This window comes from Pyxicephalus adspersus, chromosome 5 (genome assembly GCF_032062135.1).
Source record: "Pyxicephalus adspersus chromosome 5, UCB_Pads_2.0, whole genome shotgun sequence".
Taxonomy (NCBI): domain Eukaryota; kingdom Metazoa; phylum Chordata; class Amphibia; order Anura; family Pyxicephalidae; genus Pyxicephalus; species Pyxicephalus adspersus.
The window spans coordinates 48,934,062-49,165,977 of NC_092862.1; the positions used below are offsets into that span (position 1 = coordinate 48,934,062).

General features: G+C 36.3%; 1 protein-coding gene across 4 annotated transcripts; it reads right to left on the reverse strand.

The window, feature by feature from the left end:
- Positions 1 to 3,255: 3,255 nt before the first annotated feature.
- On the reverse strand, positions 3,256 to 219,774 carry PIEZO2 (piezo type mechanosensitive ion channel component 2). 4 transcript variants are annotated; one of them, XM_072411454.1, is made up of 54 exons: positions 219,406 to 219,774; positions 143,597 to 143,692; positions 115,312 to 115,437; positions 97,135 to 97,177; positions 82,646 to 82,808; positions 74,991 to 75,201; positions 73,789 to 74,002; positions 68,153 to 68,315; positions 67,418 to 67,546; positions 64,742 to 64,780; positions 63,468 to 63,606; positions 62,291 to 62,427; positions 61,815 to 62,048; positions 58,841 to 58,955; positions 58,543 to 58,754; positions 57,624 to 57,772; positions 56,783 to 56,956; positions 52,400 to 52,641; positions 51,308 to 51,468; positions 50,510 to 50,686; positions 50,215 to 50,343; positions 49,710 to 49,910; positions 46,710 to 46,914; positions 46,494 to 46,595; positions 44,021 to 44,186; positions 42,813 to 43,056; positions 41,735 to 41,831; positions 40,546 to 40,705; positions 40,247 to 40,336; positions 39,876 to 39,997; positions 39,246 to 39,317; positions 34,472 to 34,575; positions 32,951 to 33,049; positions 29,627 to 29,735; positions 28,022 to 28,084; positions 24,857 to 25,023; positions 24,310 to 24,503; positions 21,233 to 21,400; positions 20,223 to 20,603; positions 19,711 to 19,969; positions 19,034 to 19,216; positions 18,389 to 18,647; positions 16,727 to 16,859; positions 15,906 to 16,053; positions 14,523 to 14,737; positions 14,266 to 14,424; positions 13,518 to 13,665; positions 12,729 to 12,917; positions 11,589 to 11,681; positions 9,391 to 9,563; positions 8,838 to 8,954; positions 7,712 to 7,791; positions 7,437 to 7,614; positions 3,256 to 6,285 (listed from the first exon to the last, which is right to left on the reverse strand). In XM_072411454.1, exons 1-54 carry the CDS (start codon positions 219,467 to 219,469, stop codon positions 6,033 to 6,035), a joined length of 8,448 nt encoding a protein of 2,815 aa, XP_072267555.1. In that variant the 5' UTR covers positions 219,470 to 219,774; the 3' UTR covers positions 3,256 to 6,032. The 4 variants fall into 4 exon arrangements, with proteins under 4 accessions (XP_072267555.1, XP_072267552.1, XP_072267553.1 ...); XM_072411451.1 differs by lacking the exon at positions 32,951 to 33,049; XM_072411452.1 differs by lacking the exons at positions 32,951 to 33,049; positions 64,742 to 64,780.
- Between the last annotated feature and the right edge of the window lie 12,142 nt (positions 219,775 to 231,916).

Consider the following 231,916-nt stretch of genomic DNA (forward strand, 5'->3'; position numbering starts at 1 on the left):
TCTCATCTGGACTACTGTAACCTCCTCCTCTCTGGTATTCCACTAACCCGACTCTCTCCTCTACAATCTATTATGAATGCTGCAGCCAGACTCATCATCATTCCAACTACTCCTCTTCTGCTGTATCTCTTTGCAATTCTCTTCATTTGCTTCCATTTCACCTTAAAATCAACCTACTACTGACCTTACTCATAACCTCATCACACACACGGCTCCAAGACTTTTATAGAGCCCTGACTCTCTGGAATGGTCTTCCTCGTCCTATTCGTCTTGCTCCTACTTTCTGCTCATTTAAAAGAGCTCTTAAACCTATTTTTTCAAACTTGCCTACCCGTCTTCTTCTGTGTTTTGAAACCATCACTACTTCCCACCACTACATATCTTCCCTCCTATTGTGTGTTAATTCCCCCACTTCCTAGATTGTAAGCTCAGGCAGGGTCCTCATCTCATGTGTCACTGTCTGTATTCGTCTATCATTTGCAACCTCTATTTAATGTACAGTGCTGTGTAATATGTTGGCGCTATATAAATCATGTTTATTAATAATAATATTACTATTAATATCTGGTTTGAAGTTCTTTTCCCCCTATATTACCCTATGTGATGTATGTAGATAGCTCTTTGTACGTTATTTGAGAATGAAGCCATTGCAAATATAATTTCCATTTTATAGGTATGCAAACTATTTGCTTGAGAATAAATTGTAATTTAGAACATGTACCAGGAGATTCCCATTTTCCTATTGTGTATATTGAAAAGGATGTGATACTATTTTAGTTTCTCATTTATTTTTGTAGATGAAGGTGTTACAGATGTTCTATGCTCTGTTGTTTGTACTTTCTATTCTATTCGGTCATTACCATCACATAACACTTGTGTAAGCACATTCTTAAAATGGCTCAAATGTTTAGATTTGTTGAAGGTGGACACTGAACAAAGGAGCAATGAAATGCAAATATGAAGGATACAACTGCAGGGAACAGTACCCAAATTTTACCAAACACATTCCAGGAAAGTGATGCACTAAATTGTTACAGATTCTCCCCTTGAGAACATTTTGCGAGTCTGTCACCTTGCCAATGTACATGACTATAATTAAAATACCAGAATTTTTTGTTTTCGACAAAATAGGGAATCACAATCCAATGGCTTCCTAACTGGTAAGGTTACAACCCGTGACAGGTGCTACCTGCTGCCTGACTTTTCTATAGGAAATGTATCTGTTCTTCCTGACACTGGTCATCTGGACAAGGAATGGGAAAAGTCCCCTTAGTGCTAATACAGATACCAACAATTCTGAGGGGATTTTTTTGATGTCCGCGATTTTCCACTCACTCGTGTCCTCTAATAGGGACATTAACAATATTCGATAAAATGATTTTCCTTTCCCACACTATTGAAAATTTAAAGAAACGTGTTTCACTGGCATGAGGCTTTAAGGTTGTACAAGGGAAAGGTATTCACTGTTACAGTATTATACATAGAAAGATATGGTAGCAATCACCTGAGCATAAGAAAGGAATACTAAAGAAAGAAAAAATACTATGGGGGCTTTAGCTGGAACAAGGAATGCAGCTATTTCATTATTACATGTATTATTATTATATATGTTTACAAAAGTTGCATATACAGTATTGACAGAAAGTCAATATAGCTCACTATCCAAATAACTCTGTTCATACAGTAAAGTAAGGAGGTGGTAGTATCCTGTGAAAATAGAAGAATAAATGGATGGGGCACAATATTGTAATTTTTTTAAGAAAAACTTGTAGTATTGTGCAAAAAAGTTGTCAATGAGAAGAAGTTTAAAAGGTAAATGTTGTGCAAAAGATAACTGAACAAAATCCCATTATATTCTTTACTATGTAGCTAGTTTACATGTACATTCTGGAGTTTGGTATGTTTCAACAGTGATTTTACACTTTGTGGCATATTTATAGAAAATGTGATTTACAAAAGTGATTTTGTTTATTAAAAGTGCTTATTCGTTATGTGCAAATAGATAAAGACAAGTGTTTTTACAGGTAACTAGAGATGAATAGATATACTTACAGGTAATTAGTAGACATGGGTGAATGTACTAAGAAATGGATTACACACAAAGTGGAAATGTTTATGTTCTGTAATGTGCTTAACGTTGTAACATTATTAGGTAGTATTAGGTACACAATGGATGTAAATCTTTTAGGTGGTGATGCTTGCTTGCAGTGTTTTTACCTAATTTACGCCATAAATCTTTTTTATTGACTCAATCTGCATTTCAGCTTGTTAGAAAATTTAACTACACCAGAAAGAGTCAGTTCACTAGCACAGCCCCATTTTTTCTTTGTGCGGCATTACCCACCTCCTCTTTTGGGAATGTCTACCTCAAGTTATTGCTGCCCTAGATACTTCACTTTTCCCTGCATAATCATTTATGTTGCAGCTGAAGGAGAAGAAAATGGGAAAACCATATTTCCTGAGTAACAGTTTATTGTCCCCTAAAGTTTCCGACATGACTCTCATCAGCAATACCCAGTCGTTTGGATATCTAAGGGGGCTTTTGATCTTAGATCCTAATGATCTGGAAACAGGGTATGTTTAAAACATATTAAAGTACATATAAATGCATAAACACCATCAGTAACATAAATAGGGATAAAAGGGCCCTTACATAGTAAAGTATTTCTCAAATTGAGATTGTAAATTTATGATCACAATTTAGGAAATGCTTAATATTTAACTGGGATTGGCATCTTTTCGGTAAACCTTAGTCAATACTATATATATTCATATACATATATATAATTTAAATGTTTTAAATAAAAAGTTTCAATTTCATTTTTGAGAGTGGCAAAGGGGTAATAACCCTCACCAGGGAGAATTACCCATTTGCCCTGATGACCAGGGACAGAAAGTGATGGGAAATCAAATATTTTACATTGGGCACCAAAGACAAGATGAGCTGAAATCTTCCAGTGTGGTCACTTACAGCACTTATGTATCATTTACAGCTATACTCAGCTCCACAGATTATATGGATTATGTTTGCAGCACAGGAAAAAAAAAGGGAAATTGCCCTGGAAGCTCACTGACAGCAAAAAATATGAATAGAACTTCCAGTCATTCCCTTTTTTAACGATGTATATGTACTATACAATTGAAACAAACCGACTTTGCATTTGCATAACTTCTATTTGTTATAAACCTGTTTGAAACACGTTTAAAGCATTTAATAAATGTTGTAAGAATTTATGACACAAACACATTGTGAAAAAAAATTTATTTTAAAATGTTTTCTTTGTAAGAAAAAAGCAGCCATTGGAAAAGACCCATGTCATGTAATGATTATTCTACAAACTTCATCCATTATCAGTAAAATGTCACAGCAGTTATATGACCATAGCACCTGCTGTTAAATCATGCAATTGTGGGATTCAAGGAAGTAAAACAGTTTAATTTCATGAATCAAGTAGAGAAATAAATAATTGTAAAAATGTTCTAACTTTCAGGGAAGCAGCTCATTATTACTTTCATTATTTTTAAAGTTACAACGTGGCGATGACTACCGTGGCTAGAATTTAGTGGTTAACACATCCTCTTTAAATTTGTTATCTAATAACATATAGGGCTAACTTCATTTATAGCAGCAAGCTACATCATTTTTTTGGAAGAGTGTCTTTTTCTTTTAGAGATGGCAAAAAGAATAAAATATCTATCAGAATATTCGATTATTATATTGAATATATTGGGGTAATTAATGCTGTTCCAATCATCATGGATACAGATACACTGCTTTACCCCATCTGGGTTTATAAATACTATGGAGACCTGAAGCAGCTACTTTGCAAGCCATAAAAACTCAACTGATCTGCATTTCAAAATAAAACTACTATACTGAAATACAGGAAAAAACTACTGGATGTTTCACATTGATTAACTGGATGTTTTAACATACCCATAACCATAACTGGATGTTTCTGATTACATATCCTACTCTAAAGTCATCTTAACCTACCCAAAGGGGTTTCAGATTGTTTAATGTTCATTCACATGTGTCTGGTTAAGTACACCTTCATGTAATAATCCATATTGGGATTTTCAAATGTTTTATAACCATTGGGATAGTTAGAGAAAGATCTTGGCCATACTGAGATAGTTACAAAGCGAATTTTTACCATTCTACCTGGTATTCTTGTATTTTCTCAAGCGGTTATGGACAGAAACCTTGCTACATAGTATTGTACATAATTCTTTAGCCTCTAAAATAATGGTTTGCCTCACAAAGTAGCTGCTTGGGCATTTATTTTAGTGGTGGTACATCACTGCAGGAAAATCCCTTTATCATTCATACACTGAATGCTTTGGAAACAATTTCCTATTTAGTAGAAGCCCTTCATTAAAACATTAGGAATGTTAAAGTAAACATAAAATCTTATTATACCCTTCTCTATATTTTTCTAGGTGCAGTGATCTGATTAAGACAGTGATGGCTGCACTTGGTTTCTTATAAATGTACATTACTTGGGCAAAACCTTCTGGACACCTGAACATCACACTAATATGAGCTTGTTGGAATTCCAGATGCAATAAAATAACTTACAGCATTGAAATCTCCATTGATAAACAGCATTTGGATATCTGTGCCCTTCCAACCTTGTGGCTACAGTCCGAGGAAGACCCATTTCTTTTATAGCATGACTATACCCCTTTGCACAAAACCAGTCTTCTAAAGACACTGTTTAAAAATATTTGTGTGAAGGAGCTTGAGTGACCTACAAAGGTCCCTGACTTTAGTTATATTGAATAACTTTGAGAAGAATTGGAAGGCTGAGTGTGAGCCAGGTCTTCTCTTCCAATATCAGTACCTGACCTAAGAAATGTTTACCTAGATAGGTACAAATTCTTACACAAAACCTGTAAAACCTAGTGGAAAGCTTATAGAAAATTAGAGGTTGTATAGGTTGTCATAATAATGCTCATAGTTTTGGAACGGGATGGCCAGCAACATTATAAAAGTATGATGATCAAGTGTCCAAAAATCTTTGTCCATGTAATAAATATACTGATGGAATATGTAAAGCATCTATAAAAATCATATTGTTTGTGATTGATAATATTCCATATTTGGTAGATATTACCTGCTGCATGACAATCCTAATTTTTCATTCTACAAAATGTATTTATGAAAAGAATGGAAGATGTTCACCGATAAATTAAGAAAGGCCATTTTCAAAGGAGGATGATAGATTACCATTACCATAAGAACCTAACTTGCATATGTCATATTGTTCTGTTCAATACTAAAACCACAAGTAACAGTGGGGAGCGTGCTCTTCATTGCACTCAAACACCTTCAATAATTGCTCAAATTAATTCAGTTACAAATGGCCTTAAAAACGTCAAACTTATACTGCTGTTTTAAATTTTTGATGATCATTTTGTTAGTGTGTAATTTTCCTGAGAAAAGTCAATGATGATTAAATATAATATTCTGTCAGGTTGTAAAAATAAAAATAAGGCAGTTAACAAGATTGTCATTTGGTGTATTTCTTCTTTAGTTTTCTACGTCCATTGAGGCTTTAATGCATAAATAATCCGTTTCCATATCACAGGCAAATGTACAGTCACTGCATGACCTTCTGCTGCATTGAGTCTTGACAGAATGAAAAGAATCATCATATTGCAATGTCATGTTTAGGACACCGTAAAGCAGCATATTGCACATTCTAAAAGTTATCAATTCTGAAGAAAAGCTTGTACAGCCCAAACGTCACTCCTATTCCTACGATCATTTTGTAGGTGTCACATCTTCGGGCAATGTAAATTCTGTAGCTCTTCTAACAAAAAAGTAACTGTGATAAAGTTGGCTTTTTAGACCAAATAAAATAATAGATCTCCTGTACTGTCCCTGTTGGTGTGCTGCTACTGAGTTCTGTAAGAGGAAAAACAGTTTCTTCATTGCAGGAGTCTATGCTCTTATGAGAGCAATGGTAACATTGTGCTTTTCAATAATCCAGGGGAATTCAACTGAATTACTGAGTTCATGAAAGTCATTTATTTTTTTCTCTTGTCCATTTGATCATAGTTTCTGGTGAGCGGTATAAGAATATTAGTTTGGCATATAAATCTTCTTCCAGTTCCAGTTCTCCAGTCTCTCGAACTAGGAAAATGTCTGTGCACAGTTTCAATATACGGTCCACATTTGGTAGTTCTTCAAACATGATTGAATGAGATATTCCACTAAAAAATTCACGAACAAATTTTCCAATAACCAGTACCACAGATGCATACAGTCCCATGATTCTGTAAATAGAAGAATATATCATTTACTCCACAAGTTATGTCATGTTTTATTTTAACCTAGTAATGGATCTACATTTATAGGAGCCCATGCCGTCTGTGCCATTGCACACAGGCCACAAATAATAAGTGACTATCAAAGGTGAGCCATCTGTGAATTGTGATTTGCTGTAATGACAACAACACTACAGTTACAAGATGAACAGACTGTCCTTTTACTTTGCACTTTAAATGATAAAATAACAGAATTTATGTATGTGATAATGCAGCCATTATTGCATATCTAAACCCAAAAACAAACATTTGTTACCAGTCCTGCATTAGTTTGTCTTGTTCTTCCCTTTATTTTCACCTGGTAAGCCTGCAATTAAAACATTTCCTGTTCTTTGGTCCCTTGTTACCTGGGCTGGACTACTAGTATGTCTGCCTTTCTTCATATCCCTCCATTACATGGAGAGGGAGGGGGTGATGGGATTAGAATTTAACATTAGAAATATAACTGTGTTTTGGCATGTCAGTGCAACTTACAGGAAATGACAAGGGCACTGCACTTCTGGCAAGTTCAAAAGCTATTTTCTGTATTATACATTCATACATTCTCAGCGTAACTCAGTGCTGGAATGAATGAACTCCTATGGGCTAGTGAGGATGTTATGTCATTCTGGCCTGGCCAGTACAGATCACCAAAAATCCCGAACCAGAAAAAGGATTGTCTGAATGTGTCTGCATTGCCAAGGAGTGATGGGAGGTAAGTCTACCTACCTGTTATTCTCCTATACAGACAAATAAGAATGTATAACAAATGGATACACACTCATGGCAATCACAATGCAAATGCAATTAAATACCCACATACATTGGCACATTCAGAATCTATACCTTCTGCAATGCTTCTAGAGTTCTGGTTACTGTAAAAAACTATAGTGAATATATAAAGTATTGTATTATACTTTATAAAGTAAATAAACCTTTATATAATCATATCATGATCAATTATATTAGGGGTTCCTTTGTGAAATGAAGGCATTTTGAATCTATTTGTTAACTATGTGCTACACCTTCTGCTCTAATGAGTAAAGATATTAACCAAGTCTATTTTCCTAAATAATACTGTATCTAAAAACAATGAAGGTTGTAAAGGTAAACATACTTACCCATAACCTGCTAAGAATCCTAAACTAGGAGGGCTGACTTTATCGCTGAAAACGAACAATTCTAATCCAGCTTTATTTGAGAATTGCTTATGTGTTTGATTAAGGACCCACCACTCTTGCAAATTGTCTCCAGTATAATTTTTGTTTAAGAAGACGTCAATATTTGCAAACTGTTGACCTGTCAATAAAGCACAGGATTAATATTATTAGTATATTCAGTTGTCTGTATACAGAGATTTAAAACTTGCAACTACCCTCTTTTAAAAAAGACTTACCTTTAAGGAGTTGCAGGATCGGCTTTGCAGTAGAATCACTCGGTGCCTTGATGTACCATGGATAGATATTTTCAAGTGTTCTAAAAAAAAAACACTATTATTGTATTTCAACTGAGGTGTTGATGTACTAATACTGTTACATAATAAATTTCATCTAAAACTGTTCAAAAAAGTTAGCACAAAAAGAAAAGATGGCATACCCAGGTAAATGACCAGTAGTGAATGAATTAATTTAAAAACCAAGTAAACTACTTTTTGTTGCTTGATCAAAGATTTCCTTGTTTATTTACAGATTAAAAATTAAGCAAGAAATTCAGGGTTAGTCCACCCAAAACCACATACAAAACTTTGGGGTAAAAGAAATTGGGTTGGATCACTTATTTTTTTAATTCCACCCATTTTCATTCATTTTAATTTCAGACAGCTGTACATCGAGCATAAAATGTCGGAGTGGTATAAACCATTTTGTATGGCTGCCTTCAAACCCAGCATGTGTCCTTAATAATTCTCTTATAGATGGTTTAAGCTATTTGAAATATTACAAACAAGATCAATACAAATTATTTTTTAATCTAGTAATTTATAGGAATCATATATCTTGAAATCTGCCAGCTCTAGATTGCTCAATGCTGCAATAATGGGATGGGCATATTCTTTTAGCACCGTTTAGGTACTTTATCAAATTGGTAAAACTACCCACATACAGCCAATACAGCTGGCGTGGGTTCAAGAAGCCAGGAATATCTAGGATGCTAAAGCTTATAAATTGAGTTTACTGACAAATATACATTTCTATGCATGTAAGATCCAGCATTTGAACATTGCTAACACAAAACAAATAGGCACTGTGTTCTGGATGTTCCAGATGCACAGCAATAGTACTGCAACATGATGATGATTAGTATATAGTAAGTTCAGGTGATCATATTTTTCCTCCCCAACACAAGCCTGCACTGCAACAATATTGCAGAGATTTATCCTTGTTCTTCTTTTTTTTGCTTTGGTAAATATGGCTCATTGTATACAGAATCTCAAGACTATTTATAAACAGGGACTATTTGAGGAAATGTCTGATTCCCTGTTTTATAAATAGAGCCCTTAGAATATATTTCATACTCATACTTACACTGGAGCTGAAGAGTCTGATACCATCATTTTAGCCAGGTCTATTCGTGTTTTATTGTTCAATGAAACTGTATACTTATCACCTGTGATTTCCGCTTTAGCTCCAAGACTCAAATTTCTACATGGATAGACAAAAATTATTAGGTAATTATCAGTGTGTAGATATTAAATTTACTGCATTTTTATCTGATTTTCTATACTTTTTTTTTGTACATTTTCTTTCATTCTCAATAAAAAGCATTTGAAAAAATGTAATTTCAGCCTAGTCTTTCTACTGACTGTAAGGTAATCAAAGTGATCTATTTTTTTTTTTTTATAAATTAGGAGTACCTGAAGAAATATAAACACTAATGATAACAATAAGTTTTGTTTCTTCTATTTTACACTGTTTTCAGCTGGTAAATATATTTGTTATATTACAATAATATGAACTTCAGGTAGATAAATTTATACCAATAACAGAATGAACTACATACACTACCCACAGGTTATCAGCGCCGTTTTAATATTATATTGTCAACAGTAACAGAATAATTATGATTGTGTATCTATACCTATGAATAGTCCAAGTGACAACCAATGTGAATTCATGAGACAAATCTGCAATGTTTTCTATCATCATTTTTCTACTTGGAGGGCTAATGGTCCATAAAGAATTTGAATTTCCTTCTAGTTCTGCAATAGTGATGTCTTCAACTCCATATCCTTCCAAGAACTGAAGAGCAGACTAAAATAAAAATATACAGCAATGTGTTACAATAGGCAGAATAATCTTTAACTGAACTGTTAACAACAAATCAGGGCTGTTTAGGGACATTAGGAAAAGCTATAAAGTTTAACAACTTTTACTATAACGACTGGTAATTAATTGTTTTGCTCCTACATACAAAAGGTTTAAAAAAAGAATTCTACCGAAGGAAAGAGACAGGGCTCTTGGTCAACTGCACCAAAGCATTGTTATAACTATGGTGGAGAGCACAATACAAAGATTCATTTTATTGTCCTTGTTCAACACACATGTACACTTCAGAAGTCTTTCAGGCACATGCATTTGTGTTTGTGGCTCTCCACTGTCTCCCGTTGCAGAAACCAGCAGTAGTCGCCCATCATGTTGGGGTTGCACCGGCCTTGATATCTTGTTTCCATAACAGAAATGTCCTGGTGGAATGCGTCCCCTTTTTCATCACTCACATCACCCATGTTTTGTGGGAAGAAGTCCAAATGGGAATGTAAAAAGCTAATTTTAAGTGACATTCGGCAGCCAAGTTGATGGTATGTGGTTAGCATGTTGTTCACGAGTTCAGCATGGTTGTCAGCTCACTGATTGCCCAGAAAGTTTTGTGTAACTAGCACAAATTAATCCCAAGCAGCAAGTTCAAGTGGGTTGAGTTTGTCTCTGAATGTGGCATCACGCATCAAATTGAGGATTTGGGGACCAACAAAAATGCCTGCTAACAGTTTAGCATCTGTTATAACTTTTCCAAACATGTCCTTCATATACTGAAACCCCATATCATCAGGATCCATTGCAACAACAAAGTTTTTCATTAATTTGAAATGGCAGAAGGTAAACTTTTTGTAGATCAATGAGTGATTTATGCTTCACTTTGTACTGGCCAACAGTGTGTTAAGGTCTGGGTGACCATTCTTTCACTTTGTAATGGTTGCTGTCATCACAACTGTTCCACAGGCACAGAAAGCGCATATATTTTGTATATTCCAATTGCAGGCCAAGAAGAAGTGCCACCACCTTTAGGTCACCACAAACGGTCCATTTGCGTTCTGAATAGTTAATCAATTTCAAAATGACCTCCATGGATTCGTATGTCTCTTTCATTCCCATGGCATAAGCAAGAGGAACAGAAGGTTTTTTGTTACCTTTATGCAGCAATACAGCTTTCAAACTTGCTTTGCTTGAGTCTGTGAACAATCTCCACTACTCTGGTATGTATTCACAGCCTAACTTCATCATCAGACCACTCATGTCGGTACAGAAAAAAAAATTCGTTTTTTTGCAGCTTGTAAAAACCTGCAAACTTTGTGTGATGATCACGAAAGTGTGAAGCTGTCGTTCCTTTTTGTAGCAAATTCCACTCCTTTATTCTGGAGGCTAACAGTTCAGACTTCTCTTTTGACAAAGACAGGTCCCTTACTAGATCATTCAAATCTGATTGACTTAAAAAATGTGGCTTACCCTTTTTAAATTAGGGTTCATAACATTAATTAACATCGACATAATTTTCCTGTGCCTTATCCGACATGTCACTGTCAGTAATAACAGATGTAGGAGGGACTGGCACTGGATTCTCTGCATCATGTGGCACTGGCTTCACAATGGGCAGATTCACAATCAGGATAGACGATTTTTGACTTGGTCTTCAAAAACCCAGCAATTTTACTCATACAGAAGTAGCAATCTGAGTGATGATCTTTTGGCTCACACCAAACCATAGACACAGCAAAAGGCGCTTTACTCCTTCAGTGGTAGCTGCAACCGTTATAATGTTCCAATGTAGAAATACATTACCCAATTACAGACCATTTGAACAGCTATAGCACCCCTATAACTTGTCTGTATGTATGTGATAGGCAAATTCTGAGTTCAGATTTGGAATCAGTATACTCGATATTAAGTAAATCACATGTGCTATTCCCAGTAGCAAAATCGTTGTTGTGCAGTGTTATAGATAGAGTAAGCAGCTTATGGCAGGTCTTCAAATACCCACTCCTATTATAAGAGTTATGTACTTACTGTTTCCTTGTTAAAGTTTCTTTGAAATGTTCTGTAAAGACCATCTGTCATATCTTTCAGCTGGTTCTGTTGAGCACTCATTGTAAAAATTGGCTAAAAACAAAATACAGTTAATGAATGTGTGCAATTTTTTGGGAAATGTAAGATATATTAATAATAATAAAAATAAAATAAGCATAATAAGTTACTTAACACAATCACAAACTGATCAGGTATATATTGTTTTAAGATCAGTAAAACTACCTATTAGGAAACAAACTAAATGCCAGATATAATTATTATTATCATCATTAATAATTTTCTGAGTTTTAGCTTTGCTTTGCTAGGCTAGATGTTTTTAGGTAGAACATGTGTCTTGTAAAGCTGGTGTGCAGGGGCAAGTGACCTAGATATATCCTTGCCAAATACACCACAAAAAAGCAGTGTAATGCCCCTGTTGGGTCTAGCACTCACAGGTTGAACTTAGAAAATTGCCATTTTGTGTAACATATAGGTATACTTTGGTATACAAAAGATAGCAAACTTACAAAAGATACTGCAGCATTACAAGGCACACATTACAGCACACCTCTAAATGTGTACAATATTTGATGATGTTAGGTAAAGGGTACAGTTCACTAAACTGCACTGCACTAAAAAGCATTAAAAGAAATATGACAGATTCATTTTTGATCCTCTGCGAGGGTTTAAAAGCTGGTGCACATATTTGGTCTTTTGAAAGCAGTCTCTGCTTTCTGCTTTGAAGTGCTGCACAGTGCTTGTGTCTAACTGCTTTTTCTCACAGTGCCTGTAAACATGTAAAAGTTGTATAAAAACATGGAACTTGTTGTACTTAACATGAAAAGTGAATATTTGCTATGTTACAGGGTGTGTCTAGAAGTGTTAATTGTGCCTAAGCTATACTGTACTTTCCTTTTAAGGGTCACTTGGCTGGAATGGATCTGATCCAGGATTTAAAACATTTGCTAACAAAAAGCAAATTACTTTTAGGGAAATCAGCACCCAAGTTGAACTTCCACATTACAGATCACCAGGTGGTCTGTTGTTTTTTGATTGTGGCAATTAAAACTAGTTAATAAGAATAATGTTGCACCATAGCTGTTAGTGTCATTATATCACAATATTAAAGATGAGTCTTACTTGATATCCTCCCAGGGTGATTTTGATGGACACATCCAAGGGCTTGTTTGTAACACCAGCAACTGACTTTATTAAAGACATGAACAGCAGAGGGAACCAGACGATGCAAATCAGAAGAACCACAATCATGCCACCCATTCCGTATTTCACAACCTTTTTCTTTTTCTGACCACGTGGCTGAGGATATCTCTACAGAAGAACAAATTCAAATGATAAAAGACACCATAATGTAATCTGAGGTATGTATGTTGTTTAAATGTTGTATGGTTGTTTTTTTGTATATCTTCTTTATCTTCAATAAAAATACATTTATATACAATCAAAATACTCATAGGAGCAATATCCAAATCTATATTTTTATGTTTTTCAGAATATGGTGAGATAATGTGTTCTTAACTTTTAAAACCTTTATCATATACATGCAAGTGTTGCAATATTTCATGGCTTTCTAATGCAGGTCTTTTTTTTTTTTACAAAACTGAAGAGGTTTATCATCCAAAAACCCACTCAAGTCATTAAGTCAATAAAGTGCAGTGTTTTGTACAGTCTTGGTGATATAAACCAAATTCTGTACAAAATATGGAAGCTACCACTGTTTTCCTACTTCTAAAATACTAGAAACCTGGCTGTCCTGGGTATGGATAAATATGGACATTAGAAAAGACATTTAGAAATAATCTGCTTGCTTACTACACTGCAGAAGTTTATAAAGTGGAAGTATACAGCAGCCAGGGGGCTAAAATTTTATGTTATAAAATTAATGTTATGCAATGACAAGACATTCATTACCTTTTCAGATTCACGCCAACATTTTAGTATAAATATATGAGCATAAATATCTTCTACACAGATCCAGCTGGAAAGGCTGAGTGTGGTGTCAGTCCATACCCAATCCATGACAGCTCGTAGCTCAGTTAAAAATGGCACCAAGCGAAACCTAAAAAAAGAGATCACACATTACTAGAGCCACATGAAGCCCCAGTTGCTAATCAGAAAAGTATGGGTAGAAATTAAAGTCCATTTAAAGTTCTACTTTGAAAATCAGCAGTCAGGTAGGTGTTTATTGAAGAATGGAAAAGTTAAAAGTTTGCAGGATGCCTTTACCAAGTCAGTTAGTGCACACTATCTGTTATAAAATAAACACAAATCTAGCAGGTATTTTTTAGCTGCTCAACATGGAGCTTTATGTATTTTATTTTCTTCCCTAAGGCAACTGGATATCATACCTATACATAGCAGAGTTACTTTTGCACAAATTAGAACTGTTTATTTGTTTAATTGATTATTGTAAGGCCTCTTTATGCAAAGATGTAACTGGTGCTGCTACACTCTGGCCTGCTTAGGACTGACTATCCCTGCCTCAAATTAGAAAGTCAATTACTAACAGTCCCCAATCACATAATGAGAAAGATATCTTCTTTGCTCTGATTGAACTGCATTTCCAAAAGGTATTACATGTTTATACACTATGAGTTACTAAATGTTACTGCATTCTGCAATCTATATATATATATATTATATATGTTCTGACACTTACCCTTGAAATAAGAACAGATTGACATAGTTGTAGCTCTTTGTCAAGAAGTTTCCGAGCACACGTGTGGGATATCCACAGCGAATCTGATATGCTGAAAGTCCAAAGTAGATACACTTCACAAAATACCATAGCTGAGCAACTGTGTTCTGGCTGAACTTCCTGTACAACATCAAGAGAAGTAGGATTATTCCTCCATTATTATTAAATGACAATTGTGTTAAAATTATCATTAGCAAATATATAATTGCTATAAATACCTCTCTGTTACACCTGGCAAAATGAAAAACATCCAAAAATGTATTCCGAATACCAGGATGACTTGGAAAATTACTTTTCCCATGACGGTTTTCCTAAGATAGAGTGCGCGATCCACAACCATGGTACCAAACTGTATTAACACCATAACTAAGAAAGCCTCTGGGACCTGGTCTTCTGACAATGATGAGGTGATGTCTGCTGCAGCTGAATGTTTCTGACAATATAAATATAAGATTCGGAAATCACTTGGGAAGTACATCATTCAGATGACTATATATATATACTAGCAGTTTGTCTATGTGAATGTGATTTCTTGTTAAGCAAATAAATATATATAAAAAATTAATATCATAATAATAGATAATTTTTTAATTTATTAAAAATATAATCAAAAAAAATATTTTTTATTCATTCATTATTCTTCGAACTGTTCTGCTTTTTTAGCTACCCATAATGCCGATGAGTGGCAGACTGGTGGGAGGATGGAGACATATTGGCAAATTCATTGGTGGTCTGTAATCAGGGAAAAGGTTAGGTACCCTTAACATAAAAAATATTTAAACCTAGAAACAAAAAAATTGCAGCTCACTAGTTTAAAAATGTGGTAATTGTGTTACATTTTGAGCTGAGAACATTTTTACTAAGTACAAAAATGACATGTTGCTCTTCCCGTAAATTCCTTTTCATTCCTGGGAACTGACCCGGATGCATACCATTCTCTTATATCTCTAGGGTAAGCTACGAGACTTATCAAACCCCATGCAATGAAGATGAACAAGTGTAGATGTGTGTAAAGTCCATGGGTGACAACTATGGCTACCTTAATGGGTACAGTGAAAAAAAACATTGCCATCCAAGAACAGAACAGGTGCAATTTCCAGGATTACCAGATGGAAAAGCCTGAAAAAAGTAATGCAGTCACCACATCAATGGACTATAATGCTAAGGAATATTCCATAAACAGAAGAGTGACAATGTCTACCCTGTTTAGGCGTAAATGCAAGGAAGGTGTGGCGCAGCCTCCCAAAAAACACCCGGTTCAGCTCGGGAAAAGCAATAATTGGATAAGGTTTCATAAACCATCAGACAGCTTAGCCACCTATCCCTGGATTTGTTATAGGGCGCTGTCTGAGAGTGCCCCATGGACATTATACCATCATCTCATTCAGCCAAAATTAGATGGATAAAGAGAATGACATCTTATGTATATGGGCACCAAAATCATTTACTGGCCTATCCAATTCTTTTAACAAATCATAATTCTCTGATGATTAAAAACAAAGCCAAAAACATTGAAATGTTTAAGATATCTTGCACAATATTATAAATTTGTCTTGTTCTACCCGAACAAACTTGGCACTTTTATTAGTACAATAACTTACTCCAAAAGCCCAGAAGCCAAACACAATAATAATGAAGTCTACTGTATCTGCCAGGAACATTAAGACGTAGACATCTGTCACAGCACTGTAGTCTGGATGAATGAGATTGTAGAAGAACTGTCGGATTGGCAAATATATTTGAAGGACTCTGGAAGAAAAAGCAGGAAAAACCTATCATCAGTAGAGAGTTCACAGTCTTCTGGTGCTCTCTGCTTTGGTATTTATAAATGTAAAGTATGTACAGCTTGTTCAGAAAAGTTTTCTAATAATAATAATGCTAACATTTGTAGAGCACTTTGTCCCAAAAGACCTAAACTGCTTAAAGTTCTGGCCAAACATCAAACCTGGGGCCGCCACCACCACATTAGTGACAACGATTCATGATTAAAGGTGAAGGTTGTTTAAAACAAGAAATCATGCTTCCTAAAGCCTGTAATCAATGGAGCGGATTTCAAAAACTGGAGCAAAGATGAAGCATTAACTCATAAGAACAAATCTGATTTCCTAATTCATTTAATGATAACTGATTGGTTTCCATAACTTTCTTTTTGTTTTTTTATTTTCATTTTCCAAGTCATGTAAATTAGCCCCAAATAAACCTGAATAAGAAAAAAAGTATTTCCCCATACATTTCTAGGCTTTACAAAAATGGTTTAGTATTTTTTTTTACAATATGTTTTTAGCAAAATACATAGAAAGCTTTATTTTGTTTTGCAACAATGAAAATGTACTATTTAACTGGTAAAGCAGAGGATGTAGTTGTGTATTTTTTATACAACAACTAAGTGTGTCTAAAAATGTTGTAATTTAAAACTTCTTACGTCTTAATAGTAAATGCTTTTGCTTTGATGAGTTGCTCCCGAAGCTTTTCCATAAGTATTTCTTTTCTGGATTTCTGTTTCACACTTAGCATACTGCTACCTTTTTGGCTGCTATTTCGAGTGCTGGTGCTACCTTTATTGGAAACACATTGCAAAAACCATTATTACTGGTTTACATACATGGATGTTATAACATTTACATTCTCTAAACAATATTCCAAATGCATTAGGAGTTAAATGAATAAATGATTGGTATAAAATCCATCAAATATAAATGTAAAAGCCTATAGAAATGTAATGCTATTTAATTTTATTAGTTAATTAGCTTACAATGAGCCATTAAATCTGAATTTAGCAAAGTTCTTATGTCTGTGGGTTGTTCAGTTAAGGGTAAGTCAGTTAAGTGGGTTAGAAAATTTGTCAATCACTTTGGTTCTACTTGAAAGTTAAAACTGGCCATTTCCTGTACCGCCCCTTCTCTTACTGTGCCAAAGGTCTACTCAGCTGGTGGTAAGTTTATGTTTATAGGTAACCCTGACTTTAGAATATTCAAATGTAGGTGATGCAGATAAATCCCAGAAGAACAACTAACCCTGTCAATTGTGCATAGAAGTGAAAGACAACGAATACACACACACAATAGGAAAAAAATGTCCATATACACAGCAGACATAGAAACAATAGGAAAGAGAACCCTGCCCTTCAAGGTTAGAGAACAAAAAGAAAGGGAGTGTATGAGGTGGAGATTTATGTTAAATTAAAAGGTAGCAAGGGAGGTTGAGTGCTCATCAAAAAGGTGATATACACATGGACAGAGTGGACTTCAGAAGATAAAGGCAGAAGGCAGGCTCAGAAGAGAGGAATGATTAAGCAACATTCAGACACAAAAATGACAACACTGCCTTCTTTTTTACTTCCAGGTCATGTACCCTTAGGTACGTGTGCATGTACCTAAAAGAGCACATTGGGTTGACACTTGCTCATCCTCTCCCTTCCCTTTCCATAGAACAAAATGGTGATGTGTGTACAGCACTTCTTCGTTCATCTGTCACCAGAAATAATCACAAAAGATCAATTTTACAATGGTCATCTGACATATATACACACAATCTTTCATGATTTTTTTTGTGACAGATGAACTAGTGAGTACTGTACCGAATGTTCAGGTCTGTTCACTGGAATAGGGGCTGGAGAGGAGGAGCAAGCGGCTCCAGAGGAGTGCACAGCAGTTGTTCCCAATCAGTCGCAAGGGCGGAATGATAATGATAATGTTCTGTTATACACATGTCAGATTTTCACCCTAGATGAGCACAACCATTTGAAGTGTGAACATAGTTTTAGCCTCCAGGAGAAAATGTAACAGGTGAAACAGTGTAGGAGGGATATATTCATGACCACATTATATCAGATGCCTTGTATGAAATATCAATTAATATCATATGAATACCAAGTGACCCTCAGTCTAGGTCTGTACAGAAATAATTTTATACAATCCATGTCAGCATTGCATATGCACATCAAACATATGTGACCCTGCAGTTATGTATATTAGGCAATGAGAATACATTTACAATGCAGTAAATTATACACAGGAAAGTGGTAATAGAAACACTTTTGTTATGTCTATTACTTTGTGTGTTTAAACTTTATAAAAATATGTACCTCTCTTTGATCTGTTGTGTGAAGAGGAGTAACTGGACCTGCGAGATATTTGGGATCCACAGCTAGAACTTGTTCTTCTCACAGCTGTCTTTTCTTCTGGAAAGTGAACATGGATTGACTCTGCTGAGGCTGCCAGATTGACTGATTTTAATGATCCAACAGAATCTCTTCTTCCAGAAACTTCTGAGATCTCACCATCTGATTCATCCCTATGGGTGGTATTGTCGGTGATTTTGTCCTCATCCCAAAGACCATGACACTAAAGAAAAAAGGAAAGGAAGACGAAAGTTATTAAAAAGCAATTAATTTTAAACTGTTTTCCAAATGTCAGTCATACCAACATATGATTAGTATACAATCACAGAATGACAATACAAAATAGGACATTTTGGTCTTGATAGAGTTTTGTATGTGTTTTATATGTGGTTAAAAGTATAGAAAGGTCTTTTTGAACCAAACCTTTTTTATGTTAGTAGAATATCTCTAAAAGACCAGGAAGAGCAATAATGATAATAAGTACCCTTCAATGGCCAGCCCTATTCCCTTCCAGTTTGAACTATAAAGGTAACAGCTTGGGCTCTGGAATGGTTCTGATAGAGACAGTGTTGTGTATTAGGTTCATGGATGATGTTCTTTGAAGCTTACCTTTAAGATAGATCTATGAAAAAACAGAGCAAGCAGTTGAACCAGATCATAGTGGACATAGCCTTCTTTTTTCTCTACACCAATTATGTTGGGAGGATGGTAAGGTTTGTCTTTGAATAATTCCAAGTTAAAATTCCATGGGAAGAATCCAAATTGGAAAAAGTACTTGATCACAATAGTCACCTACAATAAAACAGAATCATGTAATTTATAGGCACATTATAGTTACTAATGTGTTATTCAGCATCTGATATTTTATACTGGCAGGGTGAACTTTACTCTGAATTCTCACATCTTTTTCTTGATTGAGAGTGCACTGGTTCTCAGTTAAGTCCTTTCTTTTTTTGGAAAGCTGACCATCAACATTTATTAAAGACAGAATGGGCCAGCAGGCAATTCTGATTTCTGAATGGTCAGAACTGATGCTTAATTTGAGAGGTATTTGCATTTAGGCTACTCTCAAGCCAAGGTTTCTGTCTACTTATAAGTCATATTCTAGTATTACAAATGCATTGAAATATTGTAGTGTTTCATAATGTTAAAAGAAGCATTAGATCTTATTGATGATGATGATTGCACTGTTTTATATGAGACGTATGAGAAGGAAAATACCATAATATAGGAATTTGGCGTAAATGTTTATGTAATGTTGACATTGGAGACAACACTCTACATACCTCAGTATATACAATGGCAGTCATCCAAAACCGTTTGCTGGGTCGTGGCACAGATAACATGGCCCACAGAAATATGAGGATTGGCAGCACCAATGTTATCATAGAAGCAGAAATCATATGATTGAGGATAATAACAAAATAGCACACCATTTCTGATCTAGCCACTAATGTGTTGTACAGTGCATATATTAGTTGTAGCAAGCGTGGTTGTCCAGAGTAAAACTTTTCTGATTCTTCCAGCTCTTCATCTTGAAACATTCTGAACAAAAACAAAAAATTTAGCTGATTTCATGGAACAATAAAAAGGTAAAGGTTTTGCATTTTATTTCCTCACCCCTCCATTAAAGCATAAGCTCTTTGGCATTTAAAGTGGGTAAAGGCATAAAAAGAAATTTTGGTATGCTTTACACTCTATATCCATAAATACCAAAATACTTAAGTTAAAACCTAACTATGCCGAAATTTATGCAGCAATATTATAAAATAATTCCTCCTAAAAGATCCACACTTACTTGTTTAGAAGCAGCTCACTTGCAGTTAATTCATGCGTAAGAGGTGGAAGTATAGAATCATGAAGTTTGTCAATGCGGCTGTCATCAGGGCTTAAAACCATAAGATTATTGTCAGCAGATTCATCACGGGAAGTAAATGAAAGCTGCTCAAAGCTAACAGCTTTGCTGTAGGATGGTGGAAGGTCTCCATCTGCTGCATATAAAGGCAAGTCTGAATCATGTGTATAGGTAGTTCCATCCAAATCAGCACTATAGTCCTCCTCCTCAGTTTCTGTTCTTGTAACTGGACTCAAGTGTTCTTCCTCTTGCTCATCCTCTACCTCCTCAATAGTCTCAGTTGTCCCTTGCCTTGAATAAACCATGGTGCACTGTGTTGGCTCACTATGTAAGAAGAAGTATATGACATACTGAGAGGAAATAAGATATGTTCAGGACGTTTCAATTTTTGAAATTGCCAGTTTTGCCAGTTTTAAAATGATAAATTCTAATAAATGTTTGTTACAAATTAACATACTTTTGAGTAAAGTTTTAAAATTGCTTCATTCAGTCTTCATCAACTTTTCCACCAAAACAAAATGTATGGTGTGAAGAACGGAACCGTCGCATGTGCCCAATAGGATTGCAAAATTGTCCACAGCAGCACTCTTTATAACAGCAAAGGTTTGTTGTATTTGTGTGATCGTGTTAAAGGAAAAGGGCTGCGGTGACTGATATAATGGTGTTTGATGCTGGGGGTACGAAGGCATAGCATCAAGCAGATTGGTAAAATACTTGTTTATAAAAGGGTTCATTGACAGTATGCCTTGGGCCTAAATTTTACATCATACAGTTTGTTATAAATTAAAATGGCAAATGCTTTCAATTTAACTAAACTTCAATTGGAATTTTAAGCAACATGCAGACAGGATACAATTTTTGGAATTTTGACTGACATGATGTAAAAATGCAGGTAGAGCACATATGTTGAGTAATGAATTTGTGAATAAAATAAGCATGCATGGATAAAGCACCTGGATGCTACACTGCCACTGTCAGCAGACGAAGAGGACATGTCCATGCTGTACATTTTACGAAGCCTAGGTCGCGCACGCTCACTTGTTTTTGGTATAGAGTCTGGTCCATCTAAATCATCAAGCGTAGATTGCCTTGAGAACAGCATGGTTGCTTCAGTGTTGCAGCTAGCAGCGCAAATAGTCACAAAGACAACAATAAGTAAGAAGCAAGCAAAATGTTTTCTACAAAATCTGACATGATTTCATGCAATAAACAAAAGGACAAGCACATGAAAAGCACACAAACTATGTTAATATGTATCATTTGGTAAAGATACCATAAAAAAAATTCAAACAGATTGCAAACTGCATATTTATATTACTTCAAGATAAGGTTACTTGCAGAAACAGGTACACGTTGTCTTTTTTGCTCAATTGACAAATCCCCTCTTCTACTTACTCCCTTGTGTCTGGATTGCTTTTAGCGTCTAAGGCAGTTAAAAAGGCAAAAATTATGTTAACTGCAGTGAACAGGGGTACGTGCACCTGTTTGGCAAATACTTATTTGGATGCAAAATAAATGTAGGTGGGTGCATACATCTGTAACAGTAAGCTATTTATATTTAGGTGAATATATATATATATATTAATTTACTTTACTTGTCACAACTGAAAAATAGCTAGTAATTAAAAAAACAAAATCTAAACATTAAAATATTGCAAACAAATATTGCAATGAATACTGCTAATATTTCCTCCTAATGATATTCCACAATGTAAAGTAATTTATAGAAATACGCCTAGTTCTAGTAATTTAACTGCAACTGTCCCAATGAATATAAACTAATACAAATCCATGGTATGGAATTGTTAGTGATAAAGTGGGAAGAACAATCCACAAATGTATAATGCCACAGATTTGGATGACATTTTGCCACTAGGAACAAGGTTACCAAACTTTAGCATCACAGAGCACGCAGAACTCATTTTGTACAGAAAAATATGCTGTAATATGTTATCCGATTATTGGAATTTGTATTTTTGTAAAATCAAGGAGTCTTTCACATCTAGCAAGAAGAATTTATATGAAATTCTCTAACAAGCAGATTTGGCATCTAGTAGAAGCAATTCTTTTGGCTGCAAGATCTTTGGCCATCTTGATTGGCCAGACCGGGATGACGTAAACTTGAGAGCAGGAGTTCATTCAGTCCTGGCAACACCAGGAGATGCCAGGATACCCAGCATGTCCTGGCATCCCACACTGGGATGAGGCAAGGACCATGATAGTTATTAAAAAATTGTGAACAGGTCTTGTCCCTTCGGCAAAAAAAGCCCTGCTTGTTCAAATCAAATTCCTTAAAATAGAAAACTGAAATCTGTAAATGACTGAAAATCACCATACACATTATTTTACGACAAAGAAAGTTAAAATTGTCTTGTTTGTTTCAAACAATTTTATTTGCTAAAACAATATTTTGCTTTTCCTATTACCTATTTGTTTTTCGGTTTCATGTTACTTTAAATCTATAAATTAAACACATACATGTTTTAAGAGAGAAAAATGTTCAGGGTTACTAAAGTAATACAATATTTTAGCTTTGGGATATTTAAAACACATTACATTTTCTCATAGCTCTGCTAGCAGAAGTTATTGGACCTAGTTGAAAGGAGGCAATAACTGTCTGATTCCCATCCAAAGTTCTGAAACTTATGACAGTTACAATTTCTTGCACATAATGAGCAAGCTTGACAATGTCTGAGATGTATTTTGCGTTAATAACTGAACCTGCCAAGTAAAAAATATTTTTTTTAGGAACAAAGATGAGATGTTTTTGAACACTTCTTTTAATACCACAACTACCTAATTATCTTGTTAAACAATAATGGGAAATGCCTATTAGAGCTTTACAGATATAGAATGGATCACAAAATTTGTAAGAATAAAATTTAGACAGAATTAGAAAATTCAGATGTTTAAAGCCAAATCTAAAATCGTGTCATTTCAATTATATGTTTGGCATTTTTGGATTAATAAACTTTATATGACAACATTAAAGAAATTATTTGATATGTGTGTATATAGCACTATTCGTACTTTGTATTTTTCAAATGCTTCACAACAGGCTTTACAGCTCAACCTGTTTCAGCATTTTGTAACCCTTACCTTTAACTGCCATTAGTTGAGATTTCAAAGTACAGACAAAGGTTATGAAAATGTACCTGGAAAACCATATCCTTGGAAATGTTCTCATACATTTTCAAATGGTTGGGAAAATATGTTATTCTAATACTTCTATAATGAAAAGTAAGTAGAAGAGATGCTGGGACATCTGTTAACCATGTATTTTATATTCTTGTTGTTGTTAGTATTTCATATATACTTTGATCATTTGCACATGCTCTACTACTTTTGCTTTGGGGTTAATTTATATATAACTGTCACAGAACTATCAGTTTGGGTATCAGTACTATCAGACATTACTTGATAAATCAGTGATTTACTTCAAATAAAACGGTATATTACATTACAATACTATAGTAAACAAGGTTAAATGTAGGCTGCATTTAGCATGGATTTGGTAAATGCAAACTATACCAATGGGTATAGGGTTAGAGCCTAAAAATGCATGGTAAAATATCCAGCACCAAAGCATGGCATTAATGATTTGTATTTTCTTTTTGTTGTAGCCTTTAACTTTCTCTGGTCATCTTTGGATGTCTGTGGTGATCTCAGGCATTAATTCAGTGGGTTTTGGCATAAACGTCATACATATATATTCTGGGGGTTCTCTGCAGTTAAAGTTTATTGGTGGTAGACTGTACATCTCAAATGTCATTTTTTTAAACTAGTACTTGTTTATCATGCTTCAAGTTATCAGCTATGTTTTGTGAAAAAAGACGGAGGGTTTTTGAAGATTGAGATTCGGCACACACAGGTACCTAGGAAATATAATCCTGGTTATATTCACAAAGGTGTCTTCTTGTCTTGTTCTTTCTCTTTATAAAAACAGAGGAATTGTATGCACGTATATTAAAATGTAATACCAAATTGTTTTATAGCAATCACCATCTTCAGCAATTAGGGCTGTCTTTACCTGGACATGCTGTCATGAGAAGCAGCAGAATCTGCACTGTCCATTCTTTTGCTGGAAATGTTGCCACTGGTTGCATGTGATGATGTTGGACCAGGCTCATCATCGATTCTGTCTAGTCCCGACTCCCTTGAAAGTGTCATCATGATGTGGTTTTGATAATACATGTGAATACTTTCCCGGGTGGGAACATTACCCTAAAAAGTAATATATTTATTTTTTACAAGGTAGGCATTATGAATGAACAATAAAAATGTTAAAATCTGGTACTGTATTAGTCTACTCATAAATATGTCAATTTTTTAGAGCTGATATTATAAAGGAGTAGAAACCCTTTACTCTTTTACTTTCCTCAAAAAAATAATTATTCAGTAAGAAATTATTATTAATATTATTAAGTAAAAAAACTTGGCTTTGCTTTAAATATACTTTTGATATCTGAACAATCTCCTCTCTAGTAAATACTGAAGTGATCAGACATGAAATAAGGTAATATTAATGTTAATATATGATTAGCCTCTACTCCGTCAGTAGTTGATTTCTAAATTACCTTTTTAATCTCCCTTGTGAGCATACAGCGCTCTATCCTTAGTACTGTAGAGATATCAATGTGCTCTCGTGAAATTGAGTTGAGCCAGGCAGTAAAACTATCAAGTGAGGCAAGGAAAAGGACCCATGTAAACTTCAAAATGTTAAATATCCTTTTGATGATGTTATCTGCAAGTGGAGATAAAAAATCATTTTGAATAATAATCAACTATAATATTTTGAATATTATCAATAATAATAAACCACAAAATGCATTAAGAATGTTGTAATATCTAAAGCCATACTTTGTAAACATGTTTGTTAAGTTAGCATTATATATAGGGAAATACAATCTTCTGTACAATGACTACCCAGGGTTTAAATGCCCATGTTTGAAATTACTATTCATTCCAATGGAACAGTCCATACCAGAGTCTTCTTTTGGGGCTGTAAAGAAAATACATCCTCTAGCATTTGGAAAGTGGTAAAATGCCCATAAACAATCCTATTTAAAGGTGACCGTCCTGTTCTCTGTTTACCTTTTGTAAGCGGGAAATTAAAAAAATATTATTTTTGTACAAACACTATTGTTCTAATATATTGACTCTAGGTTGTTTATCTATAAAGATCAATAATTTTTATAGTCATGTAATCAATATAGAATAAACACCCAGATAAGGCGTTGGTAATTAGGTTAGGTACACAATTGTGCAATTGTTCCCGACGGATAATTGGCTCAGGGTCAATATCGTATGAGAATCTTGCGTGTGTACAGTGCTCGTCGTCCATTGCCCGAACAACCGCCCAGGCAGATCCATGGCCGATGGACAACGAACGATCGTAAGGGAAGTGAAGGGGTAAAGAGCGCAGGGGGGTACTGCTCCGTCGTTCTTCCCATCCCCTCTATAGCATAGAATGGTGCTGTATTAGTCGTTGGAAAGGATCGTGAAAGATGGACGTGTGTATATAACCTACTAAGAAAACCTGATTATCATTTTCTACACAGAAGTGTCTGATGAATGGATTGAATTTTCGGTTAAGTATATTACAAAGACCCATTTACAAAGCTTTCTTAAAGCTATAATAAACTAGTTTACCTAATGGTCTGAAGCAATTCATGTGGAACCACATTTAACACGGAATTCTCTTTGAAATTGTCACAAACTGACTTTAATTCAAATCCTTAAAGCTGTCTTTGTGTGTGATTGTATATCCAGTAACCCACTGCTACTTTCTAACATGTGGCTTTTGTGGTATTGCTAAACACACGGACTTTAAGTATTTTTCCTATAAGTTTTAGGGTATTGACCTTTGTACTAACCAAACTCTTGGAAAGGCTAGCTATGACTGCTGCCAAACCTTTAACATTAAGATGCACAAATGTCTATGTGTAAAATATAGTAGTTCTTAAGCATAACTATATATAGCAAAGAACAGCGAGTATTACATATGATTTATAGACAGTAGCAGAAGAAAAAGTCACATTATATTAGCTAAGAACTAACTTTAAGGTCTTTAACTGTGGGGCCCTGTGTATCTCAGATAAAATACAGTAACTCTACAAATAGATTTTAATGACATCTTTAACCAGGAGACTATATAATACAACTTTTTTCAAAAGGTGATATGAACTGAGGATAAACCATTAATTAATTATGTAATTTAAGTGTTAAGGATAGTACCAAGAAAATGTCATAGCATAACATTAACATTTTTATATCCACATATCAGTTATAAGACCTTGTAAACAGTGCTATGACTTTCGTTTGCTTTTGTCTCTTTTTTTTTTTTTTTCTACAGGCAGTAATCTTTTATTACTGTGTCACAATTAAAACAAAATCAACAAAATTATCATGGTCAGTTTATATTTTACTTTCTCTTATTTAATCTTTATACACTGTATTCCCCAATCCTTCCAGTGATTTTTTTACCTACATGAGAAGTACATGAGATGCCTATGCCTAGAGTCATTCTACCTCTCTTTAGGGAATGTAGCCGCCTCATATCATGGCTAGTATCATAAATTACTAAGTATGTCATTTATTAGCCGGCAGTCTGTTTCCCAGAAAAAACGGTGTCTAAACTTGGAGAAAGCTGAAAATAGAAATCAGGTGTTTGTTTTAAACACCTATTGCCACTGTTTAAAAAGAAAGGCGGCCACATTGTAAGTCTATGAGAACTTATTGTTAGGTGAATGGAGTTTCTGATCACCAATTTAAGCCAGGCTGTCTGCCAGGGTCCAAACCCTATTTTCAGCTTGGTAAGTCTGGCGTTGTTAAAAAAGTTTCTGAAAGTGGAGAACAAAAAAGTGCAGAGAGTGAAGCTGGCACATTGGACGTTAGTGCAACATTCCACATCCCTTATTCCCACAAAATAATAATGCTAGGAATTAGAAGCTCAAAACATGCACAGCCAAAACTATATGGCACAGCTAAACCCTGGATGGTGAACTTTTTCAGCAAGAATAAAGCCACACAGGAATGTAGAATACAGAAGGTCCATTTACGCAAGCATCATCTGGTGGGGACTACATGCAAAAATATTTACAACACCTAGCCATTACAACTTCACTACGTGGCTAAAAGTATGTGGATACCACTCTTATTTATAGAGTTCAGGTGTTTCCAGGTAATGCTATAAGTCAAGACATCCAATGTGCGCCAGGTCTGCCTGTCGAATATGAGTCTGAAGTCAGCCAGTGCCTGACTTCACAAATGCCTTTGTGGATAAATGGGCATATATTTCCAAATACACACTAATAAATGTTGGGGAGGCTGTAATGGAAGCTGTAAAGTGTGTGGGGGAGGGGGGGGGCAACTCCAACTTTACAATTATGGGATATGCAACAACCTTGTTTAAATGGTCAGGTCAACCACTAGTGTAGGCTACTGCAATAATCTACTAGGTTGCAGATATTACTGTACCAGTGTACCTTGGATCTTTAAGACCACACTGACAATTTCATACTATGTAGAATAGAATATAAAGTGATGATGATTTGACGTCTATAATAGTAGCTTCAGACATCAATGAAATTAGAACAGGTATTAAATAATAACAATGGTTCAGCCGGCAGCAATCTGTTATATTTATACAGGTGATATTTGAATAAGAACCTATAAATCTAAAATATATTACCTAATTGCACATAGACAATTCAATCAGGACCATAAAGTCATCAACCTACCTGGGCCGTCTGACTTTTTTTTGCCATGGTCTTCTTTGTCTTCACATTCTATAATAATATGACCTGAAAGGCACGACATAGTAATTTTATTATTATATATCACATTTTTCATGCATAATTATTTTTAAAAACATATAAATTGTAATTACAGATGGTATGGAGAGGCAGTCATATTTGCATACTCTGCTTCTTTCCTACATATTACATGTCATTTGAAGAAACATTCTCATTGCGTATGTGTGCCAGCACCCACCCTCCCCCCCTTCACTCCCTATACTCACCCTATCAGCACCCCCCCTTTGCTCCATTGCAATTGTCCACAATACCTGACACGGCATGTGACTATCTTCCCTGTAAGATTGTTCAGGTTCTTAAAGCCAATTACCAGGTAATAATGTCACTTAACCAAGGGATTCTGCGAAAGAAATTCACTCCTTACAGCAGACTTAGGTAATCTATGTAATAGAGTAAAGGGTGCTTTAAATGACCGTCACAGATGCTGTATTGTGGGAAGCTCATGGAAAAAGAAAAAATATTAACACTCAAAAGTACAGTTTTTTTTGTTTTAATATAAAAGCACAACATGTTAAAGACCAGCCAATGTTTTGAAGCTGCTCAGGGTCCCATCCTCAAGGCAACATAGCAACAAAAAGTAAAGTATGCACAATACCTATATACGAAGAAAAATTACCCCCTTAATCCTAGCTTCCCCACCCCTGGTAACCCCAAAATCCAGTCAACCCAGTCATATCCAATCACCCAGATCTGGCAATAGGTGAATGCAAATTACCTAAAATTCCCAAGGGATAAGCAGCATGGATTCCAAATATAAAAGCATTGAATGCAAAATCTGCCAAAAGAAAATAGCGCACAGGTATTGTTTTTTTACATTTTGTATCAGTGCCCTTTATCCATTGTAGGCTTCAGGTATGTCCCTTTCTTGATTAGATTGCCACATCTGGGTAATTGCTCATTTCCAGCGGGGGGGGGGTTACAGGTTTTAGGGGCATATCCTTTGTTTATACTTTACTTTTTGTCAATATGTTGCATTGAGGAAGGAACCCTGATTGGCCCCAATATGTTAGCTTTTCTTCAATACGTTGTGACTCCAACAATAAAAAAAAAAGGAATCTGCATTTTGGATGCTGGTGATTTTGTGTTCTGTAACCATTTCCCTGGGTTGCCAACAACACTGATTTTAGTGGTGACTTAGAAGGAAAAAGGAGAAGGAGGGACTGCTGGGATGCAGAGGGGTCAGGATAAGCTTGTGCCATTTGTGTCACTGTTGCCTTGATGTCCATAGGCAAGATGAGAGTGTCTCTTTAATGCACCTTCGTAATGCTATTCTATCAGACCAGAGCCACTTCCTTGCCAACAATTCACCCTTTATGGCTGATTATTTACCAGTTGTTAAATAGGTAAGTGGAATAAAATAAATTAATACAGTCGTAAATGCTTATTGTAACAAAATGCTTAAATAAATACTGGTTGTGATTAGCTAAACAATAATGAATAATTTTCACATATAGATTCACACAAAAATAAAGATTTATTTTTAACACAAAACACTGGGGTATCCTTATATTTTGATATGGTGAGCTGTACCTTCTGCAATTCCCTTGCGTCTCATTTCCCTCTGTTTTTCCTCTTTGCTTTCCTTTCGTCTTTGTCTCAGGGCAGTTTTAGGATCTGTAATCCAGGCTTGATAAATAAACTAAACAAAACACAGTTATTTTAATGAAATATCAGTGTTACATTGGATATGGATAGAAATATATGTTAATACGGGAAACTGATTGTTTGATGTTTGGATATGTATTGTGAGATGTTTGGTCTTATTCTATAAATACTGACTACACTCTGAATTGGGTCTCTGCGCATGAATCGGTGTTCAAAGTAAAACATAGCTTAATTTAATTAATGAACATTTACTTTGCTATGTACATTTACCTGATTTAGTAACCAGCCCAAATCCAGTATTCAGTGTCTGGGTTGATAAATGGCTGCATCCATCAGAATTTATCCATTTTTTTTAGTTTTGTGAAACTTGCTCAGAGCTTCTGGAGTGTTCAAAAGTATTTTATTTCTATAAACATATTTTTTTATTTATCTATGTAATGCAACCATATATTTTGTGTTTGTGTTTGCATTTGGGTGAGAAAAACGGATATTATAAAGACAGAACAAACCAAAAATACTGTACTGTGTTTCACATAGAAACACATCCATTTTTTCCCTAACCTGCTCAAGAATAAATGGTAACATTTTAAAGTAAAAATAGAGAATTTATTAAATCACTGATCTAATCAGTCTTTATGCAGCCTAACAATGGGATTATCTAATTTTAAGACTTAAATGATAAAATGTACATCCAAAGCAGATATGGCAGTCACTTTACAACCTTGATTACTGTTATTTTTTTATTTAGAACTACTAATGGCATAATCGATAGATACACATAAGACTTATTTACATATATATGCCAGAGAATTTAAACTAAATCACAAAAGCTAGTTTAGAAACAACAAAATCATATTTTTAGAAAGAAAAAAGTTATACGAACCTAAATTTAAAAAGGTAAATTTTGTTACATTGTAAAAATGTTATTTTTGTATATGCAGCTATAGGTTACCTCTCAGTGACTTCTCATTTACACTCATTTACAGTTTTACATATGTGATAAGTTGTGCTATTTTATTCCTTATGTACATGCTACATTATGACATCACTGCAAACCACAATCACTTTATTTGTCAAATGTTTGAATAAAGGGATCTAAAAATTCCATACCTATACAAAGCAATCTGCAAAAATTGTCTAATTGTCAAATATGGTGCTATACCTAATACCCTTCTACAATGCTAGTTACTTGACTATAATTAATATACACTGGGATTGGTAATGCAGGAATTTATTTTATAGTATTCAATTTAATGCAGTGTTGAAAAGTTTATAGTTGCTGTTCTAAGAACTTATCCTAAAAGATGCTTCCTCTAAAGTTTCTGTCTTTGTTTTTTGATAACATTTTGTGTATAGGGAGTTAACATGGATCTCCAGCTATTATAAACTTAACAACTCTTAAAACTTAACAACTTTTTACTTTGTAATTGAACAATACATTAACTGAATGTTTACCATGGACAAAATATAACATTGTATAGAGATAGATCAAAGTTCAAAGACAGATTATCATTTGTACCAACAAATGAAAATACTGTAGGTTGGCATTGCATAATACATGGCAACATGCAAGATAACATAAAAAGCAGTTAAGAGAAATATTGTTTTCATGCAAAATTACAAGCATCCCCAAAATGCATGCATAAGGAGATATAACCAAAGAAGGGTCTCAGAGAAGCTGGAGATAATGCTTTTTACCAGATTTATAGAAAAACAATAAGTACAACTTTTAAATAGTTGAGATAACAGGTTAATTTATAAAGTCCTATTTAAGAAAAAGGAAATGGTTCTTCCCATTCATGACAGTATTCTAACACGTAACTAAACTTGCCGAAGCAGTATTATAACACAGTATTGGATATGCTAATTTAAAAAAAAGAGTTTACCATCTGTTTACACTGCTACCTCAAATTAGCTGATTAATACACACTACCAACAACACTACCTAAATACAAGCAGATACAATAGACCAAAGACACATATTATTTAATATCAGTTTCAGCAACATTGGAGGTCAACCTGTTAGTATGATGCATATATCTTGCAGAATGCAGCTGGCCTTTTTTCAGCCATTAAAACTCAATTAAAACTAAATTAAAACCATGAACAAATGGCTAAAAAATTAGTTTATTTTAGTAAACCAGGCCGAAGTTTAACTTCAATTGATTTCACCTTACTTTGCACTTTAGTAAGTAGACACACAGAGTTGACATTTCCGGCCAGTTAAAACTGCCATGGAAAAATCTGGTATGTCATGGAAAGCTGAATCTGCAGAAATTAGAGTCCTGAATTATAGTAATTTTTCTATCATACCAACAAGATTGAAAGCTAATGCATGGCTAATACCTGATTATCAAATCAATAAAATATGCAGTGTTCACCAGAAACTCTTTAAGCCGTATGCAAAGAAATTGTAGAGGGCTGGCAGCCCCTTGTATTAAGACCCAACTCTTCAGTAACTACTTAAAAAAGGCAGGGGGTTACTGAAATGTTCCAGGTGGTGAACCCAGCTAAAAGGGGCTGGGGAGAACAATGAATATAGAACACAGAGTTGACTTACACGTGAAATGTGCAATTCACAAAGAAGAACCATGATCCATAAGTGGTATAGCTCATCACTGAAAGTCGAAATCTTTAGGCATCGGCGATGAACCCTAGTGAATTGCTATTAAGAATTGTCATTATTGTTTTTCCAGGTAACAGGTATTATCCAATACAGAAACTTTCTCTTGGGGTTTGTGATGTTCTTTGTGTAGGAAACAGGCCATTTGCCCATCAACACATGGCTATACAAATGCCTTGGCATCCAGCAATGAATGCAACTTAGCTATATAGAACCCTGTTTTAAAACAAAACCAATATTAATACAGCATGGTTGCCTAAATTACCATATGTCCAACCAGCTTCCTGAGAATAGAATATAGAACAAAACTACCTACTACCCCTGAGGGTGCATGCACATGATACGATTATTCAATAAATATGAAACTATGAAAAGAGAGCAATGCTTACATTTGCCTTTCCCCTTTAACAATGTGAATTGAGTAAAAGACATGTATTTAGAAAAAAAGAGAGCTAAATCAACTGTGATTTTCAAATAGTGGCCTGCATTCCAAATTTTGTTTATATACATGCCTGGAAATTATATTTGGAGAAAGTACAAATGAGGCATTTGAGAGGGTATAGGCACTAACGCACACTACTCCTACAGAACAGTTTGCACATACTATCAAAATTCCTGATGTATACCTTTGCAGCTCTGATTAAATATTGAAGAATTGTTTTAGGCAGTTTAATGACAGACTTTGGCAAGGCTAAAATGGCTGAAGCAAATTTTCCAATAGCTCTCTAAAAGAAGGACAAAGCAATAGGAATTAGTAGAAAACAGTGAACATTTAGGATAATGACTAAATCTTAAACCACACAGAAAAGTACAATAACAGCAAACTTGACATTAGTTGTGAGAACACATCATTGGTCGTATATGTGTTTTTTTCAGATTTAGCAGAAAGGTTATTTGTGTTAGAGTTGCTAGAACATCATGCATGGTGGTGCCTGGTAAACAAATGTCTAATATTTGTGTTGTGCTTAACAAATGAACAGTTAGAAAAGTATGTGCATAATGGGTAGGCTATTGGCACAGTATCCTTTATCTCCTGATAAACACCACACATTTGTTCTTCTTGCCATGATAGGCATGTACCTAAATGTATATTCTTTTTCCTTCTGTACATCCCCATATAACTTCATTCTCTCTACCTGAATCCCCTAACTTCCCCCCCCCCCCCCCAAAAAAAAAGTATACCTTTATATACTTTACACAAAAGTAATTAAAATGTACCTTTACGCTGAACCCTACCATTATAATCCTACCTCTTAATACCTTCCCCCCTACCTGACCTAAACCCTAACCTTAAAACCTTAAAAAAAGATCCTAATACCTAACTTAACATATATCCCTCACCCTAACTCCAAAAATCAAGTCTAAACCCAAAAACAACTGAAATTTTATTTATAACATCAACCAAATGTAACTCTACCTCAACACTAACCCCTATTTCACTGTGTATTTCTTATAGATTTTATATATTGATGTCTAATAAACCAAACAGATTTAGGGGTCTGTTTATAGGGCAGTGAATCTGATATTCACTTAAATGTGATTATCTCTAAATTGAATCTCTATCAGGGCGAGATTTTAGTGAATCTTAAATTTACTGCTTTATAAATACCCCTAAACTGGAAAAAAAACATATATCTAGTAAAAGTTTTTCAAAAGTGTTTTAACAAGTCAATTCATAAAGCCATTACTACAGGAACCCCTACTTAAAAAGTTATTATATAAGAGTATTTTCACTTTATTTTGAGTAATTGTCATATAAGTTATTACCCTGAGAGAAAACTGGCGTTAACATATTAACTTATTTCAATGTGTAAAAGTTTAAGCAAATTAAAGCAATGCCAAAATGTGCTTCTTCACTTTCTTCTATCCTTTAATACTGGGAAATAAAGTTTGTTTTAAAACTTTATTTTTCAGAACTTCTTCCAGTAAAAGTGAAGATAGGCTTATACCAAAAACACCTTTCTCACAATGAAGGGTTTGGTCAATGCTATAGGCAAGCAGCATTGAAACTGAATGAATCAAGTGTTCATTTCAGTGATAACTATATAAAAACAGAACCAGACACCTTATGTACAAAATTATACAAGCGTTCCTTTACAGTAAGAAAATGTGCTTGTTGTTCACACTGCTTCCTGGTCCAAACCTACCTGGAAAGCAGACCTCCTTCTCGTCTCATCTTCATCTTTATTGTCATCATCTTCTTCCTCTTCACTGTCCGTCTCAAACAAATAATAATCACCGCTTCTGACCACTAAGCAAGATAAAGTAGTTACTCACTTCTTGAACTTTTAGAAAGGTTTGACAATCTCAAGGACTAATTAAACAACACACTAATTATCAGTGAGCACATGCCTGATGTTGAGTATATGGAAACCCGGTGTGATTTTTATAAAAGTTTATTGTACTTTTATTTTGTAGGCACCTCATTTGCCTGCAGCTTTATAGGAGTATTTACTTACCTCCTGTTCTGCCCAGATTTTTACTTTGCAGCCTACCCAACTCTACTCAGGTTTTTTTTCACAATCTTCCACCAGACTAAATAATTGCAATAAAAAGCCCTACATTATCTAATTGCATGACAGGTAAGTATGTGCTCTACAGAACTGCCTATGAGCAGACTAACCCCATTAAGAAAATTGAACTACAAATAATTTTTTTTTCAATAGTAAAATGTATTTCTTTATATCAACCTTTCCAGCCTTTAAATACTACAACAAAAATGATAAAAACAGTGGTTACAAATATCAAGAATACTATTAATGTAATAAAGGTTTGTATTACTGCGATCATAGTCGGGATTGTACCTACACAAACATGGCACTGACACTATAGTATCATGTTTAATTATAACTATTTTGGTTGCTTAACCTGTGTTGATAAATTCACTGTATTACAAGGCTAAGGTTTATAGGATAGCATAAGCAATATAATGCAAGTTTTGACCAGGTTACGTATTTCAACTAAATAACACCCAACCAGATGTTGGTTAGTGGGTAGTCACAATTGGATAATCCAGCAACCAAATGATCTTTCTCATAAAATATAGTTGCACATATACTGTATGTAAATTAATTTGTTACATGCTAGGTAAGCAAGATGTGATAGCACTTTTTGATACCCCTGAAGCCAACCAATGTCAGGGAAGAAAAATCATTTGCTCATGAAAATCCAACCTGGCTTGTTGACTCTTCCCCCAAAAACTTTAAAAAGGATGATTTCATGTTGGGGATACAAACATGATCATTTCCCTGTTCCAGAAAGCAAAAACTCTCTAGTAGCTAAGGTAAGCACCTTAAGGTCTTAAATCTTCCCTACATCAATAGGCAAAAAAAGCTAATGCTTTAACACAAAATCATGCCTAAGTGCTTCAGGCCCATGTTTTCCCAACTTTTTGTTTTAGAAGCTCATATGTACTAGAAAATTTGGTATACGGTAACTCTTGTGTGGCCCCTTTTTGCAACCAAATGTATATTGTAAGGTAGGGTTTTTCCTAATGTGAAAAGAACTCAATTGCTGACATTTTCAGATATCAGAATGAAATTCTTTTATCCTCCCAATTACTAAGGAATGAACACCTTAATATAAATTTTAATGAGGAGTTATATACTTGTAGCCATCTCCTGGGAAAGCCCCAACTGTTTCCAACCCAATAATAATGATTGACCCTTCACTTGGTTTTTAGAAAAACAGTGGTGTTAACTTTGCTCCGTTGAATTCTTCATCCATTTCTGGATAAAGTCAAGGAAACTTGTGAATGATGCAATTTAATAATTTCCACCCCAAAAAGAAAAAACAGAGAAACAGCAACAGAAACATTGTAAACATCTGTAACTTATCATAAAAGGATAACATGATAGATAAAATACGCAGGTAAAGAAATGCAGACTGCAGAGTGAATGTTTAAGCACAAGTTTAGTGCCTGTTAGTTAAAAAAGACCATTTACGCCTCCATGTTAATATGTATGTTAATAACCTTATATCCTTGAGCAGAACATTATTGCTTTGACTACAAATTTTGTATTTGGTTATCAAGCCTAAGGAAACATACACACAGCAAAATGAAAGATGGCCAGCATTATGTGAAGGCAGCCCCACCATTATGTTTTACATAGAGAAGATATACTAAAGTAATGCATGACTTAAGCCTAACACCCAGATGACAGTCACTGTGATGATAATAAATAGATACCAATGACAAATGATTTGTTTGCCCCCATTATTTATCATCCATCACACAGAAATCCAACTGTATTTGTATTTTGTTCTATTTTTATTCCTTTGACCTTTTTAATTTTCAGCTTTATTCCCTGCATAATCTTTTACATTAGGACAACAACTACTGTTTCTTAATATGAATGTTTTACTCTGTGCTGACTTTATATAATCATCAAAAACAGGATTGTTTTCTATACTAGTACACTTTAACGTTACGGTTTTAGGTTAATTATCCTTTCTAGTCTTTAGGAGAATCAACTATGTAATTCCCAACATCAAATATTAAGTTGACCCTGGGATATCACAATAATAATACTTATTTTAAAAAGGTGCTTTATCTCATATGAAGCTGAACAACCTTGCTCTAAAATTCTGGCTATAAATTGTAGAATAATATATACAAATGAATCACTATGTGATAGACGTTCCCAGACATAATTTTCCTGTGTATACAACTCATAGATCATGTATTAGGTATCTTGCCACCAGGACTTCTGGTAAGTATAAAAATAAGTCCTGCTTACAGTAATAACTGTAGGGGCTCTTGTATGAGCAACACTGGTTTATACCAAACAGACCCATTACAAATACTAAAATCAGTCATTCAGACCACAGAACTCATTTTAGAAAGTTGACTTGTTTATTAAGAATTAGCTGTTTCGACATTTCAAAATTTCCAGAAATTACTGAAATGAACTGTGGCCACAAAAATGAAATATGATATGCAAAATATAAACATAAAACTACTAATATGATTTATTATTGTGTGAAATGCATGTTATATTGGGTGCCTAAATCATTTTTAAATGTATGACAAAGAAATACACATTTGTCTACTTAATATCTTAGTGTAAGCTAAAATTCTACCCTTCTAATGGCAAAATGTTAATGTCTGATGTAATAATGAGGGCAAAAACGATAGCATTGAATTGCAGAAAGGAGGTGTTCATTTGGGTAACCTTAGACATTAAGATCAGGGGTTGGGCAGCTAATAGATAGCGATGGGCACCATTATTAAGGACAGACTGAGGAACATGTTTTATAAGTGGGATCACAAAGTAATAACTATAACTACAAGGATTTTGGATCGGAGGTTTGAAAACAGATTTACAGACTGGATTCATAAATAGGATTTATTGGCCTATACCAGTGGTGCCAAAATAACTGATGCCCAACTCACTGCTGTCGTAAATGACAGTACCCAAATGATACAAAACCTATCCAAACTGTAATCTGAATGCTCAAAAATACATACTCATACTAAAGATATACACACTCACACTACACAAAATATTATTAAGAGACATATTCACCAAGGCAGTGGATCTGTTGCAAAGCATGTTTTTGAATAAGACCCTTATTAATATGTTAGGAAGTCTTATTTTTTTGTAACATTGTAAAGCATAAATGTGACATATACTATTGTGACAGTTTATGCAAAAGAAACATCATACCATGCTTTTTAAAAATATCTGCTATGTACAACACAAATATTCTGTTCAGTATTCTTGTTAGTATATGTCACAAATACACTTCACTGCATTCATTCCTTTAACCCCTTTGGTGCCAAGCAACAGAAAACTGTTGATTCCATTAGCAACCAGGTGGTTAGAATATAAACATGTTGGTCTATATTTCTGCTGTGGCAGCATTATTGACCTATAAGTTCAAGATTAATTTTTATGAGAAGTTGAAATAAACTTGGGGTAACCAGGAAATACAGGCCAACATCATAATATACAATCCACAAATAAGATGGGTCTTATCAATATTGTCATTTTTTTATTTAGGAAACATAAACAATGGCATAGTTTGTTTGTGACTCCACAGATTTACTTTAAAATAATATTGTGTTTTGTCATATCAAAGTCAAACACATGAAAAATTTAGAAAAGTTTTACAACCTTCTTTAGCTATAAATGACTCATGACATGGGTGAAAGTCTACCATAATCAAAGCCTTTTCATTTGAAATTTGATATTAAATTAGGGGTTGAATAACAAAAATTGTAGCTGCAAAAAATTGATAGTAGTAATAGATTTGAAAGACTAGTTAATAACAAATGGTATAAATTTTTTGCATAAACTGAATGTGAAATTTTTATTGACTCTTTGAAATCTGGCCCGTTTGCAGATCTACACTGTGTATCAGTTCCTGGTTTTAGAATCTTGACTGCTAGTAGTAACTGGAGTAACTTCATAAGGCATGAAGGCCATGAGACATTCAAAAGGCAAAATAAGTAACCCTCTAATGGCATCAATAAAATCATATTCTGGCATAAAAGTAAACTATTCACTTAGTTCACATTCTTAATATATATTCATACCCTTTAACTAACTTCATTAGATATTCACAACAGTTCTTTGTTGTCCAATCTCCCCCTAATGCTTCATTGAGAATTGGCAGAGAACACTGGTCTGTATTTTCACAGGATTGGGTTGGGGGCCATCTGTTAGATGAGAACATTGGCAGTCATAGAGATTTGGCTACTTAGTAGCCAGATGTACAGGGTGAAATGGGTCTCTTGAGTCAGTTTAAACACAAACTTTTGGACAAATTAATTATTTTGTTATGTTTCTGAATACAGTATAGAAATAATCAGTGGAGTAACAAAGTTAAAACCATGCAGAGAAAACAAACAGATGTTTCTGGTCAAGGATATAAGGCATGAATCCATATATTTTATAAATGATTGAGAAAACCTACTGGAAGCATGATCAACCCAAGGCCGCCACCACTGCTTTTTTTTGCCCTTGACTTTCTCTTTGTCTGCTTCTCCTAAAATAAAATATGTTCATACATTAATTGGAAATAATACATTAATTGTATTACATATCAAAGTACATTTCAGATACAGACAAGCCAAATGTATTAGATACTGGTGATCTGGGAGACATGTTTATAGCTTAGGTGGAAATGTTCTAAGACAGTCCTGTGTTCTATACTGAAAGGGTCTAGAGGTGAAACCAGTAGGATTTAATATCAGTAGCAGTGGAATATTAATGGAGTCTGATCCTTACCATTTTGGAAGGTGATTCATGAAATATCAGTGTTATCTTTCAATAAATTGATCCATGTTAATGGCAAGTAGTCAGTAGGGTTTTGTGTGGGGTGTTATGTTCTGTTGGCAGATTTACAAATATTCTTAAATGTGCTTTGACTGGGAACAAGTATACTAGCCTACATCGCCTTTCTATCAAAGTGTGTCCACTCTAAAGAAAATTTATAACCTCTATTTGTGATTCATATCAATTTTAGGTGTTCAAACCACAAAGCCATAGTAAGGAAGACGGTGGCTTTAGTCCTGATAGTACATGGCTGTGGAACCATAATTACCTTCATCATCATCATCCTCATGCTTCTGGATTTCTTGACCTTCTCCTGATTCCTGAGCCAGACTTAGCATTCTCTCTTTACCTTTTTTATATTTTTCTTGCCTTGCTTTAATACGATCCATCCTGGTAAAATGCAAAATGATTATACATGATCCCACACCAAAAACACAAAGCACCAATTAGAGAAAGAAACTTGACATGAACAGGCCCAGGAGGTATGTGAACAATAATGTTTATAAACCATTCTAAAGTTATAAGAAATATAGAAATGCCGCCCATAGCCTATTGGTTCCTAAGGTCAACATCTCTGCTTCATCAAGGTTATAGATCTAACATCTGCTAGGGTTTGTTAAAAGACAGAAATCCACATACTGCCTCTTTAGTTGATCCATGGATTTTTTTTCTTCTTCGAGTCTAGCCTTTACAGCTTTCACGATGGTTGCCTGAAAGAGTTCTGCACCTCTGAAAAAAAAAACAATTATATTTAAAACAATGTTCACAAACACATTACAATTATTATGTTTATGTGTTTTTTAATACATTTATTTCTGTGTTGCATAGTACATTATGTTTTAATTTTATACAGTAACTAATCAGTATTAAAGGTTCTTTCCTTGTCAGCATTCAACTGTACAAATCCTTACATTGAACAGTTTCCTATATGTACATACCTTGATGCAAGGATTTGGGAAGATTTGATGTCTGCCACAACATGTAGGAAGTAATAACTCATAAACACTCTCCTTTGCAGTAACAGAAAAGCAAAACAGATACTGTCCCAGATTATCCCAGCTTCACCACTTGGCAACTGACATAATTTCTGGTCAGTGGCTATAAAAAAAAGACAAAGCCATATATGCAATAAGGTCTGTTAACAATCTCACACATATAAATGTATGTATACCCGATCTTCATTTGTTTCTTAAACAACTAAAAAGTAAATTAGAAATACAAACATACCAACCAAATCCTATCCAAACCATAGAATAGGTTGTAAATGTTCACGTTACATCAATATGTAATGTGTTATTTTTGTTTATAATTATTATCATCTTGTACTTTTTATATCCCCCTGTGCCTCCTGCTCACCCTCTCACCCTATATTCATGGATCAGCATCACAGACCCTTGTTTTGTAGGTTGCAAGAATACTTTTTAGTGTCAACATAGATGGGCAGTACCATAATTATTTTGTCTTTTTGAAACTGCACCAAGCACTATTCTTAAGATCAATGGCTTGGAGCATGGCTCTATATTATATTATAATATATTCAATAATATTATATATATTTAAGACTGACTGTGCAGACACAGCCAGAAATATTGATGAATATTGCCAGAAAGGCTGCGAACACAGGAACTGATCATGATTGTGTCAGCAAGGTTAGTAATTGGTTGTGGGCACAGCTATATCAATTGAACTCCTTACCTACTAGTTTATCACAACATTGCTAAGATCTATAGACTTCTTACAGCTCTCAGCTATTTGTGCAAAACAATGACCTGATGCCTCTAAATCTAACATACCTTCTAAACAAGAAAAGCATTTCATTTATTAATTTAAAAAAATGTCCAAAAGCAAGCAAACAGTTTTTTCTCTTCACCGTAATTTCGGTATATAAAATGTAGTTAAATGAATGCAGGTATGTTTTACATTAAAAAAAATGACGTGAAAATGTTGGAGACTAACCGCAATCATTATAAGTTCTAAACTGCTACCTGGCAGTTCAAATGGAATTAAATAATGTACAACACATGGCCTTGGTTATTATAATGTTCTACACCATTTTCATGTGTTGACTTTCATGCACTTAATAAACATTTAATATAATTACATCAAATAAGTTGAACAATTACTTACGGATGTTATAACCTTTCACAGTACATGCCAGACTGAATGCCTGAATTAACCAGCAACTGTTTTCCATCAGGGAGTGTACGTAACCACAGGCTCCTATCTGAAATATATTAAATTTTTTAGAATAAAGGCTGCAAAAGCAAGTGCACAATTTTATCTAATGTAATTAACTTAGATGTCAGTAATTTTAATTTTGGATAATATTTATTGAGGTATAATGTATAGGAAAATAAATTTAAAAGGACAGTAACAAAATGGACAACATAAGAGTATTCAACTTGAAAATTTTACAGGAAGAGAAGAGATATAGTCACATACATTACAAATACATTTTGATGTGAATAAGCCTGTAAGGATGTGACAAAGGGGGTAGTGGTCAGAAAATATTGGGAATTCATCAAGAGACTCCCTTTTGCCCAAAAGCCTAATAGAGATTTCAAATTATTAGGAGATGACAATATCTAAAGACAAGTACAATGTTGTGATTCAGTTATTAATTTTTACAAAATTTGTCAAACTGCCTGGGCACTTCACTAAAATTAGCCTGCTTGTAGGCAAGAAGGATGTAATTAGCCAGCCAAATAATCCTATTTGGCTTTGGAAAAGGAAAGGAGGTCTAAATAGGAGTAAAGCCAGCCAGAAATCCATAAAATTGTGAACATGAAATAAGTCTCCAGTAATCTAAAAAACCCAATTCCAAAGGTATCTTAGCAATACTGTCTCAACTCCACCTTTCTTCACCCTAAAAAAGATCCAGGGAAGATGGTGATGCATATTCAAGGTGCATTATGGTCTTCATCTTGTTCACATGGCGTGACGTCTGAGGAGTAGTCAATTTCTGGTTACTAACATAATGCAAGGAACTGAAATGCTTCCACATATATCCACAACAGAGCCAAGGTACAGTGGTTACGTGATAATGGAAGAAGAGGAATCAGTATGATTAACTAACTACATGCCCAGGTGGTGCAGAGCCGAATTAGCAAGTGAATATGTTAGCTGGCTGCTCTCAAGAGGTTTTTCAATTAGTTTAAAAACACAAAATGTTATAGGTGTAAAAATAAAAGATAAAAATACTTACCGAAAGTATATTTTTCATTGTTATAACAAAGACATTGTATGCGATTAGCCAATCCCAGTAGCGTAGAATGCTTCGTATGGGTTTAAGGAGTAAATCTCCTCCAAATAAGAGAAAGTAGAAACATGCTACTAAATAGCCCATGCAGAATATACTGATTCGGGTTGTCCCCGTAATGAATATAATGGTTAGAACAAACCAGAAGAGATAACTGAACATGACTACTTTGGCCATATCCAAATAAGATCTGTAAAGAGGGGACAAAACAAAAACAGCTGTTTAAACTACGTATTATACATTTAATAGCAATAGTTTACTTAAAATATTGTAGTAATAAAAATGTTTAGCCAAATTGTAAAACCGCAATTACTATTGTGCATTTAAACAGGGTCTGATTATTTGAATGCTTACAGATCCAATGCTAGTTATGAAACTTACGGAAATACCCTACTTTACTGTATGTACAATTGGCTAGGCATCTCCACTATCACCCAGAAATGTTTTCTTTCTTTACTCCTTCCTTCAGGACTAGGTTTTAATAGGCTAGCTAAAGGCTGAAAAATGTAAAAATCTTTAGACCATCATTTAGAATTGATCCTACTAGCAAACAATGCATCGTGTGTTTATTTTGCACAAGCATCACCTAGGTCATGACAAAGAACATCTCTTATTTGCTCCCCTTTGGACTCTTTAATGTAATATTTCAAGTTTATTTATTTTTGTTATATTTGTTAAATGCAAAATATACAAGTTATTTCTGCAGTATTCTAGTAAGATCCTCACTTCCTGTAGTGTGTCGGCAACACAATGACCCTGGTGTACTTCTTGAGGTTTTTTTGGTATTTAGAAGCATTTGTTTGGAAAATTAGCTACAGATTTACAAAACATAGTGACATGCTTTAAATTGTACTGATCATTTGTATCTAAAGAAGGTTGTTGCTTAGATTAGTGTATGAAAATATCATCTTTTTGATCTGTTAAATATGAGCATTGTATCTTTAACAATAACCAACTAATACAGTGCAAGCAAGCTACTTCACTCTGATTTTATATTGGATAATTTATTAATTATTCAAACCTTTGCACATGTAAAATTAAGTGACATTCAGCTGCTGTTAAAACTCAAAATTCCAAATAATTTAATTAATTTGTAACACAAACAGTTTAATACCACTGCTAATAAGTTGGAACTAGATTGTAAATCATGGTACCTGCAGTGAATAAAATCAGGAACAGGATTGTGTTGGCTAAAGGACGCAGCATCAAGATTCATACAGATTTCAACATTGTCCCCCGCCATAATCCGAACTGCTGCCTTATTTTCATCTTCGAACACTTGACGTTGAAGAGACGCACAAAGCAACAGCATAAAATCATCTAAAAAAGAAAATAAAATATTGTAACAAGTCACATTAATAATAGAGCTCATGATAGCGGATGCGTCGGCTTTGGAAATTTCATACTGACCAAGAGCAAAGTGTGCAGATCAGTTTGAAATTCACTTAACACATGTTTGTTTCAGTAACTAAAATTACCAAAGCCAGATGGTGTGATACTGGGTATCCTATATGGAATGCCTAATTCTTAGTATTTTGCTGTTAAATAACTGTTGCAAATGTAATTACTGGTGATAAACAGCCGCCCTGTATTTAAAGGATCTTATACCTGTTCTGCCACCAGCACCCACCACATTTGCTCTCTGAAAGAGCTATGATGCGAGTAGAATTAATTTTATCCACCGCATTTCTGGGAGTCAGAAACCTGGTTCTCCACTGAGCACTGTGCTGCCAGAACCCACATCATTAGTAACTATCTATAACAAAAAGTGTCTTTGCCAATATGAATTAACAAAGAAAGCAAAGGGTAAGGGTAGCAAATGCTAGTAGATGCTAGTAATTCTAAATACTCGCAATTACAAATTTGTTAACTTCAACAGAAAAAATATGTGCTAACTTTTATAGTAAGGGTTCATTGATGGGCATTGTAATTAAAATCTGTGTTTTCCATTTCAAATAATAAAATGCAGCCCTTGACAAGAAAAATTTGACCTGTTCAAATGATCCTAAATAGGGCAAGCTGCATACAAAGAAATACAAAAGAAGGTCAAATGTAACACATGAAATGCCATGTCATTTTCCTGACTTGCGAGGAGGAGTATTCCAAACACATGTCAGATGCAGAAAAAAAAAGCAACTGAAATGTGAACTCATAGTTACTTTTCACAGCTTTCATTTAGCTTACTAAAAGGGATATTTTGAATATTTGTTAATGCTTCCCAGCTGTATCTCAAATATCTTGAGTGGCTTTCTGATAAGTTAATGAAATTATTGTTAAGAATGGTGGACTAAAGATGTTTTCCAAGTTCATTTAGCAAGCCCAAAGCATAAAAGACAAAGAGGTTTGCTCTCCATGGTATTCACATGGCCTGGGGCAAGGATATTGACTCATGAGTGCCAGACATTTACTTTTTTTGTCTCTCTAGGCCACATTTCTTTTGGCATATGTCCATGATGTTTCTTTGGTCAAGTTATTTTTCTTCATCAGATGAAAACAAGGAGGCTATTTTTTTCCAAGAAGCACCAGAGATCTGAGATAATTACAAATGGCCTATATAGTATGTCCTCATATGGCATAGCTTGGATGCTCACAAGATGTCATCACATTAGGTCAATATAAGGCCTCACTTTGATTTTCAGAGAAGTCTCTGTTAAGAAATATAGCAAGTACTAAATGATTTTGTCAGCATATGACAAACATGTCATGGGAAATTATTTCCTTTAAATTTAGAGAATTAAATCGAGTATATATTGTGCGCCCTTTACGAGGTGGTCAATGGAGAAGTGTCCCTTAGAAGTGCCAATTGACATTGGTGACAAAACTATGAAAGCGCCAATTAGCGAGATCAATTCACAAATGTTTAGGAAATCTGTATCAACCTCTGGATGAACCCTGTGGTTGAGAAAAGCATCTCTATATTGCTTATGCTTCCTAAACCCAAATCAGTTTCATTGCAAATGAATCATTATATACATATTACTAAAACTTTCTACATTGAGACATGATTCCAAACAAGGTCTTAATATGATCCAAAGGTTTATCATAATTGACAAAAAATTTATTTAACCATGTTTTTATCTTGAAAGTACAAATGCAAACCTCTTGAACATTTTTTTTATTACTGGTTTACATTATGGTCCGATAAACCTAATTATCTAAGTGCACATGACTTACCTTTACTTATTATTATTTGTATTTTAAACAGTATTATTTAGCACAATAACGTTCAACCTTAAAGTGGGTCTATATTTAAAAATTAAACAAATCTACAGAGTATTAGCAAAATTCTATTCTGAGTTCCCCTGTGCAGTTTGATTACCTGTTCATTCAACCATAATTGCATTATTTTGCACTGCCTTTAACAGACCATATAACACTGCTAACACTAAACCTTTTCTCAAAAAAAAAAAAAAAATGATGCTATAATTATAAAAAAAACAGTTAGTAGGAGTAGAAAAGCTCACAAAACAATAACAAGAAAAACAATAAAATTTGTGTTAATGCTAGTGACAGACTTCTACATATAACTTTTCTCTTGCTTACACTTAAATTGAGAAAAATACATATTAGCCTTATGACACCTACTTTTAGCACATATTCTTACCAGTTTCCAGCAACTATACTTACAGACAAGAAATAAAGGGTTAGGTCTCACAATAAAGTCTGGAAAGTAAAGCCATTTTATAATGTTGGAGTTAAAATTGGCGCCATAGTATCTCCAAGGATAGTCTGCAAAAATTGAGAAGCAGTATTAGGAAATGCATACATCTGGACAAAGCTGGCAAACCAAAAATCATAAGCACTATATTTTTTTTCTTCTACGAATGAAAGTTGATCTTTTACCTTTACATGGAGCGGGAGGAATGCCAATACATAGGAAATACTGGAATGTAATAATACAGGCAAGAAAACAGCAATATCGGTGCCAGATTTCAGCAATTGCTTTTCTCCTGCGTCTATACAGTATGGCAAATAGCCAAAATGCATGGATCATGGCAAAGAAATCCATCCTCTGGCCAATTACATTAACAGACAGTAGAAAGCAGGTCTGCATAAGGAGAAGAACAAAAATATAAGAGTCTGAATTCATAAAGATTACAATTTAGTGTATTAGTACAGTTACTTATTTTGGGGCCATATGTTTTTATGCTATGCTAGTTTAACTGAAGCCTTACTTTGTCGTTGTTCGCAGACTGGATTCATGATGCTATTCCTTTTTAACTTAGTTAATTACACTTTAATGAAAAAAGTTCATTCTACCAGAAATATACATAGGGTTGGATCACTAAATCATTTAGGCTGTTCCATCAAAGGTAATGCTAATAAAAATAGGGTTAACCTGTGTTTTTTTTAAAAGGAAAATTAGTCCCTAAAACAAGTAGTTCTATAAACTGCAGAACCCCCAGCTGCTTAATATGTCTGCATGCTAACTTTCTTTTTTAAAGCCTTTCATTTATAAAGAAATCAGCTTGTGAAAACTGGCTCTCTCCCTTTCCTATTTACAGGTGGCTACATTGCCTTACAGGGTCAAATGGAGCCCTGCTGTAGCCAATACAATTCCATGGGGACCACAGGAAGATGCATGCATGCGCAATACAGTGCTTGAAGAAATTGGTTAAATATGCGTGGCCCACACATGCACAGTTAAATGCAGCAAGGTCCACCAGAAATTCTGTGGATGAGCTTGTGGTCTGCACATGGTGAGTAGAAAAGTACATGACATCCAAAATGATTTGTCCCAGCATGCTCCCTGTGCATGCACGGTGCAATGCTCCCTTGCTGATGTCCCCACTGTCAGAATTTTATAAAGTGCTTGCCAAGTAGAAGTCAAGGGAAGTTCATTTAGCTTGATTCTGCCAAGTATCACTAGTGAAAAGTCTATGCTGGCATCATCAGCTGGGATATCATTTCCCGAAGAACCTGTACCAACCTTCGGAGGAACCCTAGAGTTCTACAGAACCTGGTTAGGAAAGGTGGAGCTAGATCTTTTTATTCTTTTTATAGTCAAATACGTTTTAATGCAAATTAATCATTATATACACACTAATTATAATTTAACTTTAACTATACACAAGTATTCTAGGGTACATTGTTTGTTATAGGTTTACCAAGAATTAGAAATATAGTGGTCAAGCAAAACATGAAAAGAGAATTAGGTATTGTATGTGTGAGCAGAATGTATTCACATCAGTTGATCAATAACCGATGTTATTGACATGTGGTTAATGAAGCTGTCTAAGGAACATAGACTGTTTAAGTTAGTGCCCCTGATTCATCATTGAAATCCGCGATCGCGGGAAGCGCGATAATACGCGCGACCCGCGATCGCGGATTACCGCGGTCCGGGACTCGAGTGCGCGCGTCAGTAAAAAGCTGTCGGATAAGCGCGGCTCCGTGCGCGAGCTTTTCCGGTTGTTGAATAGCGCGATCGCGCGCGCGATTCCGGATCGCTAATACGAATGCGCGACCGATAATCCGATTTTGTTTGATGAATCAGGGGCATAGTGTCCAAACACCTCCAATTAGTAACGTTATCTAATTCCACCAGATGGCCACACACAAAAGATCTGCAATTGGCTTGAATAACTGTCATGATGGAACAATTTTACTTGGTCCATTCAAATAAGATGGGTTAGTTTAATGACTTAGTAAAAAAGCCTTTAACACATAACAGAGCTGTTGATGAGGTCAGAATTACTAATTTACTACAATTTTTGCTTTAGGTTTTCCTTATTACACATAGCACACACAACAAAACACATATCTTGCAAAATTTATACTTAGGGCCTGATTTTTTAAAGTTCTCCAAGGCTGGAGAAAATACATTTTCATCAGTGAACCTGGGTGATCCAGCAAACCAGAAATGGGTCAGGACTGAAAACATATGCTAACAAATAGCAAATGACTTTTAATAAATCTATTCCAGGTTTGCTGGATCACCCAGCTTCACCGATGAAAGTGTATCCTCACCAGCCTTGGATAGCATTAATAAATCAGGCACTTGGAATCAAATGTGAACCAGGCAAATGGAAATAACATAGAAGTTAGGAGTACTGACTACATCATACAGTTGATATTAAAACGTTATTGGTCAGATTTGTATTGTTTAAATAACATTTTGCTTCTTGTTTTGACTCTGAAATATAACAACTTTTATAGATGAATTGTAAGAAAAAGGCCACATTTCTGTCTATCCAATTTGGAGATTTATTGAGCATAGTCCTGCCTGGTAGGATAAGAGACCAAATTGTTTGTTTTACTGTTTTACTTAAAGCCTACCTCTGATTACATTAACAAAAACAAAATTTCCATCATTTATCTGGCACTATTAGCATATCTTTTGAAGCACATCTGATTGTTTCCTTGCGCTGCCTATTTCTCCCCCAGACTGGGCTCTGCTCTACAGGGGATATACAAGTGGCTGAAGTATATTATCGTATCATATCATATATCATATTTTCTTGGGATTTTGTTTTAAAGTTCAACTAAAGCTAATATTGTACAGGAAACTTTCTCAATGCAGTCATAATAATGTGTGTATATCATAAGTATTACCTTTGGAAATTAACGCTTTTTAAAATAAAAAAAACATCATATGACTGTGCCTGCTTTCAGCTGTGCAACTACAGGACCTTTATTGGCTTTTAGGACACTTTCAGACTTACAGCTGTTTTCAGAATTCTACCCAAGACTCAACCTAGCTTAATTGAATGGAAGCAGTTGGGAAACATTTTTTGCATGTGTTTGTCATGATTTGCCTGTTTAATGATCACACCTTGTAAAACAGAGTAAAAAGGGATAACTGCATTTAAAACTACTTTCAAAATAACTTTAAAATCTTACCTCCATTCCAAACTTATAGAAAAAGTAATTTATGAAATACTTGGCACAATTGATTAATCCATCATCCAGGTGTTGCCTTGTTATATCATGAAAAATTGTTTTTGTGACTGGTGCTGTCAGATTGTTTCGACACCTGTAATACTCCTGATGTCTGTATATAGTTACTTCAAAAGCTAATATAAACAACATGAGTAAATTATTCTGTAAAAAAAAAACAGAAAAAAAACATAAATCAATATTTCTTTTATTTACATTCTTGTCTATTTTTCCAAGACTGGATTATATTCCTGCATACCTTCCCAAACCCGGATTACTACAAGAAAAAGGTAGTAGCCCCGGGCTGACAATTCAGCATTCTCAGAATTATGCATATATAGATTTTAGTCTAAAAAGTGCGAGGGCGGGAGGATAAAATTCTTAGAACACAGCCCTAAAAAAACATATTAAAATGAAAATTGCATCACATATATTATGACTGTAAAAATTATTAAAAGTGTATAATTACCCGTAAATAGGCAAGAATTGGTGATGACTTCTTTAATCCAACCCATCCAGATGGATCAATTGGACCACTGTATAGGAGTGAGTGCTCAAGTTCTGTTCTGTTGTCAACATTCGTCTGATTGGGTGAAGGCTAAAATAAAAAGATATAATAAATAAGTGTTCTTACTATTTCGTGCTAAAAAAAGAACCCCAAAATCTGAAAAGATCATTTTATTTTTTTTTTAAAGATTTACTACATATTTTTTGTACTACTAAAAAATATATGTAATATATTTACCATATGTAATATTACTTACCATTGTGCAGTTGCTAGAGAAGGACAGTGGTTCAATAGTTGAAAGCTGATACAACATTTTACATACAATGATGACACACGTCCAAACAGTACAAACACTGGATGCTAAAGGCCGGAACTGGGAATAGGGCAAGGCAAAGGCCCAGGCAATAATAAATACATAATTGAGAAGGGAAACCTGAATTGAGAAAAGAATAGAGAAAAATCTATCAATTTAGTCAACTTTGACATATTTTTTTTTCTAAAATATAAAGGATAAAGATAGATAGACAGATAGATAGATAGATAGATAGATAGATAGATAGATAGATAGATAGATGCATATGACAGTACAATCTAATATGTTGTCATGGGTCATGACAACTACTGCCTATTTTCTGCTTATTTTCTTTGTTGCGTAACTTGCATATACTGATACTATGAATGATCTATGAATGATACATGATACTATGAATATTAGTGTATTTAGTAACACATAAAACCATGTGTGTATGTAGGATGGGGGTGGAGGGACAGGACTGTATTAGATAATAATAAATTAAAGGTCTGTCTTATCTACATATGTTGCAGAATTTTGCAAACATTGAAGTGGTTGGTCCAGATGTAGAGATTACAATGCAGAAAACAGCTATTTTGACACAGCCAGATATGTTTCAAATTCTATAGCATATTGCTAACTATATGTTCCTCATAGAAGTAAAGTTGCAAATAAATTAATAAATACTGGTGTTAGGTGCTAGAACAATATTTATATATTTTCATTTATTTTAACATTTGCCAATAAATCAGAAAAACATACCTCTCTTACAGTCACCCATATGATGTATGAAGAAACTATTTTTATTATGTGAAGTTCTAGGACCCACCAGGCAAACACTTGCATTTTATGGAAATATTCCAAAAACTTTAGAAAAAGAACTGTTAAGCGGTCAATAACCAAGTGCCATTTATTTCTGGAATCTGTTAAAAAAAAACAAATATATATAGAAGACACTCTGTTATGTAAGTAGAACTAATCTATGATCACCTACATTATATACAAGGTAGAATCACTATTAAGAATATTCAGATTTACCAAGACCAAAGGTATTCTCGTCTCAAGGAACCTTTAAACTGTCCTGCTTAATTATGTTTTGAGTGGATGCTTAACAGTACTTTTGAGTGCAACATGTGAAAGGGAGAAGCCAAGGTGCTTGTATATGGCAGAACAGGTAGAACAATAAAGACTGCATCATGAAATTTAACCATTTCCTTTCTACACATATTAAATTGGAACTAATGTTCCACAATCGGGGTTTATTGCAGAAAGGAACATAACACCTCCTCACCTGCCTGATCACTCTCCTAAACTGTCAAAACCACTAAGCTGCAGCTCATCATTGGTATCTGGGATACCTGGCACAACCTGGCTTCTCCTGCAGCTGCAAAGACTGAATAAACTCCATCATGCTTTCACAAGGAGTTACATCATGCTGGCCCGGCCAATTAAGATTGTCTAAGGTCGTAACAAGGAAGAGAAGAAGGAGGAGGAAGGTGGTGCACATGGTGGAACCTGGACAAGTTAGGGTAAACGGGATTTACTTCTGCTTTAACATGCAATGCCTGGGTGACAGCTGCATACATTTAAACTACCAAAGGTCATATCACCTGAAAACATTAATGTGTTTTCAGATTGTAAACTCTTCGGGGCAGGGTCCTCTCCTCCTGTGTCACTGTCTGTATTCATAGGTCATTTGTAACCCCTATTTAATGTTGCGCTGCGTAATATGTTGACACTATATAAATCCTGTTTTTTATTATTATTAATAATATTATTATAATAATAATATTAATATATAAATCAAACAGTGCAACCTATTGATTAACAGAAATAAAAAAGTGTGGTTTATACCTGTTGTTGTTTCTTCCTCTTCTTCAGATTCTTCTGTAACTGGCTCTTCATCATCAGTATCTCCTCCTCCTTCTCGACCTCTCTTCTCATCTCGTTTCTCCCACTCATCCTCTGAATTGTGATCAAGTGCTTTTTGTTGTGCATATATTTCCATCTGCTTCTCTTCCTTGTCTATCATTTCAGACTCTGTAGTTAAGTTCATCATGGTAATATCAGGCAAACTTCCTTCTGGGTGTACCAATCTGTGGGTTGAACACATATTTTAAATGACCTACATATACCCACAGGGAGAATAATCTTTAGTAAAAAAAAAGAATAAATGAATTAAAGAAAAAAAATATATATTTTAGCATAAATGCTGGCAATCATAGAATGGTATGAACAAACAAAACAAACTAAAGCTCAGGAGGGCATGTTTTTTTCTAGTGACTGGGTTGTATTGACACTTAAACTTGATATTTTCCCCAAAGGAGAAAATAGTCAATGTTTAAGACATAGAAGCATGAAATGTCAGCATGTCATACAGAACATTTCATGGCTTCATGGCACTTACTCATTTTGGTGAATTGGAATTTTTTTCTTGATGCTGCTCAAGAGTAATTAAAACAGAAAGAGAAAAGGAATATGAGAGTTGAAGAAGTGATGGTTTTAAAAAGTGTAGGTCATGCAATACAGCTTTTAAAGAAGGTTCCTTTTTAGCGCAATACACTGGAGCATGCATTTAATATAATAGTCATTGGTACTGGATCCTTGTGTCGGATCATAAAAAACATATAAAATGTGTATAACACTCAGGGCCGGATTTCTCATTAAGGTCATATAAGCCATGGACTAGTTTGTCATGATTTCCAGGGGATTTAATAATCTATCAAGCCACGTTAACATTATGCCAGATACTTAAAGGCTCACAGAGCCAGGCTAACCTTCACCGTCCTCTTCTTCCTGCTTACTAATTCAAAATCGATCAAACAAAATAAAGTAGATCAAACCACTTTTTTTTTGGATTCGCCACTATCATTTGTTTCCTTTTTTGCCATCATGGGGCAATTGTGTCTCTGTGAACATGTTTCTGGTTAAGTAAGCATGGGTCTGATCCTGTTTCTGTGGACAAACTCCTGGTTGGGTACCTTTGACACTCCTTGTATCCCTGTAGACATGTTTATGGTTGTATGAGTATGGTACTGATTGTATCACTCTGGAAGTGTTTATTTGTACTATTATATGGACAATTTTAGTTTTAGTTAAACAAAGAAATATTTATTTTCTTTTTTTTCTCATTGTTTTCTTGAAACAGTACAAATTTCCTGTGTGTGCATGTGTTGGGAGAGACAGAGGAATGTAGCATCCAAAGCACTTGTTTGTGCAGTGGGCACAAGTGGCAGAAAGTAGCTAGCCTAGGGAAGAAAGATGTAAATCCGGCCCTGATAACACTGCATGCATCTTCAAATCCATATCAGTATTCATATATTGCACATATAATATCATTTGGTCTGCAGTTCCTTATTTGTATCAATTTACAAAAGTCCATGATATATCCCATGCAAGGTAAGAAAACAATACTAAACAATACTAGCAATAGTCAAAATATTATTCAACTGCATAATCTTTTTTCCAATTCCAGAGTTATTTTATATATGATCACTATGATCACTATGAGCAGTAAACAAACTCAACATATGGGGCCTGATTTATTAAAGCTCTCCAAGGCTGGAGAAGATACACATTCATCAGTGAAGCTGGGTAATCCAGCAAACCTGGAAAGGATTTTTACAAAAACATTTGCTATTTGCTAGCAAATGTTTTGAATCCTTGACCAGATCCATTCCATGTTTACTGGATCACCCAGGTTCACTGAGGAAAGTGTATCTCTTCCAGCCTTTGAGAGCTTTAATAAATCAGGCCCATGATGCTAGCCTTCAAAAAATGTTTAGTAAATAACATTTCTCTGTAATTTAACTTTGAACAAGGCAGGTGCTGAAGACATCTGCACATCTTTTTTAAAACCATGAAAAAAAGTTTTGGAAATTTAATGGTTATAGAGTTACAATAGTTGTTTGTATATATACATTTTTTGGTTAAGGTTAGAAAGAAGGACACTTCAAATATATGTAAAAGATTTCCGTGGAAAAAAAAAAGCTGTGAAGTGGTGACTGTAAATCTACAAAAAGTGAATCTGCTTTGCACTAAAACTGTCTCTAAAATAACAAAGTTATTTTGCTGTACTTTTTGCTGTATCTCTATAACAGCTTGTAAAGACTATTCTCCACATTGAAACATAAACAAAATCGTAAATAAAAATCACTGCCAAAGATTTTAAAGCACAAATTTAAAAATGACTATTCAAAAATTACAAAGTTTTATTTACTGAAATATTCACCCTATAAAAGAACTATAATATACACAGTGGAAAGAATAACCCTAAAAATTGTATATCGGATCTATTTTATCTTTATTTAACTCCATACAAATAACACTTGCAATGTCATTTGTGATATGATATGCGATTTTACAAATAAAGATAATGCTTCTGATAGTAGTATTTAATTTAATTTAATATATTTAAATCTGTTGTAATAACTTACATTTATCGCCAATTTATTGTCATTTCAAAGCACATGCACAAACCAGATGCGGAATAAGCATATGTTATTTATAATTTTCTGTAATTATTTATATGGGTTTTTTGACCATGGCTCAATGGTCAATAAATAAACATTATAATACCCACCTATTTATTATTAGGTAAACACGGCCATTAACTTTGGCATGGCTATGAGTTTGGAGGTGGAGGCACAAGAATGCATGCAATGAAAACATGAGTTAAGAGAGAGAAGAAAAGATGTTAAATAAGATGAAAGAGAATATGCTAAGATTCAAGTCTTAGTGGTAGTAGGCAAACAAACATTGATAAAGCAATGGTAGCACAGTAAGTGAACAATGAACATGAACATGGTACACAAATGTTATTTACTCACTATGCCTGATCATTTCTCTTAGGGTGATTCCCCAAGCTAAACTAAAATATGACCTTGCTGGGGACCACTTAGTACCTTAGAGCTCCCAACCTACTGAAATCACTTTTTTTTTGTGATTTACTTTTAGAAACTATTAAAGATAAAATGCATATTTTCGGTGCCGGATCACATGATTTGCATCAGGGTAAAGATACAGAAGAAGTTTTAAAACATTCTTTATTTAACAGAAAGAAATGGTGGTGACAGAGCAAAAAAGTGGACATAAGACATTAGACAAAAGGAACACTGAGGAAAGGGAAGTCTGAAAGCTTTAATGGCCCCCAAGCAATGGTGTATATATGCACCAAGTCCACACATTCCATCATTCATAACGTGTAAAAACCAAAATCTAGTAGCCCATAAGAAAAGTTTTGGAGTGGGCTGCTGGGAGCTCCCCAGAAATGCCATGACTCAGCCACGCCTTTTGTTATTTTAGTTTCAAATCTAAAATGGAAGCCGGGGAAACTCATCCTCACTACTGGTATTGGCGAACATTGTCTTAATTACAGGAAATGATGAGAGATCTAAAATTGTTGTCAACAATGCAGGAAGAAAATACTTCAATGGGTACCTCTGTTCTGGTAAATATTATTTAAGAGTGGGTATCCCTTAGCTTTGGGGAGAGCTTGGAAAACAAAGCGCATACATTCTTGAAGGACATAGATGGCAAAAAAACCTAACAAGGGTCAGAATAAAATCTTTGGCTTTACATAAATTAATCTAATTCCTAATAGTGTAATGGAGATTGCTAGGAAATTTAGTTGAAAGATCCTATAAGTTCACAAGGGATATTATAAACAAGCTAGAATTCAAAAGATCATTTACAACTAAAATTTCTATTAAGAAAATGGTATAGCTATGGTATGAATATAATGCACAGAAAACACCTAAATATTATGTCTGCCACTAGGATTTATTGGAAGTACTTACTGAAGCTGTCTGATCTAAGTCAGCTTTATATACATAGCCTTATAATATCCCACCCCAATGTATGTGTTTTGGCTATCATATTAAAGAAATAGATGTCATTGATTTAAATATGAATTATTACAGATGCTTTGAGAAAAAAATGCTTTTCCTATTGGGACACAAACAGCAGTGCTCACAACCAACAGAACTAACACTACCAAAGCCCCAGCTCCAATCCCCGAAAGGCATTAAGGATTCAGATAAAAAAATATATAAAGTTCTGTAAAAACCATTTAGGACAAGATATATAGGACAATATTGGACAAGAATGTTTGCTAAATATTTGGCCCCTGATCATGTTAACACAAATTGACATCTAGTAGGGGTATAAAATCATAAATGAGACAAATATAAATAGATAAGTAGTATTGGGTGACAACAGTACTCCTTTTTTTCTTACCTGTAAATTGTGTTGTCCTGTTTGCTGGTTACAGCCTTAAGGTCTGTAAGTTGTAGGAAATGGTCATGAAAGTAATGGAGGTGTAATATGCACACCAACAAAAAAGAAGTGGGGATAAATATACGAGTAAACAGGTCACCTAAAGTAAATGTTTCTAAACCAAGATCTGCCAGCCTGAAAATAAAATAAAAAACATGTTAAAATAAATATTCTAATAAAAAATATATTTAAATAAGGAATAACATGAAGGTTTCTGTATCTGGGCAAGCCTTTAGGGAAGGAAATATTTAGTACATTTCTCCTACACATTTGCATGGTTCTGTTTCAAAAAGACAAAAAAATACAGTATGTATATAACAATACAAATTAATTACATTAAAATTTTGTGTGGTTTTAACATGTAATGCACTCTGCCCAGGCTGCACTCAAATCAAGCAGTGACATTGGCCCTGCCCAGTATATATCTGTGAATTAGAGAATACTCCAATATTATGGTGTAAAGGAGGGAATGTTTAGTAGTTCTAACACATTTCCTGCCCTAGAGTGACAACACTGATACATATTTGCCTTCACAAATGAAATACAGTGAAAATTAGTTATTAGCAGAATCACAGTAAAAATATGGGATGGAAAAATGTTACCACTAATGCAGCAAATCTAGGGATTGGTAAACTGGTAAGATATATATATATATATATATATATATATATATATATATATATATATATATATTCATATTCATTAATTATCATGAAAAAATGTAATTATGTTTTCCTTTGTATTAAAATATATTTGTTCCAAATTTGTATAATATAAATAGCACACATATAGTCAAACATACTTTTCTTCATTTAATCCTGTCATGTTCATCCAAATTGGTGGGAAGGCTTTAAACTGGTATGTATAAATTAGGATAAGCACCAACATGGTGTAAACTACTACAGACATCCAGAAGTATTTCAAAATCCGTCTCCACCATTCATAGTGAACCTAAGAAGATGAGAAAATCAGAACAATTTAAACATTTTTCTAATAATGTAGCTATTCTAAAAATACACCTAAATTGACAGACACCACAGCTTACATTAAGGGTCAGAAAGGACAACAAGAGATCTGTTACAACCAAGAATACCATCAGGTACTGCTGACCAATAAACTGCAAAATAACCAATGTTATTGGCCTGGTAGCATTTATGTACTTGTATTATATTTTTTAGATTTAGGATATTTGCACTAGAATAGGCTGGTAATGAGATTTTTTTGGTACCTCCCTTTCTTCCATATACTCTTTTTTTACATACACACATAAAAATATAGGAGTATTAGGATGTCATTGGTTACCTAAACCCCCTAGCGTTCTAATTCTGTCCGTATTTCCATGCAAAAAGCGTTACAAAGGAGAGGACTATCTTCACCAAGTGTGCTTAAAGAATAAATCTTGAGTTCGACTTTTATTCACTAATATTTTATCCAAAATAGGTCAGTACCAGGGCTGACTTTCTATAGTCAATATTTATTCAGTTTTAGTTTATATTCTCTCCTGATGTACACACTGGTGACAAATCCCTTTGTATTGTATTAAAATTCTTTTATTTTTTCAAACTTGAACAAAGAGGAAAGGGAAAAATATGAAAATCAAATTTTTAATTTCTATTTCAGCTTTATTGCTTCCAGAATTCCGGTCATCAACAGTTTTGTAGAAAAGGGATAATGCTGATTTTATATAAGAAAAAAATAGGCAAAAAGCATGGTACACATACCTGATATAATGCCACACAGAAAAGGAAGAGCATCATGTATATGATTTTATACATGACTATTTTCCCTTCAAAGCTCACAAAGAAGAACATTCCTCCACAAACGTAAATCCAGTATTTAACAAACATTGCCATCACCATGTTTCCTAACACCTTCATGATATCATTTTCATCATCTTCTTCCTCTTCTTCTTCAGGTTTTTGCACTTCATCTTCTAAGAGGACATGAATACAAGATTCATTTAATAATGGACCATCAAAAATGTAATATTTATGTGAATGAAGAACATTGCTTTCTTACCTTTGTCTAGACTTCCAACTTTAATTTCTGATAAAGTTGCTTCTTTTACCTTCAACTGTTTTTGTTCAGTAAGGTGTTGTCTGAGCAAAAGCCAAAATGTGACATTAAAAAGTATCTAGATCAAAGGAAGAGAAAAAAAGAGAAGTTTAATCATTCACATTGTTCTTTCTACAACACTGTTCTGGCATAATTGCAATATTTTAATTATACATATTTTATTTACTGTTGTGGATTAGTAATGAGAAAAGATAAGAAATTTTTTTTGCCAATATTTTTGTTAAAGCACTTCTGACATCTTTTTTTTATTGTAAAGAACAATGGCATAAAAGTAAAAGTGTTATACACAAATCAAAAATAAATTGTCTGTATGAGGTTGTTATGTAACCCAAAAGAGATGCATTTTCATAAATTTTCATGGAAATAACAAATTTGAGAACATCACGTAACCATCCCTATTACAGACATCAGCAAAACATAGTACACCACATACTAATGTGTATTAAATGTATTATAACTGAAATTCTTTGGCTTAAATATTTCCTGAACAATCTACAATGTCATTTGTGGGGATAAAGTATTCCTAAAATTAGAATTCCTAATACCCAAAACTGTTATGTTGACAAAGCAATATCCTTGATCCAATTTATCTACAGATGCTTAAACACTTTTCTTTTAAAAATAATATCCTATGCAACACTAATAAAAAATAATATCATATCCAAAAAAATAAGTAAAGTAATGTGTTACAAGGACTTTTTTTTAGAAAAAGCTGCTGGTATTGTTGTCCGACCACATCATCTATATACCTTTCTTAATTTAGACATAGTTTTACTTGATTAAATTAATTTATTGATTATTGTACTTAATATGCTATTAACTTTGCTGTGCAGTCATTTGCTATATTATTGGCATCAAATATCTTATTTGAGATTACTAAACAGAAAAATTACTGTGTTTGAAAATATTGCTCACTTTGAAACAAATGTTTAAACATTTTTTAAAATTTTTCAGTGATTAATAATATTCTGTTCAATATAATAGTATAATGGTTTATAAAAGCAGAAAAATGTTGACCCAAAATAGATGTTCAATTAGCTTAGTGAATAAGGTAAAACTGTGTTCACTCTTATTTTTATAATCATGAACAAGCAAAAGTCCTGTTCTTTTTCCAGTATGTGATTGGGTATTTCAGGTGAACATAGCTTACCGTATTTACGTATTTTAAGTAGGGATTCACTTTGTAAAGAAAACATTCTCTGCTTTTTTAGCTAATAAACTCCAATGCACTTGTATAGGGCAGCCTATCGTGCACTAAACAAATCTAAAAATTTCACTTAGCTTGCAATGTTTACAGTTTTAACAATTGGAAATATGATGAACTTTTTATTAGAAGACTGGATATAGTACGTCTAAGAGATTTTTGGTCTTTTTTTTTTAACTGGACCTTTAATACAATTAAGTATGCTAACAATTTTTTTAATGTATTTGTAGCCTTGCTTCAGCTTGTTACATCACGCATCAAGTCATCACAAGATTTTACTAAAGGTGCTTTAGCCAATTTTAATATTTTATTATATGCAGTTATCTCCTGTGCTTGTAAACATTTTTACATTGTAGTCAGTGTAGCAGATGTCAGTTCTACAATTTTGTTAATAGAAACAACATGTATTGTGTCTCTACATATGATACAATGTTCAAAACATAAAAAAGACCTAATGAGGTGGTAAAAACAAAAACATGTTTAACAACAGTTTGTTTTTTTTTTGTTTGTTTTTTTACACTGGTAAATACAAATATTTGGGTTTATTTATACATAAAATAATAATATTAAATACATGTTTATTTTTATAATAAATCAAAGAAAAATGCTAGGTGAATTTACTGAGGTATATTATGGAAGATTACACAATTTAGCGTACGAGGGAACACGAGATACAAGTCCAAGGATGGAACCGTGTGGATGTTAACTGTGTTTTAAATGTTGTTATTATAAGCTTCCACACTTTGTTAACGGCACGCCTTTGTACTGTTGTTTCTTTTCCTATGTATTTTCTTTTTTCTCTGTTTTTGTTTTTTTTTGTTGCCTACTATTGTTGTATGTTATTTTGACCTCATGTTGAATTCATCCAATAAAACTTTATATTTAAAAAAAAATACATTTCCAGTCCCTGACAAAGAGCTTCGAAACCTTCTAAATACTCTTTTTGATCCCTTCCCTCCAACACTACTACCACCTTTCAGAAGACAAACAAATAGTTGGACAACTAACCTGGTGTTTGCAGGTGTTGATAAATTGATAATTCAGTAATATAAAAAAAAAATCCCCTAGCCCTTTGCTGTTGGTTCTGCAGACAAAATAATAGTACAATAATCCGAATACTCCAATTCCTCATAGGTGGGTAGAATGTTATTCATGTCAGTACTCATGGCATTGTGCTGATTTTCTCTTTTTCGGATGCAAGCCCAAATATTTTTTTTTTTTGTAACCTTCTGGGTTTCAAAAACATTTAGGAACTTGGAAATATCATTGAAGTCCGTTTAATCAATTATTTTTATTATTTTTATGGGCCAGGACAGTTCTACACCTAAATAAATTGGAACACCTAACCTTTTTAATTGAAAAAGACCAATTTCCATTATATTCTTTTCTATCCTAAAATTTAGAATTAATACTTTTTCTGTAATTGACTATGACTGTATCATCAATTGGTTCAGTAAAGTTAATACGAAATATTTTGTGCAGTTGTTTTCTAAACAATATTGCTTATTCAATATTATGATGCAGATTATGAACAAATCAATTCAATCAAGAAGTTTAATATGAAAAACCATAGCAATATAAATGTATTAATAATAGCTAAATATATATTTATTTTATCAATGCAAGCTACTTATGGATAAAAATGCAAATTGTAAGAAAGTATCCTTGACCAAGCTGTGCCCCTTTTTTACTCTTTTTTAGGTCAAAGCTTACCTTCGATGCAAGTTCTTCTGGTTTCTTTCTTTCAAGAAGTCCTGAAACTTCCCTTAGTTCTGGATTCAAGTCTATGCTCCATATGTACTGTAATGTTAATAACATATTGCCATAGATAACCATAAAGGGTGAACTAATCATGGCATATTTCCTTCTATCACGAATCATCCAGAGGGCACATGACCAGATTAGCAATACAAAGGTTAACCAACTGTGGTATGTGATGCTCCATGCCTAAAAAGAGACCAAATAGTTTCAGGTTTTATGTAAAATGACATACTAATAAATCAATTTTCTAAGAACTTTTACGTTTTGCATAGACTCATTTTAAATGAGCATTTCACAAATTAAACACATAAAATATCAGATGAAATGGAAACACAACCAAAAATGAGGCAATCTAGTTGCTGTTTATGCAATCTACACAAGTTCGTTATAGATACATGGCATATTAGTGTATTACTATTATAGCTTACCATCATAGAAATAAGGGCACATATATAACTTTGCTTCATGATGAATTGTAATGCAACAACCATGGCGTGAACCTTGGGATTTTCCTTTTTCTCAGAAACTTCCGTCTCCATCTCTTCTTCTTCCTCTTCTTTCTTTTCTAATGGAACACATGTTACTAATTCCTTTTCATAGTACACATTATGAGTGCTACACACATTTTTATTGCTATAAACTTGACTCGTCAGACAAATCATAACAATGGATTAACAAAAGGAGCTCAAGCAAGCTTATCCAATTCAGCACCTCTTGACCCTAACATACTGTCTTGCTTTGGGCATGATATTTCAGTTATTAAAGTTGATTTAAAGAAGAGGCATTTTGGAAAGTACATGTTCATTTATTTATTAAATATAGTGACGCTATTTGTCTACATGTTAGAAAAATCTTATTCTTTCTTTTCCTTTATAAATAATTGAATGTTTAGGCTTAAAATTACTTTATACTATTAGCTGTGATAAAATACCTCTTGGAATATCAACCCTTAATATATTAAGAGCATTGGTCCTTATAGAAAAAAGCATAGGAACAATAATTTAGAAGCAAAAATATTCCAAGACAGTGTTCTCCCCAGCCTCTTTTAGCCGGGCGCACCACTGGCACTTTTCAATGACAACCCAGCTGGTTACTGAAGAGTTGGGACACAATACAGGGCCTGACACCCTTCTACAATTTCTTCCCCTCCACATTTTCTGGGATGAACACTGCAAGGACACTTAACTCCAAGATAAAACAGACTTAGGAGCTTTCCCTCTGAAGAAAATGTACTCTAAGAACATGCAATTTTGAACAAATTACACAAGAGACATGACTTTACACATGCAAAAAAAAAGTGATCAATGGTTTATTAACATAAAATGTTATTTAAAAAAAATGTTTTTTCTCTGGGTGAATACTGCATCTTAAGATAATTTTGATAACTAGACCTTTATTGTTACACAATGTAATGTTTTTATTATGCAGAAAGGGATAGTAAGAATCTGCTAAAAGGAAACATGTAGTGTCACTATAAAGGAGACTTTTCAGCACCATACAACCCACAATATACCCCTGAAACCCCCTCCCAAAAAAAGGCTAATGCACAACACCAACTTACAGCAACACATATCATTACACAATGGGATGAAAAAAAGCTGTTACCTGAGATGTCATCATTGTGCTCCCACTTGTATTGTGGTGTGGAGTACATATCTATTTTAGTCGGTCCATTTTCAATAGGAAGTGATGTATTTATGGGATGGTAATCAACCGGTGTCCCATTAACTGTTACAAGCAGTACCTGGTAAGTAGCAGTTTATAAGATTTATTCATGACATCACTTAACACAGTGAAGTACAATTCATTCTAAACATACTGCATATCCATAAAATGCAGGACAACTGCAAAGCACATACATTGCTCATACAATACATCAGCCTGTGTAATGTTAATCTCATACGGCATGAGTAAGGGTAAATTCTGGTAATGTAGGTAAAGCATATATGTATATACTATAGTTGCTTGACATTGAAATCAATTTGAAAAGATTTGGAAAGGAGAAACTAAAAAGGGAACCAAAATAAAAAAACAAGGAAGGAAAGAAGAAAGGATGAGAATGGAAAGAGAGATGAAAGAGACATGAAAGACAAAAGAAAATAAAAGGAAAGAAAAATGAACAGCAGAAAAAAACCAAAAAGAAAAGAAAGACAAAAGAAAGAATAAGAAAAGAGAACAAAGGAAAAGGAAGGAATAAAGCAAAGGAGGGTAGAGAAGGTAATAATAGATAAGGCTGTAAACACAGGTTTGGTGCAGAAAATGAAATTCCAATAATTGTGTTAATTGGCAAGTGCGCACACAATAAGAGTGTAATGGCACTAGAAGTGCTGAAATTATTACCTTTATATAGCAATGTCATCAAGTCAAGTGTTTTGTTCTGTGTTTAGGGTTCAGCTGCATTTTATTGAAGCAATTTTATTCATTGCAGATACTTCCTCAAACATTCCCTTGCGAGAATCTTCCAGGTCCATGTGTATCAATGGCGGTAATTGATTTTTACCAGGGAATGTTTGAGGGAATGTCAGATTTCTTGTTTTATAAATAGAGTCCTAAATGTTTTAACATATTTAATGCCCAATTGAAATTTCTAGCACTATTCAATCATCAAGGAAGATAAGCTATGCAGAAGCTTTTTGACCTTTCTACTAGCAAGTGCTTTTGACACCTTGACTACTTCATATTAACACTAATCTCATTTCAAGATGTTTAGGGTGTCTCTACAGGGTCTTGACTAGATGAAATGCAGTCTAGTATAGTGTAGTGGGGTATCCTAAAGATAAATTGTGTATTACCCAGTTTATGCCTTTATGCAACTAGTATATACATATCACTTTTGCAGAGTGAAAGGCAAATGTGCAATAAATGTGTTGTATACTAACATCAGATGACTTGAATTCATCTTGGGTCATGGAAAGAAGCTGCAAAAAGCAAAGCAGAGTACATTGATAAAAGCCACAAATACAACATTGCTGTGGAATACAGAATGTACAAGATATTTTCTAAAACTGCAAAGCAAAATAAAACACTCACTCTTTTCAATTAAAGTTAAAGCAATAGCTAAAATACCCCATGCAGGTAAAGTAGACCAGTATACAAAAATAACAAAATGTGCTTACAGTGTTTGCTGGACAAAGTAAAAAATTTGGATAAAATTGTTACATTTCTGTAGGAAAAAATGTAATTCTACCAATAGTACCAGACACATGAAAACTGTGTCACATAATATGTGCCAGAGGGAAGGATCGGAGTTCAGAAAAGCTGATCTCTCATATGTCAGGGTTCCAGCCCATCATGTGTCTAGCACTGAACGGAACCTGAAGCAGCAATTCAGCCTTCTAATACCTTATTTATATATTTCAACAAGAAACTAGTCATAGTCCACTAAATGTACAATTGAAAAAAGAATTTAGTGGTTTTAGGTTACTTAATTTGTAATGTAAACCGGTGATAAATAAAAAGCGTTCAGTATTGTGATTTTATATAATATGGCTACATTTAGAGCCACAGTCTTACAAAATGAGTTTAATTGTTTATACATCAATAGAATATTGTCAATGGTGTCCTATGAACACTAGACAGCTCTGGGATATCAGGCTGAGCATGTATCTTAAGTCAGACTTGGGTAGCCTCACTGATGTAGCACCAACTTGGAAAGGAGTGCAATCTAAAATGTGCACTTTTTATCTCACCGTAGTCTACTTTCTTTTACATTTTATTTAATAGGTATTTTAGCTACAGTTTATGCTTTAATATATCTGCATGGAACAAAGTGTACAATGGGTATCATTTATTGGAACATATAAAAACAGAGAAACATTAGTTAGCCCAGTCAACACTAAGGACTGATAATATATAAAATGAATTAAATATTTTCTACCATTCCCATTTTATATATCAGTTTGATTTGATTTGCAAGCACTATATTGCCAAAACTTTCTGGACACCTGATCAACGCACCTTTAAGAATTTGTTGGTCATTCCATGCAAAAACACAGACATTAATGTAGAAATATCCCCACAATTTCATGTAACTTGTACAGCCTGCACTTTTCTGAGAAGGCCCAGAAGAATAGCAAGTTTGGAATCTGTTTGGGGCTCTCTGTGCCCATTAAGCCATAAGAACATTTGTTAGGTCCAGTACTGATGTTGGGTGGAAAGACTTGGATCCAAATCAGTGTTCTAAGTAATCCCAAAAATGTTCAGTAGGGTTAAGGTCATGCAGATCACTCAAATTCCAAACTTGTGAAACACAGCGATGCTCATACTAAACTGGGCCTTTCACAAACTGTTGATACAAGCTTGGGAGCACATAACTTTAAAATGCCTTTGACTGGCATAGCAATAACAGTGCCCATCACTGGAAATACCTGATGTTATGGAGGGGTGTCCATATAGTTTTGACCATATATTGTGAATTAATAGACTTATGGAAAATATCAAGAAGTATGAACTTTCAAGTTTCAACAGTTGATAAAATGCTCTGTTGTATTATATTCCAATAAATGTTTTTTTTCACAAACAACTATGCCCTAGTTTCAAAGCTAAAAATATAACGGTTGGTACATTGCTGGTGCTATTTTACAAACTATTTTTCTGGAGCAACAGAAATAAGATACTTGAATCCAGTCCCCTCTATTTTATTCCATGGAGCACAATTATCCTTTAGCAGTTTGCAAAGACTGATACATCTTCTATAGCAGCAAAAATCATCCAATATTCACTGCATCTGAATCAGAATGCCCTTTAATATTTGTTATATATATTATGACACCACATATACATAAAGCAGACTAAATTATCATAATGTATATTACATAAAATAATTCTTGGAAAAGCGTTAACCCATACGAAATACAGAGCCAATAGTGAAAAAGTATTGGATTTTTTATATCAGTCAAATTTGTTCTATACGTTAAACTTTATTGTTCTAGCAATTTAAAAGTTATGTCTATGTAGATATGAAGGCCTAACTTAATCTACTTATATATTCAATAAAATTTTAACTACATGTATTTTTAATAGTATATCATCCTCTCGTGGTACTTAAAGACTATACATTTAGCATTTATATTAGGATAAATAGGTATAGTTGTAGTGTATTTAACAACTAGAGCTTGACACAGCGCTAAACTGTGTATTTATCAGCTTGACTACAGTTAGCTTATACTATAAGAATAATGACATTCAGTCATTTTATTTCTGATTATAATTCACAGTGATGTTGATTTACTAAAAGAGTTAAGGCTAGCAAAGTAAATCAGCACTTTTCAAGGGATAATTATTTTAGCTTAGTGGATTAGGTGAAACTCTCATGACTTCAAATGACTTCAGTCATCCATTCATGTGCAAGCAAAACCCATATTTTTATTAAATTTCCTTGCAAACTGATTCTTCACAAAGTACATATCCACCACATTCACTATGCTGTAAATGAGTGAATTTTCCCTTTGCTGAAAAAACTTGCTAAACTTGTTTAGAATTTCAACACTAGTATGATCTGTGATACAATACGTTGCATAAAAAATGATTATGGTATTTTTTCTTTTGAATCTTACTTTTCTTTCATCTGTGGGATATTGGGTGCCATACCACAGACTGCGTCTTCTTTCTGCAGTTAGAGGTGCTGGGCTGTATTCTCCTTCCTTTTCCCCTTCTTCATCTTCTTTATTGTCTTCATAGCTTATCTGGAACATAAAGGACAGGTTGGACAAAGTCTCTGTCTATCAAGTAGAACCATTGGTTGTGTTTGATTTTTGGGTATGTTAAGTTTGCAGCACTATACATCGTACTTACTAGGAAGTACTAAGTATATACTAAACAATAGATACATATATAATTTATAAACTGTCCCTTGAACTTCTAACATTTTTCAGATTTTAATTTTGCCTATAACCACAAAGGGTAGATTTTCTCTAACGTGCTGCTGACTTTACCCAAGTTGTTGTATGAACCTGACTGGTGTAATCACTGAGAGCATAACAGTATGTACATCCTCATAGTAAAAAGGTATGTTTGTTAACGAATTTTGATGGACAAGACACTAAAAATACAGGAAACAATAATTAGATTATACAAGGGTAGAGAAGCTCAATGATCAATAGAGATCAATGGCAAAGTGAAAATGCTAACCTTTTTACAGTACAGTATTAGTCTGAAAACAAATAGGTCCATTAAGAGGTTGATACAGTCGTATTTAAGTGGTTTCTTTAATGTGTTTTCATCGGAGTAACAACATCCAATCCAATTCAAGAATCAATAAAAATAAATAATTAATAACATATTACACTTACAACAGGCTCCTGCAGCCAAAGACGTATGAGAGTTGCCAGTGTGTAATACAGCACTAAAAGGACAACAGGATTTGTATAGTGGTACCAATTTCGTAGGGGAGTTGCTATAAATTGCCATGTGCTTGAACAATCAGTTTGAACTAATGAAGTGACACCAAATAACCTGTTAAAAAAAGCAATATACACACACATCAGTCTTCATTCTTCAAACGGTAGATGTTAAATACTTAACTAACATTTTTTTAATATATGTTATGATTTGGTGGTTCTCCATTATGATTTATTAAATCAACATAGTTCTAAAGTATTAGGCTCTCTAGAACAAATAAATACCCAGCTATTACTGTAAATAGAGACATCCAACTCTACTTTTATTAGATGATATACAATATATACCACTCCTAAAAAGGATGCACATTCTACATCTGCTTAATATTGGTATATTGACAACACAATTCCCAACTTTTGCCATCCAGTGTAAGCATAGTTTGTTTAAATAAAAAGAGTTCTACTTTCTGCCAAGAACATTTCTTAAAACACATCCTAAAAAAATGGGCAAGCCTATAAATGTTGGACACACTAGAAGTGTATGGACTGCCTCACTTACCATATATAATAAATAAATACACCATGTCTCACAGTCTGCTGTAAGTTTCTAAGAAAAGTCCACTAAATTCCACTGTCTGAGCACCCAATCAATTCATTTAATCAATACTTATGTTATGCTAAAGGAAAGTTGACACTTTTTGTTCCAAATTTGAATAAAGGGCAATCTTAAGAATCACCCCTCTCCTTGCAATATTGATTATAATGCCGTTGACAGACAGGTCTCAAAATCCCGTAGGATAGTTGTATAATTGCCACAAGATTGATATGATTGATAGATCCTGACCAATCATTTGATATCAATCACTTTTGGTCAGTCAAACTCAGAAATATAGGATCAATATATGGTCCATTTTATAAAACAACTGAATGGATTCATTGATCAAATTTTAACATCAACCTGTTTATGGTCAGCCAAGAGAGATATCTGCACTGTTAATCATGGGGTGTGAATTAGATTAGTACTAACACCTACTGGTGATTGGTTATCTTTCATATCATTTATTCATTATTAAAATTTGTACTATTTGGTAATGAGGCAATTATTTATAATATATATCACATACATAAACATAATCATGTATTAGGTGAAACTCCATTACTGTACTTGCAGCGATTTCAATAAATTCTTCCAAGAGATTCACCAATATACAGTACATATATACATATATATATAGAGATACCCTACATAATCTATTTTAATAGTGACTCACTTTACAGGGGCTATAAAACAACATCTTCAGTCAGTTAGTTGGTTTTGGATCTGTAGCATTTAGTTCATATTGTATCTTCCAAGCTAATTCGATCCAGTATGTTTTTAGGACAATATATTGTACACTAAAACTTTACAACTAAATCAGTTTCTGATTAAATGAAACACATTCTAAAAAGTCCAGATAAACCATTTTTCAATTCCTGAAACAGATGCTATGAATTAAACATTGCATACATTAAGCCAAAATCTGACTCACTAATGGAAAATGAATGGTTATCAGCTTGTTTTTTTATCCTACTGTTGTTCCAAGACATTCTTTATGCAGGTCAAAAAGTAACATAAGGTTGATCAAATTCAGAATTTTTTCCCAAATATGAGAAGGCATTGTTTGTGGAAATGTTTGTTTAAAACAAAGTAACTGATTGTGTAGAGGTATACAATGGACAAGAACATTGCCATCATTAGTAAGGGACTTTCTGCTATACCCACTTAGCCAAGAAAATGAGGACAAAGAAAACTTTTAATTAAATGGGAAAAGTAACCATTTAGGGCTACATAAAACATGTTAGGAGTTTGCTTAGGACCTTAAATCCTAATATATAAATATAATGTATTAAAGCTATTTATTAAAGATAATATGGTTTTCTTCAGTCTTGCACATCTTTATTAATAATTCTAATATATATATAATTAAACATGAAATGTCTATATATATATATATATATATATATATATAAACACATTTCATGTTTAAATAACATATTACAATAACAAAATTAGTATGTTGTGCTTGTTTAGAGTTATTTGTTATTAGAAACTAAGATAGAAAGGTGTTTGGCATTGGGATAGAGCCCCAAAATGCACCGCACACATTGACCAGAAGTAAAGAAGATTGCTGTGGGTCTGATAGTAGATGTCAATCCTAACTAGGGCTGATTTAACATCTTACAAGAAGATTTTACCTTAACTTAGTTTATGAATAATGTTGAAGCTTTGCTGATTTCAACCATACAATCATGTGCTTTGATTGTGAGCTCCCCTGGGGTTACTGATATGACTCTGGACACTGGAAAGCGGTGTGTAATGTGTTGGCACTTTTTAAATACATGATAAATTTTTTGGTATTTCAGTGCTGCAAATCTTGTTTAGCCTTTTTTCTTCTCCAAAACATGGCATATACAAATCAATGCACTGTGCGATATGTCTGATGGAATGCTTTAAGATAAGCTCACCAAGTCAGCAGGCATACGCACGTCTAGCTCAGTCTTCAATTTTCCTCTGTTTACTTTCTAGTTGGGCCTTTCCTGAAGTGTCCACATCACTGTGCAACATGAACACTTTCTATTTGCTGTGTGCGGCAATGTCCTTTTTTGGAATGGACCAAAAGATCATGGCAGCACAAGGGGACAAGCAAAGACCAGTGGTCTCAACCACCATTGCAATGATGGATTGGTAGTGCCCAGACAAAGAAGAAGGGACCTTAATAGCAGATCTGGGTGAGTATATCTTTTTTTAAAAGTAACAAAATCAATGAACCCCCTTTGAAGGGTTACAGGTGAGAATGGGGGTGTGGGACCACCAAGACAATTTCAGTTTTTGTCCAAAGAAGGACTTTACATTCTCCGCCAGAATTATGAGAGCAACAACACAGGAAAGACATTGGAAGAGAAGGACAAACACAGTCAGGTTAATGAAGAGATTTTCTGGGACTTTTGGGCAGAATTAAAAAGGAAAAAAATTAAAATTAAAAATTTTAATAGAAACTTTTTAAATGGCTTTTTAATTGACATTAACATTATTTTGATTGTGTGAAATTTAAATTCTTATTGGATTTTCATCTATTTTAAGCAAACAGTAAGTTTTTTACTATTTTTGCATTCTCAAAGTTCAAATTCAAAGTTTGTCAGATGCAGTTATTTGAACCAACAACTGATGAAAATATAATTTCTTATGTTTATAACCACGTTTGACAAAATAAAACCTTAAAATAACAGCAGAATAATTTGGTAGGTTATCTATTTCTGTTTATCAGATGTTTATTCTGTTGTATTTTTAAATCAGACCCAGCAGGGGACACTGTCAATTCACTGTATCATTGGATTTCCATGTACTAAAACACACGTAAGGTCAGTGACAGTCACAAAGCAAAATGGGTGAATTTTTCTGGAAGCCCTAAACTTACTTTGGGAAGTAGTCCAAAGCCCTTCCTTGAAAATAACTTCATCTTGTTAAAAGAACATAAGTTAATGTGCCTTCCTTAAGAAAGTAATGTATTGATTGTCTGATGTGCACAGTCCGTCTGTATTGTAAATCAATGAAGAAGAAGTCCAACAGTAAGCTGTACGTGTTTTAAAGGGCTAGAGTGTATACATTTCACCGTACATATTGACATTCCGAAAAATACATGCAAAAACACTGCTATGAAAGACTCTCTTGTGATTAATATCCATACTTCAAAGAATTACAGTAGCACCAGCCAGGAAGTTCTAAGCCTCTTAAATTACTAGTGGCTGATGGAAAGTGAAATCACAGGATGAATGAAGCTTGCTCACTCAATTTAGTAAAAACTAAATGAAACCACACGTTAATTAAAATCTCCTCATCAGTAAACTGCCTCCTGTAGCAAAATACTGTTCTGTCCTAGACTCCTCAGACCAGGAAAGAGGTTTCAAATTAAAAATGACTCTGCTAATTAGTGACATTGTAGTAGAGACATGCGGTATGTTGGTCTGTAAAAATTATTCTGAATTACAAGGAGCGGATGTACGGATGATAGGAACTTACTGATCCTGAAAATTATACCAAGGCAGTGAGCTGCAGAGATTTACTGTGCGATGAGCATGTGTTCAATAATCATCATTTTGTTAAGAAGATCAAAGCTGAACTCTAGCCAAAAATAACAAGATAAAGAAAAAAAAAACAGCCTTACTGTAATATTCAGCTTTATTTCGAAGATTTCTCCTGGTGTTATTATTTTACCGCTAGATTTCCTAAGTCTGATACCAAAATTATTTACCCTACTATCGGTAAACCCATGTTGTCCTCACTCTCCTATTGGACAGTTAAAAAGAAGCAGCAAGCAGCATAGTGATTAGTTAATTTATTTCTCACTACTAATGTGGTGAAGTATCTCTTTAATCTACAAAGACCTGTATATTGGAAAACAACCATCTCTACAAATGAATGGCCCAACACAGAAAATGCTAGAGCACAAAATTCAGCATGTTCCTACATCTGAAAGAAAATGGACATTCATTCCAGGACAATGGGGTAATTTTTGACAGGGAGGACAACTGGTTTCTTAATGTCAATTTAGAAAAACCATCCTTGAACAGGGATGGGGGCCTTTAACACCATCTGTCTTCCACCTTTAACACTGTTTTAACTTCTGTACCCCAGGGTAACAATTCTGTACCCAGACAACAATTCATACCTATAGCAATGTAATAAGAAGGTTTACCACATTTGCAGACTTCCTGACCCAAAGGATGGGTTTACTTTAATAGAACAGGGTGGTCAAACAAAATTTACCCCTCGTTGTTTTGGACAATCAATATCTGGAGTGTCACATCACATGGTGATTGGTATAAGGTCTTTGTGCTGCACAGCTATAAATGTTATGGTATGTTTTTACACTGGCAGCCTTGAAAGTTGTAAAACGTCTTCAACATTACAAGAACAAGTACATTTGAATATGACTAATTACCGCTAGGTATACACCAACTCCAATAAATGAGAACTTTCATAGACAGGTATAAGTAAAATATACTATCCAGTCAGCAGGTAAAAAATAACATGGAAAATGGAGAATACACTTCAAGAATCCAATTATGTTAGGATGACATAACTAAACAGAAATTACATAAAACAGGAATTTGTTTTGTACACCATAGGATAAATGAAATAGATATTTACACACACAATTTATTTATACTTAAAGCATTGTATCAGTTACCTAAATCAATAGATTTGGACAACAGAATATATTCACTTTGGAAAGTGAATGTTCAATTAGATTGATGAAAAGGTGAAGATTTGCAGATATGTGTGGGTTTTTTTATGAAAAATAAACCTAAAAAAAAAACTCCTGCTCATTCGCCTGAATTATATTTATTTCATCATTTTCTTGTTGGGTCCCCAGCAGCTATTTTTACTCATTTAATAATAATAGCAGTGCAGTAAAGCATGCAGTTAAACTTAAATCACATGTTTTACGAGGATTTTGGATTCATGATCTGTTGCCTAATTAATACCAGTATGCAATTTGTATCAAGAGAAAAGAAAACCACAATACCCTTTCATGTGTATAACTTACCTGGCATAAAAATCATTAGGTGGAATAATCTCCTGAAAAAACTGCAACTGGTAAAGATAAAGTCCAATCAAGTGCCCTGCACTGAATATGGCCATTAATACACATAGACAGCTGAATATCAGCGGATCAAATACTCGGCAACAGGACCACCATGTGCATAACCCCAAAAATACAAAGAAATACACAGCAGAGGTCAACGAAGGCAACATCATGCCTGTGAATAAAAACAAAAAGAAAAATGTCAAACAATATCTAATATTTCAATTTGCAACAAGCATCAGTACAATGTTTGATCAAATGGCTTTTTACATATCTTAAATATATATATAAAAAAAGATATCCTTGAGGCAAAAATATAATTAGCTATCCATGTGACTGTTATTGGGCACGGCACACTAGTAAGTGTATGGCAATATACATTAGGTGTAATGAATTTTAGCACAAAAAACATTAAAGAAAGGGATCATTTTACCTAAAAAATATATTTTTCTGACACATTGGGCCTGATTTATTAAAGCTCTCCAAGCCTGGAGAGAATACACTTTTATCAGTGAAGCTAGGTGATCCAGCAAACCTGGAATGGATCTGGTGCAGGATTAAAAACATTTGCTAACAAATGGCAAATGACTTTGAAGAAATCCATTCCAGGTTTGCTGGATCACCCGGCTTTATTGATGAAAGTGTATCCTCTACAGCCTTGGAGAGCTTTATTAAATCAGGATTTATAACTGCTCCCCACAGATCTATTCTGTGTGGCCTGTCTAATGCCCCGTAGCTACTTTCTAAAACAATTCTCACTATCAGACCATGCCCATTCAGTCCAATGAAATGTGTGCACCAAGAAAGTATGAGCCAAAGATATTGGAGAAGATGAGCTAGATCTGTAAGTAGCTTTTTGGGGCTGCCAGGTATAGGGCCAACCTGAAGTAAGTGTCTTAAGATTCATACATGGAGAAGAATATATTATGTCAGACACTCCTGTAGTTCACTTGTCTACACAAGTTCTTTTTGTCAATGCTAGCTCTCTAAATGCTTTCACTTGTTGCCTGTGATTACTATTCAGTGCACTCGAGTATAAGGCTTCCCCAATACAAAATGCTAAGATAGTAATAAGTGACTGTGCACAATTAGAGTACTTTTTAAGAACAATTACTAAATTGTATATAAATTCAAGATAAGTAAGTCTACAGCGTATCACCAACCTGTTACACCAAGTAAAATTGTAACAACTACTTTTCCAGCAGTGGCTATCATGTTGCCAATAAATTCTTTAAGCTTTGAGGCAAATGAGGCAACTTTGCGAAGAATTTTTAACTTTGTGCTTTCTTCTTCCCCTTCATTTACATCATCTTCTCCATCAAAATCGTCTTCACACATTAATGCTTCATCCATGTCTATCTTCCCTGCTTCTGTCTGAATAAAAAAAGCAATGCCATATTAAAGGGAAACTGAAGTGTATTTTTAGTAAGCATTAAAATTTCAGGTATTTTAGTGGTTACCATAAAGTAATTTTTTATATGACTTTCACATTTTTACATGCTTGTTCTATCATTATTTTTTCTTATTGTATGAAATGTGGTTGTTTGGCAGTCATGCTCACTTGCTGTCTTCAGTACTTTTCTAGGAACCATGATGCAGATGAGGAGTTTTGACTTTTCCCCCAGAGTGACATCATGATGCCAGAACCCACCCACTCTCCCATTCTTGGTCTGAGCCTGCGATGGGAGAGTGGGCGAGTTGTGTCCAGAGACTGTGGGCCGCAGTTGTGTCCACAGCTCTGGCTGTTGCATTCCCCCAATGGGGTCCTGACCCAGCTGGGTTGTGCACCAGCCAGAGCTGCGGCCCACCTGTCAAATGGCCAGAGCCCAGTGGTGGGCCGCGGACACGGGGTTTGGGACCCCAGATATAATGGACACATATCTCCACCTGGGATTAAATAAGGTTGCACTTCACAGCTCAATGCCAATGTAATGGCCCACTTCTCTTTTTTTAAATATCACAATAACAAATAACTTTATTTATTTATTTGATAAGCACTTAGTTTCACATTTATATATTTTAAGAACTTCTGGGAGTAGCCCCTGTCTCTGGTGTCCATCTGTGTCCATCAATTGCAATGTAAAGAGATACATGGACCATTATGAGCATCCCATAACTGAATTTTATATATATATATGTAATTATGTTGTTTACAATGGAAATAAATATAATTGTAAAAACTGATATGATTATGTGTTAACACCATATTTTTCTCCCTGCCTGTCTTGAGGAAGTCGACAGTGGGAATATCATAGTGGGTGCCCATGCAGGAGATACTCAATAGTATGTTTTATGTTTTTATGTATTTTATGTTTCTTATGCTTTTTTTATAAGTAATTCTGTCCTTTAAAGTCCCAAATTGGATTATCTATTTTTTTGTTATGATTTGAACTAGGGATGTGACCTTAGAAAGATGAGATATAGAGGAACTCTATACTTTTTTCACTTCTCTACTAACTGTATAGGGATAGTACACCTACAAAACTGCACAGTGCATACTCCTGTTTAGTGTTGGTGTTCAGGTCTATGTCAAAACTGACCCAAACATCAGTCATTAGGCCTGGAACTAATACAGGCTGACAATCAAAAATCCGGCCATCGATATTCCGGTTCCTTCAGTTTTCCAGTATGAACTTTGGATTACATTTTCACTACAGGGACTGTAGTACACTGTTTGGCCCCTTATGTTTTGATGGCGCTGTTCTCCAGAAACAGCTTTTAGGTCTTACTTGCTACAGGAAATACACGTTGAGACGTCCCTGCTGCCTGCTCCCTGGAACTGTGCCAGATGTCTGCGGGTTCTGGGAGAAGAAGGCTGGCCTGAGTGTGGAGGTGAGTATAACCTTCAAAAATCCAGAATTTTCGAAAATCCAGGACTCCTCAGATCCCGAGGTTGCTGGATTTTTGATTGTCAACCTGTAACTGGATTTGCCACAGACCCATATGCTAAACTGTCATTGACAAGCTTAGATTTGGCCAGCAGACTGTGACAGATGTTATAGTCAGCTGAAAAGATTCACTCAGCCTTTAAAAAAACATGTCCATGCCACAATATTAAAACCAGAACTTTCAATAGGATTGGGACTTTCCAGGATAGGAAATGGAGGCAGCGAGCGTGTTTTCCTCCTGTCCATAAAAGGTTCTCTGGAATCCTGTTTTTCCAAAAAGGATGGGGGCAAACAGCATGTAGTCCTCCTCCTTTTTGGCTAAAACAAGACCCCACTTGCCCCCAATGGTGTTTATTAAAATTATAGATAATTTAATCACACTGATCTATTTAACAAGGAAAATACACAATGGAAAGCCAAAACTTTGTTTTCATATTTCCTTACTTTACCCATGTTGACATTCCTGGAGATTTAATGTTAAATTTTTAAACATTGCTCTATATTTCCATGGTGTAGTTTTACCCATCATAGTAGAATGATGAGATGATCTCACATCTGCTTGCACAAAGTGGTCACGTTTATCTATGAAAAACCTAAGAGGCTTCATTGCATATTACATGTAAATGTCAAAGCGGCAATAAATCTAACACAGGAAAAGAGCAGTGCCTGCACAGCAGCTGTTACTGCTACTATCAGAGTGGGGCCAGAAACGCTATTAGTCATCACTGGATTATTTTGTTAACATTCAGCTTTTAACTGTCTCATCAGATACAGTATAAACACCAAAGCAAGGAAATGCCATCATTTCAGCATGAAGAATCTTCTCAGCAGTAATAATCCTCAGCACACCCCTAGCACACAGCCTCAATGGTGATGTCAGGGCAAGATAAGCCATTTAGTCCCTGATACAGCCTGGCATCTCTGGACAGAAATAAATCATTCACTACATACATTCCATGCTCTTAAAACAATACTTAATAGGCCATAGGTAAAATGGTCTCAAAAGTAATATTAGAAGAAAGTTTATTGTAGAAAAAATGAAATGTGTAGTTAAACATATGGTATTTGACTCAGAGATAAACAACAATCTGAACTGGCAAATCAACTTTTCATCTGCTATCTGGAACCTGCACTCCATCCAACATAAACACTTAGAGCCAAGGGACCTTCTTTATTAAGACAAAGATAAATGTGCAATGTGAACAACAACAACCCATTGTAATTCATCTTTCACAAATCTAACCTTGGTAATCTGAAATGTAATAAGGTTACTGCACTTTGTACATCACCACTGCCTGTGCACTCCTAATTGCATTGAAATAGGAAAATGGAAGTTGGAATCTATTTGGATTTTATAGGCAACGCAGAACTCAGAAGCAGTTCAAGATTTAGACAATACGGTCAATTTATACCATCTCACGATATATGGTGTGAACTCCCATGAAATATATTTACCTACAGCAATGTTTTCATATTTCAATTTAGAGCAGGCTAAATATTGAGAGAGGATACTGCACCTCGCAATATTAATACTTACTATCAGGCAAATAAAGTATATAGTTGAAAAGTACCTATAGGGTGTTTTAATGCCAGGGATTGTTTTTTAATTTTGTCCAGCTAAGATTTAAACAGCTTTATCATACAGATATGCCAGGTGGGTGATCTGGTTTGTTGACCATTGCACCCCAAAAACACAGTGGGCCTGAATTATTAAAGTTCTCCAAGACTAGTAGATATAGATTATTATAGAAGAACCTGCGTAATCCAGGAAACCTGGAATGGATCTCATCCATGATTTTTTTCATTTTCCATGATCGTTTGCCAACTAATTCCATGTTTGTTGGATCACCCAGGTTCTCCCACAATAGTCTTATCTTCTCCAGTCTTGGAGAACTTGAATAAATCAGGCCAAGTGTCTGAAGGGTATGGAACCACAGTTAAGTGATTTTTAAAGAACTGTGAATGGTGACATTTTTTCCATTTAGGCAAATAACACAACTAGGTCACCTCTTTGTCCCTGTCAGTTACTGCAGCATAAATGAGTTTATCTATCTACTCACTTTGTGATCCTTCTGTCTCCTACCTGCATTTATTAGTGTTTTCATTTCAAGTTTTAAATTCTTCTGTTGATAGTGGGTACTATTATATACGAGTTATATACCTCAGCATACAAACATGTGCAACATAATACACATACAGTGTCCGATTCTGGTTTAGTTTCATGGTTTCCTCTCAATTTTTTTATGAATAGCCTCCTTAGTTTCATTTTAAATCTGTTTTAATAACAGGGTTACCAGTGAATTTTTGCATGCTAATGTGGCTAGAGAAAATTAAAAAAAACTTCCGCAGCTTAAACATTTCATTGAACCCCATACACTGTATCAAAAAATGCATATACTGCAGGAAGGTTCTCATTTATTTGGAAATGTATGGTTACATTTTCCTCTTCTCAAATATTGGTTCATATCCCCACACGGGCTTTAGTACACCAAGAGTGTACAGTGGTTGAAAACGTGCGCTTTATGTTTCATGGCTTCCTCTTCCTCCCCAATTATCGGAATGAATGAACTAGTCTGTGCCATGGATTAAACCCAACACATGGGCTACAGATTACAAAATTTACAGGTACAGAGTTTGCAGGTGATATTTGCCAGATTGCTGCAATCTGCTTTCATGAGTGCAGTCAATCATTTCCGTAATATGTACACATCAGAAATTAGCTTTAACCTCTTGTCAAAATGTCGGAATTAGGTTTGAAAATGGGGATGCCTAAACCTTCAGCATTCATGTTTTGTTATAAAATATTTTAACGTATCTTTCCCAAATTTAGTCATGTCAATAGGACTGTCTTTCCCCAAATATTACTAGTTGTCTAGAAGGTAAAGTGTATGTATAGCTAAAACTACTTGCAAAGGGATTTTCTGCACTAGAGAAACAATAGAAAGTTAGAGGAAATCTCCCAAAGTAAAAGTAATTCTCTTTTAGGACAGTTGCCCCTGGAACTGGTGCCCCCATTGCAAAAATTAAGATGGCTCAATACACAGGCAGACATTTTACTTCTGGACCTCTAAGCCAATAAAACAATAAGATCTGAAATGGATTAGTAAAGTGTACTTCCAACCAATCGTCTCCAAATGATTGTACACTTCTTGGTAATTCAATGATAACTAAAGTGATCAAATGTGTTGAATCATGTGAACAACCAATCTTATACACCCGACCAATCACTTTCTGACTTCCTCTCAAAACGATTGCATCGAAAGAATGGAATGTTGACTTGCACATGAAGTCTTTTGTGGAATCCAGCCAATTGATTTCTGGTCAGGAGTGACTTTTCAAGTTCAAAATTGGCAGTATATCTACCAGTGAGTTTCCAGGGTTACTTTAAATCTATTACAATGTAAAATGTACCAGTACAAATAGAGGGGAGAATCTCTGTGGACACAGAAAGGAATTAAATTTGACAGAGTTTTAAACCATTTAGCACTCTATCCAGAACTAATATACATATGTGCCTATCCTTTAAGGCTGGTACTATCTGAGGTAATTCAGGATTAGGGCCATTACTATATGTTTAAGGATTTACCAGTTCTGGAAAATGTTTTAAATTTATTTCATTTGTATATTTTTTTTGTTTTTTCAGTAAAACATGATATTTAAAAGATACATACCCAAATAAATAACACTTTTAAATGTATCTAAATTTTAATAATTGTATCTAATAATTTAATAATTTTAATAATTCATAAAATGAAAAATCAAAAAAATCTATGTGTCACATGGAAGTAGCCACAGTAAAATCCCAAGTCACCTACAGTTCAAGTTCAGCACCACTTTTGTATTGATATGGAGCCAGGTAAGTAGACTATGGGGACTTTCTTTAAAATAAATGTGACACAGTGTTATGCTATGTGATAAACCTTCTATTCCATAGAGCAGGGGTCAGCAACCTTTTTGGACTACTAAGCAATTCCAGGAGGTCAAGAAGGCACACTAGGCCAGAAGAAACAAGGTGTCCAAGAAAAGGTTTTTTATTTAAATATACAGTACGATCAATGGGAAACATGATGTTGCATGTTCTTAGAGACAGATACAATATCAGGTTCTAATGATGAGGAAGTCAAATAAAAAAATATATATAAATAAAAATTAAAATAATAAATAACTGTTATTAGAACAGGTTCAAAGCATTTTTTCTTGGGATGGGACTTTATAGGTACTTTGTGCAGTAATATACCTAAGGACAAGAAAATACTAATTTTGTTTAAAAGAAAATGTTACTTTTAAAAATTCACTGTGATCATGTTCAAATTAATCCAATTCATATGATAATATACTTATTTATTTAAATGTATGTTTATCATGCTTCATTATCCCAAGATCTCAGGGGTTAGCACTCTGGCCTTTGCAGCGCTGGGTCCCAGGTTTGAATCTCGGCCAGGACACTATCGGCATGGAGTTTGCAGGTTCTCCCTATATCTGCCTGGGTTTCCTCTGGGTACTTCAATTTCCTCCCACATTCCAAAAACATGCAGTTCAGGTAATTGGCCTACCCAAAAAAATTGACCTTAAGACTACAATGATGACATATGACTATGGTAGAGACATTAGATTGTGAGCCCCTTTGAGGGACAGTTAGTGGCATGACTATCGACTTTGTACAGCGCTGCATAATATCATGGTGCTATATAAATACTGTGTAGTAATAATAATTTATCAGATTATTATTATTATTATTATTATTATTATTATTAAACAGGATTTATATAGCGCCAACATATTACGCAGCGCTGTACATTAAATAGGGATTACAAATGACAGACTAATACAGACAGTGATACAGGAGGAGAGGACCCTTCCCCGAAGAGCTTACAATCTAGTAGGTGGGGGAATTTCACACACAAAGGATGTGAGATATGTAGTGTGGGAAGTAGTGATGGTTTCAAATGACAGAAGAAGCCGGGTAGGCAAGTTTGAAAAAATGGGTTTTGAGTGCTCTTTTAAATGAGCAGAAAGTAGGAGCAAGCCGAATAGGACGAGGAAGATCATTCCAGAGAGTTGGTGCAGCTCTAGAAAAGTCTTGTATTCGTGCGTGTGATGAGGTTATGAGTGAGGAAGTCATTAGTAGGTGATTAATATGATTAGTAACTAGTCATTAATATATGATTAGTTAATAATCGTCTGATAAATGATGCATCATTAGTTGATATAACTTACTTTTTCTTCTCTCTCTTACTGCTTTTCTATCTAGTCCCGTGTCCCACGCGTAAGCACCCGGGAACTCCTATCAGCGAGGGACTCTCTCGAGTCTTGCGCTGATGGCTCAGCCCCCACCAGGAACGCCCCTGAGGGGAAATCCTTCTTCTCCGCAATGCATACAGAGGAGAGGGTGTGTCCCCTTACCCCAACGGCGGAATTGTTAACGCCGGCCATGGTAAATAGGGAAGGGAGCCACAACAAGGAGGCTAAAGAGCCGCATGCGACTACAGAGCCGTGGGTCACCGATCCCCTGCTGGCCAGGATTAGGCCGGATCGACCATTAAAAAACTAGGGGGTGTTAGGCCGCAACGGACTACTGGCTAGGCCGTATCTGGTCTGAAGGTCAGAGTTTGCCGACCCCTGCCATAGAGCATAAAGCATAGACTTTACTTTGGGTTTTTATCTATACATAACACATTTCCTCATATAAAGCATTTAGAGATAATCATATAACAGATACAAAATATGTTTAAATGTTTCAAGAATGATTTTCTAGCATAGTAGTAAAACTAGACATTTTGTTCATTATTTTGAATACACAAATCAGATAAAGCTGCTGTGGCAAAATGTCTGGTTTACAAACCTCTGTACACTTTACTTTACTCCACATTTCATATAATCAGGCTATTAGTAAACAATATAGGGAGAACTGTCGGTAAATCAATACATACCAATTCTTCATTTACAAACTGAGTGTTGTATTGTGCATCTTCTTCAGTAACTGTTTTTTGGACTAGTTTTTTGCAAAATAACCATGTGGCCAAGCTGGCAATAAACATCCCGATATCCGGTACAAACAATCGAAATCCATTGCCAGCATCTGTACCCTTGAGGCTGCAAAAAGAAGGGATATTATTGTTTCATTCTGGTTTAAAACCTTAAATAACAAGAGTCATACATATTGTAAGAAAACATCCACTAATTCTGGAGTATTAATTTAATATTAAAGTGGACAATTTATCTTTCTTCAGTTTATATTCTGAGAGTGTTCTAGTGGTATTTTAATTAAAAGTTATTACAAGTCCTTTTGCAACTAAATCAATTGTTTCTATATCATATTTATCCAAATATTATAATACCATTTTTATGTGACTGATTTTGAAATGTTCTATATTTGTAATTAACCTTTGTAACCACTTACAGACATGATTCTAATCACACTATAATGTATAATTTAGGTTTCATGATGCACATAAATTGACATTGGATTTTAAATTGAAATACAGTGCAAAGTATTTTTTTACAGCAGGCTCAAGTCACATAGTTAAAATATCAGCCTAAGGTACATATTTATGCAGATGAGTCCAATGAGATTTTAAAATGAGTTACTCGGATAAAAATAAAAATCTTTATCCTTGTATAAAGCTCCAAAAACTGAGCCTAATGCCCTGTATATTGCTTTAAATAATTTAATCACAATTAAATTATAATATGTAATAATATATTTAATACTGTTGGACCCAAAATATAACAAATTTTAGTCTCCTGGAAAATAAACTTGGTCAAACAAAATCTGTGGTTTGTTCTGCTAATCCATTTGGCACGGCCTATGGGAATGTAGACCAGGATATGTGTAGGTGCTTGAGTGATAAAGAACATCCTCACTCTGCAAAGGCAAAGTAACTAAGGAAATTACACATCCCCTGCTGTCAAAACATCCAGCTTCTTTTTTCTTTGATACCCTGTTTTAACAGGTAACTGTAATAAAAAATGCTTGTATTTTACAGGATTTATTTAGAGTTTATGGCAAATCATAATGTTGTAAGCCTAAATATTGGTCAAAATTGTGTTTTTTTGTCCTGAAAATATAAATATTAGTGCAAATAAATAATGTATCGGAGACAGAACTTAACTCTGTTGTTTTAGCAACAATTACGTTTTCAAAAGTAAAATTATCCTTTAGGCACCTGTTGCTGTCCTATGTCCATGATCTGTATCACATTTAGGGTAACCCCAAAGTATAGTTATGATGTCAAAAACAACACTTTACAAAAAAAGCAGGTATGCTAAGAACAATTACAATGGCTACCTTAGCATGTGCCCGCCCCACTACGCCCCTGCCTATGTGTTACTCAAAGGGGAAGAAACTTCCACCACAGTGACGTCATGATACCAGAACCCGCCCATGTGTTGTGTTTAGGGAGGTAACCCGCCCACTGCACTGAGCCTGCTTTCCACACGGGAGATAGTCCGCGACTATGGCCAGTGCTCCCCCCAGCGGGGTCCTTCTCCTGGCACCCCAGGGGGGCAGACCGGCCAGAGCTGTGGACCACTAAGGAATCCTTTCCAAACTAGGAGTGGGCACGCGTGCCCACTGCTGAAAATAGTGAGGGCACGGTGGTCCCACCCATGCCCACCCCACTACACCCATGGCAAGATATCGCCTTTGTTAGTCAAGAAGACCACAGCTTCAAGGTCTGTAGGACTTGATGGATCCCAGTGTGCCATGTACATTAGACTGCAAGGGATCACTCCACATTATTACTAAATCCACATACAGCGAACTGACTGGTAAACTATAGTTATGCAAGAATATAGACATGTACTGCAATATTTTATCAAACTGTATATTAACATGTATGCATGTTTGGGATATATCTTGAATGATCAGGGAAATGATCATTTACCTGGATTACCACTATAAATCAAGTGGAGCATTACCATCAATAACTATAAATCTCCTATTGTAGTACAAAGCTATCCATCCATCACTCACATTGTCCCATGATAAATGTTCCAGCAATATTTTGATCAAATCGTTTGAAATATACTTCTACAATATTACAATTTTGTTTAACCCATTGTCTAATTTAATAAAAATATCTGATAAGGTATGGCTGGCCTTAGTTGGCCATGACTGTTTATTGAACCAGTGTTCCTAAGCTTTCACTTACTACATTTGCTACTAGCATCTGGCAGTCATTAGGAAAACTGTGATATACTGCACACTATGCAATCATTTTAACTTATATCAGTTGTATTTACATTTCAGAATGGATGATGCATATTTGAAGCCACAATGCTGGGAGGCATTTCAAATATTTGTGGATTGAAATATCCATTCTCCTTTGTATGGCAAAGTGCCCTCATCTCTATGAAATCTGCTGAAATTCTACTTACAGTTCTCATAAGAAGAATTTCTTCAGAGTAAATTTATTTTATATTCTGGAAACTCTTTATGAGTTTGCCCTGACTATGACACTGCTACCATTATTACAACATGAAGTTTTTATTGTTTCTGCAGAAGTCATTGGGAATTAATCACAAATCTAAAATTTATTTATGTATAATATACTGTGGATGTAAATGGGTAAAAGCCCTGACAATATTGTAATATATAACTAAATAACAAGCAGGGACAATCAGCAACACCAGTAGAATGAAACAAGAGTAGTCTTTTCTTAGAATGTTCATATTATGTCTTAGTTCACTTTAACTTTCTTCAGGCTTAACCCCTTCTTCTACTATTCTGAACATGTTAGGCAACTTGGCACCAAAGTTGGGAGCAACATTTTAGTGCTTCCTAGAGTGGCACTATGGAGAAGGTTACTGCTGGATAAGAACTACTACTCATTATTACTAAATTGTTGAGATGAGTTGTTACACATTTCAGGCTTTGCCTAAAGAACATTTATAGTCATGCACCAGAAAAGTCAAACTAAGTGCAAAATAGTCCTATTTCTAAATTGTCCAAAAATCACTGAAGCTTGGCTGCTATAATCTCTGGAAACCTGTTTTAACAACATTCTAAGTGCTCATTCAGCTACAGAATGAAAAGTTAGGTAAGTCTATCCTGCTTCTGCATGTCACCGCTGTACAGTGTGTAGGAAACTGAATAGGTTTAAAAGCTCCTGTGACAATTTTTGTTGCATGCAAATTAAGTGGCTTACTCGCATCGCAACTCGGTGTGCGAGCAACACTGGAGGAGACAAATGGGGGTAAGGCAGTTAAGGGTATATATAATGAATATATACAGCATCTGTAAGGTGGCACACCACCTGGTTTAGCTGCCTGGAAAACGCTATCAACCTCCCCAAAACCATAACTAATACATTAAGGAGACAGCTGTATGTGATTTTGAGTCAATTAAAAATCAGTATGGAATAAGCCTAATAGCTGTTGTGATTGTACTTTATTCTGCCAATCTGCTTTCCTAAAAAACAAACTGACCCATGCAAAAAGTATACACACATTATATAGAGTATACCGCCAAAGCCTGTGTTTTCACTGAAGTTTCTCTTCAATATTTAACACCAGCAATCAAACAAAAAATATAAATGCAGAGGCATATGCAAAAAGCTGCTATTTTAAACCAATTTAAAGTGTATTTTAACAACAGCATCCTGCTAAGTGTCAGCAAGAGGTGAGTATATCAAGCATTAATCTCAGACTACAAGGCGCTGAGAAGCTGAATTTGTTAGCCGTTACTGGCTAGGTTTAGAACTGTAATACAGCTTTCCATGAGAGCTTCCTTTGACTCTTCTCACACCAGACATAGATGCTTTCTTGTAGCCTGGTTAAGTAATAAGAACTTTGTGTACTTCTCATACTAAACACCAATGCTTTTTGTTACTCTGCAAACTTATATTTGACAGCCCAGTGTTTTTGTTGCAGACTTTGCTTCTCAAATATTTGCAGGACCAAAATACACAAAATGAGTCAGGTAGAAGTGCACACATTCCCTTGCTTTATACGGCCATTTCCCCAGATGTTGGACAATTGTCCAGAATATAAAATCATGGACATCACTGAGTTTTGGACACATTTTTTATGGTTTGTACCTTACCTAATGCTGATAAAAATGGTAAACCTCTTCTAGATGCATCATCAGATGTGATTTAAAACCATACACATATCTTTTATGCCATTAAAGGAATGCACCTGTGCTGACATATTATAGAAACTGCTACTGCTGACTTTTCCCTTTAAAATGCAAATTGCCAGGCTGTGATGCTGATCCAAAGTCTTTGCAAGAAACTGACCTGGAAGTATGAGGGTGTTCTGGATTTTCAGATCTGTATACTTACTATAAGTCAGTGACTCAAAATAATATAGTTGGCAACTTGTATTCAGAATAAGGACTAAATCTGAGTATCTCTGTGCAGAGAGAAAAAAGGAAAGGAGAGAAGAGGAAAGTACTGTGTGGTGCAATTGCAAAATGTCAGTCCCCATAATTTACCATAGTATGGAACCATAGATCTGCTGTATCGCAGATGAATGAGTGGGCCAGATATGTAAGTCCACTATCAGTTCTACAGACTGTGTACTAGAGATAGTCAATGAGAAGCAAAAAATTGACTTTTGTATGCAAATAGAATGCATATTTCTTTGACCTGAAATAGGCCAAATCTTTGCAGCAACAACTTTAATTCAAGTCACTGCTTTTTGTATACTATTTGAATACAAAAATCTAATTTTCTCAATAATGATCTCGACTGGGTATTATATCATCTATTGAACCTGAATATATTAATAATCTCCTGCACCTGACAATAAAATGTGATCTGTAACATACACTGTGGAACAAGACATTAGTCTCTTAGCAGCTAAATACATAGATAGCACTATTTTTTTTTTTGCAAAATTATACAATGTTAAGCTGCTGAAGTAAAATGTTGTCTGTTTAATTATAGTAGAGTTTTAGTTTTCTGATTGAAAAAGAGAACTGCCTTTCATAATTTGTTCTCCTTTAAAACATTTAGAGTTTACTATGTGCTTTTAGAACAATGACTGGTGCAACAGGTAAATTGATTCAATGGCACTCGTATATTTGTCAGCAGAGAAAAAACTTTGCTAAACTCCACAAATGCTTGCTGAAGATAATGCCAAAACATCAACATCGACACAAAAGTAGGAAATACATTCCCTTTGCTCTGGAATAAACTAAACCTGACCAATATCATTTTTTGGGCCACCTTCTGCATCACACGGACGGAAGGAACACAAGTCTGGCAGAAAGAAAAGTGTTACATTTGCCTGGCCCAGTGATGTGTTTATCATTGTTTTTGTGGAAAGTATAAGAGCCCAGGTGTTGTTTTAGACAGATAGATTGGATGTCACTCTATCAAATAACTCCTAGCTTTTTCAATCAAATAACTTATTCTCATTTTACTTAACCCAATGAACTTGTGTTTACTTATTCATTATTAGAGAATCAACTAATGCAGAAAACAGTTCCTCATGCAACTCAGAAAGTATTAATCTGTCAGAACTCCAGTGTGCCCCTAATTTCCGTTATGGGTTGACAGCACAGATTCTATAACAACATACCACGTTTGGGCTCATGAAGATGAAACAAGGCTCTCCAATCTCTTATGTATTCAACAGCAAAAAAATCTATCCAAATCCAATTGTTTCCTGGGCTAAACAAAACCTACAGATATTCGAACTTTCCCCATTTTGACTAGAAATGGCTTTACCAGATGAAATTTGTTTATAATAGTTATAATAATATAATAAGTTCACAAAAAACAAAACATATTACAAATGCAAAAATAAATAAATAAATACCAAGTCATATAAAACTTAAGGCAAGTCACATTATGGAGTGGATGAACTTATGGTTGCATGTGTATTTTACACTAAATTGATTCTAATGTATATCTAGAATTTGCTGTTGAAGTCATATGTGTAATTAACCCTGTGATTGCACTGTTACACCACTGCCATAAATTTTTGAGGACAACCTTACTGCCATCACACTTCAACGATTGGTTTAATTATTGATTGTTACAACTAAAGTTAGACACCAAAATGTTAAGACTTGCATTAGGTTAGGGAATAAATGGTCCAATAATATGTCTTGATTAACATTGTAGAGTTAGGATTAGTACTGGGCATAAGTACACCAAGTAAATAAGTTTTCCAGGTTTGTTAGATGCAGTATAACCTACGTTAAACGTAGGAAGCTTTAACACTCTAGAAAAAAATGTTGTCCATAGCAACTAATATATAATTTTAGACATATTTCAAAGACATTTTATAAAGGAAATTCAGATATAACTGGCATTAGATAATCTGACACCTTCACATGTTGGCAGTAAGAGGGACCCAAAGATCAAGACCTGGGTGTGGCAAATCTAATAAACTTTATAAAAGAGCAAGAGTCAGTGACACAAAAAAATCCAGATGACCCCCATCTGCCTATCTCATGGATAGCTCCATCCAGCTGGTTCTCTAGTTATTACTCCCCTCCCTGCCTTCTATTCTGTAACTTATTCCTGAGATATAAAGATTGCCAAGATCTCCATGTGCAATGGTCATCAGTGTGAGAGATACTTACTTAAAAAAATGTGAAAAGCAACTCTAAATAAATCAAATTAAAAGTTAATTCACCCATTTTAACCCTACATTTAAAAAACAGACACACACTGCTACAAATAATGCAGCCCATTCTCCAATAATATAGTTGATCAGAATCAACAAATCTAAAAGGTTAACAATTTCACAGTGACCCTCAAGCTGTTTAGTGGTATGAAATAATGCAAAGTTAAACACTTGGAACACAAACAGTTGTTATGCACAAAACTTTAGATGTTTGTATAGGTAAAAAAAAGAATCATATTTCTGAGAATAAATGGGTGGTCATTTACATGCCCAGAAAAGAGGCAGATGCCAGTCCTAAATTTAAGATAAGGTTATGACAAGGTACTTTAAGGTATTTCTGAGGAAAGAGGGCTAACATTCCAGACCTTTTTGTACACAAACCTTTGCACAAAATGATTCTGACCCACTGTCCTCAGTAAAAAATCTTCCTGTTTATGGAAAGCTAAAATCTTAAAGACCATAGTGATTAGGGCAAGTTGATAGACATACTGGAATTTTTGTTATTGAACACAAAGAATATTTAAAATAAACCACGAATTCCAACATTTTTACACTTTCCATGATTACAGACTAAATTTCTGTCCTGAATCTGCCAAAATGCAACTATATAGATTTATTACCTATGTAACCAATCTTTTATTGTAGTTAGTGTACTAGTTAATTACAACTTTAGTTTTTCTATATTTTAACTCCTTTGGAGTTCTAGATCACATTGAATTTGTCAAAAAACCTTCAAGAAATATGATGGGTCCATTTTAAAAAACTTAATACTTTTATATTCTCTTTTTATCTCCTTGTTGTTTCATTATTCTAAATAACTCGTAAGGCTTTTGCAAAGCTCAGTCAGTTCTTCTCCAGACAGGTCAGGTGTTCATCCTTAATGTTTTTCACTTACTTTATGTCTTTCTTAGAGTGGTGACTAACATTACTTTGGGTGAATGGATAATGAGGGTAAAATATGGGCGAGACTGATGAGCAGGTCTGAGCCGAAAGACAGATGACAATCAAGAAAGGGAAGCTCAACACAGAATGACAAAGGGGAATAGTGTCTAAAGCAATGAAGGCGAATGGGGAAATAAGGAGGAAAAGAAATAAATTAACAGTGCTGGGATGAATGAGTATGTCTGACATTTGAGAAGGAGAAATGACTGCTGAGCAAATTTAAACACAGACTTGAATGATAAGAATGATAAAGAAGGGGGGAGTGGCCTGACCGGCGAGCGAGATGGCTGCCTAATCCGGGGACTCTGCAGACGCCGGCCACGATCTGCATAACACCGGGCATTCTCTCACCCATCCATGGGCAAGCAGAAGAAGGTGAGAGGGGGGAGACTCCCCTCTACCCCAGCTCCGCAACAGGACTCTTCACAGCCCTCTATTAGGGCTTTTATTCCGGATCCCTCGCCGGCATCCTCCTTCTCAGCCAAGATGGCGCCGACTCCTTCCCTGCACACATGGCCACGGGGAGAGAGGACTCGGCTGCCCGCATTAGATGCCGGGGAAACACAGCTGGCGGTGCATTCCTCTGCTGGAGAGGACTCAGAGCGGTCCTCCATCCGTGGATCCAGATCCCCAACGCCAGATCCGGTGAGTCCACCCGTGCACACAGGAGGTTCTTGTTCCCCTGCGGCCTCCTCTTCAAGGGGGGATGGGGCCACTCAGCGATCACTACAAGGGGGGTCAGTCATACTCACCCGGGAGGATCCTTCTACACAATCTCTGGAGGGGTTAAGCCAGGGCATCCCCACATTACGCCCTGACCCCAGGGATGGGGCCCCGGTTGTAGCTGGACACTGGAGAGATGATGGCATCCCTGGGCGTGGGGCCCTTTTGAGCCCTTCGCGGCGGGGGGAGGATGGATTGTCCCCACAAGATGTTTGCTCTACTCCACCCTGGCTTCATTATCTGCGATCCCTCCCGACTAAAGAGGATTTCCACAAGCTAGTAACGGATGTACAAATCACTTGCCGCACCGAAATTGGGGCACTGCGTGCTGATTTGCAATCTCTAGCAGGTCGAGTTGATGATCTGGAGGACACCGTACACCATGCTAAGGAGGATATTACCACTCTCTCCCACAAAGTTGAGGAAGGCGATCAGAAAATGAGAGAACTCCAGCGTTTAATGGAAGATATGGATAACAAATCTCGTAGGAATAATATCAGAGTGCGCGGTCTACCTGAGGCTACCCGTGATTGCGACCTTAAACCAGTCCTCCAAGATTTCTTTGCGCGGGTGCTGGGGCGCCCTTCTCCACGCGAGGTGCTGATTTACAAAGCCTTTCGAGCATCCAAGAGGTTGGGGACTGCCACCAGACCTAGAGATGTTATCTGCCAGTTGGTAGAGGTGGACCTAAAAGATGAAATCATGGCTACTGCTAGAAAGATGCGTAATCTCGAATTTGATGGGGCCCCTCTTCAGCTTTTTCAGGATTTGTCCTGGCATACACTGCAACAACGCCGTCTGCTTCAGCCCCTACTGACTGTCCTAAGGGATGGCCATATCCCATACAGGTGGGGCTTCCCTTTCAGTCTCTCGGTGCGCCGCGAGGGCAGGACTGTTACACTACGGTCCCCTGAGGGCTTAAATTCCTTTTGTACAGAATTGGGGATAATACGCCCGCACCTACCGGGATGGGAACGCGGGGATCCGGAGCGGCCCCGCTCCCCACCATGGCAACCAGTGGTCTCCAGGAGGAGATCCAATACAAATCGGCGAGAGCTCACCCCACCGACTGGCAGATCCTCTGCCCTACCCCGTAATAGTCGCAGTTAACTGCATTTTGTGAGGCCTCTACATCGTCAAAAACATGAACTGCTATGTTTGATTGACTCCCTGTTATACTGCAATGTATTGTTCTTTCTCTATGCATGGAAGAGTTTTTGATCCTCAGAATCTTGATTTTGGGTGAGGTGTAAAAGGTTTTTCCCTACTCCACTGTGAGTATATTGCTTGTGTGCCTTACTTATTGGAATGCCCGAGTTGGCTATAGTCCTGGGGGGGCTCGTGAGGTCCTCTGGCTCCTGCCGGGGGGGTCTCGGGCTCATCCCGGGGGCTTGACTCTGCTGGTGGCCGGCGTCGGCTGGCCTATTGATATCTGTTATGGAAATGTTTGTTCTTTATCTGCTCGCCTTTTGGGTCTATGGCCCCTTTGGGCGGAGATGTGCACCCGCTTCCCAAGGTTGTTCCCTGCTCGCGCTGAGGGGTGAGCCGGGACCGGCGGGTGCAGATCTCTGTCCTCTCGCCGTTCGGCGATTGTTACTGCTTTGGTTTGCTTTATGTGTACCTTCTTTCTTCCTCCCCTTCTCCTTTTCCTGTGTAACACTATGCTGGTTGGTGGGTGGTCTTCTAGATTTTCCTGCTGGATTTTGCCCGGCCATGCCAATACAGAGGGAATTATCTCAGCAGGGTCCAGGACTCCTTTTTGTCTAATGGCTGCAAAAATTTTGTCTTATAATGTCCGGGGGCTAAATTCTAATAGGAAGAGAAAGCTGGCCCTGCGGGAATTTAAACGGTTGTCCCCTGATATTGTGTTCCTACAGGAGACCCACTTTGATAATACGGGTTCGTTAGCCTTTGCCTCCAGAATTTATCAGCAGTCATATTTGGCCAACTCCCCTCGTAAGAAGAAGGCTGGAGTAGCTGTTCTCCTGAAGGATTCACTTCATTTTGTCCTCACTAAGTCTATAATTGACGCTGACGGGAGATTTCTTATTCTGAATGGGACTATACAAGGGACAACTATCACGCTGTGTAATGTTTATGCCCCCAATAATGGTCAGATCCAATTTCTCAGCAAGGTTCTGTCCCTCCTTTCAAAACTTGATCACACATATCTGATGGTGGGGGGGGACTTTAATTTGGCCTTCTCACCCACTCAAGATAGACACGCCTTGCTCCAGACCACACCCTCAGCACAAGTGATAAGTCAATCCCGGGGGTTTAGACAACTGATCAGACGGTATCATCTTTATGATAATTGGAGGATTCACCACCCCTCTGGGAGACAGTTTTCGTTCTATTCCCCCCCGCATGGTACACATACCCGTATTGACTATTTATTCACTAATCTCCCTCTCCTGAGGAATAGTACTTCCGCAGAGGTCCACCCAATCTCCTGGTCTGATCATGCTCCCATCACTTTAGAAGTGACCCTTTCCCCTGCTTCAACGAGAATCTGCCATTGGCGGCTAAATGAATATTTGGCTAAGAACCCGGAAACCAAGTCCTCCTTATCTACCGCTTTAAAATCTTTCTTCCGGGATAATGAGGGCTCGGTTGCACATACCTCCACGTTGTGGGAGGCACATAAAGCAGTAATCCGGGGCCATTGTATAGCTCTGGGGTCCAGGTTGAAAAGGGACTCTAACTTACAACGATTGATCACGACACGGGCATTAAAGGCCGCTGAAGCGAAATATGTGTCACGACCTTCCTTGGGTCTCTTGAGGGACATAACCTCTCTCCGATCTAAGCTACGAGCCATAGAGCTTAGGACGGTTGGCTGGCAGATGCAGCGAACCCGACAGCACTACTATTATAAGGGCAACAAAGCAGATTCGCTGCTCGCCCGCAAGTTGAGGGATGGACGGATGCAGTCCTCCCCTGGGGCTATCAGGGACAAGAATGGGTTGGTGTGCTATGATCCCCATCAAATAGCCTCCTGTTTTGAAGCTTTTTATTCACAGCTGTACCAAACGGTCCACAATACCCAGGCCCTTCTGGGTAGATCTTTGGAGCCTAATATAGATTCATACCTAGCACGTGTTGACCTCCCCAGGATCGAGCCCGAATACCTGGAGTGTCTTAATGCCCCTATCACAGAGGAGGAACTCGGGACAATTATATCTCATCTGCCATCTTCTAAAGCTCCAGGCCCGGACGGCCTGCCCTATTTATATTATAAAACATTTTTGCCGGAACTTTCCTCACATCTCCTTCAGGTCTTTAATGACTTTATGAAAGGTAAACCGATTCCTCCCTCAATGTTGCAGTCCCACATCACAGTGATACCTAAACCGGACAAAAATCAATTGGAGTGCTCTAATTATAGGCCGATAGCCCTTTTAAACTCGGACTTAAAAATTTTTACCAAAATTTTAGCTACTAGATTATCTAAGTTTCTCCCGGCTCTTATACATGGAGATCAAACAGGTTTCATTCCATTCAGACAGGTTGGAGACAATACCAGGAGGGTGATCAATATCATAGATATTATTAATAAACGGGAATCCCCTTCCTTGATTCTTAGTTTGGATGCCGAAAAAGCGTTTGATCGCCTTAGTTGGCCGTTCCTTTTCGCTACCTTGCACAGAATGGGATTTAAGGGGCCATTTGTGAGAGCGCTTAAGGCTTTGTACTCGGCTCCCTCAGCCTCAGTTAAGCTTCCCCATGCTTCCTCTGCTCTGTTCCCAATTAAAAACGGTACGAGGCAGGGCTGTCCTTTGTCGCCCCTGCTTTTTGCCTTGTGTATGGAGCCCTTGGCGGCCTGTGTCCGTTCCAATCCCAATATTCACGGGATTCAGGTGAAAGGGAGAGAATATAAGCTTTCTTTATATGCGGATGATATCCTTTTGACTTTGTCCCAACCGCTGGTTTCTCTTCCCAATTTGTGGAGTGAGCTGAGGATGTATGGGGAGGTGGCAGGGTTTAAGATTAACTCAACTAAATCAGAGGCCTTGCCGCTTCATATCCCCACATTGGATTTACAGTATTTGCGTGCCTCCTTTGCCTTTATCTGGCAGGTACATTCCCTCCGCTATCTAGGGACCTATATTACCCCCACTTATGCCCAATTATACTCCAGCAATTTCCCTCCATTATTTCGGGAGGTAACTAATTACCTGAGCAAATGGCGGAATCACCCCTTGTCGCTGTTAGGAAGGATTGCTTCAGTTAAAATGATGCTCCTCCCCAAATTGCTCTTCCTTTTTGAGACGCTACCAGTTAAGGTGCCACCTCCGGCTCTGAAAAGGGTCCAAACGGAGTTTCTCCGGTTTATCTGGGCCTATAAAAGACATAGGGTAGCTCAACGTATTGTATGTTCTCCCAGGGAGCTTGGAGGATTGGGGGCGCCAGATGTATATAAGTATTACCAGGCGGCCCATTTACGGCACATATTACAGTGGACCTCCCCAACTGCTCCTAGTATTTGTGTAGAGTTGGAGGCGGAATGGGTAGCCCCCATCCATCCTAATGCTATGTTGTGGAGCTCCTCATCATTACCGAGGAACTCGGACTTGACAGGGCCTATGGTCTTCACGAGGCGCCTCTGGGGAACCTGCAAGACTAAATATGATTTAGCATCTTCCCCATCGCGGTTATCCTCCATAATCCTTAATCCACAAATCCCAGACAGCCTCTCGAGTGCAATGGCAGGTCCCTGGAGGGACAGGGGTTTGTATCAGATTAGACATATCCTACACCCAGTTGAGCGGAGGCTACTCTCCTTTGCGGAATTGACTGACAAAGTAGATTTGCCTCGCACCTCTTTCTATGCCTATCTACAAATAAGACACTATGCTATGTCTTTGCAGCCCTCAGCTACCTTCCAGGCTCTTACAGCATTTGAGAGATTGTGTATGGAGGGCCCGTGCACCAAGGGCGCAATATCCTCTATTTACCGCCTGCTGCATGCCTCTACATTGGCAGGCTCTTCTAAATTTGACTACATGCTCAAATGGGAGGCAATTCTTGGCCAATCCCTAACGCCTGAAGATTGGCTAGAAATTTGGGAGGCTGCGCATAATAGTTCCATTTGCGCTCTGTATAAAGAGAACCTGTATAAAATTGTGATACGGTGGTACCACACTCCAGCGGTGCTTCACCGTCTGTTTCCGGCGGTTGATCCTATGTGTTGGAGGTGTGGTGCCCAGCGTGGTACAATAGAACATATATTTTGGTTCTGTCCCCTCCTTCAACCGTATTGGATGCGAGTTAACGACCTGATTACCGCGGTGACCCAACAACATACACCATTGGACCCCCTCTATCATCTTTTGGGGCGTCCTTTTTCAACTCTACCGAGGGGCTTTCGTAAACTGGTGTCCCATATCCTGGTTGCAGCACGGACATTGATAGCCTCTAGATGGAAGTCAACTTTGCCCCCCTCCCTCGAAGACTTATACAAACGGATCCAAGAGATCCGCCTAATGGAATACCTTACAGCACTTATCAGGGACACCTTGGTTAAATTTGAGACGGTATGGGAGGCATGGGACAATTACTATTCTAATTTATCTTTTTGATCTCTGCGGGCTTTTCCCTCAAACGGTGATTGTTATTTGATCCTAGAAATGATAAAGAACAACTAAACCATCTTGATTGAAAATCACTAAAGAAACTTTGCAGGAGGAAGAAACATAGGTTGAAAAAAGACATAAGACCATCAAGTTCAACATTGAAGATTTGGAGAATGAGTTGTAGAGAAGCTATGAGAACTACATTTTATGTTCTAAAATGGACACCCTATGTTGTGATTGGCTTCGGCTTCATATGTCTACAACACAGCTGAGTACTGTGTGTGATACTTTTCTATTTGCTCTAACAGCTAATTTTACGGGACAAGCATTAGGGGTCCACATTTGTCCTGAAAAATTAACTGTTAGTGCAAATAGAAAAGAATCGTAGACAGTGCTGAACTTTGTTGTTGCAAGTGCTTTAATATCGTTACAGTGACCTTACTCGTCTGTAACCATGCTACGTCTACTAAAACTGTCAATATTATGTCTGTCTGATTGGATTTTAGTGACTTTCTGTTAAATTTTTTGCAAATTTTTTATATATTTTTTCATCATTATTATTATTATTATTATATACTATATGTGCTACATACCTTTGAAAGCCTAGCTGTCGAAATGTTTTCTCCCACGTTGTACCTGTAATTGCAAAAAAAAAAAATCAGTGTTATAGAAGCAACCCAATTACAGCATACTTTATATGCTTTATGTATACTTTATATATACTTTATATATGCTTTATGTATACTTGTGATATAAGGGACATACTTTATATGTCCTTTATATCACAAAATGTAAAACTAATAAAACCTAATATCATTTAACATCAGTTCAGAAATAAACACATTTGCCAATTGCCTGCCAAAAAAATATCATGACTAAATCTATTCCCACTAAAATGAAGAGGAAGACAGCGTGGCCTCTCACCCTATTTGTCCTCTTATTATACAATACTATGTACGTCTACACATTAACAACAAGACAAAAAAGGATGTGTGCAGCTGCCTTGTGCCAGGGTTATCCGCATCACAGGTGCAGCAGAAACCTATGAGTGACACAATCAAAAGAAAACAGTGGAAATAATAAGGCTGTGTTGAAACTAAAGGCCGCAATAATCAAAACTAATATTTCCATTTTGGCTGGGAATTGATGAGGTCAATCACCCACTGGTTTCTTAAATGGGAAAGAGGGGGGAGCCATATTGTTTGCTTTGTACTTTGTACATGTACTATGTTCTACACTGTTTTCTCTAAGCACTGTCGATTTCATGAATTCCAAAGTGACTTGAACTTGAATATAAATTTTCCGATACACTTGTTATCAAAGCTATAGTTTCTTGTTGACAATAATCCTTGTAAATGCTTAGTCATAGTAAAAACTAATGCAAAGTATCTGATTTTGTGATAATGCCTAAAAATTAAATCTCAAGCAATGGGAATGCACCATACCTAAATCTCACATGGGATATTTGATTGCTGTTTGTATTCTCCTCCATTGCTCAGGCCAGCTTAGTCTATGATTACTTACTACTACTACTGTTTTTACTGTGCATGCTACATTGTAAATGTCTCCAGAGCAAAACTTAGAACAAGGAAGACAATTGATATATGTAGAATAGTTTGTAAGCTCCACTGAATAAACTGCAAGGCTGAAATATTTAGCTATGGCGCCTGGCACTGACAAATTTAAATGAAACAATTAATATTAATTAATATTAACAACAAATATTGAAAGAAGTGTCCAGTCCTTAGTCTATGATAGTTTCTGTTGCACACAGATTTTTACAGTGCTGGCTACATTATAAAGCTACATACACACGTCAAATTTTTCTCGCCCGGCTCAGGGTGGATATCGGGTGAGAATCTGGCGTGTGTACAGCCCGCGTCGTTCATCGTCCGTGGATCCATCCTGGCGGATCCACGGACAAAGAATGACGAGCGATCCTGATGCAAGGGAAGGGGGAGAGCGCGCAGCAGGGTGTCGCTCCATCGCTCTCCCCCTCCCCTCTCCATAGAGCAAAACGGTGCCGTATGTACAGCACTCGTGGGTACTAGGGCAACCACTAGACTTAAATGATACAGCATATATCATCCTGCAGAAAAATATATTTGGATGAAATTGCTCTTGAAGTCCTCAGCGATAGCAGAAAAAATCAGCAGGAATAATAATATTAATGTGGGTGTAGAAATGCTTTGGACGTCTGTGGGTATTTGTGTGGCCAAAGTATTTTCAGATGAAGGAAGATGTTTTACTGTAACAAGGTGTACCTAAATATGGTGCAGCCTACAAGCGAACGTGTTGCAGAATAACCTTTCTGTAATTGTTGCTTCCTGTTTATATGAGCCACTGTGGTTACCAGAAACATGCAAGCATAAAAGTCCAAGACTGGGTACCTTAATAACCCCAGACCATAAACACTAATGTAAACAAGACAGGATTAATGTTATGTGACAAACAAAATATTTGTAGCTTTAGTCAGCACAAAATTGTGCAGTAATTCTCCAAATCTGACTAATGTTCTCTTTCACTGGTGGAAACAGCAAAGCATTCATAAAACCAGGGTAGAATGTATACTTGGTCATAATTACAGTTTTCTCTGTAATACTGTTTACTGCAGCGTTGTAATGCCATCTTTAACACATTCAACCATTGTCTTTTAAGATATACCCTTTTCCCTTTTTCAGGGTGCCCTGTCTATATAAAGCTCACTTCTAAACACTTCATATTTACATTTCCATAGCTCCCCTGGTGCTACTACTTAAGTTGATGCCACTGCAAAATAGCATGGCATGGGGGCACATTTTTATTGAGTTTTGTATATAAATATATACAGTACACATAAAATAACAAAAACAAAAAGTAAGGAGTAAATGGGTAGTGATGGAGAGGTTAGTATAAAGTGTTTAAGGGTCTCTTTACATAATCACGTATGTCTGCAAATAAATTCTTACAGCCCCTTGGAGTTGGAGTGGTTTTCTGAGCAAAAAATTGCATTCTGCGACTTCACTAAAGGTTCACTACAAAACTCACTACCAAAAATGTTAAATGATGAAGACTCCATTGGCAAGATTTTCCTGCTGATATTTCTGCCCCTATTCTGTTTTAAAATAATGACTCTCCTATAAAAGTTTAGACATCAGAGAGAGAATAGTTGTATCCAGAGCAAAAATCAGAACAGGAAACAAGTTTTAGTTTCTGAGCTCTGCTGATCAAACTGGCACCTGACATTGAAGAATTTAAACAAATTTTCAAAGAACTAGCTTTTCCTCAGCCATTGTCTGTGATTGGAGTGCAGTCTGCAGACAAGCTGAATGCAATATGTAGAATTTGGTTCTCTATTTACCAAAAAACACAGGGAAAGATAAAGCATAAAGGTATGAGGGTAAATCTGCAAAGTTGATTATTTTCATTGGAACTTTATTTTCAATACAGGCATTTTGAGGAATTAAAATGATCTACAATTTAGTACCAATAATGAACACATTATTAAAGTTCTCCAAGACTGGGGAATATACACTTTCATCAGTGAAGCTGGAAGCTTTAATTAATCAGGTTAGTAGGCCAATCCCAGTACTTTTATTATTATTATACAGTATGTATATTGTGCCAACATATTATGCTGTACAAGTCCATAGTCATATCACTAGCTGTCCCTCAAAGGGGGTCACAATCTAATGTCTTAATCATAGTTACATGTCTTTAATACAGTCTAAGGTCAATTTTTGGGGGGAAGCCAAATAACCTAACTGGATGTTTTTGTTATTGTGGTAGGAAACCCAGACAAACACAGTTTGAAACGGCAAACTCCATGCAAATTGTGTCCTGTCTGGGCTTCGAACCTGGGACCTAGCGCTGCAAAGGCCAGAGTGCTAACCCCTGAGACACCATGCTGCCCCATGAAGGTGAATGTAGATATACAGTACAAGAAATAAATGCACACTTTCATAATATGAATATTCATGTAAAACTCTTTGATCTTTTTAATATGAGTAAAGTTTTGCAGAAAGTGATTCTTAACATGCAGAGGCAGAAATCTTCAATGTATTTTATTCATTTATCCATTACCATCTTCTCCCACTGTGCTTGTGTAATACAAATTTCCTAAAGTGTTGTTTACAGCGTTTAATCAGGGAAACATAATCCATTTTTATTCCTTAAATCATTCCCATTAGATTACCATGCTTAAATGTTTACTTCACATAGAAGACAGTTAATGCCCTTTTGGACCTTTGCTTCTACTGCAGAGACAAAATCACATTTGCTTTTCAGAATATTTATAGGCCAGCAAGATGCTTTTCATAGATAGTTTTAATTCAACAAGACCAGCCTGTAGCCCGGTAAAGTCCATGTGCAGTAGCTTACATGAAAAATAGAAAAATGGGTTTTATACCCAAGAACAATGTTTTATATATTTCATTTTACCAGTCTTAATATTTTCAGACTTTTTGTTCTCCTTTTGTTTACCTGGTGATCTTGCAGACAGTATACTTCCTGTTCCAGGGTGAAAACACTTACCGTATTTTTTGCCATATAAGACGCACATTTTCTTCCCCAAAACTGGGGGGGAAAAGTTAGTGCGTCCTATACGACAAATGTGTTAAAAAAAATAATTAAAATATTATACTCACCCGATACCCGGATCCTGCGTGTGTCTCTGGCTGCAGCGTGTCTCTCTTCTCTCCTCTGCCAGCATCGTGTTTTCTCCTGTCTGTAAAGCAAAGCGAAAGAAGCCGGCACAGCGCCACCTGCTGTTCCCTGTCCTAACTGCCGTACAATAGAAAAAAAGCACAGAGTGATCAGAAGGGGAGTTTGAATGACAGAGTGATCAGAAGGGGAGTTTGAATGACACAGAGTGATCAGAAAGGGAATTTGAAAGGTAGAGAGTGATCAGAAAGGGAATTTGAATGGCACATGAGTGATCAGAAGGGGAATACCGGTATGAATGGCACATGAGTGATCAGAAGGGGAATAATCTTTCAGAATCTTTTTTTCTAGATTTTCCTCCTTTAAAATTGGGTGCGTCTTATATTCCGGAACGTCTTATACGGCGAAAAATACGGTATATACTTTACTGTATCTATAAGGATGCAAACTTTCACCCTAGGACTACAGAACATCTTTGTCATCATCTTTATAAAATAGATGAAAGGATTCTGTAGTTCACAGAGAGAACTGGCTAAAATGATTACAATACAGTAAAGGTTAGGTATTATTAGGGTGTACAATTTTTTGGCCAGGTTACATAACATTTACTGGAAAGAATAATAAAAAATATGTAATTGGTAGGTAGTCACTGGCAAGAAGCCACATCAAGCCCAGGGGTGACAAAGGTTTCTCCATCTGTTCTCTCTCCTTCACATACATTTTGGACCAATTCCAATTAAGCAGTACCTTTTTTTCAAACTTAAATAAGTTATAATTTAATGGCAGGCATATATAATAAACACATAGCTCTGTATCCAAAATATAATAAAGTTGATGTTTATTTTGCTTTTTATTTTTATTCTGAGTATATTGTTTTTATTCTAGTTCTTTCTTTTCACCCTTATCAACATACTAATGATTTTGAAATGAAGTGGGCTGCAGATTCAAATGTACACTGTGTGAAGGTCACAAATACAAATCCACTACAAATACTTTTAATGTATTTCCAATACTTTTCCTGCTTTTTCCAAGGTAGGCTTTTTGAAATATTTTTTAATGTTTTTTTCCATCAATAATATACAAAATATAGCAAAACTGTCATAATTTTAGCTGAGGGTGGCTAAGAAGAACAACAGGCAGTTCTTATTTTTAGGAAACATTAATAATAATGTACCATCTCACCACCAGGATGAAGTATTACATCACAATTTGCTCCATCACACTATGCAGTGTCCTCTATATGTTAATACATTTGGGGAATGTGACACCTTGGTATTTAGGACTCTAAATTTATTTCAGGGAAACAACATAGAATCACTATGGAAAACGGATACCCTACTGTAATCACTTAGTCAAATTTGTCCATAAACTGTTCTGCTCTGTCTGTCTTTATATATACTCTAGACACACAGTTTACGCGAATCTTAATATAAGTATAAATGTTTAGATCCGTGGGAGCAAAGGTGGGCATATAAGTCACAACATGACAGAGAACAGAGCATGCCACTTAAAATATCACCAATTAATTCTTTTCTCAATGGGCTTTACAAAGAAATAAAAATTGAAAAAATTGAAATATCAAATTAGCTACAGAGAAGGTATTGTTTTTATAAGGGAAATAATAAATAGCCCAGGGATTCAGTCTTTCTAGATGAACTGAAATGTCCTGTATTTGACAAGCATGGTACAACAACTAGGGAATGCTAGAAGTAAGGAAAGACTGGCAAAGCATCTGTTTCCTCTCTATAGCTAAATATAACTAAAACCCCAGATCAAGATAAAAAATGGTGTTGTGCAAGCAATTAAATAGGCAAAAGAGGACTAAACCAGTAGACACACTAGGCCTTATTTATTAAAGCTCTCAAAGACTGGAAAGGAGACACTTTCAACAGTGAAGCTGGGTGATCCAGCAAACCTCGAATGGATCTGGTCCAGGACTGAAAACATTTGCTAACAAATAGAAAATGACTTTTTAGGAAATCCATTCCAGGTTTGCTGGATCACTCCGCTTTACTGATGAAAGTGTACATTCTTCAGCCTTGGAGAGCTTTAATAAATCAGACCATCTGTATGTGCAGCAGCTAGTTCTCCATGATCCCAGATGATTCTCATGCTGGTGACTTTTCTCTAGTGTTAGACAAACTATTGTAAGGCAATTTGTATCTTATCAGAAGGATGAGTGGAACTATTAACCTTACAATTCAAAAACCGAACTTCCTTATTGCCAAAGGCACAGGCTGTGACTCTTCTGCAATAAAATATGCTTACCTGTCTGTTTGCAGTTTATTAGCTAAACTCACCTCTCCTGCTTTCATCTCCAGCATCTTTACTTGATCTTTTTTTGAGTTTGGGATCTTTGGCTAACTTGAATGACCAGGCTGATAGAACCTCCTTAGTATGTAGGTAAGTTTGTTTTTGCCACTTCTGCAATTTTTTAATTGTAAGGTTTACTTCCACTTTAAGATTTAGGCTACGTACACACGTTTAATATTTGTGGTTGGAAAGGATTTTTCACTATTCTTTCCAGCGACATACAGCACCGTTCTATTCTTTGGAGAGGGGAGAACGAGCCTCTTGAATACGATCGTTCGTCGTTCATGGATCTGCCAGGACGGATTCATGCACGACATCAGACGAGCGCTCTACACATGCCAGATTCTCGTCTTGATACTAGCCCTGAGGAGATTAGTGGATGAGAATTAACTGACGTGTGTACGTATCCTTAGGGTCTTGTCTTTGAAATGATGCTTGATCTCTTGATTGTAACTATAGATTAGCATTTTTTTCTTTTGTTTTTTTACTTGATTGGGTGATAAATCTTTAAGCAATCACTGTCCAGACTGTAAGTTTAAAAACTATTCTCTTTCTTAGTAATTTGGAAAAGATTTACTTAAATACCAAGGACAAAATAATCCATGTATGTAATGAAAATTAATAACCAATCAAAATGTTTTTGTTTAGTTATGAAGTTCTTTAGGATAGAGAAGGGTTACAACACCTGTCAAGGTTCATCAGGGAAAAAATCTATTAAGGAAATGTCCTCAATGTTTTATCAGTCAAGCAGTGAGAGTAACTCTCCAACAATACAGTTTTTTTTTTTTTGGTAACTGAAGGTTTCCCAGCCAAATTACAATTACTTGTTAAGGTAAGGTACATTTTATTATTACCACCATTAAGTGTACTATTCAGCTCTAAACCTGCATCTACATTTTACATAGATCATTAAACATTGATTGAAGGAGAAAGTATTTATTGTTCCTTGTGCTTGTCTAAGGTCCATTACTCTGAGACCTGACGACTTCTACTGCTGGAACACTGACCAGACCTTGTAATGGTAATGCTTGAGATAATACTGCAAGGAGCAAAAGACTGAACAGCAAAGTATTTTTGGGTCATTGGGCATCAACATGAAATTTTGGTTCTAAGCAATATAACAAAACCTAAAAATTATGATAAACAAAAGAGAGTCAAATAAGAAAAGTTAATTATATGGGTTTACCTAAAGCTTTATTGAAAAGCAATTAAGTGGTAAAACGGTCTTTAACCACAATCTGGTATCATGTTCTGGAAATTTAGCTTTTTCTGTATTTTTTAACTTTTTAATGAAACCTTAGGGTCCCCATAATCATAAAGCGAAATACCTAATTAGATGGACAGGTTTAAATCCTTGTACAGAACTAAGTGTTCATGGAGATGCCTTTGTTTAGCCAGCCAGTGGGTACCTGTGCAGGTTAATTGACCAATACATGTCTCTACACTGGACACTCATTGATTTTGTTGCCTGATGGTCATCTCAGGTCTATAGAGACCTTTATAAATCCATTACATACGTTGAGTCCTGGACTCCACAAATCACTGAAGATAGGAGTTCTAAATTAATGTAATTGTAGCATTAGTCATAAGTTTTTTCAGTTCGCAGATCATCACGAAATCAGTGCCTGTGTTAAAACAGTCCACTACATGACAGAAATGATGTCTAAAAATATCAATGTAATCAGAAAGTAAAACAAAACAGGTAGAAAGCAGGTCAGATTTTGTAATTATTTATATAAAATGAATCACCAGCAACTTAAATTGTCAGCAGAGAAGACAGATGACTCTGTCACCTTAGCTGTCCAAACTGTTTTCCAGGAAGATTGCTTTTACACACTTAACAAAACTGGCACGAGGACCTAAAATAAGAAGTGAAAATTCTCTCAGTTCCTGCCAGATGTCTAAATCAATACTAGAACAGGAAATTAGATGTTATTTTTTTACTTGTGATTTCTTCCCCTTTATGCGAACAATGCATCACGTGTTTATCTGTTACACATCCAAAATAGTGTTGTGAGTTCTAAAGAATACGCAGCATTCCCTGTATTAAAAGACATTAAAAGTGTGCATTTACACTTTCACACACATATGGAGTATCGTGGTTTTAAAAAAGTGCCAAAGGAAAAAGACACCAACATATAATATAATATAATATACGTTTTTGGTGTTGGTTCTTGTCTTTGTTTCATCAAGGTTGTGTTGAGCCAACCTCTTTGTTCATTATTTAGAGCTCATAGTATAGGTATAAAGGGAAGAGGGGGAAAGAAGGAGGTTTCAGGCTCAGGAGGTTTTTGTGCAAAAATAAATCAAGTGTGTATTTTTCAAGTTACAATTAGTACATACATCAAAGATACATATTTATTTTAATTTCAATATCCAAATGCCTGTTATTGTCACAGGGTTTGGATACTTTATTCTAGACATAAGACTCCTTCCAATGTCATACAAAGTACATATAAAGATTGAAAAAAAGGTAAGAAGGGGACTTGTTACGGTTGCATGATTCCCAATGCGTTTCGCCTGTTATAGGCTTCCTCAGGGGTATAAATTTGCAGAGATTGTATGATTTGTTTGGTGGAGTGTGGTAGGGGGGTAAAAGAAGCAGTATTCAGGCTGCATGCAGTTTGATATGTCCAAGCCCAAAGTAAAAAGATTGTTTAAATGTTGTCCTAGTAGATTAGGTCCAGTTTTAATATTCATATATATGTTTTTTGTTTCATATACCCTAATTTGTTTTTTTTTGAGAACCTAGTCAAGTAGGTATAGATCTATTTATCCTAAAGAAAATGGGGAGGGAGGAGAGGAATAAAGATATCCTATCTTATACAGCCAAGAGGGCTGCTATTGCGCTAAGACTTATAGTTTGTCCATACAACCAGGAAAGGGTATGTAGTAATTCATGCAGCCAAAAAGCACAAAAACCTCCTGAGCCTGAAACCTCTTTCTTTCCCCCTCTTCCCTTTATACCTATATAATAAATTATAATATAATACCATATAATTTAAGCTTTTTCCATACTGTTAAAATCCTTACTACTCTAGGCAGCTTCAAAATATAAAATTGACCCTGTAGAAGTTAACACATACCACACAGGTACAACATAGAAATATTCGGATGATGGGACTTTGGTACACTCATTTAAAAACAGAACAAAACATGCACAATCTTATTTTATTTATACACATAATGCAATACAAACTCAAAGTTAAAATTCCACAGAAAAGGGGCTACTTGCAACAAGCTTTTCCATCAAGTTAGAGTCCTTTATAAGTGTTCCTGCTTGGCTAATATACTTTCCTCAGGAGAAATATTGCACAACTGATAAGCAACAAAAGTTTTAGGGCCTCCTTACTATCATCACTGCAATGAGTGCTAATGTGTACAACATGCAACTGTCCCTATTGCTAAATAATTCTTAGTGGGACATATCAACCTGCAGATCTTTTAACACATGTTCCTAAAAGAGCTGCAAATAATAATCTGTACCTCAATAGTGAATAGATTGGCATACACACACACTTTATACAGGAATACCTAAGAACTTGACCTGACTAGAACGATTTTTGCGTAGAAACAGTGCTTAGGTAAAGCCATTGTGAATACGTGTTGGAAAAGTGTTTATTCTTCACATTGCCTGTTGTGTAAAAAATTCTAACTTCCATAGATATAGGGCTCATTCTCTGCATGCTTTTGTTTAGGCTTAGATTACCTATGTAAGTTGTTAATGTAAGATACTGTAAGATTAAAAACTTGTAATTTAAATGAAAAGATAAAATTACATTCCATTAAAATAATGTACTAACCTATTTATTGGTCTGTGAATCCAAACAGTAATATTTTTACTTTTGTAAAACTATTTCTTTCAACTTAACCTGTCATATATAATATTCCTGACACTGAAAGTGTTCTTTAATTTACCTCCTACAATTTTTGTATTTAAGGTAACCCTACTATCTTAACCTCCTTCTGGGGGGTGAGGTACACCCACAGTTTCTTACAAACACACCTAATATCCAGTACAAGGTCCCCTGGGTTTTGCTAGGTATTTATTTTCACTATCCCTACTAATATTCAAGCATGATATAAATTAGGGATATTTTTGGAATTAACTATCCTTTACTCCTTACTTAATTTGGCATTATAATATTTATAGATGCATTTCAATACTTAGGAGCCCAAGGGCCATACACTGACCTATTCAGCTCTTCACTTGTCCGAGGGTCCCGTCCTGCAGAAGGTAAGCCAATTTACTCTACCTATTCACATATAATGCTCTAACCATATAATTTTTGATGTGTTAACTCACTCTATTGATTTGATATGGGCTTCATTCCATTGTTCCTTGTACTCACCCCTTACACACATATATTACCTTCCAAGCATTCTTGACACATTATCTTCCAAAACTTTATCAATATATGGGTTTACTTATGCCTCTGTTCTCATATAGTGTTGTACTAGCCCTAAGCAAGCCATTTAGTACCCCTTAGGAAGCCTCACTGATAGGTGAAATGCGTTGAGTTATATTCTACGAGGGCTGCAACCCTTTAACATAACCTATAGTACCGGTAGGATGACTTTGCTTTTCTGCATTGGATACCCACTTTATGTATGAACATGAAGGCTTCAGAATTAACTTTAAAGTTATCTGGATGTTTTTTGTTGATAGAAATTGATGTCTAGTGCCACTTAGTAGCCAGCCATTATTTAATGGCATCTTATATTGTATTATGAATTTGTTATTAATGAATACCATGTCAATTTGTATTCAACTATTTATAAGTAAACAATGTTTGTAAACTTTTATGCAACAAAATCTGTCTTTTTCTTCCAATTGAGTTTATATTTACAACAATTATTCATTAACAGGTATGGGATGTGTCAAATAAATCAATGCAAACATAAAAACACAGAAAAATGGTTTAATGGGAGGTTCTAACATACCTCTATGTAAATGTCTGTTTTATATTACTGATTGAGTGTGACATTTTTATTGGTAGTTTGGAAAGCTGACATGTTTTACTTCAACACTCTACTGCCTTACAGAACAGCACCAAGCCTACAGTCTGATACAAAGCATGAATTCAAAACTTTAAACCAGTGCAATTCAAAAAGTATAAACCTGTTAGTATACATGTTTAAAGTAAGAATGTGACATGTATTACATTACTTTCACTGTACTGTAAATGACGGCTCCACAACTCTTTTTTAAAACAAACTCAATTTTCTCCTTGCCCTTATTGGTAAAGAAACCAATGGCACAGATCTTAGTAATGCAAATTGTTATGCAGAAGCATTTTTCAAGCCCGTTATTTTGGGACCTCATACATTACTGTGACTTAACTGCTATGATGATCAATCTATTTTGATTGTGTGAGTTTACAAGAAGCATAGCCCTAAAAAGAGAGAATACTAGAAAACATTGACTGAAGGGAAATATACAAACACTCCACAGCCAATGTAATTGTACAGAACACATGCCATAACTTTATGAATAATTCAGACAGAACGTGTACCATATTGGCAAGACTCCCCCAGACTGGAATCCAACATTACATTTAGCCACCTGTTAGCCAGAGACTGGCCCCCTGCTTCTACTTGTTGACATTTGTAACAGGCTATTCCCCAGGAAGGTATAGTCACTCATCTGCACTAAATTCCATTTCTTGACAAAGATTTTGGGGGTTTGGGTTGGCATACGGCCTCCCCCATGTAATAGTGCTTTGACTTACCTGGATATATAGTATAATATATACTCTGCACTATCCAATATTAACGCTCATTTAGAGAGGCCTCCTGCAATAGTGAGTATGAATCAAGAAGTAATTCCTGCTGGGAGGGGGCTTTAGGAAAATAATCAGAAAGCATTCTGTCTCTGGTTTGCAAGGAGGCAAAACATTTTTACTTTATCAGATTACATTGAGCATATATTCTGGTATACTATCTGCAATGAGAGCAGTTTTAATCCAACGTTTCAAGTCAAACTTGTTTAAAGGGTCTTGTTTGTGATTTGGCTAAATGTTTCGGCTGATCTATTCATATAGCATGCATCATGATATAATTTTTATTTAACAGCGGCCATGACAAAAGTAATTTTTTCAAAACAAAAGTTTTGAAAAGATGTTTGATTACAAAGATGTTTGATTACAAAACACAGTAAATGAAATTATACTATTACTGCCTCTTTTTTCCAAATTTCCAAATAAAATTTCCAAAAAAAGTCACTCATTCAGCTTAACATAGATAAACTGTCCTTTATTTTATGTTGCTAAGATGGAAGAGTCCCTGTTGCATTTGGACTGCAGCTTTCAAAGTCCACTCTTACCCCCTTCCTTTGCATCTCAAACTTTATATGTTTTAAGGCAATGTGAAAATCAAAACAGGAGTCATATGCTTATATTTCCCATGCTAAGATTAAGGAACACATTTGTCTAGTTCCACAAATAAAAAAATTACAATAGATGCAATACAATATTACAAGGTGGATGACAGGTGAAGCAAATTTAGAAAAAGGCTGCATGACAATCATACAAAAGCAAAATTTATTTTTTTGGAAATCTTCAAATGGAAAATTTAACCAAGAAATGGGATGTAAAATGTAAATGATTTATTTCCTGGAGTCTTCCACGGACATTTCCAAATTTCACCAACATATTTTAAACACAAAAAAAGAGGTACCAGTGAAATAGGAACTCCTGCGTATCGGCATTTACTGCCCAATACTTATGAGAGATACTGTTGAACTGAAATTGAAAATTTAGTTGTATTTTAAATCTGCAAGGGTAACTGTGGTTGTTGATTGTTAATGATTCTCTTATACCTCTCTTACATTTTTTAAAAGTAAATGGAACTGAGCTATCTGTTTCAACAAATGGAAAGACGCAGACATTTATTCACTGTTTTATCTAACAAACCTTTTACTGATTTTGGATCCTGCAATAATGGCCATCAATAGTTTTTATTTGAGAAGATAAAACTGTCAGAATTAACACTTATACACTGTAAAGGTAATTTGTGGGTCTACATAATGGACACTAAAATGAAAATTTAATTAGATTGTAAGAATGAAGATTTTCAGAAATGCTTGTAAATGAAAGTACAGATTCTACTTAACTAGCTTGTTTTTGAATAATTAAGGTGTTACTGATGCTACAAAGATAACAATTCCATTTCAATTACTCACATGGAAAGTCAATATTCAGTGCTACAAGGAAATTGTGTAAGAGCACTGGAAAGAGTGTCTGTAGATTCTGTCTATAGCCTTTCCCACTCGCTGCTAAGACTTGTCATAAAACAGTTGGGAATTATTACATTATCTCTGTATTCACATCAATTTGAAGACATATGTGTGCACTTATTGTATGCACAAAAAAATTGGAAAATTACAGTTTCTTAGGTCATCCAGTGTTTTGCACTAATTAGTTCCATTTGTTCACTATTGCTTGTGGGAAACAAGGCAAAATATCAAAATAAAGAATATGTTCCCAAATTCTCTGAAGACACTGTGTCTATTTATTTATGACATTTTTTACCGCTACAATATCCATCAAGATTCTTTAACATTTAGGAGCCTATATACAAAACAAATATATCATTTATAGTAGCTAAAATGTTAGCTTCTTCAACTGTTTCCCACAAATAAACCTCATACTCAATCTTTACACAGAAGGTTTATTGAGAGTTCATAATCCACAACTAAGGCCAGCATCTCAAGCAGAATTAAAATGACAGCGTAAGTAGCGGCCAAGCCCAAGGGTGAATCATACTTGCCTAAGCTAAAGCTGCTTTATGAATGTGAAGCCTACTTGGACAGAAGAAGTTGCCAATCATATAACTCCTGAATGAATATCAATCCCAGCCTTGATAATTACTATGTGAGCAATAAGAACGAAAGGGTTCAGGAGCACAGTGACATACACATTTTACTAAGTGTAAAGAGTTTCACATTAGAAGTAGGACTGGTTTGGGGAAAATAACCAATGGCTATAACCCAGACAGGGAGGTCGTTTTCATTTTTTGTCACCCAACACTCTTTTTTACTCTTTGCATGGCTGCTGGAAACATAAAGAATTACAATACTTTGCAAACAGTAAATGCTTTATAGGAATACATGGGTCAGAGTTTCTAATTTTAGAAATGGTCACACTGGGAGGATCGCAGGAGAGGAAGTAGGGTAAAGTAAAGTACAATTATTCATTAAAACACATGCGACTTCTTCACCTTGAAACAACTACTTTCATTGAGCAGCAATTTCAAGGACAGTAAGGTACATACTCCTGACCACTACACTGTTTATGCCATGCTGCCAGTAACTATCTCCTGGCCTCGCGTCCCCAATGTTCACACGCCAGGGATGCAGATGCCCGCCAGGCATCCCCAAGTTACACAGATGCCCGGCCGGCATCGCCAGGTGAAGAAGATGCCAGACATCGTCGAAAGGCACCATGGGCACCGCTGGAGGATGCCGCTGGAACGTGGCAACCAGGCAGGACTTTTAAACTCCCTGGCAATTCCAACCCGAGTGTGGCTCAGGGTTATCACTTTTGGTATGAAAAATTCACTCGGGATTACCGCCAGGGAGGTTAAACAAGCTAATTCACCTTCACATTCTTTCAAGCCATCCTTGACTGGTTCTACCTACTTGCAAAAACCTTTAAAAAGCATAATTGCGGTGTCATGCTCCTCAAATTCAAAAATGTGCAAATTACACTTTAATTATGTTCATAAAAGATGGGATAAGGTCACACAAGCTAGAGTATTTGACCATTAAAGGAGTGATTAGAAAGTTGGTAGCTGACTCAACCCAACAATATCTGGTCAAAACTATATGTGGGGATAGTAGAGCTTGCCTTTAGGTTTTATATGTCTTTAAACTAATTGTGTTTATTCTTCACACGTTATATTCCCACAAAGTTCCTAAAATTCTCAGAGCCGTAATAAGTAGCATAATTTGTGACCTGAACCACTAATTTAGGCTGCACTTCATTTTTCCTTAGGCACCACAGTTTGTTAAACTAGTCATAAATGGATGCAGACAGGATACTCAGATAAAATGGGAAGATTAGGACTTAAAACAGAAGTGTTCTGAGACATTAATCAGCTATTTGTAAAACCAAGGAAATCCAACTGTTTTGTCTTTTTGAAGTTCTGCTACAAGGGGAAGAGCTGCAGACAATCATTGCACACATACAGAACATTAGGTACTAGTCTGGTTTTCATTACATCAAGCAAGAACACATAGTCTTAGTTTCATGTGTTTTACTTAATAAACAGAACAAAAAATTGGATCAATTTTAGAGATATGGGAGGTTAATTATGAAGCGCATTGAATGAACAGATTTGGGGCATATTTTGTTCCCTATTTTACATACTCTCAAAATGTCCAAAGTCATTGTCAGTGAAAATGCATTTACCTTTGTCCAACTATCTATAAATTGTGAAAGGTTTGGGATCTGGCAGTTCCACTATGGCAAATACAAAAAAAATCTCTTTATGGAATTTACATAATAAACATGTAGAATATTACATTAATAAACTAGAAACATTAGCTTTTTAACCAACCAATGGGCATTTATAACAATCTAAGTCTTAAGTTATAATAATTATTATTATTATAATACAGTATTTATATAGCACCAACAAATTACGCAGTGTAAGTGTTTGACTATATGTAATGTAAGTGTTTGACTATATGATAGTCTTATGTATAGCCTTATGGTCAGTATGGCACACCTGTTACAACATAAAAATACAAATATATATTACAACTCTAAAATGAAGTTACCCCAGAGAAGTAATGCTGTACTATTATACCCATTAAATAGCAGAGATGTTTCATTTATTGATTTCAATTAGTGACTGGTTCTATGATGTCATATTTTATTTTATAATTTTACAGCTGTCTGTAATAGACCTTTTTTTTTGGCTGTGGCAAGCATGTTGAGTAAAAACAGCTATTAGAAAACAAACATTGTCATTTATCATTTTAAAATGCTAGTTGTTGAAAATCTCCTGCCTTGTTGAGTTGAGTGCTTTTCATTTCCTTTTTGTAAACTAGTACATATGATTGCACATTTATGGTGTCTAGACTTTTCATTTACATTTCAATCCTATAACTTCTAGAAGATTTCTAGTATAAAATGCCAGGGAATTTAATGGGTTTGAATGATATGTTAAGGTTGTATTCAAAGGAAATTGCAGTGTTTTATGAAACAGCTTTTTCCAAGTAAAGTTTCTATAAATTGATTATATATATATATATATATATATATATATATATATATGTATAATGTTAAGTTGATCTTAGGAGCATGCAGCAGCAGCAGCAGCAAGACCACCTTATGTCTTTTGGCACCATGTCGAGGTAGGGTCAGCTTAACCTCTTCCCATTTACACCTAGGGCAATATTTTAAAAAAACATGTTGCCACAGGTGCATGTGAGAAAAACTCTACTATAGCATTTCTCAACCACGGTTCTACTAAACCCCATGGTTTAACGTGTGCTAATGGAACCCTAACATCCCTGGTGGTCTGATAAATAATAAATATAAAAAATAATCATTTAAAAAATCTTATTAAAAATATTTTTTTATTAGATAAACTTTTGGATTTATTGTTTATTATTTGGATTTTTTTTTATCTTTATCACTGTGATCAATGTTAATAAATTTAAATTTCCCGCCAAGCCATGCCTTCCCAGCATACCGACGCTTCACGCATCACATCGATCAAGCCGAGAATGTGATGCAGAATCCAGCTGGGGTTCGCAAGAGGACGCCGCTGGATCGAGGGGAGCAGGTAGGATTTTTTTTTTATGAAACCCTGTGTGTGGCTCAGGGTTACCGCTTTTGGTACATAAAATTCACCCCGAGCCACACTCAGGATCACCGTCAGGGGGGTTAAGCAAGTCTAGTCCCATAAATAAATAACAACTAACAACAATAAACTTTTCACTATCTGTTAGGGCAGGGGGCTTCTTCCTAATAACCCTAAATGTAAGTCATACTCATGACAATAGTTCTAATATATTGTGAGCTGTAGGTACCACAAGCATTAGCAAGTGTTCACTGAAAATGAAAAATTACTTCAAAGGTTTCTATATGTTTGTGTTGAAAAGTTGAGAAAGGCTGTACTACAAGTTCCAATTTTTTTGTTATGAACTATATTTGAGCTCTACTCTACCAAACTATTTAAAAAGGTGATAGACTATTCATCAGCCTACTCCAAAAATGATCAAGAGACATTTTTTAGCACTGACATAAGTAAAGAATAATTGAGAAAAAGGATTGAAGAGCAGAATTGCAACACAAATGATTTTCAGATCCTTACAACAATACTATTTTAAACCTGACACTGAAATAGGCTAAGCAGATAATGAAGCATATGAGTTCCCTACATAAGGCAGAAGGTTATTCCAGGAGATGTCCTTTGAAATAAGCAAAGAAAGATCCCAATTTCCCACATGCGCAATAAGATTTGTCAGGACAAACCAAGAAACCAGAACAATGCAGGACCGGAAGACAGCTCCAGGGGCAGCTGACTTTTAATAAACAAAACATTAGACAGGTCTAATTCAGTAATAACTACATTGTAGAGCAAATTATATAATCAGAAGAAATTTACCAGTGCACAACCTTATGCCAAGTAAGTTAATGGATGTGTATGAATTTATTAACTGTACCTAAGAATTTACCAAATCTGAATTTACCGTATCCAATTTGTTTTCTCTGCGTTTCCTACATTAGCAACATATTATGTAAAAGATATGTAGACCACACCACAATAGAAGATAATGGAAAAAGTGACAATATACTCACAGTTATACTGAGGATTGATGTTTTTTCTGGCCTCGAGGCTGTTTACTGTTATTTGGAAGATGATGTTCAGCAACAGGAATGAAAGACTGGTGAAACATAAGGATTTTAATAACCGTCCTGTATGTCCTGCAAAACAAAGCAGAGAGTTGTATTTTAGGAATGGGGAAATCATAGTGACAATTGCAATCTTTCATTGTTTCCACTTCTAGAATGCAGAGACTAATCTGTGTTGTCCTAAAATCTCAAGTGGAGACCAGAGCTCATAGGACTTAATGAAAAGTAACTGTGTGATTCTTTTTGCTGGTAATCATGGTATCAATTCATCCCAAACAAATACATTTACTATGACTTGTTACACTCTAAATAGTCACATACATTTTCATTTTACTCATATAGCTACATTTTGAAGCAACAACCAGATCAGAGGCTACAGATGTGTTTACCTCTACCTTTATTTTATTCAGTATTGCATATTTCACAGAAAATAGGATGATTCATGCTAAAACATTAATTGATGGCCCAAACTAAAAACATATAGCTATAAAAATATTCAGTATGGTAAACAGTTATCTGCTTGTCACACATTTAAGCACTCAGGAGTCAGTTAAGGAATACAAAGGACATGATATTGTAGACTTGGTACTTGCAAATGGTGACCAAATGTCTGATGTGAGATACAATTTGGGTTATTCTGATCCCCAATGTCTGAAAAACTGAAAAATCATAACAAAAATCACAATCATAAAATACAAAATGATTTAGATTTTAAAGGAAACATTTGGCTAGTATCGGAGAGAGTCACTAACCCGACTCTCTCCTCTACAATCTATCATGAATGCTGCAGCCAGACTCATCCATCCTTCCCTCCGCTCCTCCGCCGCTGTATCTCTTTGTAGTTCTCTCCATTGGCTTCCATTTCACCTTAGAATCAAATTCAAGCTCCTGTGCTTTGCCTTCAAATCCCTCCACAGTTATTGTCCCACTTACATTTCTGACATGGTAAAAAAATACTCCCCCTGCCGCTCTCTCCGCTCCTCCAATGACCTACTAATGACTTCCTCACTCATAACCTCATCACACGCACGGATACAAGACTTCTCTAGAGCAGCTTCAACTCTCTGGAATGGTCTTCCTCGTCCTATTCGGCTTGCTCCTACTTTCTGCTCATTTAAAAGAGCGCTCAAAACCCATTTTTTCAAACTTGCCTACCCGGCTTCTTCTGTCAATTGAAACCACCACTACTTCCCACCACTACATATCTCCCATATCTCCACCTACTAGATTGTAAGCTCTTCGGGGCAGGGTCCTCTCCTCCTGTATCACTGTCTGTATTAGTCTGTCATTTGCAATCCCTATTTAATGTACAGCGCTGCGTAATATGTTGGCGCTATATAAATCCTGTTTATTATTAATAATAATAATAATAATAATATCGTAGAAAAAAAATGATAAGGTTTGAGTAAAACCAGAGGAATCTACGATCAGTGGGCACTATTAAAGTCTGCCATTCTGGAAAATGAATATATGACGGGCAACTCAGAATTAAAGAAAAAGAAAATTTATATGGATCACTAAAGAGGTAAGCAGGACAGAGAAATATAGAGAAATCACCAAATGAAATGTAAAATGAAATAAAATAATATTCAGGAGAATGGGAGTTTCAGTATAAAGCTAAGATCAGTAAGATGGGGGCATTTTCTCCAACTAGCAGGTAAACATTTAAAACTAACCCTAGAAAGCATTCATTTTCTGAGTAGGTGATGTTTGAAATTGACTTACAGTCAACAGTAAGCAACTTTAAACATGCTTCAGACAAACACAGAAATTCATTCAGACAAAAAAGATCTTAAAAAAAACCTAAAAAAACAAAACAAAAAACAACAACAAAGATGTCAACTTTTATAGAATACAGATGGCCTAATTTACTGAAGCCTTCCAAGGCTGAGGAGGATACACTTTCATCAGTGAAGCTGAGTGATCCAGCAAACCTGCTGGGCACAACCTGTGCAAATTGAATTTTTACAGTCAAAGTACACAAAAGATCAATAGAATACTGTTTGTAAATTCATCTGATAAGTATGGTAATGCCTTTAGGTACCTGAAAAATCCACATGACATGTCACAGAGATCTGGAGTATTAGGTGGCAGGCTGTAGGCAGAAGGCCGCCCGCTCTGCCATGCATACTTTAAAAAAGGCCTCACTAGAATAAATAAACTCTCCTCTTCCTTTACTCACAGTTTCATAAATCACACTCCAAACCACAGACTGGTGAAAAGCTAAGATTCTGATATAACAGATTGCACAGCCAAAACATACTCACTGTCTGGTACCGCTTGTAGTAAACTGTTGTTCATTGACTATAGCACTTTAAATACAAAATATTACATTGTATCAGTATTGAGTTACTTCAAGTTCAAATCCCTGATTGAAGGGTAACAATTCCTATATACTTTTTAATACTGTTTCAAAGGAAATTTGCAGAATAAATGTAGAAAAATGAATACAGGAAATTTTAAAAGACAGAGACAGTCACATTTAGAAAAATCTATGTATAGATCAGACAATACTTTAATGCCACATGTGACTTGTTCCTTGCAGCAAACTATATATGGTTCCATTGGCTATAATTCAATGGCGGATTGCATGAGCAGGGTAAATTAATGAAGTAGCTTTAGTTAGATGAGAGTTACATCAAGTAAACCTTTAACTTGAGAAATTTTAAAGAGATAACCTTAAAAAGACAAATGCAAACCCTGATTTTGGACCTTATTATATGTATGTGGATCAGAAAAGGTCTAGGATCAATGACTCCTTAAAAAGTTTGGTTGACTCCTTAAATAGTTTGGTTCATAGCCATAGCTTGTATATGGTGGTTGAGAATCTGCAAATACATATAACATCTTGGTGCCCCCACCCACTGCCCTGTGGAACCTAATATGTGGCTCTCCAGGCCTCTGCCCACAGTAATCCCTATTTCCCTTACCTAGATCTCCAATTTCTGCTATAACATGTTTATAACTTTTGATCATTTTCCTCAGTATGCCTACATCCTCTGACATCCTCTTGCAGTATGCCTATATCCTATAATCATCTGTTCTTGCATATCTGCAGTTTCTAAAAACTTTCTGTAGCATTGTAATTACTGAATATAAACAGCCTGATTTATTAAAGCTCTCCAACCATTTGGTATTACTTAGCAAATGTTTTCAATTCTGGACTAAATCCATTCCAGGTTTGCTGGATCACCTAGGTTCACCCATTATGGACTACCCCATTCAGTCTTGAATAGCTTAGAGCCGAAAGTGTGGGTGTAGCCTGTATCAAGAAATTTGATCATCACTGCATCAGAAGTTTTAAATTAAAATTTAGTAAACTATTGTTTTTCTTTCACCTTTCTTAGCCCAAAACAAATCACTACTAGGATGATAGGACTTCAACAATGCAATATCTGAACATATATTTTGATATGTATGAAGAATGAAAAATCATTTGTGAGCACTTTAATTTCGACCATAAAAGAAGTTTTTATAAAATTTCTATATTACAGATTCAGAAACTGCATTTGACCCAGAGTATGTTGATGGTCTATTGCAGTGTTTTTCAACCTTTTTTGAGCCACGGCACATTTTTTACATTGAAAAAAAACCTGCGGCACGCCACAAATCAAAAATGTTACAAAATGCTCTGTAGCTAATTCTCTTGTCTCTAAGAATAAACAAGGCAATTCAGCTACCTACTGCCATCCACTGGCATGGAAGAGTATTACATTACTCACTACAGCACACACACTGGACAATGGTAATTGGAAAATTTCCCACAGTACACCTGAAGATCTCTCACGGCACACTAGTGTGCCACGGCACAGAGGTTGAACATCACTGGTAACTGTCATCTAGTGCAGTGGTCCCCAACCTTTTGCAGTTCGCGTACCACTAAATGCACTCCGAAGAGCACATGCATGGGGAGCCGTGTGTCACTCAAAGGTGAAGAAACTTCCCCCCAGACTGCCGTCATGATGGCAAAACCCACCGACCCTCCCATCGCAGGTCTGAGTTTACGATGGGGGAGTGGGCGGGTTGTTTCCAGGGACACAACCTGCCCACCGCCCTGAACATGCGATTTTCGTGGTCCGTGGCTATGGCTGGTACCCCCCCCCCCCCCCCGAGCAGGGTCCTTTTCCTGACCCCGCTGGCCTGTTAGATGGCCAGGCCCTCTGATCCAATGGATAGAGTATATATACAGTCAGCCTAGAAGTAGAAATTAAAATCCTTGATCACTGTATACAATGAGTTAAGTTGCCTACTACATAATTACATAGTAGGTTAGGTTGAAAAAAGACAAAAAAGTCCATCAAGTTCAAACACTAGAGAAATAAACACATGCCAGATAAAAACCCTATAAATATAGTTGATCCAGAGGAAGGCATAAAACCCCCCTGGTACAATTTGCTCCAACAGGGGAAAAATTCCTTCCTGATCCTGTGAGGCAATTGGATGTTCCCTGGATCAACACTCTATTATCTTTACTTTAAAACTTAAACACCCAGTTATATTCTGTGCTTCTAGAAAAGCATTCAGCTTTTTCCTAAAGCAATCTAAACTACTTCCTGATATATGGAATATATTCCCTGGAAGTTGGCAACAATAACACTGGCAAATTATAACCAGCTGTTTATTATATGATATACTGCTTAGGTCCAAGTGTAAACCCAATCATTCAAATTTCATGCAAGTTTTATTTAATAATTGTATTCAAAGTTTTTAAATCTGCAGCTTTAATGAAACTATTATCTGGTGATCCCACAACAGTTCCTGCTTAGGACCTTGCTGCTATAAGTGATCATTTTAACCCAAATTACCCAGGCACAGTCCACTGTCACTATCAAGAAAATTCTAAAACTAGAACTAGCTACACAGGGATAAGTATCACTGAGATGCAATAAATATGAAAAAAGTGAAACCAAGTAAAAAAAAACTATAGCTTATGGTGCTTGCTTAAGCAATTTAGTTAGGGTTTACATCTACATTAAAATCATATTTTTTTTAAATCTATTAATATTCATTGACTGGCCACAGTGATTAAATGTACTGTAGCACGAGAGGTAGAAATTTATATCAGAAACTAAGGAAGTCATTCTAAATAAACACTCTATCCATGAAACTACTGTGAAATCTGAAATCTTCACAGAAATATTTTATGCAGAAAAAATAATAATTTGGAAAACAGAGTGTACTTCTATATTTTGTTTAATATGATTCATTGCATTTCTTGAAATCTCACAAAGCTAAAATCTCCCCACCTAAGAGAAACATTTCAATATGCACTCCTGTGAATCAGCTCACTGTTTACTCGAGTTGGCCTGACCTGCCTTAGCAAGTTTATTTTCTGTGGTTTTGAAAATAGAATCTGGAAGACTGGCAGCATCAAACAATAATAAATATGTGTGCGAATATATATAAAAAAGGGTTACAAACAACAGCAGAAAGAAAATAAGGATATTATTTGCCTACCATTCTGCTATTTACTTCCTGCAGTTGTCTAGATATTTATTCCATCTGTGTGTTGTATATAATGGTTTTGTGGCTTACAAACAAGACTAAAAATTATTACTCTAGATGATCCAAATTGTAACCTTGGTCTTGGCACAAGACCTTCGGAAGTCTTCAGGTTACTTAAAATCACCATACCTTAGATAACCTCAATTTTTTAGTTCCTCACATTTTTATGCAATCTTTTTGTTCAACCCACTGAATTAAAGCTGAAAGTTTGCAGTTCAACTGCATCTGAGTTGTTTCATTTAAAATGAATTGTTGTAATGTACAGAACCAAAATTAGATAAAAGTTGTCTCTGTCCAAATATTTATGGGCCTAACTGTATATGGACATATTCTATTATATAAATGCTTTGTTCTACAGTGGAATTGCACTAAAATAAAACTAGACCCTAAATAGATGACATTTAACTTGCATTGTATATCATAATTAACTGGCTTTTGAACTTTTAAAGTTACATTATTATCTTAAAGGTTATTAGGAGATTTCAATTTCAATTGAATTTATCTCTATCTCAAGGAAATATATATATATATATATACAAACAGTGTTCTCTCCAGCTTCTTTTAGCAGCTTATTCTAGCCTAAAAAAAATCTGGGGAGAATACTGTAAATAAACTGTCACACCTCCCTGACACACAGTCAGGCTATTCAGATGCTACCAAGGAAGTCTCCATAGTCATTATTAAAACACCTAAATATTATTATTTATTACATTTAGCCCTGGTGGGATTTACACTGTGGGGATGTAAAATATGTTAGTTTTCTGGGAAATTTGGGGGGTAACTACACAATACAGCATACCAGCATTTTCAAATGTACATGTGGTATGCTAAAGGGCAGAGCAGTTTTATCTTTATCTTCCCTCCAAATGTTTTAGAGAAATTTGCAAAACCATTACAAAATATTTTGTTGCAATGAAACTTCAGTTTAACGGTTTTCTTTTGCCAAACATAAAGTTGAGAATTCTCAGCAGTTTATAGAATTGGTTTTATGAGGAACAGTTGGATTCTTCCTAAAATGTTTACTCTTTTGGACTTGTATTTAGTTAGGAAACTAATATTTATGAACCTGGATGTATTATCCTTGCTTGCTTGTATTATCAAATATACCAGGAAAAAAATAAATGTCATGATGTTGTTTTGGGTAATTATTCAATGGTAACATTACTAATTTTTAGTGAATGTTTAAGCAAATATTCATATAAAACTAGTTCTAGAATAGATATGATATTTGAACATGGTTGTTTGGAACCTCAAATTACTAGAACACTATTGGCACAACGGGACCCAATAGTGCTTATCGCACCCAACAGGTGGAAGTTCAATGGTTGGCCAAGCACTCAACACTTTTGGAAGTGTGCAAGCTGGTATCTGATCTTCATGAGGATGAAGATCTAAGGCACTGGCAGCAGACTGGTATATTACCTCTTCTAGAGAATTTTTACAGAGCTGGATATTACAGACAGACTGCCGAGTGCTAGTTGTTCGGATATTATGCTGATTTGAAAGTTACCCATCCAGTTCTGATTTCATTAGCATTTTTAGAAGGGGATCTACAATGGCAGCCTATGTATTTCTCTCTTCATTTAATGTGCAGCTTCCAGTTTCTACAAAATAATAAAGTATGGTAAAACATAACATTTAGGATCAGAGAGAAATTTATAATATCCATGCATGGAATTATAGTACAGTAAATCCTTTGAGAATGATGTATCTCTAAAGAGTGACAATAAATCTTTTTAAGGAACAATACTATCACAAGCAGCGGACTGCAAATATCTTGGGGCTCATGAAAGCTTTCTTCAACTTTCCAAACACATGAAAATGATTTGAAGGATTTGTGAGAAATTTATTTTGTTATGTATTTTCAATAGCTCTCATCCTTCGCTTTGCTGCGGCGCACATTTTTGTGGCAGTACAAAATCCTCCTGAGACGGAAATATAGTTTACTTATAAAAACAATTTATGGATTATTCTAAACATATGCATATTTCAAAACAATAAGAATCCTAAAACATAAGTAAATAGTCATGAAAAAATAAAATGATGGAATTTAGCTAAATAATTAAACCAGTATCCTGCTTCTGGAATACAATGTGACATTTTAAAATAATGTCAGCTATAAATATTTCAGAACAGAAAATATACGAAAATGCTGAAAAGACATATAAATAAATGTAAAGCTAGGGGAAGTATTTTAGAGTATTTATTATCATGCTGTGTGATATTACATTGTAAAAAAAAAAATTCCAAATAGCAAAGGTTGTAGTACATAGGTCGCCAGTCGTGGGTAAGACACATTTGAATATGATACTAAGCCATCCACCTTACCAAAAGCTGTTAATAGTAATGTTCAATATTTTACTGAAAATATATCAAATAGTCAACTTGTAAGGCCGCAGTCCTCACAGCAAGCCCCCACTCAGCCTCGGGAGACAGGTTGCGCCTTCCAGCACTCGGATGTCCCCAGGACTGGCAAGGGATGGTGTCTGGGGACGGACTGGCAGCAGGCCAGGAGCCCACAGATAAAGCAGGGCCAAGATTCCAATAGACTAGTCCAGAGTCGGGGTAACAGGCATAGGTCGGTCCAGGCAGCATACAAACGATAGGTCAGGAACAAGCAAGGTAAGCAGCAGTGAATCAGACGGAACTCACTCCAGCACAGATTAGCCAAGGTATATGCTACAACAGGCCCTGTTGACTGGGAGCAGGGAGGCTATAAAGTCCCATCAGCTAATGGCAGTGCAGGACTGAGTCAGAAGCTAATTGCCCCTAAAATCCCCTTCAGCTGTGCACAGCCTCATGAAGTGGTGCTGGGGATGCCAATAAAATACATCAGGCTGCACGGTTAAAGGGAAGCAGGGGCTGCTGCTTTTTTAGTTCTCCTGGCTGCTGCAAATGAAAAAGCTGGAAAAATGAACCGTGTTTTTACTGCAATGGCACACAGCACAGAATCGTAGGGCAGATAAACACAACTTTTATTTAATATCATACCTACTGTTAATGTACAATGTTTAGGATTCTGAACAACTACTTAGAAACTCCAAATTGCGTGGGGCCCCAGAGGCAAGCAACTATAATTTGTTGTATTGGTTCTTGTGTATAACTACAGTTATCCTTTTTAAAGTGTCCCAATTTGTGTTGGCTTTGGATCTAAAGGTTAAATTGTGTATTGCACCATCCCCCCTTACCTTGGCTTTTTTCTGTTTCTACTTGTTTTACCCTTTGTTTTCCTTCCTACCTTTGGGACTTTACCCCCTATCCTTTTTAACCTTCCCTCTATCCTCCTTCTTTGTTCGATCCTGCTCAGTTCACGATAAACTACTATCTCCCATTTTTGGCACGAGTTCCACTGTAAGTCTTCTTTCCCCTACTTTTGACCTTTTAAGGTGGATCATAGATGTATTGGTTAGGGGTCCCATTGGGTTGGGGCCAGCAGAATTTACTTGTGTTTAGTAATGTCACCTCTTGCATTTGTAGGGTAACAATTGGCATATACCTGGACTGTGGTAAAGACCAGCACGTTCTTAAAACTGAAAAGTAAGTACTCTAAGAAATAAATAACTGATTTACAGAGATGTATTCTGTATCTGCCTGCTGTTCTGCTTTCAATGACTGTAAAGCTGACATTTTAAAAGCTGAGATGACCCTGGAGTTCTTATAATTGCTGCCTATTTCATATATTGATAAAACACACTGATTCCCGTGGTAGCAGAGTAATATCATATAACAGAGCCCAGAAGTTTACATTCTTCTTTACTACAAGGCTCTTTTATACTACTCTGCACATTCATGAGCTGCCAAATGTTGTTATAGACATTACTATGCGTTATCAGCCTGACGTCAGGCCGCTCACAGGGCAGAAACCGTCAGACCTTGGATGACCTCCCGACTTCTAGCTCAAGCCGTTTTCTGGCATTTCTTTCAAATTTCATCCTTTCAAATAGATTTTGACTGCAAAATATCGAATTGACAATGGCAACTTATTGCCAACATTTTTATACTGAAAATGTATATAACAGGAACTCAAGCCAGCACAATTAAATCCACTGGCATGCAAACTGCATGTCACTATAGTGACTAGTGATCATAGTTAAAAATATACCCTAAATCAAACATTCATAAAAATAAAAAATGTTGTTTAATATAAAAAGTTGTTTTTGACCTTTGACCTGTAGCTTTTATTGAAATATTTCTTACACATTTCCTTGTAAAAGGCATTTTCTTGGTATAAGGTAACAACTGTCTTCTAAAGTTCCTCTACTAGCATGTCACATTATCCCTGGTGGAGAGTAGCTGAAGCTATGCAAATATGAAACATCTGGTAATCAGTTTGGTGTTCTATCATTACTATAACTGTATCTGACAACTGCAGTGTTAAACAGAGGCACATGGCCATGTACAGTGCACTATATCATCTAAAATTGTTTTTATGTGATTACTATGTAATTGAATACCAACATGTCTGGGATGAGGTATCATAAATTTTAATTGTCACTGTAATGTTAAATACAAATTAACATCTTATACCTTTTTATCCCGATAGTCTTGTTCCCCTCCTTTCCTGTTAGGATTAGTGACAGGAATTTGCTTCGAAATGCCTTAAAACAAAAGTGGAACTCCTCCTTTAAATAAATCCATGAGAACATGGGCACAGAGGAAGGAAGTTGAATGATACTGGGAATCATTCAACCTGGAAAGACTGGAGAAATTTATTGACAGAAAGGAATTAGGGGTTAGCGCTGGATTAAATGTAAATATAGCAGCAAACGCTTTATTTTTACTTGACTGTGGCCTGCAGCAGACATAATATTCCTATTCCTTGGGAATTATTTCTACTCAATTCTACATACTTTCCTTTGAGTTTGACAAGCTTGTGCTAACTGAAAGTGGAAGCTGACTAAATGCTATGTGCTACTGGATATTTTCACTGTTCTTTGCACTACAGTATGCAATAAATCAGTAATTGAGCATTTCCTGAAAATTTGCTGACTTGGTATTGACCCTGTCTCCATAATAACAATCTATAGAATTTAGATTAAAAATGACTGCCTGTGTGTAGTAATTTGTAAAGTAAAAGTAAATTCTGTACAAAAGGTGACAATGGAACTTAACAACTACATAAAACAGGAAATCAATTTATGTGGGCTAATGTTAGAATAATAAAAGAAAATTAGCTACTCCCTTATAATAATAATAATAATAATTAGAAGAAACTCCAAGCTTTTGCTGTACACCTCTGAATGTTGACTATATGAATTTAATATACCTAAATCCTAACAAACAATAAAACACATGAAGACAATTTATAGAAAGGTTTACTATTGAAATACAAGCAGAAATATGCAAACATTTTTATCAGAACAGGAAATTATTAACATACATTTTCACCATGCAACACAGGATTTTGTGCAATGGTGGACCCCAGAGAAATATTTTTCTGCACAAGGTTTACAATTTGTTAGTAGTTAGACTGTTAGACTAGCAGAACTAATCACCAATTAAAACACACACACACACACACACACACTCGACTAAAATATAGAGAATCTCAGAAATTCAAAATTCGTTAGATTTATTTTTTTTTTTTCAGCCAAATAGGTCAAGAAGTGTATCAGGTTGTAAAGCCATCCCAACTCTAGCCATTAGACATATTTGATGAAAGTAAACAGTATAGAGTACATAACCTATAGTGCAACACAAACACAATGAACAGCACAAAGTGTACAGGCAAAGTATATCAAATATATAAAGTATATAAAGCATACCTTGATGCAGAAGGACCATATTATAAAGTACTGTATATAATCTACAGCATAGTGCAGTGTTTCTTCAGTTTTTCAAATGGGGAAATCACTTGAAATAACTTTCAGATCACAGTGAACCTGTCAGGGTCTCCACTGGCAGGTAGCACGAGATCACCCGAGGCGTGGAATCTAAGTGATACCAGGTCTTCACCAGGGCACCCCGGAGTAGGTGATGGGCCAGTAGCCTTGAGGCCACCAGACTCTTTACTGCTGGGGGTCACCAGGACGCTACCCTCAGGGTCACCCTACTTGAGGAGGAAAGCTGGAGCGGCCTTAGGGTGGCAGACCAATGAAGTAGATTCCAGGCACAGGTCTGGGCAGGCGGCAAACAAGCTTGGTCAGAGTCCAGGCACGGGTCAGGGCAGGTGGCTAACAGGTGTAGTCAGAGTCCAGGCATGGGTCAGGGCATGCGGCAAAAAGGCTTTTTCAGAGTCCACAGGTCAGATCAGGAAGGGCAAGAAGCACAACACAGATGTAATAAAAGTGATTTTTTTTGTGCCGCGTTAACACTGTGTGCATTATTCAGAACAGGTCAGTTCGTTTTATAGTTTAGCTTTTCCTTATCCTGTTTCTCTTTGCTGTGACCCCATTTTAAGGTGTTCAGGTAAAGTTCTAATCAAAAGGTGCCATTTACATATAAAGTTTATGGTGCTAAATATGTTTTACTTTGCCTGATTGCATTGCCTTTACTGCATTTGATCTAGCTACTCAAAGCAATGACATTCTGGAATCCTGCCTGGCTGTCTACTTCGCACATAACTAAAAACCACAAGCTGCAATCTACATTACTATATAAACTGAAGCCACTGGCTCCTGGAAGGAAGAGTGCAAGGGCACCAAGACAAATAGAAATATCAAAAACTCTCAGAACCATCCATTTATATTTATATGCATATGTTACAGAGTAACAAAACTTTATAACTTGCAGAATATAGGATTATAAGTATATAAGCTTATTCATTATAAAAGTCACTTTTCACCCACATGGTCAAGATTAGTAATTTTCCTTATTTATATTTTGAGATCACCATTCCCAAAGCATGGCCATATACATTATATTTGGGTTAAACCCCCAATTCATTTTTTATCAAAGAAAATTGTAGTACACAAATACACAAACATAAACAAATAGGAGGTATCATGGCCATGACAAGAAAAACATACTAAAAAACTAAAATAGAAACAGAGAGGGAACACAATCACAAAGTCAAACAAATCAAAATATTTAAAACAAGAAAAGGGAACAACAAAGAATAACACACATGACCTAATTATTCAAGTCACCTAAACCAATACATTTTTGCTCCCTCAATAAGCCCTTTATTGTGTCAGAATACTTACATGAGACCTATACAGCCCACGCTAATAAAAATTTGTCAATCATTTCTGTTGAAATAGCCCTTGCCTCTTCAATAGCATAAATTGCATGTACCTTAGTCAGCCTTAACCAACCAGAAATGGTGGTAGAATTCCAAAACAAAGGAATGGTGCAGCATTCAGGAGAAGCATTGTCGGTGAGGATTCTTGAGTCTATCTCTATATTCCCCTTTTGTTGTGTGATACTTCCCCCACCTCCTAGATTGTAAGCTCTTCGGGACAGGGTCCTCTCCTCCTCCTGTGTCACTGTCTGTATATGTCTGTCATTTGCAAAAGCCTATTTGATGTACAGTGCTGTGTAATATGTTGGCGCTATATAAATCCAGTTTATTAATTATAATGTTATTCTCTACCTTGGGTCTCGAGCATTTAACAGACAGACTTCCGCTGTCTCGGGCAATGAAAACCCTGTAACCCCTGCAAATACTAATTAGTTCAGACCAAAAAGGGCAATCCCACCAGATAAGAACTAGTCTGCCCACCTCTCGATTGCATCGCCAACAAGTGTCAGATCTATCAGAGTACCATTAACCTAGTTTACCTAGGGTGGCATACCATGAATCAATACCTTGTAGCTGGTTTCTGGAATTTTAGTACTAATCAAGCACTTTTGCACTCGAATACAAGCATTTTCCCATTAGGAATCAGTAGAAGAAACATCCAGGGTCCTCCCCCACCTTTTCCTGAATCTAGATGGGCTCCAAAACCCAAGCTCACTCAAGAAAGAAGAAGAAAAGAATACATTATTGAAGTGGTATGATCAAGAGGGCATAAATGTTCAAGAAGGGAAGGTGGAGAGGACAAATCTGTCCATGAGCCAATTGACCCAATAAATTGTTGTATCTGAAGATATGACCACTATGTTCTTCCTTGCACCTAATTTTTTAACCTCCCCACATAAAGTACATTTGTGTGCTTCTCAAATTGGGTGCATACCTGTGTCTTGTACTCACAAAAAAAAATTTCTAGGACAAATTCTATCTGTGCTTTGGAATAGCCTATAGTAGCAGTCTTCCACCGAGGAAAGTCTCCATGGGTAACAAAAAACAATCTTTTGATGAACTGAAGAAGGTGTGTATAGTGATTTTCATTAGGAGACAGGGCAAGCCAAGCATCTATCAAATGAAGTGATTGTAACAGCAGCTTCATTTTTTTTTCAATATTTCGTAGGGAAGAGATGCCATTTGATGTGTCATACATGGCGTTCAGTGGGACATTAAAGTTTCCACCAGAACAATCATACCTTGTGCAAAATATCTCAAGGAGGAGATAATCACCTGAGGAAAATGTAGCTGCCTTGTACCAGGGAAATATACATTCACCATAGTTACCGGCCTCCCTTTCATTTGACATTTCAAAAAAATAAAACGCCTGCCCGAAATTACAGAATGTGTTGAAAAATGTATTCGAAAATTGTAAAGGATTTATTGCTGTCTGTATCTGTGCTATCTATCCTTGATAGAGACCTAACTTTCACACAAAGTAAATGGCCACAGTGGACACAGAGTTGAATAAATATAACAAAATAAAAATAATAAAATAAGACTGTGTGTGTGTGTGTGTGTGTGTGTCACATAATTTGTTGATTGGGGATTTGAGTCCACCCACGTCAATTGCAATCAATTGTCACATGATATGTCACAGCCCCCATACACAAAGCATGAAATCAAATGCTGTATGTACCTGCTTGCCTGTATTTCACCTTTGATTTAAATCTGAGTAAGATTAAAAAACAAACCTTTACACCACATATCAAAAAGAAGAATAGCAATTTAGGCAACTAAGTGGCCAAAGACATTACCAACATACTTCAGAGGGTACTCTGGACTGTTAAAGCATTGTAATACATTTATACCACCAGTATTCTGCCAAGGCAATGCCATATACAGCCAATAGCTTCTAAGTGTAGATTATATGGGTTAAAAAGGGTCAGTTTGTGAAGCTTCTAATACTTGAAAAATCGTAGCTGGACATCCTGTATATCAAGAGATCTGCTCACCACACACTAAAATTTAGACACTTTCTTAGCATCCGATACATAATTCTAATGCATGGAATACTTGCAAACATTTTACCTTTAATTACGGTCATTCTCTTTTCCTGTTTGTTCTGTGTTTAACTGAGCATGTGAATCTCAGTTCCTTTAAACATGTCTGGTGTTTGCAAAAACACAAACAGAAAAATATAGAGTATTTGGCACCTAGAGCCATTCACATGCTGCACCTACTGAACTCAGTATTATTTTAAAACTTCTGCATGCAATGGGTACATAGGGTGATGTCACTGTCATGTAATAATCACTAAACAGTCCTGATTGTAAATATAAAAAGCATGCAAAATAGCAAATAAACACATCTACAACATAGGCACTATTAATCATATAAATGTATTAAAACACATAGGTATTTAAATACATTTTTCATATTTGCAGTTTTGCTGGCACTACATTGGTATGGCAAAATGTTACCAGGGCATGGCCTTCAGGAGTGTCACTGATGTTTCACAAATCCTGAGAGCATCAATCAACGCTTGACGTGCCTAACTCTATCCATTGCTTTCCAGATTAGCAGAACTCACTCGAATGTGGTATTGAAACCCTAACCCAGGGATTTACAGTGCATGGGGTAGGGGTAGAGTGTGCGCAACAAGGGCCCTGACATTCAATTACAGTCTGAAAAACCTCCTTGCGGTGAGTGTGTTTGATGCGTTGTCAAACTGGTTTTCAGATTTTTCTTATATTACATTAAAAGCATACAATTATAAAAAATTTCAGAACTATTATTAGGAACATTAAAAAATCATGGTTTTCACTACATTCGCCACTCTAATTGTTTCAATGTTAGGATAGAGTGAGCATACAAATATTTTATGCCTTCCAAAATAACACATAGGAGGAGTTTAAATCACATTAAGTAAATATCTTGGTTTCCTTCGCACTTTAAAAATATTTGTAATATTCATTTTTCTCCATGTGGTTGCAGCATTCAGGGATGTGGCTTAACGTTCAATTTAAGTCATTTAAAATAATCGGGCTTAAAAGTAAACTTACAGCTGTTTATTCAAGTATTTTTTACACCTTATTTTTATAGTCAGTGTTTTGCTGATGTTTCTGATTTTCCTTTAAAATAGCACAAAGCTGGTATATTTCTAAAAAATGTAATCTAACGCATTACTGTACATCTCCTAAAAAATTAAGCTTCATCTCAGCTTCTGCTTAAAATCATTTTTAGGATTAATGCAATTTTAGGTTCAGACTAATTAAAGTCTACAGAACATTACAGAAAAACAGTGTGAATGTTTAAAGATTTCTGCAGCTTTCTCAACAGCCAGTGAAAACAAACTGAGAGGCTGTGGATAGATATGATAGAACATTAACTGGAGGCATTATGAACGTTGTAACTAATCATGGTGAGTAGGTAAAAAAAGTCTTCAGTGCTGATGCATGAAGTGTGGAAAAAAGGCACTGACAAGGAAAGTAGTCGCGGTAAACAGTGGGAAGTTAGCCTGTCCAAAGATTTTCACTTTCAAAGCAGAGCTTGTGGTAACGTTGCCCCAGTTCAACTCCAGTTCAGATTCAACTCCAATATATCATTACATTGGTTACAAAAAGAAATAAAAGGTTTTTGCTGTTTTTCTAAATATGTTTATGTGCCTTGCTAGATTTAATTTCACTCCAAGATAAACAGCATATAAACACCACTAAAGTTATCCTGGAAGAAGTTATCCACAGTAAAACAACATGGCTGTTGCTAACAGTAAACTACTATAAAACGACACCATGTACTGAAATAGGAAAAGCCGCTGAACACTGTTCAGTCTGGTAAAAGAAATCATATTGTGCGGTTTCGTGTCATGTATTGGTGGCACCAATGGCATACTACATCAGAATGCTTATTAGGTACCAATAGTGAATCAACATACTGGTATGTAAGAATCTGAATTTGTACTGTTAAAGGGTGATAGTCAACCTTTTTTTCTCAGGAATAGGGGAGTGTACACTAATTCCTTTGGATTCTCTCCATGTTTGCGGGGTATATTCTGGTGAATATAACTGTATTCAGCAGAATTGAAATGTAAGCTCATTGTCAGACTATAAGGCACCCGTGAGACTGACCTGTCTCCTGCCAGAGCACTTGGCTGATGACTGTCACTCTGTCTAGACTACTGGAAAAGGGTAAATTGATACTTGTAATCTATAGTTTTTTTGTTTGTTATGTATAATAACTATTTTGTATCACTTTTAAGTATATAGGCAGTGGTACTCCTATTTGGCTGATTTAGACAGCCACCCAATGTTTTCCCATGCCACTATTACTGAAGCTTTTGTGTATAAATTATGTAAAAGAAAACTTTATCCAGTGGCACCTCATACAACCTGTGGTTCCTTTCACCCTCAACAAGGCCCAGCAAAATCAAAGACGCCCACTGCCAATTTGACAGCTGGGTTCCACTTAGATGTTCAAGAGTGCAGATAACAACACTAGCATAAATGCAGCTTATAAACAGTGTGGGCTTCTTCAAAAGTACATTGAAGATATTTTACACTTAGTATGTATTGGGTATTTTTTGCCCAAATTTAAACATATCCACTAAGCAAAGTGACCAAACACATTGCTAAGTGAACAGCCTAAACTTCTTTAGTAAATCAACCCCTTGTAATAAATTGTTGATATAATGCATTTTCCTGTCACTTTAATCTCCATATACAGGTAGTTTCTGAGTTAAGGACACCCCACATATGGACGACTCCTATATAAGAACGAGGCTTCCCTGCTTGCTTGTGTGCAGGATGGAGGCTTGGTGGGGGGAAGGGGGGAGGTTTGTATGACTTGAGGAAGAAATCTTTTGCTAAACACAGCTGAGGTTGTGGGTGATCTTAAAGACTGAGCAACCTCTTCTAACTCTTTAATAACCAAGGCAAACTAACAGCTTGCTCCAAAAGTTAATGAATGTCTAGGAATTTTTTTTGTTTCCCTTGTTTGTGATTAACTCACAGTGAGGTTTTTTTTACAGTAACTGACACCAGGCTGCCTAATAATATGTTGATGTTGACAATACTACCTGTATTGTAAGTTAAATTAAATTACTTAGCAATGGTATCAACATAATAGCTTTCCTCCAATCGCAGTTCTCTCTTTTAGCAGAGAACACTGTTGGGCAAGAACACAACAAAGTCATCAATTTCAGCATTTGGGTTTTTTTTTAATATTTGGTATACCCTACATTTGTACTTTTCTAATACTATCTAGGGTTAACGGGGTACAATTCTTCGCTCTTGAAGACGTGATCACATGACAACTATTTCTGTTGTAAATAATTTTGTTTATCCAGTTTTTTCACTGTCTCAGTCAGCCATGAACAGAGGTCTAGACAGTTTAGGACTGTTGAAACAACTTTATTCTTTCTAGTTACCATAGTTCCAGAGGCAAACAATACTTATCATGTTTCTCCTAATATCACTATGTAGCCATTTTAGCTTGGGGATGGAGGACAAACAATGCATATTCCATTTCATAAACAAGTTAAAAAATGTCCCTTTTAAACAAATTGACCTACACATATTAAATTTCAGGTCACGTAGCAAAAGCTGTTCACATGTGTTTTAACAAAATGTACTATAAACAATATATTTTATACAAATCTTCCATTAGGCTCCACCAACAGAAAAATGCATTAACACAAGCATTATCATTTTACAGCCCCTGAATAGAAATGTGCATTTCACTGCTGTTTTCACTGCCAGATAAGCAATTACTGTTCATCATGACCAATTCATTTGAGACTTCCACAGCCTTCCTAGACAGAGTCAGTTTTAGTGAGCAATCCTTTGGTGCATTTCCCTGTTTGATTCCAGCTCTCCTGGGTTTTGGTACATTTGTAGAAATCTTCTATTCTTGCTATCCCTTGATTTAGTCTTGCACAGATAGAAAACAGTTGTATTTATGGACAATAACCCAACAAGATGCCTGGTATTACCTTCTTAGACAAAATAAAATCTTTTTCTGTGCACTGTGCTCTGATGATGACTTCACTTTCTTTACTTAAAATCGAATTGTTCCCATTTTTTACCACCGACATTTTACCCTGGTCTATTTCCCGGGATCAGGGTGCCCTCTTGCCATTTTAGTTGGCAAGGTTGGAATGTATGGTATGCCAACAATGTAAATTCAGTTGCACAGTGTGGGACCTGGCTCTGACGGTGGGTTTTAGCAAAGAAGGGGGTGAAATCAAGACTTTAGCAGAAAAAAAATAAGAGAATGGAAGGGACATACATAAAGAGTCCATTTAGAAAAATATTGCTTGTTTCTGCACTGGGTCCCTGGTACTTGTGGCATTACCAACAAATAAATGGACACATATTATTTGTACAAAAAAGACAATCCTAGCCAAAATAAAAGACAAAGTGTAGTAAATTGGTAAAACTATTTTTTTTTTTGCTGTCAGTGTCCCTACTGCAAGATCTCTTTATTCCTGATTTGAAACAGCTGTTTTTACATGTGGCATTTACAACTGACTTCTGTCTTGGTGACGATGGAATATAGGATAAATACAAAAAGTCAAATTTCTTCAGTGGGGATATCCCAATAGTTCTAACCCTTACAGACTTTTTTTAAAACTAAATGAACTTTTTTTATTTTTTTAGATACACTTAAATTATTACTTACAAGCATATCAATATACAGAATAATAATGTGCGGTTCTAGCTACTGAAGGGTATGGTTCTATACAATTCAGAGCAATGACACTGTATATCAGGGTAAACATGTGGACTGTAAATAAACAAAGGACTGTAAACATTACATTACTTCGTCTGTAATATGGGACTGTAATGCTTGTGCTAGACAACTATTTTTTTGTAAAATGAGATGAATACATAAAAGTTGTAATCTGATAATATCATTTATTAGGTTCACTAATGAGACAATGTCATTCGAGAACACATTTCCTTTTGCCTAAATTAAAGAAGGAAAAAAGAATTGAAAGTATGAATACGTATACCGGGGATACCAGAGGCAGACATGGATTTTACATGGAAGAGCAGCATGCAGGTCAAATGATAATGTGTAATGACATCTGCTCCCAATAACATCTGCTCCTAATATCAGATCAACTGATGGATGTTCTAAAGCATCTTACCCAAAACACATAATGGATCCAAAGAAAATAATTTTAATGTATACTGGCCATGGGTATGAATATAATGTTGTGTTTTATTTTCACCTTCAGAAGAAAAGGTTCAAATCAATACTGCAGAGTATTTTTGTAGGACAATTATATCCACAGATATTTAAGGCTGATTTACCAGGCAATCGCAACAGATATGGTCTTGGGTTTAGAAATCTAAAGGGAGGTTTGGTATTTTTCTGGCATAAACTTGGGAAACTACCAATGTAAAGGCAGTACAGTTCAGGAAAACTTGTTGGAACTGTGTATAAAATCCAGTCTTGCTAAAAACTTTAAAGGGATGTGTAAATATTTTACAATTTAATATATATATTGCCTTTGTATTTAAAAAATATGGAGTTAATTCACTTAAAAAAAACTTCAAAAGGAGATCTGTTTAGAGAGCTCACAAGAAAACTGATTAACACTAGCGCTGAACACACCATCTTTTGGAGAACGCTAATCATTTCAGACAGAAGCATCAGAGGAACCAAGACAAACATCAGACTTTGGTTTTCTCCCAGAAGAAACACAAATTCACATATCAATGGACAGCCTCTGCTTGCTTTTGCTGGCACATGCTTTATACTGTGTCGGTTTAACAAAATATATTTCAGACTTCCCTAATGCACTTATTGGTCAGACAAAACACCTATAGACTAAGGAAAACATTTTATAGACCACACGTATTTGTGTAGGATGTGTATAAAGAATTGACTGAACTATTCCTGTTGAGTTAAGTTTATGTAGGTCCCACGTCACATCAATCTTACATTAGAACTTGACAAGTCCTCAAGGAACAATACCCGGACTAGTCGTCTCTCATGTTAAAACTTTACGGTACATTTTGCCAGAATCCACGTAATCCGTCAGCAACTACAGTTGGCTGTGGAAATATCCACAGAGATTCCCTGAGCTATTACAGCAGTGCTGTCATTTAGTTGCAGGAGTGCAACAGGTTAAAATCATTACTCATCTCTCATCATAGTTTTGCGTTGTTTTACATCATTGGGTGATTGATCATAAAGTATTTCATGCAATCTGGTTGGAGACTTAAAAACGAGAAAGAGAGTGGTCGCCAACCTCCACCTCTTTTGTACCATACTAAGTCCCAACCTTTTTTCAACTTCAATAAAAGGCTTTTCTGATATTTTTCCACTAATTAGTATACCAAAACTATTCTCAGAAAGGGTTTCAGTAAATTTAAAGTGAACCAGGGTGATCCAGCAAATCTGGAACTTATCAGGATTGAAAACATTTGCTAACAAATAGTAAATGACCTTTAAGAAATCCATTTCAGGTTTGCTGAATCACCCAGGTTGGCTGGACCAGTAACCTGAAAGTTCTCAACAAACTGATAAGATCATCATTCTGTTCTCTCCTCCAGTCATTATGTTCCTTGCTAGCACATCAGGGGCTGGAAAAGCTTGACAAGCCCAATATTTCTCTTTGCTCCCCTAGTCTCCTATCCCTGTCTATACTTGCTAAATTAATAAATAAAAATAATAAATAAAAAATATAAAATGTTCTGTTTCTGAAAACAGTGGGTGGAAGGTGTATACACTGTACTATGACAGTAAAGTAAGGACGCAGCACCTGTCCCAACAGAACTTTTAAGGCTTTTAGGGTACAAGCGTCAATAAACTGTGCTGAGAACCAAAGAAACAAAACATCATTCTGTGCACCCTGTCAGCCTCAAATTAATGTGATTTTTGGAGACTCAGTCGGTGCCGCTGCTTTCATTTATTTTATGCAGCCTTTTAGGGAACAGGAACTAGCAAAATAAACAATGGTTTGGACTTCTGGTTAAATATCAATTCTTTTGAAAATACACAAAATACATTCTAGCATTCTGTATCTGCAGCCTTTTTTAACCACATATTAAATAACCTGCTTTACTTTGGTTTATTTTAAAATGTGTTTTCTTTGGCTCAGACCTCATTAGTTAGCCTACTTGGTTATGCCAGCTGGATCTCGAGGAACCTCTATCTCATTCTCTGGGTCTTTCATTATCTCATTGCTGGTGGAATTAAGAACAGAAATATGTTTTGGCATCTCTCAGAGCCAAACTCACTCAAGGTTTCTCTCGGTCGGGGGAATGGCAATCAACATGTGGTTTGTGTGATACTTAGGAAGAGGCCAGAAAACACAGCTCCACTAAAAGTCACCTACACCATAACAGAAATCAAATGTGAAGGTTAATGGTACACATTGTAACATAAAATATAGAATGCTTCGGTGCTGTCTGAAAATGATTCATTATAAGTGTTGATAAACATTCTTTTACACCATAATCATTTTCTGCTATCTACATTACTTAAACTGCAAAGGCAACATTGAAAAGTGACTGAGTGAGCAACACTGCCCTCTGCCAACCTTATAGATACTTTAATTGTACAGAAAATCTCTTGTCAAAGAATAGCAAAGTAATCCGATAAGTAATTAGAGATAATTGCTCATTGGATGATATTTAGTTTGCTGAATTTGTAATACTTTATTGCTATGTTTTGTTTTGTTTTTTTGTTTTTTTTTCATTAAATATGGTTTTCAACCCTTTTTTTCAGTACTGCTGATCTCTGCTTCATTCCCTTAGGTCACTTGATGTCCACATGTACTTGGGTGGCCATCATTATCGAATAGCTCTAAGCTGTACTATATTCAGTAAAACTATATTAGTTTTGTTGGCACTGCAGCATCCCTTACAGCAGAAGCAAAATCAGCGTGTAAACAAACTCTGGAATGCTTTAGTATCTGGGAGTTATCTTCTTTTTACAAAGAAGGGATAAATGTGGCTATAGTACCATCCAATCATTTCTAAGAAGGTGCCCTCTCCTTTCCAAAAAGAGGACCACAAAAAATAACTCTGGATGTCTGGCAGAGAGCAAGGAAGTGAGATCACATACCCAATGGACCCAATACCTGCTCTGAGCACTTCTGCTCATACAGATACCACATGACAGCTGTTTGCAAACATTTTATCAACTTAACAGGTCATTTCATTGCAGGGGTCATTAGGGGTCCAATAAGTGAACTTGTCACTGCACAATACAATCACATATAAAGGTAACCAGTAAGTGGATGGAGAAAAGAAAGAGGTTAACATAACTTTTAATGTAATTTACTTTGTATAGTCTGTACTTATAACTTGTCTTGTGAAATGTCAACAGGACAGAAAAAAACATGATTTGTTTTTGTGTATTAGATGGTCTTTGTATAAAGTATTCAATCAATACACTTCATTCTTTGCATGAAAATTTCTGAGCCTCAACCCTTTTTCTTTTCTCCATCCACTTAATTATTTAATACTATCTAGAGGTTGCTCACCTTCAAAATAATCCTACACAAAGGTAACCAGCCCTTATTTGGTGATAATAAAGTCAACTAAAATATTAAAACTGCCAGATTCAAAATATTAGGGCAACCTGAGCATTTTAAAATTCTATTACCATGAGGATATATTTTTTTACAGTTACTAAGTTTTGAATGTTGCTGTTTATTATGCTGGTGTTTGAAGTCTGTATATTGTTGCATCCTGTTTATATCCAGACAAACTTTTATTTGTTCACCAAAATTTGTTTGTGGTTTTCATAAATTCCAACAATAAACATATATCTATCAAACGATTTGTAATTCTTTGCACAGTATTCTGTTTAGAAGTATAATCCAAAGGTATTTGCCAGGAATAGACTAACATCTTGTTGTTTTAAGTCAAGAAACTTGGAAGGTTAGTAAGAAACAAACTGTCAACTAACCACTAATTGAATTTCAGAATATGACTCACATCTCAGAAATTTCCCAGAATTTAATCACAGTCCACCCAGAAAGATCAATTAGAAAGCAGACCTCCAGTTTGTTAGGATTCTCTGCAGAACACAGGGAGGTGCTAGCTGCTTCACTGCTCAGGTTTTATGAATGGACAAAGATGTAATTTAGAAAACGGAGATAAAAGTAATCTAGCAAAATCATTTGACACTTCCTCCAGCTTTTAAATACATTTGTAAAAACCCTGTAAAGAGAATCATTATGAACCAATATTACAGTATATACAAGCTAAAATCAAAACTGCCAGATTGTTCGTACAGTACAAACAACTCAATGAGTTAAACTGTCTAATAAATCTGATGTACCATCATTACCATCTGAAAACGAGTTAGTGTTTCCTCTCTGCAGTAACCTCTAGTGATAGTGACTTTGCATTACTAAATAATAATGTAGCGCAGTAAATTTTAAAAACAAGCAGTCAAGCTTCTTCCTTTTTAAGCTACCCATTACCCAACCTAGGGTTGAAGAGTTGAGATTATGTAAATTTATTAAAAATAAAAATAAAGGTAAACTAGAGGGATAGTAACAATGCTACCTGTGCCATATTGTGTATAGTCTATGCTTCTATGCGCACACACACACACACACACACACACATATAAATATATATATTATATATATAAATAAATATATATTATATTTATTATGTATATTACTATAATATATATATAGTATATTGTTGCATGACAGCATTAAAAAAAAAATTTTCATTTGAATTATGTATTGAACCTAAAGATTTAGGATTTAGTCTAAATTGCTGAATTGGAAAATTACACACACATATATATATATATATATATATATATATATATATATATAATGTGTAGGTATTGATTTGAAAAGGAGCAATGCTTCCGAGCAGTCTAGTGTAATGTCTAGTGTCTAGTGTAATGTATGACTATCTCCTGAAGCATGAACCTGATGCCTAATGTTCACTAAAAAGGGCTGGGGAAAATGCTGCCCATAGTTTTTGATCATTTACTGTTGTGTGTCTGCAGCCTCTGACAAGTTTCCGTAGCACTATATTTATGTGTGGCACTTTGGTCAGTGAAAACACTTGAAGAACCCTATAGAACAAGAAAGTTGACCATCACTGACCTATAGGTTCACAAGGTTTGCTCCATTGAGGACCTTTATTATTCAAACCTTTTGCTAAACAAAGATATAGCCAAAAAAAATGGTGTTTTTAGAGTGTACTATGACTAAGTCCCAAGATCCTAACATCCCCGCCACACCCTCACTTTTTCTTTATGTATCTTTGACACTTTGCAGGTGCCACTGTGGATACATTTGGCAGAATTTCAATTATCTCCAGTAATTTTCCCACAATTTACTCTTTGATATTTATCCTTTATTGGTGGTAAAAAAAACTCCTGGAGAGGATTTATTTCCACTGTTTATATGCTCTATTTTTTAATAAATATATTAAATAATGGAGTTTATGTGTCCTTTGTTAATAAAAACATATTCTGGAAGGCACCAGTGAAAAATTCTATGTCATTCCAAAGGGTTTGCAAACACTTTTTTTGCAAGTATATTAGCTGTTCAGTTCTTACATCACTAAAACATAATTTCATTTTATATACACAGAAACAACTGAGAGAATATATTTACTGTTTTGCCCCCCTCTTTGGTAATGAAATGCGATGTGTGACTGTTTTCTATAGTTTTGAATTTATATACCTTCAATGTAAAGGAGCAATACAAACTCTCCTCAACACTAGTGAAAGAGGGTTGGACCTATATTACAGCAGCAAATATAAATATCTGGTCATTGACAATATTCCTTAGCAGTTTAGCCACTTAAAAGCTCTTTGAAGGTGTAGGTATTAAATATTTGATGAACTGCATATGGCTAAATGATAACACCATTTACTCTTTTGCTGTAAAAGCAGCACTAGGCACTTCCGTATTGCCATCTTTAGCTCAGATGATTTGCACTAAAGAAATTTGTACTCAACATATTCTGCACTCTGCTTACATATATAATTGACTAATATTGCTAGGGCAAACTAAAATACTTTCCTGGTTTGGATAATAAAAAGAAGAACTAATTAGTACTGTAATATAAAATGTTCCCGTGTAAAACCTAAAATTTAGACAAAATGATAATTTTATGTAAATGACATTTTTATCCTAATTAATTCCCAAACATTATATTTTTTATTGGACAGTAATTTGCCCAATTATTATTCTGAGTCAGGGACTGGCTATCACAATCGACAGTTAGTAAATGGTGCGACCTTCTATTGCACCCTCGTCATAGATAAAGATGGCAGGCGCGCTGTACAGTCTGTCTGTCTGATATGTGACCTTGGATGTCTTAAAGTTTTAAGGCGATCCCTTAAATCAACGTATAATTAGCTTTGAAGTCTCTGTATGTTGGTCCCAGTAAAATACCTTCTTGATAGTATATGCTTTATTGGTCTTGAATGTGAATATATTGTGAAAAACACAGACCAATATGCAATTAGGTATAGAACTTCATCTATTCTATGGAAAGTATAAATCATATTTCTTTGCTCAGCAGATTCTTCCTTCAGCACTAATACATCCCAAGCCGCTTGTCCTCGGCATGCAAGACCAATCAATATACAGATTTCTAAAGAAAGTAACAAGTAATTACCCTGTAATGCACAAAACATTTCAGAAACTGGCAGATGTACCAAACTGTCTTTCATAAGCTATTTATGAGTATAACAATCCCCTCCACCCCCATGTCAACACAAGATGACAAATGCTATGCTGCAATGCTAAACAATCAGAATGATGTACTTAGGAATACTCCATGGTCTATCCGGCACTAGAACACTACATTAAACAACTAATTTACATAATTATAAAGAGGGTTGTAAACAATTAAATAAATTAAATAGCAAGTGCTTGAAAGTGCTTGAAAAAAGACTGACTATGTTATTATATTTTAGTGCTGGCTCCTTCATTGCTGATTATTGGGACTGCTTGGCCATTGGGCCCCTTATTGGTCAAGGAAAACACCAGGTGCTTACCTGTATAACATAATGTCTGGAAGAAACAGAAAACTTTTTTATTCATAATGTGAAACTATAGCTTTCTGCACAGGACCCAGAGCTAATAAAAAATTAAAACTCTTTACTATACAGTTTAGGCCTGATTTCCACAACTGGAGAGGATACACATTTATCAGTGAATCTAGGTCTAGCAAACCTGGAAAAAGTCTGGTCCAGGATTGAAAACATTTGCTAACAAATAACAAATGACTTTTAATAAATCTATTCCAGGTTTGCTGGATCACCCAGTTTCATTGCTGAAGGTGTATCTTCTCCAGCCTTAGAAAGCTTAAAGAAATCAGGCCCTATGTGTGACTAGTGAAAAATGACTCTTGGTAATTACCGTAACAAGTATTGTAAAGATTAAATAAAGGTTTTAGCAGTATCCATATGTCAGACAGTAATACTGGACACAACACAGTATACAAGATTGTTGTCAGTGATGGAGATGCTGTACATCAACATATATACTTCAAGCTCTGAAATATGCTAAACTAAAAAAAACAACCTGAACATTTACAACTCCCTAATCCGAAAACCCTAAGTCCTGCTTTATCTAACAATTGCAGCTAGTTATACATCACTAGCACTCTCACAGGGAAGGAAGAAGAATCCTCCATACCAGTACAATTTTTCTTGACTTCTAGAGGCTAAAAGAATTAGTGAGAAAGCCAAGGGAAGGCAAAGTATAAGCTGCTGGTGGAGTTGTTATTAAAGTGAACCTGTGGCTTTGCTCTGCATGGACTAAGCAGAAGTTACACATGTGCAATAATTGTCATTTGAAAGGATCTTTCATGATCCTTTCCAACGACTAACGACTGCACGATGCATGAATGAGCGCTGTACATAGTCCTGCTCTATGAAGAGAGGAGGGGGAGAAAGACGGAGCGGCACCCCACTGCGCGCTGTCCCCCTTCACTTTCATTACAATCGTTCGACGGCCACCGTCTGTGGATCCACCCTGAGCCAATTATCGGACGAGAACCATTTTATTCCACAAAAAGTTTTGCATTGTGTATGATGAGAAAACATTACTGAATTACTGCATAAACTATAAAAAGTAGAATTTAATCCTTGTACTGCACACTTTGATCTTCTTTGCATCTTTTGATTATACAGTCATTCATCCTATTTATTGTACAGCACTGCGTAATATGTTGGCACTATATAAATCCTGTTTAATAATAATAATAAGTCGTCACCATACAAGACTTTTTTTTCCAGAAGCTGCCCATCAGGGCAATAAAACTTAAAGCTGAAGCTGTAGCATCATAGTTTCAATTTGCATAATAACACAACACTGAAAAAGTGAGACTGATGCTTCTAGGAGAACCATATTTTACTAAGCCATTTAACCTATTTATATAATGTATATGTATATAGCTGTCCAGGTCTAGAAGAATAATATTGTGTTTAGTGAACAAGGTCTGGGTGGGTGTGTGACACAAATAAAAGAAACAGTTTAGCTAACTCATATCTAAATTATATAATTCCAAACAATTATAAAGTTTTTTGCAAATAGGATCTTACCTTGCATGGTTATCTTGGTGGGCTCCGAAAATAAAGGAATAAGCAAGAGGTAGATGAGGTAGACAAATGATATTCCGCTGTACCGGAACATGCATGCTGTAAAAGAGAAATAAAATATGTTTCAGTCACCAGAGATAAACAAAAATGTATTAAACATGCACAAGGTGAATGGGAACAAAACACACATAATATGATTTTAAAATATATCACTTCTTTCTTAGGAGCCCTGTTATTCCTGTAATTTTATAATTATGTACCTGAAAACCAGTAATTTAACATAATTATATTCCTAAAACTGAACTTTAGGAATACATAAAAACTACTTTTCCTCTGGGGCTCCCCCTCGCAGCACACAGATCAAATGCTTGTTGTCATCTAGGGAAACAGAAACATTTTCTACTTTTCTTCATTGCTTCCGTTTCATATCTTCTATGCTGTGTGTGAGCCATTGGCATCATCACTTATACTGCAGGACCAAAAGTGAGCATTGTAAGTAAGGACATCATTAGTGATTCAACACATTGGACTACTAGCGGCTGGAGCTATTGCTAATTGTTTGACAGCCCAGCTCCTGCTTGTCCTTGTCCCTCATGTTTTCTCCATAGAACAGGACTGGCTGCTTCATAGCCAAATAGGGTTTCTGTACAGAAGTAGTCCCTAAACTGTTGCCTATTCCTGTGCCTAAAGATCCTTATTTGGACAGTACCTTATAGTGTGTACTAAGCAATAGCCCAAATGAGCCCAAAAGAGAAGAAAATATCTTTGGTCATGTCTTTTTAGTTAACCCATAATACTATGGGAATCCTTTGTTGTGCATTAAAAGTTTAGCACAAAAATGACTGTACATAGATAGGAAAAAAAGGGATATGCAAATAACAGTTTATAAAACAGTTATAGTAAAACAAATTGAGGTCCTGTATAGATGTTAATCTTTCACGTTTATTACTAAAATTAATTGCAATGTAAACATTCCCTTGCCTAGAAAGCAAAGTGAGCTTAACAATGATCCAAAATGAAGATAAGACAGGGGGCTCTGCATACATTTGCAAGCAAAATAGTCACACTTGAGTAGTTAAGCTAATCATAAATTGCTTTCAATATTCCAAAAAAGTTTTAAATATATATATATATATATATATCCACACACATACAGCAGACAGTCATTCTAGCACCTTGACTTCTAATTTTCTACAACAGGCTAAGGCTGTAAGACACTAAATCATGAATGGCCCTTGTGTTCTCTCAAACTTCAGTTCACCTGGTGCCGCTAGAGACTTTCAGGTCTAGCAAGTATTGCGTCTGCCACATGGCTTCATTCACTAATTTAAACATAGCTTGCCTCTTGGTAAGGATACAGCTGTTTCACTGCGGAGCTTGTTTCTGCAAGGGGAGGCACATCAAGCAATAAAAAATTTAGGACTTGATTTAATGATTTCATGGTTTGATATGGTAAACTAATATTTTCACAGCTCAGCATTTCAACATAAATTGTGATTGCCCAGAAAAAGTTAAAGCCTTTTTGTGAATTCATTCAGATACTCAAAGAAAATAGGCTTAGAAACATAAGAAAGGACTATAATGATTTATGACCTGTCTAGATTCATTTCTGTTCTTTTGCATCTAGAAAATAAATTGACATTAAAAACTTCTGTTTGGAGAATGAACTGGCAAGATGACAGCGTTTGAAACAAAAAAAAAAAGTTTCCCCATAGCTAACTATACTAACTATATAAAGACCATGGTTTGTACATCTTGTACTAATGCTGGCCAACTAGTCAAAATTATCTGCATGCGCATTTAGGAAATGGTTTTATTTTATACTGCATTTGTGATATAAACCAGTATTACTAGAAGGACAGTTGATCGGAGGGGTATAAATGAATGACTTCCATGACTTTACTCACTTTTAGTAAAAACCTTCATATTTTGGATCTGTGATGGAAATGATGACACAACACAAGAATAAACATTAAACTGGCCAAATTTATATTACAAGACCTTTAATGCATAATTGTGTCTTCCTAAATTCATTCAATAATTAGCACGTAAATATTCAAGTTTACACACATGGTTCAAATATGTGTTTCTAATTGTAGCCCTTCCTTTTGTGGCTTTCAGCATGGAATCAGTTTAAACACAATAAACAAATGAAATGCAATGGTTATTTGCTTGCTTTTGACTACATTGATTCATTTTATAGTCTTTTGTTGGCTTGATGACTTGTGTGTTGAAGCTTTTTGTATTTTTTTCCAAGGAAAAATAATTATATTTGATGAAAGATCCCGGGTTGAGTCCAGGTCAATATTTAGTGTTGGATTGAATGTTTACTGTTATAACACAGGTTTTTTACAGTTCTTAAGTTGTTCTGCACAATATTAATTACAATATCTTTGTGTATGTTTGAAACAACGGGAGCAGAGTGAGCTTGGTACATAAAGTGGGCTCATAAAATCCCTATACCATAATGTTCATCAAGTAGAGGAACAATTTTTTTTTTTTTTTAAATGAGATCAGCTTGATGTGTGCTTCACGTAAACTTATAAATATGTGAACATGGGAGAATCATAAATACTTATTATACAGCCTACCAAAGCTTTATTGATCAATCTCACTGCAAAAGTCTATAAATTATCAGACTCACTAAAAACACTGTTCTGATCAGCTGATATCTTAACCATATCTATACCTTAAGTCTATAAATCAACCATTTTCTTTTTAAGGCTTTGTTTTTATCTGGTATTCCTCTATAAAACACCCTTCCTATCCCTGGCATGCTACTTTTACTGCTCCACTGTATGTAAGGAAGGAGCCATGGTTGCTGGTAGAGGTGTTCACCACAACTAAATTCTGACTAGGTTCTAATCTGGCACTTATTACTTCCAGGTCATAGCATAGGAAAAAAAAATAAACCCTTTGCATTCTTTGGATTTTAGGTATTAAATTAAACAAAGAGGTCTAAGCCATACATTGGGTTGTTTCCTAGAGGGGGCAAACATGTGGAGGTGCAAAGTGTGTTGTTGCACCAGGGGACTCCACTCAGCCAACAGTGCCCTCAAGTCAGTTCAGCAGGGAGACCCCAAGTCAGTTATGCACAGGGGGCTACTGTTTGCTATATCCACCATTATTTCCTAGAGTAGTATGTATGCTAATGCATTCCTACAAACTGATACCCAGCCATCATGGCTATAGGGTTGCAGCACCCCGTCGGCCTCTCCCACCAGTTATGACCGGCCTACATTGTATAAAGAAGGAAATTATGTCCCTGGGTCTAAAATATTGTATGTTAGGAATTTTAAAGAGTTTTATTCTAAAACTGAATTTGCATGTTGGTGGAGAGAAAAAAGGAAAAGGAAGGGAAGGCAAGATTTATGCAGATTAAACTTTAAACCAATGTCACACTTGCAGTTTAACACTAAAGCTGCGTACACACTTCCAATTTTTATCGTTGGAAATGAACGACGAACGAACGACGAACGATCGATTGGGCAAAAATCGTTCGTAAAAAAAGTAACCAAGGACGCCGACGAACGAGGATAGTCGTTGGAAATGAACGACCGGACCGGCGGATCGGATTGGACGACGATCGTTGACCATCTATCGTGTGTACGGTCGTTCAGTGATCGTCCATGGTCTGAGCATGTGAGCGCGGTGAACGAACGTTCGCTCACTTCCTGTGGTGCACGTCACTTCCTGTATCGTTCAAACGATTGCATCTATCGTGTGTACAATATCTGCGAACGATCGTGTCGTTATCTGTATGTACAGGATCGGTGCTATACGATCGTTCGCAGATATCGTGCAGGATCGTTCGTCGTTCGTTTACCAACGATAATAATTGGAAGTGTGTACGTAGCTTTACTCTTTTGTATCATAGTAAAGATTTGAAGGATCAGTGAGCCAATCCCCAAAAAACAGGCAAATTCCTCCAGTTCGACATATTGCAGGTAGTTTTTTGGCAAGTCTTAGATTTCAGCAGCTGCAGATTGAAATGTAAAGATAATTTATTAATACCTTTATTTTAGTTCTCCTTTACAAAAATTGCCCACATACTGACAACATTGCTGTAATATTACTGCAGGGCAAACAGTGTTGTCATCCTGTTAAAGGAAGTGAAAGATCAATGGATTTACTGTCAGGATTACCAGGTAATCCAAATTTGAGTGCTGAGAAAAATAACTGCTGTGGTAATGCTATTGACATACTGAAACAACTGTTTTTTTTCCTTTAGACCAAAGTTCTACATTGAAGTTAATCTATAAGCAAAACTTTTTTTTGCTTTTTGGATAAACTGAGGAGGGATTAGACCCTGCATCAAGTTTTTTTTTTTTTTTTTTGCTTGTGTTCCCATAGAGTAGACTTATACTTCCTTTTTTACCCCTTCTATTTGTGCCGTGGTTACTGAAATAGAAAATGAGAAAAAAATTAACTTTTAGTGTTGTCTCCAAAAACAAGAGGTAAAGTGAGGTCTCTTGGAGAAACTTGTCCTGGGGACAAATATCCCCCCACTGGTCTACCTCTGGAGATGGAAGTAAAAGGAAGTGCTGTAGGGCAAAAAGAGATGAAACCAGAATAAGATATATGGATCCCTGTTTAGTTTTAAGAAAATTTCAAAGAAGGTATAAAAAAAAAAGGTATAAGAAAAAGTTATTATGAAGATCTAAGGTCTAATACTCAAATAACTAGAGAAATATTACACAGCAAATAATTGCAGCTTCTCCTCCTATCCATGTCAATAAAGTCATTCACAGCTGGCTAAACTACTAAAATACTTCCTGCTGTTCTAGGCAATCATAGAAATAAAGTGTAAAATTTACACAGCTTCAAAGATGTTCTTTCCTGGACAGAGCCTGATTTATGCTGCCTTTATATAAATCAAGGTGTTACCTGTGACACCACCATTCAACATTAAAATTGCTATTCCAAAGTGCCCGAAAAAACCAGCGCTGGATTATCCATTTTAATCAGAGCAAAGCAATAAAATCTTCAGTATAAGAAGTACTTGCATCGTTTAATAAAAAGAATAGAAAATGAATTTCTAAGTAATATATATATACCTATACCTAATTGGACGCAATGAATATTCATGTAAAGGTAATGTGTATGTTGGTTTGAGAACTATGGAATTCAAATTTACATAGAATACAACTCTGTATTGCCAATTTTTTTTAGAACATCACCATGCCTTACAGACGCAGGTAGTCATCAGGCTTGATTAGAATGAAATAAAATAACATTTAAAATGTTTATGTTAAATGTAAGAAGGATAAGCAAAATTGAGCGTTTGTGTCAAACTGTCATCTATAACTTTTTGCCATGTTTATTGGTGGGTTGTAAGGGTGCAATAAACTTTAAATAATCTATAGGTTATGAAAGCTTCATTCAACCACCTTAGGCTTATCGTTAGTGTTAGGAATTGATAAACAAAGAAACCCTAACCCTACATCTAACAATAACACTTTTGTCTACCCAAACCCATAGGATGCCAGAAAGCAGCAAGGACACTGACATGAATTGCTAATTCCATAGTAATGAGTTTGCAAGTAACATAATAAATCCCATGAGAAAGAATACACCAAAATACAGCACTCCACTGTACTAATCTGCATATTTTTTTATTGTTGCAAAATCTAAATGGTCTCTTTATGCAATGCTTACAAAAAAGTATTACTTAATAATTAAATGAGAAAATAAGTAATTTTATTTTTAAAATGACTATTTGTTTTGGTCTTGAAGAGTTTAAAGTTTGCTCATTTCAGTAAAACCATCCCAGATTTCCCTTACTGGAACAAAAAATTGGACATTTTGAGAAATATGTTGTTAGTCTTTTTCAAACTGTCTAATGTCGAATACCATAAACAAAGAAATACTTGTGTGCATCTTCAGATCCCCACATTCTGACATAACTGGTCAATTCCTTCAGACTGCTCACCTTTTATGCAGCCACACAAATATGCTATTGATCTTGATTTGACCTCAACAAAGCAAAACTGCAAGAGGCAACATGAGGACAGATATACAATAAATGGAAGAACAAGGGAATGTATTTATACACAAAACGACTATATGTCTGCAGAAATTTTGCTACACGCTGCATTCCATCTTTTCAGTATTTACTGACTGCAATTGTATGCTGATCATATATATCTAGTGATCATATTCATCTAGACCAGCTTTTCACATTTTACCCCTGAGGAACACTTGAAATAATTTTTACGTATCAATGAACAACTACTAAAACCAATATATTGGGAGTAAGTGTGGAAATGTTAGAAATGCTGATCAATTGAAAGATTGTCACCTCACAGTAGTGGCTAGAATACTACCTTGAATAGACAACTAAGAACATCATTAGAGTCATGCAGCTGGCTCTTACAAGCGGTGTTTGTCCCTGAAATATGCAGGAATCATCAAATTGAAGGCCAGTCAGCCATGGTTGCGGAAACCACTAGCAACTTCTGGAGGAACCCTAGTTGTTAATGGCCGATCCACTCACTTCACCTAGTTCATTCAGCAAAGAAAAAATCATAAATCTAAAATACCAGAATTTAGATTCTTATTTCACTACAAAGTTACAGTTGTTTGCTGCTGCCAATGTTTAATATAATTTAAAAGTAATGTGGCTGAAAATAGAGATCATTATGCTTGTGTAGCTTTGTAAATTGAGCCAGATCCCTTATAAGCAAGGTGGCTTTTAGTCCTATGCTGTAATTGCTTAAATCTCACACACATGGGAACCTCATTTAGTTGTGCTAAAGTAATTTGTGTTATACATCATTCCCCCTCTAACTTTTAGTTTCCAAACACGGCAGTAATAGGGTATTGTACTGTGTTGACGCAGAAAATATTGGAGTTTAAATAATACCAATTGGTACGTTATTAAAGAGATACGTTTTCAAGTTGACTTAGATCGCTTCCTCAGGCTTTATACATTTCTGTGTAAACAAAAATCTAATTTTTATACATAGAGTTACCAGAGTGAGCAATGAAATACAACTATTAAAAATGTAAACCTATTTTTTTTCTTCACAGACATTTTACCCTTTACTATAGCCAAAGAAATGGTTAAATTATGTTCAATTAGGTTTATGTAAAGCCTGAAGAAGGCGTCCATGTCACCCCAAAAGCTTATGTCTAAATAATTTAATTTTATTTACTGCAGTTTCCATGCATTCAAAGTTTCAGACTTATACTGTTGATGAGCATTTGAGCAAATATAAGATGTTTCATACATATGATCAATCAGACAGAAGAACATGCTCTGCACCCACAAAAAGACTGCAATAAAGAACAGACATGCTCACACTGTTACCGAATTTTCCATCTGAGGTATTCAACATTGTCGGTATTTATGACTGAGCTCAGAAATTGTTTGGAATTAAGATTTAGCTAGCAAATGACTAAATATTTAAGCTGAACACAGCTTTATCTTATTCAACTGAATGAACATTTTTGTTAATTTTGCTAATTGAACAGTCTCAATTCCTTTATAAAATCAGCCCCTATTGTGTTTACCTTGGAGTAACCAAATATTTGATAACACTAATATAATGCAGCTAAAATTCAGTGTAATTGATTGTAAGACTGAAGAGAGCTACATGGTAAATGATGGGGGGTGATTTCAATATACAGTTAGACTGTAAGAACTTTTACATTAATAGCAAATTTTTGCAGAATATTTACAAATTATAATTGTGGAAAATCATTGGTTATGGTAAAAATTAACCCATCTGGTTCATCCTATCCATTAATTATGAACTTTAAAAATATTCTTTAATCAAGTCAGTCTTAAATGTGTGTCTAGCTTCCCTAAGGGAAGAGTTCTTCAATTATGTTTTATCATTGTTTCTGTGCCAAAAGCCAGCAGGAATTTAATGTGAATCTAAACCATGGGTATAAGTTTCAGAGCCCTAACGCTATATTGCTTTATGACTGCCAAATATCTTAGTGTGTAACTGTGCAAATATCAGGTTTTTGCTTTTCTTAAAACTGTTTTTTCTTTTAGTGAGATGCTGTGATGGTTTTTGTTTTGTTTTTCCAGGGAAAGTCAGCAAAGGACATTCACGCTGGGATGTCACAAACACTGGGGGAGAGGTGTCCTTCCTACATCACTGTCAAAACCTGGATATCCCGTTTCAAGACTGGGCATTTCACCGTTGAAGATAGGCAGTGGGCGCCCCCCAACCTCAACTGACCCAGCAACCTGCAATACTGTCCATGAGCTGATTATTGAGGACTGGCGAATATCCACAAAAAAAGTAGCCCAGACACTTGACATCTCACGGAAGCATGTTGGGTTTGTTATCACCACTATTCTAGACATGCGCAAGCTTTCAGCGAAGTGGGTGCCGAAATATTTATACAGTGATCAGAAGAAGGAACAGGTTGAAGCATCCAAAGCCGTTTTGGCCCATTTTGAAGCTGCACAGGACTTTTTAGCTAGGTTAGTGACTGAGGGTGAAACCTGGCTCCACATCTATGATCCTGAAACCAAGGTACAGTCAAAAGAATGGCGCCACAGCGGGTCCCCACGGCCGAAGAAGTTCTGAACCCAGAAATTGGCCAAAAAAAGTCATGGCGTCCATTTTCTGGGACACAGACAGTATTATGTTGGTGGACTACCTACCTCGGGGCTCTAGTATCACTGGACAGTATTATGCTAACCTCCTGGACCAGCTGAAGGAGGCAATTAGGACGAAACACCGTGGAACGTTTACAAAAGGGTCCAGGACAACTCACCTGTGCACACGTTCGACGTTGTGGCTGCCAAATTGAACACCCTGGGTTTCCAATTGGTCCACCATCCCCCCTACTCATCTAACCTGGCCCTTTTGGACTATTACCTGTTCCTGAATTTGAAGAACCACCTGAAGGGGCAACGTTTTGAGGTCATTTCTGGCGTCAAAGATTCTGCTGAGAGCTGGTATGCGGCCCAACCAAAAGACTTTTGTTTGAACGGTCTAGAAAAGCTGCAACTATGCTGTACCAAGTGCATCAGTCTCAGGGGGAATATGTTGAATAAATGTGTTATTTCTTAACTCTGGCTCTCTTCTTTCTGGGCAAAGTCAGGAACTTCTCAGCACCCCCTTGTATATAAAGCAATGGATCATACATTTACCAAATACTTACTTCAAGTGATTCTTATTGATCCATGTGTTTCAAATGACAGTGAATGATTCACAGCCAGTAAATATTTGGTGAAAGCCATGTTCTCTTTATTCTTAGACCCCTAAGACTGAAGACTGGCTTCCTACTTCATAAAACACCTTCAGTATTCTGCTGCTAAAATGATAACTTTACATTAAACTTTAAATCATTTAACCTCATGTAGATGTAGATGACAATATCAAGAAATGGAATGTAGGAAGAGACAATAGTGTTTTATTCTGTAACCACTTGACTAATAAATAGAGAGTGGTATAACTAGTCAGGGTGTGGTAAGAGGGTTTAAAAGGTACCACAAAGACTACCACAGAACTAGAGTAAAGCACAATCAAGTCTTTATAAACAAGTAGATATGAACGTGTCATTCCTCCATCAATTAAATCCAAAAGCAAGGTGTTTATTACTATTTTTATTATAGAAGATTGACTTATGAAATCATACTTTTATACTCAACTGTCAACTGTTTTATACTCATACAGCCAACTGTCCAGAACTTCTGGTTCATGGCACAGACATTGGATAATATTTAAAGGACAAGTAAACTTAATCTTCTCTTTTAACTGTTAAATATTTACAGAAAGTGGTTTTCTATATCTGTTTAATAGGTGCAAACATATATCCTTCCAGAATCCAACTTCTTGTGAACTCTGTTTCTGCTGCACTGAAATCTCAAACAGTGTTCTCAGCCTAGCCAAGTTCTTCTTTGTGAACTGCAGAACATTACCCCCTTAAGTTTTGGAGATAAGGAAGAATGAATATTTCTATAGTGAAAATAAAACGTCACCCATGACAACACTACTGGTACAATACAACAAATAAGTGTTGACATACACTGACAGAAAACTGAAAAGATCACACATTGATTTAAAGCAGTGGTCTCCAACCTTTTCAGTCCCGCAGACCACTAAACTTACCAGCTCCTGGCCACGCATGTGCAGGGAGCCGAGTGTCAATCAAAGGGGGAGAAAGCTCTCCTGTAGTGACGCCCTGCCTACTCTCGTATCGCAGATCTGAGCATGCAAAGGGAGAGTGGGTGGGTTGTGTCCAGGCATACAGCCCGGCCACTTCCCTGAGCCCGGGATTTGTACGCGGGACGTGGTCCGCGGCTCTGGCCAGTACGCCCTTCCGTGGGAGTGGTCCCACGCCAGAGCCGGGGACCACTGGTTGGTGACCGCTGATTTAAAACATAAAAATGTAAAAAAGGTAAACAAATGCAGTCCCAAAATATTAATTTTTTGGGGGGGATTTTGATAGACTTTGTTGTCCGCCATCTGCAAATGCTAGTTACCTGGCTATGTCTGGCTTTGATACTCATAGGCCAGAGGCCAGGATCAAAAAGTTAGGACAACATCAGCATAACATCAGAATGACTTATCTCTATACTTTTTTGTGGGTCAGACACTTATAAAGTGCTGAAGCCAAAGCATCAGCATAACATTCAATCTAGCAACTAAAACAAGTAATAGCAGTCTACATATTTTTCTCATGAGAGGCTTCCCTTGAGTACTTTTTGGACATAATTCTGTATGACTGCAAAAAGAGCTTCTTTTTATGTTAATAAAGAGAAGGAGTCAGACAGCTTTTAAAAAGTGTTATAAACTATTGTTAGCAATGGGAGAAGACTGCACAGAAAAGCATGATCAATCACAAAGTATTTCTCAGAAAAACAGCATGTGTGAATTTTGTAATGTTAAGTAGTCCCTCAGTACTGTCTATGATTCAGTACAATATGAAAGAGTCTTGCACTATACTGCAAGTCCAGCTGAGCCAGAATGACATCAGTTTCTACTGAAATCCAAGCCATTTAACAATACTGGCATGCACACACAGACTGCAAACTAGTGACATATGTGATAAAATACAGCCTCATATAACTTCTAATCTCTGAAAATCCCTGTAGTGTGCTACCCAACATCTTAAAATATTATGTTGTTAAACAATTTATGCCAAAGTATTTGTTTGTCTTGTGCACCTAATTGTCATTATAACTGGAAAATGACCTCTAAGATCAGGAGATACTGCTGTCCAACAATACTAATGGGGTAGATTCATTTAAGATATTTGCGCTGATAGGAATATTCTGAACTAATACATGCCTATCTATTGTTAGCTTTACATTTAAGTCTTGGTGTTTGTTGTAATGATTTAGAATATCAAGCCATGGTCATTTCCTAAACACGTGGACCTATAAAGTTTTTTTAAGAATGCTGGATGATGGTGAGGAATGTTACCCATTTATCAAGTTAAGCATGGTGAGCACTAAATAACCCATAGAGCTGAAGGTGGTAGCTTATAGCATAATAATTTTTTTTGTTGTATTTAGGAGCCAATACGATTGGCTTTTAGCTTCTTCATCGAGACCAACTCTATTAGTAAAACTTTGTCACAAGCAAGTATCTATACATCCTAAATAAGGCTTCTGCAACGGTCTTAAAGCAGAACTGTACTCATTGGAGGGTGGTGAGCGTCTGCACAGTATTTTTGTGGATTATTGCACAGACTTCCCTGTGTGCAACCACCCTGCAGCACCAGAGGAAATTGCCATCTTTGCCACGACTCAATGAAGGACTTCCAAGCGTACTGTGATCCTCTGTGGACACTGGATGGCCACTGATGATGCAACTAATTTATATACACATCATATGTCCAGAGCAAGAATCTTTGTAGCCACTAATGCTAATTACAGGACTTCAAATAAACCTTCTATTCCACATACAAAAGACATTGTTTTGTTCTGATAATTTACATTGTTCGGTTATTTTATAAATTATGATGAGAAATTTAGCAGTAAATTATCCTGCATGGGCTGGCAGCATGATGGTGGTGGGTCTGCAATTAGCGCTACTGTACTCCAGTGAACAGACACAAAAGCAAACCAATTTCACATAGACTAAACAACGTTAACAAACCCTCCCCGGTGTTTTTCTTATTTCATACAAACTAGTAAATGAAAGTGTTTTGGGAGTTGGGTTAGTGTTACATATACAGTGTGTTTTTAACCATTCTTTGCTCTGTGACGTGCCACTGCATGCATAATCAGGAAAATCACAATATGACCTTCCAGGGGTCATCAGTAATGTGCGTCCTCACAGCCAATAATCAGCATTTGTGATTCCAGGTCTCTCATCAAAGCTCTTTGGGCTGCACATCTACTCCACTTATTTTTGAGGATATCATCTGGAACCTGTTAGAATCTATGGCAAATTGCCTTGGCTTCCCACCAAACCTAACCATGAGAATGAGGCCATGTGTTTCTCTAATTCTGTACAAGTTAGCTATATATAATGTTTTAACAGTCCCCCCATTGCTCACAGTTTCTATAAAGCTTTAGACTTGCATACCCTGCTTCCTGCCTCTTTTTATTAACAATAAAGAATCAAGCAGCTAAAACTCCTATCCCTAAAAACCAAAAGATGGTCTTTGGTTTATCAACACTATTTTTACATTTATGGCAGGACTGCCAGCTTATACAAACCAGTTATATAACATTTTACAAACAATTTACAATAAAATTTTAAGAAGCCATTTTCCTAAAAACTGTAACCATCTGCATTAGGCCCTGCCCTGAAAGAGGCTTACTGTCTTGGAGAAAAATAATAAAGGCCAGAAGATCCAAAATTTAAAAACACTCCAAAGAACAAGAAGTATAGCACAAAAAATGGAAAAAAGCACCATTATTAAGGACAGGTTTATAACAAGGAACTTCCCCACACCTTAAGCATCTTTGCAAAAAACGACAATGAAAATTTGACTTCAAAATTTTTACTTTAAGCATGTTGCTAATGAAAATTTTTGAGTGTAACTAGAATACAGGTAGGTTTGTTGCTAAGTTGAATTCGTATGTAAGTCGGAAAAGGAACTTCTGGAACAAGCTGTGCTTTGATATGCAAAAAGAAACAATTGCAAAGTTTGTCTTGGTCATTAAAAAGTTACAAGAGGTTGCTGAAAAGCAAAAGACTTCTTCTGCAAGTCATGCGAACTGCCCCCCTCACCCCTATCAAGCCTATGTCCTGCACACGAACAAGCACAGAAGCCCTGTTCATATGTAGGAGTCATCCGTATGTCCTTAACTCAGGGACCACCTGTACTATTGAAAATAACCATCACTCACCTTCATAGCAGCAGCTACAATGAAGTAATTCATCCTCAAAGAGTTAGGAAGGGTTAAAACCACTGTATTTTTTGCCATTGCTAATTAGCAAGATTTCGCTGTACTTCATATACTGTAGACTCAACAAGATTAAAATGTTGAAAACATCCTTATTTACATTCCCAGTAACATTGGTGATCAGGAATATATCTGCTGCATTGACAGCAAATAGCCGCTACAGCTGTTCAAACCCTTTATCACTACATCCAGGTAAATTAAAATAGACTTAATAATAAGATAAATAATTTATTAAATTAAGTACTAAAGATTATTGCTAAGTGACAGCCTTCCAATTCAGGACACTATAACACAATGCAAAGCAGATAGCAAGTGTTCTTGTTTGTATGATTTGCACCATTCACTTTAAACAGAGCAAGGTTTTGTTTATCTGCCCCCCTCCCAGGCTACCATTGGTTAGATTACTGATCAGTCATGTTACCAAAAAAATCCTGAGTGCATTCCTTGCATTATACTTGCATAATCGTATGACCGTAAAGAAACACACACAGGGTCATAAAGAGAAGGAACTGGTTTGGATTCCTTTTCTATACCCTCAGGCACTAAAAAAGCGCCGTGTGCTTAAAGAACACTCCATCTTCACAAAGTGTCAAAATATCCTGTTACATGGATTGTGTATTTACATGAAATCACATTGGGCACAACAACCACCTCATCAAGACTGCTAACATCTCCCCACTAAATTATGTCACATTTTTAACAACTGACTTATACTATACTATTCTTTTTAGAGCATAAAATATAGCATATCAATTAAAAATAAATATGATGTAACATTTAGCCTATGGGAGCTACCCAATTACATTTGTTTTGTTTTTTTGCCACTGCATTTTAACTGTTACATATGTGATGCTGACTAAAAATCATAAAGGCTTATTTATTAGTGCTATCAAAACTGCAATAATTATGTGAAAATTAGGATACCCAAAGTAATAATAATGAATTATAACACAAAACATTTCAAGAAATATAGTGCAATGTGCTGCATGCATAGACGCAAACTGAATTTTATGAATGGTGGCCTGGCTTCAGTAACCTAAACACCTCTGGGTTGATATGGATTAAAGCACTAAATGGGTTCAAGCCCCCAAATGTCTTGTTGATAAATACAAAACATAAAAAAACAAATTTACATATATGCTACAGTGATGCAGGTCAGAAATCCTTCAATAAAAAAGCTATTTTTTTAAATTTAGAATTTTACCTATGTCTGTAATTTACAGTATATACAAAATGAATATGTAAAACACAAGTGTACAATCATTAATATGTAATTATTAAATTGCACAAAATATCCAATTCATTTATATAGTTCAATGTATAACTTTTTTTGCTGTGACCTTTAATTATTTCCTATGCTGCAGTTTTATTTGATTTAACAGCTACCTCTTTCTATACACTGAAACTCAATTTTATCCATTTAATTATTTAGTTTTATATAAAATAAGTCAATCTTCCAGAAGCGTATAATCGAATCCTTATAGTATTTCAACAGTATCTTATGCTAAAAAACTACAGTGTGTGTATGGTGCCACAGCAACCAAAATAAACCATATTTTTTTAATCTAAACATTTTACGGAGCTATCTAGGCACTAACTAATAAACAAATTTCTTTAAACCTCATACCACTGTTAAAACCATAATTTATTTAGCATTAAAATACATGAAACGTACAACATATTTTGTGAAACAATTGGTTGAGTACATGAAACTGTCTCAAATTAGTCCCACTTGTATTTCGACACATTTCACAGAAAAATTGTGGGACATATTGTAAATTGTGGGAAAAATACTGCAACATACATTATTGAAAATATTCACAATATATTAACATCTTGTATCACCTGTATTGAGGTAATCTGGTAACATCTGGTATCACCTAGTAAGTCATTTCACTTACTTGATTGTATTATCCAAATAAAACCAATTGAGATTACCCATTCCTTTAACTCAAAATAGGTAGGATTTGGAATTAAAGTCACAAAATAATGTTAAACTCCACAGCAACCCCCATTTATTGTACAATGCTGTGTAATATGAAGGTGCTCTAAAAAAACTGTTTTTTATTATTATTATTATTATTGTTATTATTTATATTATTATTAATATTATTATTATTAACAATAAAAATGCAGAGGTCATTTAACAGCACCAAACAGGTTTCTAACTAATGTTAGCAAACTACTAACCCGATTAACTCTTCACCATTCAAATTAGCTGCTGTTGTTGAGACTTACCACTAAAATTAATGGTTGCCTGGCTGTGATGCTGACCTACTAGATTATAGTTTAAATCCCTAGTACAAAAATAATGGTTGAATCACAACTTTTCTAATACTTTTCTGTATTCTGAGTCAGAAACATATATAGGATTAAATAAACATATGCTAAATGAAATGTAGATGTTGTTTTAGTCTGGAAGCCATTAGATCTGCAGGTCTGCCTACAATGGACCAGCTACTCATCACTGTAATTTGTAATTTTAAGTGAAGCTGCTTTCAAGTTTCTTTCAATGGTAATTCCTCCTCACCCACTCTCCTCCCTGTTGGTGTTCCCCAAGGGTCAGTCCTTGGACCGGTTCTCTTCTCTCTGTACTCCTCTCTCGGTAGTCTCATATCCTCCTTTGGCTTACAGTACCATCTGTATGCTGATGACACCCAAATTTATCTGTCCACCCCTGACCTGTCTCCCTCAGTCCTGGATAAGGTCTCACGCTGCCTGTCAGCCATCTCATCATGGATGTCTGACTGATTCCTGAAACTCAACCTAGAGAAAATAGAACTCATCATCATCCCCCATCAAATTCCAAATCTCTCCCTGACATATTCCTAACTGTTAACAACACTGTTATTCGGCCCTCCCCTCAGGCACGTTGTCTTGGTGTCACCTTTGACACTGCCCTCTCATTTACCCCCCATATACAGAACATTTCCAGGTCCTGTCACTTTCATCTACGCAACATCTCCAAACTCCGCCCCTACCTGTCCCCTGAGACCACCAAACGCCTTGTACATGCTTTTATCATCTCTCATCTGGACTACTGTAACCTCCCCCTCTCTGGTTTTCCACTAAGCCGACTCTCTCCTCTACAATCTATTATGAATGCTGCAGCCAGACTCATCCATCCTTCCCTCCGCTCCTCTTCTGCTGCATCTCTTTGTAGTTCCCTTCATTGGCTTCCATTTCACCTTAGAATCAAATTCAAGCTCCTGCGCTTTGCCTTCAAATCCTTCCACAGTTATTGTCCTACTTAGTTTTCTGACCTGGTAAAAAAAATATTCCCCTAGCCGCTCTCTCCGCTCCTCCAGGGACCTACTAATGACTTCCTCACTCATAACCTCATCACACGCACGGATACAAGACTTTTCTAGAGCTGCCCCAACTCTCTGGAATGGTCTTACTCATCCTATTCGGCTTGCTCCTACTTTCTGCTCATTTAAAAGAGCACTCAAAACCCCTTTTTTCAAACTTGCCTACGCGTCTTCACCTGTCTTTTGACACCATCACTACACACCTCTACATATCTTCCCTCCTATTGTGTGTTACTTCCCCCACCTCCTAGATTGTAAGCTCTTCTGGGCCGGGTCCTCTCTTCCAGTGTCACTGTCTGCATTGGTCTGTCGGTTGCAACCCCCTTTTAGTGTACAGCACTGCATATTATATTGGGGCTATATAAATTCTGTCTATTAATAATAACAATAATAATAATAATAATAATAAAAGACAACTCATTTAGAATTGTGTAGGTTTATGGAAAGTTAGGTCAGCAGAACTGCCCAAAAACCCTTTTTTGCATAAGTCAGCAATGGCAACCATCATATTTCACTCATGACTGGCTTACTTTAAGTACTTAATAACACCTTGTATTAAACCTCTGTGACTGTTAAAAGCAAATTCAGAAATGATGTACAATTGGCAATGTAGGCCTTAGATAACAGCATAATATATCTGGCAGTGTGAACATTCCAGTAACAGGCTTCTACAAGTCTGACAAATAGGACCTATTGAGAACCTTTATAGGGATCGGATGTTGTGCAAAAATAAAACTGACAGAATGCAATGGTTTACTTAGCTTGACATGCCTATTTTTTCTGTAACTTGTAAAAGTGAATTAAATTTAGGGTATTGATTAATTTTTTAAAGCAAAAGTTGTGTACAGGTTCTATGTAGGCGCATAAGGTGAGCTTTAATCTCGGGCAAAATCTTCCTATATTAATCTACAGCTGACCCTTGCTGCCATCCAGAAATTCATCCAATGTGGATTTCTAATGGGCGGGACACAGCAGGGCTCCTCCTACTTGCCCTACTTCCCTTTTAATTAAACAAAGCAATGCTTAATTATCTCTGGAAACAGTCACTAAAGATTGCATGTCTGTAAGTGGTTCAACATTGCTGAATCGATTGTTATTAACAAACCAGAGTGCTTCCTAATGTACATGTAGCTTCAGCCGCTGTGTTTCAGTGTTTGGCTTTAAAACTCATGTTACTTACAGTGCACTTCCATAAAACAAACATTTTTAAGGGAACATTCATACACTAGATTTTGGTGAAAATCTAGTTTTAGCACAGGTGTCCTGCCATGTTGAATCAATAGCCACCAACACTATTCTTAATCCTTTTGATGTCCTTACAACAGAGCACCTTCTGCTCCAGCCCTTCACTTTGAGAGATATAGGCTGTTCTATAGTCCCATGTCACCCAAAATGTCATCTAATATCGATTTCATGTCATCCAAACAGGCAGGCCAGGAGTCGCCATGTACAAGACAACATAGTGCAGGGGCTAGTTGACTGGGTGCTAATGGGAACCAGTCTTGAAGGGGTTAAAGTAGGGTGTGGATTAATGGTGGGATGAAGATATGGCGGAGAAGGTAAAAAGAGCTGGGCAGGAAGAGGGGGGCATTGGTAGTTGGCGTAGCTGGAGTGAAATTCCCGCCTGCCATCTCAAACCTCAGGGACTTCTTCTTTTATTAAGTTTGGATGGGATGGGGTGGTTGGGGTACGGGGAAGGAAGGGTCTAGTTGATGATGGAATGTGGGTTAAAGAACTCATCAGTGGGATGGTGTCAATGGTAAAGGCAGGTTATGGTGGAAGCTGTTGTTGGAAGTGAGGAATTTGGTGTAGGGTTGATATCAGAACCCAAAGCAAGGGGGCGCCCCAAAAATATCAATCTGTTGGACTCCAGTGGTGTGTTGATTTTGATACGGAGACCCTTCTTAGTGGTGGGGAGGTGATGGTAGTTGCCTGGGGTGGTATGGAAGGGGCTGTTGACATGGGAGCTACCTGTGTCATGAAATGACCACCAATCTGATGCTAACCATACAAAAATCCTAGCCTGGCTATGCAAAAATCCAACTTTGACTGGTGAATTTTCTACAGCATCTGTACCTTCTGATCTTCAGCTTTGTAAAAGGGTGTATCATGAATATTGCACCTGGTGTCAGGGAGTATTTAGCAACAGGTAGACTTTAAATAACTAAAGACAGGGACGACGATAGGGAGGTGCAAAGTGTGCGGCTGCATAAGGCAAAGTCAGTTTTGCACAGAGACTCATAATACTAAATGTATTCTGTTATCCAATTCTTGCCAGTAACAAATAATCCCTAACAACCACATAAAGTTTTATTCAGTGACTATGATATTGTGGCTTTTATGACTGATGTTGCTACATGTGTTAAAACAAAGACCAAGTTAGAAATTGTATTTGCCACAGGGCTGTGTTTATCTGAGGAGAATAAACCTTCCACCAAAGTTTAAATGTCAGAAGTCTGAAAATTCTGTTACACATCTGCTATACATTGTAAAACAACACAAATAAAACTTGGTAAGGCATAACAAAGGAATGCATTGAGGGCTGTATTTTCAATGCCAGATTGAACGCACACCAGAGAAAGCGCACATGCCTCGAGAAATACTTTACATTTCTGTGTGTCACAGTGCATGCTGCATGGAGCATACCGTGACCTGAGTTGTCCCACTTCCTATATAACTTAATGTACACAAATGGTAACCCCACAGGCAGCAAACATACAGTGACATCAGTGGGGGTTAAACTGTGCGCTGAATGTAAAACAATAAAGCATTAGAAACATATACAAGAAAAAGAAACATATATATATATATATATAAACAGCTGATTTTAGACATGATTTCTATGCTGCATGCTGATGTGATCTGCACTTAATGTACCATTCATTCCATAAGGATTACTCCTTAATTCGTATTGTGACAACACATACACAAATCGTTACAAACTACAAACAAAAGAATAATTGTCCATCACAGTTTCATACCCACATACACACACACACAGATATATATATATATATATATATATAAATATATAAGACTAGTGCACATGTAAGACTAGTGCACATCCGGCCAAGAGATGGCTTAATCTTCTAGTATATGTTGACACACTGTCAGGATGCCAATACATTTGAAGTAAATCCAATCAAAATACTAATTCCATTTGCTGCTGCTGGTGGGAACGCAACCTAATATCAGTGGTGCAAGGACATAGGGCTAACCAATTTATAAGTGCACTGCTTTATTAATACAGTCCCAAATACCACATCACCTATTTTAGGGTACATTGTGTTTTCCACATGTAAAACTGAAAAAAGGAAAATAAAGATTCAATTCCAACTTTATGGGGTCTGTTCATAAATGTTTCAATCAAATTATACCCACAATGCACACACGTTTTCACAATGGATTCAGATATCAGTAAGTGGTCAAAAAATGTAAGGATTATATGAACAATTAGAAAGTTTTCTTTCTGGAATCTAATGTGAAAAAATGTATACATTTTGTATTAAATTTGGGTGAATCTTGGATAAAACATTCATAATCAGAGTTATACACGCACCACTATATATATATATAAAGAAGATTTTGGATCTGGGTTTGATGTTATGAACAAGCTCTAGACTACACAACTAAACTTAATTTAAACTTCAATGATAAGCGTCAAATCAGGCAGAATTGGTTGTTGAAAATGTTCAATCAGCATCTTTGATTAATTTTCAAACTTATGGCTACTATGTTTGTTGGCAGCTTTAAGGACCCAATGCTGTTAACTTATGGAACAACACAATACATTAAAAAAACAAATGTAAATTGAAGAAACCTTAAACCTGGCATTTCTCTAACCTTCAGGTTGATCTATAAAACTTGTCCCTAAATCCTTTTAATAAATCCTTATCTTTATCCTACATAAAACCTGGTACAGAAAAAAAGGTCTAATCTCTCCTAAAGGTCAAACACAAAATTAAAAAAATATGGCAGAGATTCTGTTTTCTCTTTGTTAATTCCTTCTCTTTCAGGTCCCGATAGCACTGGCCCTAGGAAAGGACTGGAAATCCCTCCTCCAGCACCATGTCCAGGAGAGATTGATTCTTATGAGTGGAGGTTCCTTGACTAGTTGCTAAAACCAGAAATGGATAATCTAGTTACTAGAAGACCCCTCTGTTTTCCAGAAACCACCAGGTAATAGTCTACTCTGCAATGTACTTAAATAAAAAAAACTTTCCATTTGTTTATATCATAAAAGTGTTAAACATTAACCACTTGCCCCTTGTCATTTTCCAACCCTCATGTGTGTGAAACAATGCTGAAAGGAGAAAGTGGTTATACAATCTAGGATTCACATGTGATCTGCTTTGTGTCAAAAATGAAAAAAATCCAAACAATGAGCGTTAAACTCTGAGGAATAATGAAGATGGTGTTCTGTACAGGCTAACCCAGAGAGTGAATCTGAGCAGCTGACATGGATGTCACAATGGGGACTGTCAGGGCTAGCAATAACATATATGTATAGTCTGATGAAGGATGCTCTTCTACATCTAATCAGCCCGTAGATACATCATATCATATCATAGGGGTCATTTACCTTTTCTTCTTAAACAATATGGAAAGTTTAGTGTAATACATAAAGAAAACATCCGTACTGAAATGCAGTTAGAACAAAGTACAGTCATGTTAGTTACCAGTACAGACTCAAGAGATTCTGAGGGGATTAAAGCGGTCGAGAAAAAATGTAGAATCTCCTCTGAGTGGAGGATTGTAATAAGTGCATAATGTGCAACTGCACAGGGACCCAAACTCCGGGAGGGCCCAAGAGGATGCTAAAAAAATTCAGAACTCACACACAGTAAGTCAGATTCAACTTTACAAGTCTTAAGACTTTTTTTTAATTAGTTATCAGCAAAAGCAATTGATACTTTCAGTAAAGTTTTTAGTTACTATACATATCGTAAAGGAGGCAAGCCAAACTGGTATTGGCTGGGGTAAATCCTGCATGAAACAAGGACACCGAGGAACAGCCTAAGCAGGCTGTATTACACTAATATTCAAACAAATAGGAATTCAATGCTTTGTACCGCAAGTCCATTAGATAAAACAAAACATCTATGTGTCTGTGCCACAAATTAAACTCAAGTTCATTTCTGGTTAACAGTGTGTTACACCAATGGGCACAAACAGGCAGCCCTGGAACTTTTTTTGTATTATATCAGCAGTCAGCCTTTCCATCTACTGGTAGCTTCTACAGCAGGGACAGTAAAACATAAAGGTCTAGGCATCAGTCTGCTCAAATACAAAATTTGAGCAGACTGATACATCCAAGTAAGATGGTGACACATATATACCATCACCAATCCTGGCAGCCGGTGCCCTATCTGTACTTGGAAGTATGATTCCTTAATATTTGACACCATCCTATGACTCATTTATAGAGTATATCACTGCATAGCATCTGATTTAATATTACATTACATTCTGATTGCTATAAAAATGTGTCCATGTCAAAAAGAATGCTTACATAACCCTTTTACAAGATGATTAAAATGTTTGCAGAGCCCTGAAACAAAAAAGTGCCCATGGTAAAATTTTAGTGAAGCCACTGCTGGTCTAAACCTACTGGGTACCTCTGCAATAATATAAAAATAAAAGTGTTCAGATGCAGACCACTGGTCAGACAAACTCAGGCCATATTTATTAAAGTTTTCCAAGACTGCAGAGAATAGACTTTCATAGGATAACCTGGGTGAACCAGCAAACCTGGAATGGTTTTTCTAAAAAATCATTAGCTATTAGTTGGCCATTTTTTTTTTCCAGACCAGATCCATTCCAAGTTTCCTCTCCAGTTTTGGAGAACTTTATTAAATCAGGCCCATGGAGTAGTGATCTTCGATTTATGTACTGTATACCACAGATGGTGAACACCAACAGTTTAGGTAGAATGAGGTACAGACTCTCAGATTGATACAACCACCATAGTCATGCTATGTAGGCACGTGTGCAAGTATTTAGCTAATCCTCTGTGATCCTCCCAGATCATGCTCTCTTCAAGCAGCTTTACCAATGATAGAATTGACAGGTAAGCAGGTAGGCTCTCTGCTGCTAAAGTATTGCCCATTACACAACCATAGATCCTGCCTCAGTGTTCACTGTGTGTCTAAACATTTTTGCAGCATGAGAAAACTTTAGGATTGCCGGTTTGTGAGAGAAGCTGGTTTTTCCTTAGGAAGTTTACAGTGTTACATAGAATTTATGAGCTAGGGGAGCTGCACAGGTCTCCTATTAATATATAGATACACATTGTATATATTTTCTCACATCTGTGGGTAAAGTATTCCTGGTGATAAGTTGACACAAGTACATTTCAAAAAGAGATTGTTTGCACCTGAAAGTAATTTCATTCTTCCATAGTTTGAACCTTGGAAGATGAATATTTCTGAAATATTACACTTTGCCTATTGCTGTGCTAATGTTCTAGATTTTTGTTTTGTAGTCTTTGCGTGTGTGTAAACTCAGCAGTAGGCTTTCTTGCCAGCTTAACAAGTGTAGATTGTTTCTTGACAGATAACTCTTTAGGGCATCAGAAGTTTTTGTTTGTGACTAAGGATATATTCCTAATTGTGCATAGTAATTTGCTTTTATGAAGGTCTTAAATGTTCTTCATTTTAAAAAAACATTGACATTCTGTAAAACTCTTGTGTACACACTCCTTAAGTCAAAAAGAAATTGGACAAGCACGATCTGCCTGTTTAATCAGATAACATATATTGTGTTAGTTAAAGCAACCTCTCATGTTAAGACAGACATTGCTATCATTGTAATCCCCATCCTCCAGCTTTATTACTTAGAAAAGCACTGACCCAGAATAAACATGCAGCAAAAAAAGTTGGAATTACTGACCTGCATATTTGTTGCAGATGTTAAAGCAAGGGAAAGGGAATGGCACCCATGTGACTTTAAAACAAGTCAGCAATCGCTGAACCTGCAGATCTTTTATAACTTAAGGTAACTGCAATGCACTATATAAAAATAAAATGGATAAGGCTAGGTTGTACCCATTCTTAGTATGTATATACATTTCCAAAATGTCAACTGGTAAATCTAAACCTACTAAACACATATATTGTGATGCTAACCATTGTCTGATTTTAGAACACCAGTTTCCTATTTAGATTCCCCATTGACCTGACATTTTGAAAACTAACAAAGGGGGATAATGATGAGAGAAATGATTTCCTATAATCAGCTCTCACATCTCTTCATGAAACCTTACCCATTCACTGCACCTTTGCAGCCATCCATATATAATGTTGAGCTTGGGAATAGCTGGATTTTGATGGCTGTCATAAACTGTTCATGCTCGGAAATACTAAAGGGGATTGTATTTTTTTTTCAATTTTATTAAACTCCATGAAGAAAAAAATAAAGGAAAAATCAAGAAAACATAAAAAATAACAAATAAAAAACATAAAGTGTCTAATCTGTGTAATATCTAATTCTACAATTCTAATTACAAGCAATACATCACAAAAAAGTTAGTATCTTTAGCTATAATTACAATCTTGTCTACTTGTCTACTAGTAAAATAAAGTGATAGGATGGACAAAAAATAAAAAAGTGGCAGATGAGGGAGAAAAACTCCTATAGTGGAAATCTAGTGCGTGTTAATATGGAGTTCCTCTCCAAAAAAAAATAAAGAAGGGAGAATGAGGGAGGAAAGTGTCCTCCCTTTGGGATGTCTTCTATTTCTTTCAGTCTAATTCAGTTCTGTACATACATGATTATGCATGAATCAAATATACATAAACACAAAAAAAAAACAAATGAGGGAATCCATGGATCACAATATAAAAGGAGGGTCAATTAGAATATACTATTCATGAGAATAAGACAAAGAATAGAAAAAATTACAGTTGGAGCAGCCTTCGATCAAGCTCAGGGGTATCATGGTGGTTTAACCAAGGGGACCATATCTTAAAAAACTTAGGTATGGTGTAATTGACCATAGCTGTCATCTTTTCCAACACCATAGTATCTGACAAAGTGCGGAAAAGGAGTGGGTTTTCTCGAGGCTGCTGCTATAGTTTTACAGGTGGCTAAAAATATAAAAGTAATAAGTTTACTCTGTTGCTTTGACCAAGTTTTATTGGGCCTATGCAAAAGTGCTTGCAATGGGTTTTGTCTGATAAATTCAGGACTGACCTGATGTGATTATAAACCCTGATCCATAGACCCCTATCCGGGGTCAAATACCATCTAAATAGTATCTTGTATGCATTTTCCTGAGCAGTAATATTAAGTGAAAATTTTGCACTTGCTCGCCAAATAGCTTCCCAACTCTTAAGATCAGTTACTGATTTTAGCTACTCCTCCAATTTAGAAATATAATGCGGATAGCTATTGTTCATTCTAATCAGTGTTCCATAAAGAAAAGACACTAGACCAGATGAGCAAGGGTTATGTAAACAATGAGTTTCGAAAGGTGTTATTCATAAGGGGGTACCTGTATGATTTTTTAATATAGATTTCAAATAATGACTAATCTGCATATAACAGAACAGTTCATTAGAAGGTAGATTCCATTGTTCCTGCAGATGAGAAAACGTTTTAATAGATGAGAATAGTTCATAGATATAATGAATTGGCTTAGATGCCCACCCACTAAATGCTTTAAGTATTTGTATAAGCTAGTTCAAATGTAGGGCAATTTATAAGGGGATTGTATTTTAAAAGAAAATAAAAGGCCATATAGGGAAAAGCTGACAAACTGAGAAGGAGGAATGAATCTGCATATTTAGAAATTTAACCTAGATCAGCTGTCTGAGATTAATTAAATATCTTATTTGATTTTCAATAATGATACACAGCTACATCCATAGGTATACCAGCCCAGCACACCAATATGTGCAGACATAATTCAACTACACAGGGGAAAGAAATTTCAGTCCTATAGAAGATTTGCAATGTGTGTTTTGCCAGGGTATTTGTAAAGAAAAGACAATCCCTCAATAAATACAGTGATATATATCCAGAATCTGCCTGCTTCTATACATGGGATCACCACTTCTCCAACATACCTGTCATCCCATGACTATGACCATCCATTATTATCCAATCCAGGCAACAACGTCATACCTTTGGGTATCCCCAGACACTGCTGGCTGGCAGCTCCCAGGTAATCCAACAAAACAATCAGATTCCTAAATAATATTTTTTGGAATTACAACAGTTTCCTTTCATGGCTCTCTATTGGATAGGGAAGGTCACTTAATCCAAGAATATATGTTTATGTGATACAAATGTCCCAGCATGGCTGACAACTATCTAGAAACTCAGGGTACTTTAGATTCTTTTTAATATTAGTTAGTTTTTTACCATAGTAATAATGTATGCTAAATACAGTATTGATATTTTCAATAAAGATTAGAAATTACTGGACCTGTTTAAAAAAAACACGAGCAGCGACCAATGAGAAATCACTTTCCTGAGCTAACCATGTTACATGATAGATTCTGACTGGTAATAATGGCTGCTTTCTTGTGCACCCATGCTTCACTCCTGTTATTTTGTTATTGAATCGGTGTAATAGAGATTGTTACATACAGGACATAAAATGCATCCCATCCATAGACAGTGTTCATCATCAATCAGTTCATTGGTATATGCCCTCTGATATAAAAACACAAGAAAGGTTCCTGTTTCCAGATGTTGACTTTTATGTTTTTTTGTAACATGAACTGTATAAAGGGTCACAACTGAGGGTGAGTCAACCAAGAGAAACACTAGCTTGCTATGACTAAGTAGAAGGGCATGAACTCTTAGATGTACTGCACAGGGTGTGGAGGAACAGTTATAGTCAGCTATTTCATTGGATTCCAAATAGCGATGAAGAACTTGCAGTAATTTTTGACCGCCGCTAAAGCGAAGATAAAACTAACAATCAACCCTAGATAAAAAGGATAAAACTGTTTTAGTAAAATAGTCATACCAAATACTTCTGCGAAAGTACTAACAATAGAGTTATAAAACACAAGAGATACCTAAGCATTATTGGTAGATAAATAGAACAATGTAGCTTTAGTTCAACTGTATCTTGAATTTTGATATTCTTAGTACTGCAGTAATAGTAATATTAATAAATACTAATATAAGCTAATATAAAGTGAGTTTTCCATTTAGTCTCCATTTTAAGGTCCAGCTCGAACAAAACAATATGTTCTGTTTTGGACAGAGCAGTGAATGATAGTTTTATTGCTTTCTGTGTATTTCTGTTCATGATTACTTGTCTTATGGTTTCACAAGGACAGGAAGTGATGTGTCTGTGCAATGTGTTCCTATAAATATAATCCGATGGTGGTAATTCTTCTTCAAGCTATCAAAAATTAAAATTAAAAAAAATGTTGGAATTCAACCTTAATCTACCATAACTGGTCATGTGATATGCGTTTAGATGCATTCCACTTGCCTTTAAAATCAGTAAGAGTCATTTCTCCAAGGTAATTGTGTAAATTATCCCAGGAAATATAGTAAGCCATCTGTTAACCAAGCCTACAAGACTCCATCTTTCACTAAAATAATATTTGGGGGTGGGATGACCCATTAAACTTCTATTTTATGTTTAAACATTATCACAAACATGTATTTTAAACATTTATTTTATACCAATGGTTGGCAACCAAATTACAGCTATTTGATTTCTAGGGTAAGGTGTGGTGTGTTTCTTCATACGTAGCACCTGATTTATTAAAGCTCTTTAAAGCTGGAGAGGATACACTTTCATCAGTGAAGCTGGGTGATCCAGCAAACCTGGGATGGATTTAATTAAAGTCATTTGATATTTGCTAGCAAATGTTTTCAATTCTAGATCCACTCCAGGTTTGCTAGATGACCCAGCTTCACTGATCAAAGTGTATCCTCTCCAGCCTTGGGAAGCTTTGATAAAATGTGATTTATTATGTATTTAGACAGGCTGAAACTTTTATTTAAGACTACCAAATCAGTAAAAATATGGTAGAGATTAGTCTTAAAAGGCATTTTGAGTTGAACTTTATTATTTGCACATTTTTACATCAGCCATGGTTTTCAATGTGTAAATTACATTAGGTATAATTATTGAGTAACTTATGGAACAGCAAGCAAATTATTTTCCCATTGAGTCACCATATATTACACTACATTTCGCATGTTGATGTATTCGATGTTACTGCCTACATTATTCTGCAGAAAATAATATGCACTGTTCATGTTATCACTTCAACAAATGAAATAAGTTCTGTTTTCTATTTATCTCCATGGCTATCTAATTACTTCAAGTGCCTGTTTTGTGGTTATTAAAGTCATTTTGAAGTGGCATTGCCTATATCATTTTAGTTAATTGAGATGACAGTGTGCTGTTTAATGTCTTCAGCCTGCGATTCTAAGTCTACAGAACGAAGAAATGGTAATTGGCTGTTTGTATGTGTAATCGGCGAGACTTTAAGTGCTGCAAATCTTCCTATCCTGTGGTAGAAGACAAACATCAGAGACAAGAAAGCAAGTTTTGTACTGTTTACAGCTTGTCTTACAGGCCGAGTTTTTCCAGACTAAATACAGCGCTTTCAAATGCATTTATTGAGTCAAACCTTCCTGTAAAGCAACCACAAAAATATTCAAGAACAAATGCTTGTTTTCAGAATATATTACAGAATTGATTTATTTTCTACATATTAGAAACAACCTCCTAGGTATTTTTTATCATTGATTGTCACCCTGATCTCTATAATATTTATCTTTGTAGTCTGCATTTTCCAACCTATAAGGAATATAGACCTCAGAAATTAATGTATTAAAGTGTCACTTAAGTTTTAATGATGAATTCATTTTCTTTAGGCATCGATAAATATCTTATATATTTTGCAAAGAACTGCATGATATCGTCCTTTTTAGCCACCTTTTTGTGCTGTACAGAGCTGAGAATACAAATGTACACATCCACATCTATGACAACGTTGTATAGTTTCACTACATTTCTCAAAAAAACAAAAAGTCACCAGGAGGTCAGGGTTCTCCCCAGGCCCTTTTAGCTGGGCGCACCACCCGGCACTTTTTGGGTGGTTACTAAAGAGTTTGGTCACAATACAGGGGCTGCCACCCACCTACAATTTCTTCCCACCCGGCTTAAAAAAATTTCTGGGTTGAGCACTGGAGGTAGTGCCAAAAAATAGATATGAAAAAAAAAAAAAAAAAAAAAAAAAAAGCTTTTTGTTTTAGATGTACACTATACAGAGCATGCGCATTGTAGTGTAGCGCTTGGCTCTGTGTGCAGGAGTGCGTCATATGGAGCCAGCCACCTGAGACAATGTAGCTCCTGGGCACATGCAGGAGTTACATATTTAGTTGCCATCCCAAGGCCCAAAAGGATCGCCATACTATTGGTCCACCAGTGGCAAACATGGCTGCTCCTTAGTACACACCGATAACGGGATCCTGAAAGTGTCATCACTGCAGGGCAGCTGTGCACATACAAGAGGATTCCATATTCGGCACGTATACCCTGCATACTTACCAATTACGGCAGAAGCTCACCCCCCCCCACCAATAAGTACAGCTCAAATATAAAGGAAACCTTCTCTTAAGAAAAAATGAACTATATGTTTTACCTACCCGGTATGAAATTGACTGGAATGTCAATCTCTATCTTTAATCCATTCTTTGTTATTTAATCAGTATGTGGAAAAGAAATAAAAAAAAAAATTATCTGCTTGTTTGTTTTGGATTAGTAAAGCTCAAACGCCAACGTGACGGCCAGGAAATTAGTATTTGCATAATAAAAATTGGCCTCCATGGTTCTCAGAAATTTTGTGACTAGTGAAACTGAATCTGTATCTAACAAACTGTAAATATAAAACAATTTAAAGCAGGAAAGATTTATTACCTAAAATGAAAAGACAGGTTACAAAAATGAAAGGAGAGATTTGCTTACCTAGCAGCCTATTCTTAGAACATGCCCAACAATACATTCAGCTATCAGAAGCAAAGAAATTATGTGTAGGTTTCAACTAGAGTGACAGTGAGCTATCATCAAACTTTATTCAACTGCTTCTGGAAGATAAATAGAATGGTGAAGGAGGCAACTGCAGTATGTACTCTGATGACATGGGCAAGAAATAAAACTGATTTAAAGCAGAACTAAATTTTAAAATTACTTTTTAACAAAATAATGACAGGCAGTACACTGATTAGCAAATCTGAAACTCAGTATACAGTCTTATCAAAATTCTCTAACACCAGTGCACCCTTGACTCCCAACCTGAAAGAAGATAGGCCAAAATAAAAGTGATCAAGCAATGATCAAGCACAGTCATTGCAATGCTAGACAAGTGTAATATACAAGGTATATGAACATATAATGTGCAAAAATGCTGAGCATACCTAGACATTATGGCCACATCTTATACAGGCTCCAGATTTTGTAAGTGGTTTTGCTCCGACTAGAGTGTATGTGTATACTAAGCACTCAACCAGACTTTTGCATTACAGAAAAACCAGACATATTTGCAGTCCATGACTTCTGCTAAGCTACCGTATTTTGCTTTCTTGCTCCTATTTCTGGGAAAGTCTGCTTCTCGCGTCTCTGCTGAAAACATACATAGATTATATTGGGTTTCTGTCCTATCTGCTCATACCTACACACTCTGGGGATTCAATCAGTACTGGCTCCTCACTGAAGGAAACAATGGAGACAAGTGCATTATTTAAATGTTCTTTTGCTAATCAGTGGTTTTTATTCCTCCATAAAGACTGAGGAGAGCATTCTAAGACAGCAGTGAGAGCATACAGAACCTGCGGAAACGTTAAGTAAATGGTGCCAAGCTCTACACTGCTGGGCTGTATATTGTAACAGATGGCTTGCACTGGATATGTAAAATGTACTAAAATTCCAGATACTGAGATCCCCAGATTATAAAACTTTAAACAGACGCAATCACACCAACAATGTTTTTTTTTTTGTCTGCAGTCAGTGAAAATGTAAAAATTATTTCTGAACAGTAAAATACCATGAACTTTAACACTTAAGCTAGGTACACACTTCCAATAATTATCGATTACGACCAATCCACGTTTATGCACAATTATACTTGAACAATTGTATTGTGCACAACTCTGTACATGCTGTAACAATATGATCGTTCATATATAATCCACCAATAGTGTACACACGCTAGATACAATAGTTTGAACAATGCAGGGAGTGACATGTAAAGGAGAAAGTGTATTGCAGAAACATGCACGATCACTGAACGACTGTACACACGATAGATAGTGAACGTTCATCAGCCAATCAGATCCGCCGTGCCGGTCGTTCATTTTCAACAACAATCTTCGTTCGTCGGCGTCATTGGTCACTTTTTTAGAACGATTTTTGGCAAATGCAAAATAAGAGTGGCTTTTTCTAATTAATTAGTCATTGTTTGCACATATTTTAGTTTTTATTGTGCTGTCCAGAGAAGCATGGCCCTATCCAGTGTGTGTACATTATTGAGATGATACATGTATATAACTATTAGGTGGACATTAGCAGGACAGTAATAACTGTGGATTACTGGTTTCCTCGTTAATATTATACAGTCACTTCATTTTGCTTGGTTCAGTCAGTGCGGTTATCATTGATGAATGTCTTTCACAAGGACTTGGAGTACTACTGGGAAAAACGTTGATTAAATCAAAGTGCTACGTTTTCATCAGTGAACCTTTTTTTTCTTTTAACACAGACAGTGTTAAAATTCTTAGGTAAAACACAAGGAACAAATATATATACTAATCAGGAACGAGTGAAAATGCAATAAAGATGATGTTATTTCTAAATCTAATGTACAAAGAGAAGCTAACTGTAATATTCTTTTATAAATACCTTGTCATTGTTGAATAACGTAGGGTGAGCATACAAATTCCTCTTTTGATAAATATATTATTATTCAGCTCAGATGTTAAAGAGATGGAACAAGATGCTTTGCTTTTGTCCCAATAATGCTGATTTGGGTATATAATTGAGAAAACATGTAAGGGTCAAAATGCTCAACAAAAGTAGACCTACAGACAGCAGATTACAGCCAGAAATAAATTGCAATTAGAGGTCATCTGCTACTATGGGGGGGCTTGACTCCAATGACTCTTATTTCTGAGCATCCTGATAGAAAAAAAGAGCAAGAGAAATGTTGTTCATAATCTCTCTTTAAATAAATATGTACACAAATCATGTTTTTGCTTATGTAAGCCCATAATAATGATCTCATTTTAATGTTAAATTGGGGTTTATACAAGGTATTTTTTCCTGGGTGTCTTGTGATACAGTGTATGAATATTAGAGAATATGCTCTGTGAGGCCTGCCAGGGACCCCATTTGAAGTCTCTTTTGTTAACAGTAACAAGCTGACCACCACTGCTCAAAGTGTTATATGTACAAGTTACCTTCTATAACAGGCCATAAAAGTCAATAAAAGGGCTACAAGTTATACAGTACAAAGCATATGAAACATTTATGGTTACGCTACAAAACATACACTTAAAGACTACGAAAATGAAATTAGCGTATCTGCAATATATCTGTCAAGCACAATGACTCACCAGTGAATGCAAGCAAACTGCACATTGTGGAGGCCTGGGCTGATCACCCAGGTGAATGCTTGCAGGTAATTTTCTCCTTTCACACACCAGCTGTCAACACCTCCCACACTGCCATACAGTTAGTAAATGCCTGGCCTACAAGGATATGCAGCTGCTGGATTCATCCTTTGTGTTATAATTCTCGGGGAAATAATGACACTGTGTCAGTAGAACAATGGGATCTGTTAGTTGTTACAAAAAATAAACAGCTTGTATAGAGCCTGAACCACACCAATGACAGACACACTGGGTATTGGAGTCTCTGTAACTCAACAGATATGCGGTAATGTGCTGTGAGGCTGCTTTACCGCTAGACATGTGCATTTAATCTTTTGAAAGAAACACCCTTAACAACACATTAAAGACATTCAATAACAACAATAATTCAAAGGTTCTGTATTTTTATAAAGACACCTGTGTAAAAATATTTACATGTGTCCATGGACAAATTGTACTACTTTTGATGAGCATATATACAGTAGATATACTACTCAGTAGGTCACATTAGTTTTGTGACCCTATTGGTCTTTTTTATAACAAATTATAAAGTGTAAGGACAAGTTCAGAAGTTGACAGCTGTGGGGTTGATTGATCCCCAGGGCACAATTACAATCGCTTTGCATCCAGGGGCAATGAGAGGTGTTGAGGAGTAATGAGAGGTATTGACATGTATACATGATCATTTGCTAAATGCTCTAGTTAATGGTTGTGGTTTCACCACAGTGAGAGCTGATATCCAAGACAAACTAAGGCCGACATATCTCTCCCTGGTTCTAACACTTCAGGTTGTGGGCATGCACCAGGCACCCTTCCCTAACAGGGCAATCTGAGCTGCATTCTAGGAAATTATGTCGGGGAGATGAAGCTTGTAAGAGCAATGTTACAAGAACACGTCCCCTGTCCAGTACTCCTTGGCATAAAAAGGCATTTACCTTTCCTGCATTTTTTGTTTTATTTTCCTGGCTTTTACTGCTTAGACAAGCTAATTAAGCTTTTCTTTAATATAGCACATCTTAATATTTCAATTATAGGTCCATTTTCACTCAGTGTTCAGTACACAGGTCAACAACCCTAAGGTCTAATAAAGCCTTTGGGCCCTTTTGGCTACATATATTTCTATAAGTACTTTGCATTAGGTGAACATACAAACACTCACTCTTACTTTAGTGGTACAGCAAACATTTCAAACAAACAAAAAAAACTCCTATGAAAAGTGACATGAGTCAAACTACCAGTTAGGAGCCAAGTTTATACCGCATCTATGTCATTCCTACACGGCGATTTGCTGTACTACAACAGAAGTAATTACTCAGCCATGCCAAAAGGTGAAAAAACATTGTTGGAGGGAAGAAAAATACACAGCCAGATGTTTCAGTTTATGAAATGTGCAATATATTATTCTTTCCAGGGTAATTTACGTGCACATGCCCTTTCTGGATTCCAGGTTATTTCAGACAGGACTTGAGCAGAAGATAGGAAAAGAGAGAAGAGTGGGGATACATTGTTGTCGACTGGTTTAACCCTTACAAAGCACTAAGTATTTTGCTTATAATGTTTGCTTTTGGGCTTTTTAATTTTTTTTTGGAAAGTTTTGGTTTATTTTGTTTATTTTTCACTACCCTCCTTTCTCCTTACTAATGAGAGTATTGGATAAAACCTTGCAGATTTAGATACATGCCTTACTTTAGACCTAGCTATGCAACAGGTAGATAAAGGTTGGTGGGAGACAGGGTGCTGCACATAGCTTTCTGAAAACAGGAAGCTGTAGTTGCGTTCATATGTTTTTCTGAGCTCCAGTTAAAAAAGCGGCAGAGCAAGGACAGTAAGGCTGCAGATAAAAGGACTGAAAGATGCAGGATGTATATCAGCCAGTAAAAAAGTGGTTTCTGTATGACTACTTGCAGCTTTTACTATTGTTGTTATAAGTTTACAATATGCAGGAAAATCAGAGTACATACATTCAGTAAAGGACAGCCTGTACAACTGTTAAAGACTGAAGGAGTTTAGCTTTAAATATATAAATATTTTATATTAGATAATCTATATATTAGATGTTTTACAGACTGTTCTATGGTTGCTTTGTTCACCTCAAAGCAGCAAATGCTATAGCACTTGTACCTTGTGTTCTTTTAAAAGAAACCTTTCATAGGAGAGTGTTTTCCTAATGAACAATACCATTATATATCAAGACTTGACTTTCATTGGCTTTACTGATCTGCACACTTGTTCTGAGGCAAATGAATTTACTGAAACAATATAACTCCTTTCAAATCCATGGTTAAGCCAAAACAAAAGTCTTTTATATTTTGCAAACATCAAATGGGAACAAAACTGCCAGGAAATATAAAATAAACCAATATACCTTACGTGTATATATATATATATATATATATATATATATATATATATATATATATATATATACAAACACACAAAATGAGAATAGGTGTTCTCTAAAAAACAACCCCACATATATAAAGGAAAGAATAAATAATTCAAATAAACCAATAAAAATATAATATTAATACGGTATACCGTATTTTTCGGACTATAAGACGCTCCGGCCTATAAGACGCACCCAATTTTAAAGGAGAAAAACCTAGAAAAAAAAGATTCTGAACAAAATACTAAAAAATCACTCTGTGTCAATGTATCGCCTTCTAATCACTCTGTGTCAATGTATCCCCTTCTAATCACTCTGACACAGAGTGATCAGAAGGGGATACATTGACACAGAGTGATTAGAAGGGGATACATTGACACAATGTATCCCCTTCTGATCACCCTGTGCCAAAAAATCATACTCACCCGATACCGCGATCCCGTGATGCTGTGGGCTTCTTCTTCTCCTCGCTCTCCTCCTGGCTGCAGCGCGTGTCTCCTCCTCCTCTGAGCGAGGAGAAGCCGACACGCATACCCCAGCGATCCCATAAGCAGGCTGATCCAGCCTGCTTATGAGATCGCGGGGGCACGGGTGTCGGCTTCTCCTGGCTCTCCTCCTGGCTGCAGCGCGTCTCCTCCTCTGAGAGAGGAGAAGCCGACATGCATACCCCCGCGATCCCATAAGCAGGCTGGATCAGCCTGCTTACCGGATCGCGAGGGCACGTGTGCCGGCTTCTCCTCGCTCAGAGGAGGAGGAGACACGCGCTGCAGCCGGGAGGAGAGCGAGGAGGAGAAGAAGCACGCAGCATCGCGGGATCGCGGTATCGGATGAGTATGATTTTTTTAATTATATTTAACATGTATTCGGTGTATAAGACGCACCCACTTTTCCCCCCCAGTTTTGGGGAAGAAAAAGTGCGTCTTATAGTCCGAAAAATACGGTAATTAGAATCTCTAATGCAAAAAATTGCAATGTAAAAGACTACCAACAAGTTTACTAAGTAAATCCTTTTTGCATGGTCCCCCAGATCACCCCCCCCCCCCCCCCGACACACATATGACAAGGCTGGTTGGTGATTGTAAAATAGACGACACACAGTCAGTGAAGAGTAAAATTGCACTGCATGGTGCACACCAAATATGACCCAATTGCGGGCAAACATTTAAATATAGATAATTGCATATCAACCATCCTATGCTAAGTCTCAGAGAATAAATACTAAATAACGCTGGATATATTCAATCAGCATGCAGGGATGCAATAGAATGAAAAGGAAAGTTTTGATGGTAGAGTATGATTACTAGCAGTGTGCAGATGCCTTTAGTAAATCACATCCAGATTCTCTGTTTATTTAGAAAGAGAGAATGCGAATCAAACCATCTAAAAGCAAGTATGAATTGTCAAAATTTCAACTATAGTTACTTACTTCTCGAAATATTTCCTGTGTACACTTTGTGAGATTCTGGGGGAAAATACACACGCACATTCTATCACTTGCATTCTAAGCTCATTTGATCTATCACAGTGCCAAAAAACATAACCAAAAACACTTGTCTTGGAAAAAACAGAAAGAAAAATGAACATGAAACCAGATATTCACTGTTTAGAAATGGAAATCAGCTCTCTACAATTCACCTTGCGTGTACTATACCAAGTTGTAAAATGCACATTTCTTGAGGGCCAGCACAAACATGCTTCAGGTGTCAGCTTTAAATCTTTACTTCACACTATTGTAAGATTAGAGCGCACACAGATATACTAACACAGCAAAAAAGTAACCGTGTACAGAACAGCAGCTAAAGGCAACCAATTAGATTTTAGGAACTATATATTGTTATTAAAAAATGCTTCAAAAATTAGTAATTTTTTACATATTTTCCTTTTTTTATAGAAACACCCAGCAGGGCAATTTCTGGGAATAAGCAACCTGGACAAGTTGCCCAGGGGCACAAACTTTTTCATTTCAGTTTCCTGCCTCCTCCATATAGGCTTTGATTTCTCCTCTGCATAGAGAGGAAATGTGTAAAAGTTACTCCTTACCTTCTGATGTGAAGTCTGATTCCTAATGTATTTATGTATTCATAATGTAATGTAATGCAATGCATCATCAATGTTTATAGGTGCTGGATCGGACATCACAGTTGAATCTGCTGGGTGTTAGAACATTATACAACTAACATATAGTTACAACTATAGCCATTGGGGACAGATGGTGGTGCCTATAGCACCAATCAACTTTCCCTCCCGGTAGTATACAAATTAGTTCAAGGATCATGGTCAACATGTCAGGTCACAAAAGTTATTGGGTTAGACAGAAATGTGCATGCGCAGGGGGCATACCATGAAGTTAGAAAAATTATAGGCCATATAACTAATTCAATAAATTCCATATAACCCAAGAATACCAGGTATAATGACACCCTTTTATACCGCCAAATATAATACATGCTTCTTTCAAAAAAATCTAGAAGAGAAAGCTTCTCCTTTGTGGTCTGCTAGAACTAGCTCAAGTATTGGATCAAGGCTCAGAAAAGTAGTATGTGGTTCTAACAAGCAATCGGAGTTAAATGCCTTTTCACCTTTGTATTGAAAACTACTGGACTGCAATGACAGTTCTTTTACCCTCAGGAAATGGTCCAACCAGATAGAGTTAATCATCTTTACATTGTCTGATAAATAATTCCCATTGTATAACCTCATAACTTTCAGGAATGTTTTAACTATATGTGCAAGAAGTAATTATATTCATGTTTATATATAATCTCACACCTACACGTGAATTCTAAACATATTCCCATTATATATTATAGGCGTCATGGAGGTTTATTATTTTGCAAGGAAGGACTGTTTTAGGCAAAAAAGAGCCCTGGCCAAATATGTGGGGAGTCCCCAAATAAAAAGCTTTCTAACTCACTTCACACCCTGCCATTCTGTCAGTTAGGGCCCTGGAGAATGTGGGGGCTGTGAGCAATTACCCAGTTTTACCTTACCCTAAAACTCTCCTTGTCTACTATCAATGATTTAAATTATATTTTTCATTCTTTCAAATATTAGAACAAAATGTAATATTATTACTCCTAAAGTACATTACAGTATGTAGTTTGATTGCTACATTATATAATACAATAAAAAATATTTTTACTATTTATGACCTAGCTCCCCACTGGAAAAAGAATCCTTACTGCCAACTTCTCACGCAATCACTAGGCATTATTTTAAGAAACTACAGTAATTAATGATACAATATGAGCACTCGCCTTGCCCTGGGGACACCAACAAAACACCTCATAAACAAGCAAAAAATTCTTTAACATATTTTACCTGATTAAAAGCCACTCCTCATAGTGTAAACAAATTATTAGGGTGAAAAAAAGTCTCACGGAGGGCTGCAGATGTATTCCAGAGTCTGCTGAATAATACAATAATAAACCCAACCCCCTACCCCAGGGAATCTTTCTTTTTCACGTAATCTACACAGCAGCCAAGCACGCCAGGCACCTGGAAACATGCTCCAACTTCAGACAATGAGCCTCTATATTTTCTATCTTAATTGCTGCATTTTGGTATTTGTTAAGTATAACAGTCAGGACGTATCCAGAGAACTGTTGTTGTAATTAGCAGTAATGACAGTAATACTAATCAAGAAGTCACTGAAGACTGTGCTTTCCAATATTAGGGGGATAGATACCAACTTTTTTTTACAGAATGAAATTTGACTATACTATTCATTCACATAGATATCACAATCAAAGTTAACACAGAAAACTGCTGTTCTCTAGAAGCAGAGACAACCGTGGCCCTTTAATTGGACAGATCAGCCCTTTGCTGCTGATTCTTACCTTGTGACTTGCTACAAAGTTACCAATAAAGCATATGTTTAGCTAGAAACTTCTCTAAAGTTAAGTCATCTATGTAAGGCTTAGTCTACACGTTTTTCCCCAGCCCTTAACCTGAGGCTTTAAAAGGCCATGTTTGAAATTCCCATGCATTCCAATGGGCTAATCTACACCAGGACGTTTCCTTGAGGCACGTTTACGAGCTTTATCTATAACGTTGCTTGCAACGTTCAAAACATTAAAGCGCAGGGTTAATGCTGGAAAATGCACAAAAACGTGGGAAAGCGCAGGTAAACACGGGTAAACCCTTCCATTGGATTCAAAGGAGTGTTTCCCCATGTCTAAAAGCACTTGAAATGTAAACGCATTAAAAACGCGGGAAAACGCCCCATAGACGTTTTCAAACGTTTTAAAGCCAAGCTTTAAAACCGTATAATAAGAGTGCATAACCACGCTTAAAAAAACACAGTAGGAAAGTCTACATGCCTTTTTTAAAAACATCTGTGTAGACCCAGCCTTAAAAACTCAATCACCTTATTATACAGTACAGTAGCTATGGGAGCAGCCATTATGAATATTTTGGTCATAATCCTGGTTCAATATGTTGGGCCCCTGACCAGCAACAAGAGTTTTACATGTCAGCAACAAGCATTCTTTGCCTACATTCAGTTCATCTATCATGTTCCTAGTTTGTTTGCTCAACAATTAGAATCATATCTTCTGCTCACTGTACCCTTAAGAAAGTGAAACAAATTCAGTTTATCCATTTCAGGTCCTTATTTTTAAACAGAAGTCTGTTCCTAAAAGTAATACCAGTGTTGCAAATCTGTTGAAGCAGAGATAGAAATAGTTGATGTTAGACTTTCTTTAGATTGGCATATAAAGCCCCACTATGATTTATAAAAACTACAACCCTTTGAAAATAGTCTTTTTTGTTATCACCAAGCCTTGATGTCATCCATGGCCAGGAGTTTCTCTTCCTGTGTGAATGCAGGGCGGATATAGGACAGTGTGCCACTACATGGAGATTCTAGACTATCATCAGTTCAGCAGGTTGGACCCAGGTCAGTTATGAACAGGGGGCCACTGTTTTCTACATCCCCCACTGCTATAGAGATTAAAGGCCTTTAACCATTTACTAGCAGTCACTTTGTTAAATTGGAAGAATCTCAAACATCCAGGAGGATAACTGGACCCCCTGGTCAACACATGAACAGAGAACTGACAGTACAGGAACATGTAGGCGAGATATATTTACTCACCCCCTTCTCTGAAATCTGTTAGGTAGAAGTTTCCTTTCATCTTGCTGAGAAATTAACCATTGTTAACGCAACGAGAACCAACCATTACACAATATAATAAGCCATTTTATGACAATTAAAACCAATTTGGCGAAATAGAAGAAACTGGTTGTCCTCCTAAAACAAATGCATCACAATGCACACATTTTCTATGTCATGCAAGAATTTAATGAATGAAGCCTAATATATATAATGAATAATGCAAGCATTATTACTAAAGCACATCTGGATAAAATTAGACAGACCTATTAAGCTATTTGTGGTGTCAGTGGATTTCCTTGCTTTTCTTCCAGCTGCTGTAAAACAGCTGATAAAATCCCTTTCTCTGCTGCCAGTGTTCTGCTATATAATTCTTTCTGTGAATAAGAAAGATTCCTTATTTTCACAATAAAGTAACTAGCACCGACCATTTAAATGGAGGATACAATTTGTAAAATGAGTAATGAATATGACTTTCTATGACTAATTGTTGACCTTTTGGGTTTTGTAGTCTGGATTCCTTGCCCTTTGCCCTGATCTGAATTTGACCTTTTAATTATTACATCTATAATTAATAACAAAATTCCTTGGTGATAGTTTATAGTCCTTGCACCTTGGCTTATTTGGATCAGCATAAAGATTTTTTTGTATTTCTATTTCTCTGTGCTCTACATGTAAGGATACCAGTAAAGAAAAAATCAGGTTGCAAATGTCAAAACCTAAACTTTTGTAAACTTAAACATAAAGTTTTAAATATCATTTTCTAAAAATTATAAAAAAAAGTGTTCTATATAACAAAAAATGCAATATATAGCAGCTTACCAGTCCTTAGATTAGTTTTCTTTTTTATCAAATTTTTTTTAATTTTTTTTTTTATGATAATCCTGCACTGTCCTAGGGTGACCTATTGAGTAGCAAGGTTGTCATCTTAGAATAGAATGTACATTAGGACAGCATAACAGCTCCCTTCATCTCCGAAACACAGGGGGAAGTGTTATTTAGTCCAGAGAGAGCTCTAAGATTAATCATAATAGAACAGCAAGAGAGCCGAAAAGAAAAGTTCATGTGAAGTTAAAACTTTTTTTTTATGATTGCAGCAGATAAAACAACACTGTGTTGTTGTAGCAGTACTCAATCCAAACAGCACCTCAATCAGGGTTTCCCCTGATTATTATTATTCCCCTCTATTAGGAGGAGGAATATTTTGAACAGATGACTATGGCCTGGCCATGGCCTATACACATAGGAGAGATGTTCTGAGAAGCTGTAACATTTTGCTGACTGTTGGCATGTGTATTGAGCCCATCTGGCACTAAATTGGTCAAACCACCCATCAGCTGCCTCTTTTTCCAGTCCATGTAAATACAGCCTTTCGATTCCATTCACAAATCTATAAGGCGTGTGTTATTTGCCATAATTGATTTGGTTTCAGATATGTCATTTTAGACTCTCATTGCTAGTCATTGATGAAAAAAGGATCATTTTGACAGATAACCATCAATATAGCTTAGTGAATCGAACATATTGAGACTCCAGCCAGCCTGAAGAGTTTAGGTTGTCCTTCTTAGCCTAATATCTCTATGATCCCAAAATGGATGAGCAGAGTAAAACTAATGAAGACATTTTTTTAAGATGATCTTATCAAGCATATACCCATCAAACAATATCAGAAACACAAAATGCTGACAATTTTTTTTCCAAATATATTTAAATGTAAGCAAAATGAGATTTCTGTTATACCAAAATATATTGTGAAATATGTTTTTTGGGGGTTTTCCTTTGCTTTATGGTTAGGAGACATGTATTGGGACTGTTTGGATTTTCTGTAGAGCCAATTTTTTAGTTATACCATGATTGTGCAACATGTTATCAGATGCAGTTTATTTGGACATGCTGCAGTTTTCTAACTTCACCATCCTAGAAAGACCAATATATTTATCAGTGCATCTCCCACAGATTGCAACACCCCATATTAATATTAATATACAATATTTATATAGCACCAACATATTACACAGCACTGTACAATAAATTTGGGGTTGAAAATGACAGACAGATGGTGACACAGGAGTAGGAGAGGACCCTGCCCTGAAGAGCTTACAATCTAGGAGGTGAGGGAAGCCTCACCTGGGAAGTAGTGATGGTTTCAAAAGACAGAAGAAGATGAGTAGGCAAGTTTGAAAAGATGGGTTTTGAGAGTACTTTTAAATGAGCAGAAAGTAGGAGCAAGCCGAATAGGATGAGGAAGACCATTCCAGAGAGTGGGGGCAGCTCTAGAGAAGTCTTGGAGCCGTGCGTGTGATGAGGTTATGAGTGACAATGTCAGGTGTGGGTCATCAGAGGAGCGGAGAGAGCGGCTGGGGGAGTATTTGTTTGCTTGTTTTGTTAAAGCCTTTTTTTGGACCAATTCCTACAAACAATTTGGATGATTGCTGCATTAAAATGCCCAAAATACCAAACTATATTCTTGGTCATATAAAGCACTGGTTTCCAAATGTCCTATGTATGGTGATAGTGTTCCTTGTAGGCTTACATAACTGCAGGGGATGATATTTTAAAGAGGAGCAAAAAATCAATGTTCTTTACTTCTTGAAGAGGTGCTGGAGCTGACGATGTAATAGTGGACTGACACAAATAAAACTGCCCTATAGGTGTTTTTTAGGTATAACTGGGTAATTGCTTGGAGAGAGGAAGAAGGGAGAAATGGGAAGTGTAGATAAATTTGCCCAGTGATGGGATTTAAAGTAATCCATTGAGCCAGATGTCTAATAAAACAGTACAGCTATTGTTTACAAAAGTAAAGTCTATCTTGTTCAATGACCAGATGTGAACACTGTAAAAAGATTTAGTTTACAGAGCCATTTTCATAGGCTAAAACATACAAACACATCCAGTAAACTGTGAGCTATAGAGAAAAGGCACACATTTTGTGGTTTTTGTATATTTCATACATTCTGATAAGTGCTTTAGGTCAGTTACAGGGTGTAGAGTAGTGAATTTCTCATCATTAACATTTAAACATCGGCTTTAGTTTATAGACTATAAAAAGTGTAAACAATTCCAAGTCTAAATGTACAACAGCAATATTACCACAGACTGTGCTTTGCAGCAATTCCTGGCACTTCATGCATTTTTCATTGCTGTGAGTATCCTGTTTAGAAAAAAACCTACAGGATAGTTGGCATAAAGTAATAAAAACAGAAACCTTTCTACTGTACCTTCATGTGCATTATGAAGATTATGTGCTGCTCGCTGAAAAAATAAAAAATAAATATTACAAAATTTTGTAATGCTCATCACTTGCTTTAATCTCATGTCGTCTGTTGCCAAAGAGGACTGTAAATTTGGTGATTTTCAGAAAAAAAAAATTATTTTTAACTGAATGAATAGTACAAGTCCTATTTATTCTTTTACTACCCTCTTCCCAATCCGAAATGTGTTAACCAAAATTACAACATTTGTGGTTCAAGTAATAATTCCCCAAGACATTTTATGGATCCTAATGAGGGTAAGGACCCGAGCATACTAAAATAGGATGACAGGGAAACTTCACAGCCACCAGGAAGATGGGCATGGAATCTCTTGAGGATGTTCTGAAAGTAAATGGCAGCCTTTCCACTATCCAGCAATGTAAGATACATTCTTCATAATGACTACCACACTAATGTACTGTGAGTTGTTGATATAGTAATTATAGTAGGGGGTTCCCTGAAGATCTGATTTAATTTTAAGGGATTCCCCTGTGTTAAAAAAAGATTGAGAAACACTGAGTGAGATAGATCAAAGCAAAACTCCATTATTGTTGGCAAAATTAACAACATAGTTGTATTCATATGGAAGCTGAAAAAAAGCTGTGGAAAAATTCCAGCAAAATGAGGCAGTGGGAGCTGATTTGCAGCCAACCACACCCAGGATAACCAACCAAGATGTCACCAAATATCCCACACGGCTGTGTATAATGGTACATTAGAGTGTAACTGAAATGAAAAGTAAAGTTATGGATACATTCTACAATTGTTAAATGTGCCTAAACAATACCCTAAAACGTGGTGTCACAACAGTTTGTTCACTGTTCTCCTTGCTGAAGGCTCTGATATGAGGTAGCAAAGACCCTCAAGATGGCCACCTTAATACAGAGACACACTGATAAACAATATCTGGTTAGCCAGCAATGGCGTAAAGAACAGCAGCAGGGAGACCATGGGCAATACATAAACATTTTTCTGAAAGTATCCAATCCACTAGATGGTAAGTAAATGTGTTTAGATTGACTATCATCACTCCAAACATAAACATCAACAGCAAAATGGCTTAAAAAAGAAATGATTCAGTGACATAATGGATACCCAGTTTTAGGTTTAAAGTAAGTTTTTAAATGATAAAGAGCTCAAGGTAATGAAATTTAAAAGATGATATGAATGCACTTTAAGATTAACAAGAGAAAGGGTTCAGGGAGGACAGATTGATTTTGAATTGTGCATTTAGCAAACACATAACATGCAGGAGGGTTGTGGGTTTGGTAGATTAATGACAGACAAGATATTGGGTGCTATAAAGATCATACACTGAATACTAAAACACAATACCCATTTGGAACTTTTTAAAATAGTTTTTTTCTTGCAATATGCAAGGGATAGACAAAGCAAGGCCTAGCAAACATTAATGACATCAGCTTTCACTGTCCAGTCACAGGCAGGGGAAGTTCCAGGATGACCTGAGTGGACTGAACGATGCTGGTCATTTGGCCATGTATTCCATAATATTACTAATATTAGCCTACATTTATTTGCACCAATTTTTATTCTCTCTACTGCAGTCTGTGCATTTTAACTACTTGTTTCATGTTAGCTAATAAGCTTTACATACCTGTTTGAAAAGAACTTTCTATTTAATGCAGTTATTAAGGTATCACCACCATGGCAGAACACACAGAGGAGTGATATCTGGGTGTGTAAGACATTCCAATTATTTGGTATGTATCTCTAAATAGACTCAGCATATATTCACTAAAGTATGTGAATAATCCCACACCATACATCTACTTTACCCCTTGTATCAATTTAAATTAAGCATCACACAGTTCTGTTTTTCTCACTGAGGCCCCAATAGAGAGAGGTTTTTGGGTCACATACTGGGATTACGCTTTTACCAGCAGTTTCCCTGTCTTCCTCTCCTGACTTCAGTAAACACTGACTGATATCTTGTGCAATCTGAGACATGTTGAGATGAACATATGGGAATAGTACTACAGAAGCTCACAAAGCTCTGCAGAATAATTTTTATTTATTTTGGATAATATTGTCCCTAGAAACAATTTTGAAACTGTGTGGCCGGATTTCATTCTTGGCTAACTGTCAAACCGCGGATATTTGTACTATTTTATATTTTTATCGAAATAAATTAAAGGCCAAAATGTAAGCTGCCTCATATAACTGAAAACAAATGCATAATTAAAAACTAAGAAATTAAAGTGGACATGGACTGTGGACAATATGCCAAAAATGGCAATCACAGGACAAAGGTAAATCAGTAGTCCTATAAATTCCATGCAGCTGATCTTTCCTGCACCAATAGTTCAACATGCTCTGTTATACAATGTGTCCCTGTGTGGAGGTGGCTATCTTGGTACAGAAAAAGCTTTCATTTCTTGTGTTAGAGCTTCCTCCCTGGCGATTAATTAGTTAGGGAATATTCAAGAAGCAGCATTTGAGATGGGGAAGCACAGAACCCCAGAATGAATGAAGAAGAAACAGGGAGATCCTTGCACTACAGGTCCTCAGGTACAGTTTTCTTTCCAGTAAGAACAATGAGCAACACAGTAATGATCACCACATTTCATTCCTGATGTTCTGAGATTACCAAAGCTACCAAAGCAATAGTATTAATCTGGAGCAATGTGGTAAAAGGCTGCTGGATGTCACTCTCCAGGACTGTTTGCTACTATTGTATACTTGTAAATGTTAATTACCTGTTCATGTACAGATAGCACTTCCAATCCCTGCTACCGTGTTTCCCCGAAAATAAGACACTGTCTTATATTTTTTTACTTACCATATTCATGTAGAACAATGTACATTTGAGAGTTTTATATGGTGACCCAATTGTAAATTAAACTCTTCATTGATTCATTGCTACCGGTATTGGTTACTGAATTCAGCATTTCTCTTCTTGCACTGTTACTGTATTAAATCAGCCAGCTTGTCCTTACAAACCTAAAATCAGCACAAAATGTGGCTGGGGCAATGATTGCTCACATTTTTATTTTTATTTTTTATTTTTATACCGTAATTGTGCTGGTTAAAATAAAAAAAAAAACTTACCTTATCAGAAGACGCGAGCCGAGTTCCTGGCTTCTGACAGGCGAAGTGCATGTAATATCACTCCGCCTGTGACAGGAGCCGGAACTACAAGGCAAGCATCGGCTTGTGCGGCTCCGGAGTGTGTACGCCCGCTGTCTCCCGCTTGGTGAGTTTTTTTTTTTTTTCTTTTTCTTCTAGGTCTTATTTTCGGGGTAGGTCTCATATTAGGGCAGGTTGGGGGAAAAGTGCTAGGTCTTATTTTCGGGGTAGGTCTTATTTTCGGGGAAACACGGTAGATAGGTGAGAAACCCCAGACGGGAGCACTATGAGTGATATATAAGGAAGATTACAGGAAGTACTGCCAGAATTGGAGTACATGCCACCTATACAGGTAGACTTTATAGGTCTTTATAGACCAGAGGAAGAAACTAACTTCCAGGGGGATTATTGATGACTGTGTCTTCTCTGTTCTTATTAGGTTTGGTCACAAAGGTATACTTGACCCCTAAGTTAGTACTTTATGCACAGTAGATACAGGTCTGTGTAATTGTGCGTGTGAAGTGATTCACCTTGTAATTATACTATTAGGTGAACCTATCTGTTTTAGAGTTTACATACAGCTACCAGTACTTTGAATAGCTGTAGTCCCATCTTGGTCTGGGGGGCTTAGTTAGAATTAGTGCAGAGCCCATTTATCAGAATAGGATAGAGCCAGGTTAGGCAACCAATGGCCCAAAGGAAGCTAGAGGTCCGGTTGCAGCAGCAGAATAGAGACTCCTTAGGGACTGAGTGGCAGAATAGATAGGCTAACACCGAGTTCCAGTGTCACATCGCTGATTTTATTCACAAACAAGTTAATCTTCAAGCTGTTCCAGTGCCTTTTGGAGGAACATCACCCCATCCTACATCAGCGCCCATCCCTGCAATTGAACTTTGCTGCAATCTCTATATGGAGGAATCTTTGCTCTAAAAGTATATACAACTCCAGGGTTCATGTTGGGTTTATTTGTTCAGATACTATTCCAATGTGTTGAATATTTATGCTGTTAATTAACATTTACCATATAAATGTATTGTTATTTTTATTCTGTGTGTACAGACATCTTTTAATGCTGTTATGGTATGCTGGGTGTAGTAGTTCCTCTGCTTCCAAACATTTCATTTAGATTACTGGGTAGTTTCCTAGGAAGGGAATCGTTGCTGCTCCCAGGGGTCCTATCCTTAACAAATCCACTCTTCCACATAGCAAAGGCTTTAGTTCTCCCTGAAACCTACAGGTTTATCGCCATAGTCTGTTTGGAGTGGGTCATTTTATATACCCCCCCAAAACAGGGCTACTTAGATATACAGCTATGAAGTATAGGGCACAGGACGTGCACTGCTCTTTTTGGAGGAATTCCAGACAAAAGGTATGGATGTTTTTTTAGAGATAAAACAATCCAGTATGATTTTCATTTCATGTTTTATTCTGTTTAATTTACTGTAGCTATAAATTCATTTTTATGAACAACAGGTTTATACTGTTTGTGTATAAAAATTTATTTTATTACTAATGATGAAGTTATTATTGTTAAAATTGCACAATGACTGAGCTGTACACAGTACAAAAAAAGCATGAAAAATAGGGATTTATTTGTCTCTCCATATTGATATACAGTAATAAGTTATTTATATGCTATAATAATTGTATTTGTTTTTAAATGTCATGAGGAGGACACAGATCCCTGAAATGAAGTGCTATCTGCAATAAACTTTCCTCTTTAATTTGACATTTGTCAAACATATGCAGAACACTTGTGTTTATCTTATGGCAACCGAAGTTCATTTATAGGTGAGTTCACAATCTTATAACCTCAAGTATCTCATTTGAATTGCATGAAAAATGATCTACTTCAGCATTCACCTGCAAACGTGGCAATTTAGATTTATTTTTGTACTATTTTATTTATATACATATATGCATTTTTGGACAGTTGTTAGACGTTTATAAACTCCAATGCTAGTTTTTTGCAGCCCTCTTCAAAACCACAATATATATAGTTTTCAAAAAAACATACTGACTCTATAATGTGGGTGTCCTGTTTGCAGTATGTGTATAACCTTTTATGTGTAGAATATGAAAAATTTACATTCAAGTATATGCTACAAGTGGAGACATATTGTTTTCTTGATGCATGCATAAAACCAGTATTTTATAATTATTACACAGTAATTATATAGCGCCAACATATGCATACAGTGCTGTACAAAGTCCATAGTCATGTCCCTAACTGTCCCCCAAAGAAGCTCACAATCTACTGTCCCTGCCATACGTCATTACCACAGTCTAGGGTCAATTTGGGGGGAGCCAAAAAACCTCACTGCATGTTTTTGGGATGTAGGAGGAAACCAGAGTACCCAGAGGAAACCCACACAAACACGGGGAGAGCCTGCAGACTTCATGCAGATAGTGTCCTGGCTGAGATTCAAACCTGGGACCTAGCACTGCAATGGCCAGAGTGCTAACCACTGAGCCACATTGCTGTATTTTGATGTTTTACTACCAAGGTTAGGATTCTGTCAATCTGTTTTCCTCACAGACCACCTTGTATATTATATAAAATCATATGGTACCGCTACTTTAAAGTGAAAATTGCTCTATTTTATGATTGCAAAATAATCACCTATTATGATGTAGGTAAAAAAACTGTAAAAAAATTTTAGGTGGATATGACTATTTTATTTTTTGTATCTCTGCCTAATGTCCTTTAAAACACAAAGCAGGTGGAATTTTGTGAGATTGATACAGTCCATTTCAAGAATTAATTTTTGCTAATAGATTTATTTTTTAATAAGATTTCTTCTGCTCATGGTTACATCATTTTTGCCTGTGAACTGCAGATAGAAGACAGGAGTATTTGTACCATAACCTTTCACAGGTATACTTTCACCTACAGATAGCATGTGATTTGGAAAAGGGTCCAACCAGCACAAACAGACCTTTCATTTCAGTAAAATGTCTACTTTAAGATGATCAAACTCTGCCGCCCCCTGAATTTCTCCTGCCCTGGGCTACAGTCTCTGCTTCCCTTCTTCTCAGACAACGCTTTGCACTGCTAGGCACTGGTTGACATTTTGGGAAAAACTTCTAAATGGCAGCAGATGAAAGATCACTTAATCCATTTTCAGATGGCAAGATGTTTTATGATTTTTTTCCTCCTGCTGTCAATCGACATTGAATGTATTGTTCACATAGGATTATTGATACATTCAGACATTGACAAAGTTCATCTTTTAAGCATTATAGGCAAGCTCCACCAAATCCCATACTTTAGGCACAAGCTGGTTCAAAAGACTGTAGGTTTCTCAATGCCTTTGGTGACAAAGTTCCTAAACAATAGAAGAAGTCAGATGCACTCCAGTAACTATTCAATACATAAGCTTTAAATACAAGAGATGCCTTGTATGCATGACAACCCACAACATTGGATATATGTCAGAACCCACTGAATCTGCCATAAGAAATGGTTTTATAGAGGATTATAAGACACCTGAGAAGGAGAAAACTGCTTAGCATCATTTTTAAGATGATTGCTCTAAGGCCTCATGATGTCAGCTTTCAGACATGACAAATTTTGCCTTGAGGTTAAATAACAACACAAAATAACAATAAAAGGATATGCTTCAACTAAGAGCAGCCATGAAAATGTATGCTTTACTTGGGATTACTTTCTATCATACTTGTCATGTTATTTTTAGATCAGTTTTAAATTTATATAAAGACTTTAGCATTCCAGAGGAAGACACTGTGCTTCGCCTGCTGCTTTTCCTTTCTTCTGTCAGTGCAGGTGAGAAGACATACATTACTTTTAGTAGAATTTATGCAATACACAAAGCTGAAATTAAAAGCCCTCCGGAGACTCACCTGCACTATCCATAAATTTTGATTTTAATGTTTTTGTCAGAGTACAGTTGAGGAAAAAGAGAAAATTATTAGTCTTTGCTATCAGTCAGTGGTCTGTTAGGTTTGAATACATGACCACAGAGCCATAATAAAGTTAAAATTACAGTATGATGAATAGTATATAAGGATTCAAAGTTTATCTAATTTCCAGATTTTTTTTTTTTAAAGAATGATGTGTGTATGTTCTTCTTTAAAGCATGATTATCTACACCTTTACTACTAAAAAATATTTTTGGATATATCTATTTCATGTCTGTAGACCTCAAATCTGCAAGCAGGAAGTGGGAATATCTGAAAAATGGGACTGAAGATATACAAGTAAAGGTAAATAGCTAATCATGTTTCACAGTAGAACATACAAATACCTTTTTCCTGTAAAAGAAAAGTGGCATTCCTAAAATATTCCCACTTCCTGCTTCTGGACTGGCATCAATTTTACAAGCAAGAATTAGAAATCACAGAAACAAATCCTTATTTATTAGGCCTGATTTACGAAAGCTCTCCAAGGCTGGAGAGAATACACTTTTATCAGTGAAGCTGGGTGGTCCAGCAAACCTGGAATGGATCTGGTCCAGGATTTAAAACATTTGCAAGCAAATAGCAAATACCTTTGATGAAATCCATTTCAGGTTTCCTGGATCACCCAGGTTCACTGGTTAAAGTGTATTCTCCCCAGACTTGGAGAGCTTTCATAAATCAGGCCCATTGTGCGGTGTTGTGTAATATACAAATATATTATACAAATATTGTTTATCTGGACTTCAGTTATACTTTAGAGCAGGGGTGCCCAACAGGTGGATCGCGATGTACCGGTAGATCGCAAAGGCAACACAAGTAGATTGTGGAGCCCTGCCTTTCAAAATAAACTCTACCGCGCACAGGAATTATTAAGTCCAAGTATTTCTTCTTGGTAGATCATTTTAACCTAGTCATTTTAAAAGTAGCTCGCAAGCCAAAGAAGTGTGGGCACCCCTGCTTTAGAGTAAACCAAACTTTCTGGTCAACTACCTGAACCATCAATATTGGAGAAACTGAGAAATAACCTAAAGCTTAGACACACCCTCAATATGTATGTTTAAACAGTAATTGTAAATAAAAACAAAAACAAAGTTTTTTTCATCAAATAAGACGTTAAAGCATCAAATATACTAAAATAAATAACAACATTTGCATTGGCTAAATGTATTTTTACATAGCCACACAACTTTACCATATTTTATTAGTTTATCTAATGTATCTCTCCACACAAGGTCATAAAAGGCACTTACAGTTTATATTACTCCCTTGTGACAACACAAGTGTGGTCATTTAAAAAAAGCTTAATAGAAAAACACTTGTTCGCATGGATGGTCAATTTACATAGCATTTACCACTTATGGGGCCCTATTTCAACTGCTAGGTGCACGGTATATAAGTGATTGTTGGTGTTAGACTATTTTCATTTTCTTTTATACCTATCCACTTCTATATTTTATCTTTAATTAATACAAATAGAGAATGGATTTTAATTAAAATGATCAAAGTGTCTCAAAAGCCTCTCTTTCCCTATCACCCCTTTTGTCCCCTCCAATTTCTTAGGCGCACGGTAGTATTTTGAAGAGCTCAAGGCCATTATGGACATTTACAAAACACCTAAAAAGCAATGTAGAAGAAATACATCATTTGTTTGTGCTCACTTCTGCAATGCTTTTGAAACAAATGTTTCAAATACACATAAAATGTGTTCCCATTTATTTCCAAATGCTGTAAAACTGTCTCCATGAAAAGCCCTAATTATTAGTTTAAATCTTGTGACCTATTAGCAAACATGGAAGACTAAAACTGAAAACCGCCACCATGGAGAAAGAGAAATAAAATAGTTGGGGGTAGACATTTTTTTAAGTTTGGTAAAATTCTCTTGGCATAAAGCTACAGACAGATGTCAGATAGAAGCTTTATGAAGTCCATTTTAAGAGTATTCGGAAAAAAAATATTAAGGGTGTTTAAATGTGTCCCCCCCAGCATGTGTACATATGTATCTAAAAATATATTATTTAATATTACATTGCAGCATAGTGCAACATAATAATAATATTTTCAGTGATACAATTACAATGCTATGAGAAATATTACTTCACAGTGTTACCCTCACTAGTGATCTATGCAAAATTCATAATTGTATCACTGTGCATTATAACATGCAGCCAAATTTTATTGAGTACCTTAACTTAGTGCAAAATATAAATATGTTTGGAATTTTTAGGTTTAGCTAAAAGGCAAAATAAACTACATGTTCTTTCCTTAGCTGCTGATCTCCTGATGCCTTTAAAGCATACGTACCACCCATTTTCTTTACTTCATATAAAAGGGTAGATAATCCTTTTATATTAAGCAAAACATTTGTTTGTTTTTTTACCTTAAATACTTTATTTTGTTAAAAAAAGAAAGGGAGGGCCCTCTCCTTCTGTATTTACCACCGCAGTTAAGACTGAATGGGAGCCCAGAGCCCCCTGGAATATCTACATCACATATATCAGGAAGCTTCGGACTGCTCCTTCAAGATTGAGCAAGCATAGAACGGGCTTTTCCTGCAACAAAAAAGTGCCAATCTCGCACAAGCACATATTGTTACACGGTCATGCAATCATATTCCAATCAAATGGATGCATGGAGCAGCAATATTTTTCTGGGTATTAGGTAGGACCTTTATGTTTAATCACTTTACTTCATGAGGTCAGTAAAGTGGCAGGGGGCATAAAGCAGAACCTAATTTAACCAGAGCTGGTAAACTATAATTTGCATTACTGACAGCTACAGTACATGTATTTGTATTTAGCAGTATAATATTTAGGGAAGAGTAGAAACTCATTGGGCCAGATTTATTAAAGTTCCTCAAGACTGGAGATGATACACTTTCATCATTGAACCTCAGCGATCCAGCAAATCTGTAATGGATCCAGGATTGAAAACATTTGCTAACAAATAGTAAATGACTTTTAAGAAATCTATTTCATGTTTGCTGGATCACCAAAGTTCACCGATGAAGTTGTATCCTCTCCAGTCTTGAAGAGTTTTGATAAACCAAACCCAATGTCCTAAAATGCTTACAGTTTCCTACAGTGTCCGATATGTCATTACAGACAGATGACTTTCTTCACCCCAAATATGTTCCATCCTGGATCCTGTTTAGGGAACATGTTCTCTTTTATGTTACCCTGAACATAATTAAGTGTGTAAGCAAGCAGGGATGACAATTACTCTTATAGTAAGTTAGCCCTATAATGTGCAAAGTATAGGCACTAACAAAGAAGTATGATAGAGAAATCCTATATTGAAGAACTCGTATTGAAGAAGTCATCCTAAATATGTAATTAGTATGTTTAGGAAAGTGGTCAGCATGGACATCTCTCTCTTAACAATAGCTTGGAAAATAATTTATATCTGTAAATAAACTTTTCATATTTTATTGAAAGTACAGTAACAATACCATCTATGTCTGTTAAAAGCAATCATCCCCTGCAGAAGTAATGGCTTTCAATGCATTTACATATCAGTGAAACAGACCATTGTGTTCCGTTACATAATTCTGTGAAAGTTACAGTGCCTTCTTTATCACTCATTTCCAGTGCTTAATCAACATCAAATGCATAACCAACAAAGTTCTAGCACAGGAATGCTTGTAAACATATTACAAATACCCTGCTGATGTAGCCAAGTACAGGAACTGTGCTTATTCAGCTTTCTAAAATAAGGAATGTATCAAAAGTGTCCATACACATCACCAGCCTTCAGAAATCTCCTCCATGAATGTATCATTCCATAATACAGCAACAAGAAACGTGGGAAGTCTCCAACAAGATAAAAACAACCACCAATCAGTTTTTATTGTTAAGAATTGTCTAAATTAATTCAAATGAACATGGATTGATTGGGATCAGCGCACATCCCTAATATTAACAATGCTTTAAGGCATAAGCTTTCAGACATTGAGTTCATGGGAAATTATAATTTGAGAATCCTAATAACAATTAAAAATCAATTATAGCTTCTGAATTCAGTATCACAGTTTTTCACCTATCTATCAATGCTTTGACCAAAATACTTGTTACCTTTTATATGGCCTGACATATGTTACAATTGCTATAAATAAACAATAGTTATCATACCCTCACAAAAATCACAATAAGGTATACTTGTGTCAGATACTAAATCAAAAAATCAATATTTGTTTTTTTTTGTTTGTACCTAATGGAAGCAATGAGGAGCTAAAACTATTTTTGAACTTCTACAGTATTCTAAACTCAAAACGTACCGAGGGAGTGGGCGTACCTTGGAGCCTGCACCTGCAGCTGGCGTTCAGATAGCCCATGACTCACTACCGGTAAGCTGCGAAATATTACAATTTTCGATTTTTCGACACACACATGGCCATAAAGACTAAACACACACAATCCCTTATCCTTTAGAATTTTTTTAAATATAAGGTTTACAGAATACAAATTAAAGTGAATGTTGCTAGCCAGGTTCCCCTAATTTATTGGCTAATTTAGCCAATGAATTGGTTGTGTGCCAAAGCCTTTTGATTACAATGAATGATATGGAAAGGAAGAGGGAAAACAGGCTTTTGGAGGCACGGATGTATAACTCATATATATAAAAACAATAGTAACTTTATTGGAAAACACAAAATAATATAATAAATATAATAATGCATTAAAATAGTACATATAAGCAATACGATATAAAGATAAATAGGAAGCATTCAATTTGTTCACATGGTACTTGGAAGTTAATTGGGTTGACAAACTTGTGTGGGAGCAAGGGGTCACGCAGTGACGTGTTTCGGCCCCATGGTCTTCCTCAGGGGATAAGGAGACCCTACAACTTTGATGATAGTCTTATCAAATACCCCTTATAAATGTTCAGAAGTTAATTGAATTAGATATTAACTTACTGTGTACACTATAAAGATTAAGCCAATTAGGAAAAGGCAATATGTAGTTTGTCAGTCCACGATGAACATTCCAATTGAAAAGGCAGTTTGGATGCTCTATGGTGGATAGAGATATATAGGAAGTACAAAGGGATATCAAGTATAAGGAGTGAAAAAATACAAAACTATCCTAAAACCACCTAAAAATAAATTTTCATATCTTTTCAGTCTGTTGTTTTAGATTGCTGTTACATTGTCCAGACAGTTTCATTTAGACCAATTATTTGTGGTGTTAGCACCATCAATATAAAAGTATTTGTCTACATCTTCCTAAAACATTCTCATCTTTATTCAAGAGTGACAAATTTACTTTAAAAGGGTAATAAATGTAGAAACCACAATTAGAAAAGTATCTGGGGGTTACATCCTCGCATTTCATTAGCTGACCAAACAGTTTATTTTTACACAATCGTGTCTTTCATTTTGGCCATGTCCCGAGGCCAGAATTTGTAGATAGCTTCGGGCAGCTTGTGCTTATACTGTGTTCAGGAATTTACAAAAGCTACCCACCACTGAAAATTACACAAGGAAGGTTATGGCATACTGATTCAGGAAATTCAGAAATATTTGTATCACTGTGGATAAAATGTAGGTCTCACTTACTTTAGATCCAATGGAAATTTCTCCAATGGAAGAACTTGTTCACCTGATAGAAAATGCACCCAAGATAAAAAAATGTGCATGTAAAACTATTTTTTTATCTGTATTTTTAGTCTATACACATTAATGTGTTCTGGTAACACATTTATGGGAATGAACTCTTACTCCTAAAACCACTTGTGAGATATGCAGTTATAGCACACTATCACTAAACAGTAGTACATTATTTAGTAATTTGCTGTCAGTCCAGTTTAATATTTACTTTCGTTAAGCTAAGTAGGTTTTCATGTAGTGTAATATATATTTAAAGAGAGAAGGTCAAAAGGAATGTAAGGCATGCACCCACATAAAACTATAGAGTGAATACTGGTCTACTGTACATGCTTCTAACACAGAACATCTCTCAGTGTTTACAATATGCACCGAGAGGTGAATCAAGGCTTCATGGTGTTCATTTTTCTAAACATCTAAAAATGATAAGGATAAGCCAACGTTAACTTATTTTTTCCAGTATTTCTGCCCAAGCCCAATGTTTGAACAAGGCTAGATTTACTAACAATCATTTCTAAACCCTATTCTGCTTGACAAGCTTATTGGAATGGCCTGAATTTGGCAGTCATCTACGTGAACAAGAGGTTAGCGTAGGAAGTTCAGTGCATGAGTATCAGATATCTGTACACAAATATTCAACATTAGCTGTTAAGAAAGTAAAGCCTGTCTTCATTTTAACAAAAAAGATTTTTTTTATGTCCCAAAGGCTTGAAATAGACCTAAAGTTCAAACATTGTCTCTGCTTTCTTGTTGTTCCTATCTAAAACAAAAAACTGAAATATTACCCATCTGCTACTCTGACATCTCTAATTCTCATGTGTGACTAAGTTTGAATTCTTGTTGAGACAAATACATTCACTGGATGTATAGACAAAGGACCCTTCCTCATAATCAGTACAGAAAAGTAGTAAAAGTAGAGTAGCTCATTAGACAGAACATAAGAATTTCACCAAGCAAAATAACTTTCTTAGTCAATGCCTAAATCCAGAGATTTGGGTACAGCCACAAACAAGCCCAAGGGGTAGTGAATTACCCCATGCCAAAATAGCGGGACAAAGGAAGCTGAAGCTGATCATGTTTATGTATAATACAAATTTAAGCAACCTGTGTAGTCTTCTAGACAGGTGGTGGCCTTTTAAATGTTTCCAATAAAATGGCACACATACCACCTAAGCCTATTCTTTGTTCTGCTCCTCGTGTAGTGAATCTACATCTTACAAGAAGTGGCTTACCGATACACGCAAAACTAAATATAAAAGGATGATTTAAGTTTTTTTCAAACACCCCAATCACCACTTTTGCAGTGATTATCACTTTACAAAAGTGGTGTATAAAGTTGCAATGAAAGTGAATTGGCCACGTACCAACCTTCCAAAAATGGTAATCAGTTAACTCATTTAGGTGAATAGAGTTTTTGGCATTATTATTTTTAGCAGTGGAAACAAAACCTGTACCCACTTAACAAGAACAAAAAGTTGAATACATGTTATGTCCTCCACCATTTTAATAAATAGATCTGTATTTCAAATATTAGTACCTGTAATTATGCATACATATATATAAGGAACGTCAAGATTTTATAAGCATATCACAGGCAGTACCACTGGATTTTCATTGCAAAAAGCAGTATCATCAATTCCTTAAAACAGAAATACCTCTGTAGTAGAGCATTTTATTATTAGGCCAATAAAGGGAATCAAACCTCATATTGAACCACTGTAAAAGTCATCAGCAAGGGGGGAGGATCCCACAATTCAGATATTGCACTGATACCCCAAACGATGGTTGGATACAGGTGAGAAAAGAAGAGGATATGAGGAACCCATTAACTAGTTTAAAAGAATGGATCAGTTCAACAGAGCATATTGGACATTTGCAGCCAACATCTGCTTTCAAGAGATCGATACTCTCTAGTGTTAATCCTGTGTACGCTGGACAGTCCACTTATCTCTGCTCTTAACAATGCCCATTATGGAGAAATATCCAATATCATCAGCCCTGTTCAATCAAAATGATAGTAACATTTTGACAATATTTACAAGCAAAATGCCTTTCTAAAAACTAAATACATGGCTAAATGTTAATTTTCATTTAACTATATAAACAAATGGTAAACAAATGGACAGCACCACTGCTAAGACCTTGCATGTTTGGCTGCAGTATAAGGAAGTGCAGCAAAAAATGGATATGATTCAGGGGCAAAAAATAGGCCGATACCTCCCATAGTAAATGGATGTAGGATCTGTTAGAAAATTTCACATTATTTTTAAATTATAAAACATTGTATATTTCTAACAAACTACACTCATCAATAAAGCTCCACTACTTTTTAAATAATAAGAAAATAAAGCAATCATGCCTTTGAAATCCTAATGTATGAACCTATACAAAGCAGATGTGTTATAAAGGTCTTTACTCCTAAAAAACACATATTGCAAATTCCGGGAATAAACTTCCACATCACATCATATCCTATTCATTTTTACATCTTCAATTTCACTGCTCAAATAAAATATTCATAAGAAAATTGCCAGAAAAGTAACTTAAATATTTGGATTCATATAGCTTCACATAGATTGCCAAAATCAACATACAGAAAATAGCAAAACTTCAGTCACGTGGTGACACAGCATGGTGGCATATTTATTACTCTGCAGCACCAACACTTATTTTCTGTTTAAGCTGTAGAACATGGAACTTGCTAAATACCCAGCATTTAGATTTAAATGGATAATTCGCTGCTATAGGAAACATCTACCGTAGAAATGACCCTAAAAACTGAACCCTGTATCTTCTGTCTGGAAAGGCTCTCGAATACAACAAGAGAATTGTACTTGCTTGAATTCTTGCTTCAGTAAACATTATGGTTACAATTTTGATTGTTGATTTTGCATATTCAATAAACAAATTACCATGTATATGACTCTTGCTGTTTTCCTCTTGTAAACAGGTAGATTTATGCCAGATCAGATTTCAAATTAACACGTAAAAACAAGCTATTTTTATCGATCACCATGCAAACATAGAAGCCATTGATGTCTAGCAAGTGTTATTGCCTTTTAAAAGGGCACAATACCATTAATTATTTAAGAAATGTACACCAAGCACTTTTTTCTTGCTGTGGTATACAATTAACAAATCATTTTTCCTTCCCTAAAGAGATGGTGCCCTTGGCATGTATTTTTTTTTCCTGATTCCTGATTTGCAGACATTCAAACCACATCTGACTTTTTTTCTTTTTTTTTTAAATTGCAATCTAAGATATTGCTGCAAATGACTTGCAATTGAAAAAAATATTTAAAATAAAATATTTTTGTTTAACTAAGATCTTCAAAAGACTCAATATTAAGCTCAGTATTTTACTATGGGTAAATATAATATTTAATATATATTTTTTTGTATATTGTATAGGGTTTACATTTTATTTTACATAAGTTTTTATTTTACATAAGTTAAAACATTTTAAATTTTCTCAATTAAATTCAGGAGGTGAAAAATACACCTACCTTGGATAGTTTATTACCTATCACACTGGCTTTTTTAAGCAGGAGTATCTAGGGGTTTACCAGATTGGCACCACCTAAGAAAACAGGTCTGGGGGGCATCTGGGCCTGGGTCATTAGGAAAGTGTTGCCAGTACTGGGCCTGATCAGGAGACCTATTCACTGCCACTGGTCCACTTGCTCTGTATGCAGAGCCCATGCGCCCCAAACTTAATACATTCCTGCTCCAAACCCTGACCCATCCCTGACTGTATGCATACAAAGAAATGTAGGGGACATGGCGATTGGGATGGTTGTTCTTTGGCTTAGAGCATGTAAGGATTTGAGAAGCAACTGTTGCTTCAGGTGGGAGACAGATGGTGCTGAAGAACGCTGTGGTTGGGGGTGACATAATAAAATGCTTCATGTTGGAGTGCTAGAGACTGGAGACTGTGGCTCAGGAGGTAAATTATGTTTTTTGAATATATTTATTGCATACAAATTTTTTATTGGCTATTAAGGTTTTGTTTTTTTTTTGTTCCAGCAGGATGCCAAGGGCACAAGGGACCCCAGGTAAGCTGGTGATTTAGTAGTGTATGCATGTGCTTCAATTCTAATTAATGATGACAGCATAATTGAGATGATTAGAACACATACACATATACCATCAATTTCAAAGCATGCAAAACATTCATTATATGACTAAACAACTGTTGTAAATGAGGTGTTTCTGAGCAAAACGGGGATGCCTCACACCAATGTTGAAAATATAATAAAAATGCCCTAAATCACTGCAGGCACAACCTTTAAAGACAACTTTTTGAAACCCATATCTAACCTCAAGCCTCATCACCTTTCTCAACATTTGGTAGTGTTAAACGTTTGCTCAAAGATTGATGTTTATAATATACTGTTGATCAAACTTACAACCTGAGACCTGATTCTTAATAAAACGTAACTACAAGCAAACAGCTAAATATGCAGATGTGAGGGCTCAACCTACTAAAAGTTTTGTATGTCTGTCCATCCAGTCTGAAACTGTATGCTGTTCTGAAACACTTCTTAGCAGAGAAGTGGGTCTGACCTTTGTCTACTGCAGTTTCCTTTTCATTTACAGGTGTCCTTTTCACCCCGCGAGCTTATGTTCTATTAACTTCACCCAGTCATATTAAAAGCATTCTACTTTCACTCTGCTTTCATTGTGTTACTCTCTGAATTATGCTGAAAGACTGTAGATTTGCAGTAGATTGCAAATGCCTTGCATTCAAAAATAAATGTAATTATGTGATGATAAATACCTAGAGTTCAGCTTAACACTGATTTATGGATCATGTTCATAACTTCAAATGTTATAAACTTGAAGGTGGTGTACATAAACATACATTCATAAACAGGGCTTTCAGGTTTATGTACTTCGGTTACATGTAATGCCATCATTTAGAAATGTGAAATAAATCAGACCTACAGGGGTAAATATATTGAAGGAAACATGCATGGTATGCACATCATATGATTATGTAAAGTTTCAGTTTTTTTTAAGATGGAGTTAACTCTAGTCATTAAAGAAAAGTCAAATGTTTTTAATTCCCCATCTAGCAAAAAAGACTGTCTGACGTAGTCTAAAGTGCGTCACTGATGAATAGATCCTTATGACTTTACATGCTTTCCTTCAATGTTGAAATATTTTGCTACCTATGTCTTTGATCCTGCTTTAGGTGGCCTGTTCTTTCCTCTGCTGTAAGCACACTCCCTCCAGAACATTTTGCTTCTCTAGACAAGAACTAGACTAAATCAACCCACTTAGCATAGCAAGTATTCCACAACTATTAAACATTAATCGATTTTTTGCTGAGCACAGAAGAAATCACACAGTGCTACATTTAAGGTGTATGCAAAGACAAAACTTTTAATTGTTTAGAAGATTTCCCCTGTCCTAGTGACCACCATTTTCAGGACATCTATACCAGGCTTTTTTAAGATAAAATAGGTGCTGTAGTACACTTATCAAATCATCCTTGTGCTATCGTCTTATGCAAAGCCAACAGAGCCCAGACTCTCCACTGACCCTGGACTTCCTAGTCTGAATGCTTCTGTGCTCCGGATTAGTAGGAGTATGATATAAAGACAGGTCGGTGTACTTTTACCACCTATAAATAACAATACCTCTAATAGAGTTTTTATTAAATGCATAGTTGGATTAAAAAGTGTTTTATATATTCCCTTCATCTTTAGCTTTAAACTACTAACATATCTTTCTGGAGAATAACAAGGTGTCCACCGCTTCAAAAAAAATGAAGGTAGTAATACATGGCAGTGTTCTCCCCAGCCCCTTTTTAGCTGGTGCAGCATCCAGCACTTTTCAGTAACCACCCAAAAACAGCCAAGTGGGTTGGGTTGGGTCACCACCCGCCTACAGCTTCTTTCCACCCAGCCTAAAACAAATTCTGGGGAGAATACTGCATATTAAGTAATAACAAAAAAGAATACTAAGACCTTAAAGCAGAAATACCGTATTTATTCGAGTATAACGCGCACTCGTGTATAACGCGCACCCCTACTTTTCGATTAAACATCGGTATAAAATTTTGTTTACACCAAGCATTTTAATTGACAAAAAATATTATTGAACACGTGCGGCCATGATAAAAATCATTTACAACTTAAACTGATATAAACACAATACCGAAAAAAAATTAGCGGCAATGCTTACCGTAACGTGTGGGCGAGGAAATGAAGCGGCAAACCCAATTCGGGGGTGGCAGGGCTGGGGTGGCAGTGGCGGCCGGTCCATTGAGGGCGTACGCGAATTGTGAGTTTGCACTGCGCCTTTTCCGGGCTGCAGCCGCTCACTGTACGCGAGGGCGAAGGAAAAAAAACGTCACCGCGTCACGTACAGTGAGCGGCTGCAGCCCGGAAAAGGCGCAGTGCAAACTCACAATTCGCGTACGCCCTCAATGGACCTCATTTATAACGCGCACCCAAACTTTCTTTCTTTTTGATTTCTTTTTTTGGTATAAAATTTTGCGCGTTATACTCGAATAAATACGGTAAATCCTCATTGGTGTAGGAAGGCTTTGCTTTGCATACTTGAAGCTTATGGCACACACTTGGAAGCTGCATCTCCAAAGCAACCATCTTCACCACTACATCTTATGGGTCCACAGAGATCCTCTTCAGCCATTGGGTGGCACTGATGATGTGACTTTTGCTTATGCATAGAAGGTATATTGGTCCTAGCATCTAGGTCTAATTGCACTTTATGTACCGGGCTCTACCAATGGCACGTGCCCCATGCATAAAGGCCACTGGGAGCAGGGCTAAAGTTTTTTGGCAAAATAGGAGGTAACCTCATTGGACAGGGAAGGGAATTCCATAGAATAGGGAGTTGGAGTACTCTCAAATAACCACCCCCCCCCCCCCAAAAAAAAAAAATCCTGATTAGGCAGGGACTTTATTTTATTGCAAGAGACATCCCCTGTCCCCCCTGCAATTTATGACCTGCCTGGTTGCAATTATTTTTCCTTAAAGGTTTAGTTCCACTTTATTTAATTAGCATCTATTATTACATTTTGGTTGTTGTACAAAATCTAGGGTAACTGAACTGTAATGTTTTGTCTGCGTGTTGACTATTGAAGCCCATCCTAGTCAAGGGGAAAGAATACTCAAAGATTTGATGCCAGCCACCAAATAATAAAGGGCAATGGGGTGCATCATATTGATCGATTTACCAATGAAAAATCGGGGATTGACGTAAGCATTGAATAAAATTTTATTGGCCCTTGAACCATAAAATTTTACTGTGTTTTTACCTGATCAATTATGTAGCAATTATGTGTTTCTTTTAGATACTGTCATGATAGGCAATGGGGTGCATAATAAAGATAGGTAAGATAAGGAAGGATAACACAAAAAGTAGGTGTGCCCAATGATCTATGATTATGAGATTTCTTATATTATAGTAGTAATTCTACCTAAAGTGTTAAGGTACTGGTCAGGGATAGACAAAGGCAAGGCTCACTGATCAAATAAATATTTGTAGCTATCCAATTTATAATTTCAGTTGTCATATGCTTGGCTCTGGATTTTTATGGCTGTATAGTAATGTACTAATAGTATGCAGGTAATGGGTGGTATCTATGTACTATTTTATTTTTCGTGCTTAGAATATAGGTAAATGAGGTGGATGGAGAGTTGCTACTCCGGAGCAGATGTGCCTGTTTATATATCACAATTTATAGAAATATAAAAGTAAAAGGTTTGAGTTAGGTGCTTGTTAGGTAAATGTAGATCAATCACAAATTTATATACCAAACTTACTTAGATTGGCTCTTTAATAACTTTCAAACAGAAGGGAAAAGACAGAAGCCAACAGCTTCTTTTATGGTCTTAAAGAAAGCATACCTAGATAAATGCTACCCTATTCCTCTGTCATAGGTGTATTTGTAAAGTTTATATAAATAGTATAAATAAATATAAATACTAAAACTCCCAAAACAAGTAATAGCTTGGTAAACCTTGAAAAATTGAAGGTTTTGAATCCCAATGCCTTTATATGTATTTAGAGATATCAGAGCTTCAGGTTACTCTTTGTATTGATTATATGTATAACTGCTAAAAATGTAGACTGACTTATCTTGAATGCTTAATCACATCTAGAAACCACAATAAACTCGCCTGTTCTCAGCAGTATCAATGTATGCAGATCATTACTAACAATACTATAGATATAAGCTGCAAAATTACACAGTATAGCATAATATTTTAGGGGCATTGAATCTTGGGAGTAGGTTTTAAGCATCTATGCAAGATTCTAATACAATGCATTATGTTGTTTGTATATTGCCATTATTATTCCTTTACACAACATTATATAGTTGTGTGCTATCTAACCGGTACACACGTAACATTATCTGTGCTCAAGTGACCTTAAAAAATCTGCTAAACTCCATGGAAGTATTGCATATTTTCAGTTCATAGGTTTGTACAAAATATACCAAATAAAAACCTACAGGCACAGAAGAGAACCATTCATCTGAACAGAAGCTATTCAAAAGACAACCCATAAAACCTCCACACTAAGGAAATAGAATTCAGCAGATCAATACACTTGCAAGCACAGCCTTTATGAAAGCAATAACAGCATAATAACTACTCTGAGTGCATATCACTTGTTTAATAATGGGGTAGCTATAGCTCCTGTAGATAGATGGTTTATTGTGATAGGTGACACTCCAAATATTACCAGAAGCATAAATATTTTTTTTTGCAATATCCTAATTATGTTATGAAAATAATGTCTTTATTATTTTTCTTACCAATTTAAATACATTTATGGCAGGGTCACACCTGATTCCTCAAAGCGTGATTTCAAATGGCTCCCCACTGCTCGAACCTTGCCAGCTGCCCAAGCACTCACCCAACAGAGCTGGTTCAAAAAAAAAAAAAAACTGGCGTCTGCACATTTGACAGCTGGCGACAGTATTAGTACTGCTCACTGCAGCCCCTATTCATTCCCTATGGGGGCTGCAACAGGGAGACGCTAAATGCAGTGTCCCTATAAGCAGCAGTATTTCCTGTCATAAAGAAGCGGTAATGCACTACAACCTCACTGCCAGTGTGAATTAGTCCTTAAGGTATTGATGTGTCTAAAAATTAAACAAATAGTTGCAACATGAATTTGTTATTGAATATAAGGCATCCTGCCACACAAAACATTTATTGTAAAATAACAAAAAAAGAAAGATGTTGATTTTGCAGTGCATTGAAAAAACAGATGAACAAGTTACAGACAAAAAGGAGATTGGGTGCACAATGTGAATGCTGGTATAGAAGGCAGGAACCTATTGTATTGGACACACAAACATGCAACTCTCCTGGTCTAAAAAGTCACAAAAGGCAATGATAAATGAATTTTGGTGGTTGTGCGCTCACATTATGAGGAATATTTAAAAAGCAGAGAATGTGGCAAACACCAAATATTTACTGCAGGTGAATCTTTCTGATCTGCATGCTTTAAAGTACAGTGATTTGTTTGGTGAATGTTGCATATGATGCTTTTTAAATAAATACTCTACTGTATAAAAAATAAAGCAGAATTTTACTTTTCCACTATAAAATATTTCTCTTATTTGCTGTTTGATCACCTTGTATATTTAGTAGTTATACTGAAAAAAGTGTAGCAATTAACTTGTAATGGGTGCTAACTATACCAGGTAGGCTAGATGATAAACAGCTAGCACTAAAATGTACTTGTTCCCACTGTTATACCTACCTACCTACCCAATTAGCCATTGAAAACATTAAAAATTAAACTTCAGGCTATGAGTATATATATGGAACCCTACAGCCCCTCCAAAGGTTGCTAGGGGTTCCTTGAGCAATTTGTACCTTTCAGGCCAGTTACCCCTGACTCCAATGATCTTTTTGGCTTATCTATAAATTTGACATTCTTCCCACTGGCCACACTAATGTACCGTGAGCTGTAGATATGGTTATCACAATAGGAGTCCCTGAAAGTTTTTTTTAATATTAAAATGATCGAGAAAGGCTGGCCTACATAATCCTCCTGACCTCCTAAAATGAAGTGCCCAAGTAACCTATTGCCAAGCCAGATGTCCAAGGTGGCAGGAATTGTGGGGTGAGGTAGTGTACAGTAAATACCTACTTAGAGAAAACCAAAAAAAGGATTATATGTTGCCCCCTATATAACAGAAGGAAGAAACTGCTAAACAATGTTACTTTAAAGGCAAGAAGAACAAATGTTGGACTTTCAGAAGTTCTTGTATGAGATGTGTGACCTATGTGTACTTAGACTGGTGAATTCTTTGGCATAATTTTAGGGATGGTAGTTTTCACATTGTATATATGCATATACAAAAATATGCAAAAAAACACATGCATTTTAATCAAATATACAGATCCATGTTTGCCAGTAAGTAAGATATATATCCAATCATTCATACTACAGTACCACTTCGTTACACCCATTTAATCAAACTTAATGCTAAACTAATATAAGATTGTGTTTAAATCCCTTAGCACCTAATTTACCTCCAAAGCAAATATAAGCTATTTTGTGAAATTGCTGGTTATCAGTATTGCAGCAAAAAACTATTTCTAAACTGGGACTTTTCTGTGATGCATTTTTTTGCATTCTGTAACAGTATCCATACAACAATCTGCCTTGCAGCCTTATCTTGTAGCTGCACCCTGACTTATGGGAAGGTGGAGACTTTTAGCCTACTATATCAGCTGCAGGCACCAACACAACACACTGTCCAGACAAATATTTAAAGGAAAGCAGCAGATGTTACAGGAAGCCTCTGTCTGCATGTACATCATCGCTTTACAATATAGGTAGTACAACCTTGTTAAAACACAAATGTATGAATGAGTAAATAGATGATGCATTTACATTTGAAAAGAGAAGTGCGTAACATTTATACTGTACAAAATACTGTGACAGTAACAGTTACACTGCTCTGAAATATTTCAATGTGCTGGCTTATGTAAATGTGACTGCACAAAGATTGATTGTTGCAGGGAAGTCAGACTTGAGTTACTTTCTGCATTAGTCATCTATCCCAAAAACAGTGCCTCTGTTACCCTTCTTGCTTTAAAGTTCATGCACTCTATGTCATGCATGATCATGCATTATATTTTATCAGTTATTCTTTATTTATTAGAACAGTAGCCAACTGTATTTGATATCCCGGTCAGTCTCAGGATTGGTAATAAGAAATCACTTTCAGTTTTAGGCACTGCATGCAAAAACTATCTTTTAACCAATTTTAGTTTGAAATATTATTATAGATATCATATGAGCTTGCTGCAGACTAGCATTTATAAGGGAATATACATGTATATAAATGTTGCCATAATCCACCTTAGAAGAGAAGCAAAGGAAGGAAAGGATATGACATCTGACCAATCCTAACCATAACCAGCGTGTGATGATAATGTAAAAACAACTCCACTATTCTATGCCAAGCAGTCCAATGTCAATATAAATCAATTTATGATGAAACATTTGCCGAATAATTGCAGTATTTTGTGTGACTATATTTTGACCATTGCACTTTATCCATCTAAATATTCTCTTACAATTTGAATATAATCATTTATACACACAGCACTTAAACTGTGCAGCGAGCAGGGAAAGACCAGTGGATGAGATGCAGCTTTCTTGGGTTCTAAATTTAGATGTACTCACAGAATATAGTAAATATGTTATATTTATGTGGTGTCTTAGAGTAAGTCAGCTCATGTATCATCATTTTCTAATTTCAGGCTAACAGATATGTGTATTGTTGTAACTTGATATCAATTATTGTTTTCAGCTTGAAAAGCCCATTTCAGAGACATAAAGTAATGGTGCATCCATGATAGCATGGAAAAATGGTACATTACATTAAATGAAAACTGACTGGATTATTAAATAAACAGTGGCATCGTCTTAACTGACATTTCTAAACTTCCCAATGTATGTGCATTTCCTCAAATCTGAGCACACTGTGGCATGAAAATCAGCATTCTGCAAATGCAATGATGTCATAGAAGGCTCAACTATGCCATCCCGGAGAATGACCACCATTGAATGACTGCCTGGACCATGGGGTGACTCATTTTAGCATTGCCTTGCATACAATTACACATCATTTTGTAAATTTCCTGGATGATATGACTTTATAACTGTCAACCTTTGGGGAGGGTGGGGGTTAACAGAAAAAAAAAATATTATGGAATCTATCTCCCAATTGTTTAATAGATTTATATACTTGTTAACCTCTAAAATGCTGGTGAACCCAGATCTGATGATGACCCTTCTGGTAACTGCTGGGAGGCTACCAGACAATTAGGAAAATCTTTCTATGAAGGTGGGGTGGGTGTTCTTGATTTCTTGAATTTGCACAACAGCGGTGACCATTATGGTTCACACTCTCCCTGTTGGATTCTTTTAAAATGTATTTTTACTCTAGCCATCCAATAGGAAATATGGGAACACACAAAAGTGGGTGGGGGGGACACCAAAAACTCCAAAGACAAGAGATGGAGTTGGTAATTATGGCAGCGAGATCTTGATGATTGTAATGTGTATCTAAGACACAAAATAAGCCAGAGAATACTCTAGCCCACAAGGCTCCAACTATTACTAAAACAAAGGGAATGATACTTTAAAAAGCACTAGATCCCAGTCAGCTGGATATCTGGTTTAAAGATGTAGTATAAAGGGGTAAAATGTATTAAAGAACTCACTGATTGCCACCAATGGCACTTCCTTTGTAACCTTTATGGTCTTTAGCAACAAGATGAAACTGTTGTGGGTTTTTGTGTTCTATCTATTTCTGTGGCATAAAACAAAAACATGTTTGTCTATCAAAAAAAAACAAAACACAAAACTGCCTTTTTTAAATCCTATTCTTCCTGCAAACTATCTAATTTTTTAGAAACAGCAACTTTATTTTAATTTTCCCCACTTTATTCATGACAAAAACATTTCAAAAAGCATACATTCCTAATTGCTTTGTTTGTGATAAATTGCCAATGAAAATGTGTTTAACATCTTGCAGCACACCTCAAACCTTTCAGAAGTGCTTGTTGATGAACAGGAGCCTTTATTCTACTATATGGTTTAATTCACAATCATAACACTGATGGTGTAATAGCCAACAATGCTGGAAATCAAATCATGTTACTTGCTGGATGTTATATTAGGCTTGTAATGGTGTTAATATAATGCAATAAGATTAGATACAAATATTTCATCTGGCTCTTGTTAAACCTGGTAATGTATTTTGTCATTGTAAACCATGTTTACTTGACATAGACCCAGTAAACCCAAACAAAGCATTCACTGCAGTGAGTAACCCTGATGTGTAATTTCTTCATGTTTTTATTTTCTTTACTTAACTATGTAACTAGTCAAATTTTGTATAGCAAGGCCAGCTGTGAAATTATATTGATAATAAATAAAACTCTCAAAACCACTGTAATGGTTTTGCATTTTACGTTAGAATTGTCCTAAATGTTATAAAGGAAGCATGCACAAAATCAATGTTTTAGCAAAGGAACTTTTTATTTGACCTATCCATCTGCTAATGCATTTTGCAAGATTTTAAATTGTGATGGAGGAAGGACTATAGATAGATATTTGTCCTTGGAATACTGCAGACAGTTAAATGACTAAAAACTCAATGCAGGCAAGAACAGCTTGTCATCAAATGTAGGAAAAGCCAAACAGCTGCTATCCAGATGCTGAAGAGCCAGAAGTCCCAGCACACCCAGATACAACTCCTTTACAACTGTACACCATGCCAATGGCCACGATTTAATCCAAATTAGGATTCTGAGTTCATAATCACATATCTTCAACATTTTTTTTTGAATCGTTTTGATACTGCAAAAACATTTCCTTGCCCTGGTAAACCAAACATCCTCAGTGACCCCGTATACAGGTCTAAAAGATAAAAATACAGCAGACAAGAAAGTAAAAACTTAGGAAGTCCACAGCTGCTCTTCAGTCCAATGCAACTCTTACTATGGCTAAAAATGTGCAGTCAGCAGGCAAAACCTGAAACCGCTGACCACACATTGCCTGAAGCGACAATACAGATGTTGATCTCAGTGTGCTGAGCGTTTTTTGTTACAAAGCAGAAGAATAGCCCTCCCAGTTACCAAACTTACTCTGTATTAATAATTCACCATGATATTGTCATGTGTCCATAATTCAACAACAAATCCAACAGCTTTGTATCAGCTTTGTAAGAGTTCTTGTTCATGTTAAATGCAAATTAAAAAATAATTTTATTTTTTTAATCTGGACAAAGGAGCTTACAATCTATTAGCACTTCAGCTGTAGTACCATTTTATTTTGGTAGGAAAGAAGCAAAATATAATTTTTCATATTGACTTAGGGGTTATGTACTTAAATTAGAGATTCTCTAGGAGTTAAATATTGCATTTGCATCAAACATCCAATTATGTATAGGAAAAATTACTAAATGAAATGCCTGTTAAATGCTATTTGTTTATTGAAGTGAATTGGGTTTTAACAATCTAAATGTAAATTAGTAAAATCTAAAATATCTAGAATATAGAGTGATCTATATGGAAAAACAGGTGTTCCTTGCACACCTCCAATGGTCATGGTCCTGGATGCTCATTAAGAGAGGTATTGGCTATATCAATATAAAATGTAGCATTCTAAAATATTTAAAAAATAAGGTAGTTCTACATAATGCCCAACTTTTCATTGGGTCGCAGTTCACCCTTTTTAAGGCAAATACAATTACAGTTTTTTATACCTGTCCTAAAAGAATATAAAGTGAACATAGATATATAATATATAGGCTGGAAAAATGCACTAAAACAGAGGAGACGTACACCATTTATGCAGTACCTTGACTTTAAACCATTGCTTTAGGATGTATTATTCCAAACATAAGAAAAAAGAAACAAAAATGAAGATCTTAAAATAACTAATGTATCTATTATGCTACACTTAATTCCATTTCTTGCACCTTGGCCATCTCCAAACGCCATCCATCCAGCTGCTCTACATTTACCAGAAATTCAAGCTGTTTTCAGGGATTCACCCTTGGCTTTGCCAAACACATAACTGCTTGGTAACTCTATTTTGGAAATTTATTTTAAACAGCGTGTCGTTATATAAAGTGTTGTTCCACAATAAAACAAGGAAAGCAATTAGTCAAGCCTCCACTGAATAATCCATAGCTCTCTATTGTGCTTAGGGTAGAGAAACATGACTGCGGCAAAACATAACTCCACAGACTTGCATAACAAAGCACCACAACAACACCAACCAACCGGACATCACAAACCAACGGGCCTTCCCCCACAGGCTGCACCCGCAAAAAATCCCCCACAGCTGACACAGGGCAAGCCACACCCCCATCAACTTTCGGCAGTTCCACACTAAAACCCCTACCTATTACTGTGCCAAAACACTTCTCGCACCTGCAACCCCCCCAACCGGCCGAATAACCGCCGGGCTCACTAGTTCTCCTATTCGCATAGCACCAAAAAAGGCTATCACAAAGACTGCCCTAAACAGCAGAGACTCAAACCTGGAGGATCAAACCTCCCCCAACCACCCCAACACACCACTCAAAACAGGGAACAACACCGGCCTCCTTATATCCATTACCTTACGCCCCCTCCTATACCCCTTGAGAACCTGTCTCTCCACAAACTCTTTACTGACGACTTTTAAACCCAACAATTTAAACAGAAATACCTACTCAGCCAATATCTGATTAACCACCGATACAGACACCCGACTTCAAAACACCAACACAGAAAGTACAATAACAAATTGCTCCTGTTACACTCAACACCCTCACCAGTCAGCCCACACCGCCGAGTAAGCTGCTCATGTAGACTGACTCACAGACTGCCGAACCATACCCGCTAGGAATCCGATGTGATCCCCAAAATCCTGGCGGACAACCAACTCCATGCCGGGTCGCTCCTGGCGCCAACTGCCGGAACCGATCCCACTGAAATCGGGATAAGGCATCCGCAATGTTATTTTCCACACCTGGCACATGTACCATCCCCATCGCTATGTTCAACCTCAGATTTCCATCGCCACCACTATTGGAAATTAGATTAGATTAGATGTCAGGCCCACTTTGACCCATTCCTCAGGCCATGCCTCTGCACTCCACTCACCTTGCAAAAAAGCACCATAACCAACGCCCTATGCTGCATCAGTAAACGGTTCCAGCTCAGCACTGACCACCGGCCCTTCCATCCACACCGATCGCCCACTGTAACCTTCTAGAAATTCACGCCACACTTCTAAATCTCCCCTCAGCTCTTTATTCAGCCGAATAAAGTGCGTAGGGCGCAGAATTCTCGCAGTAGCAGCCGCCAACCGCCTAGCAAATATCCATGCATTTTCCTTCTCGTACTTGCCTTAACCACGTCATCCAGCAACCCATGCACCTTATCCTCTGGCAACCTGCACTCCAGAGCCTCAGTGTCAATTACAATACCCAGGAAGGCCAATTCCGTAGTTAACCCTTCAGTCTTGTCAGCTGCCAATGGAACCCCAAACCTTTGCGCAATGACCCCAACAGTACCCGACAAACCGATGAATTGGCCGGGCCAATATACAGGAAATCGTCCAGATAGTAAAGGACAGACGGGACTTCCGTCACATCCTTCACCACCCACTCCAAAAACGTACTGAAGGTTTCAAAGAGTGCGCAATGCGCAACCCATAGGCAAACACCTGTCCACATAAAATGCTCCCTGCCATACACCAAAAAACCAGCACCAGCTGAAACACCTCCTCAATATCGGTCTTTGCCATAACGCTGAACCCACTTGAGTGCACAATCAAAGGAAGTTTATGACAAGGAGCATTGTTCCAGGTCAATGGCCACATTGACGGAGCCCCCTAGAGGATAGGACAAGTAAAGTATGAGCCTGAACTTGTTCGACTTTTTTTGGGGAACCACTCTCAAAGGAGACACAAACCCTCTACTGGAGGCTCCATGAATGCCCCCCCCCCCCCCCCCAATCCTCCCCAACTGAACTTTTTGCTGTTACCACTTCAACCAATTTTTGCTGTTACCACTTCCGGCCACTCCAAGGCCGACTTCAGATTCCGTGCCCAAGGTGGCAGGGATTCCATCGAGCAAGGAATTCAAAATCCCTCCCTGAAACCCAACTCAAACAAGCGCGCCACAGCCCTATCCGGATATATATTTAGAAAGAGGACCATCCTTTCTACCATCACCAGCGTCCTCCCTTTTTCCAGCGAGGTCACTGGACCCCCCCTTCCTGTGCCTAAAACACCTAGTCAGGCTGTGGGCCCCCCCCCTGCACCCTGAACACTCATGCCCGAAGCGACAGGCTGCGTCAAATCTGCAAGTACCTCGTTTAACTGCCAACACCCTTTTTTCTGGGGGCCAGAGACCCCAAGGGGACATGACCCCTGGCCCCCCAAGAAAGGGGGAACTTAACACTCTCTCCGGTGTCATCAACTTCATCCAAAGACTGATGTCTTTATGGTCGCAGTGAACTGATGGCCTGATAGCCTTGCGCTGCCTGAACTGTTCATCATGCCTGCCACGCCAGCCCCTCATACACCCTGTGTGCCTTTCCTATGGCTTCTAGCAATGCTCCGGCACCTTCTCCCCAATAACACTAGCTAATATGGCAAACGCCTACAGCCAATTGGCAAATGTCCTGGGAATCACCCTAACACGCTGCTGTTCCATCTCCCCCTTCTTCCACTTATCAAAACCATGATCCAGGTTAAAGTGCTCTAACAGCAACAACGAGAAAATATCCACAATTTCCCCATGCCAATTCTTTTCCCGCACTTCAACTGAGCCCATAGCGGGCCCTCCAAACAAACATACACCTCTCCCTTGGCTGTGTCACCCACACTTACCTGGCCACTAGTGGACCCTGCACCATCACCGAGGGGCTCCGGCTGCTTAATATCCAACACCTCCTCCACGCAGCTCCCCACATCCCCTTTCTCTGAACCCATTGCCCCTTCCCCCACCTGGCCCAGCTGGGACAGACACTGCCGACCAACAGCTGCCCTGGACTCCACTCAGTACCAACCCACCACTAGAATGCCCCTCCAAACCTAACAAAACAGAAGCAACACTTCCCCTTCTGAGCGCATGCCAACCAGCTCCTTATCGCCGTTGACCCAGGCCCAAGGTGTCGGAGAGCCCCAAGCCGCAGCAGGCCCAGCGTCTCTCCGAAAAACTGACTCTTGACCTTTGCCCGCTTGCTGAGCCTACATCCAGCTGCAACCAGCAGCATCTTCTAGGAGCCCCGCCAGGCCAGGACCCAGCCCCCACCCATCTCGCCTGACACAGCCAGGTCACCCGGGCCTGCCCGCACAACCCTTGTTCCTCAGCCGGACAACTCCTCTTCTGCACCACTAGGGGGCTACATAGCACCACTGATGTCCTCCAGCTCCACACTGTGACATCATCTTCAGCCTGCGAGGCACCAGCCAGCACACTCGAGGAGGATCTTCTGCAGGCCGCAACCTATCGACCTCCAAGCCTACAGGCTGCGATCTGGCAGCCCAGGCAGCCATGGATCCAGCTGCCCCACCACCTGAGCCTGCGGACCAACAGGCAGCTACACTGCATTTCCAAAGCCTGAAGGCCCGGCTTCTTTTTTTTTTCGGCGCCTGCAGGCCCGGCCGCTATCTTGCCGGAGCCCACAGGCCCAGGCCGCCATCTTGGCAGAGCTCACCTGCTCTGCCGCAATCTTCTGTGCGCCCTGCACACGTCCCCGTCCTGCCATAAAGCCAGCTGGCTCCGCTGCCATCTTGACGCCTCTCAGCATTAGAAAAAGAGCCCAGCGTCCCCACTTCCCTAGTCCCGGAGCCCTATGACTCCTGAACCGGATGGCTCCCAGAGCTTCCCCAGCAGTCCGAGCACACCCAAGATCACCAGCAGCCCAGCCACTGGATCCCCCAGGCTGGCTGCGAACACCAAGGATGTGACCAGTATCTTCCTCCCGCGATGGGAGAGGGTAGGCCAGGCATCCCCAGCCCTGTCTACACCCCCCTTGGGCTCCACCCTGGCCGAAGATTCCTTCCCGGCCTCCCGAGATGCAGCAGCCTGACAGGGCTGAGCACAGGCAGCTGGAGGGCTCTCATGGGGACTGAAGCCACCCCCTGTAGCACAAAGCTCACCTGCTCCTGCAGCCAACCTGGACCCCGGGACTCCGCAGTGTCACGCATTTGCTTCAGGAGGTCCTCTAATCTAGCCACCAGGTAAGCCCCAAAACAGCTGCTTTTGTAAAAATGTTTTAAAAAAAAACTTTCCAGCAAAAACTTTTCCCGTCTGCTGAAAACTTTTCCCTCACTGCTGTCTCCTGTGAAAAGACCTATACTTCCTTATCCTGACCTTTCTAACTCTCACTGACCCCTGCTATCACTACCCCCCTAGTCCCCCCTTCCCCTTCTGCAGTTCTTGATCAGAAAATTAACCCTCTGCTGTCTGCTCCCATGTCTGCCCAGTCATGCCAGCCTTCCACTATACTCCTTTCCTAGCTCGCTCCATGCCTAACTTTACAGCCCTCACATCCTAGAACAATTGAGAGTGTTCTCTGAAATATTAATGTTTCTGAGGATGATTGCTAATTACTTGTCTGGATCCATTTATTCACTTTTCTCTAAACTGAGCTAGAAGTTGTTACACTGACTGACATAAAGCGGAATACAGTGCTGTGCAGAAGCTTACCCCTGGAAGAGTCAAAAAGCAGGTTTCATTTCATAGTGGTAAATGACTGCAAAAAGATCCTAAAATAATTTAGCTCATATCACAGGCTGCCACTTGTTTCTGGCTTTACAGTAAGCAACAGTAGATAAGTGACACATTGTACATATGACACCTTATTACAACTGCCCAGGGTTAATATTGTCCTATGCATTATGATCACAGAAATGAATGAAAGTGATGATTAGGAGAAGCTTTCCACAATCTGGATTATAAACCAACCTCAACAGACTGATTTTAGTGACGGGTTTCCTACAGGTTTCAGATTAGGTGATCATAAGAGATCTTTTTTGGATCTTACCACCTCTAACTATAAGAATGCAATTTCTAATAGGAACTGATTAAGAACAGGGAAAAGTATATGAATTAGAAGAAAAGTATACAGTCCACTATCACTCACCCACAAGAAGGCAGGCTGGAAGAAGGAATCTAAAGATGAGCCCACACATAACCTCTGATGCCATGACTTCTGTGTGATCCAACTAGTCGAAGAAGAGAAGCTCACTTTCCCTGCCAAGGCATAGGTGGGATCAGTAGGGGGGAGGCAAGGAACATGACCCCCGAAACTTTTCACACTGCGCTCCTCTCCAACATTGAGCAGCTAGTCCGAGCGGAGAGAGCGCACCGACTACCCACAGCCTTCCACTGCTGACTGCGCGCAGCATGAGTCCGACTGACCTGCCAGAGGGGACCCCTCGCCTGTGTCCAGGGGGAGAGCTGACTGCCAGACAGGGCAACCTGGGATCACTGGAGCCCGTAAGGTGTACGATCTTCTCTTCCCCTGCTGTCCTGACTCTTTTCCTCCCAGTCTGTCAGTCCCACCTCCAAACTTTAACCCCTTGTGCCTCTGCTGTACAGATACAACTGCATATGGAATATACATTACACTCTGATTATTAGCTGCTGCATGGGCAAAAGCTTTTTTTCTTATTCTGCAGAATTTTCAGCTTGCATATCAGAATAAAAGTCATGAAAGAAACAAAACTGGGATGATGGGACAATAAGGGGCTGACTATTATTTTATCTCAATTGGATTTAGTTATCCAAAGAACTTGGTGAACAGTTTTCTTTTTATTCTTCACAATATGAAGGATAAATTACACATCAGAATCCTTATTTGTAAATAAGAAGGGACAATTATTTATTTTAAAAATGACAGTGCTTAGCTAAAGCTTTATAAATTGTTTCTTATAAAAGTGCTGCAAATTAAAATGTGTTTTAAACACTAAAAACAAACGTTTCTGAATTGATTATTTTTAAATTATAATTTGAATTCGATTTTGTACACTAAAAACTGCACACTTAGATGCTGGTGGCGCCAGGGCTATTCTTTGGGGTGTAGGTATATTTATGAACAGAATGGAATTACTCACCAACCATCAGACAAAGTGGGAGAAGCAATCTGAAGATGAGCCCACATACAACTTCTGATGCCATCACTTGTGGAACTTGGTATCAAATTCTATTCACAATGAAAAGCAAGCTAAGCGCTGCGTACCAGCTATTGAATTCCCATAACCTTTACGTCCACCCAAGGGCAGAAAGTACTCAGGTTAGCATCGCTCAGAAGCAAGCTATTAGCAGTGTCCTTGCATTTCCAGAGCATCAATTCCAAGGCAGAGTTGGGTCCTTTGTGCTAAAGCCTTGCAGAATTTTGCGCTTGGCGAAGGTTCTTTTTCTCTGGTCAGTAAAGGGAGCAATCATGGTTTCCCATAACAAAACAGTTGAAGTTCTTTGATAAATGAAGGTATAGAGTCTAATTTATGTCTGTGGAATGATTCTTTCTATATTCCAAACATGCTATGGGATCCAAGGCCCAGCCAGAAATATCAGGCACTCTCCAAAATTTATCCCCAAGAGGAGCCAAAGCTGGATGACAAAGGGATGGGAAAAATCATCCTAGAAGCTTCTGTGTCTTTGCAGTCCAGAAGGTGGAGGCTGTGCACAAGGCTGTAAGGGATGCTGTAATGTCACTGGCTTACTGTGCTTGATTTTTGGAACACACAAGCCCCTCCTTATCACACTTCAATCCTCAGGCTTTACAGGCAGCTCATACTACACCACTCAATGAAAGTTCACAGGCCCCACCTTATACAAGCAGATCCAAAGACCAGTAGTAAGTAGTGACCTGTACAAAACTGTCCAATCAGATTGGGGGAAATAGTGGAGGTTGTGCATTACCCTTGAAGTCAGCTTGTTGTAGAATTTTTTGTTTATTTATTTATTTTGTAAGACAGGAAACCTGACACAGGAAGAATTACAGCAATAAAAGAAATATTTATATGGCATTTAATACAGAATGATTACATACCCTGCAAAATATTTTTTCTACCAGTAAGTCCAGGGTTTTTACCCTGAGCACCTACATAGATGTCCAACATTAGCTATTGACAGCGACCACTAAGCCTTTCATTTCAGTCCTTATTTCCCTGCCTTGCTCTGTATATGCCTGTCACATGCATTTACTAAACACAGGTGGGTCAATTTTAGAGGAAGCCAGTTTATCTATAAGTATTGATTCTGGATTGTAGAACAAGACTAGAGAAAATTCACATAAAGTACATATATACTATACAGGTGTTCTTTATAGGGTTCAATCCGAGGGTGCTGAGAGACCAATCAATGGGGGAACATGATGGATAAAGCTGAATTTCAGCAGGTGTAACAACAGAGTCATTATTGCAGTTACACATTTGTTAAAAACTGTAAATTGTGCATTCCAAATGCAATTTAATTACCCGCATGTGACTTTTTAAAGCAGTTAGATTTTTCATAGGAAGGGGAAATGTTAGGGATCAATCATGTGCTGTTTACAGAAAGGCGAATTCTATGCCATGTAATATTGCACATATATATATATACCGTGTTTCCCCGAAAATAAGACACTGTCTTATATTTTTTTGGGCTTCCAAAAACACACTAGGTCTTATTTTCAGGGTAGGTCTTATATACTTTTTTTAATGAAAAAAAACACTTACCATATTCCCAAATTCCCCTTACAAATTCCCCTTCTGATCACTCTGTGCTTTTTTTCCACTGTTCGGCAGTTAGGACATGGAACAGCAGGTGGCGCTGTGCTGGTTTCTTTCGCTCTGCTTTACAAACAGGAAAAGACACGATGCTGGCAGAGGAGAGAAGAGAGACATGCTGCAGCCAGAAACACACGCAGGATCGCGTATCAGGTGAGTATATTATTTTAATTTTTTTTTTTAACACATTTTTAAGGGCTCACTAGAACTAGCCTGGTTACATGCACTTCAGCTTCTGACAGGCGAAGTGCATGTAATATCACTCCGCCTGTGACAGGAGCCGGAACTACAAGGAAAGCATCGGCTTGTGCGGCTGTGTGTGAGCCTGCTGTGTGTACGCCCGCTGTCTCCCGCTCGGTGAGTACTGTTTTAATTTATGTTTGCTTTTATTTTTTTTTTATTTTTTTTATTTTTCTACTAGGTCTTATTTTCGGGGTAGGTCTTATATTAGGGCAGGTTGGGGGGGGAAAGTGCTAGGTCTTATTTTCGGGGTAGGTCTTACTTTCGGGGAAACACGGTATATATATATATATATATATATATATATATATATATATATATGTATATGGACTTCAGCTTTCAGTAGTTAGCATTTTGCTTTGTACCTGGGTTCCAATCCCAGATTATGTATTCAAAAAACATGCAGTTAGTTTAATTGGCTTCCCCCCAAACTGACCTTAGACTACGTTAATGACATATGACTATGGTAGGGACATTATATTGTGAGCCCCTTTGAGGGGCAGCTAGTGACATGACTATGGACTTTTTACAGTGCTGCATAATATGTCAACAGCATAAAAATACTGGATAATGATAATATGTATGCTCTCCGTTGTGGCTATGTAAGTTTGCTCATGGTACTCTCAGAATGCTGGTAGATTCACTGACTGCCTTCTAAAATTGATCTAATTATGTTTATAATTATAATATGAGCTTCTTTAAGAGACAGGATGGAGAGACATTTATAAGCAACTGCATGAAGTACAAAAGGCATACAGCATTACATAGATGCGCATACAGCAGTATTGGAAGAGTATTAAGACATAAACTGTAGTTCCCAAAAGCTATCATAAACTAAAAACCAACATAGTATAAAGAACACTTTTAATTCCTGGGCAATAAGTAATGCTTGTTAAATTATCATTAAAAATTATAATTGTTAACCACAGTGGTTTTGGTAAATTAACTATTAATTAAAGCTAATATTATTTGTACAATTTGTATTCAGTTAAATAATCTGCACGTGTGCCAGGTGGAACCTAACATTAACAGATTTCACAAAATGTTAGCAGTCACTTAAGACCCCATTAGCACTTTGCAGGTTTATTGAAGTAAGTTTTTCCTTCTGTAAGGGATCTTAAACAATGTTTTTCAATCAGTCCATTAGGTCATATAAGGAAGAAGGCCCAGACAAGGAGCATCATTGCTAGGTGAGAGCAAAGTAATGACATTTTCTTTTTGGACATATATACTTTATATGGACATGTATGGCACTGATTTCACAAAACTGTAATAACTAAATACACACAATAAAAGGAGAGACTTACTAAAGACAATATACTTTGACCAGCCTTTTATTAGTTCTATTACCATAATCTGCAACTTTATTGCACGGAATATAAAGTACCTTTAGAATATTCAAAAATTTAAATGTGTATCTGGACAATAATATTCTGATTCTCCAACCAAGGCTTGTAAACCTTTGCCACTGATGGAATGGACTGTATAAAAATAAAATACTACTGAGGACTAATAATGTAATCCACTGCAGGCTGACCTGAAAACAAACATGATACACAACCCTTGTACATAAAATATGTGTGCATTCCAACATCTTTCCATATTTACTGAAGTCAAGTACGCACTCTTTCGGTTGTAACATTCTGTTTACAAGTGTAAATTCTATGTCCTAATATTATTAAATTTAGTGCTGAATAAAACCATTTGAAGAACATTTGTTTGCTGACCAAATAATAAAAAACAGCCCCCTTTTTTATGATTCAACTCATAAATACCAGTTTTTTCAGTATGTCATAAATGGCAGCCTCTGTATTTCATGTGCAGGTTTTGTTTAAGCAAACAAAATAATTCAGGGAAAATAACAGATCCTCTAGAACTGTGGCATCTTCAAATAGATTGGACTCCACTAAAGAAAAAAGCTTCCAAGTAGGTATCCATGTCATGTCAGATGTCTGTTTAACTTGCCATAAAATAATGTATCTTAATCTGTATGTCTACTTCACAGCAAAATTCTGTACAAGTACAATATGGCTTCACAAAAATATTTCAGATGACTGCAGTGGGAAAGTTGTTAAAATTTAGATGAATGGAAAATATTTTCAAAAATAGTCCTCAGTTGGACAACAATTGTACAGAAAGTCCACAAATGTCAGAATTAAAGCAGCGTTACTGTTCTTTCTAGTAGTAGTCATACAAAGATCAGTGCCCCAAAGTGACATCACATTCTAAACCAGGCGACAAAGAACACTAGAATAATTGGTCATGGCCTGCAGACAAGTCTAACTTTATAACATCTGTGTTTTGTAGAAAGAAAGAAAGAAAAACTGAACATGAACAGGTTTACAGAAAATTTCCATGAAGGAACACAATGTTTTTAAAAATACTGTTTGTTCTAATGTTTTCAGTAATCACCTGGATGTTCAGATGAACCAAAACCTCATTACAGATGTAAAACATATTAGATTTAGTGACATGGTGTAGGCAGCTTTGCTGCTTCTGTGTCTGGATGGCTTGTGATCACTAGGGGAGATCCAAGTTACAACAGAAAATGATACAGATTGCCTGTTTGTTATCAATGGCTAGAATATGTTTTACATCATTGTTACTATGATCCAAAAAACAGACCTTTTGAATTGTCAAGCTAGAGTCTTGACCTGAGTCCCAGTGAAATGCTGTGGAGTGATCTCAAGCAGATCATTCCAACAAAACATCAAAATAATATGAAATAAATAATGTTTGTACATTAAAATGGGTCACAATAAATCCCCATAGATGCACACAAAAATGTTTGGCAATCCTGATCAGTGATGATCAACATGATTTCCAGCCTGTGTTAAATGTATATATTTTCATATTGTATTTTTAAAATATTTATTGTTTAATATAATGGTATACATTCTGTACAGCGTATACTGTTCACTACTACAGTACAGTACTACAAATAGACTGACATCCAAGTGTCAGGGAGGATTTCTAAAATATGTAGAAAAAGATGTAGAAAATGTTCCAGAAAAGAAAAGAGAGTGTTAATTATTAGCTTTGGAAAGTTTTCTTAAGTTTTTTAATAATCTGCAGGAATTAGGTCATATTTACTCCCCTTTGGTTTGTTAAATAAATCTGTTTAAGAAAGGCAAGAAAACACCTACTGATCTTGGCAGAAATATTCTGGGCTTTCAGTGCTATCTACCTGTGCTTACTGTTCACATTTGTTTTCAGTTCCTTTCTTATACACTTTCTGTCCTAGGGTGACTATGCTGCTCCTCCTAAAATACAGGTTTGAATAATTGTCACATTTAGACAATGTTACTATCATGATTACATAGTAGGAATAAGTAAAAAAAAATAGGCTGCTGTTTTAGGCATTTTTACCTTTTATATTGTACCTGGAAAAGCTTAGCAGTTGCCTCCGGATACTGCTCCCAGGTGCCTGAAGGCAGTAAATGTTCAAGCCAACAGAGGGTTAATCTTATGCTAAAATAAAATGTAACATTTAACAAGGTCCTACCTGCACAAAAAGCATAGGCAGTAAGTAAAATGGAAGTTGCCAGGAACTCTCTTTTTAAAAAAGTTTATTGTAATAATCAATAGCATTAGTTAGAGACGTGATAGGTGTAATACTCAGCAGTCATTGGAGATGTTCTTAGTATTATTCCCATCACAAATATTTAATGTAACCTTGAAAAAAAGGAATACAAACAATCTTACCTACAGTACAACACAGTAAAAGTAAAACACAGCACAATATATTCCAGCTGGTAGCATCGTCTTGTTACAGTCACATGAAAGCATTTTAAGAAAGGTGTGGATATAATCTAATTTTTGGCATCTAAAAAGTTGCCCATATCAGGTATCTGTGACAATTAAATTTACACCTCTGAATTAAAATAACTGTTCAGCCTTATTGATCGGGATTTCTTTATATGTGATTAATAATCTCTCCCTGTCAGGCTGTGTAAGGCTATCCAAGGTCCTGCCTGAGCTCAAGTTTGATTAAAGACACTAAAAACAGATATACAACAATATGAGAATTACATGAAAAAGGGGTTTGCTCATAAATAGTTTTATCATTCTCCAGGAACTTGGCAGGTATAGGTCCCCAGATCAGGAAGGAGACAGATCAGCTTCCAAGAGAATTTACACAGCAATGGGCTTTATTTATTAAAGCTCTCCAATGCTGTAGGGGATACACTTGCATCAGTGAAACTGGGTGATACAGCAAACCTGGAATGGATCTGGTCCAGGATTGAAAACATTTGCAAATTACTTATTAATAACCTGGAATGGATTTCTTAATAAGTCATTTGCAAATGTTTTCAATTCAGGACCAGATCCATTCCAGGTTTGCTGGATCACCCGGCTTCACTGATAAAAGTGTATCCTTTCCAGCCTGGGAGAGCTTTAATAAATCAGGGCCAATATGTGGAGCTGATAAGGCTAAGGTAGTAAGGGGTTTAAGTGTATAGCAGTGCACACAGCTAACCCTGAGAGGTAAGGATGGACTAATGTAACAATTTAAGTGTGGAACCTATTGCTGGCTGATTATATTTAAACAACTCAAAAGGTTTAATCAAAGATTTTGCCCTCTGGTTTTGATCAATTGATCTATTATTCCCTATGATTATGTCTATGATTAGGACACTTAACTATGACACAACATTCTTCTAACCACCCCATCCCCTGCATGCATTAGGTAATCATAAGATGGTACCAATCATACTTTTATCTACAATGTACCAAAATGACACTTGTCTTCATCCACATTCACAATATACGCACTAGAAGGAGGTGGCAGGTGAAAAGGACAAACACCTTTCTGATACACCAGAATTATTATCCTTTGCATTACAGGTATTCCCTGGGTTACATAAGAGATAGGGACTGTAGGTTTGTTCTTTGGTAGAATTTGTATGTAAGTCGGAACATTCATTAACTTCTTCTGTGCTTTGATATGCGATAAGAAACAACTGCAGAGTTTTGGTCAATTAAAGAGTTTTAAGATTTTTCAAATAATAATAAACATACAGAAAACAATATTTTGTGTTGACATACACTTTTAACCCTCAAAACTAAGGTAAAAAATTCACCTATACTTGAAAAATAAATATATTAATACTTTAAAATGACCCTGCCAAAATAGGGTAACAAGCAATGAATTACATTCCTGTAATAAAAGACACTCCATACTTTCCTCTCTGATGGGCAATTTGTTAAAACAACGCATCTTGAAAGCTCACCAGATGCCACAAATATTTCACACTTCTTGGTATGTAGATACCTGCTTCCCCACTGCACAATGTGGTTTCTCTTGTTGGATCATACACCACCAGATATATGAGTCGGCAGGAGGGACTATTGCATGCAGTGGGGGAAACATTTATTTGACCCATCTGGCCGGTCTAATACCTGCAGTGGTCAAGCAATAAAATGGTAACATTTCAACAAATGGACTTCCTGAGCCCCTTTTAATATATGTACTATATGTCATTTTACAAGTGCCTATGTGCAAACACTGTATCTTTAAATGAATATTGACTTACCAACCAAAAAAAAATTTGTAAAAACATTTGCACAAAACATTTCTATTCTGAAAGAAGCATTAAATGGCTAACTTTTTAGAAAATGTAATATTATTCTTTTATTGGTCCCATTGCAACTAATGTAATCTGATTTACCAATATGTAAAGCAGTTTATTATTGATATATGTATTGCTTATCAATATACATGTAGCCTGTAACAATTGGTAAAATGTTTAAATTCTCATATTCATTTCATTTCTACAATATATTCTTACCTACCCTAAATAACATATCTAATATTAGGATAATTGTAGTTAGTAATTAATAAAGGCCTTGAAGCCATGCATCTCATTCAGCTATGTTAGTGTGAAAGTGTTACATGTTGCTGTAGTGCCACCTGTTGTGATAAAGGTGAACAGCACTTCTCTCCTACAAACTGAAATAGATGATAAATAACTTTTATTTTTTAAAACATTATTTATTTATTCAGCAAGTAGGCAAATATAAATGAACAAAACAGAACAAGCAAAAGTCCCATAAAATAATGTCAGAACAACATGTGCATAATAACCAGAAATACAATTTTTAACTGAAAAAAGTAAACGGAGCACAGAATTAGGAATCAAGAAGAAAAAAAAACAATATAAATGGACACCCTAATTATTTGCAAAGTTGAATTTATATTAAGGATCTCTGTATAGTTTTCTACATACACTTGCAGTTCTGCATGTTTCAGAAACTTTTGGCATATGTACAGTAAAGGAGGCACACAACTTTCCCACATTTTAATAACCTTTTGGTGGTTTAATCAGGAAAGAAATTCTGATAATGTGACATCTCATTGTAAAGAGTGGAAATGTACAAGTCCATGAAGGAATCTTTATATATATATATATATATATATATATATATATATATACTTTAGACAGATGATTTTTCCATGTTTAAAGGCCGTAGTTACCAAGTGATTTTCAGCCTACCAACTTACAAGTCACTGCTTTCTCTAAGCACTTCTTTTTCGAATGAATGAGTATTCAGAGTTGTTTGTCAACCAGCATGGTAAGTTCCACATTCTCAGATGCCTCTTGCAGTGTCTGACAGTCAGTCGTCTCTTGTGCAGGTTGAATGGACAAGTTGTACAAAATTTTGAATTAATTTTTGGCTATAATCAAAAGACTTCAAACCTAAAAAAAGCCTAAAATTAGGATCCAATATATTTTTTTTTTGTGTGTAGGCTTAAAAAAAAATCAGTAAAAAAATCCAGACATTTCAAACTTAGCATGTAATAAAAATACAGAAAAAATAAATGTTATAATCAGCACAAACTGCATATTAAATCAGTTGATTTAGATATATAGACGGTTAAAATGCCATGGACATCTCAACTTCTCCTGGACCCCTTCACACTTATTGGTCCTCTAATGTGCCTCACCAACCAATTACCTTGATGTGACAGGGAGTAGGACCAAACGTGAAAGCTAAATCAAATCTGAATCAACTCACAAAATATCAGATCTTCTTATGCATCCTTGCCTCTTATTATCATTTTGATCTGTCCATGACATAAAAGTTGAAATATAGAGGAAAACAAAATATTTGTACTGCAAACATAATTACTGAACCGGAGCTATTTGGAGTAAATGGGTCATGTGTGGGCCATCAGCAGACACAAACGTATAACTTTTTTAGGAAGCTTCAGCATACTGTCGAGTTTCTGTTGTTGTACTGTACAATCCCTATAAAACAAACAGCAATCTGATCAGGTAACAAGGAAGATAAGATAGTGCTGCCCTATGGCCAGCAGTTATTAGGAGGCACTGTAGTGTGCCTTGATGATATGGTTTGTAATTGTGAATTTCAAGCAAATCCTGGCTGTTGATCCAGGGAACATCGAATTGCCTCATGGAATCAGGAAGGAATTTTTTCCCCTGTTAAAGCAAATTGTACCAGGATTTTTTGCCTTCCTCTGGACCATCTATGTCTTAAAGGATTTTATATCTGGGATATGTTTACTTCCCTAGTGGTTGAGCTTGATGGACTTATGTCTACTATGTAACTATGGCTGCAGGGGTTCTGTACATAACACAGCCCCCGCTCTTCATACTCTTCTAAAGAGCTGTCAGCTCTAATGCAGCAATGGGTAGGCACTTGGGTGAAGAAGGTTTGTATACTGTGCAATGTGCATTGTAAATCACCCTAAATAATGTCCACATTTGATGCTAAGCCTCCATGAAACACATAAAATCCAATGAATAAAAGGAGTGGGCCAGGACAAGGCTGCAGAGGAAAGGGCTATATGAGGATGGATAGAACCTATTGTAATTGCTGCAGCTTCCAATGCACATTGTGTATAATGTCATTACTGTAGAGGAACTTGTACATCTGTTCAAGACTAAAGGTAAGTCTGGAGTTCAGCTTTACGTTTTGTAGACCAATTTTCCTATATATAATTAATGTCAATCTTGTGGTTCCACTGTTAAGTGTTTCTAGGGAGAGTTTAGTAGAAAACACAATAAAATACAAATTCTCTGACCAACAAAGGTCCAAAAATGTGTAAAAAGCCTATCCTAGCAATCATTATAGATTTATCTGTCAAACATTTCCAAGCTGCATATTGATTTTTTTCACGCAGTCCCAATATCATCAACATATTTAGTCACTGCAATATAGATTTTCGTTCTATGTGTAACCACTCATGCAAGGCCTGCAAGGCCATTTGAACCTTATTTTTACACAAACATGTACATTACTTATAATATATGTAGACATGAGCTAAACTATCTCTTGGGACAGCCAGGATTTTTCATGTTTTGTTTGTTTTCCATAAGCAACTCATATGTTAAACTGGTGGAGGGCGTGTTGCAATAATATATTTATACACATTTCTTGTTTTATTTTCCAGGGAATATTAGGTAAAATTTTTACAGCTACTTTACAGCTACCCATAACTAGTGACAATGTCACAATGATATGTTATTATAGTATACTTTCATAATAATTACCCAATAATTAAAATTGTACATAAACCTTGACATGTTAATGTAATATACAATGTTTTAACTTTTGCAGCTTTCATTACTCAGTGATTCTGCCAAATTCTTGTAGGAGCACTTCCTCTTATAGGGTGGCGAAGCTTTTGTCTTGTTTATCATTTGTGCTCATGAGTTGTCACCAGTGTCTGTTTCCACACATATTATACAGCAGGGGTCAGCAAACTTTTATGGCCACTAGGCTATTTCAGGGGAGGGCGGGAGCACACTAGGCCGGACTCTGAGTCCCGCCCTCTGTATGCATTGTGGAGGAGAGGGATTTACCTCCAGGGAGCGTTCCCTATTAAATAGGGGGGCCACAGCAAGGAGGCAGTTTTGGAGCTCCGGCGACTCAGGCTCTGGTAGTTCCTTACTCCCCCCGGCAGATCCGGCCGGCAACGTGCGGCTCGGAAGCCGCGGGTTGTGGCTGGCATTAGGCCAGATCGGCCAGGGGACATTAGGCCAGAACGAGCTACCGGCTAGGCCGTATCTGGCCTAAAGGCTGGAGTTTGCTGACCCCTGATATACAGTCATGGTCCACTAACAGAAAGCGTACCCAAGAAAATTGACATGCATGTAATACATTTTAGGAAATACCCATAGTTTTAAAAAAAAAAAAATATATATTTTTTTTTTTTTTTTATATTTTAAAATTCAACATGTATTGTTTTGTTAAGGCTAATGAGCAGAAAAAGGTTTATTACCTACCCCTAAACAAAAAACTAAACTAAACTGTGTTCACTTCCAAGCATCCAATCATTTCCAAGCCAAATCCTTTTTAATATTTCCTTGGATGTGACTAAGTATTTGTGTGTGCAGTGTAACTATAGTAAATGGGGGCAATACATGAGTAAGGCTGGGTCTACATGGACGTTTTGTAATAAGGCATGTAAACGTTCCTACTGCGTTTATAAGCGTTTTTATGCACTTATTCTATCGTTTTAAAACTTTTTTTTAATGCTGGAAAAAGCTGAAAAACGTCTATGCCGCGTTTATCCGCGTTTTACCGCGATTCTACAAGCGTTTTAGCACTTGGTAGAAATGCAAACTGTGACCCTGGGAAGTGATTTCTGCAAGTACAGGAAGTACATACATC

Bases quoted from the DNA above. Each gene is read 5' to 3' on its own strand.
- PIEZO2 (XM_072411454.1), bottom strand. From the start codon at position 219,469: ATGGCATCAGAGGTTATGTGTGGGCTCATCTTTAGATTCCTTCTTCCA. The intron at 39,318-39,875 runs GTAATTATGGTT...ATTTTATTTTAG, and splicing joins TGAGGATGATGATGATGAAG to GAGAAGCAGACAAAGAGAAA. The intron at 14,425-14,522 runs GTATTTATAGCA...GATGTTGTACAG, and splicing joins TTGCCAGGTGTAACAGAGAG to GAAGTTCAGCCAGAACACAG.